The sequence below is a fragment of the Aquarana catesbeiana genome, linkage group LG02 (assembly GCF_042186555.1).
Source record: "Aquarana catesbeiana isolate 2022-GZ linkage group LG02, ASM4218655v1, whole genome shotgun sequence".
NCBI classification, from domain to species: Eukaryota; Metazoa; Chordata; class Amphibia; order Anura; family Ranidae; genus Aquarana; species Aquarana catesbeiana.
Genome location: NC_133325.1, coordinates 758071182 through 758359539, shown reverse-complemented (window position 1 = coordinate 758359539; position 288358 = coordinate 758071182). Strand labels below are relative to the sequence as shown.

The window sequence follows — 288358 nt, the reverse complement described above, 5'->3', positions numbered from 1 at the left end:
CCAGCACAAAGCACACTTCATCTATTCTTCAACCACACTACAGATAGACAGCACACACAGACAATTCCTCTACAGAAATCAAATGCATCCAGCACATGTACAGAAAATATTATTCAGGGGTTAACTGCATTTACTATAAATAAGAACACACCACACCTATTATTTTATTGGGAGATTGGGGTATTTACAGGTGTGTTTATACAGAGGGATTTATCAGTCACTATATACAGGGACTCTGTATTTGAGAGTGAAAATATCTGAATCTCTTGTATAGAAGGTAATATATATATATATATATATATATATATATATATATATATATATATAGATAGATAGATAGATAGATAGATAGATAGATAGATAGATAGATAGATATCTCTATCTATCTATATATATATATCTATATAGATATATATCTATATATATCTATATAGAGATATATATAGATATATATATCTATATATATCTCTATATAGATATATATAGATATATATCTATATAGATCTATATAGAGATATATATATATCTATCTATATAGATATATATATATAGATATATATATATATCTCTATATATATATAGAGATATATATATATCTATATATATATATATATATATATATATATTTCTAATTATTATTATTATTATTATAGATATATATATAATTTTTTCATCACCAGTCAATTATGAGAAAGGGTTATTTTATTTCAACACTTTTTCACACACACGCACATAAATTATACACATATATTTATTTTTATTTTCTTTCTTTTTTTTATAGCGTCTCCTATGTTGCAGGGTTATTTTTTTTTTATTTGTACACATTTATCTATGTTTTCTTTTCTTATGTAGCTTTATCCATCCACACACTTATCAGAATAATTACAGCTCATTGGTAAGGTGTAGTAATTGTTGCTGTGACTAATCTGGCACTGGACTACTACAATGTGAATTATTCTTTACCATCATCATCATCATCATCTCTTCATCTCTTCCCTCCGCAATGCCATCGATGATCTCTGCCTGTATATGATGCATTGCTAAAGGACAGGCCGCTTAAACCTGCAGTAATCCTTTGTCTGCTGATTAATTATTTGCCTTCATAATAATAAACCAGATCCCTTCCATTCCCTCTGTAGAAGGCGGTATTATCGCCGCAGTTGATAATTAAACTGGAAAAGTCAATAGAGATACCTATTGCCTACATATCATACCAACTTGTGTTTAAAAAACTGTCTGATTAATGCTCATTATTATTGTTGATGCCATTTTGATAACCCAGGTGCCAGCATATATACAACAATATCATCAGATTCCCCCCTTTTCTCTGTACATTTATATCAGTAAATCCCCCATGTTCTTTCTATATATATATATATATATATATATATATATATATATATATATATATATATATATTCATATCAGTAGATTCCCCGTGCTCACTCTCTGTATACATAAATTAGATCCCCATGTTCTCTCTGTATATACATGTCTATTATGAGATCCTCCATGTTCTCTGTCCACATATATGCATTTACAGGAATACCCCACTTTTAAGTATACAATGGGGTTTATTTACTGAAGCTGGAAAGTGCAAAATCAGGCTCACTTCTGCACAGAAACCAATGAGCTTCTAACCCCAGCTTGTTCAATTAAGCTTTGGCAATAAAACCTGGAAGCTCATTGGTTTCTATGCAGAAGTGAGCCTGATTTTGCACTTTCCAGCTTTAGTAAATGAACCCCATTGTGTACTTAAAAGTGTGGTATGCCTGTATATAATTCCATCCCCCATGTTCTCTACATACATTTATATAATTAAGTCATATATAAAAGTATATCAGTAAATCTTGATGTTCTCTACCTATATACATTTATATAATTGGATACCCTATGTCTCATGCCTATACATTCATACAATGTACTCTCTGTCTTCTATGTTTATATATTAGATCCCCCACATTCTGTGTCAACATACGTTTATATAATTAGATCCCATATACATTTATATCATTCGCCCCCCCCCCCCCCTTTTTCTTTATCTATAAATTTAAATAACTATCCCCCATGTTCTCTGTGTACATACATTTATAATAATAATAATAATAATAATACAGTATCATTGGATCCCCCATGCCCTGTGCCTATATGCATATATATTATTACATCCTCCCTCATATTCTCCGCCTATATACATTTATATTATTAGATCCCATGTTCTTGGTCTGTACAAATTTATATTATTATACCCCTTGTGTGCTCTGTCTATGTACATTAATATAATTCGATTCCCTATGTTCTCTGCTAAAATTAAACCCTCTATCTTCCAGCCTTCTAATATTTACAGTATGTGATTAAATCCCCATGTTCTCTGTCTATATACATTTAATTGTATCCCCCCATATTCTCTGCCTAAACAAATGTATAAACTAGACGTGCCCATGTTCTCAACTTTCACCTATTTATATAGATCCGCCATGGTCTCTGTCTATATACATTTATATTATTAGATCCTACATTTCTCTGTTTATATACATTTTAATCATTAGATCCTCCTGTTCTCTGCCTATATAATTGGATTTCTGCCCATGTAATTGGATTTCCATGTTCTCTGCCTATGGTGTCCGTTTATGAAACAGTGATAAGCTGTGATCCTGGGGATCGCAGCTCATCTCTGACCATTAGCGGTTTATCAAATACATATCATTAGATTCCCCATCTTCTCTACATTTGTATCATTCGATACCCATGTTCTCTGTTTGTATACATTTATATCATTATATCCCCCCATGTTCTCAGGCTATATACATGTATATTATTAAATCCCCCATGTTCTCAGGCTATATACATGTATATAATTAAATCCCCTATATTCTGAGGCTATATACATGTATATTATTAGATCCCCCTATGTTCTCTGGCTAATCATTAGATCCCCCCCCCCCCACCCCATATTCTCTGGCTATAAGTTCCCCCATGTTCTCTCGTAATATAAAAATATTGAGGAGTTATATTTAGTTCGCTCACCGAGCAGTTACAAAACAGAAACTGAAAGGAGTTGACCTTATTAAACGATCAGAATAATATTATAGGTATCTGTAGAGCTACATAGAGTTCCAACGCAGATTGTATAAAGAAAAGAAAACTTTTCCTTATCTAATTATTAATATGTGTGAACTAAGCCCCTTGTGTAGAAGGCATGTGTTGTGTCTATTTACACTTGTTACATAAAATAATGTTAATAACAATAAGCTAATGTTAGCTTTCCATTAGTGTATAAAGCTTTTTACCGATAAACTGTCATCATTTCATAAGTACCTTTATTAAAATGTATAAACGTGCGAGTGATTACACCATATACTGTACAATCACCTATAAATGTATATAGGTTTAATTGCTCATATATATATATATATATATATATATATATATATATATATATATATATATACAGTAGAGTTTCCACTGACATATTAAATTATATAGGACACATCCATACACACACGTGAATTTAATTACACACATACACATACTTGCAATTACACCTGTTAATATAAATATATTGTATACTGAGGCTGATTACTTGAATATATAATTTATATGAAGATATCCTCGCAATACTATCAGTCTTTAAAAAAAAACACAAAAACCTATATATCTAGATATATCATATAGATATATCTATATATATATCTATATATATATATATATATAGATATATATATAGATATATATATATGTATATATAAATAGATATCTATATAGATATAGATATCTAGATCTATAGATAGATATATATCTATATATATTAAGCGAGAGGTATAGATAATTGAATGATTAAATTATTAAATAAGCCTCATAAACATGAATGCGTGTGTATATAAACTTTGAAATAATAAATATTATTCTGGCTGATTTACTAAGGGAATTACGAATCTTCACTCAATTAATTGAAGTTGTTGGTGTATAGATGAAAGAGCTATACACGAATTTGCATTTCACACCATTGCATAATTAAAGTAACTATATTGAGAAGATTTTCAACTCCTTTTTAATCTTTTATTTATTTTTTTCGGAAATAAATTTTTTAAAAAAAGATTCATGTATACTTGTGACTCTCCTCTAAAATGTCCATTCTGTCCCTATATTTCTAAATGCAATTGAGTGATTATTGCCCACTTCAGTCTGAGGCGTTCTATTATGGCTGATTTACTGAATGAAGTTGCAAGTACTCACTCAATCAGCGGTAGCTATAAAATATATATACAGCAAGAAAAAAAAAAACAATAAAAAAAAGAGATTATAAAAAAAGAAAATAATAGATGTAAATATATAGCGTAAATACATATCTACAGATATATATATATATACATACATACACTGTAGTATATAGTATATTATAGATAGATAGATAGATAGATAGATAGATAGATAGATAGATAGATAGATAGATAGATAGATAGATAGTTATATATATATCTATATATAGATGGATAGCTCTGTCTATCTATCTATCTATCTATCTATCTATCTATCTATCTATCTATCTATCTATCTATCTATCTATCTATCTATCTATCTATCTATCTATCTATCTATCGAGATAGATAGATAGATAGATAGATAGATAGATAGATAGATAGATAGATAGATAGATAGATAGATAGATAGATAGATAGATAGATAGATAGATTTTTTTTAATTCATATATAAATATGTAATTGTTTTTTTTTCCCAGTGCCCCCCCAGGACCATCGTAGCACTCACCGTCCGGAAAGACAGCCCTCATCTTCAGGTAGCTGGTGGTAAGTCGGATGATGGAGGCTTTGTCCAGCTGGGAGGTAATGGCGGATGGTAGGGGTAGTAGTTTGGCCAGCTCATAGAACTCTCCATTCTCCTTCTCCCGGCGGGTTTTGGCCGCATTTTTAGACTTCTCCTTCATGGTGACTACTGTACGGGGACCCCAGCAGCTCTGGCATAATCACCAGCCACCTCCAGCCTGCTCAGCCTGGCACACATTGGACGATCCAGCCCCGACCATCGATCACATCTCTCACCCTTCCAGGGACTCAGTTTGGTGCACAGATGGGACCTCCACCTGCTTGGATGGACAACGTTTAAAAATCAACCCCAGGACAGAAGGATCAGATCGGATCTGGAGATGGAAGGATGTTTGCAACTGCCACTCCCCCCCCCCCCCCAACTGCGACCTAACAAAGTTGTGCGACAAATGTGAAAGAATTCAGAGGCGCCTCCACATATCTTGGTGGATTTCAGGTCTCTTCCTGGGCAGTGAAGCCTGAGCCCCGGTGCTGTGCAGTGCAGGTAGTGCAGTCAGCTCCCCCCGGCTGTACAGAGCTCAGTGTGCAGAGAGGCCGGCGATGTCAGGCAGGACAGACACAGCAGACAGAGAAGGAGGCAGACACCGCAGTGGGTAGGCTGGGGAGAGGAGAGAGAGGATAGAGGGGATAGAGAGGAGAGAGGGGGTAGAGAGGAGAGAGAGGAGAGAGAGGATAGAGAGGAGAGGCCCCCCGCTGAGTGACGTCTCCTAATACACAGCACAGGGGAGGCAGGGTGACCTGACCAGCACAGGACACAGGCACACCACGGGTTAACTCATCTGAACATTGCAAGCCATAGGACCATGCACCCGGTCTACATCCATTATATACTGTATACTGTATATAGATAGATGGACACTAATATCATACAATGATTGGGGGGGGGGGGGGGGTGGAGGGGACTAGACTGACTGCACACGTCACACTACACAGGATATTAACCCATTCATAGAGTGATGGAAGTATCTGTATATACAGGAGGGGACTGGAGCTGTGCAAATATATATGTATGTATGTGTCTGTATGTGTGTGTATATATGTATGTGTGTGTGTATGTATGTATACATGTATGTATATATGTGTAATTGTATCTGTGTATGTATGTATGTGTCTGTGTATGTATGTATGTGTGTACTGTATATGTGTGTATATCTGTGTGTGTATGTATGTATGTATGTATGTATTTGTATGTGTGTGTGTGTATATATATATGTATGTGTGTGTTTAAGTATGTATACATGTATGTATGTATGTGTAATTGTATCTGTGTATGTATGTTTGTGTATGTGTGTGTATGTATGTATATATTTGTATGTGTCTGTGTGTGTATGTATGTGTGTATGTGTGTGTGTGTATGTATGTATGTATGTATGTATGTGTGTGTATGTGTGTATGTATATATGAGTCTGTGTGTATAGCGAAATAAAAGGCTGAATAAAGAGAAACCTAGGGCTGTGCATACATAGGTCCATGTGAGTTAAATGGATGGAGAGATAACTGGGTACATGGATAGAAAGATCTATACATGGGAGATAAATGGAGAGTTAGAATACATATCATCTATCTATCTATCTATCTATCTATCTATCTATCTATCTATCTATCTATCTATCTATCTATCTATCTATCTTGAAAGCAGGATAGATAGATAGATAGATAGATAGATAGATAGATAGATAGATAGATAGATAGATAGATAGATAGATAGATAGATAGATAGATAGATAGATAGATAGATAGATAGATAGATAGATAGATAGATAGATAGATCGATGTGCGATACACGGATAATAAGACAGATATAAAAATAAATTCTTTCTTCTTTCTTTCTTTCTTTCTTTCTTTCTTTCTTTCTTTCTTTCTTTCTTTCTTTCTTTCTTTCTTTCTTTCTTTCTTTCTTTCTTTCTAGATAGCAGAGGAAGAAAGACACACACACACACACACACACATATATATGATTCTTTATAGCTAAATAGATTGATCAATGAGAAATAAATGTAGAATTTGAAAAATATAAATTATAATCCCTTCCTTTCTTCCTTCCTCCCCCTCCCTTTTCTTTCTTTCTTTCTTTCTTTCTTTCTTTCTTTCTTTCTTTCTTTCTTTCTTTCTTTCTTTCTTTCTTTCTTTCTTTCTTTCTTTGGTGAATACATTGTATGCAGTGTGTGTTAGGCGCCCTCTCTAGTCTCTGGCTATTCAAGTAAATTGGATTATAATATAAAATAAAATATAGACATTACATACACGTACACTGGAGATTATAGATTGGAAATATTCAAAATATCGGACAAATATACTTGTGGAAGCCACATGAACCCTTTCTCTCTGCTGAGAAGTGTTCATCCAGGAAGCACTGTAGGGTGACATTGCTGTAATTTCCCCTCTATCACCCCAGGTAGTGGGAATATCACCGAGATTGGAAGCTCTTCACAAATCACAATGTAATGTGCTACAAACCCGACTGTAATATTCCTCCCTGAACTGGAGCTGACCATAGACTCCCATACAGTATGTAACCTCATCTCACCCGAATTTCTGTGCAACGTTCTCCTACTGCGACCGTTTTGTGCATTTGTTGTATTTGGGCTTAAAAATAACGCCTAGGATTGACCACTCCGATGATCAGGGGAATATTTTCATTACCTGACTGTGTGTTGGCTTATAAAATATTCACCTATCTTCCCAAAGGGGTTTAAGATGTCTTTAGGTAGAATTAGGGAGCTAGTGATCCCTGATGTTGTCTACATAATTTATTCTATAGTGTATGACAGTAGACTTCATATATATAAATATATATATATCATTTCTTTCCCCTCCCCCCAGAGATAGTGGAAAACATAATTCTATAATTCTAAGTTCTGCTTGTGGATTTATTTTAGAATTCGTTTTTTTCTTTTTTCTAAAATACACTTTTATTTTCAAAATACCAAAAAAAACACCAAACACAATTTCTAAAGCCCTATGAATGTAACAGCCACCACACATTCACACATGGTTAACCATTCCCTCTACCACCAGAGAGAAACACCTACAGAAAATATTTGGTGAATGTCATATTCACTGCTTTATATATATGTCCCCTGATTTCATTCAGATTCCTTTGTAAATTAATATGTTCACGGTTTAATAAATTCAACTTATTTTCTACCTTTTCCAGGGCTTGTTGATGATGATGGCAATAGTTACTGGCCTATTTGATAGGAATGACTTGAAACTGCAAATCCCAGCAGCACAATTGATAAGCAGGTAAAGACCAAGCAATAATACTGTGTCTCTTGTCCAGTTTAATGATTACATGAGAACTTTTCTGCTACAGAGCTAAGAAAAAAATATTGAGTTATTTATTTGCTGGACTTAACTACTGAATATATTAAAAACAAAGCCAGAGGAACTACAAGAACCAGCATATCAAAAGCAGGTATTTCTGGAGCTCGTAGTTCCAAAACTGGAATGATTTAAGCTTATCCAAGTGGATGAGCATAAGGGCTTAATGCACACAGGACGTTTTTACAGCTGCTGTTAGGGGCCTTTGACGTTTTTTTTTTTAACTGCCTCTAAAAGCCCCTCCATGTTAGCCTATGGGGTTGATTTACTAAAGGCAACTAGACTGTGCACTTTGCAAAGTTCAGTTGCACTCTGCAAGTGCAATTGCTCCAGAGCTTAGTAAATGAGGTAAGGCTTCACTTTGCAAAGAATGCCCAATCACATGCAAGGAAAATTAAAAAAAACAGCCTTTTTGCTTGCACATGATTGGATGATGGAAGTCAGCAGCGCTTTTGCTCATTTACTAAGCTCAGAAGCACCTGCTCTTGTAGAGTGCAACTGCACTTTGCAAAGTGCACAGTCAATTTGCCTTTAGTAAATCAACCCCTATGTGTCCATGCACACATAAACTGTCAGAGGCGTTTGGAGGCATAAGCGTTTAGGGGCAGTAGAAAAAAAAAAACAACATCCTGCGCTTCCAGGAGCAGCAAATACAAGCTGTAAAAACGAGAAACGCCCCAAAATGCAGCGTTTGACGTTTTTAGGCGTTTTTACAATGTAAACAGTGTTTTTAATGAAAAAATGCCCAAAAAACGCTAATGCCAAAAAACGCGCAAAAACACGCAATAATGCTAATGTAAAAACACAGCTAAATGTGAAAAAACAGGTGTTTTTAATGCTGCTGTAGCTGGCGTTTTTAAAACATTTTGTGTGCATGAGCCCTAATGTATGTATACACACACACATAAATATATTCATGGCCGTATTTACAAGTACAGCTCAGCATATTGTGTGTCTGTGTGTGTGTATATATATATATATATATATATATATATATACACACACACACACACACACACAATTCTGAGGTCCTGAGGAAGACAAGCCTGTGTCTCGTCGAAACGTTGAAATAAAATCTTCACTGTGCATTCACCTCTCAAGACCCAAGAGTGCGGATATCCCTTTTGGACTATAACTGTATATATATCTATATCTATCTATACATATATAATCCAAAAAAAAAAGGTGGCACTCACGGGCCTTGAAAGGTGAATGCACAACGCATAATGAAGGTTTTATTTCAAAATAAAGAAATAAAAATGTCATTATGCGTTTTGCGTTCACCTTTGAAGACCCGTGAGTGCCGTTCTCTCTTTTGGATTATATGTACTACAGTCTTTACTGTGCACCTGGGCCAATTTTTTTTATCTCTGATATGTGTGCAGTGGCAACCATTGGGTATTCTATCTATCTATCTATCTATCTATCTATCTATCTATCTATCTATCTATCTATCTATCTATCTATCTATCTATCTATCTATCTATCTATCTATCTATCTATCTATCTATCTATCTATCTATCTATCTATCTATCTATCTATCTATCTATCTATTGCATACTGTGTTTATTATGTAATCTTTGTACATTGATGCAATCTTTTATTGTTAGCAGGAACAAGAGAAGTGATTTCAGTAAAAATGTAATTGTTGGCAAAATTTCGCTTAAGTGAAAATTCTTATTTTCGCTCACTATAGTTGCTTGGGGAAAATTAAGTGAGAGAGAATGTTTTTTTGTGAAGGGGGTGTATTATGGGTTGTTTATTTCATTAAGTGTTATTTGTATTTTTTTTTCTTTTTGTGTGTGTTTGAATTTGTTTGTTACTTTAAATTTTTTTTTTTTTGGCTGTTTTCCTTTTTTCTGTAAAAATATGTAAAAAATATGCAAAAAAAGTTAGGATAATGAGGGTTCAGTTTTTGGCTCAAGGTTGGTTCCAGGAGTCTTAAAAGGAGGTTCCTGTAAACCTCAGGAGCCATTTAAAGTCTGTTTTAAAAAACAAAAAAAGAAAAACTTAATGTCGCCTTCCCCTTTAATTCTAATGCATTTCCCCAAAAGTGGCAAAAATTGGTCAACCCAATTTTTACCAATGTGTCAAAGTTTGTGCATAGAAAATCCAAAAAATCTCCAAGTCAAAACAAACAAAAATACTTTAATTTGTAATCAACTATATTTACAAAGTATATGGTGACCAGTAAATATTTTAACCCCTAAGTGGCACTTTGGATTTTCTGCACTGTGTACGGTGTCCTGGCACTTGTACGATCGGTTAATCTCAGCATTCGCTGGGCATTTTACAATGTTCTATTGAGCTGTGAAAACTTCTTGCACAGAACGCAGCTCTGAAATCCATCACACCAGGAAGATCTATTGACAGGGCTAAAGGATTTAATGGTAGAATTTTGTATTCTTGCTAAGGAAACAGCCAGTACATAATTATCAATAATAATAAACAAAACGTTATGTATGGAATACTGATGGTTGTGCAGCCACGCGTGACCTTGGCATGGCCCTAGATTAAGAAGGGTTACTTATATTAACACATATGTGCATTCACATTAACCCCCTGTGATTCTGTGTTTATACATATATGTAAACCCAGTTAGTAGAATCTTATTGTGTATCTAAACCCAGAAACAAAAAAATGATAGTATTGCAGTTTACCTGTGCTTTAATTAATGGCTGCATTTGTTTTCTTTCTTTTTTTCCAATTTTTTCTCTTATTTTCTTGCTATTAACACACTTTCAGTCCTAGGGAGAAAACTGTACTGAACAGCAACGTCACCCTAGGACTGACAGTGTGTTAGGACTACATAACACTGTGTTAGGACTACATAACACCTCCCTCTTTTCTTGTGATTTGTAGTCCACAAAGATAACAAGTGGGACAATGCTAACTGATAAAAGTCTAGAGGCCAGAAAGTACAGGAAGGCCTCAGCTAACATGATTTCTGGCTGAATGAACAGTTATTATTATTATTATTATTATTATTTTTGCACGTCTCAAACAGATATAATGAAACACTATCAATGGTATAGTCATTTTCCATTTTTTTATTTTTAACCCCTTCACGCCTAAGGGTAAAATAAATCTTAATGCCTGAACACAATTTTGCAACTTTCACGTGTTTGTAAAACCCAACATATCATCACAACTACTTTGTGCATCCAGGTGGATTAAACCTTGTTTTTTTTCAGGACAAATTCGGCTTCCATTTGGTGGTAAATGATAATGGATATCTCTTTATTTTTTTTATTTTTTTTTATTATTACTAAAATTCTCCTGCTCCTGACGATCGCAGCAAAGTTGTTGTTTGTATCCGTAGTACAGCCCAAAACAATAGTGCATATTTTGCTTTTTTTTTTTTATCCTACCTACAACACACTGATGCTAATTTAAAAAAAAAAAAAAAAACATGCCCCCCCAAAAAATACTGACCTTGACCTTTGACCCTGACCTTGACCCAAACACTAACCCTGGCACTGACCTAGATCAAACCTTGATCTAGATATGTTTTATTTTATTATTATTATTATTATTTTTACACATACTTATTTTTTTCCCTGCAAGGAGAGAGAGAAATACAATGTATCTCTCTCCTCTATTCCCAGAGAGAGAAAGCATGGGGGTGGGCTGCACAATGACTGATCACTTTGGTAGCCAATCAGAGGCTATTACAGCGATCAGGTGACCTGGAATCGGGAGTTCTGGGTCCCGTTCCTTAGTACAGGGACTGTGGGGGGCTCTTGGTGAGACCCTGGTGTTTGTGCTGAGAGTGCAAGGAAAGATACGCAAATATGCGGCCCCACAAAAAAAAAAGCACAGACAACTGGGGCCGCATATTTGCATACGCTGGGAGTAAAAAAGTTACTATACACACTTCACTAAAATAATGCCTTGTACGGACACCTCATTTTCCTTGTTCAGGCACTTCCTGTTATAGGGTGACAACACTTTGTCCCCATCTCCCGATTACTCTCCTGTGTTGTCACCCCCTCACACATTCTTCTGGTGGAGTGCCTATTGACACTTGTTATGCTGTTGTCACATCAGGAAGTCAGCTCAGAGCAATAGAATGCAACTGACACTGAATGTAGAGATGGGAATTGCCTTAAAGCGGAGTTCCGCTGTTTTCTTTTTAAGTCAGCAGCTACAAATACTGCAGCTGCTGACTTTTAAAATAAGGACACTTACCTGTTCAGGGCACCCGCAATGTCGGCACCCGAAGCCGATCTATCCCTCAGCTGTCGGGTGCTGCCGCCACCATCCTCGGTAAGGGAATCAGGAAGTGAAGCCCTGCGGCTTCACTTTCTTGTTCCCTACTGTGCATGCGCGACTCGCGCTGCGCTATCCCACTGGTCCCTGCTGTTTTCTGGGACCCGTGTGTCTCCCAGAATACAGCAGGGGGGACGGGAAGTGGTGTAGATACCCACGGATGGCTCGGGTATCTACTGTATGCCCAGAATTGGGAGCAAAATACCTATATTAGACAGGTATCTGCTCCCTCCTCCCCCCTGAAAAGTGCCAAATGTGACACCTGGGGGGAGGAACTAGAAAAGCGGAAGTTCCATTTTTGGGTGGAACTCCGCTTTAAAGAGGCTGGATGGGTATCAACAGAACTGAGATCAGGAGCGGCAGGTCCATAAGGGGCGCAGGGGTGTCGCCCCGCTACTTTGCATGCGGGGATGCATTCGAGGTGCCGGACTCATAGGTTTCTATGAGTTTTTTTTTTTTTCAAGCCACATGATTAGAGCCGGAGGCTCTAATTGGCTTGAAAAAGGTTGGGCTCAGGGCGCAGAGCACTGCGCCACCAACCCACCCACTTGTGGCACTAGCGAATCAATATTCGCTATGGTCTTCCGGCTTCTCCTCCTGGCCAATCAGGACAAGAGGTGGATCGGGTTGGCCGGTAGGAAAAACCGAGGAAGCCGCGGCGCCGCGACTGTGGAGGGGTGAGTCTGGACCTGGGGGGGGGGAGGGGTTTGTTTGCCGCCCACCCCAAAAAGTTTAGCACCAGCCGCCACTGCCTGAGATGTAAAAAATGGGGGGGGGGGGGAATGTGAAAACAATATTTTCTAAAAATAAAAGTAAGGTTCTTCATGATATACTGTGCTTCTACAAACAATATTATTCAGTTACGGTTTATATTTTATTTAAAGAGAAATTCCAGCTCTATAGCAACTGGTTTTTCAATTAACAAAAAAAATGTAAAATTACAGCTTTGTCATATTGTTACTATATATTATTGAAGAGTACCTGTCATTACACCAAACAGTACAAACTGGCACAAGGAGGTAATAGCAGCTAGTAAGCCATTGGTTAATCTCCATCTTGGAGCCGCTGTTTTGGGCACACAATTTTTTGGCACCTACAACTTGTAGGTGAGAACATTTTCATCATCGTGATGTATTTGGCAGAGACGCTTATGCCACGTGTGTTTTTTCAGCACAGAACTATCACACCCGAAAAACTAATTTATCACACCTGGCAACACCAATACCAAATATATTCCTAATCCTTAAAGTAGAATGACAGCCAAAACTATTTTTGAATCTTGGATAGGCTGAAAAAAAGGTAAAATGTATTTATTTATTTTTTTAATTGTTGTCAGTATCCCTGTTGGGAAGATTTGTGTCCACTTCCTATACCAAATAGGATAGGAAAGGGAAAGTTTTTATTTAAAAATGGTAATAACGTGTTAATAGGGATGGGGTCAGGGAATGCAAAATATAAGCAGACTTACCTTCATCTTTAACCTCTTCAGCTCCGGAAGATTTGCCCCCCCCCTTCACGACCAGGCCATTTATTGCGATACAGCTCTGCATTACTTTAACTGACAACTACGCGGTCGTGCGACGCTGTGCCCAAAAATGTGTTTCCCCCCCCCCCAAAAATAGAGCTTTCTTTTGGTGGTATTTGATCACCTCTGTGGTTTCTATTTTTTGTGCTATAAACAAAAAAAGATCGACAATTTTGAAAACAAAAACAATATTTTTTACTTTCTGCTATAAAACACATCCAATTAAAAAAATGTAAAGAATCATATTTCTTCATAAATTTAAGCCAGTATGTATTCTGCTACATATTTTGGTAAAAAAAATCCCAATAAGCGTATATTGATTGGTTTGCACAAAAGTTATAGCGTCTACAAATTGTGGGATAGATTTAGGGGCTTTTTATTCTTTTTTAATATTTTTTACTAGTGATGGCGGCGATTGGCGATTTTTAGCGGGACTGCGACATTGCGGCAGACAAATCTGACACTAGGTGACACTTTTTGGGGACCAGTGACACCAATACAGTGATCAGTGCTAAAAAAAAAATGGGTGATCAGTGCTAAAAAAAATGCGCTGTTACTGTACTAATGACACTAGCAGGGAAGGGGTTAACATCAGGGGCAATCAAAGGGTTAAATGTGTTCCCTCATGTGTGCTTTCTAAATGTGTGTGTGTGTGTGTGTGTGTGTGTGTGGGAATGCTTTGACTAGAGGAAAACAGAGATTTGTGTTTCTGCTTAGCTGGCAGAATGGCGGTTTGCCTTGTTTACATAGGTGTGCAGTACTGCATTTGGCCAGAGCGCCGGGGGCGCCGGTGACACTCGGAAGGAACAGTTCGGAGCCGTTCAGAAATACTTGGAAAAACTCAGAGGGTTTCCGAGTATTTCTGAGTCTCTCCGGCGCCTCCCACCTCTGGCCACATGCGGTATTGCATGCAATAGAAGTCAATGCGGAACTAATTATCTTCGTTTCCATTGACTTCTATGGGGAAGCTCGCTTTGATATACGAGTGCTTTGGATTACAAGCATTCTTCTGGATTATGCTCTTAATCCAAGGTTCCACTGTATGTTTTTCTTTTTTTTTCTACGGAATCATACTTACCTCGTGGATGCTGCACCTGTCCCCTGGCATCTCTGCACCATGAGCAGAGAGCTGCAGACTGTCAGTCACAGCTCTCTGCTCTGCCCCCTCCTCGTTAATTGGAGCATTAAGCTGTGGAGGGAGTGGAGCAGCCGTCTCAGACTCACAGCGGCTCACTGAGAGGCTGAGATGGGTGTCAGTCCAGGCATCTGGCGGATCCAGACTCTCATTGTCGGGATGACGTGGTGCCTGACTGACAACGGGTCACAGGAGTGCAAAACCAACTGCACAAATGTGATCCATAGGAGAAGTACAGCCAAACAAGCACATTTACGTACTATGACGGCCTTCTTCCGGGTTTGGGGCGTGCATGTGCACGCCCTTTGCCATAGCTCCCAATTGTCCCTGATTTCGAGGGACTGTCCCTGATTTGGAGCAATGTCCCTCTGTCCCTCATTCCTCCTCATTTGTCCCTCATTTTGGTCTGATCTATATAGTTGTATTAAAAATGCACTTTCTGTCTATCAAAAAGTGTTTTTCAGCGCTAAACCTTTCATCTGATTTCTAAATTGCTGTATTTTTAAATTCCAAAAGCCAGTACAAAGGAAAAGTAGTGGTTAAAAAAAACACTTGTGGGTTTAACCAATCTTCTTTTTTTTGTACAATTCTACTTTAAGGGGGCGTGGCAAGGGGTGTGTCCTATGCCTGCATACTTTTGCTGATAGGTGTCCCTTATTCCCATCTCAAAAAGTTGGGAGGTATGCCCTCTGCCAACCAAAGCTTTGATTGGACACAGCACGACTTTGGAAGCAGATTTCAGCTGTGTCCAATCACACACAGGGGTTGATTTACTAAAGGCAAATAGACTGTGCACTTTGCAAAGTACAGTTGCACTCTGCTTGTGCAGTTGCTCCAGAGCTTAGTAAATGAGCAGAAGCTCTGCTGACTTAATTACCTCTTATTAGTTTCCACCTGTGATATAGGAGGGGTCCTTTATTTCTCCCATATAGATGAGTGTATTTCTCCCATGCAGGGCCGTCTTTAAGGTAGGGCAAAAAGGGCAGCTGCCCTGGGCCCTGTCATTGTTGTGGGGCCCAAAACAGCTGCCTCATACTTGTCAACTATCCCAGTTTAAATACCCTCATCCGTTGAGATTTTAGTCCCGTGCTGTGTCCTGATATCTCAGTGTGAAGATCTGTTACTAATGCTGCCCAGCTCTGCCATATTGTTGTGTACAGATGACTCACCCGCAGACCCTGTGTTTACATGTACCGGCATTGATATGTAAATAACGGCAGCATTCATATGTAAATAGGGGCAGACCGGCAGCATTCATATGTAAATAGGGGCGGACCGGCAGCATTTAAATGTAAATAGAGGTGGTATTCATATGTATATCATGCCTCCCTGAGGTCATATCTACCATCACCTATTCTGAATGCTGCCCACTGGGGAGATTAGGGCGCTGTAATATGCGAAGGGCCATACGAGGGCTTTTCCCATTCTAAATGTATTTCAGAAACAAACTGTTAAGGGTTGAGAAGAAAGACTGGGGTAATGAAATGGGCACCATTTGTAAATAGAAAAGAATACAGGGCAACACGTTCATCTTTAAGACACTGACTCTGCCCATCCAGGAAAAGGTAGTGCGGTCCCAGTTTTGTAAGTCCACTCTAATAACGGAAAGCAATGGGGCGTCATTACAGGTGGACAACTGGGAGCATTGGGCTGGTAAATGGACACCCAAATACTTTAAAGAGGTCTGGCACCAGGTAAAGGAGAGTTAGGCTTGCAGCTGTGTACGCAATCCCAAAGGCACGTTCAGTGGTAGAATCTCTGATTTGTTTATCTTAAAATTTGAAAGCAGATTAAAGGGATTGTAAACCCTTGTGTTTTTTCGCCTTAATGCATCCTACGCATTAAGGTAAAAAAACTTCTGGCAGTGACCGGCCCCCCCAGCCCCCCGTTTTACTTACCTGAGCCCTGTATTTCCCTTGGCGGAGATACGTTGTGCCCTGGGGACCCGGCACTTGACTGGATAGATTGATAGCAGTGCAGCCATTGGCTCCCGCTGCTGTCAATCAAATCCAATGACGCGGGCGCCAGGGGGGTGGGGCCGAGTTCGGGCATTCGTGTCAATGGACGCCGAATGCTGGACTTAGGAGCGCGCCCGCAAGGTAATCCCCCGGCAGAGCGCTGATGTGGGGAGGAGCTGCGAGAGCCACCGAGGGACCCCAGAAACGAGCTGCACCTTGGAGGTAAGTATGACATGTTTGTTATTTTAAATTTTAAAAAAACGAGCCTTTACAATCACATTAAAGTCTCTTAGTTCAGTGATAATATTGGGAAGGGAAATCAAAGGGTCTGAGACATAAAATAAGACATCATCCACATAGGCTAACAGTTTATGCTCCGTCGGTCCCACCGTAAAGCCCTTAATGGCAGCGTTAAGGCGGATTTTATTAAGCAGGGTCATGGCAACGTGTTTGAAAAATTGCTGCTCAAATATCGTATAACATAAAAAGTTGCAATGGCCACCATTTTATTCCATAGGGTGTCTGTTAAAACAATATATATAATGTTTGGGGGTTCTGCGTAATTTTCTAGCAAAAAAAAAAACAATGATTATTACATATAGGAGAGAAGTGTCAGAATTGGCCTGGGTGGCAAGGGGTTAATTACCATAAGTAATATACAAATAATTATTACATATTGTTTTTAAGGTAATTTAATATATTTTCAAAATCTGTACTCAAGCAGGTGGCTTAACAGACAAATTACTGACGTTTGAAGTTATAACTTCCAACCAGTAATTTCACAGTAAATAGATAAATAATACATTATTATGTTATAACATATAGCATAATAATATATGATTTAGCATGATTATAACAGTACCTTTTCAACAGCAGCAGATTCTCATTCTCCCTTTTAACTGTGTGAGAAAAACATGGGATTGTGGGTAAATCTTATACTCATAAACACATGTTATTTCCTTGTAGTTAAGAGGGTTGGGCTGGAAGGGAACATTTGTCTTTTAGACACATGCCCCCTTCTATGACACTGCAGTGAGAGGCGTGCCTCCACTACAGCATTTTTATTGGACAGCTGGGGCTAATGGTACTTTACCATTGGTCCAAGACTCCAAGCTGTCCATTGAGCTCAGCGCTTCTGACAAGAAGTGAGAGGCACTGTGAGCTCATCCTCTCAGTCTGCTGCAAACAGAGTGTATCAGCTTGTATTTAAACTGGGTGCTCTGTATGTATCTTCTGACAGGCTGCGCAAGGAGCCCCATATCCAAGGAACCATAGGTCATAGGATCCCCAAATTTACCAGTGGTGGGGTAGGACTTAGGCTACATACTCCCTAAATTTGGGGTCTCTGTGACCTCAGGTCGCCGAGCTACGACCCTCGAAGACTGTTTTTTTTTTTTTTTTTTTTTTAATGTTCATGGCAGGTGAGGCTCTGCCTCACCTGCCTCCCTGGTCAGCACTATATAAACTGTATGTAGCATCATCTACATACAGTATGCAGCGCTGTGTTCTGGCAGTGATATGGAGATTTTCGATCCACTGCCAGAACAAAATTGAGTCATGCTAAGTGCTGCTCAGCCATTCATAAGGTTTCCTCTGTTTGGCTGAAGTGAAGAGACAGGCAGGCGACATCATGATCTCTGACTTAACCAATTAGAGGAAGTCTTGTATTTTGTTGTAGTTGGAAAATGTAGAGTGGTGGTGGTGGTGGGGTATGTGTTTATATTGATTAAGGGAAAGGGGCCATCCCAAAGCATGAAATTGTCCAAAATGTCTTGGTATGCTGATGCCTTAAGAGTTCCCTTCACTAGAACTAAGGGGCCTGTGACAGACCTAGCCGGGAAAGAGACTTTTGGAGGGGACTGTATGCTAGCCTCTTGCCGATCGATCGGGGGCCCTTGCATTTGGGGGAACGGTGCTCTTTGTGAGCTGTATGCCTGGGGACCCTGGATTTGCCATATTGGAATAGTGGCTGATTCATAATGCTGGGACAGATACTGTTAGGAGATGCTGATGTAAATTCCAACACCTGTCTGTCTATTGTCTGCTGAAAATGTGTATTGTAAATAAGTCTACTATGGGATCTAAGAGTCATTGGATCCCCATTGTTATTTGTGTTAATTAACTCTGCTATTGTGTAAAGAAAAGTCTATGTTGATTGTGATAATGTTGATTGGATTTTCTGAACTACAAGACGGCCAGTCTGGCCTAACGGTCATGTCTGAGTCATCTAGGCTGTCTAAAGGGATTAGTTAATTAGCTCATGTTAATTAGGTTAATTAGGTTACAGCTGTATTGTTAGAGTAATATGAGCAGGAGGTCTGCACCTACACTTTGAGTGTATAAAAGCCTGTATTTTGTCAATAAAGATAGATTCCTGTTTGAACTTACATACAGCCTGCCTGGTGTTTGTTCTGAGCTATCACAACTGGGTTAGAACGGCACAGAGCTGTAGTTCTAATCCCGGAGCATTGGATGACCGAATCTGATGTTGCAAGCTGATTCAATAGCTGCAGAGGAGTGTCGGGAGACTGGAACCGAGCGAGCAAAGGGGCTCGTTACAGGGCCAAACCCAACCCCTGAAAAACAACCCCACACCATAATCCCCCCTCCACCAAATGATCTTGACCAGTGCACAAAGCAAGGTCCATAAAGACATGGATGAGCGAGTTTGGGGTGGAGGAACTTGACTGGCCTGCACAGAGACCTGACCTCAACCCGATAGAACACCCTTGGGATGAATTAGAGCGGAGACTGCGAGCCAGGCCTTCTTGTCTACATCAGTGCCTGACCTCACTAATGCGCTTCTGGAAGAATGGTCAAACATTCCCATAGACACACTCCTAAACCTTGTGGAGAGCCTTCCCAGAAGAGTTGAAGCTGTTATAGCTGCAAAGGGTGGGCCAACTCAATATTGAACCCTACAGACTAAGACTGGGATGTCATTAACCGCCTCAATACAGGGCACTTACATCCCCTTCCTGCCCAGCTTTCAGCGCTGTCACATTTTGAATGACAATTGCGCGGCCATGCTACACTGTAACCATGTGAAATTTTTAGCATTTTCTTCACACGAATAGAGCTTTCTTTTGGTGGTATTTAATCACTTCAGTTTTGAAAAAAAAAGTTTTTCTTAGTTTCTGTCAGTAAATTTTGTAAATAAGTAATTTTTCTCCTTCACTGATGGGCACTGATGAGGTGACACTTATGGGCACTGATGAGGCGGCACTGATGAGGAGGCACTAATATGCCGCACTTATGGGCACTGATAGGTGCCACTGATATGTGGCACTGATGAGCATTGATAGGCGACACTGATGGGTGCCACTCGTGGGCACTAATGGGCACTGATAGGCGGCACTGGTGGGCACAGATAGGCGGCACTGGTGGGCACAGATAGGTGGAACGGATAGGCGGCATGGATAGGCGGCACTGATGGGCACTGATGGTCAGCACTGATAGGCACTGATGGGCATTGATGGGTGGCATTGATGGGCAGCAGTGATGGGCAATGATGGGCAACAGTGATAGGCATTGATGGGCAGCACTGATAGCCAGCACTGACTGGCATCACTTGTGGGCACTGATTGCTGGCACTTGTGGGCACTGATTGCTGGCACTTGTGGGCACTGATTGCTGGCAGTGGTGGGCACTTAATTGTAATCAGGGCACTGATGATCAGTGCCCTGATTACATCCCTAGATGTCCTCTGTCAGTGTGAGGCGAGGAGCACCGATAACCAGCATCTCCGTGTTTACATGTAACTGGCTGTGATTGGACACAGCTGATCACATGGTTAAAGAGCCACGGCTCTTTACAGAGATTGGGGTCGCGCCATGTCCTAGCAACACAGCGCGGCACCGATCTCCGCGCTGCGCGCCCCCTCGGGCGCGCGAGAGCAGTTGCTCTGGGAAGCTGCCATATGATGTCCACCCAGAATGAGAGCTGCACCGCCCTGCCGTCATTTGACAGTGGGTGGGCGGCAAGTGGTTAAAGTTCATGTGCTTGTAAAGAAAGGGTGTCCCAATACTTTTGAAAATATAGTGTATCTAGTAGTATTGACTCACTTAGCTGGACTTGTTCTGTTAACGGTTGAAGACATTTCGTAGGTGATCCAAGACACTTCTTCAGTTGCAATGAGTGACAGGTACACACCCAAGTTTTTATATCCACACAATTAGCACAAACACCGTAATCCAATAACCACAAAAATGTGTGGATGTTGATTGTCCAAGAACAGAATGGGAGGTGTGAAAGTTGTGGAACCATCCCACTGTAGTTACGTAATCCCATCCTTGGTGTCAGGAAGTCTGTATAGGTGTTAATTCCTTGATTCACGTGGCTTAACATCTGAATTGTTGTAGAATTGCCAAAGTAGAGAAGTTAAAATGGCATTATATGTAGAAGACAGATAGTTTTGAAGGCCCCAACCCCTGTTAGGGGGTGGTTGTTCTTGTTTGACTTAGATGGCCACTTTCAAGTGTTTTAAACTAGTTGAACTTTGTCCAAAAACTAACTCTCCCTATCCTCAAAATATTTACACAATAAAAATGTCAAAGAAACAAGGTACTCAAAAAGTTATTTAAAGCGGAGTTCCACCCAAAAATGGAATTTCTGCTTTAAGGGAAGGTGACCCCCTGACATGCCACATTTGGCATGTAATTTTTGGTGGGGGGGGAGCGGAAGCCCTCTTTTTAGAGGGTCCCAGCACCCACTTCCTCCCGGGCACCGTGGCACCGCAGCGCCGGAAGCAAGTTCACCTCTCCCCCCTCCCTCTCAGCAATCATCTGGGACACGTCACAGGTCCCAGATGATTGCCCGGCCAGTCACAGCTCGCATCGCGGCTCGCGCGTGGGCAGTGCGTGCCTGGCTGTGAAGCCAAACCTGGGCGCCCACAGTGACAATGCCAGCGCCGCAGAGAGGAGGGGGAGACAAGCGGCTTTGTTCCCCCAAATCGCTGGACCCTGGGACAGGTAAGTGTCCGATTAATAAAAGTCAGCAGCTGCAGTATTTGTAGCTGCTGGCTTTTAATTTTTTTTTTTTTTAAGCAGAACTCCGCTTTAAGATCTGAAGTGTTGTAGAATTGCCAAAGTAGAGATGATAAAATTGCATTATATGTAGGAGACAGATGGTTTTAAAGGCCCCAGCCCTTTAGGGGGTGCTTGTTCTAGTTTGACTATCCTCAAAATATTTACACAATAAAAATGTCAAAGAAATAAGGTACTATTAACAATGTAAACACCGCTAGCTACATACACAATTATAGACGGCTTCTCAAGATCTCAATAAGTTCAGAGCTCTCAGTGATGAAAGAGGGATTCCTGCTTCTAATGGATAGATGTCCATCTGTTGTAGCTTTAGGGACCCAATGATTTTGTTGTGGAACATGCTAAGCAGACAGAAGCTTCATAACACTATTTTGTTTACTTAATATTTTTTACCTTGCTTGTTATATTTATTTATTATAGCACCACAGGAGATGATAAATAAAGTGGACCGTTCAGCAACTTCACATGTCTGCTTGAAAAAATTACAAAATAAAATGACAGTATCATTTTTTTATTAATTAAAAATATTTTTTTTGCATTAAAAATCACTACTTAAATTCCATTCAGTGACTTTGCACAACTGAGAGGATATCATCAGTCTGCTGCAGGCAGAAGAAAACATTTTGTCAATATCCTCTCCCTCAGTTGTCAGACTGCAACATTGTGGGGTTGATTTATTAAACGCGAATACACTGTGCAGTTGCGCTCATTTTCCGTTTAGTGAATGTGGTGAGGCTTCACTTTGTAAAGAGTGATCAATCAAATGCAGGGGAAATAAATTAATATATATATATATAAATATTTATATTAAAGTGTTACTAAACCCACAACAGTAAAATCAGTCAGTATACAGTATGCAGTAAAGCATGCTTGTTATACTCACTGTGGAACTTAAGGAGTTAATTCTCTGCATTATGTAAAAAGGCTGTTTGATCTGGTCTTCTCTGATCCTCCCCGTCTTCCACTGACTCCAAAACATGTCCGGATAGTACAGAGCCTTTGGAGTCACTCTGCACATGCTCAGTTTGGTGTGTATTGCTAGAGAGTTTTTTTTCTTGAGAGCATGCATGTGATCAGCACAGGGCCAATCAGCACTGTCCAGACAGAGGGTCAGGGGTCCTGCATCCTGATAGGATAGCCAGTGCAGTATGAAAACTCATCCTACAAGCTTTAACCAGACACTGATAGAAGTCACAAGACTGCTATATACTGCTGATGAGAAAAGGTATTTAGCAGTTTATATTTACTAAAATGATTGCATTTCCATGTTCTGTGTACTGTGGGAGACCAGATACAGTAAAACCTTGGTTTGAGAGTAGCTTGGTTGGAGAGCGTTTTGCAAGACAAGCAAAATTTTTAAATACACTGATATTGATATACAAGTAGCGTCACGTCACAACTGAGTATAAAAGAGAAGAGAGGCGCCTCTAAGTGTAGCAATATGGTTACATTTAATGAACGTACAACATCTAGCAACGTATTGCTACACTTAAAGGCGCCTCTCTTCTCTTTTATACTCTGGAGCTCCTGCTGGATTTTGCTTCTAATCCCCTTGTGGAGGCTTCCATTTGTGAATGGACATTTTATGGTTTCACAACCATTGCTATAATCTTTATAAATGGACTATAGACTGAAGGACTTATGCATAACAAATCATTTGAGTTTCCATTATTTTATTATGGGGAGATTTGTTTTAATACATTTTAATACAAGTGCTTTGTATTACAAGCATGTTTCTGGAACGAATAATGCTCGCAATCCAAGGTCTAACTGTATAGTGAATGCAGGGTTCTAGGTTTAGTAACACTTTAACGATCACTGATCAACACAGGGAAGGCTTGCATCCTGGCGACCTGGATTCCCCCAAACTGTCTCAATGGTTCTCCCAGATCAACGAAATTAACAGAATGGAAGACCTGACTGCAACAGTTGAAGACAGGAAGAAGGCCTTTCGCCGCAAGTAGTTTTACTAAAATACATTTTTTTACTCTGATGACTATATTAAATCACATGCTAACTTGTAAATTATTGGTTTGACAAAGCCCTAGTGCATTTTTGCATTGAATCTCCCAACACCCCTTTTCTTGTACCCTCACTTAACTTTTCCTTTCTTCATCTTTCTGAGCTCCAAGACTCTCTGGAGTTGATTTACTAAAGGGAAAAAAAAACTGTGCACTCTCTGCAAGTGCAGTTGCTCCAGAGTTTAGTAAATGAGCAGAAGCCCTGCTGACTTCCATCATCCAATCATGTGCAAGCAAAAATGCTGTTTTTTAAAATTTTCCTTGCACATGATTGGGTACGCTTTGCAAAGTGAAGCCTCAACTTGCAAAGTGCAGTCTATTTTCCTTTAGTAAATCAACCCCTATCTTCTTTCCTCGTTGCTTTCCTTTATGCCTTTTTTTACTACTTTTCTAAAGCCGCGTACACACGAGCGGAATGTCCGACAGAAAAAGTCAGATGGAAGCTTTTCATCCTCTATTCCGATCGTGTGTGTGCCTCATCGCACTTTTTCTTCGAAAATTCTGACAGACCTAGAAATAGAACATGTTCTAAATATTTCCGACAGAACCAATTAATATCGGGAAAACCGATCGTCTGTATGCTGTTCCGACGGACCAAAAACGACACATGCTCTGAAGCAAGTACGAGACGGAAGCTATTGGCTACTGGCTATTGAACTTCCTTTTTCTAGTCCCGTCATAAGTGCTGTACGTCACCGCGTTCTGGACAGTCGGACTTTGGTTGGACTTTGGGTTGGCTATGTTTAGGCAAGACCGCTTGAATGGAATTCCGTCGGAGTTTATTCCAACGGCAAAACCGGTCGTGTGTACGCGGCATAACTTGTTTAGTACACATTGCTTTTGATAATTTTTTAGAGATGTTCACTCTCCCCAACTTGAGCGACCTTATCTATTTTCTAATCACTCTATGCTGTTCTTATACTCATTGAAAAAAATGCGTTATTTCTAGGATGCTGAAATAACAGCACATTTTTATGCTGTTGCCTGTCTTCTGGTATCAAACAAATTAATTGATTAGTTAATATATCAGCATGGGAGCCAATATGACTATATATATCATGCCACTTTTTTGTGCAGAAGATCGTTTGGACATATTCTGTATTCCTGCAATCTCAAAAGAAATAAAATATTTATAAAAAAAACAAAATTTTGAATTTTTGCTTGCACATGACTGGATGATGGAAATCAGCAGAGCTTCACCACATTCACTTAGCTCTGGGGGAAAATGAGTGCAACTGCCATAGCTCCCAACCGTCCCTGATTTCGAGGGACTGTCCCTGATTTGGAGCAATGTCCCTCTGTCCCTCTTTCCCCCACATTTGGTCTGATCCATATATCTGTATAAAAAATGCACTTTTTATCTTTCAAAAAGTGTTTCCCAGTGCTAAACCTTTCTTCCAAAATCTAAATTGCTGCGTTTGTACGTTTTAAAAGCCAATATAAAGGAATAGTAGTGGTAAAAAAAAAAAGCCCTTGTGGATTTATTTAACCTTTTTTGGGGGGTTAATTCTCCTTTAAGGGGGTGTGGCAGGGGGCGTGCCCCATGCCTACATACGTTTGCTGATAGGTGTCCCTCATTCCCATCTCAAAATGTTGGGAGGTATGCAACTGCAATTGCAAAGTGCACAGTCTATTTGCCTTTAGTAAGTCAAGCCTTGTATTGTTACAAGGTGAGAGGCTGCAGCAGAGGCTGATCTTTGTTAGATACTCATGAACAACAACAAAACCAGAGAGATGGCCTGCTCAATGATACAAGATTTAGCACAGGAAATATGGAAGGCCATGAGTGTATGGGTCATTTTCCATGTAGATACTAATCTGTATGCCCCTAGGCATTGTGCAGATGAAGCTATTTAATGGGGGGGGGGGGGGGGCAATGAAAAAGGAGTCCCCCTTCAAAGCACAAGTCAAATGCTCTTTTGCCCTACCACTGCCTAACTATATGGTACAGGAACTGCAATGTGTATGGGTACCATACAGGATTTTTTTTTCCTCCTCCCCTCTTTCCCCCCAAAGAGGTCAATTAATTTAGATTGATTGAAGTGAACATTCACTTTGATAGAGGTAAGTCATTATTCCTAAGTAAATCAACCCCGTTGTTTCTATTTACCAAAATCCTGTCCAGGATTAAAAGTTGGAGACACAGGCTTTCCTCACTTTACATAGTCTGAATTTATTAATCCCCTTACACATGGGACGGGGGCTCTGTTGGAGTCCCCCTGCTCAGTGGGGAATCTTTTCTCTGATCCCCACTTAGCAGGCGGATGGCTGGTCAGTGTCCATTCCGCTAATGCAGATTAAACACAGACACAGCCCGCTCTCCTCTATGGGTGGTCAGATGCAGTGGCAGCTGGTGGAAATTTTTTTGGGGGGGCAAACCATATGCCCTCCCCATCGGTAGCACTTTCCCCATCACCGGCGGCTTCCCCCTGCTCAGTGGTGGCCTCCCGTTCTCCTGCTCTCCACCACCGGCTGCTTCCCCTGCTCGGCAGCCTCCCGTTCTTCTGCTTTCCACGGTGGTGGCTTCCGTTTCCTCCCTCCTCCTCGGCGGCCAATCAGGAGTCTTCTCTTTTCGGCCAATCCGAAAACAGGTCTCACACCCGCTTCTATTTGGTCAGATTGAGAATCAGGATCATTCGCTGTTGTAACACACCTGGGTGGGCTCTGGTCGCATTCTCTGCGACCCAAGCCCACCCTATTTTGAAGCCTATTAGAATACATATTGGCCTAAACCGATGAAGAAATTTGTCTTTTTACATTTTTTTGGTATATTTATTATAGCAAAAAGTAAAAAAATATATATTTTTTTTTTAAATTGTCGCTCTTTTTTTGTTTATAACGCAAAAACTAAAAACCACAGAGATGAACAAATACCACCAAAAGAAAGCTCTACTTGTAGTAAAAAAAGCACGTCAATTTTGTTTCGGTACAGTGTCGCATGACCGCGCAATTGTCAGTTAAACCGACGCAGTGCGGTATTGCAAAAAATGGCCTGGTCATTAAGGGGGCAAATCCTTCCGGGCTGAAGTGGTTAAAGCAGAATACACAGCATAGTGCTTGTGCTGTGTCATTCGTCCCTCTCTATGTTCTAAAAAACCTGGTTGATCCTGCCTGTTCCCGTGTCCCCCTATGTAAACTGACCACAGTAATCATGGAACTTGATCCATGATACCGTGGTCAGTTTACGTGCCTCCGTCATCCCGCTGCTCTCCTCTCTCCCTTCACTCCCTCCCTGCCTGTCAGCTCCTTTGTCTAAGCCAATAAACAAATCCGACCCCTCCCCTCCAGCCAATATTAGTAGCTGGCAATAAAATCAAAGGATTATTGGCAGCCTTCAATTCTACAAAGCTATACAACACTGTGTACTTGTTTGTTTAGAATTATGCCTCTAAATTTCTTCTTTTAGATCAGTTCTCTTCAGTCACGTGACCTCTGGCCGCTCTCCTCCTCCGTTCCAAGGGCTACAGTGGGAGGGGCTGAGCAGACACCACAGCAGTCACGTGACCTCCTGGCTCATGTGAGAGGGGGATCTCAGCCCCTCCCACTGTAGCCCTTGGAACAGAGGAGGAGAACGGCCAAAGGTCATGTCACCGAAGAGAACGGATCTAAAAGAAGATATTTAGAGGCATAATTTTAAACAAACAACACAGTGTTGTATAGCTTTGTAGAACAGAGAGGCTGACATTAATCACTTTATGACTTTACAAGCACTTTAACCCCGACTAGAATGTTAATCAGATACTTTCCCCTTATAGGATTAGGGAATCTTGCAACCGTACAAACAAAATCAAACAAAAGGGGCAAGGACCTAGTGCATTATTAACAACACTTTATTGAAGGATAAGCAAATAGTGTAACAGTGTTGTTCGTAAACCAAGGAACTGAAGGTTCTATCGCACAATGGAACCCATAAGGTCCAAATGAACATCATAGTACCAGCTAATGCATTTCGGGGGGACGTGCACCCTAATTCAGAACGAAAACACAGGGAGATCCTAACTTCCTGTGCTCTCTGCAGCATTATCTGCAGTGTTATCAGCCTTGCCAAATTCACCTCTGTGAGTTTTTTTTTACTCTGATGAAGGGGTATGTCCCCCGGAATGTGTCAGCTGGTACAATGATGTTCGTTCGCACCCTTTGAGTTCCATAGGTTTACGTACAATGCTGTTACACTATTCACTTTTGTGAGTATGTACTCTTTTTATCCTTTAGTGCTGTTGATAATGCACTAAGCCCTTGCGCCCTTTTATTTGATTTTGTTCATAGGATTTACATATACTTTAAGACCAAATCTGATTAGTCACATTTAACCACTTCAGCCACGGAAGGATTTACCCCCTTAATGACCAGGCCATTTTTTGCGATACAGCACTGCATCGTTTTAACTGACTAATTGCACGGTCGTGCAACCCTGTACCAAAACAAAATTTAGGTTCTTTTTGTCCCACAAATAGATGGTATTCGATCACCTCGGCAGTTTTTATTTTTTTGCGCTATAAACAAAAAAAAGCGCAACAATTTTGAAAAAAAAAAAAAAAATTTTTATTTACTTTTTGCTATAATATATATCCAAAATTTAAAAGAAAAAAAACATTTTTCATCAGTTTAGGCCAATATGTATTCTTCTACATATTTTTGGTAAAAAAAATCGCAATAAGTGTATATTGATTGGTGTGCGCAAAAGTTATAGCATCTACAAAATAGGGGATATATTTATGGCTTTTTTTTAAAGAATTTTTTTTTACTAGTAATTGCGGTGATCAGCGTTTTTTTAGCATGACTGCAACATTGCGGCAGACAGATCGGACACATTTGACACTTTTTTGGGACCAGTGACATTATTAGACCCCTTTCACACTGGGGACGTTAGCCGTAAAGCGCCGCTAGTTTTAGCGGCGCTGTACTGCTGTTATAGTGGTGCATTTCGGCCGCTAGCAGGGTGCTTTTAACCCCTGCTAGCGGCCGAATAAAGGGTTAATAGTGGCCGCGTTGCGGTGCTGCCAAAGTGCTTTGCAGGCAATTTGGCAGCGCTGCCAATTAATTTCAATAAGCAGGGGCGTTTTGGAAGCGCTGTATACACTGCTTCCGCACCGCCCCCCCAAAGGTGCCGCTTGCAGGACTTTTTTCCCATTCCTGCAAGTGCACCACCCCAGTGTGAAAGCACTTGGGCTTTCACACTGGGGTGGCTTAAGATACGCTTTTCAGGCGATTTACAGGTGCTTTTTTTAGCGCCAAAATGCCTCAAAATCGCCCCAGTGTGAAAGGGGTCTTACAGTGATTAGAGCTAAAAATAGCCACTGATCACTGTATAATGACACTGGCAGGGAAGGGGTTAACACTAGTGGGTGATCAAGGAGTTAAGGGTTGCATAGGGAGGTGTTTCTAGTTGTGGGGGGGGGGGAGTGTACTCACTGGGAGTACAGGGAGATCGCTGTTCCTGATCACTAGGAACATCAGATCTCTCTCTACTCCTCTGACAGAACGGGGATCTGTTTGTTTACATTGACAGATCCCTGTTCTGGCTCTCTGTGGAGCGATCGCAGGTGGCCGGCAGACACCGCGGTCGCCAGCTGCGCGTATCGGCTCCGGTGAGGTGCCGAGTCATTAAAGAGACCGCCGTATGGGTACAGCGATTTGCACAGCTGTGCCATTCTGCCACAGTATAACTGCGGTGGCTGGTCGGCAACAGTTAAAGAGAATATGTAATGGTCTTGTATTTTTTTATGCATTTATTACAGTCAGAACTAAATAACTTGTTTCTTCAGTAAACAAGAAATACTGCATATAAAACCCAATTTGTATTTTCAAATACAGCTCGTACTGTGCTCGCTTTCTAGAAAATCCCATAGTGCTCAGGAAATCTAGTGTGATTGCTACACCCTATTTTAAATGTCTATTTGTAAAACGAGATTGTATACTGATACAGAAAAGAAGGAAACATTTTTATAAAAGTTTAAACATTTAAACATAAAAATAGGATTTACTGAAAACCATTGCAGAATTGTTAACAAATATTTTATACTTATACCTTTGCCAAATGGTATATGCAAATCTAGCTGCAAGGAACACAAGAAAAAGCTGTATGAAGTCCTCAAAGAAAATTTTAAATTGACCAAAAAGAAGTGTGAAGATATTCTACGGCACAGTTATGCAGTAATACTTTTATTTAGGACTTAAAACTGACAAAAGTCCAACGGATTTACCTTTTTTCAAGTGATTTTAGGTGACTGAAGACGTATTTTCACATTGGTCTAACAAATCTGGGCTTTTAATACCCAGAGAAACATTCATTTTAAGCTCCCCTGATGTTGATTAGGGGGTTTTAAGCAATCGTTACACTGTGCCAGAATGAAAGTGACTCTTCTAGTATATGACCTCCCCATAGTTTCATCAGAAGCTTACCTAAAAATTTCTGTTACTACTCTTGTGTTAGGTAGCCATATTTCTTCTTTTTCTTTGTATTAATTGTTAAGCCTCGTACACACGATTGGATTGTTGGCCAACAAAACCGTGGAATTTTGTCCGAAGGGCGTTGGCCCAAACTTGTCTTGCATACACACGACCACACAATTGTTGGCCAACAATTACGAACGTAATGACGTACTACGTTGTTTTTCAGCTCTTTAGCGCCACTCTTTGGTCTCCTTCTGCTAATTTCGTGTTAGTAAAAGTTTGGTGAGTGTTGATTCGCACTTTTCATTTCGCACTTTTCATTTGGCGCTTTTCAGTTCATTTCTGAATGGCCGTTCGTCAACTAGACATGTTGCGGAATCGGAGGAGATAACGTGTTATTTATTATTGGCCTTGGAGTTTTTGCTTTGACATTATTTTTTTTGGTTGAATAATGTTTTGATTTGGTATATTTTCTATATTTTTGGATGCATAGAATGCACTTTTTGGTTAAGTTCTATTGGCAGATATCATGTCTAATTTTATTTGTTTTCTGTTTTTAATGCACAATAAAAAAAATGTGTAGAATAATACTTGGCTATGTGTTTTACTTCAAATGACAATTTGGGAGTAGGCAGTTACATTTAAAAAAATACAATGTAAAATTGACAAGGAACACCAACATAGTTGTATATTTGATCTTAAAAACTACGGGATAATGGTGTTGTGGTAACTTGCCCCCCCCAAAAAAAGCATAATAATATTATTCTTGATATCACTAGAAAAAAAAAAGCCTTGGAAAATTTGTTTGCAATAACTCCATCAGTATCACCAGCAAAGCAGCGTCATTATTATCCCATTAAAGAAGAAGAGAATTGTGCGCTGCATTTTGAGATTTCATAATTTTCCACGTTACCAATGTTAATTCTCCATTATGAACGCTAGTTTACAAGACCGACCGCTTCTGGCTCGTCCTTGCTTCCGAGCATGTGTGTTTGTACTTTGGACTTTTGTCCGATGGACTTGTGTACACACGCTCGGAAAATCCGACAACAGACATTTGTTGGCGGAAAATTTGAAAACCTGCCATCCAACATTTGTTGGCGGAAAATCCGACAACAATTGTCCGATGGAGCGTACACACGATCGGATTTTCCGCCAACAGCCTGTCATCACACATTTCCCCTCGGAATATCCGATCGTGTATTAAGGTTTTACTGTTGTGATTTTTAGAATTTTTTCAGGAAGTTTAGATATTGTATTTTAAACATTAATTATATTCAAAAATGTACTTCAAAAGTGAACATAGTAATATATATATATATATATATATATATATATATATATATATATATATATATATATATATATATATATATATATATGTACAATATAATATATACATTATATAATATAAAATATAATATATATAATATATTTTATAATATAATACAATATAATATACAATATAATATATATATAGATAGATATATATCTATAGATAGATATGGATAGATCTATCTATATATATATGTCTATATATATATATATATATAGATAGATATCTATCTATATATATATAGATAGATATCTATATATATAGATATCTATCTATATATATATATATATATAAATCATTTTCTGTAAGTCAGCCTTTTTAACAAATTTAATTAAGGCCACATAATGCAATTTTAAACGTTCACTGCATGACTTACAACCGTTAATAAAAAAACATTTCTCTAACCATTATTGTCAAGTACATAATAAGAAATAACTATTCTAACTACATTATACAGTATAGCCTTTTGTTTTCTAAATATTTTTAAACTCACATTTAACCTTCAATTCTTCTTTATACAAATTAAAATAATTTTGCTTTTGCATCGGTAATGCATTTTATTTGACTGTTTAATTAAGGTTTTGTTTTTGCTTTTTAGCAGCTGTTTATTTATCTAATAAAATTAACACTAGCTGTTTTAAGGCCGCAGCTTCAAGAATGCGGGTAATGGCTTTGCAAGTAAAAAAGGTTTAATCAAAACAAAGACGCTCTTATTCACACTTGCAATCTCACATCATTTCTGACTTATAAAGCAAAAAAAGCATGTACCGAAAGCCTGAGTTCCCTTACATTAAAATAATATTTTCACATTGTAGCATTTTGAGACTGAGTCATTTGTCATCTGAAAAAATAAATGTTTTGTTAGTCAGTGTCAGTTCCCATCAATCTAAAGTGGTTTGGATAGTAATCGCCATAAAAGTTATGCAATTTTAAAGTAAGAATTTACCAAATGATGATGTTTCTATATAAAAATCCATCCACTCGTTTAATAGATAAAGTTTGTTTTTCTTTCAAACACCCGCCAGGTTAAGGAGTCATTTAAAAATGAAAAATCTCCCTTAAACCTGATTAAATGTTTTCTAAATGGGCTTAGCGTAGAAAATGTCAGCCGTGGCACATTACTCTCACAATTACTATTGCCGAATATAACAATATGTATCTCATGAGCTAAACAGCACTTAGTTACGTGTAAATAGTTATCTTTTAGAACAAAATACACTTTGAATCTAAAATTATAGAGGTCTAATGCCATAAAATACTGTACCAGATTTGAAAAAAAAAAAAAAGAATTAATTCTCTCACTTTGCCATAATGCATATTTTAGGCCAGCTAGACAAGGTTCATTTACTAAAGTTGTCTATTTTCACTTAGCTAACTGAAGCAGTATTCTATTCATTTCAATCATCTAATTATATCCAGAGGAAAATCCAAGTTTTTTAAAAAATTCTCTGCACATAAATGGATGTTCAAATGTTCTCTTAGCAGTGTGAAAAAAATGCAATCCTTTTACAGATAAACCCAAGGGAATCCACTTTTAACAAAATACTGTATCAGACATTTTTTGTGTAATTTAGGAACACATATTCACTAACTGATCAAACTTTTAGTATAGTATATGGGGCCTTTTAGTAAATGATCCCTATATATTCTACATCCACTTAAAACCAGTGCTTGCAGTGTATCTAAACTCAAGATAAAAAAAAAGTTATAAATTCTGAAAAATTCAATAAAAAGCTTTAACTTGGGGAAAAAAAAAAGAAATGTATAAATTGCAACATAAAGATCCCTAATTTTGGTGGCTGCTTTTGTTTATCTCAGCTTTTTTTCCCTTTTAGTTTCCCCTGTTTATACTACCAGTAATATTCTTCCTGGTCTCCACTGACAACGCTTGCCCGAAGTATTGTATCTATGGCGGAGCGAAGTTGTCACCGCAGGTCAGAAAGGGGTTGATTTACTAAAACCGGAGAGTAAAAAATCGAGTGCAGCTCTGCATATAAATCAGCTTCTAGGGTTTTATTTGTCAAAGCTTAACCGCTTCAGCCCCAGAAGATTTTACCCCCTTCCTGACCAGAGCACTTTTTGCGATTCGGCACTGCGTCATTTTAACTGACAATTGCGCAAGTCATGCGACGCTGCACCCAAACAAAATTGACATCCTTTTTTCCCACAAATGGAGCTTTCTTTTGGTGGAATTTTAGCACCTCTGCGGTTTTTATTTTTTGCGCTATAAACAAAAAAAGAGCGACAATTTTGAAAAAAAAGCAATATTTTTTACTTTTTGCTATAATAAATATCCCCCAAAATTATATAAAAAAACACGTTTTTTTTCCTCAGTTTAGGCCGATATGTATTCTTCTACATATTTTTGTAAAAAAAAAAATCGCATTAAGTGTATATTGATTGGTTTGCGCAAAAGTTATTGTGTCTACAAAATAGGGGATAGTTTTATGGCATTTTTATTATTATTTTTTTTTATTAGTAATGGCAGCGATCTGTGATCTTTATCATGACTGCGACATTATGGCGGACACATCGGACACTTTTGACACTATTTTGGGACCATTGTCATTTATACAGCGATCAGTGCTATAAAATGCACTGATTACTGTGTAAATAACACTGAAAGGGAAGGGCTTAAACACTAGGGGGCGATCAAGGGGTTAAGTGTGTCCTAGGGAGTGATTCTAACTGTGGGGGGATGGGCTTCCACTGACATGACAGCAATCACTGCTCCCGGTGACAGGGAGCAGTGATCTCTGTCATGTCACTAGGCAGAACGGGGAAATGCCTTGTTTACACTCGTGACACGATCGCCGGGAGAACGGTCACGCTGTATACGGCGGGCGCGTGCCAGTGTCGGCGCACCAATTAAAGGGGACAAACAGGTAAGCCCATTTGCCTACCGCTGCCATTGTGCCAACGTATATCGGCGTGCAGCGGTCAGCAAGTGGCTAATTGAACGCATATGTGAGTAGAGCCCGCATATCAAAACAGTGTTCAAACCACACATGTGAGGTATCGCCGCGATCGTTAGAGCGAGAGCAATAATTGTAGCCATAGAGCTCCTCTGTAAGTCAAAACTTGTAAACAACAAATCTCAGAAAGAGGCTCAGTCCTTAAGTGGTTAAAAAAAAACTTGTATCTATATATAGTATATAATAATATATGTACAGGACATATGGGCAGCCATATTTGTTCATTAAAGATGCACACTCTGCCTCCTTGGTTGCAGAGTGACAACGGCTGTGCTTTAATGCTTATTTTCACAATTTAGGTTTATTAGTCAGCTGACTCATTGAAAACAATGCCATGGCAATCAATGGGGTTGATTTACTAAATCTGGTGCAGCTCTGCAAAGAAACCAATTAGCTCCCAGTTTATTTTATTTTTTTTTGTTAAAGCTTAATTGAACGAGCTGAAGTTAGAAGCTGATTGGCTACCATGCACAGCTGAACCAGATTTTGCACTCTCCAGTTTTAGTAAATCAACCCCAAAGTTTACTAGGAACAGAACACCTTCTTCTTTCCTTATCTCCAAACCATAGGGGGGAGCTGTTCTGTAGTCCACAGAGGTGAATTGGGCAGGGCTTAAACACTGTAGATAATGCTGCAGAGAGAGCAGGAAGTTAGGAAGTCCCTGGGTTTCTGCTAGAATCAATGAGTATTTTTTTTTTTTTTTTTTGCACATATCTATACCCACAAATATGATACAAAAAACTTTTAATAGTGTTAACAGACCAAAAATATACACTTTAAAAGTTCATGTTTTCATTAATTCTAGACAGAAATGATGTTTTAAATGAGTAATCCAGGAGAATGACAGTATTTATTTCACGAAAAATTATAAATGCAGTGCTCGTGGCTAATCAAAACAAAAAGTGAATGTATTGCCGCTGCTATAGGAAAAGTACTAATACTTGGATGATATAAAACAAACGCATACAGCGCTGGCAAAATAAAATAATTACTACAACAATAAATGTGATACTATATAAAAAGTGCACTGTGCGATGATCCTATGATCATGAATACATACATTCTATGAATAATGTGCTGAACATATAGGATTAATATATGAAATTAAGTGCTGGCGAAAGACAATTGCTAATAAGGTGACAGTGATTGGTCCCGGATATATAAAAACAATATATAAATGATGTGCTGAAAAAAAAATTATATTGATAATACAATGACAGTGATTAGTCCCAGATAGGTGCCATATGCTGAACTACTGTACAAGACTCTTGGTAGCGGCCCCACTGGAAAATAGCATCTCTTCAACCTATGTTGACAATCAGTCACCTGGGGTACTGCAGTTAGATGACTCTGATGTAATGCAATATGGATGGCTTAAAATCGTGGTAAGTGGGATAAAGGCTTGGAGCCGTAGACCATCGAATCAAACCCAAAAGACAAGGAAAAACAATATGGCGAAGTATTGTGGAGAAAGAGATCACTTGCGCATCACAGCGCTACTCACAAGATACATGGTTGCAATCAGGCATATCAGAAAAACTTCCGCGATCGCCGCTGTAAGCGTGCGTTCCACGGGAACAGGAAGAAGCGTCACTGGTTGGACATGAGCCGGAAGGGCAACATCCGGCTCAGGTCCAACCAGTGACGCTTCTTCCTGTTCCCGTGGAACGCACGCTTACAGTAGCGATTGCGGAAGTCTTGTACAAGAGTCTTGTACAGTAGTTCAGCATATGGCACCTATCTGGGACTAATCACTGTCATTGTATTATCAATATAATTTTTTTTTCAGCACATAATTTATATATTGTTTTTATATATCCGGGACCAATCACTGTCACCTTATTACCAATTGTCTTTTGCCAGCACTTAATTTCATATATTAATCCTATATGTTCAGCACATTATTCATAGAATGTATAACGTATTCATGATCATAGGATCATCGCACAGTATTTATTTCACCCTTTGATGTTTTTTGAGGAATGAGCTTGAAAACCCTCCTGTGAAATATATAGTTGCTCATGTTAATAGTACAAAGTCAGCAATGATTACATTGGGTGATTCATTTGCAAAGTTTCATACCGATTGATTATTATAAAACTCAATAATAATACAGATTTAAATAATTAAAAATATCAAAGGTTATGATTTATTCATTGGAATGACAATTTTGTGACACCTAAAATGTCTGTAGTAGTGTATATTCTTCAAAAAATAAGTAAATAAAAATGATAATGAAACAAGAAAGAGCTAAACAGGCAGCAAAGTAATACAGAATAAAAAAAAACTTTTTCAAGAAAATGATTTTGAATTATATTGTCAAGGTCATGCTTACAATGGTGGCCACCAGCGCAAGTAGTATAAAGCACAGAAACCTCAAAGTCCTTTCTGTGGAGGTTACATTACAAAGTTTTAAGACAGAGACCTGCTGGATAATATTACTTAAACCTTACGGGTCAACTCATCAAAAGCTTTGTGTAATGTGCCGTAATACCCGAATTCTGCAGTCTGCAGGGGAGCCAAATGTTTGTTTCGTCATAACTCCCGTTGTAAAAACGTAATGGCTTAATGGAATGTTTTTTGTGGTTATCAGTTCTAGCTTTGATGTTTGTGGACCAAATGTAGACTCCTATGAGGAAAAAACAAGTCATCAAAGTTTTTTGTTTTTTTTTTCATATTCCTACATTCTATTATGAGAATATGGTTATGTTACACTTGTCTCCCTTTATGAATTCCAAATAGATCTGATTTTTTTTTTTTACACATCTAGCTTGGAAAAAGTTACTTAGACAACTGAATTTGTGATCATTTATAGTCAGTTTGATGACATGAATGAAAGTTTTCTTTCCAATTTTTTCCTATCTTTTTGTAAATCATACTTTGAGCCATAAATCATGTTGTTCTTTACTGCTCATGTCTTTGCAGGGACCCCATGGCGTAAGAATTAAATGACCACTTTTAGCATTATTAAAAAAGCATACATTTAAAAGTAAAGGCAAATCTTTATCTTTAAATTTTAACTTTAAGTTTTACCATTTTGAAAAAAGGGAGCGTTATAAGCCTCGTCAGGTTTTTTTTTTTTTTTGTCATCTGTGTGCCATTGGGGAGATTTCCCATAGCCAAAACAGGCAAATCTCTCCAACATGAGGGAATAGTTGTCACCAGAACTAGTATCCTCATTGGAATATTTCTCCTCTTTTCCAGTTCTGATGACAACCCAAAATTTGGGATTTTCTTTCATCTTCACTTTTGGTGATAAGAGTAAACAAGGAAAATAGAGAGGGTGAATCTCCCTAAAGGGGGCACAGACAGCAATAAAACCTGACCGGGGCTTAAACTTTCTCCACTCTATTCAAAATGAAAAAAATGTTTTGCCTTTAGTAATACTTTAAGATGATAAAACTAAGGAAAGTAATGGCCATTTATGTGACTATCTTTCGTGACCTTTTCTTAGTAACATGCTGCAGTAATATTTGTTTTCTACATTATTTCTTTTTTAACCTCCCTGGCAGTATGATTATTTCGGATTTTAGGTGCTGAAAGCGGTACCATTATTTTGCATGGAAATTTGGCGTTTTATATTGTAGGTCTGTAAATCTTAACAATAACACACTTAAATCTGTCCAAACCAGAGTCTAGTAGATATCCCGGGTATGATAAAGTTTGAAACACAAAAACATAAATTATAATATAATAAATAAAAATAAATAATTAAAAAAAAAAAAAAAAATAGTAATAAAATAAATTTCCCCACAATTCACTATCGCTCAATTCTGCAAGTGTTCTAATTTATTATCGCTGTTTTCTAGCTGGTCTAAAGCCACTTTTGACGTAAAGGGACACTTTTTGGTTGCTATGGACAATCTCCAGTTTCCAGGCAGAAAGAACAGTGTATATCATGTAAAATTGCATGCAGGGCATGGGACAAAGCACTGGGGACAAAAGGGATGTGAAATCATTTCATACAGTACTGTAATCTGTAAGATTACAGTACTGTATGTGTTATGCTTTTGACATTTTTTTGAATTTGCCGCCAGGCTCCGCCCCTGTGCGTCGCGCCGCTCGCAGGGAACGGAGCCTGGCACGGAGAGGCTTCGGAGGAGGACGGAGCCCTCGGACACTGCGGGGGACATCGCAGGATCCCGGGGACAAGGTAAGTAACGCCGCCCCAGGATCCTGCAATGCGATCCCGAGTGTGGCTCGGGGTTACCGCTAATGGTACTGAATTTTAACCCCGAGCCACACTCGGGAAAACCGCCAGGGAGGCTACAAGATATTTTCATGAAAGTCTTGTTCGATTGGGATCCATCCATAAGGCCTACTTTTGGCCACCTTTTGTTACTAGACAAAGTAGAGTCTGACTAATTCAATGTACTATTTTACTGAGACGGAATGTGCACTCTTGAATATGTTTTTACTTCAAGGTCTCGGTAGATTCCTGTATTTTTTTCTTTAGGCTTTTTCCTCCCCACGTTGAGAGTGGAGCATTTTGCCTTCCCTGGATTCACTTTGCCTGAACAATTTTCAATGGTAAAAACAGAACATATAGATGATATGAGGTGTAAATCATTGAAGACAACAATATGTAATGTAAAAAAATATATACAAATTTTATTGAATGAACAACATCAATAAAAACAGTGCATACAGTAAAGTCATGCCATAGATGTGTGCAAAGCACCCTATTATTGACAATGATTTACTGTGATCACGTTCATGTTTTCTACATGTTTCGCCATATGGATTCTTTAGGAAAGACCGTGAAAATTCATTAAATACCGAGACCTATAATTTGACAGCTTTAGTTATGCAATAGAGACAGAGAAAATACAAATTAATAAAACAAATATGAACAAACTGTATTTTATGTATATTTATGTCTGCACTTAAATGAAGAGCGGAAGACAATCCCCAGACAAAAACAAACGGGCCATACTTCGTTGAATTTGAATGAAAAATTAATTTAAAATGAAAAAAATGGAATTCAATTTTGAATGAAAAATGAATTTAAAATCAAAAAATGGAATCCATCAAGGTGCTGCATCCACAGTCCAAATTCCCCCAAATGTAGGAAAATATATTTATATTTATAGGCGGGATAGCTACACAAACTTGTTGTTAGTATATCACTCTTCACCCCTCCCTACGGGTGACCTGGCATAATTCGGGGGATTTTGGATTGTGGATGCAGCATCTTGATGGATTCCATTTTTTCATTTTAAATTCATTACAGTTTGGACCTTTAGACTCACAACATGAGGTATGGCCCTTTGGTTTTTGTCTGGGGATTGTCTTCCGCTCTTCATTTAAGAGCAGACATAGATATACATAAAATACAGTTTGTTCATATTTGTTTTATTATATTGTATTTTCTCTGTCTCTATTGCACAACTAAAGTTGTCAAATTATAGGTCTCGGTATTTAATGAATTTTCACGTTCTTTCCTGAAGAAGCCATATGGCGAAATATGTAGAAAACATGAACGTGATCACAGTAAATCATTGTCAGTAATAGTATCCATGGCCATGACTTTGCACAGTTTTTATTGATGTTGTCCATTTAATAAAATTTGTATATATTTTTTTACATTACATATTGTTGTCTTCAATGATTTACACCTTTAAAGTCCCATATCTTCTATATGTTATGTTTTTGTCTAAACGGGATGTTGGTGCCATATTTCATTTAAACTTTGACACTGACGTGAGTGATGAAAAATAATACTGAAAGACTCTTTAACCACTTGACAACTGGGCACTTAAACCCCCTTCCTAACCAGACCAATTTTCAGCTTTTGGTGCTCTCACATTTTGAATGACAATTACTCAGTCATGCAACACTGTATCTTTATGAAATTTTTGTCCTTTTTTTCACACAAATAGAGCTTTCTTTTGGTGGTATTTAATCACTGCTGGGTTCTTTATTTTTTGCGCCGTAAAAGAAAAAAGACCGAAAAATCTGTAAAAAAATACATTTTTCTTCATTTCTGTTATAATATTTTGCAAATTAGTAATTTTTCTTCATATATTTTGGCCAAAATTTATACCGCTACATATCTTTGGTAAAAATAACCCAAATCGATGGATATTATTTGGTCTTTTTGAAAGTTATAGAGTCCAAAAGCTATGGTGCGAATATCTGAAAATTGATCACACCTGAAGTACTGACGGCCTATCTAAATTCTTGAGACCCTAACATGCCAGAAAAGTACAAATACCCCCCAAATGACCCCTTTTTGGAAAGAAGACATTCCAAGGTATTTAGAAAGATGCATGGTGAGTTTTTTGAAGTTGTCATTTTTTCCCACAATTCTTTGCAAAATCAAGGTTTTTTTTTTACTTTTTTTTTTTCCACAAAATTGTCATATTAGCAGGGTATTTCTCACAGACCACATATGCATACCACAAATTACACCACAAAACACATTCTGCTATTACTCCTGAGTATGGTGATACCACATGTGTGAGACTTTTACACAGCGTGGCCACATACAGAGGCCCAACATGCAGGGGAGCACCTTCAGGCGTTCTGGAGCACCCAGGCCAATTCTGACATTTCTCTCCTACATGTAAAAATCATCATTTATTAGCTAGAAAATTACTTAGAACCCCAAAACATTATATATGTTTTTTTAGCAAAGACCCTAGAGAATACAATGGCGGTCGTTGCAACTTTTTATCTCGCACGGTATTTGCGCAGCAATTTTTTTAACGCTTTTTTTTGGAAAAAAAACTGTTTTGTGCTTTACAAAAACCAAAACAGTAAAGTTAGCCCAATGTTTTTGCATAATGTGAAAGATGAAGTTACGTCGAGTAAATAGATACCCAACATGTCACCCTTCAAAATTGCACGCGCTTGTGGAATGGCGCCAAACTTTGCTACTCAAAAATCCCCATAGGCGACGCTTTAAAATTTTTTACTGGTTACATGTTTTGAGTTACAGAGGAAGTCTAGGGCCAAAATTATTGCTCTCGCTCTACCGATCGCAGCGATACCTCACATGTGTGGTTTGAACACCGTTTTCATATGTGGGCGGGACTTACGCATGTGTTTGCTTCTGCATGCGAGCACACAGGGACAGGGGCGCTTTAAAATTTTTTTTTTTTTTTTTTATTGTTCATTTTACTTTATTTATTTTAGTTTGATGCTTTTTTCCAAAAAAAAAAAAAATTTGACCACTTTTATTCCTATTACAAGGAATATAAACATCCTTGTAATAGGAATATGGCATGACAGGTCCTCTTTACAGTGAGATATGGGGTCAATAAGACCCCACATCTCACCTCTAGGCTGGGAAGCCTGAAATAAAAAAAAAAAAAAAAAAAAAAGATCCTGGCTTCGATCGTAGCGGTAAGTCGGTAGAAGCACCGCAAGGCGGCGGGAAGGGGGGACATCCCCTCTCGCCTCCCGTAAGAACGATCAAGCAGTGGAACAGCTGCTATGATCATTCTCATGGTGTAGGGAATCGCCGGCTGAAAAAGCTGATATCTGAATGATGCCTGTAGCTGCAACCATCATTCAGATATCTCCGCACAAAGTCAAGGACGTTGTATGACGGCCGGCGGGCGGGAAGTGGTTAAAACGCTTTTTTTTTTTTTAACACAAAGTTGTCCATTTATACAATATTTCTACCACATAACATGTACATGCCAAAAATGACACCCCAAAATAGATTCTCCTGCTCCTCCTGAGTACGGCGATACCCCATGTGTGAGACTTCCACAGCCTGGCCACATACAGAGGGCGAGTACAGCTGAGCATGGCTCAGCATGGCAGGGTATGGCGGGGTATGGCGGAGTATGGCGGTGTATGGCGGGGTATTGCGGAGTATGGCGGGGTATGGCGGAGTATGGCGGGGTATGGCGGAGTATGGCGGGGTATGGCGGAGTATGGCGGGGTATTGCGGAGTATGGCGGGGTATGGCGGGGGCATGGCAGAGTATGGCGGGGGCATTGCAGAGTATTGTGGGGGCATTGCAGAGTATTGCACAGCATTGCAGAGTATTGTGGGGGTATTGCAGAGTATTGTGGGGGCGCATTGCAGAGTATTGTGGGGGCATTGCAGAGTATTGCACAGCATTGCAGAGTATTGTGGGGGCATTGCAGAGTATTGCACAGCATTGCAGAGTATTGTGGGGGTATTGCAGAGTATTGCACAGCATTGCAGAGTATTGCACAGCATTGCAGAGTATTGTGGGGGTATTGCAGAGTATTGCACAGCATTGCAGAGTATTGCACAGCATTGCAGAGTATTGTGGGGGTATTGCAGAGTATTGTGGGGGTATTGCAGAGTATTGTGGGGGTATTGCAGAGTATTGCACAGCATTGCAGAGTATTGTGGGGGTATTGCAGAGTATTGTGGGGGTATTGCAGAGTATTGCACAGCATTGCAGAGTATTGTGGGGGTATTGCAGAGTATTGCACAGCATTGCAGAGTATTGTGGGGGTATTGCAGAGTATTGTGGGGGTATTGCAGAGTATTGCACAGCATTGCAGAGTATTGTGGGGGTATTGCAGAGTATTGCACAGCATTGCAGAGTATTGTGGGGGTATTGCAGAGTATTGTGGGGGTATTGCAGAGTATTGCACAGCATTAGTAGTGAGGGATGGCTGAGCATGGATGGATGGATGTCTCTGTGCAGCGTGTGGGCACTACACATACAGCCCACAGCGCTGCAGACATCCATCCATCCCCCTCCCCGCTCACTGTGTACCGATCGGTACACAGGAGGGGAGGAGAGGAACCGGCGTCATCAGATGACGCCGGTCTGTTTACATGTGATCGCGCCGTCATTTGACGGCGCGATCACATGGTAAACGGCCGCGATCAGCGGCCATTTACCGGGAACCGTGATGCGCCGGGTCCCCTGGACCCGGCGGTCACGGATGTGTTCGGGTGCGCGCCCCAGGGGGCGCGCGAGAGGGGAATTCTGGGAGGACGTCATAGTACGTCCACCCAGAGTTATCCAACCACCCTGCAGCCGTCATTCGGCTATGGGCCAGTTGGTAACTGGTTAAAGACCTTGTAAGTGAAATTAGTTTATTATGTTTTTTTCTTAACAGACATGTAAAAGAGATTACTTTAAAAGAGAAATATGTTTTTTTTTTCTTCCTCCATTATACTTACCTGGGTGGATGCAGCATCGGTCCGATGCTGCATCTTTCCCCCACCGCCTCTACACTGAGAACTGAGCGATCGAACATCACCGATGGTTTGATTCTCACAGCTCCCCAAGCAGAGAGCTGCTGACTGTCAATCGGCAGCTCTCCTGCTCTGCTCCACCATGCTCACTGGAGCGCTGAGCTGTGGAGGGGGTGGAGCGGCCATGTCAGCCCCCTTGAGGCTCGCTGAGAGGCGGAAACGGGTATCAGTCCAGGCACATGGCGGATCCAGACTCCCATTGTCATGATGACGCGTTGCCTGGACTGATATCCATGACATCAGCAGAGAGTGGACTTCGGCTCACAGGCGTGCATAACGAATTGCACTCCTGTAACCCATAGGAGAAACCCAGCCGAATGAGCTCAGGCTGGACCTCTCCCTTTAAAATATTTTATTTTTTAAATATGAGAAATTGGCTTATTAACCACTTACAGACCGCCCGCCGCAGGTTTACGTCACTACTTTGAAGAGGAATATCATTGTTATGGCAGCAGCTAGCTGCCATAACCTCGGTATCCTCTTCTTCAGCGGGTGGTCCGCTTTCAGATAAAAGTGGTCTCTGCGGTAGATTCACTGCGAGATCACTTTTATATGCTGCGGAAGAGGGCCCCTCCCTCCCGCCGCCCTCCGCCGCTTACCAGAGCCATCGGTAGCGGCAGAGGCAATCAGATCGTTCTCCTGGCTTGGTATGGAGACAAGTGAAGGGAAAGTGGGCCCCCACCCGTCTCCATATCATTGCAGGGGTGAAGCGACGTCAAAACGTCACTTCCGCCCATAGCTCTTAAAGGACCTTTTTTTTTTTTTTTTTTCTCAAATGACAAAATTTTTTATTTTATTTTTTTTATTGCATTTTAGTGTAAATATGAGATCTGAGGTCTTTTTGACCCCAGATCTCATATTTAAGAGGACCTGTCATGCTTTTTTTCTATTACAAGGGATGTTTACATTACTTGTAATAGGAATAAAAGTGACACAATTTTTTTTTAAAAGAACAGTGTAAAAACAATTTTTTAAATATGCCCTGTCCCGCCAAGCTTGCGTGTAGAAGCGGACGCATATGTGAGTAGCGCCCACATATGAAAACAGTGTTCAAACCACACATGTGAGGTATCGCCACGATCATTAGAGCGAGAGCAATAATTGTAGCCATAGACCTCCTCTGTAAGCCAAAACTTGTAAACAACAAATCTCAGAAAGAGGCTCAGTCCTTAAGTGATTAAGTGAATAAAAAAACAACTTGTATCTATGTATAGTATATAATAATATATGTACAGGACATACGGGCAGCCATATTTGTTCATTAAAAAAACACACTCTGCCTCCTTGGTTGCAGGGTGACAACGGCTGTGCCTTAATGCTTATTTTCACAATGTAGGATTATTAGTCAGCTGACTCATTGAAAACAATGCCATGGAAATCAATGGGGTTGATTCACTAAATCTGGTGCAGCTCTGCATAGAAACCAATTAGCTTCCAGTTTTTTTTTTTTTTTTTTCATTAAAGCTTAATTGAACGAGCTGAAGTTAGCAGCTGATTGGCTACCATGCACAGCTTCACAGGTTTTGCACTTTCTAGTTTTAGTAAATCAACCCCGTTATGTGGCTGATATCTTCTCCCAGAAGTTGTTAAGATGCACTGAGCCATCAAGAGCTCCCCTTCACTGCTAATCTACATATTTAAAGGAGAAGTACAGCCAAAGCTTGTTTGGCTATACTTCTCCTATGGATCACAGGAGTGCCGTTTGTGTTGCACTGCTGTGACCCGTTTTTAGCAGAGAGGGGCTGAAGTTCGCTCTCTGCTGACGTCACAGAGTCGGTCCAGGCTCGGGCATCATGATAACCACGGAGTTGGGATCCGCCCACATGCTGGACCGGCAACCTGGCTCAGCCTCTCAGCGAGCTGCTGAGAGGCTGAGCCGTCCGCTCCCGCCCCCTCCACAGCTTAGCGCTCCAATGAGCGAGGAGGGAGCAGAGCAGAGCAGAGAGCTGTGACTGTCAGTCAACAGCTCTCTGCTCGGGGAGCTGTGAGAACCGAGCGATCGGTTCTCAGTGTAGAGGCGCTGGGGGACAGACGCAGCATCCACCTAGGTAAGTATGAATCTAAAAAAAAAAACAATCAATACATCTCTTTTAATATATGAGCAAAGTTAAAGCAGTACAAGTATGTAAAATTGTGAAAGTCATATAAAATCTTACTTTGCAGTGAACACTAACATAATATCTCAGAATATGTTCCTACTGAAAGAAAATTCTATCCACTTTATTTTCTTTTTGTGCTCATGTTACAACACCAGAATTGGTATTGCAGCAATATATGTAATTGTAGCTCACTGTCTTAAAAAAAAAAACCTGAGGCCTTTGTAATATGAAAGCCCAGAACTACCTACATGCTTGTTGGCAGCCTCTGTATAATTGATAAACAGTCCCAATTCTTCGATGAGACACAATGGTTGTGTATCACCTCCAAGTCATATGGAACTTTGTCTAAACGTCTGGTATTCGGAAGTTTTTCTTCTGTTAAACTTGAATTCCAACTAAATAAAGAGATAAAACATATTTATAGGAGTCAAAGATTTGGATTTCTTTCCATCCAATTTTGCAGTTTTCACAGCCCTGCAAAACAGTAGAGCTAGACTGGTGACCTTATTTTTCTATACCCTAGTTCAGCAACACAGGCTGATCACTTTGCACATTGATGGATCGATTGCACAATGAAGCAGCAGCAGTACATTGATGAGCTTAGCACACTGCTTAATTTGATGTTTTCTTTGATCAGCACATGTGCACGCAGCAGAGCCTGATTGGCCCATAGTGTTGCCCTTCCCTCCCCTACTATGCAGGGGATTTAAAGGAGCTAATATCAAGTCAAAATGAGGTTCTTACTATTTTAATGTAAAAAAAAGTATTTTAAAATATGTATTTTTTTTAATTTAAAATACTGTATTATTTATTTTAATTGTTTTTTATGTTAGGGTTAATTATATACATTTTTAGATATGTAAGTAATTAAAAATACATTTATTGATTTTAAATATTGTTTAGTATCTTTAAAACCCTGCAAAAAGCTGGGTACTATCTATCTATCTATCTATCTATCTATCTATCTATCTATCTATCTATCTATCTATCTATCTATCTATCTATCTATCTATCTATATATGTATGTAATATTTACTTAGGTAAAATGTAACAGAAAACATTCTATATTTTTGTTTTAATTCCACTCATGATTCATAAACAAAATATCTACGATATACACTATAGACCTCCTGCAACCAATACCACTTGTGATCTTAGAATGGGTCCTTGCAAAAGACTGAGGAGAACTGTGTACACCATTCTGCCCCAATGTTGGCACACTTACACAACTCTGCTGTTGTCTGGTCTGAGATATGGATAAATAGGCTAACTTGAATAATCGTCTGCATATATGCCGTATATATATTTTATTTTAGAGTTTATTTTTTATCATTACTTTTTAATTTATCAAAAAGTGGCAGCTACTTATTTATCATTTTTTTCTAGGTTATTTCTTTTTCCTAAAGAAAACATTTGCTGGGACCGAAGAGTTGGAACGTCAAGAGCTAAGTAATCCAGACCGATATACAACACAAATAGACGTTAAATGGAATTCAGTGCTCCATAACTACATAAATTGATGGTCACGAAAAATGCTACACAACGCACAACGATTCCTCTAGAGCACCTGAAGGAATGATTAAACTTACCTGACTTGTTCAACTTTATGGTTTCCTGAAGGTATTTCCAAGGGTGACTTTGTTAGGAAATACATAAAAAAATGGTTTTGTGGTTTTTTTTTAATTACTAACAGTACAGGGCAGAGCTCTGGTGAAATCAAGGATATGTGAGCACTCATCCCCAGATCATATCAGTGCCTAAAATGAACATTTAGGAACAGTGGTGGTTGGTGCTCAAAATTTTTTTGGGGGGGGGCAAACAAACCTGTCCCATCACTCGGTTGTCAAGGCAGGGGTTTAGAGGACTTACCATGAGGAGGAAGATGACATGGAGGAAGATGATGTGAATGGCTGCTGCTCCTCGCTCCAAGAGGATCCGGGAAGAGCCGGGCTTCTCCTCCCGGCCGAACAGGAAGTCCTGAGACCCGATTGGCCTGGGAGTCCGGGAAACTCCCTGGCCAATCGGGTCTCAGGACCCGCTTCCTGATTGGCTGGGAGGAGAATCAGGATGACAATAATGAATGTTAATCCACAATAGTCACATAACTGGGTGGGCTTGGGGCGCAGAGCCCACCCTTTTTTGAAGCCAATTAGAGCCTCAAGTTCTAATCATGTGCTTAAAAAAAAATCCATTGTAATCCATGCGTCCATGCACCCGGCATCCTGCATGTAGATTAGGGGCCGGGTGCATGGATTGGGGGGGGGGGGGCCTTAAGGATGGGCTGCCACTGTTTAGGAATTAGGCCCTTATGCTATGTACACACGATAGGACTTTCCGACAACAAAACCATGGATTTTTTTCCAACGGATGTTGGCTCAAACTTGTCTTGCATACACACGGTCACACAAATGTTGTCGGAAATTGGCCAACAATTACGAACGTGAGAACGCAGTAACGTACAACACGTACGACGAGCCAAGAAAAATGAAGTTCAATAGCCAGTGCGGCTCTTCTGCTTGATTCCGAGCATGCGTGGACTTTTGTGCGTTGGAATTTCCGACAACAAGACTTGTTGTCGGAAAATTTGAGATCCTGCTCTCAAACATTTGTTGGCGGAAATTCCGTCAACAAATGTTCTATGGAGCCTACACACGGTCGGACTTTCCGACAACAAGCTCACATCAAACATTTGTTGTCGGAAAATCCTATCGTGTGTACGGCCCATTAGAATGATTGCGTTGCGGTAATGTACCAGTTACTTAGTGCTTAATGATTCAACACTTGGTACTGAAATATACATGCATTACTGTGTTGTGGTTCAGTGCATTTTGTCTGGCACTTCATTGCGCTAAGGCAACACACCTGTCCTAAATGTTGCATTTGAAATAGGGATACGGTGCCAGGATAATGTAACGCTAGCACTTATGTGCAGAGGTACATCATTAGTAACTGGTGATGGAGCCTGACATGGAGGGGAAGGCAATCTCTTACACCATGGGCTAGGTACTCCTGGTAAAGTAATATGAGGCACGAGAGTCTAAACTTACAGGAGGCACGAGAGCCTGGAGTGGCGCGAGTGCCTGGCAGTTCAGGTGCTGACGGCGGGCAGCAGAGTAGACAGGTTCAGGCTGGAGTTGGCAATGGTAAACAGACAGAGGGATCAGGCAGAGACGTGGTAGAAGAGCAAGTCAGGGGTCGGTTCAGGCAGAGTACAAGCATGGTCAGATGGATTAGAATGGCAACAGAAGATCAAACACAGGAACAAGTAGCAAAACGCTTTAGACCATAAGGCAAGGTCTTAGTGCAGCAGAATAGCCAACTTGGTGCCACTCTAGTGGCGGGCGGGCAGGCGTGCCCCTGGTGTGTGCGCATGAGCACAGGTTAGGCTTACAGGAATTCTCTGTCTGCGCATAGCTATGCTCCTAGGCACATCTTGTCTTTCCTGACCAGTTTGGCTAACAGGAATTTTCTGTCTGCACATAACTTTGCGTCTGGGCATATTTCGTCTTTTCTGACAGAAGACCTTGGATGTCAAAGAAGCGGCGGAGAGGATGGCAGTGGCGGCGGAGGAGATCTGGTAGCTGACAGCGCTGGAGGAGGGTAGCAAAGAGTTAAGTCTTCCAAATATAATGACTATGATATGATGAATATGTACAGTTGGTTTATGGCAAGAGCTGCCACTGCTCCCCATGCTACAGTTTTACTTGAAGTCGCCCAACATTGCCACACACAGTGGACACTATTAAATATTAATTAAAACTTTGAACTCTAAGCAGTTATAAAGGGCACAAATTTATCCAGCTCTTTATTCATTAATAAATCATTAAATATTTAGGAAACCATACAAGCACCCTTTGCTCCATGCATGAGTCCATGCTGTCTCTGAGAGATCGGGTGCCAATTTTAAAGGGAGCCGTCCATGCTTCAAGTACACCACATGAAAAATGAAACAGCAAAACACCAATGGGATTCGGATAATTAAAATGATTGTTAACCTCTTACATGAAAAATGAACATCACATATCCTTGTATAGTATGTACTTGCCTCAATCCAAAGCACCCAGTGTGATTTCTGTTTGCTGCCTCCTTTCTCTGCTATCTGTATGAGTCACTTCGGACAGGATGTGCTGACTCCAAGGGATGGAGATGGATGGAAGAGGGGAGCCTGTGATTGACAGCCTCAGTTGTGCATGTTTTCCTATGAGATTGTGTAGAGGGGTGTATGTCCATTCCCTCCACTCAGGTCTCAGATTACACTCAGCTCTCCTCTCTGAACTATGCAGTATGTGACTTCAGATTCCTGCCCCCTGCCTCTGAAGAAGGGAGCAGGGGGCGGGGTCGAGGTGCTCTGTCTGTATCTATGGACACAGATAAGCATCAATCAGGATCGAGCCCATAGGTGTGGCTTGATAGGAGGCACACTGAGAAGAGGAGGAGCCTGGAGAGGGATTGGGGCTGCTCTAAGCAAAATAATTGCACAGAGTAGGTAAGTACAGTGCCGGCACAAGTTCACCCAGTGAACAGGGCAAAGATGCCAAATTGAGCCCCCCTTCATTATGTGCAAGCTTATGAGGAGGAGGGGAGAGAGAGCACAGCCTGCACCTTCTCCTGGCTCTTACCTCCTCTCTTTGCCACTTCCAGCGGTGGGCTGACAGCAGTAGTGATGCTGCTGTCACTACTCCTATCAGCTTTATAGTAGAAGGAAACTTGCGCCCCCCTCCATCCCTTCAATACACACTGCGCCCAGGGCAGCCATCCCTTCTGCCCACCCCTTGTCCCAGCCCTGGGTAAATATGACATTTTCGTTATTTTAATAAAAAAAAAAGTTAGCATTTGCAATCACTTTAATTTATGCCTTTTACATCTACCTGGAGTTCAGCTTTAAACAAGTTCTTCCCCTCTCCAAGACACCTATACTATCGGCATTTGATGATATTGGCATGAGCTTTGGACTTCTGTTTAAGTAATTTGCTGTTTCTTAACATTACACTGCTATGTCCCAGGCCTATTTATTTAAACTGATAGAACAGTGCAATTAACGCATTAGGCTGGATTTGCCAAGACAAACTTTTGCGCAGAATGTTCTTCTTTACGTCTCAGCCTGTGCCAAGGAAAGCTGTCCGCAGCAGAGCACAGACGACGGCAGGTAAGTCTCAATCCCCTCTGCTGCACTTTGATCCTCACAAGTCCTTCCGTACACTGATCTTTTTACCATTCCTCCATACTGTATATCAAACCCACCAACAAAAAACAGTCTTGTCACGCACAGCACACCATATTCCAAACGGCTTTCTATAAAGCCCTTGCGGTGAAATAAATCAAACTGCTTTTTTTTTTTTTTCCTGTGGTAATGAAGAATGTAAGAAAATAATTTGCATTCCTAAAAGTGGAATTTTGTGTTGGTGTTATATTTACTGAATGACCATAAACACAAATTACATACTTTTTCCTGCACTGAATTATGTAGAAGAAGTTTTAATTTACTTTTTTTGTTAAAGTCCAACTCAGGGTTCAGCCCCCCCAATCCCATCATCCCTCCTGTAATGTACCCCCTCACCCCCCCCAATGTTATGCTATTTATTTCATATACGTACCTTTTTCTGAAGACTTCAAAGCCCTCAAAATGACACATTAGGTCCTCTTCTTCTGGCGATGGGCGATCCTCTATTGCAGGGATATGCAATTAGCGGACCTCCAGCTGTTGCAGAACTACAACTCCTATGGGGCATAGCAAGACTCTCACAGCTACAAGCATGACACCCAGAGGCATGATGGGACTTGCAGTTTTGCAACAGCTGGAGGTCCGCTAATTGCATATCTATTGCATTCAATTCATACATACCAGAAGACATCTTGAGGTGCAAAAGAAGTACTGCGGGAGACAGCGCCAGACTGAAGGTGGTTATTGCAGCCTAAGCTGCTTGGAAATCATGTAATGCAAAGTTTTGTCTGCAGTTAGACAGTCATTGCTGACCTCTCCTGAAAATGCTAGTCTCTTGCCTGTGATGCTGACATTATAGTTTCAGTACTTTCTCTGACCCAGAATAAATATAAAAGTATAACTAAATGCAAAACTTTTTTTTTTTGGATGGAGTGGAGAGGGAGGGGATTAGAACATTTGTCTGGTCTCTCCTGCTAAGCAAGAGAAAAATGGGTGTTGCCTGGATCAACCAATTAATTAATTATATAAGTGATCATATTAACGGGTAAGTATCCAACAATCATGCAGGCATAAGTCTGCAGGCAGTTCCAGTTGCCCTATGTATCAAATTGCAAAAAACAAAAGAGAAAAAGAGTTCTCTTAAAGAGGGTCAGCAAAGAACACTAATGTTGATACAAAAACCAGCTTTATTGAGTACTTAATAAAAAACCAAATTGAAATACAAAAGCGAAAGTGAGAAATCAGCAATAGAGACTGACGGTTACCACAGACCAATTAAAATTGGACAACGTTGTCACAGGAAGTGATTTAAAAACATGGGGGAGCCGCGGTTTCACATCCACTCATATACAACATACACACCTCTAATATGCTAATATAGTATGATAAGTAATAACCAGTGTAAATAGTCCTGCCCTGTTGGAGTATCAATAGTAAGCCGCAATTTTGAAAAACAGCAATGTCCAGTATGGTAGGGGCGGATCATAAACACATATCTGAGATGTGGGTGGATGGACGATCTGGTTATTGATGCAGGTGGATCGATCTCATGAGGGATAGACTATGCCCAGATATTGCACAAACACTATATGTATAGCAGCTGTTAGGTAGGTTGCAACTTAAACCATATCCCGGTTCCAGCAAGAGGAGATATAAGTTACACAGCTCAAATTGCAAGATAAATGTCCATGGAGACTAAATAAGAAAGGTGCAAGGAAAACTGACATACGTTTTGAAGGCACTGAATGAAATGGAAGGATCTCACCAGCCTCAGTAATTCCGTCGTCAGATTTGCAGTAAGTCCTTGATTCCTGAGTCTCTACATGGATAAATGCCGCTGTAATAGTACAGATGAATTCCAAAGCAGGAACCGTTGCTTGTTAGTGAAGCCACTGTGGGGCGGATGTCTCAGTATGAAGAGATGTTAGTCGGAGAAACAAGCATCAGCTGTTGAGTTGTGCTGGCACAGGCCAGATTGAATTGTAGGTCAAATAGCCAGATCGAATTACGCGCGGCTCCCGGTGACGTGCTGACGTCACACCGCTGACGCGTTTCACCAGCCAATGGACGCTGGTTTCCTCAGAGTCTCTCCTGCTGTCTGTGTCCCCGTTAGAGAGATTCACCCTTTCTATTTGTCCTGTTTATCATTAAAAGTGAAAGTAAAAGAAAAAAAATCCCAAATTTTGGGTTGTCACCAGAACAGTAGTAGAGTATAAATCTTCCCAATAGGTATACAGTAAAACCTTGGTTTGAGAGTAACTTGGTTTGAGAGCGTTTTGCAAGACAAGCAACATTTTTTAATAAAATTTGACTTGATATACAAGCGATGTCTTGATATACAAGTAACGTCATGTCACAACTGAGTATAAAAACGAAGAGAGGCGCCTCTAAATGTAGCAATATGGTTACATTTAATGAAGGTACAACATTTAGCAACATATTGCTACACTTAGAGGCGCCTCTCTTCTCTTTTATACTCTGGAGCTCCTGCTGGATTATGTTTCTAATCCCCTTGTGGAGGCTTCCATTTGTGGATGGACATTTTATGGTTACACAACCTATCACATTGCTATAATCTTTTTATATGGACTATAAACTGAAGCACCTATAAATAAATGGTTGTGGAACGAATCATTTGAGTTTCCATTATTTCTTATAGGGAATATTTTGATATAAAAGTGCTTTGGATTACAAGCATGTTTCTGGAACGATTTATGCTCGCAATCCAAGGTTTTACTGTACTAATTCTAGAAACAACCAGGGATTCCTCCACTTTGTAGGGATCTCCTCTCACTTCCTGCTTTACTAATGGGACAGAAAGTAAAGGAAAGTCTCCCCAATGGCGCACAGATGGCAAAAAATAAAAATAAAAAATGGACTGGTCCCTGTCCCCCTTTGGGTATTTACACTCTTTCTCATGCGTTTCTATTTCACTGTGTATACCAACTAAGATGACCTACCCTGTTTCCCCGAAAATAAGACCTAGCGTGATTGTCGGTGATGGCTGCAATATAAGCCCTACCCCCCAAATAAGGTCTACCCTGTTTCCCCGAAAATAAGCCCTACCCTGAAAATAAGACCTACAAGGACTTTAACTAGGGCTTATTTGGGGGTAGGGCTTATATTTCAGCCATCACCGACAATCACGCTAGGTCTTATTTTCGGGGAAACAGGGTAGGCACTGCTATGTTAGCAGAAAACATGTTGCATAAAGCCAGTGGTTGATTTACTAAAGTGCAAAATCTGGTGTAGCTCTGCATGGTAGCCAATCAGCTTTTAACTTCAGCTTGTTCAATTACGCTTTGACAAAAAATCCTGGAAGCTGATTGGTTTCTATGCCCAGCTGCACCAGATTTTGCACTTTCCAGTTTTAGAAAATCATCCCCACTGTACATTGCAAAGTAGAAACCTTGCATCTGTCTGACTCTGTTCTGTACCTTAGCAACGATATTATAACTTGTGGGGTGTAAAGGTGGATTCTACTTTAAAAAAGTGTGGTTAGAACTAAAGCTGGTCATACACCAATAGAGTTTTGATAGAAAAAAAAAATATTTGAGAGGTTTGTTTGATTTTTAACCACTTCAATACCAGACATTTTCGCCCCTTCCTGCCCGGGCCAATTTTCAGCTTTCAGCGCTGTTGCATTTTGAATGACAATTGCACGGTCATACAACACTGTACCCAAACAAAATTTTTATCAGTTTGTTCCCACAAATAGAGCTTTCTTTTGGTGGTATTTGATCACTGCTGGGGTTCTTATTTTTTGCGCAACAAATAAAAAAAATACAGAAAATTTCAATTTTTTTTTCTTTGTTTCTTTTATAAAATGTTGTAAATAAGTAAGTTTTCTCCTTCACTGATGGGCACTGATGAGGCTGCACTGACGGGCACTGATAAAGCAGCGCTGATGGGCACTCATAGGTGGCACTGACGGGCACTGATAAGGCAGCGCTGATGGGCACTTATAGGTGGCACTGATGGGCACTGATAAGCAACACTGATGGGCACGGAAAGGCTGCACTGATGGGTACTTATGGGTGGCACTGATAGGTGACACTGATGGGCACTGATAGGTGGCACTGATGGACACTGATGGGTGGCACTGATGGACACTGATGGGTGGCACTAATGGGCATCACTGATATGGAGGCACTGGCAGACATTAGTGATGGGCACTGACTGGCACCATTTGTGGGCACTGATTGGCATTGATTTTGGCAAAGATTGGCAGCCCTGGTGGCCATGGGTGACATACCTGGTGGTCATCAGTGGTGGCAATCCCTGGTGGTCCTGGGTGGGAATCCACGCGCGCGCGCGGGGGGGGGGTGTCTGCGGTTAATCAGCGCAGACCCCCCTGCCAGGAGAGCAGCAGATCGGCCCTCCTCTACTCACGTCTGTCAGACCAATCAGAGCTGATCATCACGTGAACCAGGAAGTGCCGGTAAACGGCATTTCTCGGTTCGCGCTGACAGGGAGAGCCCAACAGCAGCTCTCCCTGTCAGAGGGGGGTTCCGTGCTGATAGTCAGCACATTGATTATCAGCACAGGCCCAATCAAATGTACCCATAAGCTGCCAATCGGTGCCCAGTTAGTGCCCTATCATAACCCCCTGTCAGTGCCCAATAAAGTGGTAATCAGTGCCCACCACAGTGCAAATCAGTGCCCACCATAGTGCCAATCAGTGTCCATCACAGTGCCAATCAGTGCCCAGCATTAACACCTGTCAGTACCTGCCCAATCAGTGCTGCCCATCAGTGCCATCTATTAGTGTCCATCAATGCCACCTGTCAGTGCCAATCAGTGCCGCCTATCAGTGCCAGTCAGTGCCGCCGGTCAGTGCCCATCAGTGCCGCCTGTCAGTGCCCATCAGTGCCACCTGTCAGTGCCATCAGTGCTGCATATCAGTGCCGCCTATCAGTGCCCATCGATTCTACATTGCAGTGCCTCCACATCAGTGCCCATTAGTGCCACCTTATAAGTGCCAACTCATCAGTGCCCATTGGTGCCGCCCATCAGTGCCAACTCATCAGTGCCCGTCAGTGAAGGAGAAAACAAATTTTATAACAGAAACAAAGAAAACTTTTTTTTTTTCAAAAATGTCGGTATTTTTTAGTTTGTTTAGCAAAAAATAAAAACCGCAGAGGTGATCAAATACCACCAAAAGAAAGCTCTATTTGTGGGAAGAAAATGATAAAAATGTAGTTTGTGTACAGTGTTGTATGACCGCGCAATTGTCATTCAAAGTCCGACAGTGCTGAAAGCTGAAAATTGTCCTGGGCAGGAAGGGCGAAAGTGCCCGGTATTGAAGTGGTTAAAAACCGAGTGTTCTAAATACCTAATTTCAGCTGCCTTCAGGCTGGTCACATCACTCGCGGCCGCTTTACAGCTCTGATGGATTGCTTCAGTGGGAGGGGCCATGATCTCCCTCTGACGTCAGCTGGGAAGATCACGTGGCCGCTCGTCTCCTCTGCAGAAGCCATGTATCGGAGCTGTAAAGCGGCCGCGAGTCACTGTGCTGTGTAATCTGCTTTAAGGGACCAGGTGAAAAAAAAATTTTTGGAACAAGGTGGTGCCATCAGGGCCACCCACAGTTTGAATTCTACAGGAATCAGCATTCCTAAGTCCAGGGGTGGCCCATCCATTAAGGGCGCACGGGCACCGCCCCCCCTATCAATCGCCCCTCCCATCCATACATGCGTCCGGCCCCTTTCAGGACACCGGCGCATGGATTCCACTGCGGGGGGGCTGTTTTTTGGAAGCACCAGTTAGAGCCAGAGGCTCTAATAGGCTTCAATATAGGGTGGGCTCGGGTCGCAGAGAGTGCGCTCCAATTCCACCCAGGTGTGTTACAACAGCGAATGAATATTCGCTGTTCTAATACTGATCCTCCTCCCAGGCAATCAGGAAGCCGGTTTTGACACCGGTCACCCGATTGGCTGAAAGGACAGGCGATCTTATTGGACGCCTAGGAGGAGGAGGGGAGGAGCTGGAAGCCCCAATGGAGGAGAGGACATGGAGCAGCTGCACCACGCTGCCTGCTGCCCGCCACCCACCACCGCCGATGGGGTAAGTGACGAACCGACCGGCAAACAGCAGAGGGGTGGGTGCCACTCAGGGGGGGGGGTGGGAATGGGTGGCTGTCTGCCCCCCCCAAAAAAAAAACACCAGCGGCCACTGCCTAAAGCCTCATACACATGATCGGATTGACTGTTTGCCTAAAATCCGACCATCAGTACGCTCCTTCAGACAATTGTTGTCCAGCTTTTGGCCAACAAATGTTGGATAGCAGGCTAGTAAATTTTCGGCGGACAATGATCTGTTGTCAGATTTTCGTATCGTGCTTACACAAGTCCGTCACACAAAAGTCCAAGGTACAAACACGCATGCTCGGAATCAATGCTCACCAAACACGACATTAGCAGAAGGTGCCCAAAGGGTGGCGCTCAAGAGCTGAAATTCCACGTAGTACGTCACTACGTTCGTGTTTGTTGGCCGGCAATTGTGTGCCATTAGTATGCAAGACAAAATCCAGGAACACGCCCTTCAGACAAAAGCCTGACGCTCTGTTGGCCAACAATCGGATCGTGTGTACGAGGCTTAAGACTAGCAGTCAGAGGCAGCAGTGCCTGAGGTCTCACATTGCAGAAATCCAGCTATGAGTTTGTAGACACAGGAGTGCCTATGCATCCACACATATCAGGAAGAGCACTGCTATTTTTCAGGAGGAACTCAAGACAAAAGGTAAAAAAAAAAAAAAATGTAGTACTGTCCACGATACATTTTTTTAAGCAGTAACATCCACATTTTCAGGATAAGCTTTCAGATGTACCATCTTCTTCAAAGTCTAGGCAGTACTCGGTGGATCAAGCAGTATTGTTTGGACCTTAAAAAAGGTGGTATACCCCGAAAGCTTGTTCTGAAAATTTGGATGAGGGCAAAAAAGAATTTGTCTGCACACCACTGTCAATCCAACAGTATTTATTGAGACGATACAAGTGACTGCCACCAGGCCATGATGGAACACAGATACAGGTTTGGCGGGGGTATGCATCCAAATTCTTTTGGCCCTCATCACTGCTATGGAAGCGAGCCGGGGCTAGCACCCAGTCTATCCAATCCACCTGGATTACACTCACCTCGAGCAGCGTTTTTCCCTCTGAAAATTTGGATGTTACTGCAAATAGTATCATTTATAGTACGCAGTTGTTTTTGTTGCAGGTGCACTAATACGGCTACAATCATCTCAAGAAGATAAAAGGTCCATTTTTCAGGGTACTGCTTAGGCACAATCATCGTGGGAGGAAAATTTGACAAAAAGAAAACTAATACAGCCACCACATCCAAGGACTAGTAAGCTGCATAATATTACATTTTTGTTTTTGGGTGTAGTTATACCTTTACTGCTCTCCCATTTCAATGAAATTAATAAAACATGTAATTGGTAATATTTAGTCATTCAAAAAGCTCCACATTTTAAAACAGTATCCTGTTTTTATCCCCTTCATATCTGGGGGTACTTTAATGCATTGTGACCCAAGTAATTTTTTTAAGAGGGTTTCTGCAAATGTTTTATTTGACTTATTATACATATTAACACTTGTCCATTGTAGGTGTACTGAAGTAAAATGGTCAAGCTGTCTCCTTCTATTGCTCTATCCCCACCATGGCTATGGTGTCTGATACATAGTGTGATACTACGGTTAATATAGTGAATGGAGAAGTAGGGGAGGTGGTACAAAACAACTGGCCTAAAGCGCAAGAATTATAAACCATCCCTGTCGGTTTAAAATAAATATTTATCTTCAAGATAAAATTTTATATAAATGGAAAACAGTATAAAAAAGATTTTAAAAATGCAAATAATAAATTACAATACAATTAACCTATAACCATGATCATTTTTCTTTAAAAAATACATTTCTTCTTTATTAGTTACTAAGTTGTCTGGTTTAATGTGCATTTTTCTTTTTTCTTTGAGCATAAGGCCCCTTTCACACGGACGGACCGTCTATCCGTTTTTCTTCCATCCGTCGATGGACGACAATGCATTCCTATGGGCAAACGGATGACCATCCGTTACCATCAGTTAACCTCCGCTTCCGTTTTAATCCGTTTTTTTTAACGTACAAAGCTAAACGTCCAGATCCGTCAAAACGGATATTAACTGACGTTAACTGACAATATCCGTCAACGTCCGATCAGTTAAGATCCGTTTTGAAGAAATAATTCAAAGTTCATACTTTGACAAATAAAAAAACAAAGTGAAAAAACTTTATTTTAAAAGGGTTATGCAGAATAATAAAACTGTTTTGAACATATCATGTGCTTTTGTGTCTTTTTATGCTATCAAAACACAATGAAATACCCAAATTAATGAATTAATAAATTTAAATTTGCACTGCATTATATATATATATATATATATATTTGTATGGACTGCCATGAAACTTCTCCTGATGGAGATAGAAAGTAGTCGGCAAATTGTTCACGCATGGCAATGTAGGATGGGTGGAGCAAGGCTTTCTGGGTAATTTCCTTAAATGCAAAGAAACTGCTGTAAATGGATGAAAACGGATACAAAAACGGATGAAAAAAACGGATGTAAACATGTACATTAACGGATGAAAGTGGATATTAACGGAACGGAAGACGGATGAAAACGGAGATTAACGGAACGGATGACGGATGAAGACGGATGAAGCAACGGATAAGAACTGATACGTTTTTAACGTGGCTAAACTGATGGTGCCCATGTGAAAGGGGCCTAAGATGCAAGGGAAAACACATTTAGTCAGTAAGCGCTCATACTTATGGCTTTTTAAAAAAATGCCTCTATAGCTTTGATAAGTGTTCTAAAGTGTTTTTTAGCCTTTTTTTTTTTAGCTTTTGTGATGACAGAGCAAAGCCTGGGCCAGCAAAACCAGGACTGAGGATATCGCAGATAATGTTGAAAAAAAATGCCCAGTGGGTATTTTTGTCAGTAGTGACAAATAGATTTATTCAGAGTTCCCATAGATTTGGTATACCAGTGCCTACACTGCCAGGAGCCCAAAAATGATGGAGTGGACATTTTTATATTGATGCTAAATGCTCTTTTAAGCATTATACCCTGTACACACGATAGGATTTTCCGACAACAAAACCGCAGATTTTTTTCCAACGGATGTTGGCTCAAACTTGTCTTGCATACACACGGCCACACAAATGTTGTCGGAAATTACGAACGTCAAGAATGCGGTGACGTACAACACGTACGATGAGCCGAGAAAAATGAAGTTCAATAGCCAGTGCGGCTCTTCTGCTTGATTCCGAGCATGCGTAGAATTTTGTGCGTCGGAATTGTGTACACACGCTCGGAATTTCCGACAACGGATTTTGTTGTTGGAAAATTTGAGAACCAGATCTCAAATTTTATTTGTCGGAAATTCCGACGGAAAATGTTCCGATGGTGCGAACACAAGGTCGGAATTTCCGACAACAGGCTCCCATCGAACATTTGTTCTCGAAAAATCCTATTGTGTGTACTGGGCATTTGTGTGTACACACAGAAGGGCTCACATTATTGACAAAAGCATTTTTTAGCTAGGCCAATGCCCAATTAATGCTGTGCAGTGATGTCGGTATAAGTTCTAACAGCATATACATGTGTGTGAGCACATTCATATCCACACCTGTGTGCCTGCTCCATGTGGGCTTGTAAGGTTGATGGAAGAGACACTTTATCAGGATGTAGGTCCAATACCAATGAACCGTAAGGGGTTAAATAAGACTCATCTTCCTCATCAAGTCAACACATGAATGCAAACAGAGCCCTTCTCTGACCCTTTGGAGTCCTCAGGAATAGAGGGGTTTCAGGACCAGAGGGTTATTGATGTAAAACACAGAGCTGCCAAAATAAATTTACTACTGAGCCATGGATGTGTTATGTTACAAGAGGGTCTGTGTAATCACAGCTAAGATCAATCTTGATCTGGAGCCAAATACACTTTCTCTGAGGATTTTCATCTGTTTGAGGATCTCTAAAACATCGTCCTCTGTGTGTACAAGCTGGGTCTGATTTACAAAAAAATGGAGCAAAAGAGGAAAAGTGCCCCATATTATTTACTTGTGTTCCATCTAAAATCCAGGATCGGGTTGGTAGTAACGGGTAATGATTTCACCTTGTTCCTAGGTGTTTTTATTTTTTGGTCCAGTCCTTCTATCTGTCTGTCTAATTTATTTGTCTGTCTCCATGTATTTGACTTAAAGCAGAAGTAAACCCATTGATTATACAGTTAAAAAAAAAGTTACATTTCCAGCACCTGCAGGGAATGTAACTGTTACATTGGTTGTGCTCTCAACCAAACTGTCAAACCATCCAATAGCTGGTGTCATACCTAATCACATGTGCAACATCATGGCAAAGTTTAAACAGAGGCCAAGATGACAGCTTCCTTGGCTTAAAGCAATAGGAGAGTTTACTTCCCCTTTAAGGTTGCTATACACCATACAATTTTCTTATTACATTTTCTTCAGATTTACCTTCAACTATGTAGTGCAAGGGCCTGCCTGACTGCATACGAATTGAAAGTGCTTATGTTTGACCCATATATTATATGGTTTTGGTAAATCTAAAGAAAAGTTGTAAAAGAAAATTGTATATTGTATGGGCAGACTAATAATCTAATCTATCTATCTATCTATCTATCTATCTATCTATCTATCTATCTATCTATCTATCTATCTATCTATCTATCTATCTATCTATCTATCTATCTATCTATCTATCTATTATTAAGTGTATCATATATATCATGTCCATCTCTCTTTTCTATTCTAATCTACACTATATTACCAAAAGTATTGTGACGCCTGCCTTTACACGCACATGAACTTTAATGGCATCCCAGTCTTAGTCCGTAGGGTTCAATATTGAGTTGGCCCACCCTTTGCACCTATAACAGCTTCAACTCTTCTGGGAAGGTTGTCCACAAGGTTTAGGAGTGTGTGTCTATGGGAATGTTTGACCATTCTTCCAGAAGCGCATTTGTGAGGTCAGGCACTGATTTGGATGAGAAGGCCTGGCTCACAGTCCCCGCTCTAATTCATTCCAAAGATGTTCTATCGGGTTGAGGTCAGGTGTAGACCAGTCAAGTTCCTCCACCCCAAACTCGCTCATCCATGTCTTTATGGACCTTGCTTCTGGAAGAATGGTCAAACATTCCCATAGACACACTCCTAAACCTTGTGGACAGCCATCCTAGAGGAGTTGAAGCTGTTATAGCTGCAAAAGGTGGGCCAACTCAATATTGAACCCTACGGACTAAGACTGGGATGCCATTAAAGTTCATGTGAGTGTAAAGGAAGGTATCTCAATACTTTTGGTAATATAGTCTATCTATCTATCAGAAGATGTGCTTTAACTGCAGACTTTCAGCTTTAATTTGAGGGTATTTACATCCAAATCAGGTGAACGGTGTAGGAATTACAACAGTTTGTATATGTGCCTCCCACTTTTTAAGGGACCCAAAGTAATGGGACAGATTAACAATCATCCATCAAACTTTCACTTTTCAATACTTGGTTGCAAATCCTTTGCAGTCAATTACAGCCTGAAGTCTGGAACGCATAGACATCACCAGACGCTGGGTTTCATCCCTGGTGATGCTCTGCCAGGCCTCTACTGCAACTGTCTTCAGTTCCTGCTTGTTCTTGGGACATTTTCCCTTCAGTTTTGTCTTCAGCAAGTGAAATGCATGCTCAATCAGATTCAGGTCAGGTGATTGACTTGGCCATTGCATAACATTCCACTTCTTTCCCTTAAAAAACTCTTTGGTTGCTTTTACAGTATGCTTCGGTTCATTGTCCATTTGCACTGTGAAGCGCCGTCCAATGACTTCTGAAGGATTTTGCTGAATATGAGCAGATAATATTGCCCAAAACACTTCAGAATTCATCCTGCTGCTTTTGTCAGCAGTCAAATCATAAATAAATACAAGAGAACCAGTTCTATTGGCAGCCATACATGCCCACGCCATGACACTACCACCACCATGCTTCACTAATGAGGTGGTATGCTTTGGATCATGAGCAGTTCCTTTCCTTCTTTATACTCTTCTCTTCCCATCACTCTGGTACAAGTTGATCTTGGTCTCATCTGTCCATAGGATGTTGTTCCAGAACTGTGAAGGATTTTTTAGATTTTGTTTGGCAAACTCTAATCTGGCCTTCCTGTTTTTGAGGCTCACCAATGGTTTACATCTTGTGGTGAACCCTCTGTATTCACTCTGGTGAAGTCTTCTCTTGATTGTAGACTTTACCACACATACACCTACCTCCTGGAGAGTGTTCTTGATCTGGCCAACTGTTGTGAACGGTGTTTTCTTCACCAGGGAAAGAATTCTTCGGGCATCCACCACAGTTGTTTTCCTTGGTTTTCTGGGTGTTTTGGTGTTGCTGAGCTCACCAGTGCGTTCCAAACAGTTGATTTGGCCACACCTAATGTTTTTGCTATCTCTCTGATGGGTTTGTTTTGTTTTTTTCATCCTAATGATGGCTTGCTTCACTGATAGTGACAGCTCTTTGGATCTCATATCGAGAGTTGACAGCAACAGATTCCAAATGCAAATAGCACACTTGAAATGAACTCTGGACCTTTATCTGCTCCTTGTAAATGGGATAATGAGGGAATAACACACACCTGGCCATGGAACAGCTGAGCAGCCAATTGTCCCATTACTTTTGGTCCCTTAAAAAGTGGGAGGCACATATACAAACTGTTGTAATTCCTACACCGTTCACCTGATTTGGATGTAAATACCCTCAAATTAAAGCTGAAAGTCTGCAGTTAAAGCACATCTTGTTCGTTTCATTTCAAATCCATTGTGGTGGTGTATAGAGCCAAACAGATTAGAATTGTGTCGATGTCCCAATATTTATGGACCTGGCTGTATTGCAGCATGTGCCCCTGCACTTGGATTACTGCCATATGTGGACCTGCTTTGTGCCTGGGAGAGTGTGCATGTCCAGCGTTGGTGTTGGCAGTAAGTGGCCTATTTAAAGCCCTGCCTAAAGAAGTTACTGATTGGGCTTTAGCTATCCCCGCAGCCTGAGCTGAATTGCCTCTTCACTGTTAGCAACCCTGGTTTGCTTATTGCCTGCTGATTTTGTATTTTTTCGCCTACTTGATCTTGATCCCAGCCTATACTACGGACGTTTCTGATGCTGTCTGTACTTACCTCCCCGACCAATGTGGCCTGTCGCAATGTCTGCAACCTGGCTGGTAAAGACCTGATGCAGGGCTGGCCACGCCCGCACTCTAACATCGCTCTTGCAATACATCTGTTCCATTTTGGTCCACTAGACATTAGTGTGCAGGTTTGAGCCTCCTGGCACGTGATTCTTATTAGCTTGACTGCAGACAGTGTGGGAGGCTGCATCCATCAGGGGAGGTGCCTGGAGAGGGCACACCAAAATGTATTGGGGGGTTCCACAGGGGATCGGGGGTATTTTTTATTTTTTTTGCAAAGGTGCACTTGTATTTTAAAGTGTTACAATTGCACGTTATATTTCATTTATCCCTGTAGCTTTGAAATGTATTTCCTGTTCAACGTCTTACTATCCTGACAACCATTCCAATGATTTATTTACAACAATAAAACATATACATAGTATTTTACTCAGCTCTATCACATAAACTTTAACAGACCATTTTTCTCGATTTCACAGGTGTCAATGGAAAAATTAGGCACTCTGTCAGCACGGCTTATTCACAAGAAATACGCTTCATACGGTAAGCAAATGTCGCCTGATAGAATTGCAAATTACATTTTAAATCCTCCCAATGCTGCCTCAACTCAATATGTCATTATATCTACACAATAACACTTTGCACTGTTCAGCAGCTAATCCCAGTTCATGTTCAAATTAAGGTGAAATGCATGCTAGAAAACACTTAATGGGCCATTAACTCCAAACAATCCAACCGGCTTAACTCCACCACATGACCCTTTGGTATTTTGTCTTTTTTTTTTCTTAGCAGTCTCTACACTAAATGCAGTTTTTAGAGTAACAGCTTGGCAATCTGCAGCATTTTCAGGTCCCTTAGTTAAGCAGCAGATTGTAGGTACAGGATCCATCACTTGGCTTTTTAATGACTCGGCGACGGTGGCGGTTTTGATTGAACGGTTCAGCAGAGGTTGATATTATTGTAATGGGAAAAACAGCCCACAGCTGTGTTATGGATATTATAGGTAGATCGATAAAGGGCAACTCTGCATTACCTGATCCAAGTCTGTACATGAAACAATTTGGTCAACAATGATGCTGCATTCTTTGTAGGCCCTGATGATGTGGGGAACAGTTGGTTTAGTAGTGTTGATATAGCAGTTAGGTTTCTTCCAATCCATGATTTCCCTTGACCAACTAATGGACCTTTGGTAAGAACCCAAGGTGAAGAAGAGCAGCAAACCAATGAATTTGTTAGTGGCAAATGATTGTCCTTTATAACGTTAGCAAAGAAGTGAGTATTTTATGGGTTGGCGGCTGCTCCGTCCCTGTATCGTATGTAAAGAACACATGCATTTCCCATGGGACTTTGTTGCAGCTAAACTGGCACAGACCAATTAGATTTTTAAGTATAAAAATAGAAAATATTTATTGTACAACAAGATTAAAATATCTCTAGTCTATGCAGTAAAGCTCCTAGTCTAATATTTAGTATTATCTCATGGTCTCCTCTACAGGGAGTAGAGAGACCATATACTATACATAATCTATTGATTACATAACCACCAAACTGTCCCAATGCATTTCAACTGTAAACAGTCACCCTCAGGTAATATGTGAGGTGGAATATACCTAAATAAATAGAAAAATAACAACAAGTATATAGATCTAAATATGGTACAAAATAATAACAATAGCCATAGACTACAAGGTCACAGATTTTAACCCACATAGGTGGATAGACCAGATGTAAAATATAAACATTTTTGTTGCAGCACGTCTTGTGGGGCCCCCCCAGTGTGGATGGTAAGGTTATATGACCCACAGGGGATCAGGGATGGTCAGGCAGAGGCAAAGAATGTGAACTGGCCACACACTTATTGATGCAGCCAACGATAAGTCGACATGTAAGGGAGATTGTGTGCCAGCAAGAGGAGGATGGACATAAAAGGTGGATTAAACATACTTAGGACTAAGGCAGCCCCACATGGACCTTTAGAGAGACCATCACACAAATGACCCTGACTGCCGAACGGCTGGTTTAGTAGTATTGATATAACAGTTAGGTTTCTCCCAATCCATGATTTCCCTCTACCAACTAATGGACCTTTGCTGAGAATCCAAGGTGAAGAAAAGCAGCAAACCAATGAATTTGTTAGTGGCAAATGATTGTTCTTTATAATCAGTTGAAAGCCAATACATTTTGGAACTAACAAACCCCCCTTCTCAGAACTTTGATAACAGGAGAGTGCCAAGTAATGTGTAGCTGCCATTGCCAGCTTTCAGGACGTGTCTGTATATCTTGATGTAGTAGAGTCTTGAGGCAGCAACCCATTGCACAACATCAATATAGGTACCTTCCTATACATTATCCCTCCACAGTTGTGTAATAGAGGTACTGTTCTCTGATTAATACTTGCTTGTGGTCTCCAGTCAGCTATTAAGTCTATCTGATTGTGGTGATTCAACTTCTGCTGAAGTCATAAGGAGAAGGACAGGAGAACTAAGGGGAGGAAGGAGAAATAGACTTTACAGGAGCTTCCTATAGTTTAGTAATGTTAAACAGAAATGCTTTGTAAATCTGGAATGGCCTGCACCTTCTTATTTTATTTTATTTTTAAAGAAAACTGAAAAACAACGCTTTGAACAAGACTATAGATGGTGTTAGATACACAGGGCTGGGACGAGGGGTGGGGACTGCTGTATAATGTGAGGTGGGGGGGAGCTGGGAGGGGATGGGGGATGAACTTGTGTTGGGAGGGGGAATTTGGGGGGGCAGCAGGAAGGAAGAACTTTTCCAGGTGGGGACATTTGGGGTGTGTGGTAGGAGTGGTTATTTAGGGGGATTTGTGATGGGAGGGAGGACTTTGAAGAGGATTTCTGCTAGGAGGGGTAGATTTGGGGAGTTTGTGCTAGAAGAGGTGATATGGTACAGGGGGAATGGGGAATTGTGCTATGAGGGGAAACATTTTTTTGGGGGGGAGGGGGGATTTGTACTAGTAGGGATGATTGGGGGGGGATATTTGTGCTAGGAGGAGAAATTATTTTTGGGGGGAATGTGTGTTAGGAGGGGGGATTTCTGTAAGGGAGGATTTGGAGTGGGGGGAGAGGATGTGTACTTGGAGGGGAAGTTTGAGGGTAGAGGATTTGTGTTGGGGGGATTTGGTTGATGGGGGGCAAAGATGCTGGGAGGGGAGTCTATAAAGACATGGATGAGCGAGTTTGAGTTGGAGGAACTTGAATGGTCTGCACAGAGTCCTGACCTCAACCCGATAGAACACCTTTGGGATGAATTAGAGCGGAGACTGCGAGCCAGGCCTTCTCCTCCAAGATCAGTGCCTGACCTCACAAATGCGCTTCTGGAAGAATGGGCAAACATGCCCATAAACACGCTCCTAAACCTTGTGGACAGCCTTCCCAGCTGAAGCTATTATAGCTGCAAAGGGTGGGCCAACTCAATATTGAACCCTATGGACTAAGACTGGGATGTCATTAAAGTTCATGTGTCTGTAAAGGCAGGCGCCCCAATACTTTTGACAATATAGTGTATATATATATATATATATATATATATATATTTATTTATTTAACTAAAGTAAAGAGAGCTTGAGTCAAACTAGGGCTGGCAATAAATGGTTCAAATCTCGGCTGGTTCAACAGGAGCCGGGCGAGATTCGAACCATGTATGGACAGGCTGAATTTACCCAAGCTGATCGATTAATCAACTTGGGTACAACCAGCCTGCCAAATTTTACATGGAAGTATCGCTAATGGCTGGTATAGCCACTAGCAATAATCACTGAGTTTTCCCAGTGGGGACAGCTTCCCCTGCTCCCCCCCGGCTGGGAGAATACAATGGCTCGGTGAGAGGGATTCCCCTGTCACCACTGTCTGTGTTGATGGGTTTCAGGAAAGAAATTTGCTCCGTCTATGGCCGGCCTAACACACACTGTGCTCACAATACCTCCTGAGCCCTATATTTAGGATTCCTTTCTCAGTTCACTTTGGTGCCAACTCTAGCTTGTGGCACAATAGCGGACAATCTGGTTGACTTGCTCAAGGAAACTGCTCTGCAGTTGACAATACACTTTGAAAAAGTAATTTTACATGGCCAATAGCTGGATTGTGGGTCCAAAATTTGGTTTTGCACAGGGTTTCCTTAGTGACTTATGCATGTACACATGACCAGACCTTTCGACCGTACTGGTCCGACGGAACGAATCCGTCGGACAATCCGACCGTGTGTGGGCTTCATCGGACCTTCAGCGGACTTTTTCTGTCGAAAATCAGACGGACTTTAGATTCGGAACATGTTGCAAATCTTTCCGATGGACTCGAGTCCGGTCGAAAAATCCATTCGTCTGTATGCTAGTCCGATGGACAAAATAGGACGCAAGGGCAGCTATTGGCTACTGGATATGAACTTCCTTATTCTAGTCCTTTCGTACATCATCATGTTAAAAAAAACAGACTTTCGAAAGGACTTTAGCCTGTTCGTGTGTGGCCAAGTCCGGTCGTTCGAAAGTCCGTCGTAACACCGTCGAAAGTCCGTCGGAAAGACCATCGGTCCTTTGATGCTGAAAAGTCCGGTCGTGTGTACACGGCATTACTCTTCCATAGGTGCCTACTATATACTAAAAACTCTTTAATAGAACATTTATTTAAATAGACCAAACCAAATGTAGAACAACTATGGCGGAAAGAAGGATAGAGGGATGTGGGAGATGAAGGTGTTGACAAAACTTGGTATTATGTAAGTTTACTGGTGACTTTAATCTTGTCATCCTTTAATGTGGTCAACTTACATGTTTTTTATAGTAGCTCCATGTTCTTCTTTACAGTTTAGGAAACGAAGATATAAAATCTCCTTCTTTTCTGCAAAGCAGCCAAACACATAAAAATAGCCGACATGCACAAGACCTAAAACACTTTGATTACAGATCAGCAGAAAATTAATTTCACAGAACATCAAAGGCGGTGCTGCATATAATTTTAGCTTTATGGTGAAATCTTCTTTATCCCTAATAGACATAAATTCTCCAAATGAAAAATACGGCCCCAGAAGTCAGTGATTCTTCTAGACAGCGGCTTTTAACAATCTGGTGACTGGGAAAATGAAACCAAATCTAAAGACGTCGCAATCATAGCATTAAAAATCCTCCATGCAAACGGAATTGTGCATTGTCCTGTGGAAGAGCTTATCTTCTGCCAAAAAGTCCTACAAAGAAATACTGAGTAAAGCTATTGTCATCAAATTAGTGCATCTAAAATATTACTGTTAAAACCAAAATGTTCAGTTTAAATCAATTAAAGCATGTCAGGCGATTTAAAGCAAATGGTTTTCAAAATTTGCAAAAGCTTACAGTTGTGTTTTTTTTTAGAAAGCTGCAACAGCACGAGTAGAAAAGTATTTCACTTCCAGCATGCTGCAGAGTGGGACTCTTGCTCCCTGTGTGGAAGCAGTGGTCCCTCTGCAGAGGTCCAACACGTCTCCTGTTGAGTCTGAGCTAGAGGTTCCCAATCACAAGGAAGCTTAAGGCTGGGTTCACACTTAATAAGGATGCAGCTCACAGCAGGGGGTCCGCTGCGTCCCTGTTCTCTGTTTCAGGGACGAACCAGGCCCGAATTTTCGCCTGAATTTGGACCTGAAACTGAGCCAAAGACGCACAAGACTTCTGTTCAATCGGAACTGCAGCCGCCATGGAGATGTGTAAACTGGCTCCATTGAGAGGCGGGCACAAAATCCGCATCCAATTCGCACTAGTGTGAACCCAGCCTTAAGTGGTTCTAAAGGCTTAAGTTTATTTACCTTAATGCATTCTCTGCATTGAAGCTGTAGTAAACTTCATTAAAAAAATTGTAAAAAATATAGGCTCCAGCAGTTTAGGTAATGATGTGCTACACTGCATCACATACTAGCATATTATGACAGACTTACCTGAAAACGAAGCCCTCCAGCAGCGCACTGTCACCGCTGAAGCCAATTCCATCATCACCCAGTCTTCCTTCTGAGTTTGCAGGTTTCAGTGATATGAATGGCCGAGCCGGCAGTTGAGTCACTGTTTATGGCACGGCTCTGAAGGACGGGTATGCGTTCCATCAGAGCGCATGTGCCGGTGACGTCACCGACTGCGTCTAAAGTAAATATCTCCTAAACAATGCCCGTTTAGGATATATTTACTGTACCTATAAGGTGAGCCTTATTATAGGCTTACCTGTAGGTAAAAATCATACATGGGAGTTTAATCCCACTTTAAGGTAAAAAACCTTCTGGATGCAGTACATTCTTCTAATTTAAGCAGTAAAACTGCCTAAAAAGCCACGAGGCTGAATGTTGTTTATCCTTATTGTGTTGATGGTGAGAACCCCCTGCGTGGAAAGACATCCATGTGAACTTTTGTGTTACTTTTAAATAAAAGTGGGCAGTAAAAACCCTAGAACGTACTTCTGGCATGGAATAAACTCACTGTTTGACGCTACCAATGAGCTACAAATTCCCCAACTTGTCACAGTTCCCCATAGGCATCATTGATAAACTGGCAGATCCACTGCGAAATATTTGACCTGGATGCCGCCTGCCATTCCTGGGCTCTTCTGGCAGCACAAACCAGGATTCCTGACCTGTGCCGACAACTCAAAAAGATCCTAAGAGCCTGAACAACCTCTAGAGTATGTAGCGATCTTTCTCCTGCCGACTGTGGATTAGGAGAAAAATAAAAGGCAAGACACTGTCCTGATTCAAGTGAAAACTAGAAACCACTTTAGGCAAAAAAGTGGATGAGGACGCAACATCACCTTATGATGCAAGACCAAGAACGGTTACTTGCATGAAAGAGCCGCCAACTCTGACACTCCACTCAGTGAAGTGATAGCAACCAAAGAAGCCACCTTCTGAGATAAAAGCACAGAATCCCCCGAGTGGTTCAAAAAGTGGCCTCTGAAAGGACAATCAAGATCGAAGTCCCAAGGACACAAGAATGGTCTGACAGGTGGGACTGTCCATGTTACATGCTGTATGAGGTATGAAACAAGGAGTGAGAAACAACAGCCTCTGGAAAAGAATGGATAGGGACGAACTCTGACCCTTAATGGTAGTTAAGGCCAATCTCCTTTCCCCTACCAATTGGAGAAAGAAAAAGAAAATCTCCCACTCACATATTTCTGCGGGTGCCAATTCCTGGCTTCTACCCAGGCAAAAAAATATTTTCAAATCCTGTAATTGAAGTTCCCTCGAAGCTGGCTTCCAGGGGCTCAACAGTGCTGACATACGAGACTCAAGACCATTAGGTCCCGCTTGACTGGGAGTGTCCAATGAGCAACCTCCGCAAGACTCGCTATGTCAGTGTACCAAGCCCTCTTGGGCTAATTCGGCTAACACTAATATCAGTGTTACCACCTCACGGATTCTTCGCAAAAGATGTGGCAGAAGCCGAAACAGGGGAAAAATGTTAAATATGGGAGAAGCGATCCTTAAGGTGTTACCAGTACATTTACCCCTATTGGCAGTGGGACTCTCGTCCTGGACACACCTGTCCCAACCTGTTGTAGAACTTGGAATCTAGTAGATTGCAGAGTTCCCCTTGCCACTCTTCTATCCCTGAAATATGTATTGGCGATACAGACAGCACTTGTACTGTCCCAGACAGAATGTGGTACACCTCCCAGTTGCATGACCTCTGGTGCCGCCCTGGTGGTTCATATATATGCCTGCAGAGGCATTTCCGGATTGAATCTACAATTGGTTTGTCCTATAATCCAGAGCAAGGTGTACTGGCCAAAAATTCCAAGATATTGATAGACAGTATTCTCTCATGTGGAGACCAAGCCCCCTGAACTGTAGCCAGCCTCAAATCAACTTGGAGAGACTGGTATCAGTGGTTATTATTCCTTAAATTTCTGAAAAGGAAGAATACCAACCACCAATTTTTGCTCTGCAACACCAGGAAACAGAGCCTTCCGGCATTCCAATGCCGGGATCTTCAAGTTCCAGACAGAGAGAATGATCCTCTACCAAAACCTGGAGTAGGACTTTATGTAGGGAACGTGCTTTAACCTAAACACAGCTTCCTCCTGTAGAAATATGTTGAAGCAACCCCTAAATTTCGACTGCTTCCTGAGCAAAAATTATTGAGGTAATGAGTATTGAGGTGTCTTCAGCAAGCCCAGCACTGGGTCTAGACACTTTGTGAACCCTCCAGAGCTGTGGCCAACCCAAAGGGAAGATTCACAAAAGAAAAGGCTTTCCACTGCAAATACAGAAATCCTTGATGAGCCTGGAAACAAACCGCCACATAAAGCCATGCGTTTACTGACGATTATGGACCCCAAAATCTACCTCTTGCTGAGAGGTCATCACTGAACAGATCATATCTGAGAACAGAAGGATGTTCAGCGGCTTGAGATCTTAACATAGACCTCATTTCCCTATTTGATTTTGGAACTGCTACCATTTAATTGTCTCACAATAATGAGCCCATAACTTCTGCTCCAAGAGCAAAAGCAAGGCAAAAGCAAGGCAAAAGACTGATGACTCTGTGGCAGACCCAGACAGTCCCAAGAGGTCCACTTAACCTACCAGGTTTCTGCCGGCTAAAGATGAAACAAACCACCTCAGAGACTGCCCTAAGATCTTCTGGCCTGAGATACTCCCAAAACACAGCCTCCTCAGATGTCTCCCTCACCCAGGCGGTAAAAGCTTACAGCATCTGGTATTCCCGGGGAGTCTCCCATCCATATACTAATCAGGCTTGATCCTGCTTAGGCTTCGATCAACTGAGATTAGACATGATCAAGGTGATGCGGCTGCCGTCTATCTGAGGAAAAATGAATGCGCCAGGACACACTGCAATGCCAAACACCACAGTGGCTCAGATGCACCTGACACCACTGCCCATCGGGAGATGTGGACACCTCTGGCTGCCTCTCTTTTCTGGAACCATTTAACTGGTATAACAGGTAAATAACGCAGCAACTAAATTAGCCAACCTAATATACAGTCCTCCAAGGGTACACTCCTAAAACTTGTTGGTTTACTGCTATGCAACCCCTTATGTATGTAAGTATGCAGGTACCCAGGTATGCCGTTATGTCAGTACCTAGGTATGCAAACATGCAGGCAGGGCTGTGTTTTGGCCTAGGCCGACAAGGCCTAGGGCGGCACTTTGCGGGGGGCGGCAAAAAGGGCCGCCCCCCCGCATGAGAGAAAGCCCCCCCACCCGTCTTGCTGATTCCCGGCTCCCGCTGCCACCTCCCACACACATGCAGCCCACGGCGGCCGGCTTTCTGTAGCGGCGCCACTGTGTATGGGTGTGCTTGGCAGAGGATGGGGGCGTGTATCTCACGCCCCCCTACTCTCTGACAAGCACGCCCATACACCACGGCGCCGCTACAGAAAGCCGGCCGCCGTGGGCTGCATGTGTGCGGGAGGCGGCAGCGGGAGCCGGGAATCAGCAAGACGGGTGGGGGGGCTTTCTCTCATGTGGGGGGGCGGCGTGTGTCACTCGCGCCCCCATTAGCAACAGGTGACAGGTGGAGCCTTAAGCTCCGCCTACCCTCCCCTGCACTGCTTTTCTGCAGTGAATCGTCTCCTCGGCCCTGGGGCTGTGACGTCAGGAGGAGAGAGAGGAGCACGAGGGAAACCCCCAGGACAGCAGGTACAGTGATTTAATAAAGTATATCAGTGTTATGGGCACTGGCAGCATTTGATGGGCACTGGCAGAATTTGATGGGCACAGTGGCAGCGTTTGATGGGCACAGTGGCAGCGTTTGATGGGCACAGTGGCAGCGTTTGATGGGCACAATGGCTACGTTTGATGGCACAATGGGTGCGTTTGATGGGCACGGTGGCTGCATTTGATGGGCACGGTGGCTGCATTTGATGGGCACGGTGGCTGCGTTTGATGGGCACAGTGGCTGCGTTTGATGGCACAGTGGCTGCGTTTGATGGGCACAGTGGCTGCATTTGATGGGCACAGTGGCTGCGTTTGATGGCACAGTGGCTGCGTTTGATGGGGCACAGTGGCTGCGTTTGATGGGGCACAGTGGCTGCGTTTGATGGGGCACAGTGGCTGCGTTTGATGGGGCACAGTGGCTGCGTTTGATGGGCACAGTGGCTGCATTTGATGGGCACAGTGGCTGCATTTGATGGGCACAGTGGCTGCAATTAATGGGCACAGTGGCTGCAATTAATGGGCACAGTGGCTGCGTTTGATAGCACAGTGGCAGCATTTGATGGGCACAGTGGCTGCGTTTGAGGGCACAGTGGCAGCATTTGATGGGCACAGTGGCTGCGTTTGGGGGCACAGTGGCTGCGTTTGATTGGCACAGTGGCTGTGTTTGATGGGCACAGTGGCTGCGTTTGATGGGCACAGTGGCTGCGTTTGATGGGCACAGTGGCTGCGTTTGATGGGCACAGTGGCTGCATTTGATAGCACAGTGGCAGCATTTGATGGGTACAGTGGCTGCGTTTGAGGGCACAGTGGCTGCATTTGATGGGCACAGTGGCTGCATTTGATGGGCACAGTGGCTGAGTTTGATGGGGCACAGTGAGGCTGCAATTGATGGGCACAGTGGAGGAAGGAGGAGGGGGGGCAAACTTCAGAGGGGACAGCGCAGTCTCCCGGAAGTGGGGAAGGGTACCTGTTAGAAACAGGTACCCGTTCCCCCCTGAAAGGTGCCAAATGAGCCTAAAGAGGAAGGGGTGTTGTTTACAGATGATAGGGTGGGTCTTAAACAGGAAGGGGTGTGGCCTCGGCAGGATGGGGTGGGTCGTATTTAAATTAGGGGGGTGCATGCGTTTAGTCAGGCCTAGGGCAGCACAAAACCTAAATACACCACTGCATGCAGGTATACAAGTATTCTTGTCATTCCTGTATTTATGTATGCAGTTCAAGGCCAATAAGCACATACGTATGTACTCCAAGGTAAATAAGCACATACGTATTTCCCCTCAGGCAAACTAGCATACCTGTTTGTAGTCCCAGGCAAATAAGCACATATGCAAGTAGTCCTAGGCACATAAGCACATATGCATGTAGTCCCAGGCAAATATGCACATATGCATGTAGTCCTAGGCAAAAAAGCACATATGTATGTAGTCCTAGGCAAATAAGTACATATTTATGTAGTCCTACTCAAATAAGAACATAATTATGTAATCCTACGCAAATAAGTACATATGTATGTAGTCCCAGGAAAAGAAGTACATATGTATACAGCTTAATGTAAATAAACATATACAGTACAAATGAAAACATGCCAGCATGTGTTTAAGCAACATGCATCTATGGGAGCATGCGTTTATGGAAGCATGTGCTTATGCAACTATGCATTTAGTCAAAACATGAAAGCGTGCATCCCTGTAAACACGCATTTATACAATACGTGCCCATGGAAACACGCATTTACGTAACAAGCAAGCATGCGTTTATGAAACGTGTTCATGCAACATTACGCAACACGCATCTATGCAGACATGTATAAACATGCATCTTTATGCAGACATGTACCTATATGCAGACATGTATCTTTATGCATCCGTGTATCTTTATGCGATCATGTATCTTTATGCGATAATGTATCTTCATGCAAACATGTATAACCATGTGTATTTATGCAAAAATGCAGTATATTTATGCAAACATGCATAAACATGCATTTTTATGCAACCATGTATCTTTATGCAACCATGTATCTTTATGCAAACATGTATAACATGCATCTTTAGCAATTGTGCGTTTCAGCAACCGTGCGTTCCAGCAACCAGGTGTTCCAGCAACCGTGCGTTTCAGCAACCATGCATTTCAGCAATCGTACATTTTAGCTAGTTTGCAAGCATGCACCTGCTTAAATACAGTTGGCCCTATACTAGTCCTGCAGGATTTAGCCAAGCACATATGCATCCAATGCAGCCTCTATGCTGTTTCAGAACAGTGAAAAAAGACCAAGCGCACTCTATACTGGAGACACAATTCCTTAAAGTGCTCCCATGCAAATGTTTTTTCCAAACATGTGTATATTTAAACATGCCTTTAAGCAACAAGTTTGCAAGATTGTATACTATGCTGTACCTGCCTTCCGAGCAGTAAAAAAAAACAAAAAAACTTTAAAGTGAACTGCTATCTGTCCAGGGGTGTGTCGACTTACAGTTGAACAGCCCCCCCCCCGGTTTAAGCAGTAAATATGCAGCATATAATCATGACTTGTCCACACAGTTCTCCCATAGTAAGTACTCACACTTTGTTAGTATCCATGGGCTGCTGCCATGTCTCCAGAGGCCCTGCTGACCTGTTGACCACATGGCAACAGGGCTGCCCTTCCACTTCCTGTTTATATAAAAATAGGCCATACTGAGCAAGCATGCGCCCTCTAGTGGCTGGAGGAGAAACCGCAGCCCACACAACTAAGAAGTACACAGCATGATTAAACAGCACACTGCCCCCAGTGGCCACCAGGAGAACAGACAGTCAGATCTCTCTCTTTTTTTTTTAATAAGAGAAACTGCAAATAAATGCAGACTTACCATTCCTGCTGCAGGACTCTGAACATAACAGTCCAATCTTCACCCATCACGGCGAGCTTGTCATAAAAGAACTTCAGAGACTGGGTCCCCCTTAATGTGGGGTCCACTCCCCTGGACCTGTATAGCACCCTGCAGGAATGCATCTTGGTCAGAGCAAACACTGCACAGGGCTCCATTTCGCAGGGTTCAGCACCATAAGGCTGCATTACAGGCAAACCTTGAGGAATCTTCTCTTCTTCCAATGAGGCTCGGGTACCATCCATTTTGGCTGATAGCTTTTTCAAATGGATCTGAATGAAGTCCATGATTCTTAATAAAACCATCCAGACCACCAAATATGCTCCAAGAGCACATGTATCACATTAATGACCACCACCTTATAGACACTGGTGAAAAAACTGATGTGCTCCCTGTGTAGGAGGGGTTATATAGGGGAGGACTTCCTGTTTGATTGTTCTGATTGATCTACCAGTGTCCATTCACCTATAGGTGGCGTATAACCCAAGTAGTTATTATAATAACCGGCTCTGTGTCCTTTGATGTAAGATAAAGAAATCAGGATTTTCATTGCTCCCAAATCCATACCTCCCAACTTTTTGAAATGGGAATGAGGGACACCTTTTCGCAAAAGTATGCAGGCATAGGACACACTTCCTGCCACGTTCCCCTTAAAGGAGAATTGCATGGAAAAAATGATGGGTAAACCCACAAGTGCTTTTTTACCACTACTATTCCTTTATACTGGCTTTTGAAATTTACAAATGCAGCAATTTAGAAATTGGATGAAAGGTTTAGCATTGAGAAACACTTTTTGAAAGATAAAGAGTATATTTTATATACAACTATATAGATCAGACCAAAATGAGGGACAAATGAGGAGGAAAGAGGGACAGAGGGAATTTGTTCCAAATCAGGGACAGTCCCTCGAAATCTGGGACAATTGGGAGCTATGCCAAATCCTGTAGGGTGGATTACTCCTTTGGCACCGTGTACAAGCACCAAGCAGGGGGTCCTCATTATCCTGAATTTCCAATACATCTAGAAAAAAACAGGCCGGGGTAGACCGTAAAAATCAATGCTTGTAAAACTTTATTATTCCAGGACAAGCAACAGGAAGCCCTGCCTGGAACTCCTTCACTGACACATCACAATCACGTCTGGGCTCCACCATAGAGATCTCAGGAAGTTAGGAGCTCACTGGATTTCTGGTAGATCAGCAGGTATTTATCTCTACCTGCCGCATTTTAGAGAAACAAAAACGTAAGGAAGTATACATATATTGGAGAAATGTACTGAATACATTTTTTGCCCTAGCATATCCTTTAAAGTGGTATTAAGCCCCAAAGCAAACATTTATTACATTGCAGCTTACCAATTCTTAGATGTGATGGGCAGCATTAGTTTTCTTTTTTTAGGCTTTCTGTCTTTAGTTTTTAGCTTGTGATGTGGTAAGTAAATCTGTTGTTTTTCAACAGAACAAGTTCTGCTGCAGGTATATCAGTTGTAGGGTTGAGGCAAACCATTTACTACTGACAGGGGTGCCTAAAATGACAAGCTTTTATTTATTAAGTAACCCAAAAGGAAAAAAAACCTGCTGTAACTGTTTGTAAAGTATTAGCTGGAGTTTGGCTTCAATTTCTTTGTGTATCTAAATCTGTTACTACCTCTAACACTCCGCTCCCCCTAGTCTGACAATGCTGCTATCTGCTGTTCCCTCTGTGCTCCTACATCCAGAGTACATCCATACTAATACATTAGAGTACATCCTGCTAATACAGGAGGTGTGTTACTGGCCAGATCACCAGGTAAAAGCATAGGAAAAAAAAGCCTAAACATCTATGTGGTTGCGGTTGATGCGGTTATCAGGCACAATTTGTGGTGCGTTTTGCATTTTTAAACCCATGTTTTTAATGCGCTTTTACATGCAGTTTTCATGCATTTTGTGTTTTGCATTCTTTTTAAAAAACTGTGAATAGCTGCTTGTTAAGGAGCAGGCTGGGAAGCTGGCTGCGGTGTCCTTAACAACCAATGAGTCATTAGCTGTCTGCTCACAGCTCAATGTAAAAATAGACTTGCCAGCAAAAATAAAAACGGAAAAAAAAAATCGGGAAAAATAAGGGCTTGGGGTCCCCCTCCAATCCATACCAGGCCCTTTGGGTCTGGTATGGATTGGGGATGACCCCACGGCAAAATTTAAAAAAACTTTACCTTTAAAGTCCATACTAGACCAGAAATATTTTTTTTTTATTGCCGGCAATTCTTGCTTTTTTTCATTCAGCTGCCAGTGGGGAAGCCCGCTGACAGCTGATGACTCATCGGTTGTTAGGGACGTGGTAGCCGGCTTCCCGGCCCACTCCTTAACAACCAGCTATACACAGTGTGTTAAAGAGAAAAACAAATAGCAAAACACATGTAAAAACACATCAAAAAGGCAATATTTGCTTTTTGGTGCGGGTCTATTGAAGTCTATGACACACAAAACGCAATCTGCTGCATGAAAAAGGTCCCTGACCCCTTCCAAAAACACAGTGACTGAAGAACGTATAGATGTGAATGTATACCATAGGAAACTATGTTAAAGAGGAGTTCCCATTAAAAAAAAAAATATTAAAAGTCAGCAGCTACAAATACTGCAGCTGCTGACTTTTAATTGGACACTTACCTGTCCCAGGGTCCAGAAGTGCGGGGGATCGAAGCCCCGCTCATCTCCCCCTCCGTTCGGCAGCACCAGCATTGCAACTGTGGGCGCCGGGCTGTGGCTTCACAGCCGGGCACCCACTGCGCATGTGCGAGCGACGCCGCACGCCGTGATGTCACCAGCCAAGGCACTGAAAGAGGCAGACTACGAGGGATCCCCTAGCAACAGGCATTTAGAGGTGAGTAAAAAAAAAAAAAATCTTCAAATGTTTTTTTTTTATTTTTTTTTAGGCACATTCATGTATTTTTTTTTTTTGGGTGGAACACCGCTTTAAATGGACTGTAGTGTGTTTCTGCAAAACGCACAAAAAAAATGCATAGGTGTGAAGCTAGAGTAAAAAAAAAAATGCAGACACCCCCATCTAATGATTGCTAAGCTGTATTGTATTACAATATAAAAAACCCAAAAGAGGGTAAAAACTGCGCTCGGATATCAAAAGGCAAAAAATTCAAGCTGCCAGCACCCCAAAAGTCCAGTATCTGACACCTAAATATATGGTAAACAACAAAGCGCAGCGCTAAAATACAAATATGATATAAGCAAAAGTGAAATCTCACCATGTGACTATAACATAAATCGGTGAACATAAATAATCAAACCAAAAAATAATGAACAAAGAGCATAAATTACAAATGCATGTGAGATAAGAATAGAATAGGATCTAAAAAAGATCTGAAAAAAAGTTCAAACAGATATATTTAATCCACAGGTAGATATAAAACACCCATCCAGGAAAGATGTGAAAAAAGTGCCAGTAGATGATCCACCGTGAAGTGAATAAGTAGAATCTGCTTACCGGACGGCGATGACTGCTAATACAGCAGTCTCGCCCAGCATAGGGATTAAGGTCTCCCAAAACCAGGGGTGTAATGCGGGACCAGCAGCTTTAACAGTCGGTCGTTACCGGAAATGTAAAACAGAATACTTCCATAGCGTAAAACCATATGATAAAAGGGATTTTTATTAAAATGAAGGAATCACACTTACAATTTTGTAGAAAATATGAGGCATAAAGTGTATCAGACAAAGCGGCGGTGTCTCCGTGTACTGCGATCCACTTCCTGTACTAGCAAGCCCATCCAAGAGCGTGATGACGTCACCGTCGTAGGCTCCTCCCTACGCGTTTCGTCACGATAGGACGTCGTCTGGGGATTGGCCGGGCGAGACTGCCGTAATAGCAGTCATCGCCGTCCGGTAAGCAGATTCTACTTATTCACTTCACGGTGGATCATCTACTGGCACTTTTTTCACATCTTTCCTGGATGGGTGTTTTATATCTACCTGTGGATTAAATATATCTGTTTGGACTTTTTTTTCAGATCTTTTTTAGATCCTATTCTATTTTTATCTCACATGCATTTGTAATTTATGCTCTTTGTTCATTATTTTTTGGTTTGATTATTTATGTTCACCGATTTATGTTATAGTCACATGGTGAGATTTCACTTTTGCTTATTTAATATTTGTATTTTAGCGCTGCACTTTGTTGTATTATATTACATTTTTGGTTTTGGGTTTAATACCGCGTTGAAAAAAACTGACCCCAAAAGCATTTTTATTTCCCTTCAATTAACCACTTTCGCTGATTGCCGCCATTACTAGTAAAAAATGAAAAAATAAAAATACAAATATCCCTTAGTTTGTAGACACTATAATTTTTTATTGGGATTTTTTTTTACCAAAAATATATAGCAAAATACATGGTCGAAATTGATGAAGAAATTAGATTTTTTTCTATTTTTTTATTGGATATGTTTTATAGCAGAAAGTAAAAAATATAGTTTTTTTTCAAAATGGTTGGTCTTTTTTTGTTTATTGCGCAAAAAATAAAAAACCGCAGAGGTGATCAAATACCATCAAAAGAAAGGGGAAAAAAGGACATCATTTTATTGTACGGCCGTGCAATTGTCAGTTAAAGTAACGCAGTGCCGTATCGCAAAAAATGGCCTGGTCATGAAGGGGGGGGGGGGGGGGTAAATATTCCGAAGCTGAAGTGGTTAAAATCCATTTAACCAAAGTTTCTGTTTTTTTAGAAAAAAAAGCTCTCATTCAAAATAGCAAACCAGACGGTAAAATGACACAGTATGATTTGTATTGTATTTCTTTAAGCAAACGCTATTTATGAGCGCAAGCAATATACAACGCTGAGCGGCTGATCTGTGTGCACAGTGAACAATGAGCACAGATGGTATTGATTTATGAAATAAATGATTGTAATTTCAGGTTTTACAGTTATTTTGAGCTCATGCAGATAATCTGACAGATGTTTTAATATCGCCCGACTGATTTGCAGTTTTGTCACAGTCCACAAACAGTCACAGCTGCCGCCTCAAAGTTATTGGAGACACCCGACAAAAGGGGAGATTTTCATGCATCATTTTTATGATCACTGATAGGAGATTAAATAGATTTTCTCAGATTACACCTGCAACGCCTCTACAAAATATGTATAAAAAATGAAAAGTTAAAATAAATGTGGAAAAAAAAAAAGTCTCCTCCAACATCTGGAGAATATGGCTATCACAGACGTTAAATAAAACTACCAATTTATTTAGGGTACATTCACACCAGCAGACCACAGTGCATCGCAATGTTCACTTTTTTTAAAACAAGAGCTGTGAAATACAGCTCTTGGTCTACACCAGTGGTCTACAAACTGCTGCCCGGGGGCTGGATGTGGCTCTTTGATTCCCTTTATCTGGCCCTTGGGGCGCTATTCCTCCCACTGATACGAGGCACTGATTCTGCCACTGACACCAAAAATGTGGCAATTCCTACACGGACACGAACAGTGTGGCACCAGTGGCGGTTCGTGTTTTTTTTTTAGGGGGGCGGCAGCGGCATTAGAACAACTGGAAGCTACTCCCCCTCCCTACTGTGGATGCATGAGTGTGAGCAGCGGTCGGAGCTGCTGTGGCCATCTTCCAGGTGTGGGCTCAGGTGTCCTCTCCTGGAGTCCTCTCTGCTTCTCCCGGCGCTAGATGTCCAATAGGATCTCCTAATGTTTTAGCCAATCGGGAAACGGGTTTCATACCTGCTTCCCGAGAGGAGGATCAGTGTTGCAACAGCGAATATTCATTTGCTGTTGCAACATACCTGGGTGGGCTCTGGACGCATCCTCTGCGGCACCTCAACGACCACAACATACAGTGTAATACTGACATAACATCACCCACATAGGTTGGACTTGATGGACTTCAACCTCACCTACTATGTAACTATGTAGAGAAAAGAAAATCACCGCTCTAGTAAAGTCAATCAGAAGTATACCTCTCCTCCAAGCTGGAAGTCCCAGGTGCCGGCATTGCTTGTAACAATAAATGTTGAGAAAAATCCTGGACAGCCACACTCAAAATAATCGCCTTTATTGATAAAATATCAAAAGTACATGCCACAGCAAGAAGTACAAGAAAATCTGACGCGTTTCACACTAAACTTAGTGCTTAATCATAGCCATAATCATGGCTATGATTAAGCATTAACCACTTCCGGACCGCCCACTGTATATATACGTAATTTTTTTGAAGATGGATATCTCGGTAACGGCAGCAGCTGCTGCCACAACCGAGGTATCCATCTTTTCAGCGGGCGGTTCCGTACACGATAATGGTGGTCTCTACGGCGGGTTCGCCGCGAGATCACCGTTATCGGCGGCGGGAGAGGTGCCACCCCCCCTCCCGCCGCTCTCCCGCACCCTCCGCCGCTTATCGGAGCCGTCGTTAGCGGCGGAGGCGATCGGGTCCTTTCCCTGCTGAGGTATGGAGACGAGTGAGGCCAAGATGGCGCCCACCCATCTCCATACCATGTGACGGCCGGAGCGACGTCATTACGACGGCTCCGCCCACTTCTCTTAAAGGCACAATTTTTTTAGTGTCATTTTTTTAAACGACTTTTTTTTTTTTTTTTTTTTTTTTTTTGCATTTTAGTCTAAATATGAGATCTGAGGACTTTTTGACCCCAGATCTCATATTTAAGAGGACCTGTCATGCTTTTTTCTATTACAAGGGATGTTTACATTCCTTGTAATAGGAATAAAAGTGATCCAAATTTTTTTTTTTAAAAAACAGTGAAAAAATAAATAAAATAAAATAAAATAAATAATAAAAAAAAAAAAAAATTTTTTAAAGCGCCCTGTCCCGACGAGCTCGCGCGCAGAAGCGAACGCATGCGTGAGTAGCGCCTGCATATGAAAACGGTGGTCAAACCACACATGTGAGGTATCGCCGTGACCGGTAGAGTGAGAGCAATAATTCTAGCCCTAGACCTCCTCTGTAACGCAAAACATGCAATCTGTAGAATTTTTTAACCGTCGCCTATGGAGATTTTTAAGGGTAAAGGTTTGACGCTATTCCACGAGCGGGCGCAATTTTGAAGCGTGACATGATGGGTATCAATTTACTTGGCGTAACATTATATTTCACAATATAAAAAAAAATTGGGCTAACTTTACTGTTGTCTTTTTTTTTTTTTCAAAAAAGTGAATTTTTTCCAAAAAAAGTGCGCTTAAAAGACCGCTGCGCAAATACGGTGCAAAAAAAAGTATTGCAATGACCGCTATTGTATTCTCTAGGATGTTAGAAAAAAAACAATATATAATGTTTGGGGGTTCTAAGTAATTTTCTAGCAAAAAAACCTGTTTTAAACTTGTAAACACCTAAAAAGTGTGAAACGCGTCAGATTTCCTGCACTCATAATAGCCATAATCATGGCTATGATTAAGCACTAAGTTTAGTGTGAAACGCGTCAGTTCTGTACTTCTTGCTATGGCATGTACTTTTGATATTTTATCAATAAAGGCGATTATTTTGAGTGTGGCTGTCCAGGATTTTTCTCAACATTAATTATGTAACTATGTAACTTTGACCCGAGCCCACACTATTTTGAAGCCTATGGCTCTAATAAGGTGCTTAAAAAAATCCTGGCAGCTGTAATTCATGCACCTGGTGCTCTGAAAGGGGCCGGACACATGAATAGGGGGCGGCCACGGCAGCCATGGATAGATTCATGCTATGCATGAATCTATCCACTGCATATAGGGGGTGGAGAGGAGAGAGGGGGCAGCGGCCAGGCACCCCTAATGGATGGGCCGCCACTATGGGGTACTATTCCTCCCACTGACACCAATAATGGGGCATGGTTTACTCCCACTCACACCAATGATGGGGCACTGTTCCTCCCACTAATATCAATGATGGGGTATGGTTTACTCCCACTGATGTCAGGACATTTTCTACTCCCACTGGGCCCCCCTAAAATCTGAATGACAGTAAACAGGCCCTTTGTTTAGAAAGTTTGGAGATCCCTGGTCTACACTAATGATTGTAATCTGTCAGGACTGGCTCCTAATCACGTAATCACTGTGACAGACAATCATAGTGGTCACATGATCGGCCAGTCTTTCGAACACCCTCCACCCCCCAATCCTGAAGTCCACCTATAGCAGCTTCCTGTGATGGGGTGGCAATGATGCTGCACTACTTCTAAATTCAGAGCAGAGTTGCTGCTTTCATGTAGGCTGTGCCTGCTTGCACTACAGTGGGAAGAGAAAATGTTACAGGGGGTGTGGCATTGTCACAGCTGTTTCAAAGACCTGTATATTGTCAGTCAGCACCTATCTACACCTAGTCTATTCTGGATTGACAGCACTGCCTCTGTTGCTGAAACCCTCCCATTGTGAGTTGCAGTGTCTGGGAGGGGGAGTGTGTGAACCTCAAGTGAAGGTTTTTTTTTTATTTTTTTTATTACTTTATTACCACCTGGCCATTTACTACCATTGCTAGGTGACTGGCTTGCCTTTCTACTCCAATCTGGCGACACGCTGTGCACATACACCAATGCAGACGTCCGTCGTTGCCATGCCACTCCATGACGCCGGCGGCGGTCTGCAATTAGACAGGGAGCTCACAGGTGCTAAGTGAAGAGAAAAAGAAAGAAAAAAAAAAAGTGAAAACTGAGTGTGAAAGTGAGTCATGGCCACTCCACCTCGAAGATATGGAAAGTGAAAAAAAGACGAAAATTTAAATAAAATATGAAAATAAAGGAAAAGAGAAAGAAAAAAGGAGAATAGGAAAAATGAAAAGAAAAATATACAAGTTATAAAAAGGAAACAAAAACCAAAACAAAATTTTTAACAAAAATAAATGAAAATAAAAGTAAAAATAACTATAGAAAAAATAAAATAAAATAGAATAAAATCAAAAATGAGAAATGAAAAATGTAAAAAATGAAAAAATGAAAAAAATAAAAAAAAAATAAAATGAAAATTGAAAAATAAAAAGCGAAAAAAGAAAAAAAGAAAAAGGAAAAAAAGAAAAAAATTCTTTGTGCCAGCTACCATGATAGACAAAGAAGCAGAATAGCTGCGAAGCAGATACGCAGATAAAGTATAGAATAAAAGATTAAAATTGTTGATACATTACAACCATAACACCATAATCAAATTATCAAATTCTTGAAGACAAATTATCTGTCTTCAAGAAAACACAGATAGGATAGAGTGGTATTAAGACCCCCTGGCTGGACTGTGCCCAAGGTATATGTCCAGTATGCCTCACGGCGAAGGAGTAGATGATCATGGTCCCCCCCCCTCACTGGTCGTGATATTTGTTTAATGACCATGCCCCTTAATTTGTGTACTTGATGCTTCTTAGCGATAAAGTGTATTGCTACAGGTTTGTTTAAATCGGGAGCTTTACCTTTCAGGGTCCTCTCCAGCGCTACTCTTATATCACTCCTATTTTTCTGGAATCATAGTTTAAAAGGGCCAACTGTTTTCCCTACATACACTAATGAGCAGGGACATTTTAAAATGTAGACACAAAACTCTGTGTTGCAGTTCATATATCCTTGTATGCGATATTGTCTGACATTATGTGGGTGGGTGAAATGTTCACCACATATCATAGAGTTGCAAACGTTACAATTATAACATTGGTAACTTTTTTGTGAGATTCTAACCTTTGGCTTAACATATTTAGATCTCGGGTCTGCCTGTACCAATATGTCACGCAAGGACCTACTTTGTTTGTGGACTAGTAATGGTGGATTCTTGATACTGGTGGTGAACATACCGTCAGCTCTCAAAATGTTGATGTTGTGTGTGGTCGCCTGCTTAATACGATATGATTCCTGGTTAGAACCATGTATGAACAAAGGCCTATCTACTGTTTTGTTAGTTTTAACCGAATCTGAAGTGGCTCTGCTAAGCGCTTAGTCAAGTGTCATGATAGGATACCCTCGCTCAATAAATTTCCCGTACATGGCCTCTAGTTGTGAATTCCTCTCACTTTCATCAGAGCAGATACGCATTATCCTTTTAAACTGAGAAATGTGTAGGCTATCACAGAGATATTTCGGGTGTGCACTATAGTGTAGCAACGTGTTCCTGTCCAACTATCCTGGGAAATTTCTGGATTGAATATTATTCCCGGCAATATCTTATTCAAATGCCCCACGAACTCATGAAAAATGCAAACTTCACCATCCCAGATTTAAAAAATGTCGTCAATGTATCTTAACCAACACTTGACGTGCTGAGAAAAAAAGCCATATGATAAATGTAATGTTCCTCCATGTATCCAACGAACAAGTTCGCAAATGCCCATGGCTGTACCACGCATGGGCAAACATCGTTCCTTCGATGAGAAAAAATTACTCTCCAGAACAAACTGTAAACCTTCGATAAAAAGTTAATCCGGGGGATTATGGACTGTCAGTTTGGATAAGTAATATCTCACCGCCATCAAGCCGGCTTTGTTTGGTATGCTTGTGTACAAGGACAATGCTTTGGGAGTATTGCATTGGAGGTTTTTGTTTTGGTTTTTGTTTCCTTTTTATAACTTGTATATTTTTATTTTTGTTTTTCCTATTCTCCTTTTTTTTCTTTCTCCTTTCCTTTATTTTCATTTTTTATTTAAATTTTCGTCTTTTTTTCACTTTCCATATCTTCGAGGTGCAGTGGCCATGACTCACTTTCACACTCAGTTTTCACTTTTTTTTTCTTCTTCTCTTCACTTAGCCCCAGTGAGCTCCCTGTCTAATTGCAGACCATCGCCGGCGTCATGAAGTGACATGGCAACGGCGGACATCTGCATTGATGTATTGATCCCCTAGGGCACATATGCACAGCGTGTCGCCGGATTGGAGTAGAAAGGCAAGACCCTAACAGTCACCTATCAACAGCAGTAAATGGCCAGGTAGAAGTACACAATTAAGGAAAGGAGCAGACAGATTAGAAGAGGCTGCAATTGCAGGCTAGTGCTGTGTGCAAATAGGATTCATTTTAGTTTGAACAGAATACTAGTACACTGATCCACACACAGGTTTATGGACAGGATATGATGTCATTGGATGTCAGAGGGCGGGCTGGGGTTATTTCCTCTTTGCACTGATTGGTGAATGGTTCTTTAAATAGTGGACTGTTTGTATCACAATTTGTCACATGCCTGATGAAGGGGTCCTGCATGGCTCCGAAATGTCGTTTTTATTTTTTGACACTATGTGATTAAAGTTTTGGACCCAATTTTGTAGATCCTGGTGTGATGGTGACACTTCCTTCTCATAATCAAGGTACATGACACCCTAACCCCTAATTGTAACCCTAACCCAAACTCCTAATCCTAACCCTAACCTAACCTTAACTCTAACCCCTTACCCTAACGAAAAAAGTTAAAAATAAATGATTAATAATAATAATTAAACAAATAAAAATAAAAGCTAAGGGAAAAGCTAAAAAAGCTGAAATACCTAGCAACAAATGATGCAACAGATGATAGTTTTCGCTATTGGCTAATAAAAGAATGGCAAAGCTCAAAAATGCATGCAAGCCACGCATAAAAACGTGCCAAAATCGCACATAGAATAGCAAGAAAAACAACTGGAAAAGCACTCAAAGATGCTACATTCAGGTGTGAATGCAGCCTTACAGAGGTGCTTCAGGAGGCGGAGTCAGTACAGGAATTACACATTGCAGTCAGCAACGAACCATGTGATATGTAGTCCTTAGAAATTGAAAGTAAACAACAGAGCAGAAGCTGCAGAGCATGCAGGAAATCCAGAAATTTGTGGTAGGCGATGGCCAGCAGACAGGCTGCACTCACACCATGAAAGGAATTTTTTTCAAGTAAGCTTATATTGGATTGTCAAAAATAATTATTGTTTGTATTATTATTACTGTACAATGCTGACATTATACAAATCAAAATGCATGCTGTGACTATTAATCTTATTTAATTAGCAAATTGTATGCCTATCTGAACTTATACACACAGCTTCACTTAAATATGAACAATAAAAATCAGTAAAGCATATGCTGTTTTACATGTTTTGCATCACAGATCATACTGCACAGCACAGGGCACTACTCTGTTTCCCTCATTTATAATTGGATAATACAGCATTAGGGATGAGCTTGGGTTTGGTCCAAACCTATGTTCAACCAAACCGGAAGGAAGCTGTCAGGGTGAGCCAATCAGCTACGGTCTGCACATACACAAAGGGGCCGGGCTGCAGGTGACCTCATTGACCTAATATGACCACATGGTCATATTAGGTCAATGTTAGTGACTGAAATCAAGCTCATCCCTATCCCTGATAGTAGGCAATTGTGCTGCAAGTTTGAAATTGACTTGCTAAGCTATTGTGACTTGCCAGGCTTCACAAGTTTGTTGCACAATTGCAGGAAGTCCACATTACATGACTTCAGATCAACTTTCTTTGCAAACATTCTGCAAGTCTGCTGCACATTTTGGTTCAGTTATGTTGTGCAATAGTCATCCCACCACAGGGGGCACTGTAGCTGAATTTTCAGCTTTGCACTCTGCTGTAGACTTGCAGAGCACTTGCTGTAGACTCACCACTGCAATATTGCTCTTGCTAGAGACTTCCCACACAAATTTGCTACAAATTGGAAAAGTGTCAACTAGAACTTGTACTTCAAGTGTTTTGAAAGTGTACAACTTACCAGTGAAAATGTGCAGCAAGTTAACAGACTTATGCCCCGTACACACGGTCGGACTTTGTTCGGACATTCCGACAACAAAATCCTCGGATTTTTTCCGACGGATGTTGGCTCAAACTTGTTTTGCCTACACACGGTCGCACAAAGTTGTCGGAATTTCCGATCGCCAAGAACGCGGTGACGTCAAGCACGTACGACGAGACTAGAAAAGGCCAGTTCAGAACCAAGCGCGGCACCCTTTGGGCTCCTTTTGCTAATCTCGTGTTAGTAAAAGTTTGGTGAGAGACGATTCGCGCTTTTTCAGACTCGTGGCTTTCAGATCGTTTTCTGCCGTTCAGTTTGTGCTTGTGGGTTTGTATCTGCTCTTCAGTGCGTGCAGTCAGTTCGTATTGGAGTTTTCTGTGCGATCTTGTCCGCTTGTTGCTGTTTTTCAGGTCGCTCTTCACAGGCCTTGCTGTTCTTCAGTGCGTTCTGTTACTTCGTTCTGAGCAGCCGACCGTTTTGTAGCCATGTTTCGTATGCGTACTCCTCGTAGAGTTCGTGCTGTGCGGGGGCTTGGTGTTGGGGTCCTGACCTTGACACAAGTCCAGTCCATGAACAGGGTGGGGAGGAGTTCATGGACCAAGATTTGGCTGCTTCAGCGTGACCAGTTCTGTCATATGCCTTTGCTCCGTGAGATCCGTGAGAATAATCCTGATGATTTCAGGAACTTTCTCCGGATGACGGACCCCGTGTTTCACCGTTTGTTGGCTTCGCTGACCCCCTATATTAGCAGGCAGGATACCTGCATGAGGCAAGCCATCACTCCGGAGCAGAGGTTGGTCGCTACCTTGCGGTATTTGGCCACAGGGAGAAGCCTGCAGGACTTGAAGTTCTCGACAGGCATCTCCCCCCAGGCTCTGGGTATCATTATCCCAGAGACCTGTTCTGCCATCATCCAGGTCCTGCAGAAGGAGTATATGAAGGTAAGATTTTTATCCTTTTATATCACATTTTATTGTATTGAATGTTTGATAATATATTGTATTTCTTCCCTCATTCCCTAATTACCATGATTGTAATATGCTGTGAATGTCCCCTTTGTCCTCATGCATGCTGGATTTTTATGTAATTATTATTTTAGGTCCTTCATACATATTTGCCCTTCAATAACCTCCCCAGCATGGTGTCTCCTGCCCTATATTCACCTCATGTAGTCACTTAACAATGTATTTTATCAGCTCCATAGTAGTGCTTTACCCCAAACACCCCCTAAAATGTTTTGAAATGTTATTTTTGATTTAAATTCAGGCAGAGTGGCAGAGGCTTTTTTTTGTGGTGTCCCCAAATTTTTTGTAACCCTCCCTCCCCCAACTGCTAAGTCAGCTGATCCCAATTCTCTATCCTCAATCATCTATCTGCTGACTTTGCCAAACCCATACACACTATACCCATCTCTTTAGTGCTCAGATTTATGGATTAATTCCCCAAAGCATGTAGTGCAAGGGCCTGCCTGTATACTTTCCAATGGTACTGTTTAAAGTTCTTGTATCCTATTATGATCTTGATAGGTAATAGCAGAATGTCCAAATGTGCTCAAATGTGTACAGTGTGTATTTATATCTTTGTATTATGACACTTCTTACCTGTCCAGTGGGCTGCCAATAGTGTAACTAAGGAGGGGCTGTTCCAAGTAATACCCTGTATTTAGGCATTCATCTCTCAATGAAGTGAAGAGGGTTACCTGTCCAAGAGTTCCCCCCCCCCTATAATGTTAGAAATGGCCCATGAGGGGGGGAGGGGGAATATGATAGGTGTACCTTATACTTTGTTGTTGTTAAATTCCCCTTAATAAATGCTATCTGGAGGTTGACCCATAATGTTTGTGTCTAATCTGCTTGCCAGGTTTCTGTGAAAAAATAGTAATGTTTATTGTTTTTTCCTCAACAGTTTCCTTCCACGCCACAGGAATGGCAGACTGTGGCCTCCCACTTTGCCCAGCGGTGGGACTTTCCTAACTGCGGAGGGGCAATTGATGGGAAACACGTCCACATCGTCCCACCACCCAACTCGGGGTCGTACTATTATAATTACAAGGGGTTTAATAGTATAGTGATGTTGGCGGTGGTGTCGGCTAATTACGACTTCTTGTATGTGGACTTGGGGAAGAATGGCCGGATGTCCGATGGTGGAGTCATCGCCCAGACGGAGTTCTACAGGCGTCTCCAGAATGGCAGCTTGGACTTGCCACCTCCAGAGGACAATGTTGAAGGTTTCCCATTTGTGTTCATTGCTGATGAAGCATTAGCGCTGGGGGACCACCTGATGCGGCCATTCCCGATGAGGACCCTCACCCCGGAACAGAGGGTTTTTAATTACCGGCTGGCCAGAGCCCGAAGAGTGGTGGAGAACACATTTGGAATCCTGGCCAGCCGGTTCCGATTATTTATGACACCCATCCATATGGCGGAGTATAAACTGAACCATATAATACTTGCCTGCTGTGTTCTCCATAATTTTCTACAAAAACATTCAGCCAACTATGCTGGCTCAGTTGGGCCTGAGGCCGGAATCCCAAATACATCAACAATGACGGCACTTGAAAGCGGCCGTCCTGGCTTGCCCTCCCTGAATGCCCGTGATGTCCGGTTACGCTACCTGGAGTTCTTTGCGGGTAGGGGGGCTATCAATATGCCAGACAATCTGTGACACCTTTTTCAAATAAAAAACAACCAAAAGAAATTCTTGGTGGACATTTACTGCTTGTGTTTGTTTTAGCTGACCCTGACAGAAATGTGTTGAGTGCAGAAAATGTCGTGATTGGGTAACCTTATAAAAAACAGTGTTGGCTGGTACTTCCTAAATGCAAAAACACATTTCACTACAAGTGCACTTGCAACTGCACTGAACCTGCACTTGTAGTGCAAAGAGGATTTGCCCTTAGGAAATAACCCCCATTTGTGCATAAAACAACAATTACATCACCCCAAAAGTGTTGTAGTGTTGAGACAATAATCCACACATTCTTGAGTAAGGCACTTTTTTAGACCTGCACAATCACATGCGCATTTACCAAAGGTTTTTAAAACAAACCAACATGTTTGTTGTATAACAATGTTTGCAGTAGCATTATGAAAAATCAAAATATCCATTTCAGATAAAACAGGCCTGTGTAAAACCAACAAGAAAGCCAAAAAACTTGAACTTACAAAGTTCACATTAGTTAAAACCTGAAGGCTATATCAGACATCAGTATTTAGGAACTGGGTTTGATCTAGCGTTCAGATGGGGGGAAATCACCCCTGGAAAAGCCAAATTTGGAAGATGCACACCAATTTACGAATGGCAACATGTGCTATCTGCCATCAGGGGGGATCAAGGGACGTGTTTTGGGGGAGAAAGCCTTTCCTCAATGCAACTTTATAATTGAGGAAGGTGTTGCACCCCCAAAACGCGTCCATTGATCTCCCGTGATGGCAGATAGCACATGTTGGCACACTGTGTGCATCCTCCAAATTTGGCTTTTCTAAACATTTTAAAAATTTTTGGAAGATTGGACCACATTAATAAAACAGGTGATTTTGTGGGGTTTAAATTCGCCCCAAAACATCAATGATGTTATTATTTTTTTTAATAACATCACTGATTTGGTTCTGGATGTTTTGCAATTGGAGATTACACCCCATGATCTCCCCGATAAGTATCTGGGCACTTTCTGAAGTAAAGCGTTCAGGATCCCTCACATCACGATCACCTAAAAAGAGATAAAGAACAAAAAAAAGGTCTCAAAAATCTGCCACCATCCATCTCTTTTACCTGAGCCTGTGGTCGCAGACACTCACCTGTTGTGGTGCCAATCTCCACCACGTCTTCTTCTTCCTCCTGCTCTTCTTCTTCGTTTGGGGGTATTTCACCTTCTTCCATAGGTGGGGGGTCTGTGGTCTCCTCGGATGAGGGCTGTCCTCTGAGTCTTTTCTCCCCTATATAAAACAAAAATGGTATAATTAGCACACAGATATTTGATGGCAGAACTCGAAATAGGAAACATTGCTTGGAAGTGGGGTACAATTGTCTATTTTAGCCGAGTTCCAAGATGTATATTTTTTTTATTGCCCTTTGTCAAGCTGCAATACTTTACATGTTTGGTACAAGCTTCACAGATGTAGCCCCCCCTATAGTATACACTGGAGCACCTGTGTGCCCCCCTAATAAAAATGGTGTTCTGGGGTCCCACACTAGTGCTCCAGTGTCCAGATGTGAAAACAGCTGCTCAGTGTCCTCTCCTTACACACAATCTAGTTGTCATTTCATTCTAGTAACAAACCCATCTACACAAACAAATCTTTGGCATCCAAGTAGGCCCCAAAAAATGTGTGAAAATGCATATGGCCTAAACAATGGTGTTCTAGAGGCCGAAATAAAAATGTTTGATACGAACAAATAATGGGCCCATGAACATTAAAGTTGCCCTTTTAAAGTTACAATTAATAAAAGCATATGGAGCAGAACGAACGTAATAAAGACAGAAAGAATAGGAACACAGCACAACTACTTACTTTTTTGCAGCACTCTCCGGATCTTTCGGTACTGCTCTGGCTCTCTCAACTTCAGGTCCGACCACCGCTTCCTGAGCTGATCTTTAGACCTTCGTACCCCGAAATTCCGCTCTAGACTCCTGACCACTTTACCAATGATTTTTGCCTTTCGGATGTTGGGGTTGGGGTAAGGCCCATATTTTCCGTCATAGTCGGACTTCCTCATGATGTGTACCATCTCCAACATCTCCCCAAACGACATATTTGTGGCCTTAAAACGTCTCCTTCTGGATCGGGACGTGCCTGGATCCGGGCTTTCCTCCTCCTCCTCCTCGTTGCTATAATTAGCATGCACCTGCTGTAACTCTGCCATCATGCTCTTCACCCACTGCGCCGAACTAAAAGGGGCGGGGAATACACTAGAAAGAACGTCAGGGGCGGGCGGAGTTACACGCATGCGCAGTGTGTATAAAGCGTAACACGCGTGCGTATTACGTACGATCTGTGAGCGGAGGAAGGAGCATTGGACGCGCCGATCGTAAGAACGAAGGTAAGAGACAAACTTGTGCCTATACTGCTTCTAGATTGAGGCCTATATTGTAACAAGATTAGGAGAGTTTTGTCTGACATTAGGCTTTGTCTTGTGTTGTGTCTTGCAGTGAACATGGATATCTTAATGAGAGATACTGACTTCATGTCACTATTCATTGATATGCTAAGTGAGCTGCCCTGTCTGTGGGAGATTACCCACCCCCATTTCAAGAACCAAGCAAAGAGGAAGGCAGCACTGGAGCAATTGTGTGAAATTGTGAAGCAGGTGATCCCCACGGCAGACATCACTTATTTAAAGATTTTCATTGGTGGCCTGAGGAGCACATATCTGAGGGAGCGCAATAAAGTCCTGGATTCACAGAGATCCGGAGCAGCAGATGACATCTATGTCCCCAGGATGTTGTACTACGACAGGCTGCACTTTCTGGCAGGCCAGACTGAACCCAGGCCATCCCTCTCCAGTCTTCCTTCCACGCTTCCTTCCCCCCCGGCTGAGGCTTCTGACGCCCAACCTGGGCCTTCCAGGCCGCATGTGGAGGAGCCCAGATTGAGCCAGGTATAGCATTTCTGTAAATATTTCTGCTTGTCCAATCAATGATGTTAACTAGATGTTAGTTTGGAGTACTAATTTAGGATTGTGATTGATGATGCAAAACATTACAACTATGTCCCTTTTTCATACACAGGGAAGTCTCAGCCAGGAGGTGGCCGGGCCGAGCCGGCTGGCTGATATCAAGGTCCCTCCACCCCCCCTGAAAAGAGAAAGTGGCAAATAGGACGAGTGCCCTAGAGGAGGCGGCTATCAGATTCTTTTGGAGGGCTACAGAGGTCCTGGGAGCACCCCACACCAGGCAGGAGAACATTGCTGCCTTCATAGCATATAAAATGCAGAGGATGGAGGAGGGCCAAAAAGCCATGTGTGAGGCCCTCATATCAGAGGCTCTGGAGAAAGGTATGAGGGGCCAAATTACATCTCACACACAGCTTTGGGATGGTCCTCCTCCTCCTCCCTCTCCTCCAGGTCCTCCCAGTCCTCCTCCAGGTCCTCCCAGTCCTCCTCCAGGTCCCCCCAGTCCTCCTTCTCCTCCAGGTCCTACTCCTCCTCCTGCCACATCTCCAACTGCACAGCCACAGCCCGGAAGGAAGTGTGAAAGGAAGACCAGAGAGTGATTGCCCTGGGTCCAGTCTGGTCGGCCAAAAAATGCAGCCTCTTGTGGTACCACAGCCTGGGGACACAGATGTCATCTGCTGCTATCCGAGTCTCTGTGAATCCCGGACCAGACTGCCCTCCCTTACATATGGACTCCTCAGGCCACCAATTTTGATGTTGAAGAATTGATGTCTGCCGTGGGGGTCCCAGGCTTCGCTAATTTCTCCTGTTGATCCAGTGTTGCCTCCCTCTTTGTTTGGTTCTGATCCTTTAATAAAGGATTTTTGTTTTGAATTATACTCTCCTATGTGTTTTACTTCAAAAATGATGGTTTGTTTGTGAGGATTCAGGTACATTTCTAATATACAATGTGAAATGAACAAGGGACACCAACCAATCTCCTTGAGATTAAATAATAAAAGATATCAATGGTGTTGGGGTAACTTGCCACACAAAACACACACAAAAATATTCTGGAGTAAAAATAAAAATAACATTGAACAAAGATCAGCCTTGGAAAAAATCCAAACATTAAAGAAAAAAAAAGGCTTAAAAACAAAATAAAAAAAACATAAAAAATATAAAACTGTCAGATGTGACAACTAATAACAATATATTGAGGGAATCCCACTAAAAAAACACAAATAAAAGTTTGTGAGAAGTGTGTGTGAATATGAGCAGCAAAACTACTTAATTCTTGTCACATTATAAAGAAGAAGAGAGTGCGCTGTATTAAACCATTTTTTACATTGCAGCGTGACGAAAGTGCTGTATCCATTGCGAACGCTAAGTTTACCAGAACGAGCTGTCCCGTGTCGGAATTTCTTCTGAGCATGCGTGGCACTTTTGCATCGGAACAGGCCACACACGGTCGGAATTGACGCGATCGGATTTTGTTGTCGGAAAATTTTATCTCCTGCTGTCCAACTTTGTGTGTCGGAAAATCCGATGGAAAATGTCCGATGGCGCCCACACACGGTCGGAATTTCCGACAACACGCTCCGATCGGACATTGTCCATCGGAAAATCCGACCGTGTGTACGGGGCATAACACTTCAACACTGCCACAAATTTGTGGCAAGTTATCCTTGCTAGTTGGGATACAGCATACATTGTCAATGTATATGATAAGAAACAACTCAGTTGTACTCACGAAGCACCATACTGTCCATAGCAGAGGAACTCTTGAGTCCTGCACTTTGGCGTTTACAGAGAAAAGGGGCCCCTCTGCAGATAACCCTTTCCCATCTGGTCGAAATAAGATGCTGTTACAGGTGTTTGCAGCCTAGATCACACTGAATAGATGCTACTTTAAGTAACATACCACCTGCAGTGGAATACCTGAGCCCTGGGATTCAGTGTGCACAAGGTGGAGAGCAGGTTCTGCATTTAACCCTTTAACTGTGGCTCTATGGAAGGCGTGCACTGCATAGGTCACAGCAACACTGACGGACACCCCCTGTAGCTCAGAAGGTCTATGACAGGCACTGGATCTTGTGGGAGGCTGGGTGTCACACAGACAAGAGGTGTACCTGCTACAACGCCCTTCAGTGAAAATTCAGAGGCACATACTGGGAAGGGGAGAACATTAAAAAGCAGGAAAATCTTCCACCATGCACAATGCAGATGAAACCGTAATAGGTTCAGCTACGTGCACATGTTCGGACCCAGCAGTTAGGGAAAAATTGTCTGATGCATCGGAGTTTAAATTAGGTTTGTGGTACAAAAAGAAGAGTGGAGATTTTGCAGCTTGCATTCTGAAGGCAGAGGATACACCCACCTCAGTTGTCAGGATCTCTCTGAAATCTGCCTGCAGTAGATTAAGTAGTCAGATTAAGGCAAACCAAGTGATCTTTTTAACTTTCTTACCTCCCGACGGGAATTCCTAAAAATGTGTAAGTGCAACCACAAGCAGTTTAGCAAACCGATATCTTTAAAAAGCTCCAAAATTTGCAAATCGGGAGGAGATGCAAGTATCTGCACTTTAAATGAATTTTGGTTCCCCAAAATAAAAGGTCATTCATTTCAACTTCCTTGAAAATGGCTTATAGAATAAAACACCTGCTTCAAGATAATATTTGTGTAGCACCCTCTAGTGTGTGCTAGAAGTAGTGTTAGAATTTAGTAGTAGGTAAAAACATAGTTTAGCTCAGGGCTGAGCCTGAGCTATGGAATCTGGGTCAGGGTTTACTAGAGTTCAGGGTTGGGTGACTCATCCTGGCAGCTCTCTGGTGCCTCCCCCCGGTCTAGAAGGTTGGATAATCCTCTAGAATTAGTGGATAGAGGTTAGGAGGAGCTGCCTTGAATTTTTATGGAGCTTCAGTCAATCCTCAGAGGCTGGCTGGAAGGGGGCTGAGACCACTCTATAAATAGACATGGGCCATGCCAGCAGAGAAAGTCAGGTGGAAGATGGAGATACAGTGATGAGTAGCCTGTCGTTGGCCCTCAGGGGTGCCCCCTAGTCTGGGGGGAGGGAGGGTGTCCTGTCTTGGGCAGGGGCTTGGGTGCTGGAAGGATCCTGCCACAACACAAGCCCTTCCTGGAGGCATGGGAGCAAGAGAAGACAGCAGGAGTAGATCAGCACTGCTGGGGACTAACAAGTGGGGGAGACTGCCACATGTAGCCAGTCTCCCTAAAGAAAGCAGTGTGCTTAAGTCTTCATCCCTCCCTGGGAGATCTCCTGAGAGTCTGCCGGGTGGGCTGGAGAAGAGTCAGTCTGGAGTACTTCTGTGGAGAAGTTAGCCTGGAGGGCTAGAGAAAGGGGCAGCTGCAGCCAAGTGGGTTGGCAGTCCCTGAAGAGGTGGTGCTGGGAGTAGTGGCCACACAGGGGATGTGACAAGCTGTTTCCCTATATTTATGCTACACAACAAGGGGCTTTGAGACTCTGACTGCAAAGGTCTATTGCTTCAATCTGACAGGGAGCCTGTCAGATCATCAATTTTCCTGTAGAGTAAATGGTCTGCCGGGAGATGTAGTCCATAGTCAGTTCTGCAATTCAGCAATGTCTATCCAGAAGACTACAGCTCCCATAATGCTTTTCTCTGTGCTCAGCACGTGATGTCAGTAATTCGAGTCCAGCACTAGGGGGACGTAGGAGCAAGCTGGAATAGTAGGAGGCAAGTCTGCAAAATCCGATAACTGTAGTCCGCTCCTGGCTACAATAACATCAGGTAAACCCGCACAGCCGTAGTCTAACAGCAGCTCCCCATGATCACCTGTGATCCCTGTGTCGACATGCGTAGGGGAGGGGAGAGGATGGTGTAGGCAGCTACAGCCTCACAAGGAGCGAGGAACTGCTTTTAGACTACGGCTGTGTGGCTTTACCTGATGTTATAACTTACTGTTTGCTATGGATTAGTGCGCTGGAAACACCACAAAAGTGTGAGTACCTCTCTTGATGTTTTAATAAAGTGTATTTAAAATGATATAAGCACTATGAAACTTGTTTTAATCTATAGGTACGGAGGAGCACTGACATAAGGATTAGCACAGTAACCTGGAGATTCCAGCCCAGGGCTGGCTCACCAGTGCTAAATAGACATGTACACTGCCGAAAAATTTGTTTGTTTTCATTTCATTTCTTTTTTTGTTTTTTTTGTTTTTATTTTTTGGGTCATTTGTTATGATTGAAATTCATTATTTCTAATAAATTTGTAACTTTGGGAAAATTTATTATGTTCCATTCGTTTAGATGCGGCATTCGTTATTTCAAATAATTTGTAACTTCGGGTTAAATTCGTATTCGTTACATTCACTAACAGTCAAATTTGAAAGGAAATTCCAATACCTATAATTTAATAGTTAGTAATAGTTATTATTATTAGTTGGTTGTTATTTCGGATTTTCAAATTTTCGGATTTTTGTTTTTATTTTCAGATTTTCGTTCTTTTGAATTTTCGGATTTTTATTCTTATTTCGGATTTTCAAATATTCTGATTTTCTAATTTTTGGATTTTCAAATTTCCAAATTTTCGATTTTCCGAATTTACGCCTTTTCGGGTACTTAGAATATTTCTGAATTAGCAAATTTGTCGAATTTCCGCATTCATTTGTAACTAAACGAATTGTACATATCTAGCGCTGACTGACCAAACTTAATTGTGAGGTTGCATACCCTGAGGTGAGGATATTACCACAGGGGGGAGCACAGAAGTGGTGGAACGATTGATTACATATGGAGCACTACTGCACGGATTAATTAATTTTAAGGAATTCATAAAGGATTTACACCTATGGACTTGTGTATTATTAGGCACTGAATCAATGCACCGGTGGACATTAATTTGCATGATTATTTTCACTTTAATAACATTTTTTGATTTGTCACAATTCTTATTTTTCACAGTGATATTTTATATATAGTGAATATATTATTATAGTGATATTTTATACACGTGCGTTTAATTACCACCTTAATCAGCCATAGAACCTGTGTAATTGATATGTGTTCAGTTTTAAAGGGATGAGGTGGCAACCCTACCTGTACCTTTAGCTGAGAAACCGACCCAAAGCATAATGTTTCCACCTCCGTGCTTGACTGTAGGGATGGTGTTCTTAGGGTCATAGTCAGCAATTTTTTTCCTCCAAACACGGCGAGTCGAGGTAATGCCAAAGAGCTCAATTTTGGTTTGTTCTGTCCCCAGCACTTTCTCCCAATCCTTCTCTGAATCATTTAGATGTTTAAAAAATAAAAGTTAGTGTAACAATTACACTTACTGGTTCGCAGGGTGGAGGTGTTTCTTTGAGATGGAAAAGTGTCCTGGGATGTGTTGTTATCTTGTTTCCGGCTCAGATTTCATTCCTTCAGGCGTCTGGGTGTGAAGTCTGTACACAGGCTGAACCGCTGCATCCAGTGCATGGAAAGCTCCACGCTGACCACTCTGGAGTGCAGAAGAGGAAATGACGTCACTGATGCACGGCAAACGTCCAGGCTGGTGTTGGGGATAATGCAGGGACTATCCCTGCATTATCCCCAACACCAGCCTGGACGTTTGCCGTGCATCAGTGACGTCATTTCCTCTTCTGCACTCCAGAGTGGTCAGCGTGGAGCTTTCCATGCACTGGATGCAGCGGTTCAGCCTGTGTACAGACTTCACACCCAGACGCCTGAAGGAATGAAATCTGAGCCGGAAACAAGATAACAACACATCCCAGGACACTTTTCCATCTCAAAGAAACACCTCCACCCTGCGAACCAGTAAGTGTAATTGTTACACTAACTTTTATTTTTGCATAAACAAGCTACCACAGTTGGCGCCTCCACACCCCTCCTTTTTTCAACATTGATTATCAACAGAGGTAATGGACACCCTCTGAGGATGGCTGCCTCCTCATTCTAGAATTTACCTGCCTTATTTTAATGTGCTATTATAGCTACCATTGTACTATTTACCTTAGACATCACATGTTGCGGAGCGCCGGAAAACCCCCCCTTTTGTTTCATTTAGATGTTTATTGGCGAACTTCAGACGGGCCTGTACATGTGCCGCCTTGCGGGCACTGCAGGATTTTAATCCATGGCGGTGAATTGTGTTACCAATGGTTTGTTTGGTAAATGTGCTCCCAACTGCCTTGAGATCATTCACAAGCTCCTCCCGTGTAGTTCTAGTCTGATCCCTAACTTTTCTCATGGTCATCCTTACTCCATGAGGCGAAATCTTGCATGGAGCTCCAGACTGAGGGCAAATTGATGGCTATTTTGTATTTCTTCCATTTGTGAATGTCTCCTTCTCAAGAAGCTTCTTTCTGGTAGTCTTGTAGCCCATTCCAACCTTGTGCAGGTCTACAATCTTGTCTCTGATGTCCCATGATAGCTCTTTGGTCTTGCCCATGATGGTGAGGTTTGAATGGAAGCATAAGATTCTGTGGACAGGTGGCTTTTATACAAATAACGAGTTGTCATTAGGAGCACCTTCTTAAATTGACAGGTCTAATCTGTGTACCACATGAGCACATACTGTAGCCAGACTGTGGAAGCCAGAATTATTGTTGGTTGGTAGGGGATCAAATACTTACAGTGCCTTGAAAAAGTATTCAGACCACTTAAAATTTTCCACATTTTGTCATGTTACAACCAGAAACATAAATGTATTTTATTGGGTTTTTATGTGATAGACCAACACAAAGTGGCACATAATTGGAAGGAAAATGATTGTACAAATAAATATGTGAAAAGTGTGGCGTGCATGTGTATTCAGCCTCCTTTACTCTGATACCCCTGACTAAAATCTAGCGGAACCAATTGCCTTCAGAAGTCACCTAATTAGTAAATAGAGTCCACCTGTGTGTAATTTAATCTCAGTATAAATACAGCTGTTCTGTGAAGCCCTCAGAGGTTTGTTAGAGAACCTTAGTGAACAAACAGCATCATAAAGGCCAAAGAACACACCAGACAGGTCAGGGATAAAGTTGTGGAGAAATTTAAAGCAGGGTTAGGTTATAAAAAAATATTCAAAGCTTTAAACATCTCACGGAGCACTGTTCAATCCATCATCCGAAAATGGAGAGTATGGCACCACTGCAAACCTACCAAGACATGGCCGTCCAACCTAAACTGACAGGCCAAGAAAGGAGAGCATTTATCAGAGAAGCAGCCAAGAGGCCCATGGTAACTCTGGAGAAGCTGCAGAGATCCATAGCTCAGGTGGAAGAATTTGTCCACAGGACAACTATTAGTCATGCACTCCACAAATATGGCCTTTATGGAAGAGTGGCAAGAAGAAAGCCATTGTTGATAGAAAGCCATAAGAAGTCCTGTTTGCAGTGTACGAGAAGCCATGTGGTGGGCACAACAAATATGTTGAAGAAGGTGCTATGGTCAGATGAGACCAAAATTTAACTTTTTGGCCTAAAAGCAAAATGCTATGTGAGGCAGAAAACGAAAACTGCACATCACCCTGAACACACCACCCCCACTGTAAAACATGGTGGTGGCAGCATCATGTTGTGGGGATGCTTTTCTTCAGCAGGGACAGGGAAGCTGGTCAGAGTTGATGGGAAGATGGATGGAGCCAAATACAGGGCAATCTTAGAAGAAAACCTGTTAGAGTCTGCTAAAGACTTGAGACTGGGGCGAAGGTTCACCTTCCAGCAGGACAACGACCCTAAACATACAGCCAGAGCTACAATGGAATGGTTTAGATCAAAGCATATTCATGTGTTAGAAATGCCCAGTCAAAGTCCAGACCTAAATCCAATTGAGAATCTGTGGCAAGACTTGAAAATTGTTGTTCACAGACGCTCTCCAGCTATTTTGCAAAGAAGAATGGGCAAAAATATCACTCTCTAGATGTGCAAAGCTGGTAGAGACATCCCCAAAAAGACTTGCAGCTGTAATTGCAGTGAAAGGAGGTTCTACAAAGTATTGACTCAAGGGGGCTAAATACAAATGCACACCACACTTTTCACATATTTATTTGTAAAAATGTTTGAAAACCATTTATCATTTTCCTTCCACTTCACAATTATGTGCCACTTTGTGTTGGTCTATCACATAAAATCCCAATAAAATACATTTACGTTTTTGGTTGTAATATGACAAAATGTGGAAAATGTCAAGGGGTGTGAATACTTTTTCAAGGCACTGTATTTTACTCACTGAACTTTACCTCAATTTATAACATTTGTATCGTGTTTTTTTCCCTGGATTTTTGGTTGATATTCTGTCTGTATCATTTAAAATACACCTATGATAAAAATGATAGACCCTTTATTTCTTTGTAAGTGGGCAAACGTACAATATCTGCAGGGGATCAAATATTTCTTTTCCCTGCTTGTATATAAAAGTTCAAATATTCTTATTCAATATATCATGTTTATCTGGCTAAAACAACATATTTTAAGACTTTATTTTTTGGTCCTTACCATATCAAATACAAATTCCCTTTCAGCTCCAGTTTCTGCAAATTGACTGTAATGTCGCGTACACATGAGCGGACTTTCCGTCGGAATGAACTCTGACGTTTTTTTTCGACAGAGTTCCGCTGAAACGGACTTGCCTAAACACGATCACACCAAAGTCCGATCGTTTAGAACGCGATGACGTACGACGGGGCTAGAAAAGGGAAGTTCAATAGCCAGTAGCCAATAGCTGCCCTTGCGTCATTTTTGGTCCGTTGGTATAGCATACAGGCGAACGGTTTTCTCGATAGGAACTGAGTCGGTCGGAAAGATTTGAAACATGTTCTATTTCTAGGTCCGTCAGAATTTTCAACAGAAAAAGTCCGATGAAGCCCACACGCGATCAGAATGTCCGACGGAATGATTCCGCCGAACCTTTTCTCCCAGAAAGTCCGGTCGTGTGTACGAGGTATTAGCTTATGTGGGGGAGTACTGTCTCTTCTATCATAGCTTGTGTGGATTTGTTTTTGCCATACAATTATATGAATTAGTCTTATGAAAGGTTTTGTGCCTATGTTTCAGTACTACCAATCTGTTTGTTGTATTCTTTTGTATAGCATCACAGCAGACGATGGCAGTATATATTATATATATATATAAAAAATAATTTAATTTTAATTAAAGTAAAGCCTTGTTTTTGTTTTTCTGACAACTCTAATGGGACGCCACACACCAGGTTGTCCTCGTTCAGTGATTTATATCTTTACCTGAGTAATCTGTATAATAAGATCAGTCCAGTTTATTTAGAATGCAGCTAATTCATTGAAATCGCAATTAAAACAAGGCTACGTAGGCCTACTTTGTACTATTGATTGAACACACATGGCGATGCGGTGCTCCGCCTGACCCCAGAGTGTGCCACACACCTGGAAGTATTGAGGGTCAATTAATGTGTCAGTGTCGCTAATAGCAGTCACTGGAGAGAACCTATCCAGCCCCTTAGAGGAATAGGAGTGTATCCATTCTCACTAATATAAACAGAAATAGCGAAAGGAACTGCTCAGTATCAGCGGGAGCATTGTGCTACACCAATAACAGGACTCTGTTTCATCGGTAACATCGGATTACATTCTGAAAAAGGGGCCTATTGTGTTATGTTATACTGGCTGTTTATAGGATTACCTTATCTGGGATGTCAGCACAGCTGTATTTATGTATATAATTGTTCGGTGGCAGCTTTGGCTGCTGCTACATTTACCGGTGCTTCAAATTTTCTTGGTTTAAAGAGTATGTAAACCCTTACAATGGACGTCTCTTATTTGCTCCCTTTTGGTCTCTTAAATACATCATTGAAAGCATTTTATTTTAACTGTTTGATAAGTGTTAAAAAGAACTGTTGATCCCACCAGAAATCTGGTCAGCTGATAACTTCCTCTGCTACATTCTTAGTTATGTTGTTCTGAGCACTACAGAACCCCACCCATCTACACTATATTGCCAAAAGTATTGGGGCACCTGCCTTTACATGCACATAAACATTAATGGCTTCCCAGGCTAAAGCCTCATATACACGATCGGATTTTCCAACGGGAAATGTGTGATGACAGGCTGTTGGCGGAAAATCCGACCATTTGTACGCTCCATCTGACAATTGTTGTCGGATTTTCTGTGGACAAATGTTAGATGGCAGGTTTTAAAATTTTCCGGGGATAAATGTCTGTTGTCGGATTTTCCGAGCGTGTGTACACAAGTCCGTCGGACAAAGGTCCAAAGTACAAACACGCATGTTTGGAAGCAAGGACGAGCCAGAAGCTGTCGGTCTTGTAAACAAGCGTTCTTAATGGAGAATTAACATTCGTGATGCGGCAAATTATGAAAACTCAAAATGCAGCGCACATTGGGGATTATTTACGAAAGGCAAATCTACTTTGCACTGCAAGTGCACTTGAAAGTGCAGTCGCTCTAAATCTAAGGGGTAGATCTGAAATGAGTGGAAGCTCTGCTGATTTTATCATCCAATCATGTGCAAGCTAAAATGCTGTTTTTTATCTTCCTTGCATGTCCCCCTCGGATCTACAGCGACTTTACTTCCAAGTACACTTTAAGTGCACTTTCAAGTGCACTTGCAGTGCAAAGTGGATTTTCATTTGGTAAATAACCCCCATAGTCTTCTTCTTTAATGGGATAATAATGATGCTGCTTTGCTGGTGATACTGATGGGGTTATTGCAGGCTTTTTTATTTCTTTTCTCTTTTTTTGATATCAAGAATAATATTATTATTATTATTTTTTGGTGCAAGTTACCACAACACCATTATTCCATAGTTTTTAAGATCAAAGATACAACTGTTGGTGTCCCTTGTCAATTTTACATTGTATTTTTTTAAATGTAACTGCCTACTCCCAAACTGTCATTTGAAGTAAAACACATAGCCAAGTATTATTCTCCACAATTTTTTTATTGTGCATTAAAAAAAGAAAACAAATAAAATTAGACATGCTATCTGCCAATAGAACTTAACCAAAAAGTGCATTCTATGCATCCAAAAATATAGAAAATATAACAAATCATATCATTATTATTCAACCAATCATGTATGTGTCCTGCTTCTTAATAATGGGGGTCAATAATGCCAAGAATTGGTGAAAGCAGGGGTCCGTCATCTGGAGATAAATGCGAAAAACTTCTGGATTATTCTCCTGGAGCTCCTGCAGCAAAGGCATATGACATAATTGGTCACGATTAATAAAGCAACCAATTTTTGGTCCAAGAAATCCTCCTCATCCTCCTGTTCCTGGACTGGATTTGGGTCAAAGTAATAACACATTATCTCCTTCGATTCCGCAACATGTCTGGTTGACGAACGGCTGTTGAGAAAAAAACTGAAAAGCGCTAAATGAAAAGCGCAAAATGAAAAGCACAAAATGAAAAGCGCGAGTCAACACTCACCAAACTTCTTCTAACACGAAATTAGCAGAAGGAGCCCAAAGGGTGGTGCTAAAGAGCTGAAAAACCACGTAGTACATCACTATGCTCGTGTTTGTTGGCCGACAATTCCTTGCCGTTTGAATGCAGGATAAAATCCAGACACATGCCTTCGGACAAAAGTCTGAGGTTTTGTCTGCGGAAAATCCAATCCTGTGTACGAGGCTTTAGTCCGTAGGTTTCTATATTGATTTGGCCCACCCATTGCAGCTATAACAGCTTCAACTCTTCTGGGAAGGCTGTCCACAAGATTTAGGAGTGTGTCTATGGGAATGTTTGACCATTCTTCCAGAAGTGCATTTGTGAGGTCAGGCACTGATGTCAGACGAGAAGGCCTGGCTTGCAGTCTCCGCTCTAATTCATCACAAAGGTGTTCTATCGGGTTGAGATCAGGACTCTGTTCCTCTACCCCAAACTCTCTCAAAATAGTGTGGATGAGTGAGTTTGGGGTGAAGGAACTTGACTGGCCTGCACAGAGTCTTGACCGCAACCCGATAGAACACCTTTGGTATGAATTAGAGCGTAGACTGCGAGCCAGGCCTTCTCGTCCACATCAGTGCCTGAACTCACAAACGCTCATTGTATGTTCCATAAGCTTCAATATAAATACTGTTTACTGTATAGCATATATTTGATTATGTACTATCATATGTATTCTTTCTTTTTACAGCAACCATGCTCAACTGCACCCCTTGAGCCCCCGAGGAAGCATACAGATCGAAACACATCGGGACAAGGCATCTCTCCTCTCTTTTCCTGACATACGTGATACTATACTTACTCTATATATTATGTATAAGTGCATGTAGGGGAGGGCAACCTATTTGGGGTTGCAATATTGAATATGTCTTGTGGAATCTTTCATGTTTTTAGGGGATTAATACCCCAGAAAATTATTTTGTTTGCAATAGATTTTTATTCAAAAGTTTAACAAATTTCTAAGGATACAAATAATATATCATACAATTCTTTGCAGCTATTACCTTTTGTACTACCACCCCCTCCCTTTAAAACGTAAGCTCTACGAGCAGGGCCCTCCTGTACCTTTTGTATTGAACTGTACTGTAATTGTGTTGTCCCCCTTATACATTGTAAAGCCCTGCGTAAACTGTTGGCGCTATATAAATCTCGCATAATAATAATAATAATAATAATAATACTGCTCTCTTGGGCCAATACGGAATAATTATAACTTCTCGGTAACGTTTGATCAAACTGTAGTGTCTTTAGCATAACCCGAGATCGGGGCCCTTATCACCCAAGTTGATCAGATACTTAGAGTCACATTATGTAGCTCCCACATTGGCATCAAAAAATTAGAGGCTCCAGGACTCTCCACTTGCATCCATAAGGTAAATATCATGAAACCTAAAAGAGAAAAGAAGAAAAAAAAGAGAAGAAGGGATGGAGTGAAAAGAAGTATAAAGATCAGAAATCAAAAGCAGGAGTAATTTCTCTTGGCCTAGGCCCCCTACTATCCAGTCCAGGGAAATATGGAGCTTGGAGGTACCTAATCCAGGGGGACCACACCTTATCAAATCTGGCTTGTCTGTCTCTAAGGATGTTGGTCAATTTTTCATTGACCATGATCCAAGAAAGTTTATGTTTTACTAGTGCAAGACTGACCACTGGGGTTTTCCATGCTCGCGCTATTCTAATTTTAGCTGCTGAAAAAATAAAGAAGATGAGGGATCGGAGATGTCTAGGGATCTCGTCCAGCAGGTCCGCAAAGAGCGCCTTTTTAGGATTTTTAGGTAGATTTTGTCCTGTCCCTGAATAGACCAGAGTTAATAATCTGATCCAAAAGAGCTGGACTTTGGGACAGGACCACCAGACATGGAACATAGTACCCTCTTGTCTGCACCCTCTGAAGCAAAGGGGCGAAGTGCCAGGGTACAATCTCGTCAGCCCCGTCAGAACCAGGTACCATCTGGACAGCACCTTGTAATTTGCTTCCACCAAGGAAGTATTGAGTATTCCTCTGTGCGCCATGGTCGACCACTGCCCCCAAACTTCCTCCTCTATAGTCTCGCCTAGATCTGATTCCCATGCCATTTGGTAGGAGGGTTTAGTCCGTTGAGTGTTGAAGAGGGCCTAGAGCTCTGAAATCCCCCCACGTGACTCTGGTCCGCGTATGCATTTATTTTCAAACAAGGTCCTAGTGGTTATTTCTATTGGATCGGTACCCAGGGATTTTATAAAATGAATAATTTGATAGAGATGGAAAAATTCCTTTTTGGGGCATCTGTAACGTTTCCTAGAAATAAGACTGTTGCTTGATCCCTTTGTGATCTATGAAGTGTGCTATCCTGTAAAGGCCTTTGTTAACCCACCACGTGAACTTTTGGGGATTCTGTCCTGGAGGAAAGTGCGGGTTATTGAGTATAGGGGCCACAGGGGAATGGGGAGACCTCAGCGGGTATAATTTGCACACCGTGTCCCAGAGATGCAGGGAGTGGGATAAAGAAGCACTCAGAATAGCCCAACGCTCTCTTGTTGGAAGCCACATCAAGAGGTCCACAGGCAGTGAGGGACTAGCCTGCACCTCCAACCGTACCCAGTCAGGTTGGTATGTTGTTGAAAAAATTTGGTATAGTTGTACAAGTTGAGCAGCCCTGTAGTACCTCAAGAAATAAGCAAGTCCGGAGGTCCTCTCAGAAGGTGCCACTCGCGGAGGGGGCGTGGCCGGCCGGAGAGGAAGATGGACGCCTAAGCTTATAGCTCGCCAGCCAGGGGACACAATCCAGCGAAATCGGCCGCATCTACAACGCCATCCACATCCATCCTCGCTCCACACATCCAGGAGACGATGATGCAGGCATCCAGAAAACGATTTACCGACCACAGGCCTCAGAAACTGACAGAATTTGCCTACAAGCCAGCGGGATGGGATATCCAAGATGGCGCCGACCAGGCCGCACCGCGAGAGCCTTACACGGACCTCCCGGACTCCGCCACGGATGAATGCACAGATCCAGGTACTGTAGCTGACCCATCCCAGGCACTGGAGGGTGACCCCCTCCCTAGCAGCCCAGCCAAAGCTAAGATGCGGCTAGACACGCCGCCGCACTGATCACAGCGCCAGAAAATTGAGGCCCAGGCTCCTATTCCCTTCTCCCTAGACCAGGCCCTGCACTCCTCTATGGCCTCCTTCCCTACCTCAGGCCAGCCAGTCATGGACACCACACTGAAGGACATGCTGCTCTCCCTCCAGACTTCCCTCATGACGGACCTCTCATCCATGTTCCACAGAATCACCTCTGATATCCATCTACTGGATGACAGGGTGACTAACACTGAGAGAGGGATACATGCATGCACATCCACAGTTAATGAAGTCATTGACGCTTATGACACAGTTAAAGAAGAACAGGCATGGATGCGGGCCAAGCTGGCCGACTTAGAAGACAGGTCCCGCAGGAACAACATAAAGTTGAGAGGCGTCCCTGAGACCATACTCCCCGCGGACCTGCCGCGATACGTAAAAGAACTGATGCACATAGTGATTCCTGAAGCGTCTCCGCGCGATGTAATCATAGACAGGATTCACAGAATCGCCAAGCCAGCCCACCTTGCAACCTTGGTCCCCAGAGATGTCCTAATGAGGGTCCATTTCTACCACATCAAAGAGAAACTCCTCATGGGACTCAGGGCTAAATCACCCTTACCTGCTCCCTACACTGGCATCCAACTCTTTCCCGACCTGTCCAAGTACACCCTCCAAATGCGACGACAACTTAACCCGATAACCAAAGGCCTGCAAAACCATAAGCTGCAATACAAATGGCGCTACCCCGCAACCATCCTTATTGTACACAATGGCCAAACGCACGCCATTGGGGATCTAGAAAAGGGCCTGAAGCTCCTCCACTCCTGGCGGATAATCCCTGAGTTACCCAAACCACCTCCTTCAGACAGAGGACCCAATACATCCCGCAACTTACAAAATCGCAATCTCAACTGAAAGATGCATACATCATTACTGCACTTGGCCGATAACATTTAATATGGCTCCCCTGAGCTCTGGCAACCTGCTATTCCTGCCTTCTCCTTCCGGTATTACTGACTCTTTGTACCCCCACATAGAGGTCTATAAGGTGTTCAACACCCCCTCTAGATTTCCTTCTACTACTAGAAGAACCACCTCCAACTACACCGAATTTCCCACTACTGGATCACTTCGCCAAGTTCCACCAGCTGTATTATATTCTTCACGTTACTGTTAATGCGTTGACTTTTTTCTTTTTTATTACCTGAAACCTAACACATTGCTCTATTTGCAGCATTCTAGCCCAATCTATTTTCAGACGCTCGGACTGCCACGAAGCTACCACTAATTCCTTGACCCAGGATCCTCCAGCACCAACCTCCAATACCAGCCTCCTACCACTTCAACCTACACTCAAGTCTCGAACTTCCGCTTCCCAACGGCTGAATCTCACCACCAGGTACCTCCGGATCAAATCTCCAACGCCTAACTGTAAGTGTTGTGCACAACACACACCAACCCCACTACCGCAAGATGCCAATCACCATTCTTTCTTTAAACGCCAACGGGCTAAATCATCCCGCCAAACGTCACTCACTGTGGAAAACCGCTGCGGCTCTCCACAGCGACGTGCTATGTATCCAGGAAACCCACCTACTGCATTCCAATACACCCTTATGCAACAACCACCAATATCCATATATCTTCCATGCCACGCACCCCACTAAAACAAGAGGAGTCATGATAGCGATCCGGAACATTTTAGACTTCCAACTCCTTGATGTAATATCAGACCCAGAAGGTCGTTTTCTTATCCTAACCTGCACAATCAACAAAGCGACCTATACCTTAATCAATATCTACGCCCCGAACTCTCACCAACTGAGATTCCTCCACAAAGTCCTTCGCTCTGCCAATACCATCCAAAAAGGCCACAAAATACTATGTGGCGACTTCAACCTGGTCCCAGACGTATTGATAGACTCCACCTCACCGACAAAACGCCGTGAATCTCAAGTAAAAAAATTAATCGCCTCCCAGGACCTATACGATATCTGGAGATGCCACCATGGCTCTGAACGTGACTTCACTTTTTTTTCATCCAGACACCGCTCGTATTCGAGAATAGACCTGTTTCTTTCTGACAAATGTATTTTGCAAAAAATATCTGAGTCAAAGATCCACACCACGACATGGTCGGACCGTGCCCCCATCTCAATTACGATACAGGATACCAATTTACAGCAAAATACGTTTCTCTGGCGTGCTAACAACTATATTATACAAAGCGACACATACACCCCAGAAATATCAAAACACATTACTGAATTCTTCTCCTTGAACAAAGGCTCAGTACCCGACCCTGCCGTGGTGTGGAGCAAGCACAAAGCGTATATGTGAGGAATGTTAATTAAACTTAGCTCTCTTCATAAGAGAAAGAGGACGCAGCAGATAGACAAACTAACAACTCAGATAGCGACCCTAGAGAACAGGCTCAAAAATGACCCCCGAGACCCACAGGCCAACCAATTACTAAACCTCAGACAGGAGCTTAGAACCCTACTCCTCCACTCCTACGAGTTCCTTCACAGGAAATTTAAAGTGTCTACATACTCTACCTCTAACAAAGCTGGCAAGAAACTCTCCCAACGACTAAAAGGTAGACGTATCAAAACCAAAATAACCCAACTCATTCACCCCCATACGAACACCCCCTTAAGCAACCCCCAAGACATAGCCGATGCCTTCAGCGCATATTATGAAGACCTCTACAACCTGAAACAGGACCCCCATACCCCACAACCCACACAAGATGAAATAGACCACTTCCTCCAAAAGTTAAATCTACCCAAATTGACTGAGAAACAACTGACTTCCTTAAATGCCCCGTTCACTGATCAAGAAATCAAAAAAACTATAGACTCCCTCCCTAGCGGTAAAGCACCGGGCCCCGACGGAATAACAGGGGAATACTATAAACAATTTTACCCACAGTTGATCCCACATCTTATTGACCTATTCAATCATGCTGCCTCCTCTTCTGCCTTTTCGCCAGAATATTTAAAAGCGTTGGTTATTACGATACCGAAACCAGGGAAACAGTCAAATGTCCCCCAAAACTTCCGCCCCATTTCCTTACTCAACCTTGACCTCAAATTATACGCCAAAACTTTAGCGACAAGACTACTTAAAATTATGCCCACTATTATACACCAAGACCAAACAGGATTCACAAAAGGCAGACAAGCCTCAGATGCCACCAGAAGGATGATTAACCTTATTCATCATGCTGAATCCACCGGAACGCCTTCTCTGCTCCTATCTCTGGACGCAGAGAAGGCGTTCGATAGAGTTCATTGGTCCTACCTCGAGTCGGTCCTCAGGAAGTTTGGGTTCCCAGGCCAAATTCTCGGAGCCATTATGGCATTATATTCCAACCCCGAAGCTCAGGTTTACACAGAAGGCATGCTATCCCGGCCATTCCCAATCACAAACGGCACCTGCCAAGGATGCCCCCTATCCCCCCTCATATTCAACATGATTATGGAACCCCTAGCAGAACATATCCGCTCTAATGCCAACATCTCTGGCCTACGGATTGGTCCTTATCATCACAAAATTAGCCTGTTTGCGGATGATGTTATCCTCATTCTCACCAACCCGACTGTTTCCCTGGCAGAAGTACAAAAGATGCTGAACTGGTTTAGCTCGGTCTCATACTACAAAATCAACACGACTAAATCCTTCCTACTAGACATTAATGTAGACGCTACCATGAGGAACCTCCTCCAAGTACAATATCCATTTGCTTGGGCAGATTCCGACATATCATATCTAGGCATCCAACTACCGAAGACGACTAAAAAACTCTATTCATGCAACTACCTTCCACTCCTCCAAAACATTCAAGCGACTGCACAAAATATAGCGAAACACGAACTCTCCTGGACAGGTAGGCTAGCGGCCTTTAAAATGATCTGCCTTCCCCAAATACTCTACTACTTTAGAACCCTACCCATTCCCCTGTCCGCCACATTCTTCAGATCCCTCCAGACCTTATTTAATAAATTCCTCTGGAAAGGAAAACGACCCAGATGCGCCCATACAAAACTGATCAAACACAGACTGGTGGGTGGCTCGAGCTCTATAGACTTCGAAGACTACCACCTGGCAGCTATCTTAGCCCAATTACCCTGCTGGTTTCAACCATCCCCGACCACTTTGTGGGGCCACATCAAACAATCTTCACTCACAAGACCCAACCTGAAAACATGGCTACTAAGCATTCCGCTAGGCACTCCAATCACAAGATCCCTCTCTCCCACCGTGAAAGCATCAGCACAAGCTTGGAAAAAAGCGTCATCCCTAATGACATACACTCCAAACACGCCACAATCCCACATTCCCATACAATCCTTACTCCATCTAATGCCGGAAATCTCACTTTCATTATGGACTCTTAAAGGCATACACTACATACAAGACATATTAAAAGACAACCACATCACAACATTCCCTCAACTACAAGCCACATATGCCATACCTGCATCCAAATACTTCACCTATCTCCGTATATGTCACTGCCTGAAAACTATACCACTCCCCATCTACAATATCCACCCCAAGACTTGGGAATACCTCACCAACCCCGACACAAAAATTAAAGGGATTTCATACTTTTATAATAACCTCCACCACAAACGTACCTTTACCAAACTGCCACCTCACCACACCTGGGAAAGAGACCTTGCCACAAATTTTACAGACACACAATGGCAACAAGCCCTCAAGTCTATTTACAAATCCACCAAATGCGCGGCCCTATGGGAACTCGCACAGAAGATTGCACTACGATGGTATTTAACCCCAGCCCGCATAGCATCCTTTAACCCTCAAATCCCTAATACTTGCTGGAGATGTAATTCTTCCACAAGCGACTTACTACACGTCTTTTGGTCATGCTCCAAATTACAAAAATACTGGGAAAACACCTTCCGCTTAATCTCGACCATCACCCAAATCACGACCCCTCCAACACCGGCTCTAGCGATCCTCAACCTCACCATTGAGGACATTCCTCACCCTTTCAGATTCATAACCACCCATATCCTCATGGCAGCCAGACTAAATATAACCAGACATTGGAAGTCTGATACACATCTGACGCTTACCCAAATCACTGACTTGGTATCACTACATTACAGCTACGAGACTATCACAGCCACACTTTCTGGGCAAGCCACAAAACTACACAAAGCATGGCAACCGTGGACCGACTGGACTAGAGACTGCGCACCCCACTTACAAACGAACTGATCTACTGACCCTCCTTCTTGACCGAGCAATACCTATCACTATTTAAGAACTTTATGTTACCTATATAACTGGTAATTTTATGCTTAATGCAACTTTCGTGTCTTTCACAAAAAGGTCCCCTTCGCTCCTGTGCCACTAGAGTTCCCACATGGGGTGACACACCAGTGAAGTGGACCGTTCACAGTTTTTCAGTTTTTCCTTTCTTTTAGTACGGTACAAAAAGATACGATTAATACTTGTATTTATCAGATCCCTGTTTGTGGATAGAAGTTCAGACTTTTGATTGTTATACAGACGTCGTTGCACGACGTACAATGCTTAATTGTACAGTGTATTTCATTTGAAATCTAATAAAAAATATGGAATTAAAAAAAAAAAGAAATAAGCAAGTCCCAGTTCACCTCTCCACTTGGAGATACAGAGGGAAAGTCATGAGTCTTTTTTGGGAAAGATGCAACAAGTTTTTCACACCTGGATTTGGGGATCCTCTGCCATTCCTCCTTGCAGATCCTCTCCAGTTCTGTCAGGTTGGATGGTAAACGTTGGTGGACAGCCATTTTTAGGTCTCTCCAGAGATGCTCAATTGGGTTTAAGTCAGGGCTCTGGCTGGGCCATTCAAGAACAGTCACAGAGTTGTTGTGAAGCCACTCCTTCATTATTTTAGTTGTGTGCATAGGGTCATTGTCTTGTTGGAAGGTAAAGCTTCGGCCCAGTCTGAGGTCCTCAGCACTATGGAGAAGGTTTTCGTCCAGGATAACCCTGTACTTGGCCACATTCATCTTTCCCTCGATTGCAACCAGTCGTCCTGTCCCTGCAGCTGAAAAACACCCCCACAGCATGATGCTGCCACCACCATGCTTCACTGTTGGGACTGTATTGGACAGGTGATGAGCAGTGCCTGGTTTTCTCCACACATACCGTTTAGAATTAAGGCCAAAAAGTTCTATCTTGGTCTCAACAGACCAGAGAATCTTATTTCTCACCATCTTGGAGACCTTCAGGTGTTTTTTTAGCAAACTCCATGCGGGCTTTCATGTGTCTTGCACTGAGGAGAGGCTTCTGTCGGGCCACTCTGCCATAAAGCCCTGACTGGTGGAGGGCTGCAGTGATGGTTGACTTTCTACAACTTTCTCCCATCTCCCGACTGCATCTCTGGAGCTCAGCCACAGTGATCTTTGGGTTCTTCTTTACCTCTCTCACCAAGGCTCTTCTCCCCCGATAGCTCAGTTTGGCCGGACGGCCAGCTCTAGGAAGGGTTCTGATCGTCCCAAACGTCTTCCATTTAAGGATTATGGAGGCCACTGTGCTCTTAGGAACCTTAAGTGCAGCAGAAATTTTTTTGTAACCTTGGCCAGATCTGTGCCTTGCCACAATTCTGTCTCTGAGCTCTTCAGGTAGTTCCTTTGACCTCATGATTCTCATTTGCTCTGACATGCACTGTGAGCTGTAAGGTCTTATATAGACAGGTGTGTGGCTTTCCTAATCAAGTCCAATCAGTATAATCAAACACAGCTGGACTCAAATGAAGGTGTAGAACCATCTCAAGGATGATCAGAAGAAATGGACAGCACCTGAGTTAAATATATGAGTGTCACAGCAAAGGGTCTGAATACTTAGGACCATGTGATATTTCAGTTTTTCTTTTTTAATAAATCTGCAAAAATCTCAACAATTCTGTGTTTTTCTGTCAATATGGGGTGCTGTGTGTACATTAATGAGGAAAAAAATGAACATATAATAGAATAATATAACAAAGAGTGAAAAATTTAAGGGGGTCTGAATACTTTCTGTCCCCACTGTATATAAAGTGTAATGGTCCACCCTAAATCCACCACCACCCCAAATGAATTTGTAAACCAGCGATTTAAGTTTTTCCCAGAAAATTATTTTAATGAATTTGTAATACAGATGTATTTTTTAAGACCAAATGCATTGGTGAATTATTCTGATTCAAGGTTTCAACACCTTAAAAATCCAGTTTTCTGTTGTGTTGCTCTATAAAACTGAACTCACTTTTATTGAAATCTTTACATTTCTTTAGTTACTTCCTGGTTTCTGGCCTAGGCAAATGATGTCATACATCCCAGGAGTCTTCATGAGAAGGGGGGGGGGGGTGTTCTTAGCTAAGCACATACAGATTCCAGGAAGTAAATGTTACATGAATCATCTGCCCTTACCCAAGATGACCACAGCTAGAAATGCTAGGGGGGTGTTTTCAATCTGATTTATCAGCAAAATAAAGCATGGAGACATGAACGGATGGGGGAGTTTGCTTTGAATATTAAAAATGAATGAAATAGCATTTTTGGTTTTTGGTGCTCAGATGTAGTGTAGTTCCTTTTTAAGGTGATTGGCAGCACAGAGTTAATCATTGTTTTTGTGTAACTGGAAAACCTCTATACCCCTTCCTGCCACCTGCTGGTAGTCCTTTATAGACATGTGCAATTTGTTTCGTAACAAATCGAAATTTGGCTGAATCTTGCATCCTTTGGACATTCGGATGCATCTGAAATCCGAATAAAAAAATAACGAATTTCAACTAATACGAAAGAAATTATAGTGAATATAACGAATGAATTCAACATGATTTGGTAATTCATTAAAGATCTAATGAAACAAAAGTTCAACTCAAAGTAAATCTTACAGTCCAATCAGCTGATTAATTTTGTGCTGGAGGTTGGATTGCTGGAAAAGTGCATTCCTGAGAACTGAGTGAGAAGGGTGTTGTATTGTATTTGAGCAGAGGAGAAGAGATATTGTCATTGTGTGTGTGTTAATAGAGTCAATAAACAAACGACTTTCCAAACTACGAATCATTATCACGAATATATATACATACATAAATATCGAATTTTGAAAGAAATTATATCGGATATAATGAATAAATTCGACATGATTCGAGGTTCAGTATAACGAATGTCGACACTCTACGAATAATAACGAATTATCCGAAAACAAATTAACGTAACATAACGAATATAATAGAAAGAAATTATGTATTTTACGAATGACAACGAACCGAAACTAAACGAAATTTCCCATTGTGCACAAGTCTAGTCCTTTAAGTGCGTCTTCAAGCCAGGATACGGTGTCCCAATCACATGATCACTGTAATTGGCTCTTGCAGTGGTCACATGATTAGGAGTTCATCTCACTGACTTCCAATCACAAACAGAGACCGAGAGCTTTTGCAGTGAGGGTGCTCTCAGCACACAACCTCAAACCCCTGAGGATCCATATGTATGGCAGCAGGGCATTAGGACCCACTGGCCCTGCCACGGTGCCACCGAATGTATATGAGTTACAGCAGCAGGAGGACCTTAACCACTTGCCGCCTGCCCAACATCATATGACATTGCGGACTTTGGGCAGTGATATCTGAATAATGCCTGCAGCTACAGGCATCATTCAGATATCTTCTTTTAGAGCCGGTGATTCCCTGCACCATAAGAACAATTATAGCGGCTTTTCAGCCACATGATCATTCTTACAGGCGGCGGGAGAGGACGCCCCCCCTCCAGCCATCCTCCAGTGCTTCCACCGACTCACCCGTGCAATCGGTGAGCCAGAGAAGGGATCCGCTGGCGCCGGATGTTGATCATAGAGATTTCCGGCAGGCCAGATGGTCCCCGGAGTTTCTATGATCATACGGAGGCTGGACGCGATGTTATGACGTCACGCTCGGCCTCTGCATTTGAAAAAATGCCGCCGCCTCAGCTGGGAAGCCAAGATCGTTTTTTTTAATTTTTATTTCAGGCTTCCCAGCATAGAGGTGAGATCTGGGACTTATTGACCCCAGATCTCACTGTAAAGTGGACCTGTCATGCCATATTCCTATTACAAGGGTGTTTACATTCCTTGTAATAGGAATGAAAGTGATCAAAAATATATATATATATTTTTTAAAAGAAAGCATCAAACTAGAAAAATTAAAGTAAAATAACAATAGAAAATGTAAACCCCCCCCCACGTGCAGAAGCGAACGCATACGTAAGTTGTGCCCACATTTAATAAAACCACACATATGAGGTATCACCACGAACGTTAGAGTGAGAGCAATAATTCTAGTACTAGACCACCTCTGTAACTCAAAACATGTAACTTTTTAAAATTTTAAAGCGTCGCCTATGGGGATTTTCAAGTAGCGAAGTTTGGTGCTATTCCACGAGCGTGTGCAATTTTGAAGCGTGACATGTTAGGTATCTATTTACTCGGCAAAATATCATATTTCACATTATACAAAAAAATTGGGCTAACTTTACTGGTTTGTTTTTTTTTTAATGCATGAAACAGTTTTTTTTTCCCAAAAAATATGCGTTTGAAAAATTGCTGCGCAAATGTGCGAGATAAAAAGTTGCAATGATCACCATTTTATTCTCTAGGGTCTCTGCTAAAAAAAACATTCATAATGTTTGGGGGTTCTGTGTAATTTTCTAGCAACAATATTATGATTTTTACATGTAGGATAGAAATGTCACAATTGGCCTGGGTAGCAAGTGGTTAAAGTGTACCTAAGTTCAAACAACGGACCTCTATTATTCGCTTCCTTTTGGTCTATTTAATATACCATTGAAACCGTTTTGTTATATCTGTTCAATGAGTGCAAAAGTAAAAAGGGAGGTTGAAAGAAATTCTGCTAACCTATGTGGACTAAAGAACACCTTCCCCCCATGTTAGGGAGAATAGGAGGTGGGGGTGTGCTGTAATCCTAACACACTTCCTCTTGGAGGGTGATAATGCTGCTCATCCATAGATACATGAATGTTGTCACCCTAAAACAGAAAGTGTGTTATGGGCAGGATGACCAGGTAGAAATAAATATAAAAAGAAGCTGGAAAATAAATAAATAAATAATGCCGCCACTTCATTCAAGTACAGTAAAACCTTGGATTGCGAGCATAATTAGTTCCAGAAACATGTTTGTAATCCAAGCATATTTGTATATCAAAGCAAATTTTCCCATAAGAAATAATGGGAACTCAAATGATTTGTTCCACAACCATTTATTCATGGGTCCTTCAGTTTACAGTCCATATAAAAGAGATTATAGCAATGTGATATACAGGTTACAGGTTATGTAACCATAAAATGTCCATCCACAAATGGAATCCTCCACATTAGAAGAAAAATCCAGCAGGAGCTACAGAGTATAAAAGAGAAGAGAGGCGCCTCTAAGTGTAGCAATATGGTTACATTTGATGAAGGTAAAACATTTAGCAACTCACATGGTTGATGATTGAAAGAGGCACATATAAGTATGCAAGCATCTGGGGTAAAGCTTTCCACATAGACCATCCCCTGCACCGCCGGATCTCACCGATGTCAGTCTGCAATCGTGACCAAGAAGACTACCCTGCAGTAGACCATTCTGAAAGCGAGGCTTGAACCGCTCGTGGAGCATAGCATGGAAGAGATGACATTGATGGCGGTGAGGAGGATGGTCTATGTCAGGGGTCTCAAACTGGTGGCCCTCCAGCTTTTGCAAAACTACAAGTCCCATGAGGCATTGCAAGGCTGACAGTTACAAGCATGACTCCCACAGGCAGAGGTATGATGGGACTTTTAGTTTCGCAACAGCTGGGAGGCCACCAGTTTGAGACCCCTGGTCTATGTGGACAGCTTTACCCCAGATGCCTGCATACTTAGATGTGCCTGTTTTACTAATCAACAATGTGAATTACTAAATGTTGTACCTTCATTAAATGTAACCATATTGCTACACTTAGAGACGCCTCTCTTCTCTTTTATACTCAGTTGTGTCATGACGCTACTTTTATATCAAGACATCGCTTGTATATCAAGTCAAAATTTATTTAAAAATTTTGCTCGTCTTGCAAAACGCTCTCAAACCAAGTTACTCTTAAACCAAGGTTTTACTGTACTGGTAAGCTGCAGTATATTACATTTTGCTTCTTGTATGTGGATGAACTAGAAAAATGTAGATGTATAAAAGCATAGAGGCTGTCAAAGCTGGAACCAGAGGGCCAGCATCATAGCCAGGCAGCTGGAAATTTGAGCAGGAGGTCATTAATAGCCGCCCTCTTACAGTAATTCTCTAATATTACGTCCAGTTTAACGTTACCCTACTGTGCAATTTAAACTCAAATTTAAAGCCCATATTTGGGAAAAAAAAAAAAGTTTTTCCATGCAGTGAGGTTGTGCCCGCTTTGCACACTTCAACTGCTCTTTTTGATTATAGGCTCCACCGGAAAACACCGCGGTTCAGTAGTGGACTGTTCCAGGTCTATGGTGCCTTCTCTGGGCTTGATTATGTCAAGAAGGGCTCATTTACACTTGCTTCGGCTTCAACACACATTAAAGCTCCTACCGTTTCAACATTTTTTGTTATGTGTTTTTGAAGCGTCAGTGGTGCATTCGGTTTTTATTTTTATTTTTTATTTATTATATATTTTATCTTTATTATCAAGGGAAACCTGGCCTAAAATAGTAAAAAAAAAATGTTTTTTAATTTAACTGTATATTTCTTGCTACTACCACAACCTACCACCAAAGAACAACCCAAAAATTGTTTTCCTGCTCCTGACGATCACAGCGATACCACATATGTGTATATTATTTGTTGTTTGTAGCCGTAGTACAGCCCAGAAACAATAGAGTGCATTTTGTTTTCTTTTTAATCCTGCCTAAAACACATTGACACATCACTCTACATTGGAAAAAAAACCCCACCCCTCCCACGCTTTCATTTTGGAAAAAATGGTCAATAATAGCTTGCCACTCTATAAAGACACCTATACTAACAGAGTTTGCTCCCCCCCCGCAAATATGATAAGGTTTGGGCAAATGGCTGGCAGAACCCTCTACAGTTTCGGACATTTCCACGAGTCCCTAAGTGGTATATTAAAATGCCTACTCCAATATTGGTTGCATGGTGCTGGTACCATACACCCTGTTCCAAATTATTATGCAAATTCTATTTCAGTGTCACAAAGATTAAATATTTTGTTTTTCAGTTTAACTCATGGATGGCATGAGGGCTCTTTTGATCACTGAAAACAATCTCGGACACCTGTGATAATTAGATTGCCAGGTGAGCCCAATTAAAGCAAAAACTACTAAAGGAGGGTGTTCCACATTATTAAGCAGAGCACCATTTTCAAGCAATATGGGGAAGAAAAAGGATCTCTCTGCTGCTGAAAAGAGTGAAATAGTTCAATGCCTTGGACGAGGTATGAAAACATTAGATATTTCACGAAAACTTAAGTGTGATCATTGCACTATTAAGAGATTTGTGGCTGATTCAGAGCACAGACGGGTTTCGTGCAGATAAAGGCACATTGAGGAAGATTTCTGCTAGATCCATGCATCAGATAAAGAGTGCAGCTGCTAAAACACCATTACACAGCAGCAAACAGATATTTGAAGCTGCTGGTGCCTCTGGAGTCCCACAGACATCAAGGTATAGAATCCTCTAGAGTCTTGCAACTGTGCATAAACCTTCCACTAACCAATGCTCACAAGCAGAAACGGCTGCTTTGGGCAGAAAAATACATGAAGACTAATTTTCAAATAGTCCTGTTCACTGATGAGTGCCGTGCAACCCTGGATGGTCCAGATGGATGGAGTAGTGGATGGTTGGTGGACGGCCACCCTGTTCCAACAAGGCTGCGACGTCAGCAAGGCGGTGGTGGAGTCATGTTTTGGGCCAGAATCATGGGAAGAGAGCTGGTCGGCCCCTTTAGGGTCCCAGAAGGTGTAAAGATGACCTCTGCAAAGTATGTGGAGTTCCTGACTGACCACTTCCTTCCCTGGTACAGAAGGAAGAACTATGCTTTCCGTAATAAAATCATCTTCATGCATGGTAATGCACCATTTCATGCTGCAAAGAATACCTCTGCATCAATGGCTGCTATGGGGATAAAAGGAGAGAAAGTCATGGTGTAGACTCCATCCTCCCCTGACCTCAATCCTATTGAGAACCTTTGGAGCATCCTCAAGCAAAAGATCTATGAAGGTGGGAGGCAGTTTACATCCAAACAGCAGCTCTAGGAGGCTTTTCTGACATCTTGCAAACAAATTCAAGCAGAAACTGTCCAAAAACTCACAAGTTTAATGGATGCAAGACTCGTCAAATAAGGGGTCCTATGTTAAAATGTAACATGACCTGTTAAAATGTTTAAAAAGTTAAAATGTTGTTCAAAGTTTGATTGAAATAGCTTTTGATTTCAGTAAATATGCTGCAAACACATCAAATGACAATTTTCAGTTCTTTACAACCTATAAAGTGTTTTGAAACTTCCTGTGCGTAATAATTTGGAACAGTACCTTGTAAGTTTTTTATTTAAAAAAAAAAACTGAAAAAACTGCTATCATTAGGAGGTTTGTTCAATAAAATTTGAATTGTACTCTTAATAGTTTATAACATGAGAATTATGCTTGAAATAAACAGGTTGGTGACCACCGCTCCAGGTAACTGGGTTTAAATTTCCCGTCTTTCGCTGGGTGAATGGTTGTGAGTAGGGATGAGCCGAACACCCCCCTGTTCGGTTCGCACCAGAACATGCGAACAGGAAAAAAGTTTGTTCGAACACGCGAACACCGTTAAAGTCTATGGGACACGAACATGAATAATCAAAAGTGCTAATTTTAAAGGCTAATATGCAAGTTATTGTCATAAAAAGTGGGGACCTGGGTCCTGCCCCAGGGGACATGGATCAATGCAAAAAAAAGTTTTAAAAACGGCCGTTTTTTCAGGAGCAGTGATTTTAATAATGCTTAAAGTCAAACAATAAAAGTGTAAAATCCCTTTAAATTTCGTACCTGGGGGGTGTCTATAGTATGCCTGTAAAGGGGCGCATGTTTCCTGTGTTTAGAACAGTCTGACAGCAAAATGACATTTTGAAGGAAAAAAACTACCCGCGGCTATTGCATTGCCGACAATACACATAGAAGTTCATTGATAAAAACGGCATGGGAATTCCCCAAAGGGGAACCCCGAACCAAAATTTAAAAAAAAAATGACGTGGGAGTCCCCCTAAATTCCATACCAGGCCCTTCAGGTCTGGTATGGATATTAAGGGGAACCCCGGCCAAAATTAAAAAAAAAAAATGACGTGGGGTTCCCCCTAAATTCCATACCAGACCCTTCAGGTCTGGTATGGATTTTAAGGGGAACCCCGCGCCAAAAAAAAAAAAAAAAACGGCGTGGGGTCCCCCCAAAAATCCATACCAGACCCTTATCCGAGCACGCAACCTGGCAGGCCGCAGGAAAAGAGGGGGGGACGAGAGTGCGCCCCCCCCCCTCCTGAACCGTACCAGGCCACATGCCCTCAACATTGGGAGGGTGCTTTGGGGTAGCCCCCAAAACATCTTGTCCCCATGTTGATGAGGACAAGGGCCTCATCCCCACAACCCTGGCCGGTGGTTGTGGGGGTCTGCGGGCGGGGGGTTTATCGGAATCTGGAAGCCCCCTTTAACAAGGGGACCCCCAGATCCCAGCCCCCCCCCCTGTGTGAAATGGTAAGGGGGTACAAAAGTACCCCTACCATTTCACTAAAAAACTGTCAAAAATGTTAAAAATGACAAGAGACAGTTTTTGACAATTCCTTTATTTAAATACTTCTTCTTTCTTCTATCTTCCTTCATCTTCTGGTTCTTCTGGTTCTTCTGGCTCTTCTGGTTCTTCCTCCGGCGTTCTCGTCCAGCATCTCCTCCGCGGCGTCTTCTATCTTCTTCTCCTCGGGCCGCTCCGCACCCATGGCATAGGGGGGAGGCTCCCGCTCTTCTCTCCATCTTCTTCATCTTCTTCATCTTCTTCTCTTCTTCTTTTCTTCTCTTCTTCTCTTCTTCTCTTCTTCTCTTCTTCATTTTCTTCTCCGGGCCGCTCCGCACCCATGCTGGCATGGAGGGAGGCTCCCGCTGTGTGATGGCGCTCCTCGTCTGACAGTTCTTAAATAACGGGGGGCGGGGCCACACGGTGACCCCGCCCCCATCTGACGCACGGGACATGACGGGACTTCCCTGTGGCATTCCCCGTGACGTCACAGGGAAGTCTCGTCAAGTCACCGTGCGTCAGAGGGGGGCGGGGTCACCGGGTGGCCCCGCCCCCCGTTATTTAAGAACTGTCAGACGAGGAGCGCCGTCACACAGCGGGAGCCTCCCTCCATGCCAGCATGGGTGCGGAGCGGCCCGGAGAAGAAAATGAAGAAGAGAAGAAAAGAAGAAGAGAAGAAGAGAAGAAGATGAAGAAGAAGAGAAGAGCGGGAGCCTCCCCCCATGCCATGGGTGCGGAGCGGCCCGAGGAGAAGAAGATAGAAGACGCCGCGGAGGAGATGCTGGACGAGAACGCCGGAGGAAGAACCAGAAGAGCCAGAAGAACCAGAAGATGAAGGAAGATAGAAGAAAGAAGAAGTATTTAAATAAAGGAATTGTCAAAAACTGTCTCTTGTCATTTTTAAAATTTTTGACAGTTTTTTAGTGAAATGGTAGGGGTACTTTTGTACCCCCTTACCATTTCACACAGGGGGGGCCGGGATCTGGGGGTCCCCTTGTTAAAGGGGGCTTCCAGATTCCGATAAGCCCCCCGCCCGCAGACCCCCACAACCACCGGCCAGGGTTGTGGGGATGAGGCCCTTGTCCTCATCAACATGGGGACAAGGTGTTTTGGGGGCTACCCCAAAGCACCCTCCCAATGTTGAGGGCATGTGGCCTGGTACGGTTCAGGAGGGGGGGGCGCACTCTCGTCCCCCCCTCTTTTCCTGCGGCCTGCCAGGTTGCGTGCTCGGATAAGGGTCTGGTATGGATTTTTGGGGGGACCCCACGCCGGTTTTTTTTTTTTTTTCGGCGCGGGGTTCCCCTTAAAATCTAGGGGGAACCCCACGTCATTTTTTTTTTTTATTTTGGCCGGGGTTCCCCTTAATATCCATATCAGACCTGAAGGGCCTGGTATGGAATTTAGGGGGACTCCCACGTCATTTTTTTTTTTAAATTTTGGTTCGGGGTTCCCCTTTGGGGAATTCCCATGCCGTTTTTATCAATGAACTTCTATGTGTATTGTCGGCAATGCAATAGCCGCGGGTAGTTTTAAATTAGTTTTTTCCTTCAAAATGTCATTTTGCTGTCAGACTGTTCTAAACACAGGAAACATGCGCCCCTTTACAGGCATACTATAGACACCCCCCAGGTACGAAATTTAAAGGAATATTACACTTTTATTGTTTGACTTTAAGCATTATTAAAATCACTGCTCCTGAAAAAACGGCCGTTTTTAAAACTTTTTTTTGCATTGATCCATGTCCCCTGGGGCAGGACCTGGGTCCCCAAACACTTTTTATGACAATAACTTGCATATTAGCCTTTAAAATTAGCACTTTTGATTTCTCCCATAGACTTTTAAAGGGTGTTCCGTGGCATTCGAATTTGCCGCGAACACCCCAAATTGTTCGCTGTTCGGCGAACTTGCGAACAGCCAATGTTCGAGTCGAACATGAGTTTGACTCGAACTCGAAGCTCATCCCTAGTTGTGAGAGCTCCAGGTGCTGGCGATTGCTATTCCAATGGTATAGGTGCAATGAAAAATCTGGACTGCCGCACTCCGGATTGGAATAATAAAGGTAAAATCTTCTTTATTGAAAAAATGACATGGTATAAAATGCGTACATTGCTCTGTTGAAGTGATACAGCATAACTGTTGACGCGTTTCACGCTCCCATAGAGCGCTTACTCATAGCTGGTTTGTACAACAATGAAAGTCACTTATATACACATTATACGTCTCACACATGGCCCCATACTGATTGTATAACTCTAAACAGCTGATCGTTAGATTGTATGGCCTCTTAACATAGAGTTGATTGGGTGTGTGTTTTATGGTGGAGTGTTTATTGAAGACGTGAATGTGCAGACAAGATGTTTCTATAGACAATACAAAAATATCCATAAATAAAAAGTTTATATTGTTTTTAAAAGTCTTTTGAAGAAGGAAAGTTAGGAAGATATAAAGTTTCCTTTCTTTCCACGGGACTGAGAACTGAGATAGGTGCTAAAACTAGTGCTTAGACGTATAAACATGTAAACCATTCTATAAATGAATGCAGGTATATATGAGCCATATGGCCCAGCAGCCACGGCATAGAGAGAATTATGCTGACTGTTGTTTACATCAATTATTTTGGTAAATTAAAAAAATATCATTGGCATAATAATTTGGAACAGGGTGTAATGTTGTATTAATGTAGTATTTATCTTTTACATTTGCCTAATTCTCTTAGGGCTCATTTACACTTGCTTCGGCTTCAGCACACATTAACCGCTAGTTTACACTTGCTTCAAAACAGTGCTTCGGAAACGCTTTGTTAAAGCTCTCTGAACGCCAGTCAAAGCTCCTGTCACTAAATAAAATAGCATACAGTCCTGTTTACACCTTGCTTTTGCTTTGCTTCAGCTCTGCTTCAAAAATGAGACTCTATGTAGCTTTAGTGGTGCTTCAAGTCCTCCATAGAAGTCTATGGCAAAGCTTGCTTGAAGTCCCACCGAAGCCCTACCAAAGCCCCACCAAAGGCTTATTGAATCTCCATCGAAGCTCCACCAAAGCCTCATCGAAGCCCCACCAAAGCCTCATCGAACCACCAAGCAAAAGCAAGGTGTAAACAGGACTGTAGGGCTCATTTACACTTGCTTCGGCTTCAACACACATTAACGGCTAGTTTACACTTGCTTCAAAACAAGGCTTCAGACAGGCTTTGTTAAAGCTCATTTAGTGCCAGTCAAAGCTCCTGTCACTATATAAAATGCTTACAGTCCTGTTTACACCTTGCTTTTGCTTTGCTTCGGCTTCGCTTCAAAAATTATACCCCGTGTAGCTTTAGTGGTCCTTCAAAGCGTGTTCAAAGCCTCCATAGAAGTCTACATCAAAGTTCGCTTGAAGCCCCACTGAAGTCCCACCGAAGCCTCATCAAAGCCCACTAAGCCTCATCGAAGCCCCGCCAAAGCCCCATCGAAGCCCCATTGAAGATCCACCAAAGCCTCATCAAAGCCCCACCAAAGCCCCATCGAAGCTCCACCAAAGCCTCATCGAAGCCTCATCAAAGCACCAAGCAAAAGCAAGGTGTTAACGGGACTGTAAGCTAACCATTTTATTTATTGACAGGGGCTTTGACTGACGTTCAAAGAGCTTTAACAAAGCCTGTCCGAAGCCATGTTTTGAAGGTTTCAGCAATGTACTCTTATTTTGTTTAGTGTGTACTGTGTTGTTTAAAAAAAATAAAAAGATGAAAGAAAAAAAAAAAGGAACGCAGTGCCGTATCGCAAAACATGGCCTGGTCATGAAAAGGGGGTAAATCTTCCGGAGATCAAGTGGTTAAGATAGAAGGAGGGAGGGTCTAAGGCAGTTTGGCTCATACTGAATAATAAACATAAAGATACAGACCCCACCTTCATGTATACTGGGTGTAATTCTAGGAGTGAGCAGGGTACTATTGCTCAGGACACTGCAGGGCATCTGGTTAAAAACTGTCATTTATTCCTCATGCATTTTCTAATGCTCACATATATACACTATTTTTGTATCCTGATTAATCTCTACAAACTATTTTATAGGTGTAGTTATCCTTTAAGCTAAAGTTTAGCCACCCATGAGTCATTGATCATACCCCTGCAGTGCTACAGCTGCTTTGCTTATTTAGAAAAGGATATTACACGCATGTAAACTAAGGGAAAAAGTAGTTTTAAGAACAGATTCCCCTCTGCAGTCACACCTTTTTTGGACGCTTAACTTTTTCCACAATAAATCGCGCTTTTAAAGTCCAACTCCGCAGCTCCCTGTCCGCAAACAAAGGGATCATTATATGCCGCTCCATGAAGATGTCATTTGAAATTGGCAATTTAATGCAAAGGCCAGAGCCCAGGGGGGTTACCATGGTTCTGGCAATTGTTCATATTTGCTCTTCTTGTCGCTTGTGTCTCAATCTGATAAGCAGATGAGATGGAGATTAGACTAGTCAAACATTCCATTTGTTAATTCATTTGCTTGTCCGACACAGAGCGTGAAATACCAGATGTGTTTATAACTCGGGGGGCTGGTGACATCACAATCAATAGAACTCTGACATGTGTCTTTAACCTTCTAACGGACAGCTCAGAAGGGTCTTCCTAGCTCCTGGCAGCACTGATGGACGGTGATGGGGAGGGTGATGGGGTAAACACTACCTTGAGCTTCAGAAGGTGGAAATACTGGTAATTAATTTGGAAACATGGAGGTCAGCTACCAGGATTAGCAGCCTTGACATTTCAGGTGGACAAGACAAATACCACTGTCTGGACAGCCTCAGAAAAAAAAAAGTTTCCTATACAGTAAAAGAATTGTGTGGTGTTATTGTGCATATCTTCTATCTGTATAAAGTTCAGTAATAAATGCAAATTTTATTTCTACATAATTAGGTAAATATGAAATACTGCATATTATTTTTTATTTACCAGTTAGAGACCGCAGGCTTTGTAAAAGCCCCCCTACCCTTCGAAAATATTTCCATACAGCTAAAAAGAAAAGGAAAAGTGTTGCGCTGTCATTAATCATATCATAAAGTGCATATAGTGAAAAATTCGACCAATGGCCCATAATAAATCAAAAAATTAATTAATATACTAATTCATATCATCGGTACCATCATGCATGGAAAAATGAAGTGCAAAAACAGTCAAAAAACAGCCCCAGTGTATAATCCTTAAGGTGATATTTAAAGTGTGCTCTTCAAACTCCCTAATGCTGCAGGTGACCACCAAATGCTCCCCTCGGAGATGGACATAATCGGCTTCTTACCAGATAACCAGAGCTTATCCAGGCTTGTGATCGCTTTAGTGAGCTCACCTCTCACTCTGGGTATATAGGTCCCGTCAGACCATTAGATGATATTACTTACAGGTAATTATTCACACTCTTCACTATGAATGTTTAGACAGGATGGTATGGAGCATAGCAATAGAAAGAAGAAAATGCTCATTGTTAAAAAAAAGTATTTATTAAAATTTTACTCACAAATCCAATGAAATTTACAGGCATTCAGTATATGCACTCGTCCTGCACCCCGGTGGGCGTGCTGACATCACTGCTATTTCCTCCGCCGATGCATGTTTCATCATAACAGACGTCATCAATGGGGCAATGGGGATTTCCATACAGCTGTTGGGCTAGATCACATGTGTCAAACACAAGGCCCGTGGACCAAATGCAGCCCACCAGGCCACTTCATGTGGCCCTCGCACCTCTCCTGCAGCTGCTGCACCCCACCTTGTCTCTGCCCCGTCTTGTCTCAGCAGTCGGCAGCAGAGAGGAGGACAGAACTCCTCCACCAGATTTTGCACCTCTCTGTGCAGTCACAACACCCCCTCGTCTCCATCTCCCTTGGTCTCAGCATTCAGCAAACAAAGTGCCTCCTGCTACATCCACATGTTTCAAATTTTGACTCATCAGTCAAGAGCACCTGCTGCCATTTTTTTGCACTCCAGTTCCTTTATTTTTTTGCATAGTTGAGTCTAGAGTTGAGTTTAGATTTGTTTCCACGTCAGAGGTATGGCTCTTTGGCCACAATTCTTCAATGAAGATCACTTCTGGCCAGACTTCTCCAGACAGTAGGTATCGATGTGAAGTAAGCATGACGTGTCTTTCATCTGCTGCATTAAGTTTCCTTGGCCAATCACTACGTCTACGGTCCTCAACGTTGCCCATTTCTTTGTGCTTCTTCAAAAGATCTTGAACAAACCACCCCAGGGAGACTATCCCCTGCCAGCACCCTACTCGGCCCCAGCACAGGGCACCTATGAAAACACTGCAATAGACTCTGACACTGAACCAGAGGTGTATACCTCCTGGCGGGACTATGTTCGCTCCATGCCTACAAAACAGGACTTCCGAATGCTTATTCAAGAAGTGCATGACACCTGTAGATCTGAGATCAGCATGCTGCGTACAGACCTCCATCATTTATCTGCTAAAGTCACATCCCTAGAGGAAGATGTCTGCCACACCAAGCACGAACTCTCACAAATATACGCCCGCCTCGCCTCACAAGCTTCTACTCTCAGGGACTTTCAACTCCACCTCGAGGACCTAGACAATAGGGGCAGGCGTAACAACATTAAGGTCCAAGGTCTCCAAGAGGCAATCCAGGATGAAGATTTACCGTCAACCCTACAAGCTATCTTCAACAATATACTGGGCCGTCCAGAACATAAAAGAGTCAAACTGGACCGGGGCCATCGTGCTCTCCACCCCCGCGGACCGATGTCCAGACCCCGAGATGTGATATGTAGGGTACATAACTACACCCTCAAAGAGGAAATTATGAGAAAAGCGCGCAACGTGCATACTATTGACTTTGATGGCGCCCCTATACAGCTCTTCCCGGTTCTATCATGGATCACTCTTCAGCAACTACGCTCTCTACAACCACTCCTCACCTTACTGAGGGATCACGATTTACGCTACCACTGGGGTTTCCCCTTCAGCCTTACTGCAAAGAGAGACGGGAGGTCCACTACTTTACAGTCCCAGAAGATATCCAATCATTTTGCAGAGAATTGGACATCCCTGTGCTCCCGGATGGGATCCATTACCGGCTCCTCTATCACACCCAGACCCCTGGATTCAAGCAACCGGAAGGAAACGCCCAAGGCTACCCCCTCCTGGCCCCTCTCTTCCACCTCACCAGGAATGAATCTTTGTCCTTCCAGAGGTCTTTTCCTAGCTGATAGCTTGATGACTGGCTCTTACAACCCCTTTTTTCCCTTCCACAATGCTCCTAGATGGGGTTAGCTAGTTCCCCCACCCAAGTGCTTGGGTTTTTTTTTTCTAATAAGAGTGCATACTCATGGACACATTTCATATCCTAGTATGACTATGTTTACCCCAGGGAGCCCTATGGGCCACAGATGGTTACCTCCGTCAGGAGAAACCTTCCGGAGAATCCCAACCTGCCACCTTTTTCAGGTGGGTCATACAGTGAGTTGTCAACCGTATTTGATTTTGTACTAAATGTTATGTTCCTTTTTTACCCTCTCCTCTTTGTCTCTTTATGGCCCTTTCCTCCCCTCTCTTGTTTACTTTCTAATCTATTGGACACCCTCCGCCTCCAGGGCTCAGGTTCCAACTGCTGGGTCCTGATTTTCCGATCCGAGACCGCTCCGGGAACCAACCTATGGACACCCTGAACGCATGGACAAGACTTAGCCTGATGGGTAAGCTACTGCTCTTCCTCTTCTTGTATCCACCATGACTGACATACTGTCACTAAATGTGAAGGGCCTCAATTCCAATATCAAACGTAGCCTAGCTCTGCGAGAATTCAAAGGGTCCGCAGCGGACATTATTTTTATCCAGGAGACACATCTCGCTAAATCCGGCAACATGGCATTTGCTCTTAAACATTTCCCTCAGATATACCTTGCCTCTAACCCACACAAACGAGCGGGGGTAGCAATCCTTTTTAGGCAGGGCTCTCCCTTCCATCTACAATCCCAGTATTCAGATCCACTCGGGCATTATCTCATCCTACGAGGCACCTGGAAGGGAACTAACCTTACTCTATGTAACATTTATGCCCCGAACACCAATCAAAACTCCTTTCTATCCAAAGTGTATAAAGGTTTGTTTGCAGTTCCCCACCAATATCTGGTCATTGGAAGAGACTTTAACCTGACCTACTCCCCAGGCCTAGATAAACACTCCATAGGACGTGGGAATCTCCACTATAGGAAATCCACCCTCTTTTACCAATTAACCGGAAGGTATGCTTTATTCGACACCTGGCTCACCACCTACCCAACCGCTAAACAATTCACTTTCTACTCCCATCCCTACAAGTCCTACTCACGTCTAGACTACTTTTTCATCAATGCCCCAACCCTGCGAGCCTGCACAGGCTCAGATGTCCAAGCAATTTCATGGTCCGACCACGCCCCTATTAAATTCTCCCTAGCACTCTCACCGGGATCCTTTAGAACCTGCCACTGGCGTTTAAACAAATTCCTGCTTAAGCACAATCCCTCCAAAATGGTGCTGGAGCAGACCCTGAAGCTGTACTTTGCAGAAAACAGCTCTCCTGATGTCTCTTCCGCTTCCATATGGGAAGCTCATGAAGCAGTCTTCAGTGGCCAGTGCATATCACTCTCCACTGCCCTAAAAAGCAATGCCAATGCAGCTCGCCGACTATTATTAGACAAACTCAGACAATTAGAGTCGCACCTGCTCTCCTCCCCATCCCTAACCAGTCTTAGGGAACTTATAAGCACTAGGGCCAGGCTGAGGGACATCGACCTAGGTAAAACTGAGAAAGCACTACTTAGGCTGCGACAGACCTTCTATGACAAGGATAATAAACCACATATGCTTCTAGCAAGACAACTTCATGAGTGGGCAGCAGCTACCTCGCCCACTTCCTTAAAGATACAAACAGCACCCTCCAATCTCATCCCTCTAAAATTGCTCAACTCTTTCACGACTACTACTCAACTTTATACAACGACCCCAGTGTCCCACATAATCCTCCATCTCCCGACTTATCCCAGGCCATCCATTCCTACCTAGCAGATTGCGATCTCCCTATCTTATCCTCCTCTGCCCTAACTAGCCTTAACTCCCCTATTTCTGACACAATTAAATCTCTACCGAATAACAAGGCCCCCGGGCCCGATGGCCTACCATACCTCTATTACAAAACTTTTCTACCAATCCTTCTTCCCCACAACACACGTCTGTTCAATTTTTTCTTGACCGACACACCTATCCTGAGACATGCAGTCTTCCTTCCTTACATTGATCCCCAAACCATTAAAGGACCATACATTATGTTCCAACTACAGGTAGATTGCACTCCTTAACACTGATCTAAAAATTTTTACAAAACTTCTGGCAAATAGATTAAACAACTTCATGCCGTCACTAATCCTCAAGGATCAAGTAGGATTTATACCCCTCCGCCAGGCAGGGGATAACACCCGGAGAGTCATAGATCTCATAGAGGTTGCAAACAGGAATAGGTTAGAGGCACTGCTTCTCAGTCTAGATGTGGAAAAAGCCTTTGATAGGCTAAGCTGGCCTTTCCTGTTTGCAACACCCCACCGTGTCGGTATTAAAGGTCCATTTCTTCGAGCCATTGCCCACCTATACTCGTCCCCCTCGGCCCTAGTCTGAACCCAGTTCACCTCCTCTCCCACATTTCGGATTACTAAAGGCTGCCCACTCTCCCAAGGCTGACAAGGCTGCCCACTCTCTCCTATACACCCTATGTTTTGAGCCCTTAACAGCCCATATTAGAAAGAACCCAAACATCTATGGCATCCCTGTCCGCATCAGGGACTTTAAGATATCCCTGTTTGCGGACGATGTTTTGCTTACCCTCACGCAACCCCACATCTCCCTCCCGAACCTACACGTAGATCTAGATCGCCCCCTCTCAGGATACAAAATTAACAATTCGAAGACAGAAGCCCTCCCCCTTAATATACCCCACCAGACTCTGTCCGCTCCATCACAGTCCTTCAACTACGCGTGGAAGACTTCTTCCTTAAAATACCTCGGGGTCCACCTCACGCACACATATGACACTCTATATAAGGCCAACTTCCCCCAACTATACACCTCCATTAGGAACTCCCTGGTCAAGTGGAAATCTTTAAAGAGGAGGGCCAGTCAAAAATAAAAAAATTAAAAGTCAGCAGCTACAAATACTGCAGCTGCTGACTTTTAATTGGACACTTACCTGTCCCAGGGTCCAGCGATGCGGGGGATCGAAGCCCCGCTCGTCTCCCCCTTCGTTCAGCTGCGCCGGCATTGCAACTGTGGGCGCCGGGCTGTGGCTTCACAGCCTGGAACCCACTGCGCATGCGCGAGTGGCGCCGCGCGCCGTGATTGGCCGCTCAGTCACCTGGGACCTGTAATGGGTCCCAGATGATTGACAGGAGGGAGGGAGCAGAGCTGAGCCCTTCCTGTACCGAGATGGAAGTGATGTCACCAGCCCAGGCACTGAAAGAGGCAGACTACGAGGGACCCCCTAGCAACAGGCATTTAGAGGTGAGTAAAAAAAAAAAATCCAAATTTTTTTTGTATTTTTTTTTTTTTTAGGATTTTTCATGTAGTTTTTTTTTTTTGGGTGGAACCCCACTTTAAGGTTATCTCTTTTTGGCCGCCTTGCGACCATAAAGATGACGATTTTACCTAGACTTCTTTACCTCTTTGAGACACTACCCATCCCCATCCCAGCCACGCACTTTCAGAATCTTCAGGGTGACCTAATACATTTTTTCTGGAATTATAAAAGGCACCAGATTGCTAGATCAGTCTTGTATGCTTCACGCGATCAAGGTGGCTTTGCAATCCCCAACACAGCCAAGTATTATGTAGCAGCTCAGTTACACCCTGTAGCTTCTTGGTGTACCCTTCATGTATACAATCGATGGACACAAATTGAGAGGCTGTGGTTGGCATCCATCCACCTGAAATCCATGTTATGGAGCTCTGATACCCCGCCTGGTGGGTTACAGCTATTGGGACCAATGCGCTTCTACGAACACTACGGCGGCGCGCTAAATCAACATATCCCCTCACTACCAATGCCTCCCTGGTCACCTCATTCCTATTTACACTTAATGTCCCGGACAGCTTGACCTCGCAGATGTCTCAATGTTGGATGGATAGGGCCGTATTTGGCTATACCCAATTGGTGGATATCAGAACCAGAACCTTGCGATCCTTTCAGGATCTGCAGGATGCCTTTGATTTGCCCAGACAGGCCTTTTTTAGTGACCTACAAATATGCCATTATGCACAGTTTTTCGTAGCAAACCTTCAGTTCTCTCCCTTAAAATTAGAAAAAATTTGAAAAAATTTGTCTAGAAGGCTCGTCCCCTAAAGGTATGATTTCGAGCACCTACCAGCTCCTGACCACGGATATGTCACCAACCGGTCCTTGACATGCCTATATGTGCAAGTGGGAGCAGGCCCTGGGTGAGGATATACCCCTGAAGGCGTGGCAGCTCATATGGTCACAGGCCTCCAAGAGCTCCATCTGTACGCTCTATAAAGAAAATCAATACAAGATTTTACTCTACTGGTACCAAACCCCAGACCTCACCCAGTTTTAAGCTTCCTACACAGCTGTTTCTGTTTCATTTAATGACTATGTTTCAACCTGCATATGAAATTAATGAACAATAGCACCTACTTGGTATAATTGGTTAATCATACACTTGACTGTAATCCTACAAAATCCCTGACTTTGTGCAAGTGTACAAAGTGTGCAAGTGTAAGAATTGATGCTGGTTTGCAGCCAAAGGGTGGTCACACCAAATATTGATTTGATTTCGATTTTTATTCTGTACGCTCACATTTTGTAAATTGATAAAAATAAGCAATCGAAATTTACTGTATATCTTTGAAAGCATTCTTACTTTACAGCATTTCTTCACACCTGCCTATATATATATAGTATATATTGTGTGTGTATATAAAATGGAACTTGTAGTTCCACAAGAGCTGGAGGGCCAAGGTTGAGCACCCATGGTTTAATCCATTACAATGCAGAATGGCCTAGGAGGAGGTGTTTGGAATTAAGACTGAGGAGTAAGGTAATAGATGCACAATGCATATTTTCATTTTTTCCTGGAGTTGGGCTTCAATATTTTGCAGCTTACTGGTCCTTAGTGGCGGCTGCATTGGTTTTCATTTTTCAGGCTAAGGACATTTTCGGCAAGTATCTCAGCAAAAACCTGTTGATCCTGGCAGAAAAGTAGAGTCTCTGTCCCTTCCTGCAAACAAAAAATAAGGCTATCCATCAATCCACTATGTAAAGGAAATGCACAAAGGCAAACATGTTTGAAGTCCAACCTGTGTGACAACTATGGCTGCCTCCATAGATACTATGGATAAAAAAGTGGAGACATGATAGGATGGGAAGTGTGTTATTCACAGGAGGAGTACCAGCTGAAAATAGAGTAAAAAAAAAAACGAATGCAGCCACCACATCTAATGATTAGTAAACTCCAATATACTATACTTTTGTTTTTATGTTTTGAGACGTTTCCTTTTACCAGTGATCAATGATCGGGGCAGTGATGAACACCTCAGAACTGCTGTGACTGGTTCTTGTCATCTACAGCACGCTTCCATTATCAGCCTGACCACACACAGGGGATTCTTACTTGCTGTATGTTCACCTGCACCCAGTGGGCCCCGACATCACCGCCCTAATATTATTAGAATGTTAATATTTTTACAGGATGACTTTTTGAGAATTTGTGCATCCTGATTTCATTATCCAGCCTTTAATCTCCAGTACCGTATATATATGTTTTTTCTAATTTTACCTGTAATTTCCTCTTGTTCTTATCAGATTTTCTAATACTATCACGTCCATATGGTGAGTCCACACAAGAAGAAGCTGAGTAAATAGAAATGACTTCTCTTTATCAGAAGATAGATTACACCGAAAAATTGTTTCCTCACTTCTTATTAAATTAACTGTTACCCATAATGACTGGATTTACACAGAGTCAATAAATTAGTTCATGTATGTTTTTGGACAGATGGGAGATAACAAAGAGATAGACAGATAGATAGATAGATAGATAGGTAGATAGATAGATAGATAGATAGATAGATAGATAGATAGATAGATAGATAGATAGATAGATAGATAGATGTGTTGCTGTCTAGGTGCTCACCATTTGTACTTTTGAGCCACCAGAATAAGAATAAAATCTAACAGTAGGGACACTTGTTTCGAAGACATCTATAAAAGGGAAATCCTCTTACTGTTAGGGCAGGAAGGAATATCTCCCCAATGGGAAAAAAAGAACCTGGGTTTTAAGTCTTATTCTGCGTACACACGACCGGACTTCACGGCTGATTGGTCTGGCGAACCGGAGTCCATCGGACAATTCGATCGTGTGTGGGCTCCAGCTGACTTTTTTTCCCCAAAAGTTTGACGGACCTAGAAATGAAACATGTTTCAAATCTTTTTGACGGACTCGCGTGCGGTCGAAAAGTCCGCTCGTCTGTATGCTAGTCCGACGGACAAAAACAGACGCTAAGGGCAGCTATTGGCTACTGGCTATGAACTTCCTTGTTTAAGTCTGGTCGTACATCATCACGTACGAATCTGTCGGACTTTGGTTGATCGTGTGTAGGCAAGTCCGTTCATTCAGAAAGTCAGTCGAAAGTCCGCGGGACAAAGTCTGCCGTAAAGTCCGCTCGTGTGTACGCAGCATTGCTTACTCTATGCAAAACAACATTTTTTGCCTTTGCATACACTTCTTAGATTGTACCTGTAATGCCGTGTACACACGATCACACATTCCGACAACAACATTTTTTTTTTCCGACGGATGTTGGCTCAAACTTGTCTTGCATACACACGTCACACAAATCTTGTCGGAAATTCCGATCGCCAAGAACGCGGGTGACGTACAACGCGTACGACGAGCCGAGAAAAATGAAGTTCAATAGCCAGGGCGGCTCTTCTGCCTGATTCTGAGCATGCGTGGAACTTTGTGCGTCGGAATTGTGTACACACGATCGGAATTTACGACAACGGATTTTGTTGTTGGAAAATATTTGAGATCCAGATCTCAAATTTTGTTTTCGGAAATTCAGATGGAAAATATCCGACGGAGCCTACACATGGTCGGAAGTTCCGACAACAAGCTCCCATCAAACATTTCCCGTCGGAAAATCAGACCGTGTATACACGGCATTAGTCTCAGCACAGTCACTGGACGTCAATGGCTGTTGCAGATTCCTACTTCTTGTTAATTTGAAGAATTACTTGTCTGTTTTGTCTGTGGCCATTTGCGAAATGAATGGGAATGGAGGTGATTTTATCATTATCAATTAGCAGCTGCACTTGAAGTGTTCTAATGAAGAAAGTGGCAGGATCCGCATCCCTTTAGAAATGATTTCTCTTTGGGGGTATCTCACCAAAAATGACATTCTCTTTACTGAGGATGCAGAAATTTGACTTGTATCTTAGTGCAGACTTATGGGTAAAGTAGTAAGTCAATCACACAAGCAGGAAATTACATTTCTTGGAGGGGGGGGGGGATAGGGCAGGGCCGATCCTAGGGTCACAGACGCCTGGGTGCAGAAATATTTTGGGCGCCCCCACATGGGCATAGTCATCTTACTAACCCTGCCCCTTTACAAATGTTTCTATGGCAACAACTCAAACACAGAGATGCTCCCCTAAGGAGTCTTTGTTACTCTGGGATCCTCCCACGATCTCTTAACAATAAACAAAAGGAAATGGTCAGAGACTGCAGACATAATACAAGAAATGGTCAGACACGGCAAACATACTACATAAGATGGTCAGAGAATGAAAACATGATGCAAGAGATGGTCAGACACTGCAGACATGATGCAAGAGATGGTCAGACACTGCAGACATGATGCAAGAGATGGTCAGAGACTGCAGACATGATACAAGAGATGGTCAGAGACTGCAGACATGATACAAGAGATGGTCAGAGACGGCAGACATGATACAAGAGATGGTCAGAGACTGCAGACATGATACAAGAAATGGTCAGACACGGCAAACATACTACATAAGATGGTCAGAGACTGCAGACATGACACAAGAAATGGTCAGAGACTGCACACATACTACATGAGATCATCAGAGACTGCAGACATGATACAAAAGATGGTCAGAGATTGCAGACATGATAAACACGTTAACCGCTTAATCTCCGGACCATTTGGCTGGCCAAAGACCAGACCACTTTTGGCGATTCGGCACTGCGTCGCTTTAACTGACAATTGCACGGCCGTGCGACATGGCTCCCAAACAAAATTGACGTCCTTTTTTCTCCCACAAATAGAGCTTTCTTTTGGTGGTATTTGATCACCTCTGCGGTTTTTATTTTTTGCGCTATAAACAAAAAAAAGCGACAATTTTGAAAAAAATGCATAATTTTTTACTTTTTGATATAATATCCCCAAAAAGTATATAAAAAAACATATTTTTTCCTCAGTTTAGGCCGATACGTATTCTTGTACATATTTTTGGTAAAAAAAATCGCAATAAGCGTATATTGATTGGTTTGTGAAAAAGTTATAGCGTCTACAAAACAGGGGATAGTTTTATGACATTTTTATTAATAATTTTTTTTTCTACTAGTAGTGGCAGCAATCAGAGATTTTTATCATGACTGCGACATTATGGCGGACACGTCGGACAATTTTGACACATTTTCGGGACCATTGGCATAAATACAGCAATCAGTGCGATTAAAATTGCATTGATTACTGTAAAAATGTCACTGGCAGTGAAGGGGTTAAAACTAGGGGGCAGTGAAAGGGTTAATGTGTGTCCTAGTACGTGTTCTAACTGAAGGGGGGATGGGACTGTGCAGGGAAACTAACAGATCTCCGTTCACTCCTCAGAGAACCGGAAACTGTGAGTTTACACACACATCTCCCGGTTCTCCGTGTGCCCCGGCGGTGATCGAGACTGCCGGGCACTCGCATCGGCTCGGGGAGTGAGCGGGGGGCGGCGCGCAAGCGCCCCCTAGTGGCCGTTTATGTTACCAACGTAACATAATGGCGATTCGCGCAGCCGAGCCATGTTGCCGCAGTACACCTGCGGCGGCTGGTCGGCAAGAGGTTAAGAGAGCATGCCCTGCTAGTGGAGGTTTGTGACATTTCTGAATTCCATCAAGTTTCTATGTGTCAAATCTGTTTTTTTTTTGTGTTTTTTTTGTCAAATTTGGCACATCACATGGATGCTTGGCACAGACTTGAGATTTAAATCTGACCATTTTTTGTTACTGTCTTGAGAATTTCGGGAGAAAATTAGGTTGGCCTTGTGTTCAATATGACTCCCCCATTCTGTCCACACAGTTTGGGGTTTCCAGACCTCATTATCATCACAAATAGAACTTTAGCTTGCTTGGATTAGGAGACTTTAAAGCAGGGATATGCAATTAGCGGACCTCCAGCTGTTGCAGAACTACAACTCCCATGAGGCATAGCAAGACTCTGACAGCCACAAGCATGACTCCCAGAGGCAGAGGCATGATGGGACTTGTAGTTTTCAACAGCTGGAGATCCGCTAATTGCATATCCCTGCTTTAAAGTGTTACTAAATCAAGGACCCTGCATTCACTATATCTGATCTTCCACAGTACACAGAACATGGAAATGCAATTATTTTAGTTAATATAAACTGCTAAATACCTTTTCCCATCAGCAGTATATAATAGTCTTCTGACTTCTATCAGTGCTTGGTTAAAGCTTGTAGGAGGAGTTTTCATACTAAACTGGCTGTCCTATCGGGATGCAGGACCCCTGACCCTCTGTCTGGACAGTGTTGATCACATGCACTCTCCCAAGAAAAAAAAAAACTCTCTAACAATACACACGAGTAACTGAGCATGTGCAGAGTGACTCCATTTACTCTGTCTTATCAGGACATGTTTTGGGGGCAATGCAAGAAGAGAAGGATCTGTGCATACAGGAGAAAAGAGTCTTTTCTGTTTCAATATTTTTAATAAAGTTTTCACAAAAGAGAATACAAAAAGGTTTACAAAGAATATGTACAGTATAAAATAAATACTAAATAGGTAGATATCCAAGCATTTTTTAGGCATGAAAATGCACCAAAAATGTGCGGTTTTCCAAGTATTGATCTTTACTGTCAATATAGATTGTAATATCAGTGTCATTATGAGGTAGCCCCAATGCTTGTTTAGTACTCCGCTTGTGGCAGTAACAAAATGCATCTCAGTCTTCATATACAGTTAATGGTAGAGCTTCTACATATGGCAAATTAAAAGTCAACTCATAACTCTTAGTAGGTTGCAAATGCGCTTAAGATCTACTGTGTACCTTAGTGAAAGGGGTCTACACCTCCACAAAGAGGATACCACTTTCAAAGAGTTTTTTTACACAATGCGGAGGATTAACCCCTTAGGCTCCACAGTGAGTATAACAAACATGCTTTACTGCATATACAGACTGATTTTACTGTTGTGGGTTTAGTAATACTTTAAGGGTTTGGGATTTTAGTTTATGGGAATTTAGGCATAAGGACTTAATTAGTGGTTTTAGGGTAGGGATTATAGGTTAGGGAACTTTATTTCTGGTGAATCTTAATTTAGGTGGCTTTATTTTAGGGCTCCTAAAAAATCATGGGTTTTAGTTTAGAGAGGCGAAAATTATGGGGAATTAGAGTTGGGGATTTAATACGATTTAGACATCATTTACCAATCATATAAAGCTTTATGGTTCTTTGATGCACAAACCTATTGTGATTAAATCAGCCAAATGTTTTTAATCTTATTTTTACTATTGTTGGACTAATGAAATATCATTTTATTTTGCTATATGGTAATTTTTGCATGAATGGTGATGTGCCTCTACAAAAGTCCCATGGGTATTTTTGGATTGCTGTATTTACATATTTAGAGATGTTGGCACATCACCTTATGTGCCAGATCACAAATCAATATTGTTCCAGCCTGTAAATAGCATTCACAGATGTAATATATGGAGAATTGTAATTTGCACAAGTTATACATAGCAAAGATAAAAAGATATTGCAATGAGATCAGTAAAGTAATGCCGCGTATACACGACCGGACTTTCCGTCAGAGTAGATTCTGACGGTCTTTCTGATGGAGTTCCACTGAAACGGACTTGCCTACACACGATCACACCAAAGTCCGTTTGTTTAGAATGAGATGACGTACGATGGGACTAGAAAAAGGAAGTTCAATAGCCAGTAGCTAATAGCTGCCCTTGCGTTGGTTTTGGTCCACCGGACTAGCATACAGACGAACGGTTTTCCCGATAGGGATTGAGTCCAATGTCCAATGGAATGATTCCGTCTGACCTTTTCTGCCGGAAAGTCCGGTCATGTGTATGCGGCATAAGGCTAAAGATGAATTGCAGGTATAGCATTTTTTATCTAGTTACAGTGCCTTGCAAAAGTATTCACCCCCCTTGGCATTTTCCGTGTTTTGTTGCCTCACAACCTGGAATTAACATGGTTGGTTTGAGGATTTGCATCATTTAATTTACAGAACATGTCCACAACTCTGAAGATGTTTTTTTTTTTTTTATTGTGAAGCAAACAACAAATAGGACAAAATAACAGAAAAGGTCAATGTGCATAACTATTCACCCCCCTAAAGTCAATACTCTGTAGAGCCACCTTTTGCGGCTATCACAGCTCCAAGTCGCTATGAACTTGCCACATCTTACCACTGGGATGTTTGCCCATTCCTCCTTGCAAAACTGCTTCATCTCCTTCAAGGTGGATGGTTTGCGCTTGTGAACTCAATCTTTAAGTCTGACCACAGATTTTCTATTGGATTGAGGTCTGAGCCTTGACTAGGCCATTCCAACACATTTACATTTTTCCCCTTAAACCACTCAAGTGTTGCTTTAGCAGTGTGTTTGGGGTCATAGTCTTGCTGGAAGGTGAACCTCCGTCCTAGCCTCAAATCACACACAGAGTGGTACAGGTTTTGCTCAAGAATATCCCTGTATTTAGCACCATCCATCTTTCCCTCAACTCTGACCAGTTTCCCAGTCCCAACTGCTGAAAAACACCCCACAGCATGATGCTGCCACCACCATGTTTCACAGCGGGGGATGGAGTTCTTTGGGTGGTGTGATGTGTTGGGTTTGTGCCAGACATAACGTTTTCTTTGATGGCCAAAAAGTTCAATTTTAGTCTCATCAGACCAGAGCACCTTCCTCCATACATTTTGGGAGTCTCCCACATGCCTTTTCGCAAACTCAAAATGTGCCATTTTGTTTTTTGCTGAAAGTAATGGATTTCTTCTGGCCACTCTGCAATAAAGCCCAACTCTATGGAGCGTACGGCTTATTGTCGTCCTATGTACAGATACTCCAGTCTTTGCTGTGGAACTCTGCAGCTCCTCCAGGGTTACCTTAGGTCTCTGTGCTGCCTCTCTGATTAATGCCCTCCTTGCCTGTTCCGTGAGTTTTGGTGTGCGGCCGTCTCTTGGCAGGTTTGCTGTTGTGCCATGTTCTTTCCATTTGGTTATGATAGATTTGATGGTGCTCCTAGGGATCATCAAAGATTTGGATTTTTTTTATAACCTAACCCTGACTTGTACTTCTGAACAACATTGTCTCTTACTTGTTTGGAGAGTTCCTTGGTCTTCATGGCAGTGCTTGGTTAGTGGTGCCTCTTGCTTAGGTGTTGCAGCCTCTGGGGCCTTTCAAAAAGGTGTGTATATGTAATGACAGATCATGTGACACTTAGATTGCACACAGGTGGACATCATTTCACTAATTATGTGACTTCTGAAGGTAATTGGTTACACCAGAGCTTTTTATGGGCTTCATAACAAAGGGGGTGAATACATACGCACATGCCAATTATCATTTTTTTTATTTCTGAAAAATAGTTTTATGTATATATTTTTCTAATTTTACTTCACCAACTTAGACTATTGTGTTCTGGTCCATCACATACACTAAGGTCCATAAATATTGGGACATTGACACATTTCTAATTCATACTTCAATCCCTACATTATATCTTGTCCCCAGGTGGGGATGGATATTTTCTTTACCATTTTTCTGCTTTTTTGTGGTGGTACCTCCTAGGGTTTATCTTTAACAGGCAAGTAGGGGATTCCACCATACAGTCAGGTCCATAAATATTGGGACATTGATACAATTCTAATCTTTTTGGCTCTATACAACACCACAATGGATTTGAAATGAAAGATGTGCTTTAACTGCAGACTTTCAGCTTTAATTTGAGGGTATTTACATCCAAATCAGATGAACGGTGTAGGAATTACAACAGTTTGTATATGTGCCTCCCACTTTTTAAGGGACCAAAAGTAATGGGACAGATTAACAATCAACCATCAACATCTAAGGACTGGTACGCTGCAATTTATTATGATTATTACTATTATTATACAGGATTTATATGGAGCCAACAGTTTGCGCAATGCTTTATAATATAAAAGGGAGACAATACAGTTACAATGCAATAAAATACAAGAGGGTTAAGAGGGCCCTGCTCATAAGAGCTTGCTATCTAAAAGATATATATTTTTGTTTTTGAATTTAGATACATGCAAAGTGCATGTGTGTTCAAATATGTCTAAAATCTTTCTGTCGGTTGATGTCAAAGAGCCAGTCCAGCATGCTGTGGAAGTCTGAGCCAGCCACTCTGGTGTCCTCCCCCTCCCCAGCCCAGCCTTCCATTGGGCACTTGCAGGGAAGAGCATAGAGCCAGTGTCTGACAGTCACTGTGTGGGACACTCTGTGGGAACTGAGCGATCAGTGGTTTTTGATTACTCAGTTCTCGGTGTAAAGCCGGCCGGAAACATCTGCAGCCATCTAGGTGAGTATGTACTGTATGTTAGTTTGTTGTTTTACATTACCACAATTCTCTTTTAAAGTAGAGTTGAAATTAGGATATCTACATTCAAAAATGTACACGCTCTTAACATGCAGTAGATAAGCGTTAAAATAAGCTGACCTTTGTAGTGGCTTGCACTGTGGAGCAATTCATTTACAAAGTTCACAGAAGATACAGTGAAGTCCTTGAAGTCAGGGCTCAGCACTCTGCTCTCCCTTCTTCCTGTGTGCCCGCTCTCCCGCTCCGTGTCCATACTACAAATTAGAAATCTGACAAGCTGCCAACTTGGTGCTGGGAGGAGGGAGCTGTTCTACAGAGAGAGTGAAAGTAAAACTGAGAAACTTCCCTTTCAAAAGTCAAAGATTATTGCCGACGCAGCTGTCACCGTGGGCTTACATTAAAGTTTATTTACCGCTTATTAAATTTACAGAAATATTTAAAGGTCCATACCCTGGCCACACTTCTACATTAAGTAATACTGTCAGTTGACCATAAAGCAGTGTTAACCCCCCAAAACAAAAATGTAATGTATTGCAGTATTGTATTGTAATGTATTGCAGCTTACCAATCCTTAAATGTGGTGGCTGCATTTGTCTTATTTTTTATTTTTTTTTATTGACCATAGTCCTAAGACTCCCTGGCCAATAGGGGCTTCCTGATTGGCCAGGAAGAGAATGAGGAAGACAATAGCATATATTCATTCGCTATTGTCGCACAAGTGGGTGTGCTCGGGGCGCAGAGCTCTAGACCCTGAGCCCACGCTTTTTTGAACCCTATTAGAGCCTCTGGCTCTAATCACGTGCTTAAAAAAAAAAAAAAGAAACCCATTGGAATCCATGCGCCTGTCACCCTGCATGTAGATTAGGGGGCTGGATGCATGGATGGGGGGGCGGCACTCCTTGCGCCCCTTATGGACGGGCCTTCACTGATGGAATCTATTCATGACATCATAGTTTGCTACTAAGTGTGATCTGTGATTGATCACCTGTGCTTTCGTGGTACCTGGGCTGCAGCACCCTGTACCATGTAATAGCTGTGGATCAATCACAGCATCACAACAGTAAACTCTGATTTATGAATGAAAGCCATTCAGTACAGATCAAATTATTCCTGTTATGATGATCATCACTGTAACAAACAATCACAGTGTAAAAAAAAATCCCCGATCACCACCCAGAGTAGTACAGTGTCACTATGGTGACGCTGAACTACTCTGATGACAGTACGTAACAGTAAAAAAAAGGAAAAAATGTAATAAAATGTTGAATAAAAAATTATTGTTTTGTTTTTTTTTGTACATACTGTCACCAGTCAGTATCCCTGATCACTGCCACACCAGTCATATGATGACGCTGTACTGGTGACAGTATGTAAAAGAAAAAAAAAAATGCGTGAAAAAAAACCTAATTTTATTTAACCACTTGCCTACTGGGCACTTTTATTCCCTTCCTGCCCAGGCCAATTTTCAGTTTTCAGCGTTGGCAATTTAATGAGCAGTCATGCAACACTGTACCCAAGTTAAATTTTTTATCATTTTTTTTTTCACACAAATAGAACTTTCTTTTGGTAATATTTAATCACCACTGTTTTTTTTTATTTTTTGCCAAATATTGGAAAAGAACAAAAAACTTTTTCATTGTTTTTTATAAAACAGGTAATTTTTCTTCTTTACTGATGTGCGCTGATGAGGCTGCACTGATGGGCACTAATGAGGCAGCACCGATGGGCACTGATAAGGTGGCACTGGTGAACACTGATGAGGAGGCACTGGTGAGCACTGATGAGGAGGCACTGGTGAGCACTGATGAGGCTGCATTGATAGGTGGCTCTGATGCGCACTGACAGGTGGCACCGATGGGCACTGATAGGTGATACTAATGAGGCGGCACAGATGGGCATTGATAGGCGGCACTGATGGGCACTGGTAGGTGATACTGATGAGGCTGCACTGATGGGCACTGATTGGCAGCACTGATGGGAACTGATTGGCAGCACTGGTGGGCACTTATTGGCAGCACTGGTGGGCACACATTGGCAGCACTGGTGGACACTGTAGGGACTGCACTGATAATCAGAACACTGATAATCAGTGCTCTGATTATCAGTGTACATGTCCCATTTAGAGAAGTTGGTTATCGGCTCTCTTCTCCTCTCCTCATGCTGCCAGCATGACAAAAAGAGTGCTGATAACCGGCTTTTATTTACATCAGTGATTAGTTGTGATTGGACACAGCTGATCACGTGGTAAAGAGCCCAGTGGCGGCCCGTCCATTAAGGGCGCACGGGCCCACCCCCCTATATGTATCATGGTTAGATTCATGCTTAGCATGTATCTATCCACGGCCACCGCGGCCACCCCGTTATTCAGGCATCCGGCCCCTTTTAGGATGCCAGGTGCCTGTATTACAGCGGCAGGAGGGTGGTTCTTTGAAGCACCTGATTAGAGCCATAGGCTCTAATAGGATTCAAAATAGGGTGGACTCGGAGCGCAGAACATTGCGCTCGGAGCCCACCCAGGTGTGTTAGAATATTCGCTTTTCTAACACTAAACTGCCTCTCTGCCAATCAGGAAGCGCAGGTCTAATACCCCTCACCTGATTGGCTGACAGAGCAGGCACTCCTATTGGATGCCTAGCAGGAAGAAAGAAGAAACGCATGGAGGACACAGCTCGCCGCTGCCTGACCCGCTGCCCGTCCCACAGCTTGGCGCCATCACCCACTGCCTGAACCACCACCAAGATGGGGTAAGTGCCGGTCAGACAGCGAGTGGGCGGGCGGTCACAGTGGCTGCATTTGATGTTATCAATTTTCATATATATATATATATATATATATATACACCTATATATGTACTCTAGATCTAGAACTTTCACACAGACTAAACAATATGCACTGATTTGAGGTATTTTTACCAAAGAAATGTAGCAGACTTCATTTTGGTCTACATTTATAAATAAAGATTTTATAACAGAAATTAAGAAAAACATGTTTTAAAAAAAAAATTGGTTTACATAGCAAAGTACAAAACTCAGTGGTGATTAAATACCACCAAAAGAAAGCTCTATTTGTGTGAAGAAAATATATACTGTAAATTTGATTTGGGTACAGTGTTACATGACAGAGCAATTGCCCGTTAAAGGAATTTCAATGCATTCTATGCACTGTGGTGAAAAACCTTCTTTGCTGCAGCTGCCCTGAGAGCCCACTCCCCCTCCCCTTTTTCTTACTTAAGCCCATCCATTCCATTGCATTCCATAATTACTGCAGCTGCCCCCAGAACCCCCCTATTTCTTACCTGAGCCCCTCGGTTCCAGCGATGTGCACGATTTCAGTGGCTCCAGCTGCTGTCTCTGTCCTCATTGGATAGATTGATAGCATTGGCTCCCGCTGCTGTCAATCAGATCCAGTGACACGGGAGCGGGGGGCAGGGCCGAGTCCCTTTGTCTGTGTCAATAGACACAACAGTGGGACTCAGGAGCGTGCCCGCACAGGTGCCCCCATGAAAAGCGGCTCTCCGAGGGGGCACCCGATGAAGGGTAGGAGCCAGGAGCACCAGTGGGGCACCCTCAGAAAAGGAGGATTGGGGCTGCTTTGTGCAAAACCCTTGCACAGAACAGATAAGTATAACATGTTTGTTATTTTTATAAAAAAACCTTTACAACCCCTAATCACTTCAGCCCCAGAAGATTTGGCTGCTAAATGACCAGGCCATTTTTTGCGATTTGGCACTGCGTCGTTTTAACTGACAATTGCGCGGTCGTGTGGGGCTGCACCTAAACAAAATTGACATCCTATTTTTCCCACAAATAGAGCTTTCTTTTGGTGGTATTTGATCATCTCTGCGGTTTTTATTTTTTGCGCTATAAACAAAAAAAGACCGACAATTTTGAAAAAAACACTATATTTTGTACTTTTTGCTATAATAAATATCCACATTTTTTTAAAAAAAAAAGCAATTTTTTCTCACTTTAGGCCAATATGTATTCTTCTACATATTTTTGGTAATAAAAATTGCAATCAGCATATATTGATTGATTTGCGCAAAAGTTATAGCGTATACAAAATAGGGGATAGATTTATAGCATTTTTATTTTTTTTATTTTTTTTTACTAGTAATGGCGGCGATCTGCAATTTTTATCGGGACTGCGACATTATGGCGAACACATCGGACACTTTTGACACATTTTTGAGACGAGTGACAATTATACAGCGATCAGTGCTATAAAAATGCACTGATTACTGTATAAATGTCACTGGCAGGGAAGGGGTTAACACTAGGGGGCGATCAAGGGGTTAACTGTGTTCCCTGTCTGTGTGTTCTAACTGTAGGGGGAGGGGACTGACTAGAGGGGATGACAGATCGTGATTCCTAGCTATTAGGAACTCACGATCTGTCTGTCCTCCCCAGAACAGAACAGGGATTTGTGTGTTTACACACACACGTCCCTGTTTTGCCTCTCGTGCCCGCGATCGCTCATGGCCGCGCCTGCTATCCCGCTTAAAGGAGCCGATGTATAGCTACGACAGCTCATGGGATCGTGCCGACTTGCAGTATAATGACGGCGGCTGGTCGGCAAGCGGTTAAAGTACAATAGCAAAAAATGCCCTGATCATGAAGGGGGTAAAACCTTCTGGAGGTCAAGGGGTTAAAGGTTTTGTTTTTGGGTGTAAACATCAGAGAGCTCTTGAAATAAAAAATGTGCTTTAGGGGCACCTTTTTTTTTTCCTGGCCGGACGTATGGGGTCCAGTAACAATGATACTCTGATAAACACATTCTTATGATCAATATAATAGGTAGGTTTTCCAGTGAATAAAAATAGAAAATATGTATCTACCTATTCATTTTTTATTCTATTAATTCAAATCTTTAGGCAGAAAACCATTAGGAGATTGAGTGAAGAAGTCAGTTATCAACCATCACATCACGTTGTATTTATTTTGTTGAGTGTCAGTATATTTATCTCACTCAGCGTTACGTAGGGCCAAGAGTGGTGAAGAAGGCTGAACATTGTACTGAAGTGCTCTAGCTGGACTCCATAACAAGGCTCGGTCTATGCTGCTGGGTCAACTTCCAATAGTCTACTACTGTTCTCTCTTATTTGTTACTACCATCAGCAGAAAATGTTATATTCATGCTATTTATTTTTACATGAAAACTTACACACACATAAATTAAAATGCTCAGCTCAGTCATCCCATGAACTCACTCGTTGGCCCTTCCTCCATGTCTCGGAGGGTTCCAGCCCAATTATAATCCTGCCAGAGTTCGATAATATGCAGCCAGGCGGCAAGTGGCCAATTGTTCTGTCTCTGAGTTTGTAAAAGAGTTTTGAGAGTTTTGTGCCAGGGAGAGACCATAAAGTCAGCAAATGGGGAAGGGGAGACTTCAAAAGACACCGTGGTTAGTTGTCTCTGGGGTACCCGGCGGTATTGATGTCTGCAGCCAGAAAGGAAATAAATAGACCGCAGGAACACATGGCCAAAAACTCAATACACAAGGCTCTTTTAAAATAAAACTGGGTATGAAGAGAATTTAAATATAAAACATTGTTCCATCCGTGGTATTGGTGTAACCCAAAGAATGTTCTTTTTTTAAGGTAATTGTTTTATTTGTTCTACAAATAGGTTAATAAACGATTTGTTTTTCCTCTTGGCCTACTGTAACTTCCTGTAGACTATTCCCTGGCTGGTGGTGCCATGACTATAAAAAACAACTAAAACACTGTACTTCTACAGGAAAGCTATGGCTGTGTCAATCTTCTTTAGGATATACAGCATGTGAATGCATTCAGGTCAGTATTAATAATGTTTTTAGTATGTGTCAAAGTTCTAATAAACCTTATGTCTGTTTAAAGATTTTTTAATGATATCTCTATATGGGGGAGGTCATATTAGCTTATTACTTTACTGCAGCCTTTCTCAACCTTTTCAACATGGGGGAACCCTTGAAATAACTTTCTGGTCTCAGGGAACCCCTGCTAAACATTTGCTATATCTACAACTCATGATGCATTAGTGTGATGGCCAGTGGGAGGAATACTCCTTACCAGGGCTTTTTTTCTCAGAAAATAGGTACAGGTCCCCCCCCCTCCGAGTCACCCCCTGTCTCCCCCCCCTACCCACCTTTGAGAGCATTCCTTGGTTCCAGCCCCTATCTACATACCAGTACCCCCCCCCCCCTTTTATAGAATACAAAACCAAGTATCATTTTTTGGTGCTAAATAATTTGTATGGAATGTGTTAATTATAACAAGAAAAGCAGTAAAATAGATGCCTCCAGCATTTAGAAACCCCACCACCAACTATAGATCCCCCAGCAACAATAGAGTCCCCCACCAAAACAATAGATCCAATTCAGCAACAATAGACCCCCCCAGCAAAAATATATCAATAGACCCTTCAGCAGCTAGAAACAATAGACCCCTCCCTCAACAGTAGAGAACCCCCAGCAACAATATACCCCTCCCTAAACCGTATATCCCCCCAGCAACAATAGATCCACCATCAGCAACAACAAGCCCTCCCAACTATAGACCCCTTCCAATGACAATAGACCCCCAGCAGCTAGCATCAATAGATCCTCCAGCATATCCCAGCACCCCTTGCCATTACATACATGCAGTGCTAGAGGTGCCGGAACTGCGTTCCCCCGCGTTCCTGCTGAAAAAAAGCCCTGCTCCTTACACTTGTGGTCATTGTCCCCTTACAGATACCCTATATTACCAAAATTATTGGGACACCTGCCTTTACACGCACATGAACTTTAATGGCATCCCAGTCTTAGTCCGTAGAGTTCAATATTGAGTTGGCCCACCCTTTGAAGCTATAACAGCTTCAACTCTTCTGGGAAGACTGTCCACAAGGTTTAGGAGTGTGTCTATGGGAATGTTTGACCATTCTTCCAGAAGAGCATTTGTGATGTCAAGCCCTGAGGACAAGAATGCCTGGCTCGCAGTCTCCACTCTAATGCCCCGTACACACGGCCGGACTTTGTTCGGACATTCTGACAACAAAATCCTAGGATTTTTTCCGACGGATTTTGGCTCAAACTTGTCTTGCACACAAAGTTGTCGGAAAATCCGATCGTTTCGAACGCGGTGACGTAAAACACGTACGTCGGGACTATAAACGGGGCAGTAGCCAATAGCTTTTATCTCTTTATTTATTCTGAGCATGCGTGGCACTTTGTCCGTCGGATTTGTGTACACACGATCGGAATTTCTGACAACAGATTTTGTTGTTGGAAAATTTTATATCCTGCTCTCAAACTTTGTGTGTCGGAAAATCCGATGGAAAATGTGTGATGGAGCCTACACACGGTCGGAATTTCCGACAACAAGGTCCTATCACACATTTTCCGTCCGAAAATCCGACCGTGTGTACGGGGCATTATTCCTCCCAAAGTGTTCTATTGGGTTCAGGTCAGGTCTTTGTGCAGACCAGTCAAGTTCCTCCACCCCAAACTCACTCATCCATGTCTTTATGGACCTTGCTTTGTGCAATGGTCCAAATCATTTGGTGGAGGGGGGATTATGGGATTGTTTTTTAGGGGTTGGGCTTGGCCCCTTAGTTCCAGTGAAGGGAACTCTTAAGGCAGCAGCATATCAAGCCATTTTGAACAATTGTATGCTTCCAACTTTGTGGGAACAGTTTGGGGATGGCCCCTTTCCAGATAGCAAGGATAACTTGCCACACATTTGTGGCAGTGTTGAATTGTAAGTCAGTTAAAGCGGAGTTCCACCCTAAAGTGGAACTTCCGCTCATCGGATTCCTCCCCCCCTCTGGTGTCACAATTGGCACCTTTCAGGGGGGAGGGGGGTGCAGATACCTGTAATATACAGGTATCTGCACCCACTTACGGGTATAGCTAGCTGCAGCTAGCCGCAGAGTCCCCGCTCACCCCCATTGTGTTGTGGGAAATACACAGTTCCCACAACACAACGGGGACCAGTGTAGACGCGCAGCGTGACTCGCGCATGTGCAGTAGGGAACCGGGCAGTGAAGCCGCAACGCTTCACTTCCCGATTCCCTCAGTGAGAATGGCGGCGGCAGCACCCGAGGATCGAGGGACGGTTCGGCCTCGGGTGCCGACATCGCTGGACCCCGGGACAGGTGAGTGTCCTTATTTTAAAAGTCAGCAGCTGCAGTATTTGCAGCTGCTGACATCTAAAAAAAAAATTTTAGCGAAACTCCGCTTTAACACAGCAAGTTGTGCAGCACTTGAGCACAAGTTCTATTGTATTTTCCCGAAAATAAGACCTGCCCGATAATAAGACCCAGCGCTATTTTCTAGGAGGGCTGCAATATAAACCCTACCCTGTAAATAAGCCCTAGTTCAGTGTGGCGTGGCTTGGTGCTCTTATACAACCAAGTGTAGCGCTAATATGTGATGAAAAAATATAAAGAATGAATGATGCAATGACACATGCAATAAAGAAAAAAAGTTCAAAAATTACTGTTGCATATTAATGAATGTTCATACATAAAAAGTCCATCATAGTATGAACCCTTAAGGTCACCATGTGTATCAACAAATAAATAGTGACAAGACTGTCCCAAAATTGAATAAAGGCGTGCGATAAACAAAATTGTTGCGATAATGATGAACACCAAAATATATGATCGTGGAAACCTTCGAATACAATCCGATATGTATTGATATACACTTGTGCAAAACCACCACCGGAATGACTGGAGGCTTACCAGAAAGTTGGGACCGACAGAGCGTATGCTGTATGGGTCAAACAGGCTTAAGTTGCTCACTGGCAGTGGAGTTAGGACACCAAGGGCAGACAGAAGGTGGAATCCTAGCGGTTCTTTCCCAGGGGCATCTTCTCCATATAGAAGCTTAGGCGTCCTCGGACATAACCCACATGAAATGGAGAGGGAGCCAATAGTGTAATTCTCTGATTCTGACTGAGTCTCCTGTCTGTCTTTGGATGTGCTGTCCTGGCTCCCCTGCTATGCTGTGTACTTCTGTGGGTTTGACAGTCTGACTGGTTTTTGTCTCAGACTCTGACTCTGACTGTGTCTGATGTCTGCCTTTGGAAATGCTGCCTGAAGCTCACCTGCAGAGGCTTGGTGCTCAGCTGATCTCCTCTCAGCGGGGAATCTTGGCCCCCCTCCCAGCATTACTCAGAGCGGGGAAGACAGCTCGGCGGGCTATGGAAGCACCAAACAGGGCTCAGCTGATCTCCTCTTCTCTCAGCGGGGAATCTCGGCCCCCCTCCCTGCACTGCTCAGAGTGAGGAAGACAGCTCGAGGTGGGCCATGGAAGCACCGAGCAGGGCTCAGCTGATCTCCTCTTCTCTTGGGTGTCAGCGGGGGATCTCGGCCCCCCCTCCCTCTGCACTAATCATAGCTTAGTGTAAGACGGCTCAGGTGGGCCATTGAAGCAAGTGTCAGCGGGGGATCTCGCCCCCCTCCCTCTGCAGTGCTTGAAGGGGTGGAAGACAGCTCAGGCAGGCCATGGAAGAAGGTATTTTCACTGTTGCATTGCAGAAACGCACAACTTTTGCATTATGTGATCCTGTAATAGAGGGGATTCTGTCATTTTGCAACTACTGGGAAGATAGCACATTGCATGGCAAGCCCTGCTCCGAAAATAAGCCCTAGTGTGTTTTTGGCTGACAAAATTAATATAAGACCCGGGCTTATTTTGGGGGAAACACGGTAGTTGACACTTTCCAATTTGTAGCAAATTTGCGTGGCAAGTCTCTAGCAAGAGCAAAGTTGTATTGGTGAGTCTACAACAAAAGCTCTGCAAGTCTACATCATGAAAATTCAGCCACAGTGACCCCTGTGGTGGACTGACTATTGCACAACGTAACTGAACCAGAACGTACAGCAGACTTGCAAAATGTTTGCAAAGAAAGTTGATCTGGAGTCATGGAATGCGGACTTGCTGCAATTATGCAACAAACTTGTGAAGCCTGGCAGGTCTAGCAATAGCTTAGCAAGTCATTTGCAAACTTGCTGTACAATTGCTTGCTATCTGGGTTCCTGTTCCAACATGACTGTGCACCAATGCACAAAGCAAGGTCCATAAAGACATGGATGAGTGAGTTTTGGATGGAGGAACTTGACTGGCCTGCACAGAGCCCTGACTTCAACCTGATAGAACACCTTTGGGATGAATTAGAGCAGAGACTGCGAGCAAGGCCTTCTCATCCAACATCAGTGCTTAACCTCACAAATGCGCTTCTGGAAGAATGTTCAAACATTCCCATAGACACACTCTTAATCCTTGTGGACAGCCTTCCCAGAAGAGTTGAGGCTGTTATAGCTGCAAAGGGTGGGCCAACTCAATATTGAACCCTACGGACTAAGACTTGGATGTCATTAACCTTCATGTGCGTGTAAAGGCAGGTGTCCCAAAACTTTTGACAATATAGTGTGTCTCTATATGGGGGAGGTCATGTTATCTTATTACTCTACTGCAGTCTATCTCAACCTTTTCAACACAGAGGAACACTTGAAATAACTTTTTGGTCTCGGGGGACCCTGCTAAAATTTGCTATATCTGGATACATTAGTCTGATGGTCAATGGGAAAAACGCTACTTACACTTGTGGTCATTGGGAAGAATTAAACCCTTACAGATAGCTAAAAAGATCAATGGTGTCAATGGGAACTTATCTGAGAGGTAGAAATTGCTCAAGGAACCCCTAGCAACCACTGGAGGAACCCTAGAGTTCCATGGAACCCTGGTTGAGAAACCCTGCTCTACTGCCTTTCTGTTTAGTTACGCAATGATTGTGATTTACTGCCACTTATTACAATGTCCAAATATGTAGACTAAACATAACTGTTGTTGATATGAAGATGTTAACTTTTTGTTAAAAGTCAGTAGCTAAGCCTTCATCTCCATCTATAACCACTCTTGTTGGATATGACATTTGCAGTGAACAGTGATACCTGACTGCCACAGAAGAGCAGGAGAATTCTTTGACATGCAGGCTATGACTGACAGCAAAAACAAAGGTCATGGCAATACACAGCGGCACTCCGATTACATCATGCAATTGAACAATTTTATTACACAAAGGTAAAAAGGACAGTCCCCTGTGGACCATCCAGTGGTGTCAGCAGAGTGTGGCTGTGTATTTCACATTGTGTTTGGAGCGTGGACAGCTCCTTTTCAGTCCAGCACCTGAACGTTGGGAGGTTGTAGGACCGGAGCTTTGGAGTAGAGGAAGATTGCTTATCGGCCAAAAAAAAAGTGATTGAAAGATGATTGACTTTCTTATGGTAGTTATTCTGAAAGCATACTAATTGTCCTGGCTTACCTGCTCTGTTCAATGGTTTTGCACAGAACAGCCCAATCCTCCTCTTCTGCGTTCCCTGCCAGAGCTGGTTTCTCACCCCTTATGATTGCCCCCATAACAATATTATCAAACTAACGACTGCTATCTTTAAGGAAGAATTTCCACATTCGTAGCAAACAACTCACTTGAACAATATGGGGATGCGCATACCCACGCATAAAGTACAAGGAGAAAGAGGGCCTAACGTTTATTAGGACTTAATGAATGTGACGGACTCCGGTCACCCTGTTGGGTATTTCCGCCAAGAAGCTGCTTCCTAAGTCCTGGAACACGAGACCAATGGATCTGGCTATAGTAACCCCAAAAACCAGACAACACCAGTCTTGGAGTACACCAGAAAAAGAACTGCTTTATTTGAGAAACACACTGAATTTATACAGAAACCCATCAGATAAGGTCTACTCCCATGATCTCAGACAATTGTCACCTTAGACAGAAGAGCTAATCCTATTATCATAACAATGACCACCTTAGACAGTCTGGCTCCCCCATAGGACTAACTTATGCATTAGAAGCCAAAAGCAATTAGTGACCAGCTCTGTCTGGTTACTTAAGAACACATTAAAACACAGAGTTCTCCAGGGAATAGTTTTCCTACAATCCAAAGTCCGTGACAATGAACTTGTAGGGACACTGTATGTGTTTAATACTAATAGGTGAGGACCAAGGACCCAGTAAGTCAATAAGTTATAAAAGAGAACTCTTCTCCTAACTACAGTGACATATCAAATCAGACCAAAAATAAGGATCTGCAAACAGTGTCACAAAAAGCGCCTATATCTCGCACAATAATGCCAATCTAAACGACTCACAAGAATAGGGCCCAATGACACATGAGTATTGAGTCAATCATACTAGATTCCATGCTCTTTGGGTATCTGGCAGTCTCTATAGTGGATCAATTCCAAAGAAGAATGGCACAAGAAACAAAAAATAACTCTACATATTTCGCTCCACAAAAGAGCATGCGCCTCTATTTATAGACAAATAGTAGGATGGCGGTACACGGATGACACATTGAAACTTTCCCTCAGGGAAGAATATAAGGATAAGCCAGCTCAATTATCCCCATCAGTAACATCTAAGGAAATTGAGACACTTAGGGCTCATGCACATTGCAGCAAAAAAAAAAAAGCTGCTTTTACAGGCATTTGAGCTTTTATTTCTCTAAAAGCTTGAAGAAGCTTGTGCTTTTTCGGGCTCTTTCGCATGTTTTTTTGTTTCCGCGTTTTTGACCATAAGCATTTTTTTCACGAACCCTCACTTCAGCTAATTTTCCATTTTTTTGGGCGTTTTTTTGTGGTGCTTATTCATGCGTTTTTGCAAGTTTTTGGGCACTTAGGTGTCTTATCTGCTCTAAAGCTCTAAAATCTGCTCTAAAGCTCCTCTCAAAAACATGATTTGGTGGTTTTTTGTTCTGCCTGTAAAAGCATATGCCTGTAAACTTCTGAAAACGCCAGCTCCAAAAAGCTCAAAAGCCTGTAGCAGCAGCTTCTTTGAGATGCAGTGTGCATAAACCCTTATGCCCCGTACACACGGTCGGACATTGATCGGACATTCCGACAACAAAATCCATCGTTTTTTTCCGACGGATGTTGGCTCAAACTTGTCTTGCATACACACAGTCGCACAAATTTATCGGAAAATCCGATCGTTTCGAACGCGGTGACGTAAAACACGTACGTCGGGACTATAAATGGGGCAATAGCCAATAGCTTTATTCTGAGCATGCGTGGCACTTTGTCAGTCGGATTTGTCTACACACAATCAGAATTTAAAGGATCGGATTTTGTTGTCGGAAAATTTTATAGCATGTTCTCAAACTTTGTGTGTCGGAAATTCCGATGGAAAAAGTCTGATGGAGCCCACACACGGTCGGAATTTCCGACAACAAGCTCCGATCAAAAATATTCCGTCGGAAAGTCTGACCGTGTGTACGGGGCATAAGACTGAGGGAGGCAGTGCTAAAATTGAGGGACCATTTACATCATTGAAATTAACCACTTCAAGCCCAGACACATAACCCCCCCTTTCCAGTCCAGGCCAATTTTCAGCTTTCAGCGCTGTCACACTTTGAATGCCAATTACTCAGGCATGCAACCATGCATACAAATTAAGTTTTTAGCATTTTTTTTGAGACAGATAGCGTTTTCTTTTGGTAGTATTTACCGTATTTATCGGCGTATAACACGCACCCCAAGTTTAGGAGGGAATTTTAAGGAAAAAAATGTTTTAAGGAAAAAAACGTACCTTTAAATGCCCATCAATGCAGCCTTGCGCAGCGTCCATCTGCATGCTTGTCCAGTGTCATTTGCAGCCTTGCAGTCATTTGCAGCCTTGCAGCCTTGGTGTCATTTGCAGCCTTGGTGTCATTTGCAGCCTTATCAGTGTCCATTTGCAGCCTTGCAGCTTTGTCAGTGCCCATCTGGAACTTTGTCTCTGTCCATTTGCAGCCTTGCCCAGGCTGCAGTTAACCTGCAGTGACTTGTCAGTGTCACTGCAGTTTGAAAATGGCGCAGTCGGCGTCGAGATACATAGCCGTGATTTGTGGCGGCTCTCGGCCACTTTCGGCTCCACTCGTAGTCCCGCCCGGGATGGGCGTGATTGTGAGTGGGGCGAGCGCCACCCATATACAGATAGCCGAGTGTACTCGGCTAGGTTCAGTTAGCTCCGCTCACAGTCACACCCAGTCCCTGTGTCCATCATAGGGCGGGACTGGGTGTGACTGTGAGCGGAGCTAGACGAACCTAGCTGAGTACACTCGGATGTCTGTATATGGGCGGCGCTCGCTCCGCTCACAGTCACGCCCATCCTGGGCGAGACTACGAGTGGAGCCGAAAGTGGCAGAGAGCCGCCGCAAGTTACGGCTATGTATCTTGGCGCCAGCGACGCCATTTTCAAACTCCGCTATCTATGTATATCGGCAGCCGGCGATCGCTCCGCTCACAGTCAGTGGAGGATCGCAGGGGATCGGCGTATAACACGCACCCGCGATTTTCCCCTGATTTTAAGGGGAAAAAAGTGCGTGTTATACGCCGATAAATACGTAATCATCACTGGGTTGTTGGGTTTTTTTTGCTATATAAAGGAAAAAAACTAAAATTTTTGAAAAAAGGAAAAGCGTTTTTCTTAGTGTAGCACTTACCCCCGAAGGAGCTGCTGGTTTAAATTGGGCTTACCGTTACCTCACCGTTACACCGTGTCCGTCACAGGGGTCCCATTAAAGAGAAAAGATTCAAAGGTGTCTGCACCAAACACTTAGTTTCTTTATGTTTGCAATTATTTTATTCTTCAATGTCAGATAGAGGGATAGAGGGTTAAGGGGGGATTCAGCTACCTTGTATTGCGGATCAGGGTATTTCTTCTATCCAGAGGACACACGGTTTCCTCAACTGGATATGACATTCACCGGATAGGTCTTTCTCACTGACCTAGCAGCTGGTCACCCGGCCAATTGGCGCCTGTACCTTAAATACCCTCACCAAGAATGCACAGCGAGTGAACCACTCCCACCAGGCTGTTTCTGAGTAAAAAGGGTACCCAATGCATCCAACCTGTTGCATTTCCAACACTTACCGGGGGTCACAGCGACACCCACGATCAAGTGGAAACTGACACAACCCAGCTGGACTGATACAGAAACCAGTAAATTTACCATAATTAGTCTGAGCTAAACTGCAGCTTCAGACAAACTTAAATTTACACAGATAGCACCTGCCCATCAGGAGCAGAGCGCTACATACTCTTCCCACCACAATAGACAATGTCCTCATCGTCTAAAAAAAATTAGACTCTCAATCCTGAGAGTCCATACCTGAATCCCAAAAACTTGGATAGGAAAGGGACGGGATAAGGTAACAACAAAATGTATAATTACATTAACACGCATAGAAGAATGACAGCAACATACCGTAGTTCCCAACATCTAACTCTATCTAAACCACCCACTCTCCAGCAGCTTGACAGAAGATCCAGTTGAACCTGAAACAAAACACATAGGGAAAAAAACCCCACATACACACATTCTTATACGATATAGGAAGCAAAGCCTCATCTCCTAAAAGATGAAACTCTCTTTCTCCTCTTCTTTTTTTTTATGTGAGTGTTCAACCTTTGTTGTGCAAACTTCTACCACCTAGTGGCAGAAGGCATTGTAACAGAAGTCCTTGATGCAAGTGGTTGAGGTAAATAGAAGATCTTGACTCAAAGGTTTCTATTAGCTAACACTATCTAACTATACATCCCACAGTCCTTGCAGCATCGAGATTTTCCAAAATGACCTCAACAGGACAGTCACTGTAACTGATCACCAGTAAAAGCGAGGATCAGGCAAAGTCAGGGCTTTCCCTTGCATATCTATGGGAGTGATAAAGTACACAACATTATCTTTGCCAGGCCGAAAGATGATCACTTTATCAGCATAAATGTGTCTTCTATAGCTCCAATGCAAAAGGCATCCATTGTAACGGTCATCCATGGTGGAAGAATAACCTGTTTTATGGAAAGGTTTTGGTATCTTCCTTAAATAGTCCCAAACAGCATCACTGTACCACTTCTCACGGTTGCATTCAATCTCCTGCATGATCTCTTTGGGAACATAAGGGAATTCTAGTCCATATTCTGTGGCCACCCTTTTTTGAGCAGTCTTTGAGATCGGGCTAGCCTTGGCAAAGCTCTGTTACTTCCCAGTCCAGGGGGTACACATGAGGCTGGCGACGTGCACACCATAGCACTTGTAGACAGCTTTTTAGACCCAAATGAACTGGTACCTCTGGCCAGAACTTTGTTAGTAACAACGGGAGTTTCCACACTGGGTGATGTTTTCCCTGAGTCTATGGCTACCTAATCGGAAAAAGCAAAAGCTGAGGCGACATCATCGCTATTCCCCCATAAGATCTCCCGAGACAAGGTTTCAAATAAGTAATCGTCCCTGGAGACGTCTGACAGGGAATCTAACTCAGAGTCCTGTAACTCCTCTGTGGGTATATATTTACATACATTCCCCCTATGTACATTGTCCCCAGATCTATCACCCGTTCCTGTCGCGGATTCTTCAGGAGCAATTTCTTTCTCTGGATCCAGTTCGGGTGGTCTTTGAGGTAGGCCTCGGCCGCGGCCGCGGGAGGCTTTTACGTATCCCACCTTCTTTTGGGCAGATAAAACGGGCTTTGGAGAAGTGGAGGTAACAGCAGCAACAATCTCCGCTGGTGATCTCGTGATAGCAGCGACAGCGACCATCTCCCTACGGAGTACTCGTTATGGCCGATGCGGTAAGCGTAGGCCTCACCATAGGAGCAAACGTAGTGGTCCCCTCAGTAGCAATGCCCGTGGCCCAGTCCATCCGGTAGGCACGAGGTGGCATGGTGGGTTGTTCTACATTGAACAGGTACTCCCCGCAATGTAGGCACCAGGCAAATGGACGGGGGTTTACGACCAGTCCCTCGCACCTGTTGCATAGCATACCCAAAGCCTCGACATCCCCTGTCGTGTATAGCATGAAATGCCCATGCGGTTTCAGGCGAATACTGGTGACCGTCAGCAAAGTTCCAGGCAGTCTGACATTTGTAGCGGTACCCACAGGGAATGTCCTGGGCCCCATGGCTGACTGCATTCCTGGAATTTGGAACATGGCTGTAGAATCAGATCCTTCTTCCTGTATGTTTGGACACACACATGCGGTGTCTCGCACAGCAAGCAAGTAGAAAGAACTCCTCCCACTGGTTCCTTTAGTCACGTAGCTCCCGGGCTTTCTTGGCTCCGCCCACAGCCCACACGGCCAAGTGGTGATCCGCAATTAACCCCCTTCATTTTTTTTTAGAAAAATGGCACAGTCCATAACCCTCTTTTAACACAAATTCTCGGTGAACAATTTCCTTAAGTTGCGAGAGGCAATGACAAATCCCGGACTCGAGCCCCCACATGTAGCACTTACCTCCGAAGAAGCTGCTGGTTTAAATTGGGCTTACCGTTACCTCACCGTTACACCATGTCCGTCACAGGGGTCCCATTAAAGATAAAAGATTCAAAGATGTCTGCACCAAACACTTAGTTTCTTTATGTTTTCAGTTCTTTTAGGTCTCTCTCACTGCCCTAGCAGCCGGTGTAATGCTCGGACACAGTCTCTGCCACAGACTTGATGAGAAACAATAATCGTTGCGCTCATTACACAATCCTCTGCCACAGGACGGTGCAACCAGACTTTTGCTAAAGTTAAAGCTTAACTGCACAGTACCAGTTTCTTTCAGCCGATCAGGCGATACTGTGAGATAGGTGATCCAGGTTGCATCCTTTGATTGAGTTTCCAGGCTCCTACTGATATACCAGCATACTTTGCTCGGTCACCTCCAGAGAAGTCCTCCCCTGGTCTCCTCCAATTGATTAGCTTCTCCCCGCAGGCAAGACAGCACAGGACCACCCTTTGGATCAGCAGGCCCCAGGGCGCCTGGGCCTACTTCTGTAGTAGCAACGCCTCGGGCCAGCCAGCCCCAAGGCAGCAGAGCTGCCCTGGCCCCCCTTTGATCAGGAGGGCCTTCAGGTCTCGGACAACGATGAAAGAACCCTGGCCATTTGGTGCCTGTACCTTATATACCCTCACCCAGAATGCACCGCGAGTGAACCACTCCCACCGGGCTGTTTCTGAGTAAAAAGGGTACCCAATGCATTCAACCTGTTCCATTTCTAACACTTACCAGGGGCCACAGCGACACCCACGATCAAGTGGAAACTGACACAACCCAGCTGGACTGATACAGAAACCAGTAAATTTATCATAGTTAGTCTGAGCTAAACTGCAGCTTCAGACAAATTTACACAAATAGCACCTGCCCATCAGGGGCAGGGTGCTACAATAGTTTTTGTCATAAAATATTTCAAATAAATAATCTTTCTTCATAAATGTAGGCTAACATGTATTCTGCTGCTTATTTGGTAAAAAAAACAAACAAATCAGTGTATATTATTTAGTCTATATATATTTGAAAATTGATCAATCCTGATGTACTGATGGCCTATCTCATTTCTTGAGGCCCTAATAATTCCAGGACAGTACAAATATCCCCCCAAATTACCCTTTTTTTTTTAGACAGTTCAAGGTATTTATAAAGAGGCATGGTGAGTTTTTTGAAGTTGTAATTTTTTTCGTCACAAGTTTTTGGAAAACTAAAAAATGAAATAAAATTTGTTTTTCTTCCCACAAGTTGTCATTTTAAAGAGGAACTGCAGTCTGCTCACATAATTTGTAATAAAAACAGCTTTGCCATTCTGAAGCTTCCCTCCAACCACTTTGCATATTCATTTATATATACTGTGATTCTGCACTTGCCAAATATGTGGCAGAAATCTCCCTCCACTGAGTCTGGCTGCATCCATCTTAACCGTGAGCAGCTGAAGCTGCTGCCTGTTTACTTCCTGGATTTACGCAGACACACAGAGGCACACCTCCAGCTTTGCAGCCCTGCAGCTCTCATTGGCCTTCTTATGACTCATCCCCCCTCCCTTTCTGGCAAACTCTCACAAGACTCTGAGAGAGAGAGCTGTGCATGATGTCATAAGCCTAGGCTTTTTACCAGATAAGAAACAGGAAGTGGGCTGTATAAGGTATTTACTGGCAGAAAAAAAGGGCAGAACATTTCAGAAATGGAAAGTTGAAAAAATGACTGAAGGTCTGCTTTAACCACTTGCCGACCAACGCACACAGATGTAAGTCGGCAGAATGGCACAGGCAGGCAAATGGGCGTACCTGTAGGTCCCTTTAAATTTTCAGCCTATCGGGGGCGCGCACCCGCCGCACGCCGCAGGAGCGTGCCCGCTGGTCCCAGGAACTCATATTCTGCTACTTTTCCTGATTATGAGGATATGTGTGAGACTTTTTCAGTGTCTGGACTGATTATATACAAGACATTTTATCTTGTGGATCACACAAATCAAGCAATTGTGTCAAAACAAATGTACTGTAATTGTTGCCTTTGTATGAGTGGTCAGGGAATATAGCTCAGCGTAGTGTCACCTATAGCAGCCCCAGTTCCTATAAGCCAAGCAAGTCCAGTGTACTGGAACGTGGAAGTTCCCGGATCATCTCCATGGTCTATGAAACCGGAAGCGACAAGCATTTTGTCAAGTACCGTTTTCGGTTTGTTGTTTTCAAGCCATTACCGGTTGTGAAAGCATCTGATCAAACCGATCTTGGTTTGATCAGCTGCTTTTGAGAGCAGAGGTGAGACCTGGGTCTATTAGACCCAGGTCTCTCCATAAAGAGGACCTGTCATGCTTATTGCTGTCACAAGGGATGTTGTTCATCCCTTGCGATAGCAATAAGGTTGATAAAAAAAAAATAGAGACAGTGTAAAAAAATGATTTTAAATAAAATAAATAATAAAATGAGAAAAAAATTTGAAGTGCTCCATCCCCCTGTGCTCACACACAAATGTGAATGCATACGCTGGTCCCACACACATATATAAACGGCGATCACACCACACATGTGAGGTATCGGTACGAATGTTTGAGCAAGAGCAATAATTCTAGCACCAGACCTCCTGTGTAAATCTAAACTGGTAATCTGTAAATTTGTAAAGTGCTGCCTCCATTCCACTGGCACACAAAATTTTAAAGCGTGACATGTTAGGTATCTATTTACTTGGTGTAACATCATCTTTTATATCTTGACAAACAATAGGGTATTATATTGTGTTTGGGGGCAGTAAAAGTTATTAAAGTGTAATTTATCAAAAAAATTAGCGTTTGAAAAATGGCTTCGCAAATACCGTGTGACATAAAAAAATTGCAACAACCAACATTTTTCCCCCAGGCCTTTGCTTTAGGAAGACATATAATGTTTGGGGGTCTAAGTAATTATCTAGTAAAAAAATGTTTTTTACATGTATATGAGAAGTGTCAGAAAAGGCTTGGGAGGCATGTGGTTAACTGGTGTGGCAGTTATCGGGGACAATATGACTGGTGGGGCGTGATCAGGGACAATATGATTGGTGTGGCGGTAATCAGGGACATTATAACCGGTGTGGCGGTGATCAGGGACAATATGACTGGTGTGGCGGTGATCAGGGACAATATGACTGGTGTGGCGGTGATCAGAGACATTTTGAGTGGTGTGGCGGTGATTAGCGACAATGTGAGTGGGTGGAAGTGGTTAGGGAAAAAATAAATAATAAACAGCAAGCACGCTGCAAAAAAAAAGTCCACACAGTGATGAAGGAATCCAATATATCCCACAGTGCACTGCCGTTCACCAGAATGATGTGCGATTTCCAGAGAAAAAGCCTCCACCTCATAGAATGGCCGCTTACCAACTCCTTATGACCTCCTATTATGGAAGGTCTTTCCCACTTGTGGCTGGATCGAGAAATCAGGATTTTACACTATGGAAGCCTTATGTTTTTTGGGGGTCCCTATATGATTGAGTTCTCCATTGAATGACAGTTGCTCTTCAGCTGGATTCTCCTGGATGAGCAAAGGCCTTGCCTGGGTATAATATCCACAAGCGGGAAAGACCATCCATAATAGGAGGTCATAAGGAGCTGGTAAGCGGCCATTCTATGAGTTGGGGGCTTTTTCTCTTGAAATCACACATTCTGGTGAATGGTGGTGCACCGTTGGATATATTGGATTCCTTCATCACTGTGTGGACTTTTTTGCAGCGTGCTTGCTGTATATTATTTATTTTTTATTAATATAGAGTGCAACTTTAGTTTTGGACTATTTGATTTGTGTGTATCTCACAGAAAAGTTGCTGCTGTAAGGTCACTCAGTTTATTTTGGGTAGTGCATTATTTCTATTTGGAAGTGATTAGGGACAATATGAGTGGTGCAGTGGTGATCAGGGACACTGGGACTGGTGTGGTGATGATCATGGACACCGTAACTGGCGTGGTGGCGGGATATTTAGAAATGTCCACCCACATCAGTTCCCGTCCAGCTGTTTATGTACATGGGAAGCGGTTAGGATCAAATTATACCCCATCATTCCCTCAAGGCAGCCAGATACAACTTTTTATCAAACTGGTTGAACGTGATCTAAATGCTTTGTGGGTGAAAATATCAAGGAATAAGAGAAATAAGCCCTTCAATCTCACATACCCCAAACGGCAGGCTTTACAGGAGTTGAGGAACAACAGAGAATTGATAATTAAACCAGGAGACAAGGGTGGGAATGTGGTCTACCTACTGAAGACAGTCAGGTCAAATCTTTAAAAGTATTAATAGATATTGGCATGTCCTTCATGACAATAAAGATCCGTCTGGTTTATTGTCTCAGATTCCCTTGATCACATACAGAAAAGGGAAGAATTTGAGAGATCTTCTAGTACATAGTCATCTTGATAGAGTTTCCAACACAGCTCGACCCCACCCCCCTCTCCTTCTTCAAAGGATTTGATTGACAGCAACAGGAACCAATGGCTCCCACTGCTGCCTCGATGTGCAGTGAGGAGGAGGGTGTTGCTGCTCTGGGGCATAGGGCTAGATCGAGATCAGGCTCAGGTAAGTATTTAGGGGTAGGTTGGGAGGCGGGCTGAGGGGGGACTGAACACAAAAGGTTTTTTACCTTAATGCAGAGAATGCATTACGGTGAAAAAAAACCTTCTGCTTTTACAACCACTTTAAGTTCATCACACACATTACACTCCGATTGAACAATTTTCTTCGGCTCTTCTAACAAATATGTAATGCAAAGTTAAAAACGTATTTGCGATCTCTACACTTGGTGTAACATACAAATAAGGAAAAGAAAAGGAAAGAAAAGAAAAGAGAGGAAAAGAAAAGGGGCAACATCACACACATCATCTACACATATATATTTTATTTATGTAATGCAGAGGCTTGCCTGATTGGATACAGATTGATTTGAGGTAGGTCCTCACGGTTTTAGTAGATCTAAAGTTGATTGTACAGAGATAATACGGTCAGATTGTAATGTGCATGTTGACCCTTAAAGATAGCCACAAGAGGTTGAAACTCAGAGGTTTATACATCAAATATGATTTTAAAAATGTTACAAATATCTTAAAACAAGCCATACCTGTAAAACAAATCTGGAAATATGTAGCTTTCCTTCTTCCTGCGCCACCAAACTCCACTCCAATCCTGAGAAATCTTCTGCAGAAGGAAGACCAACACTTCTTAAATTGTTGAGCCCCTGGGTCTCCTTCAGCTTTTACAATTTATACTGCTGACCTCCATCTTTCAAAAGATACAGTAGAGATGTGGAGGTCACAGAAGGAACCATTGAGAGCTGTGAGAGAGCCAGGAGATTGATATTCCACTGCAATTAGCAACAATGTTGTCAGCCTTCTGTGGGCATTTCTTTTGTTGGCCCTTAGGTGGACTATCAGGTCTATCAGATAGGTCAGCCCAGCAACCAACTGAAGGTGCTTACAACCCTGCTGCTAATTGCAAGCTGGTGGGTTAGAATACTTAGCTTGCAACAGGCTGTTACTGGCACAATCTCCAGGTAAGAAACTGAGCAATTCACCAGAAAAGGATTTTATTATAAAAACAGTATACAGTGAGGCATGATGCCAAACATACAGAAAAATAAATGTAGGGCTTATATACACTTTATAAAAAAGTTTTGACTCTAGATACACTTTAACACTCAGGATTTGTTTTATAGACTAAACAGTATACTTAGGATCTGTTATATAAATTGTATACTTTATGTACAGTTTCTGTTGTAAAATGGTATTATAATCTAATTTTTATGTTCAAGAGGAAATATATAGTTCAGTGCCATTGGTCATGTTGGCCTTCTCTTGCTTGCTGTACAAAACATCTGCTCATTATGAGTAAAACCAACCTTTGAATGTTGCCAAGAGCCAGAGCTTACAGAACAACCTGTGACAAAGCCTTCATGTGCAGAAAAACAAGATTTATAATGTAAAGTACCTACCACATAATGTCTGAACATCTCATTACGGCACCACAAATACTTCCATGTCTACGGTGTTTATCCCAGCTGAGCTGTCTTAGCAAATTGAAACTGATTGAAAAGTGATTACCCAACACCAGTCTAATTGCCATTCCCCATGTTTTGTTACACTCATTGCTTGTGCCATCCATCTACAAAAAACATTATCCACCCAAGCTCAGAAACCTGAAAAAAATCTATTTATAGGTAACTGGTTCCATTAATCTGTCATCAGGCGTTTAGCGTAACTCTTAATCTGCGATGACAGGCAAGTGTGAATTTCAAAGATATTTGTTCTTATTTCAACCAAGTCCTTGAATATGTTAGCTGTTGTATAAATGGGTAGAGAAAAGCAATCCTTTGCTGTTTTTTTGGAGGAAGACGTTCCGTAATCTTATAATCTATGTGTTTTTTGCTATAAAGACCAAATCCAGGCACTTTCTCCTGCCAATAACCCTCTACCCCCACACCCTAGAGACCACCTTCCCCAGTGGGTATTCTTTGCTTTTTTTTTTAAATGTACAATTTCTGGGTGTCATATAAGGTCCTCTTCACCTCTTCTCCAGCAGTGGGGAGATCCTCAGAGGGGATATTTAATGGCAGAATTGAGGGGAGAGGGGAATGCCTGAGAGAAGGTGTCTACTGCAGCCATACCTTCTGTGACAGAGGCTTTTGAAGGGGACTAGGGGCAAGCCTCCTACCCACTCATTATGGCCCATGGATGAAACCAGGGATTTTGCCTGCTTCTTCTGGTCAGATCATGAAGAGCTCAGTTCAGCCTCTGATCCCATGGAGAGAGCAGATCATTCTCTAATGATGGAGAATAATGTAATGAAATGCTGATAGCGAGGCTTGGATTCTCTGAATAAGGACAATAGAGCTTCCTTCTGGAGTGGATAGAAAGGTGCAATATTAATCTTGTACAGGTTAATGGTCAGAGAAAATATGGTGGCCCGTCAGCAGAATGAGTTGGAGAAGCCCCTCTACTTGGGACAGAAATATTTATTATCAATGAAGATAAATGAATTCCACTTTTTCAGAGTGCTGAAACACTCTGGAGTTTGGAGTTTTGTCTCATAGACTGTTGTAGACTGTTTGCCGGACAGTCTGAGGTGGGGTAGGATCCCCAATGAAAGCATTGTCTGGGTGGGCATGACCTGAGCCTCCTAGGCTTGTCTAGGTGAATAGATTACTGCTTAATTAGATTACGGTTTATGTTTATGTTGGCTGTTCCTTAGCTATGTTAACTAAAGGATCACTAAAGATATATATATATTTTTTTTTTTAAATAACAAACATGTTATACTTACCTCCACTGTGCAGCTCGTTTTGCACAGAGTGGCACCAAACCTGGTCTTCTGGGGTACCTCGGCGGCTGTCTCGGCTCCTCCCCACAAGGACTCAACACCTTCATGCGAGCTCCCTCGCATGGTGTTGAGTGCTTGCGGGCGTGCTCCTGTGATACAGCCAGCGGCCATAGCCGCTCACTGTATCACTCGGCCCCGCCCCCCCGCGCGCCGTGTCATTGGATGTGATTGACAGCAGCGCGAGCCAATGGCTGCACTGCTTTCAATCCATCCACTGTAACCAGTCAACGGCCAGGCTGAGCGGCGAAGAGGTTGTCGGGGCGAGTGCGGGACTTTCGAAGGGTCAGGTAAGTAAAACGGGGGGGCTGGGGGGGCGGCATTGTCAGATGTTTTTTCACCTTAATGCATAGAATGCATTAAGGTGAAAAAACTTTTACCTTTACAACCCCTTTAACTTACTGTAAACAGTTTGCATAATGTGATCAAGCTCCTACCTGATTTTGTGTGGTTTATATTCTGTGTGAATTTTCAATAAAGTCAGTTCCAGTTTGCACCTAAGCTAATGTGATTTAGTACTTGGGTGCAATATTCAGCTATAATACCTGGTTCCAGATTGGAAGAAGCTGTATACTGGCAGAATCACCCAAGAGGGGTGCCAAGCAGTCCGTCACAGCTGCTATTTTTATTTCAGTATGGCTGAGGCATCAATTGAGAAAGTAGAGCTTTAAAATGCCATTTGAACCTTGTACATTGTACTAGTATTAAAGACACAGATGACATGGATATTCAATATTATCAGAACAGAAAGAACCCATCATAGTCCAGGGTAGCAGCTGTAAATAGACAGGTTCGGTTGACTAAAAAAGATCATGAAGAGTCAGATTCTACTGAACAATAATAAAACAATAAAATAATCTGTTCACTTTGTGCCGTCATGGTGACCCTTTCCATATCTGGCTTATTATGACTGGCCATTTAGGCAAGATTCAACAATAGATAACTAGGGCTTTCTGCCTCATAGTAGATTTAAACAAAATTTAGGCAGATGCTAATAAAGAAAATAATGTTTCCAGGAGTACCCAGCAGAAATCCACTGAAATCCAGGAAGAAAATGAAAACTTAAAAAGGATTAGTTTATTATATAGCAATATGGCCTTTCTGTGACTTTACCACTGCTTTAAAAAAAAAAGGACTTAATTTGCACTCCTAGGCTTGTTTAGATGACTAGTTGTTAGTTACTAGATTACTGCTTAATTAGATTACGGTTTATGTTTATGTTGGCTGTTCCTTAGCTATGTTAATTAACTTACTGTAAACAGTTAGCATAATGTGATCAAGCTCCTACCTGATTTTGTGTGGTTTATATTCTGTGTGAATTTACAAAAAAGTCAGTTCCAGTTTGCACCTAAGCTAATGTCATTTAGTACTTGGGTGCAATATTCAGCTATAATACCTGGTTCCTGGTCCCAGATTGGAGGAAGCTGTATACTGGCGGAAGCACCCATGAGGGGTACCAAGCAGTCCGTCACAGCTGCTATTTTTATTTCAGTGACTTTCTGTGACTTTACCACTGCTTTAAAAAAAAAGGACTTAACTTGCACTCCCGGTTATAATAGCATTATCTAATTTCTGTCTCTCTCTTCTTTTTAAAACCTCTCTTCCTCTCCTTTGCTCTTTCCCATTCTGGGGGTCTTTCTGCACCTCTCCCCTTACTAAACACATTATGCTTACTTCCAATGTTTACAGCCCAGACCTCTTTGACACCCATTTTATGCCCATACTACATGGTTAAACATCAGTATGTGAGTTCTAATGATTAGCCTATGTTTTTTGGGATATGCCTACTTCTTAGTGTTTGCCTGTCTGAGTAAATTATACATATTCTTGTTTGTTTATGGAGTTGTGCTCCGGTTTACCTTCATAACTGATATGAACCAATAAAAATGATAATCTGCACATTTATAAATCATGGTGATTTTCTTTCCAAATGTGGCTAATCAATAAAATGAATGGCTTAAAAAAGTAATGTGGAGAGCCCAGTCATCTGACTCCCTGACATACCACTTGATACATACATACATATTAAACATTCAAATGTGCAGCGCTGAAGAACACCAAAATAATGAAACATCGTAAAAGCAAGTGTATCATAAAATTGACGATAATAAAATTCATATTGAACCATGCATGTGCACAGTGAAGTCTGCAAAATAATAGGTAAAGCGCATGAAACTCTTGATTGTAAAGTTCATATTATACCATATTCCATATTAAATCATTAGAAGTGAACCATAGCAAGCATGTGCACATGTAACACTCTGTAAATACTACAGTTCCCAGAATTCTCAGTAAGCGGTGATGTCACGGTTTTTGGTTCTTCCCAACATGGTTCATTAAAAATGACATCATCGGGAGCACAGGGAATGTTACATGCAGCGCTGTTGTGTTTTAACTGTTTTTTAATAAAAGTTCTCCATGGATTTACACTATTGCAAGTGCTTTTGGGCTTTTCTATCTCCCATGCCTGAGAGGGAGATGGAGATGGAATGAATTTATGTGACTTGAAGCTGCGGGATTCAGATCTTCTTGACTTCTTTGCCGCATTTCATCTGGTAAGCCCAAGTGTGATCGGTGGAGGACACATGGTCTGGAACACTTGATAGATATCATGGCCTGCATTTTACAAATGGGAAATACAAGCCACAGTTTGGGTCATTATTGTAGTGAATACCGATATCTACTCTCTAATATAAACCTGCCCCATAGTGTTCCTGATGGGCATTAAAGTGGTTGTAAAGGTTCGATTTTTTTTTTTTTAAATAACAAACATGGTATACTTACCTCCACTGTGCAGTTCGTTTTGCACAGAGTGGCTCCTCCCTGCTAAAGCTAACCCCCTCTGGGAAACGCTCTCCCGGGGGGTTAGCTTGCGGGTGCCCTCCCGAGTCCTGTATCTGGCATCCATAAGCCGCCGACTACAGGACTCGGCCCCGCCCCCCAGCCCTCGCGTCATTGGAGTTGATTGACAGCAGCGCGAGCCAATGGCTGCGCTGCTATCAATCTATCCAATGAAGAGCCAAGAACAGGCGAGAAGATTGGGCCGACATCAAGCGCGTTCTCGACGCAAGACTTTCAAGGGCTCAGGTAAGTAAACGGGGGGCTGGGGGGCCTGCAATCACCGAATGTTTTTTCACCGTAATGCATAGGAGACATTAAGGTGAAAAAACATGAACCTTTACAACCCCTTTAAGTCAACCTCCCTAGTGCTTAAAGCCTAGAATGCTAATAACTATGCTCTATATGATTTTGAGGCAAGCAGATTTCTTAATCTTAATTTCTTAGCAGCGCCACCAATTTGTTGCCATGTGTGGATTTGTTTTCAGGAAATTGCAGGATACAATAACCGTTTAAGATCGTGGTGTATATGGATTTTGCAAAAGCATTTGACATAACGTTCCCCATAAACGTTTACTGTACAAAATAAGGTTCGTTGGCATGGACCATAGGGTGAGTACATGAATTGAAAACTGGCTACAAGGGCAAGTTCAGAGGGTGGTGATAAATGGGGAGTACTCGGAATGGTCAGGGGTGGGTAGTGGGGTCCCCCAGGGTTCTGTCCTGGGATCAATCCTATTTAATTTGTTCATAAATGACCTGGAGGATGGGATAAACAGTTCAATCTCTGTATTTGCGGATGATACTAAGCTAAGTAGGGCAATAACTTCTTCGCAGGGTGTGGAAACCTTGCAAGTAGATCTGAACAAATTAATGGGGTGGGCAACTACATGGCAAATGATGTTCAATGTGGAAAAATGTAAAATAATGCATTTAGGTGGCAAAAATATGAATATGAATGCAATCTACTCACTGGGGAGGAGAACCTCTGGGGGGAATCTAGGATGGAAAAGGGGGTCCTAGTGGATGATAGGCTCAGCAATGGCATGCAATGCCAAGCTGCTGCTAACAAAGCAAACAGAATATTGGCATGCATTAAAAAGGGGATCAACTGAAGAGATAAAATAATTCTCCCGCTCTACAAGACTCTGGTCCGGCCACACCTGGAGTATGCTGTCCAGTTCTGGGCACCAGTCCTCAGGTAGGGTGTGCTGGGTCCAGAGAAGGGCAACAAAGCTAATAAAGGGTCTGGAGGATTTTAGTTATGAGGAAAGGTTGCGAGAACTGAACTTATTCTCTCTGGAGAAGAGAAGCTTGAGAGGGGATATGATTTCAATTGACAAATACCGTACTGATGACCCCACAATAGGGATAAAACTTGTCTGCAGAAGGGAGTTTAATAAGACACGTGGCCACCCATCAAATTTAGAAGAAAAGAGGTTTAACCTTAAACTACGTAGAGGGTTCTTTACTGTAAAAGCAGCAAGGATGTGGAATTCCCTTCCACAGGCGGTGGTTTTAGCGGGGAGCATCGATAGTTTTAAAAAACTATTAGATAACCACCTGAATGACCACAACATACAGGGATATACAATGTAATACTGACATATAATCACACACACAGGTTGGACTTGATGGACTTGTGTCTTTTTTTAACCTCACCTACTATGTAACTTAATGCAACTGTGTAAGATTAAAGTGAGCCTACAATAAAGGGATCCCAATTCAATTTGAGGCATTTGTACAAATTTGAATCTCCACACTTAACTCACTATAGTGATATGTGCTTTTATTCATTTGTATTCTCTCCCTATCAGAAGACAAATCTCAGCTCAGGATAAGGCTCTAGGGTCCACACAGAGGCAGACCTCTTTTCTACCTGGCTCAGGGCTGATAAATGATACTGTGCCTGGGCTGCTTGAGGAAACTAAAACTGACAATTATCAGATCCTTTGGTTCTATTTTAAGGAATGCAGAGAGTAACTTTTTTATTTGACAGTTTATTATGGTTAATTTATCAGTGTGCCTAGGCAGTGTTTTGGTTTAACTTACATCCTAAAACTTCCACTCTGATGGGGAGAGAACAGAGGCAAAGTTGTCCAGTAAAAGTTGAAGGGGTTGGGAGATACATTCTTATGCCCTGTACACACGATCGGACTTTCCAACGAAAAATGTACGATCGGAGCATGTTGTCGGAAATTCCGACCATGTGTGGGCTCCTTTGGACTTTTTCCATTGGAATTTCTGACACACAAAGTTTGAGAGTTGGCTCTAAAATTTTCTGGCAACAGAATCCGTTTGCGTAAATTCCGATCGTGTGTACACAATTCCGACACACAAAATTCCACGCATGCTCGGAATCAAGCAGAAGAGCAGCACTGGCTATTGAACTTCATTTTTCTCGGCTCGTCGTACGTGTTGTACATCACCGCGTTCTTGACGTTCAGAATTTTCGACCAACTTTGTGTGACCGTGTGTATGCAAGACAAGTTTGAGCCAACATCCGTCTGAAAAAATCTGATGGATTTTGTTGTCGGAATGTGCGATCGTGTGTACGCGGCATAACACTGAAATAAGTGCAAACAACGGTACTATTTTCTTCTTGCAACTGAAAGGCTAAGTTTACATTTCCAGAAAATAGTCTGTGCATTCAAGGGGCCTCAATTGGTATTAAAAAACTGCGCAACTTTGTAAAATGTTCACTACTTTTATTGTCAAACCTGTAGTCCTTTTGGGCCCCCTGGAAGTCTAGCCAAAAAATTCCCAGTTAGCAAACCCAAAGTCCTGCTGTGTTGCTAGGACGTGAAAACTGTAGGCTTTTCTTCCCTTAATGCTCGGAGTGAGCTTTCAATTGTTTTCATGTCCTAGAAACAAGATGGGATGTGGGAATTGCTAACTGGAAAAATTTTTGGATAAGCTTTTTTTTTGGGGGGGGGGGGGGGGGGTGGCAAAAGACCTGCAGGTATGACAATATGGAAAAATTTGCTTTTAAATTGCAAGAAGAAAATGTAACTGTTGTTGGTCGAGAAACCACAAAATGCATCCACGTAGAGTGCTGTTATCAAGATTATGCCACTTGATTGTAACTGGATGCACATGGCATTGGTTTCTGTGCAAAGTTGTTTTAACTTATGCATATTAGCTTTTATGTAATACAAAATAAATGATATTTTTTATGCTAGCATCAATATACATGTAAATGTCTTTGGGAGCCGATATTTGGCGCTAGAAGGTTGCTTTGACAATGATCGCAGAAGTTACACATCTCTCTATCTCTATCTCAGAACTTCTTCTCCTACTCCATGGACACCTCCCACCATCTTTGGACAGACCATCTCTCCGAGCACCAAAGCCAAGAGTCTCGGAGTTATCTTTGACTCAGAAATGACAATGGATGCACAAATAGGATCAGTAGTTAGCAGATCTTACCATCTCCTCCAACTGCTACGAAGACTCATCCCCTTCATCCCAGAAAAGGACAAAGCAGCAGTAGTCGGAACAATCATCAATTCCCGACTCGACTACGCAAACTCGCTCTACATAGGATCACCCCAATATCAGCTTGTGCGCCTACAGGCCATCCAAAACAAGGCGGCAAGACTGGTAACAGGAAAAAAACCCTGGTAGTCCATTTCCCCATCCCTGAGGAGCCTACATTGGCTGACCGCAAAGAATCGGATCACATTCAAGACCCTCTGCCTCACCCACAAATGCATACAAGGTAACGCCCCTCAATACCTCCGAGAGAAAATAAAACACTACACACCCAATCACAATCTGCAATCATCTAACCAAAACCTCCTCCTCATTCCCAAATACCGCTACAAAGCAAAGGGAGAACGAAGATTCGCAGTTCAGGGACCTCGGCTATGGAACACTCTTCCAACTCACATCCACATAGAAGAAAACCATCTGGCCCTCAGGAAAAAACTCAAGACCTTCCTTTTCCAAGAAGCTGACAACACAAAACGCATTTAGCGCCTTGAGGCGATTCAGTTCGCATTTGCAGCGCTTTACAAATCGTTCATTCATTCATTCTATCTAATAAAGATGCACTGAGACTCTTTAATGTGAACTATTGGCAGTTACTCGAATAGTACTTTTCACTGTGTGATATTTGCTATAATTCAAGGTCTCTTATATCTGTTCTGTCATGATCTCAAAGTCGTATGTTCTATTTGTACTTTGGATTTTATTTCTATTTGGATATCTATATGATGCTTCTATCTATCCTGCAGAAGCGTTTTTCTGTATGTTATTGACAAATTAATTTTTTTTTAATGAAAACTACCTGATTAAAACAATATACAGTATATTTGTCCTTTAGGGGCACACTTCAATCCCTATGTAAAATAAATCACTCGCGCTATATGTGATTATTAATGTTTGGATTTATTGCTGCTGAACATGAAATAGGCCAAAAAGTGAAAAAAAGAGGTATAAATACCACAGCGCAAATAATCCTAAGTGAATATGTTAAAGTGTAAAAGCTGTGCATAAAATACAAGTGTAAAAATCAATCAAACTGTGAAAATATTATTATACGAGATTTATATATATACAAATATACAAAATGATATCAAGCATGTAGCCAGTAAAAGTTCAGAATGTTGTGCAAATAAACGTATATGAAATTCCAATTGAAAAGTTCCTTTCACAAGTACTGCTGTGCTGAAAAAACATAAGGTGCTGCAAACAGGTGGAAACAGGATCCCCCCCCCCTATAATTGAACTCACTAGATCCAATGGACCCTCAAGCAGTACTACGTTGCGTATCAAACAATATAATGTTTTTTTTTTTGTTTTTTATTTTCATTATATTTCATTTTCGTTTTTATAGTTTGAAGACACTAATCTACTAAAACACATGAACAATAAATGATAAAAACAAAAAATATATATAATAAAAATAAAGTAAAAAAATAATTAAATAGAATAAATCAAAATAAATAAATAACAATGAAAATGAAATATAATGGAAATAAAAAACATAAATAAAAAAACATTATGTTATTTGACCCGCAACGCAGTACTGCTTGAGGGTCCATTGGATCTGGTGAGTTCAACCATAAGGGGTGGGGGGATCTTGTTTCCACCTATTTGCAGCACCTTATTTTTTTTAGCGCAGCAGCACTTGTAAAAGGAACTTGGGAAAGGAACTTTTCAATTGGAATTTCATATACATTTATTTGCACAACATTCTGAACTTTCACTAGCTACATGCTTAAAATCATTTTATATTTTTGCACAGTTTGATAGTTTTATGCACTTGTATTCTATGCACAGCATTTGCACATTACTATATTCACTTAGGCTTGTTTGTGCTGTGGTATTTATACCTCTTTTTTCATACTTCAATCCCTACATTATATCTTGTCCCCAGGTAGGGATGGATATTTTCTTTACCATTTTTTCTGCTTTTTTGTGGTGGTACCTCCTAGGGTTTATCTTTAACAGGCAAGTAGGGGATTCCACCATACAGTCAGGTCCATAAATATTGGGACATCAATATAATTCTAATCTATTTGGCTCTATACACCACCACAATGGATTTGAAACGAAACAAACAAGATGTGCTTTAACTGCAGACTTTCAGCTTTAATTTAAGGGTATTTACATCCAAATCAGGTGAACGGTGTAGGAATTACAACAATTTGTATATGTGCCTCCCACTTTTTAAGGGTCCAAAAATAATGGGACAGATTAACAATCATCCATCAAACTTTCATTTTTTAATACTTGGTTGCAAATCTTTTGTAGTCAATTACAGCCTGAAGTCTGGAACGCATAGACATCACCAGACGCTGGGTTTCATCCCTGGTGATGCTCTGCCAGGCCTCTACTGCAACTGTCTTCAGTTCCTGCTTGTTCTTGGGACATTTTCCCTTTAGTTTTGTCTTCAGCAAGTGAAATGCATGCTCAATCGGATTCAGGTCAGGTGATTGACTTGGCCATTGCATAACATCCCACTTCTTTCCCTTAAAAAACTCTTTGGTTGCTTTCGCAGTATGCTTCGGGTCATTGTCCATCTGCACTGTGAAGCGCCGTCCAATGAGTTCTGAAGCATTTTGCTGAATATGAGCAGATAATATTGCCCGAAACACTTCAGAATTCATCCTGCTGCTTTTGTCAGCAGTCACATCAATAAATACAAGAGAACCAGTTCCCTTGGCAGCCATACATGCCCACGCCATGACACTACCACCACCATGCTTCACTGATGAGGTGGTATGCTTTGGATCATGAGCAGTTCCTTTCCTTCTCCATACTCTTCTCTTCCCATCACTCTGGTACAAGTTGATATTGGTCTCATCTGTCCATAGGATGTTGTTCCAGAACTGTGAAGGCTTTTTTAGATGTTGTTTTGCAAACTCTAATCTGGCCTTCCTGTTTTTGAGGCTCACCAATGGTTTACATCTTGTGGTGAACCCTCTGTATTCCCTCTGGTGAAGTCTTCTCTTGATTGTTGACTTTGACACACATACACCTACCTCCTGGAGAGTGTTCTTGATCTGGCCAACTGTTGTGAAGGGTGTTTTCTTCACCAGGGAAAGAATTCTTCTGTCATCCTCCACACTTGGTTTCCATGGTCTTCCGGGTCTTTTGGTGTTATTGAGCTCACCGGTTCATTCTTTCTTTTTAAGGATGTTCCAAACAGTTGATTTGGCCACACCTAATGTTTTTGCTATCTCTCTGGTGGGTTTGTTTTGTTTTTTCAGCCTAATGATGGCTTGCTTCACTGATAGTGACAGCTCTTTGGATCTCATATTGAGAGTTGACAGCAACAGATTCCAAATGCAAATAGCACACTTGAAATGAACTCTGGACCTTTTATCTGCTCCTTGTAAATGGGATAATGAGGGAATAACACACACCTGGCCATGGAACAGCTAAGCAGCCAATTGTCCCATTACTTTTGGTCCCTTAAAAAGTGGGAGGCACATATACAAACTGTTGTAATCCCTACACTGTTCACCTGATTTGGATGTAAATACCCTCAAATTAAAGCTGAAAGTCTGCAGTTAAAGCACATTTTGTTTGTTTCATTTCAAATCCATTGTGGTGGTGTATAGAGCCAAAAAGATTAGAATTGTGTTGATTTCCCAATATTTATGGACTTGACTGTATAGTGTTCCATATGTGCATATGTTTTTTATACCTACTGGAGCCCCTCGATTAGTGGCCATATTTTGGAAAAAGGTGAACTTAGAATTCAAACTTTTTTCACAAAAGATAAAAAACTGTTGCTGTAACTGCTTAAAAAGTGTTAGCTTGATTTAGGCTTTATTTGCTGTCCATTTAAAGCTACAGGTCCATCTGCCGTGGTAACCATTACATGGTTGACCATGGCAAGGGATGATCACATCTGCCCTCCGATGACATTTATCAGCTATATACTCACCACCCTTGAGATGAAATTTCAGCAGCACAGACTCTGTCTTGTGTGTACATTGCATGTTATTTGATAAGAACAAAGACTAGGGCTTAGCCGGTAACTCTTGAGAGCCGCACACTGAACAAAGACGTGTGTCATCAGCCTCTCAAAGAGAGAGAGATCGCTGCTGCTCTCGGAATCCCATTGTACACTGGATAATGTCTACAAAAAGCATTAATTGTCCTTTAGAATTTATTTCTTGCTGACTAAACATTGCTTGGATTTCTGGAGGCAGGAAGATTCTGGACATTGTCCAAATGATTAAAGGCTGATAATTATTTTGATTGCTTTGTTCACCCACTTATAAAAAAGATACATACATACTGGTTTTCAGTCCCAAGTTAAACATTATAGCAAATAAAGGCTGAATTCCTTCATATGAATTAGTTACATTGAAAAGGGAATACATATGAGATTGTTTCAAAGGGAACTGATCTTGAGTGATAAATTGCTGACTTGTATATAAATACATATACAAGTTCCAATGTTGGAATAGGAGTTCTGACTTCACAGGCTGATTTCAAGTACAAGATCAATGATTCATGAGGCAATGGGTGGCGAGGATAAAAAAAGACAGCCCCAGAGCTTGCACATTGAAAAAGAAGTCAACAATGGCAGCTTCCTCTTTTTCTGTTAGGATCCCTTTAAAGTGGTGTTCCGGCCGAAATGATACTTTTTAAATAAAAATACCCCTATAATACACAAGCTTAATGTATTCTAGTAAAGTTAGTCTGTAAACTAAGGTCTGTTTTGTTAGTTTACAGCAGTAGTTTGTTATTTTATAAACTTACAGCAGGCCGTGGCCATCTTAAGTGTGGGCATCTGAAGCCAGACTGTATTTCTATCTGGATCTCATCCTTGCAGATCTAGCACATGCTCAGTGCAGCACAAGCAGTGTAATAGGTTTCAGGTCAGGTTTCCATAGCAACGGCAGTGTCAGAGGAAGTTGCCGCCCCTTCCCAGAAGGCATTGCAAACAGGAAATGATGCGATGGGCCACGGCCAGGGAGGAGGAAGCGAAAAATGAATACAGCAGATATACAGTAGGTGCTGAGAAAAAAAAATGTAAAAATATCCAATTTGTTTACAGTGCACAGTTTAGTGAGGGATGCTGAAGAGTTGTAAAAGTGGGTGGAACTCCACTTTAACTCAGCAATGGAAGCTCCCTCTGATTGGTAGAATACCTTCAAGTCAACAATGGCAGATCATTCTTTATCTGAAAGGATTACTTTTTGCCTTCTTACAGTATCCCTTCAAGTCAACAGTGGCAGCTCCAACTTTATCTATCAGGATTACTTCAAGTGTGCAATGTCAGCTCTCTTTTTGCATCCTGATGCCTTTAAGTCAGTAATGGCAGCTCTCTTTGCTTGATAGGATCCCTTCAAAAATAATGGCATCTCCCTCTTTATCTGTAAGGACAACTTCAAGTCAGAAATGTCAGGTCTCTTTTGACATCCTGTGACTTTAATGCCTGGTACACGCTACAAGTCTTTTATCGTTCAACCCAGCAGGATGACTGAAAAAAACATCCAAAGTTAGTACAGCAACTGCCCCTGCTGAGCTGTTGTGCTCTGACAGGGGGATGATCTCCCCCACCAGAACACTCCGATCAACGCTCTTTGCCAGAGTCGATTGGCTGCTGGTTTTCCAGAATGCTTGTCCGAGAGACCGACATACACACGGGCCAAATGTCGGCCATTTTGTTTTTAACCGGCCGATGTTTCCTGACATTCAGCCCATGTGTACGGGGCTGAAATGTACTGCCCTTAAAGTGGTTATAAAAGAAGTTTTTTTTTAATCTTAATGCATTCTATGCATTAAGATAAAAAGTTTTCTGTGTGCAGCAGCCCTTCTCAGCCCCCCTAATACTTACCTGAGCCTATCTTGATCCAGCGATGTTGCACGAGAGACTCGGCTGTCTGGCACTCTCCCTCCTCATTGGCTGAGACAGCAGTGAAGTGTGATTGGCTCCCACTGCTGTCAATCAAAGTCAGTGAGCCGATGAGGAGAGAGAGGAGGTGGGGCCGGGCCGCAGCTCCGTGTCTGAATGGACACTCAACAGGAGGGAGGGGCCAGGAGCATCGAAGAGGGACCCGAGAAGAGGAGGATCTGGGCTGCTCTGTGCAAAACCATTACACAGAGCAGGTAAGTATAACACGTTTGTTATTCCATAACAAAAAATAAATAAAAAAACGAGACTTTAGTATCACTTTAGTTAATCCACTGCTATATGTGCTCCAATCTGGAGACTTTCCAAACTATAGAGTTAGGACCGCAGTAAACAGAGGAGTCATGGCGAGGCACTATGGCTTTTACATACTGTATATTTGCAAATGTGTGCAACTAAAACCTTTGTTTCACCATGCACTGATAGACAGGGCTAATTGGGTTTTGGTTGCAGGCTAGCTGGTAAGTATGCTTGGAAATTTTCTGTTGTTTGTAATGTGCAAAGCCTCTTCCATGTACACCTTACTGAAAAGGCTAGTTATAGATTGAGGTGGATGCCATTTATCTGTATAGCTCTTTTGGCATTCTGATAGGATTGCTTCAAATCAATAATGGTAGCTCTCTGCAGTAGTAACAAATAGGATCCAACAAGCCGCACTTCCAATAAATCATCCACTTTATTGTCAGTGTAGAAAACCCATAAAACAGCACAAAAGACACTGTGGGAGCAGGAAAAAAGGTCAACGCATTTCACGCTATCCAGCGCTTACTCATGAGTAAACAAACATGTTATATATAGCAGTCCTGGCAGTAATGGCTGCATTAGGCTGGGTGCACACTATTGCGGGTGCGGGGAGAGCATGTAAATCGCACGCATTCCTGCACTCACAGGCACCTGCAGCCAAAATGCACTGTTATTTTCCAGGCATGCAGCAGCGCCATTAATTATTATTGGTACCCCCATGCATCTGAAATCGTAGTGCGTTTTTGGGTGTGCAAAACCCCCTGGTGCCACAGCACCATGCGGTTCTATGGGGCTGCCCTGCGGGAGGATTTTGGGAAAAGGATAGGGGAACTTTTCCCCGCAGATAGAGCAGCCCATGCAAATGAATGGGCTGCTGTGCCCTTGTAAATGCGGTGCACAGGAAACGTATATATGTGAACCAAGCCTTAGGTTTTATTTTCAGGTTTTTCATCTTTATTTTGACCTTGAAATCCTGCAAATAATGCACTTCCTGTCCCATTGTGGCTACGCATGTAAATGGGGGGGGGTAACTAGTTCACAAATGTAAAACAAGATTGTTTTTGGCATCTTTTTGAAAGGGACACTGCATTTCTATCAGGATCAACAGATACTTCTTTTGCTTGATGAAAATGTTATTAATCGGTAAAAAAGTAAAGTAATGCAGCCATCACAGGACTGGTGAACTACAATATATTATATTTTTGTTTTTGGGTTTGGACACCCTGTAGTAATTTGGAGCCTGTCAGCATACTTTTGGCTGTATAGTGTATAGATGATTAGATGGGTGCTCAACCTTCGGCCCTGCAGCCCATCACGCCTCAGCCTTTGGGAGTCATGCTTGTAACTGGCAGCCTTGCAATGCTTCATGGGACTTGTAGTTCTGCAACAGCTGGAAGGCCACAGGTTGAGCACCAATGGTATAGAGTCATGGCAAGGCTATCCCAAATAATATATGAAACTAGATCTGAGAGGAACGCAAAATGGTCCTTCTAGCTAAGAAAGGCACTACAAGGCATCTCTGGGGCAGGGCTTTCATTTTAGATGCAATACAAGTTCATTTTAAATACCATTACAGTATTACAGTATTGTGAAGCATTGGCTGCTATACTACTGTACTGGGCAGCACAGTGGTGTAGTGGTTAACACTCTCACCTTGCATCCCAACCACGACACTACCTGCCTGAAGTTTGTTCTCCCTGTGGGTGGGTTTCCTCCGGGTACTCCGGTTTCCTCCCACACTCCAAAGACATGCTGGTAGGTTTATTGGCTTCTGTCCAAAAATTGGCCCTGGTGTATGGCTGTAAGTTGGGGACCTTAGATTGCAGACCCCTTGGGGACATGTGTGCAGCGCTGCGTAGATTGATGGTGCTACATGGGTACCCTAAATATATTAAAAAAAAAAATATATATATATATATATATATATATATATATATATATATATAGTGGATGGGCATCTGGATAGGATGCAATGTGCAGGGATGGGGACAATTGTGGGTGCTCACTCAGGTTGAGCTGGATGGACTGGTGTCTTTATTCAATCTTACTAACTATGTAACTATGTAACTATGATAATGAAGTCATGTACAATTACCTCATCCATCTTCCCCACCGTCCACTGTATACAACGGTTTGATTTTCTTGTATTATTATAGAGGCATCCAATCTATTTCTCCTAAAACTACTTAATTCTGAACAACATCTGAAAAGGAAAGAGGCATGTGTGAGGTGCTTGTGAGAAAACCCTAACTTGCCAAATGTTCCAAACAAGCGGTGGGCCTGTGGTAAATTGACACATTCATCGTCCGGACAGACTTGTAGATGGATTACCCGTCTCCACCAACACTGTTTGCCGGACAGATTAGCTATTCTCATACGATGTGAGAGCCTCTGTTCTGAGGACTCAGGACACAGCTGCCCCTTTGCTGGTCTTACCCATTTTTTTTTTTTTTTCAAAAGGAGCGCGGATCACAAGGCCCGGAGGACGCAGCCCTGAAATAGAAAGTCTAAATTAATCTTTATGGAAAAATGGAGAGGCTTGTTGGGGCAGATAAGGAGACCACTTGTAGGTGAAAATCTTCTTAAGACCAAACCGAAAGCCTGTGCAAACTCTATCACAAACATTGTGGAAAAAGGGAAAGAAATTGATGTGTGGTTCCACAGTCTGGTAGAAAATGATGCAAAATGTAACAGCGACATCTACTAAGTCAATCAAAAGACAGCAAAGGAGTTTTGGTGTATTAAAGTTTTTAGTAATAGCAAAGCTAAAACTCTAGCAGATAAAAAAAACATTTAATCCAGCTACAGTATTTCACAAAAGTGAGTACACCCTTCACATTTTTGTAAATATTTTATTTTACCTTTTCATGTGACAACACTGAAGAAATGACACTTTGCTACAATGTAATGTAGTGAGTGTACAGCTTGTATAACAGTGTAAATTTGTTGTCCCCTTAAAAATAACTCAACACACAGCCATTAATGTCTAAACCGCTGGCAACAAAAGTGAGTACACCCCCTAAGTGAAAATGTCCAAATTAGGCCCAATTAGCCATTTTCCCTCCCTTTCCCTCATGTGACTCATTAGTGTTACAAGGTCTCAGGTGTGGTAAATTTGGTGTTATCGCTCTCACTCTCTCATACTGGTCACTGGAAGCTCAACATGGCACCTCATGGCAAAGAACTCTCCGAGGATCTAAAAAAAAGAATTGTTGCTCTACATAAAGATGGCCTAGGCTATAAGAAGATTGCCAAGACCCTGAAACTGAGCTGCAGCACGGTGGCCAAGACCATACAGCAGTTTAACAGGACAGGTTCCACTCAGAACAGGCCTCGCCATGGTCGTTCAAAGAAGTTGAGTGCACGTGCTCAGCGTCATATTCAGAGGTTGTCTTTAGGAAATAGATGTATGAGTGCTGCCAGCATTGCTGCAGAGGTTGAAGGGGTGGGGGGGTCAGTCTGTCAGTGCTCAGACCATACACCGCACACTGCATCAAATTGGTCTGCATGGCTGTCATCCCAGAAGGAAGAAAGATGATGTACAAGAAAGTCCACAAACAGTTTGCTGAAGACAAGCAGACTAAGGACATGGATTACTGGAATCATGTCCTGTGGTCTGATGGTAAACAAGATAAACTTATTTGGTTCAGATGATGTCAAGCGTGTGTGGTGGCAACCAGGTGAGGAGTACAAAGAAAAGTGTGTCTTGCCTACAGTCAAGCATAGTGGTGGGAGTGTCATGGTCCGGGGCTGCATGAGTGCTGCCGGCACTGGGGAGCTACAGTTCATTGAGGGAACCATGAATGTCAACATGTACTGTGACATACTGAAGCAGAGCATGATCCCCTCCCTTCGGAGACTGGGCCGCAGGGCAGTATTCCAACATGATAACAACCCCAAACACACCTCCAAGACAACCACTGCCTTGCTAAAGAAGCTAAGGGTAAAGGTGATGGACTGGCCAAACATGTCTCCAGACCTAAACCCTATTGAGCATCTGTGGGGCATCCTCAAACGGAAGGTGGAGGAGTGCAAGTTCTCTAACATCCACCAGCTCCATGATGTCATCATGGAGGAGTGGAAGAGGACAACCTGTGAAGCTCTGGTTAACTCCATGCCCAAGAGTTGATCGAGAAATGGGAACATTCTGGGAGAATTCCACCATCAGTTTCTAACTTAAAGTGGAGGTCCACCCTAAAAAAAAATTGCACAAAAAAATACCTAAAAAAATGGAGGGAAAAAAAAAAAATTGAACTTACGTGAAATGGCTGTTGCTAGGCAGTCTTCCTAATCTGCCTCTTCCTACACCGCGGTGATCTTCAGTCTTCTGCTCCCCGCATTGTCTTCTGGGGAATGGGGCGCGGTGTGTTAAGAGAACTGTGTGTGTCCCACAACACATCGCGTCCCATTCACAAAGCGCCGCGCCGCTCGCGCGTGCGCAGTAGGAAACTGGCAGTGAAGCCACAAGGCTCCACTGCCTGTTTCCCTTACTTAGGATGGCGGTGCCGGACCCGAGAGCCGAGGGACGGGTTGGCCTCGGGCGGCCAACATCGCGGGCACCCAGGACAGGTAAGTCTACTTATTTAAAGTCAGCAGCTACAGTGTTTGTAGCTGCTGACTTTTAAAAAAAAAATGATCCTGGCCGGAATCCCGCTTTAACTTTTAACCTAATGCCCCGTACACACGACCGGTTTTGCCGTCGGAATAAACTCTGAAGGTTTTTCCGACGGAGTTCCGACGGAATTCCGCTCAAGCTGCCTTGCATACACACGGTCACACCAAATTCTGACCGTCCAGAATGCGGTGACGTACAACACGTACGACGGGACTAGAAAACTCAACTCAATATCCAGTAGCCAATAGCTTCCGTCTCGTACTTGCTTCAGAGCATGCTTCGTTTTTGGTCCGTCGGAACAGCATACAGACGAGCGGTTTTCCCGATCGGAATTCGTTCCGTCAGAAATATTTAGAACATGTTCTCTTTCTAGGTCCGTCAGAATTAAAAAAAAAGTCCGATGAGGCACACACGATCGGAATAGCCGATGAAAAGCTTCCGTCTGACTTTTGTTGTTGGACATTCCGCTCGTGTGTACGCGGCATAAGCCTTAACAAAAAAAACCTGGAAACAGATTTTGCACTCTCCCGTTTTAGTAAATCAACCCCTTTATGTTTTAATTTGCTTGGAACAAAAGAATAACAGTAATCAGATTTTTTTACGTTTTTAAATAGGATACAAGAAATTTTGACATTTTCACTGGAGTTTGACCCCTGAATTTATAATATTATAAACACTTTTTTTTTTGTATGTTCCCAGCTCTGCCCACAAGCAACATTCCCCACATTAAACATTCTAATCCTCTAATTGTTAATTAGGATAATGACACCTTTTCCTCACATCCAGGTCCTGGATAATATTACTAGCTTGATTTGTTAGTCTTTTTATGATAAAAAGCAATTTTCACAAAACAAGAAGCATCTGTGTAGTTGGACACAGCATGAATTACACAAATAAAGCAAATTTTTGAGTGGCTGCAAAGTATTCTCAGCTATGTAAATAGCCTCGAGGAGAAATATTCCCGATTAATTTCAGTACTAACCTCAAATCACAGAACAAACATGAAATCTCTGCATATTCATGATATAGAACAGGATCCTTCTAAAGGCAACACATAGTGGTTTTGTACATATTTTATCTTTTTTTTTGCTATGTTCAGAACTACAAAATAACATTTTTCAGAATTTTTGTGAAGTAATGGAATGAAATACATATAAGGTTGCTGTATAATATGTCAAAAGGATTCATATGTCTACCCATCTAGTTCCGAGATGTACACAGTACAGCCCTGCCCGGCATGGGAGGAGACCTGATTTTTCTGACCCGCCGTGTCCCTTTACCAGCCCACGACTGGACAGTTAAAGGAGAAGCAGCAGACCCATTAGGTCATTTCACTCTGCTCTCTTCTCCTATCAGAATGTTTCTTGTTAGCATCTGTGCATTGCAGCAAAGCTGACTCCTCATTGTGCCTAGTCTGAGTTCTGCTGTGCAGGGACTGCTAGCAGCTAATTCTGAGTGAAATCCTGGTACTCATACTTCTACCATTTAAAATAATAATAAATACTATAAACAATTAATAAATAAATATAAATAAATGTAAAAAAAAAAATTAAATAAATAAAAAAATGTGTAAATAGTTAAAATATTTTCCTTTTAAAAGGTAATGATATAAATATTACCAAAAGTATTGGGACACCTACCTTTACACGCACATGAACTTTAATGGCATCCCAATCTTAGTCCATAGGGTTCAATATTAAGTTGGCCCACCCTTTGCAGTTATAACAGCTTCAATTCTTCTGGGAAGGCTGTCCACAAGGTTTAGGAGTGTATCTATGGTAATACTAAGCACTGATGTTGGATGATTAGACCTGGCTCGCAGTCTACGCTCTAATTTATCCCAAAGGTGTTCTGTCAGGTTGAGGTCAGGACTCTGTGCAGACCAGCTAAGTACCTCCACCCCAAACTCGCTCACCCATGTCTTTATGGACCTTGCTTTGTGCACTGGTCCAAATCATTTGGTGGAGGGGGGATTATGGTGTGGGGTTGTTTTTCAGGGGTTGGGCTTGGCCCCTTAGTTCCAGTGAAGGGAACTTTTAAGGTGTCAGCATACCGAGACATTTTGGACTATTTCATGCTCCCAACTTTGTGGGAACAGTTTGGGGATGTCCCCTTCCTGTTCCAACATGACTGCACACCAGTGCACAAAGCAAGGTCCATAAAGACATGGATGAGCGAATTTGGGGTGGAGGAACTAGCTTAGATGCTAACAAGGAACATGCTGATAGGAGAAGAGAGCAGATTAAAGCTGTTATAACTGAAAAACTCAATATTGAACCCTACGGACTAAGACTGGGATGCCATTAAAGTTCATGTGCGTGTAAAGGCAGGCGTCCCAATACTTGTGGTAATTAAGTGTATTTTGAATACCGAGCTGCATTAATTTGTGTCCTTCATATCTGCCTGGATATCATTTTTAACATTTAAAAAACACGCAGCATTTAAAAGGCAAAAAAGCATGGTTCAATTTAAGTTACATTTTTTAATTGGAGACAGGGCTTTTTTGTGCGTCTTTACCATTTTATGCGGGGTGATTATTGCAAAACTAGCTCAGCAGGGTGGTGTGCTTGGAATTTTTTGTAATAAGTTGGCATCCATTACGGCTGAAAGAAGCTTCTTCAACACCTGTGCCTGCGTGCAGTCTGTGCAATCCAAAAAGACCGAACTCCAATTCATAATCAGGTCATTGACTCACTAAGTGGTGAAGCGGGGATAAGGATGGTCTTGCAGTAGTTTGTAACTTTTAAATAAGTCATCAGTGACAGTCAGTGTTTTGAAAATTATAGGTTTTCTTTATTGGAAAAAAAAAACACAATCTTAAAAGAAGGAATTCAGGAAGCTCTATTACATCTATTCTGAAAATTCAACAAAATCCCATTACAATTCCAGATACTCAAAGACCATCTCTGTGCCCAAACCACTTAAAGAAGATCTTCAGTCCACCCGAACCCCCACCCCTCAAGAAATTAAAAGTCAGCAGCTACAAATGCTGTATCTGCTGACTTTTGTCATTGTGGGACTCCTTTCGGCATCACAGCCATTTTTGAATGGTCCTGCAGCCTTCTGGGACCTGCAATGTATCCCAAAAGGTTACGGGCAAAGGAAGGGATGCCAAACTTCCTCTTGGAACGCCTAGGCAATCCGAGCTAAAGTGGGAGTGGGTACCTATCAAAGCTAGGTACCCCCCCAAAAAAGTTCCCAAAAGTTAAAGGGGGGCAGGAAAGCGGAACTTCCACTTTTGGGTAAAGTCCTGCTTTAAGCTGGCCAAGTATGTGGCAATTCAATTAAGAAATCCAATTTTCAATTACATTTTTTGAAGGCATATAATAGTAGTTTTGACCATGATCAAGGAGAGGTAATCAAAATTGCCCAAATCAAACTGATCAGAAAAATTTGCTTGCTTTTCAGTAGGCCTTTTTTCTGTTTTTGATCTTGCAGTAAACTACTTGAGACTTAATATTACTACTAGATACTACCAAATTTGTCTCTACTTATGTCTCTTGCTAACATCTCTAGAACCAGTCATCAACATGTAAGAGGGCTTATGACTGGCTGTGCTTTCATGCCAGATGGTATAAGTCCGCGCCCCACTACATCTTGGATAGGACAGCTACCCACCTGCTGCTGATAGTACCCTCCACCTTCTTGTGTCACACTTCTGGCCAGAGGCCCGCTCATGGCATCCCTGACCATAGGCCTTAAAGTGTCACTAAACCCACATCATGAAAAACTATCAATAAATGGTGTATTACATGTTGTTCATGCTCATTCAGTCACTATGAGATTAATTTTCTGTATTCTTCCAAAAAAAAAAAAACTGATTGATCCTGCTGTTCTCTATCTCCACCTTTTGTTCATGTTCCCAATTCAGCTCGGGATTTCACAGCAGTTGTGGCAACTCTGCACATGCTCAGTTTTTAGTGAGTTTCTATGCTGAGCATTTCCTCCCTATCACATCTGAGCAACCCATGTGACTATAGAGTCACACATGTGGGCCTATACACAGTGGTAAATGACAGCCCACTCCCTCCCTCCCCCTCCACGCTCACTAACAGTGTTGTCAACCGCCCGTAGTTTTACGGGCAGCCCATAAAAACAGGGCACTTTTCACCTGCCTGTAAATGCCCGTAGCAGGTGATCAGTGCCAGTAAAAAATGGTGGTGAGCGGCGGGTCAGAACTGCGCATGCGGAGTTTGCGGAAATTGTCGAGGAGATCCGATCCTCCACGAGTGCTGCCTCTGTCCGTCGATGATGATGTCAGCTTCACCGCCAGCGCCGCCCGCAGCCCGCCAGACCAGAAAAAGCGTGGATGGACGGAGCAGAGTGACTCGTGGAGTGGACAGAGCAGACGGCAGCGCAGGCTTGAAGCAGAGTGTGGCGGAGTCGGACCCCTGCCGGCAGTGCCAGCTTTTGTGAACCTGTAACCTGCCCAGCCACCAGCCAGTACAGACACAGAGTGCTCTGATTGGTGTTGTGCGGTGAGTGGCTGACTGTGCAGGTTGCACAAAGAGGTCATGGGGACAGTGGTGCTCTGCTGCTCAGTGTGCGAGTGGGGGGGGATAGACAGAGTGACTCAGTCAGTCTCAGAGAGAAAAGGCCAGGGCCTGGCCCGGGGAAGTATATGAGAGTGACTGATTTACTCTCGAGACAGTCAGTCAGGCAGGCCACTGCTAACAATCCCTTCCCAGGGCACCCTGACAGTGGAGGTGGACTGCATGGATGGTGCACTGCAGCAGCACAGTGAAAGGGGCACAGAAGGAAGGACACTGATGTAGAGAAGTATAGTGGTAAATTTATTATGAAGGGGAACAGACGAGGAAACTACCATGTCCGCAGCCTCTGACCATCTCCTGTACCATGTCCGCAGCCTCTGACCATCTCCTGTACAGTGTCCGCAGCCTCTGACCATCTCCTGTACCATTTCCGCATCCTCTGATAATCTTCTGTACCATGTCCGCAGCCTCTGACCATCTCCAGTATCATGTCTGCCAGTCTCTGACCATCTCCTGTACCATGTCCACAGCCTCTGACCATCTCCTGTATCCTGTGTGCCAGCCTCTGACCATCTCCTGTATCATGTCCGCAGCCTCTGACCATCTCATGTATCATGTCCGCCAGCCTCTGACCATCTACTGTACCATGTCTGCAGTCTCTGACCATCTCCTGTATCATATACACCAGCCTCTGACCATCACCTGTATCATGTCCGCCAGCCTCTGACCATCTTCTGTATCATGTCCACCAGCCTCTGACCATCTCCTGTATCGTGTCCGCCAGCCTCTGACCATCTCCTGTATCGTATCTACAGCCTCTGATCATCTCCTGTATCGTGTCCGCCAGCCTCTAATCATCTCCTCGATTGTGTCTACAGCCTGTAACCATCTCCTGTATTGTGTCTACAGCCTCTAACCATCTCCTGTATCGTGTCTACAGCCTCTAACCATCTCCTGTATCGTGTCTACAGCCTCTAACCATCTCCTGTATAGCATTTACAGCCTCTAACCATCTCCTGTATCATGTCTACACCCTCTAACCATCTATTGTATCGTGTCTACAGTCTCTGAGGGGGAGTCTGAAGAGGAGTCAAGAGTGGGAGCACCGCCGGAATGGAGGTTACGGGAGAAGTCAGAGGAGACTATAAGATAAAACCAGAGCAGCCAAGCTGGAGCCATCTGACTTGCACGGTGTACATGAGAGGGGGCCAGTGGCAGCGCCGCCAGGCCAGTCTGAAGGGGGGTCGCTGATGTAAGGGAGGAATAACTACAATAATGTAAGGGGGCACTGGTATAAAGGTCCCCCCCCTATATTAGTGACCCCCTCTTACCTTAGTGTATTTACTCTACGGAAGGTGGTCTCTGGTCACCAGAGTTCCCCCCACCTCAGAGTTCCTGGCGTTCCCCTTTACATCAGAGTCTGCAGGACTCCCCCTTACAGTGCTAGGGGAGACCTGATGTAAGTGGGAACTCTGGTGTAAAGAGAAAGTAGTGGACTCTGATATAAGGTGGTCTTTGGTCACCAGAGCCCCACTTACATCAGAGTTCCCCCTTAGATCAGGATCTGCAGCATTCCCCTTTATATAAGAGTTCCCTTTGACTGTAAGGGGGAATCCTGCAAACTCTGATGTAAGGGGGAACTCTGTGCTGGCTGGGTTATAGTAACCTAACCTTCATGTCAATGAAGAAATGTGTTTTTTTTACTTTTGTTTAAGTTAAACAGTTCTAGACATGTGCACACTGAAATATTTCGTTTCGGAATTTCATTTTCGCCTGAAAAATAAATTTATTTAGTTACTCCCGAAATTCGTTTTTATTTATTTCATTTTTCGTTAAAAATTTTATTCGTCCGAAAATCCAAATTAAGGTCAAATCTGTAATTGAAGGCTTATGGTGTCTGTCGAATGTTCAAAGAAGATTCGACGGAGCAGCTAAACTGTACGACGCCGTATAGTTTACCTGCTCCGTCGAATCTTCTTAGAGCTTTTAACAGACACCATAAGCCAAAGTACGTGTGCACTTAGTTCTAGCTATTTTACTGCTCCTCCTCTTTGGTTACAATCAGCCAATAACATTCATCATCATTATTTTGTTTATCTTTTCTCCCCTACGTCGAATCTTTTCTCTCTATGTCGAATCTTTTCTCTCTATGTAGAATAATCTTGGACTAATAGAGTTAAGGTTAGGCACATTCAACCACAGGTTTGATGGACACAGATTGTTATTGTCATCATCATGTCGAATCTCCTATCTATATCGAACTGTTGTAGCAACGAAAACGAAAATAAAGCATTTGTTTGTGTCGGATCTTTAATTTCTCAGATTTGGCACTTTCGTTATCGTTTGTTAAAATGATAACGAAAATCCATACCAGACCCTTATCCGAGCATGCAACCTGGCAGGCTGCAGGAAAAGGGGGGGACTAGAGAGCACCCCCCCTGAACCGTACCAGGCCACATGCTCTCAACATGGGGAGGGTTCTTTTGAGTAAAGCACCTTGTCCCCATGTGGATGAGGACAAGGGCCTCTTCCCCACAACCCTTGCCCGATGGTTGTGGGGGTCTGCGGGCGGGGGCCTTATCGGAATCTGGAAGCCCCCTTTAACAAGGGGACCCCCAGATCCCGCCCCCCCCGTTTGAAATGGTAACGGGTACATTGTACCCCTACCATTTCACAAAAAAAGTGTCAAAATGTTAAAAAACCACAAGACACATCTCGGGACAAGTCCTTTATTAAAAAATAAAAAAATTAAAATGTTCCACGAAGTCCATTCATCTTCTTCTCTCTCTCTGCCGACAGACTGAAAAAAAAAAAACCCGCACGCCACCACCGATCCGCCTCCATGGGAGGCACCCGCCGTAATGACCGTCCTCTCAGGTGACAGTTCTTTTATAACTGAGGACGGGGCCACACAGTGATGAACCTGGGTGACCCGCCCCCTCTGACACACGGGGACTTCCCAATGGCTTCCCTGTGGCGTCAGAGGGGGGCGGGGCCACCCGTTTACGTACCCGGGTGACCCCTTCCCCCTCTGACGCACGGGGACTTCCCAATGGCTTCCCTATGGCGTCAGAGGGGGCGGGGCCACCTGTTTACGTAAACAGGTGGCCCTGCCCCCTCTGACGCCATGGGGAAGCCATTGGGAAGTCCCAGTGCATCAGAGGGGGCGGGGTCACCCGGGTATGTCACCGTGTGGCCCCGCCTTCAGTTATAAAAGAACTGTCACCTGAGAGGACGGTCATTACGGCGGGTGCCTCCCATGGAGGTGGATCGTGGTGGCGTGCGGGGTTTGGTTTTTTTTCGGTCCAGCGGAGCGAGAGAAGAATGAATGAATGAATGGACTTCATGGGACATTTTTTTTTTTTTTTTTTTTTTAATAAAGGACTTGTCCCAGATGTGTCTTGCGGTTTTTTAACATTGTGACACATTTTTTGTGAAATGGTATGGGTACAATGTACCCGTTACCATTTCAAATGGGAGGGGCCGGGATCTGGGGGTCCCCTTGTTAAAGGGGGCTTCCAGATTCCGATAAGCCCTCCGCTCGCAGACCCCCACAACCACCGGGCAAGGGTTGTGGGGATGAGGCCCTTGTCCCCATCAACATGGGGACAAGGTGCTTTGGGGGGCTACCCCAAAGCACCCTCCCCATGTTGAGGGCATGTGGCCTGGTGCGGTTCAGGAGGTGGGGCGCTCTCTCATCCCCCCTCTTTTCCTGCAACCTGCCAGGTTGCGTGCTCGGATAAGGGTCTGGTATGGATTTATGGGGGGGACCCCTCCATTTTTTTTTACATTTTGGCATGGGGTTCCCCTTAAAATCCATACCAGACCTGAAGGGTCTGGTATGGATTTTGAGGGGGACCCCAGGCCATTTTTAAAAAAAAATTGTTGCAGGGTTCCCCTTAATATCCATACCAGACCTGAAGGGCCTGGTATGGAATTTGGGGGGACCCCCATGCAATTTTTTTTTTAATTTTGGTTCGGGGTTCCCCTTAATATTGATACCAGACCCAAAGGGCCTGGTATGGATTTTTGGGGGGACCCCATGCCGTTTTTTTCAATTACTTTTATCTGTTTTGCCGAAACCCGACAATTCATTATAGCCGCGAGTAGTTTTAAATGACTTTTTTTCCTTTAGAAATGTCATTTTGTGCAGGGACTGTTCTAAACACGGGAAAAATGCGCCACTTTACAGGCATACTATAGACACCCCTCAGGTACAAATTTAAAGTAATATTTCACTTTAAGCATTATTAAAATCACTGCTCTCGGAAAAAAAGGCCGTTTTTAAAACTTTTTTTTGCATTGATACATGTCCCCTGGGACAGGACCCAGGTCCCAAAACACTTTTTATAACAATACCATGCATATAAACCTTTAAAATTAGCACTTTTGATTTCTCCCATAGACTTTCAAAGGGTGTTCCGCGGCATTAGAATTTGCAGCGAACACCCCAAATTGTTCGCTATACGGCGAACACCCGAACACCCAATGTTCGAGTTGAACTTACATTTGACTCGAACATCTGGCTCATCCTCAATAATAACTCATGGTTGTTAAGGACGCGGGCGGCTGGCTTCCCGGCCCACTGCTTAACGACTAGCTCTTTCTTCACACATGATTGGAATTGGTCGATTGTTTTTCGACTGATCCGAATTTTAATCTTTCTGAAAAGTTGGAATTCATTAGAAAACGAATAAACGAAACAAATTTTCACAGATTTGGACGACGTAAGTTATTACGAAACGCGTAGGGTGGAGCGTCGTGCTGACGTCACCTCGTACTCCACTCGTTACCCACCAGGAACGGGCTGTCTGTTTGTGCTCCGGCCGGCGCAATAGACGTTCTGACTTTTTACATCTATTTTCTTGTAAGTGTATTATCTTTCTTTTATTAATAAACAATCGTTGGTTTTACACTATTGGAGCATTTATTTCCTCCTATGTACCACGACTTTTCCCCGCTGATCCGAGCCGCTGTAAGTGACTTCCTACTACCTGGTGTCTGCCCGCTGTTTCATGGAGCCGCTGTATAGCACAAAATATGCCTTCCCTGATCCTCTGTAATGGGGGATCATGGTATTCCGGTAAGGGCGCATTCCTGTTGACTTATGGTGGTGGATTTCACATACTATTTGAAGACAACAACTGTTTCACCAATTTTTCACATCATTTTTCATACTTTGATGGACTTTAATTCACTTCAATTTATAATTCACTGGTGTTTATTATAGCATTTTGTTCACCAATCACTGACCATTTGATATTGGAAGCTTATTGATCACTGGTCATTTGTTATTGCATACGTTAATCATTATTTTCACTATTGTCCATGATTACCTGCATGATTTATTTTTCTGTTTGTTAAATATTGGCTTTGGTTTTTATACACATGCCATACTTATCACGTAGTTTTTTATATATACGTGTGTTATGTTCACTAATATTTTAAGGGTAGCGCGATTTTATCCTTTTTCCAATTTGTGTGTGTATTGATGTTGTACATATTTATTGCTGCTCCCTTAGTGCTGGTTGGGTGTTAACCATCTCGCCACCACTTTTTTGTATTTAGTTTTTGGTTCTTATAGCGTGGTTTTTATTCCATTTTTCTATTAGAATAAATAAGGCTGAACTTTCTTCAGAGCCCTGAAGCATGAAAATCAGAAAGCACATTTTTAAAGTTCAGAACCGTGCTCTATAACTGTGTAAGAGGTTTTTTTTTTTATAAGCAATAATATAGCTGGGACCCTTACTGTTTCTGGATTCTTCTTTGTGATAACAGTCACTGTGATGCAGCATAATGAAAAGGCACTAAAACAGCAGTCTGTTTATTTTTTGCCCTTGGTGTGTTCCCCTGCTCCCCCTCCTGTTTGGTGCTGGCTAGACACTCTCAGCTTAGCTGACCATAGATGGATCGCATCTCAGCCAGTTGAGCAGCATTGCAAGGGACTCATACTAAATCAAATTCAGGCTATTAGGCTAGCTACATTAAAAAATGAAAATTAAAAATGTATTAATGAATACACAGCTACTTTCATTTTTGCATTTTTTTAAGTGACCAGCCCAAACCAAAAACTGCATTTTCACTTTTGAGTGGATAAATCCTTTAATATATTCCCCAGCAAACTACTTATTTTCATTGGAAACAAACAAAAAAATCTAAACAAAAAAGAAATCTTGTATTTTCCATATTTACATATTTTTCATTTTTCACTGAGAAAAAAAAAAAAAAAGCTTTCAAGCTGAATCATGTAATCTTGTGCAAAGTGCACATTTTTCAGCCTGTATTCAACTTGGCTACCAAGACTTTACTGGAATGGCTTTGCAGTGTACATAATTCCCTTCTACCATAACAGCCCGCACAAAGACTTACTTTACCCGCAATCTGCATTTGAATTTTGGTGATTTATTCAAACTGAGTTTTCTGTGTACACTGCTGTAAATTAATCCGAAAAATTGCCTTTTTGGCTTAACTCTTCCAGAAAATCATTTTAACAGTCGCAGAGCTTAAGTGTTTTTGAAAGTATTTGAAAGTTATTTTTTTTTATCCCATATCCCGGTCCTAGGCAATGGCATTTTATGTTGTGAAAGAAAGCTCTTGTTCTCCTTTGCATATCAACTATTGACAAGTACAGTTACTGAAATTCTATGTATGACAAATGGATCCAGGCCCAGAGTTTATAGGTCCCCTGGTACCACTTTGATGGTGCTGCAAGCGGCCTATTAGGAGATGCTAAGTTCCTGTCTCTCCGAACACTTGTTACATTATATCCCTAAAGCCAAGCTCTGGACCCCCAGTGCTCCTGTCCACTAAAGACCCTCAGTGTGTATTTTTTGCTTTTTGTCACATATTTCCAGAAGTATTTGGGCCAGTCATGTGGGCTCCTTTCCTTTTTCAGATCATCAATGACCCCCCAAGGAGATAATGCAGAAAATAGCACTGTTGTAAAGACATCAGCACTCAATTCAACAATCATTACACAGCGGGTGCAGGGTGCTGCAGTGATGGCTCTTCCAAGGGTGGGTCCATGACATCCTGCACTCACAAGGTGTCCTCGGTCTTCTGGGCTGAATTATGCCTCAATTCAGAAGACTGAGGACATCTTGTGGTGAAATGGGACTACTGCTGTGGAAAGGATCAGAGAGGAAGGAGGTCATTATTGCAGACAAAGCTGTTCTTTTAAACTGATAAGACCTTTAAAAATATGAGTGGCGGGGGAGTGATAAGACAGGGAGTACTTTCTGTGGAGGGCATCAAATTTGTGAGCCACATGAACAATGCACAGCTTCACTTTAAGGCCAGACTTCATGGTACAGTATATATACAGTATCTCACAAAAGTGAGTACACCCCTCACATTTTTGTAAATATTTTATTCTATCTTTTCATGTGATAACACTGAAGAAATGACACTTTGCTACAATGTAAAGTAGTGAGTGTACAGCTTGTATAACAGTGTAAATTTGCTGTCCCCTCAAAATAACTCAACACACAGCCATTAATGTCTAAACCGCTGGCAACAAAAGTGAGTACACCCCTAAGTAAAAATGTCCAAATTGGGCCCAATTAGCCATTTTCCCTCCCCGTTGTCATGTGACTCGTTAGTGTTACAAGGTCTCAGGTGTGAATGGGGAGCAGGTGTGTTAAATTTCGTGTTATCGCTCAAGTTGGAAGTTCAAAATGGCACCTCATGGCAAAGAACTCTTTGAGGATCTGAAAAAATAATTGTTGCTCTACATAAAGATGGCCTAGGCTATAAGAAGATTGCCAAGACCCTGAAACTGAGCTGCAGCATGGTGGCCAAAACCATACAGCGGTTTAACAGGACAGGTTCCACTCAGAACAGGCCTCGCCATGGTCAACCAATGATGTTGAGTGCACATGCTCAGCGTCATATCCAGAGGTTGTCTTTGGGAAATAGACGTATGAGTGCTGCCAACATTGCTGCAGAAGTTGAAGGGGTGTGGGGTCAGCCTGTCAGTGCTCAGACCATACGCCGCACACTGCATCAAATTGGTCTACATGGCTTGTTGTCCCAGAAGGAAGCCTCTTCTAAAAATGATGCACAAGAAAGCCCGCAAACAGTTTACTGAAGACAAGCAGGCTAAGGACTTGGATTAATGGAACCATGTCCTGTGGTCTGATGAGACCAAGATAAACTTATTTGGTTCAGATGGTGTCAAGCATGTGTGGCGGCAACCAGGTGAGTACAAGTGTGTCTTTCTGTCTTTCCTACAGTCAAGCATGGTGGTGGGAGTGTCATGGTCTGGGGTTGCATGAGTGCTGCCAGGACTGGGGAGCTACAGTTCATTGAGGGAACCATAAATGCCAACATGTACTGTGATATACTGAAGCAGAGCATGATCCCCTCCCTTCAGAGACTGGACTGCAGGGCAGTATTCCAACATGATAACGACCTCAAACACACCCCCAAGGTGAACACTGGCCAAGCATGACTCCAGACCTACACCCTATTGAGCATCTGTGGGGCATGCTCAAACGGAAGGTGGAGGAGCGCAAGGCCTCTAACATCCACCAGCTTCGAGATGTCGTCATGGAGGAGTGGAAGAGGACTCCAGTGGAAACCTCTGAAGCTCTGGTGAGCTCCATGCCAAAGAAGGTTAAGGCAGTGCTGGAAAATAATGGTGGCCACACAAATCATTGACACTTTAGGCCCAATTTGGACATTTTCACTTAGAGGTGTACTCACTTTTGTTGCCAGCAGTTTAGACATTAATGGCTGTGTGTTGAGTTATCTTGAGGGGACACCAAATTTACACTGTTATACAAGCTGTACACTCACTACTTTACATTGTAGCAAAGTGTCATTTCTTCAGTGATGTCACATGAAAAGATAAAATAAAATATTTACAAAAATGTGAGGGGTGTACTCACTTTTGTGAGATACTATGTGTATATACTGTACCATGAAGTCTGGCCTTAAAGTGAAGCTGTGCATTGTCCATGTGGCTCACATATTTGATGCCCTCCCCAGAAAGTACTCCCTGTCTTATCACTCCCCCGCCACTCTGCGTACACACGAGCGGACTTTTCCACCAGACTGGTCCGACGGACCGAGTCCGGCGGACAATTCGACCGTGTGTGGGCTTCATCGGACCTGCAGCGGAATTTTTGGGGCAAAAATCTGACGGACTTTAGATTTGGAACATGTTTCAAATCTTTACGTGGGAACTCCGCCGGACCCAGTTCCTATGGAAAAGTCCGCTCATCTGTATGCTAGTCCGACGGACGAAAAACGACGCTAGGGCAGCTATTGGCTACTGGCTATCAACTTCCTTATTCTAGTCCGGTCGTACGTCATCACGTACAAATCCGTCGGACTTTGGTGTGATCGTGTGTAGGCAAGTCCATTTGTTCGGAAAGTCCGTCGGAAGTCATAATTTGACTGGTATGGATCCAGGAAACTGACTAGTGACGTTATGGTTTGGCCCCTTTCAGTGAAGGAAACTCTTAAGGTGTCAGCATACCAAGACATTTTGGACAATTTCATGCTCCCAACTTTGTGGGAACAGTTTGGGGATGTCCCCTTTTTGTTCCAACATGACTGCACACCAATGCACAAAGCAAGGTCCATAAAGACATGGATGAGTGAGTTTGGGGTGGAGGAACTGTTTTATCATGCTTCTAGAAGCGCATTTGTGAGGTCAGGCACTGATGTTGGACGGGAAGGCCTGGCTCGCAGTCTCCGCTAAAAAATTCATCCGAAAGGTGTTCTATTGGGTTGAGGTCAGGACTCTGTGCAGGCCAGTCAAGTTCCTCCACCCCAAACTCGCTCGTCCAAGTCTTTATGGACCTTGCTTTGTGCACTGGTGCGTAGTCATGTTGGAACAACAAAGGCCATCCCTAAACTGTTTCCACAAAGTTGGGAGCATGAAACTGACCAAAATGTCTTGTTATGCTGACTCCTTAAGAGTTCCCTTCACTGGAACTAAGGGGCCAAGCCCAACCCCTGAAAAACAATCCCCACACCATAATCTCCTCTTCTCCAAATGATTTGGACCAGTACACACAGCATGGTCCATAAAGACATGGATGAGCGAGTTTGGGGTGGAGGAACTTGACTGGCCTGCACAGAGTCCTGACTTGCACCTGATAGAACACCTTTGGGATGAATTAGAGCTGAGACTGCAAGCCAGGACTTCTCGTCCACATCAGTGCCTGACCACACAAATGCGCGTCTGGAAAAATTGGCAAAAATTCCAATAGACACACTCCTAAACCTTGTGGACAGCCTTCCCAGAAAAGATGAAGCTGTTATAGGTGGGCCAGCTCAATATTGAACCCTACAAACTAAGTATTGGGGCTGGGCTCAGCCCTTCCTTCTCTGAGCTGGCTGCTCAGCTGTCAGCTAATTACCAGCTCCTATCTCTCCACAGTGACTCACCTGTTGGTGATATCCTGCTCGTCAGTTCTGTCTACTTAAGCTGTCCAGCCCAGATGATATCTGCCTTTGCCTTGGTCAACATCACAGATCTCCTGCGTTTCTGTTAAAGACTTGCTTGGCTGCCATTCCTTCTGGTTCCAGATCCTGCTTGCTGTTCCACTATGCTGATCCCTGGCTCCCCGACTTTCTGGCTTATCTGAATATCCGTTCTGGCTACCGAACTTTGGCTACGTTTTGACTAAGTTTGTTCTATTTACTTTTATTATTAAACAATTGTGATTTAACTGTACTTCTGTCTTGGTCTGATTCATGATTTCTGGCACTAAGACTACGGGACATTAAAGTTCATGTGCGTGTAAAGGCAGGCGTTCCAATACTTTTGGTGATATAGTGTATGTGCTGAGAATGCGCTCACTGCCCTCTCCAAGCATACTGACTGAGCTGGCAACAGCAGTTCCAGATCACCATTTACAATTGGGAGCCACTGGGAGGGGCTCCTGATCATGTGACTGCTTTGACAGCCACAGTCCAAATTCCTATTGCACACAATCCTGGAATGAGCTCTTAAGGTACTGGGTGCTGTAGCATCCGCCAGCTGGATACTGGAACCTGTACGATATAATGCTCAGTGTCGTGTCATTTAGAAGTCCTTAACCACTTGCCGACTGCCGCATGTACTTATATGTTGGCAGAATGGCACGGTTGGGCAAATGGGCGTACCTGTACACACTGCCACACTTAACCCCTCTCTAGCCCCGTAGTGGTTAACCCCTTCACTGCCAGTGTCATTTTTACAGTAATCAGTGTAATTTTATAGCACTGATCGCTGTAAAAATGACAATGGTCCCAAAAATGTGTCAAAATTGTCTGATGTGTCCGCCATAATGTCGCAGTCACAATAAAAATTGCAGATCGCCGCCATTACTAGTAAAAAAAAAATATTAATAAAAATGCCATAAAACTAGCCCCTATTTTGTAGACGCTATAACTTTTGCGCAAACTAATCAATAAATGCTTATTGCGTTTTTGTTTTTTTTTACCAAAAATATGTAGAAGAATACGTATCTGCCTAAACTGAGGGAAAAAAAAAATTTTTTTATATATTTTTTGGGGATATTTATTATAGCAAAAAGTAAAAAATAATGCGTTTTTTTCAAAATTGTTGCTCTATTTTTGTTTATAGCGCAAAAAATAAAAACCCCAGAGGTGATCAAATACCACCAAAAGAAAGCTCTATTTGTGGGGAAAAAAGGACATCAATTTTGTTTGGGAGCCACGTCGCACGACCGCGCAATTGTCAGTTAAAGCGATGCAGTGCCGAATCGCAAAAAGTGCTCTGGTCTTTGGGCAGCAAAATGGTCCGGGGCTGAAGTGGTTAAAGGCCAGGAGTCTGATTTTAGGAGGTAATTAGCTCATATTTCCAATGGTTTCTGTAAATATTGGCAATGGAAAGGGCTTCTTTTAAAAAAAAAAAAAAAAATTTGTAAAGTAAATTTTTAATGTCATTTTTAGAATTTTTTTGTAATTTAAAAAAAAATTAAACGTCAGTTAATAAGCTTGTAAATAATATATATTTTTTTTTAATTGACTGAAAACACATATATTTCATTTTAACTAGCAGAATACACCCATATGTATTTAGGAAGATGTTGGACTATTGTGTGCTTTGCCACATTTACCTGGACCTTCATTACATGGCATTAAACCACCAACCAAAATCAATACCAGGATGTCTTTATGAAACCTGTTTACTCTACAGATAGTGCTAAAACCTCCCCAAACACAGCTGCTCTTCTGCAGCCACAAGAGCCTGGTATCTGCAAACAGCCCAGCCCTGAGCTGGCCCGGACAGGGAATAAAAAGAGGATTTGGGGCTTGTGATACGACAACAGAGCTTTAGTTGCAGGGAAGGTGTGTACAGATATGGAAAAGCACCATCCTTCTTAGTCAGATCCATGTGCATTCACACCATTATACGTTAAGCCCTCCTCAGCTTTGCATATTTGCTCTACCATTACATAAGTGTTGTAGATGTGTATTAGCTGTTCACACATTATCTGTATTTTTGTCTGTATTATCCGACTCTTTCTTGCAGGTCACTCCTTTCGGAAACCCAGATACTAGAAATGAAAAGGTGTAACAAATTCCAGAAGTGGGGTTTAAAAAAAAAAAAAAAAAGGAAGCTGTTGAAATCAATATACTATGTATAAGCAAATAACATATTGCTTGCTCCTGCTGAGCTACTTGGGGGAAGTTGAGGGGGACAGGTATGCTAAACTCTGCATTACTTTCTCGCTATTCTATGCCGGGAGATAACGATACACTGGAAGTCAACTGAACCCCCCACACTGAAATCCTGGCAAAAGGTGGTTGATTCAGTACTACCCCTATACAAGCTCACCTACAAGAACAGGCAGTGCCCGGCTAAATTTGACAAGGTGCGGGCTGCATGGGTGCATGCGAGTGGGTGAGGGGCTGGAGAGGTGGGGGACCAAGTCATGGATTCCCCCCCTTTCCGGATGGGGTTACCCAACTCCCCTCCCGCCGGGTGACACCCGACCCAATGCTGTATCCTGGCCTAGGCCGACAAGGCCCAGGCCTAGGGCAGCACTTTGCAGGGGGGCAGCACGAAAAGAGTCCCCGCCGGCTTGCGATACACTTTTAGTGTAGCGCCAGTCTTATGGGGTGGACTGAGCTGAAAGGCAAATTAATCTACCGCTCCCATAAAGCGGCCGCACCTCTTCCGGTATGCGGGCAGGCGGCCGGCATTCTGCAACTGTGGGGGGGGGGGGGTGCTTATAATTTTGACTGTCCCATCATCCTGGACCACAAACCTTCCTCATGGTGCTATGTTTTCTGCTGCACCATTGGCATGGTTATATCTTCTTAGTCCTCTCCATAAAATTATCAGAAATTTGTGCTTAAAGTAGAACTATAGGTAACACTTTTTTTTTTTTCATTTTGGGTAGAGTAAGGGAGGGTTATAGCCCCTGTCAGTTTACTTTTTACCATCCCCGTCCCATTGCAGAGATTTCCCTTCACTTCCTGCCCCATAGCCAAACAGGAAGTGAGAGGAAATATATGCAAATTAAGGGAATCTATTCCTGCCCCCCCCCCCCCCCCCCACCAGGCCCACTCGAAAATTTCAGGGCAGATCTTAAACACCAAGGGGTGTGGCCTTGCCAGGTAGGGGTGGGTCGTATTTAAATTAGAGGGTACAGAAGTTTAGTCAGGCCTAGGGCAGCACAAGACCTAAATACACTACTGACCCGACCACCAACCCCCCTCCCGCCGGGTGACACCCGACCACCAACCCCCCTCCCGCCGGGTGACACCCGACCACCAACCCCCCTCCTGCCGGGTGACACCCGACCACCAACCCCCCTCCCGCCGGGTGACACCCGGCCATACCAAACAAATTTATTTAAATACACGGGTTAGGTAACAGATGACCTCCTCCCCCGCCCCCCTGGGGAAGAGAGATCGAGTGCCCTAATGGTATTGTTGACCGGACCTACACGGGAATTTACTTGGAAATTATCACCGGTTGAGAAATGGTAGAAACTATGTTTTTATGGATTGGTAGGATGCTAAAAATGGATTTTCAAACTGATACTGTTACTAAGCAATATGTGATTTTTGGAAGCTGACTGTATTGTAATACTGATTTGTTCCATAAAACCTTCTCTGTTAAAAAAATAACTAATTGCTAGTAATAGGAATACAATTTAGCAAATCTTTTGTACCTATTTGTCGCTATGGCCATTTTTTTAATTTTTTTGTAACAAATATGGAATAGCGTATTTATCTACCATTTAGAAATTAAAGTGGAGTTCCACCCAAAAATGGAACTTCCACTTTTTGGATTCCTCCCCCCCTCCGGTGTCACATTTGGCACCTTTCAGGGGGGGAGGAGGGAGCAGATACCTGTCTAATACAGGTATTTGCTCCCACTTCCTGGCATAGATCACCGCGGCGCTTGTGGGGACCTACGCCACTTCCGGCGCCTACTCTGTCCTCCCCCCGCTGTATTCTGGGAGACACACAGGTCCCAGAACACAGCAGGGACCAGAGAGGATGAGCAGCGCGACTTGTGCATGCGCAGTAGGGAACCAGGAAGTGAAGCCGCACAGCTTCACTTCCTTATTCCCTTACCGAGGATGGCGGTGGCAGCAGCCGAGAGCCGATGGAAGGATCGGCTTCGGCTGCCGACATCGCGGGCTCCCTGGACAGGTAAGTGTCCATATATTAAAAGTCAGCAGCTGCAGTATTTGTAGCTGCTGGCTTTTAATATTTTTTTTTTGGCGGACCTCCGCTTTAAAGATTAATTGCAATTTTTTAGTGAGTTTTTCAGTAGCTGGGCTTCCTCTATGTTAATTAACTTACCAAACTATATTAAAGGGCTGAATAAACAGAAAGTTATGCTGGCAGAAAGTGGAAAGAGGTAGGAAGTAAACCATGTGTTTGGGAGGAATACAGAATGGCAAGAATATTGAGCAGCCATGCCTGTATTCCTTGGCCAATCAACTCCACCTTTACTGTCTTGAATCATGCATCAAATATCAGGACAGTTTGAAGTCCCTAAGTTAAAGATATGTAACAACTGTTTCTATTATTGTTTTATATATATATATAATTAAACTAGGGTAAATAGATCATTTGTGGTTTAAGCCTTTTTGGTGAAACGCGTTAAGACATCCCAAGATCCTTGGGTAAGGACATCATAGAAGCAGCTATATTATGGATAGTTCAATAAGCACAATTAGAAGGAAAAGACCAGTGTGCAGCCCCTTTTTATCTATATTTTTGAGCACCAGAGGTTTTGGTTGGTGGTTCTACTTATATCGGTGAGTAAAGTCTCCTCCAATAGGTTATTGCAGTGGTTTTGTAGTAGTGGTTTGTAGCACCTACACATCGCTCTCTTTACTTTTTATGATATGACTACACAGCTCCTGTAACTTGCTACAATACATGAATATGCAGCCAGAAATTGATAATCTGTCATGCTTATAGGTAGCTACATTTATAACTTGAGTAGCAAAGAATACCGGCACGTTTGGTCAGGTCTATCCACTACTAAAAGTCATTGTGGCTCACCAATCATGAGGATTAAAGCGGAGTTCCACACAAAAATGGAACTTCCGCTTTTCGGAACCCTCCCCCCCTCCGGTGTCACATTTGGCACCTTTCAGGGGGGAGGGGGGTGCAGATACCTGTCTAAGACCGTCCCGTCCCTCTTCCCGTCCCGACCGCGCTGTCTGCTGGGAACACACAGCTCCCAGGAGAGAGCGGGAACCACTAGGGACGCGCAGCGCGACTCGCGCATGCGCAGTAGGGAATGGGGAAGTGAAGCCGCAACGCTTTACTTCCTGATTCCCTCACCTAGGGTGGCGACGGCAGCTGCCGAGAACCGAGCGGGTTCTCGGCGTCCCCTGCCGACATCGCTGGACCCTGGGACAGGTAGACAGGTAAGTGGCCATGTATTAAAAGTCAGCAGCTGCAGTATTTGTAGCTGCTGGCTTTTAATATTTTTATTTTTTGGCGGTGTGGGTGAACCCCCGCTTTAACATCTTATTTTCAAGTGCAACAGTTTTTTTTTCAAGATGAGGAAAAGGAAACTAGGCTAACATCTCTTAGGTGACTGACATTTATAACATCTACCAATAAACGACACTTCAAGGACTACAGTTTTGCCGGCTCTTCTTACTACTGTTGCATTGGAGTGTGTTGGGACACATAAAGCCTCGGTACCTGTGAGTGGACCTGGTGTAGGGATTGAGTTGTCCCTTCAGAGAGGGCTGTAACCTTTTTTCTTTTCCAAACAGTAAAGTTAGCCCAATTTTTTTATATTGTGAAAGATAATGTTACGCCGAGTAAATTGATACCCAACATGTCACGCTTCAAAATTGCGCCAGCTCGTGGAATGGCGACAAACTTTTACCCTTAAAAATCTCCATAGGCGACATTTAAAAAATTCTACAGGTTGCATGTTTTGAGTTACAGAGAATTATGTCTCTCGCTCTAACGATCGCGGCGATACCTCACATGTGCGGTTTGAACAAAGTTTTCATATGCGGGCGCTACTCACGTATGCGCTCGCTTCTGCACGCAAGGAAGGCCTTGGTATCTTTCTTCCTTGCGCCCTGACCCGTACCTGTGACCTGTATCCTGAACCCTGTAACCTGAGCCTGAGCCTGAGCCTGAACCTGTACCAGATCCCTTCCTGATCCTGTCCCTCCCGTGTTACTGTTCCCTTCGGTCAGTATCCATCTGGTACAAATCTCTGCTGGCCTGGCCATCCAGATTCCGGACATCTCCCTGCTGGATGGCTGTAACATCAGGCTCCATTGAGGATTTGTGAGACGGCACCAGGAATTACCATCATCCCTGTGGGGATACATGTGACTTTGACCACTGCTTGCAGAGTTCCACGGAATCTGGTAAGCGCATTTTTGTTTATCTGGGAGAAGCTGCATATGACCGATTGTAATATTGGAGTCTATCCTTCATTCATTTGTCATAAGGATATTTGACAGCCACTGCACTCCAAATGCACATTAGACTTTTGATTATATAATTTTAGCTTCATTCATTGCGCTGCACTTACCCCTATTATAATATTAAATTCAACCCGTCCACCCATGCCAAGGAACTAGGTGTAATCCTGGACTCTGAACTATCCTTTCGGACCCACATCCAATCACTGTCCAAAGCTTGCCGCCTCAACCTCCGCAACATCTCAAAGATACGCCCCTTTCTAACCAATGTCACCACAAAGCTTCTAATCCACTCGCTGGTCATCTCTTACCTTGACTACTGCAACCAGGCCTGTCGCGACAGGACAGGCAAAACAAGCATTTGCTTGGGGCCCCGAGCTGGCCAGGGGCCCCAGCTGCGCCGCCGCTTCCTATAAGCTGTAGCCTGTAGCGTGGCCGAGATCCTCTTCCTTCCTCCTGCAGTCCGCGCAGTACAGGAGATTCAGTTTCCTGTTCCCGGCTGGACTGAGAGGAAGTGCACACACTGAGTGCTCACTTCCTTTCAGTCCGGCCAGCCGGGAACAGAAAATTGAATCTCCTGCCGCGCTGTACGCGGTAGGGAGGGGGGTTAAAAAGAACACGGGGGGGGGGGGGGGGAGTAGTAAGGGAGGCAGTCATCAAGACCCATTTAGTAATAAAAATATGGTAGCTTGCTGACCATAATAAAAACAATTGCCATAGCTTTCTTTCCATTTTCCTCTTTCTTTACCATCCCATTTCCATCTTATTGCTTCTTTTTTGAATCAATGGTACAGTGGTGTTTTTTTGCAAATGTTCAATTGTTGAAAATGTTAAAATTTTATGCACAATATATGCAACAGCAGTATTTGCACTGTAAACCTTTTTTATTTATATAAAGTGTCCATTTTGCTTGGGGCCCCCAAATTCCTTCAAACGGCCCTGACTGCAACTACCTTCTCATTGGCTTACCTCTAAATAGTCTATCCCCCCCCTTCAGTCCATCATGAATGCTGCTATCAGGCTCATCCACCTTACAAACCGCTCTGCGTCTGCTACACCTCTTTGCCAATCCCTCCATTGACTGCCACTCAACTAATTAAATTCAAGATACTAACAGTAACTTACAAAGCCATCCACAACCTGGCCCCCAGCTACATCTCTAACCTAGTCTCAAAATACCAACCAAATTGTCCTCTTCGCTCCTCCCAAAACCTCCTGCTCTCTAGCTCCCTTGTCACCTCATCCCATGCTCGCCTCCAGGACTTCTTCCGAGCCTCTCCCATCCTCTGGAATGCTCTACCCCAATCAGTCCGACTATCTCCTACTTTGTCTTCTTTCAGATGATCCCTAAAAAGTCATCTCTTCAGAGAAGCCTATCTGGCCCCCCACCTAACAACTGTACATATATTTATCCATCAGCACATCTCCCACAGTTATTACCTCTTGTATCTCTTGACCCTTCTGTAGCAATAACTCACGGTGAAGCTGCTGATTTAAAGCGGGCTGTTACCGTCACCTTTTTACCTGTAGTTTCACCAATACCAGACTTAGAGTCCACGTTGGGCTTATTATCTGACAATGTAGGCACCAGTCACTTTAGTATTTTTCCAGTGCTTTAATGGGAGATAACTGGAAGAAGTAGCAGGAAAGAGGTAGAAGAAGAGTTGCAGGGAAGTTTAAATACCTTTTCTTGGTGTAGCACTAAGGAAATTAAATCTCAGGGATGAATGTATCTTCAGTTCAGGATTAAATCTCTCTCACTAACCGAGCAGCCGGAGCGCAGCACGAACAGAAAATCTCTGCCACAGACTTGGGTAGAACAAAACTGTACGATCCTCTGCCACAAGACGTAGTAGTTTTAGATGAACAGCAACACAGTACCAGAACCTTTAAGCCGACCCGGCAGTACTATGTGGTAGGTTAACTTAAGATGCATCCTCCAATTGAGTCACCAGCCCCTCTCCAGACCAGCACTCCGCATGATCCTTGCAAGACGGGTCCTCCCCTGGATTCTTCTCAATTGTCCGGCTTCTTCCCGCAGGACAGACAGCACAGGACCATCTCCGCAGTAGTTGTAGTAGGCCCCAGACAGACTTCTGGGCCCACCCGCACGCTGCAGCAACACAGTCCTCCGGCCCGGAGGACCACGAGGTAGGACTCCTAGCACATACCTGTCGGCCAGGAGGGCCAGCAGGTGGAAAGAAAGAGACCAAGAAATATGGCATCTGTCCCTTAAATACCTCTTCCCAGAATGCACGGCAGGGGACAACATCTGCCGAGTTACTTCTGAGAAAGAAGAGCACTCAATACACCTCAGTCTGTTGCTTTCCAGCTCCGGTCTGTAGTGACACCGACATCTACAGGTGACATAGTGGAACTGCACACAACACAACCAAGGCTGGAACAGAAGCTAATTTAACAATAGATTAAATCTGAACTATGTACAGAACAGATGACCCACTATATTTACATATAAGCGGTAGATTAAAAATCTACCAGCGCTACACTTCCTCCTAGATTGTAAACTCTAACGAGCAGGGCCCTCTGATTCCTACTGTATTAAAGTGTATTGTATTTGTACTGTCTACCCTCAAGTTGTAAAGTGCTGCGTAAACTATCAGCACTATATAAAGAGAGATTTAAAACAGAGATTTAAACAGATATCATAGTGACTTTCACTGTCTACAATATCATACAATTGTTCTCTCTGGTAGTGTTTCTGATGTCTACCAGGAATTATTTGATCACTATATGCCACTTTATCAGTTCTTTTTGCATTTGTTTTTGTAGATGAAATCGTCATGCAAGTTCATTAAATGTTCAGTCTCAAATTGGGCAAAAAAGTTGCTCCCTCAATTGAAAGACCTCAGTCCTTTCAGTTCTCATTAAAACAAGTAAAGAAACATGAATGACTATGATTGGGAGTCTATTCCTGAAACACATTGATTTGCTGCCTTGGCTTTAATGTAAACTACATACATAAATACATTTGCAGTGAGGTAGGAAGTCACCAGCAATACAAAATATAATATATATAGATATATGTCTATATCTATATATATAGACATCTCTCTCTCTCTCTCTCTATATATATATATCTATATCTATCTATAATAGCATTGCCAATTAAAGTGATTGTAAAGTCTCGCTTTAAAAAATTAAAAAATAACAAACAATATATAATACTTACCTGCCCTGTTGCAGTGGTTTTGCACAGAGCAGCCCTGATCCTCCTCTTCTCGAGTCCCTCTTCTGTGCTCCTGGCCCCTCCCTCCTGACGAGTGCCCCCATAGAACAGCAGCTTGCTATGGGAGCACCCGAACTGAGTCAGAGCTCCGTGTATCCATTCAGACACAGAGCCCTCACCCAGCCCCACCCCCTCTCTCCCCTGATTGGCTGACTTTGATTGACAGTCATGGGAGCCAAGGGCACCACGGCTGTGTTCCAGCCAATCAGGAGGAGAGTCCTGGATGGCCAAGAGAATCGTGGACATCGCTGGACAGAGATGGGGCTCAGGGTACTATTAGGGGTGCTGGGGGGCCTGCTACACACAAAAGGTTTTTTATCTGAATGCATAGATAAAAATCCTTTTGCCTTTACAACTCCTTTAAAGTATGTTCAGCAACAAGATCATCCATAATATTTAATAATATTTTAGGAATAAGGATTGTCACCTTTCCCTCTCTGTTTAGTAATTTATTAAACAAGAACCGGGAAGTGACAATGAAAAGATATCTTTTTTTTTTCTGGCGAATTGGGATGAACCAATTTAGTCTTCAACCCAACTCAGAACAATGGTGTCTATTGGAGTCACGCTATTATGCCTCGTACACACGATCGGACTTTCCAACAACAAAACCGTGGAATTTTGTTTGAAGGGTGTTGGCTCAAACTTGTCTAGCATACACACGGTCACACAAATGTTGGCCAACAATTACGAACGTAGTGACGTACTAGATGTACTACATGTTTTTTTCAGCTCTTTAGCGCCACACTTTGGGCTCCTTCTGCTAATTTCGTGTTAGTAGAAGTTTGGTGAGTGTTGATTTGTGCTTTTCAGTTCGTTTCTGAATGGCCGTTCATCAACCAGCCATGTTGCGGAATCGGAGGAGATAACGTGTTATTTATTATTGGTCTTGGAGTTATTGCTTTGACATTTTTTGGTTGAATAATGATTTGATTTGGTATATTTTCTATATTTTTGGATGCATAGAATGCACTTTTTGGTTAAGTTCTATTGGCAGATAGCATGTCTAATTTTATTTGTTTTATTTTTTTAATGCACAATAAAAGAATTGTGGAAAATAATACTTGGCTATGTGTTTTACTTCAAATGACAGTTTGGGAGTAGGCAGTTACATTTTAAAAAATAGAATGTAAAATTGACAAGGGACACCAACATAATTGTATCTTTGATCTTAAAAACTATGGGATAATGGTGTTGTGGTAACTTGCACAAATAAAAAAAAAAAAACATAATAATATTATTCTTGATATCACTATAAAAAAAAACCTTTGAAAATTTGTTTGCCATAACTCCATCAGTATCACCAGCAAAGCAGCTTCATTATTATCCCATTAACCACTTGCTTACTGGGCACTTAAACCCCCCTCCTGCCCAGACCAATTTTCAGCTTTCAGTGCTCTCACACTTTGAATGACAATTACTCAGTCATGCAACACTGTACCCAAACAATTTTTTTGTCCTTTTTTTCATACAAATAGAGCTTTTATTTGTATTTGATCACCTCTGGGTTTTTAATTTTTGCGCTATAAATGAAAAAAGACCGAAAATTTTGAAAAAAAATGCTTTTTTCTTCGTTTCTGTGATAAAATTTTGCAAATTAGCAATTTTTATTCATAAATGTTGGCCACAATTTATACTGCTACATATCTTTGGTAAAAATAACCCAAATTAGTGGATATTATGTGGTCTGTATGAAATTTATAGAGTCTACAAGCTATGGTACAAATCATAAAAAAATGATCACATCTGATCACACCTGATGTACTGAGGCCCATCTCCTTTCTTGAGACCCTAACAAGCCAGGAAAGTACAAATGCCCCCCAAATGACCCCTTTTTGGAAAGTAGACATTCCAGGGTATTTAGTAAGAGGCATGGTGAGTTATTTGAAGTTGTCATTTTTTCCCACAATTCTTTGCAAATTAAGGTTTTTTTTTTATTTTTTATATTTTTTTCAGAAAATTGTCATTGTAATAGCTTATTTCTCTCACATGGAATGTGCATACCACAAATGACACCACAAAATACATTCGGCTACTCCTCCTGAGTATTACAATACCACATGTGTGGGACTTTTTCACTAACTGGCCACATACAGAGGCCCAACATGCAGGGAGCATCATCAGGTGTTCAAGGAGCATAAATTACCCATCTAACTTGTTGACTACCTATTACACTTTTGAAGGCCCTAGAGCACCAGGACAATGGAAACGCCCACAAAATGACTCCATTTTGGAAAGCTAACACCCCAACCTATAATCTATGAGGCATAATGAGTCTTTTGAACGGTTCATTTTTTTCCAGAAGTTTTTGGAAAATGTGGAAAAAAATGAAAACGCATTTTTTTTTACACAAAGTTGTCCGTTTATAAGATATTTCCAACACATAGCATTTACATAGCAAAAATAACACCCCAAAATACATTCTGCTACTCCTCCTGAGTAAAACGATACCACATGTGTGAGACTTTTACACAGCCTGACCACATACAGAGGCCTAAAATTGAAGTAGCACCTTCAGGTGTTCTAGGAGCATAAATTACACATCTCGATTCTCACCCACCTATTACACTTTTGAAGGTCCTGGAGCACCAGGACAATGGAAACGCCCACAAAATGACCCCATTTTGGAAAGCTAACACCCCAACGTATAATCTATGAGGCATAATGAGTCTTTTGAACTGTTCATTTTTTTCCAGAAGTTTTTGGAACATGTGGAAAAAAAATGAAAACGCATTTTTTTTACACAAAGTTGTCCGTTTATAAGATATTTCCAACACATAGCATTTACATAGCAAAAATAACACCCCAAAATACATTCTGCTACTCCTCCTGAGTATAACGATACCACATGTGTGAGTCTTTTACACAGCCTGACCACATACAGAGGCCTAATATTGAAGTAGCACTTTCAGGCGTTCTACGAGCATAAATTACACATCTCATTTCTCACCCACCTATTACATTTTTGAAGGCCCTGGAGCACCAGGACAATGGAAACGCCCACAAAATGACCCCATTTTGGAAAGCTAACACCCCAACGTATAATCTATGAGGCATAATGAGTCTTTTGAATGGTTCATTTTTTTCCAGAAGTTTTTGGAATATGTGGAAAAAAAATGAAAACGCATTTTTTTTACACAAAGTTGTCAGTTTATAAGATATTTCCAACACATAGCATTTACATAGCAAAAATGACACCCCAAAATACATTCTGCTACTCCTCCTGAGTATAACGATACCACATGTGTGAGTCTTTTACACAGCCTGACCACATACAGAGGCCTAATATTGAAGTAGCACTTTCAGGCGTTCTACGAGCATTAATTACACATCTCATTTCTCACCCACCTATTACAATTTTGAAGGCCCTGGAGCACCAGGACAATGGAAACGCCCACAAAATGACCCCATTTTGGAAAGCTAACACCCCAACGTATAATCTATGAGGCATAATGAGTCTTTTGAATGGTTCATTTTTTTCCAGAAGTTTTTGGAATATGTGGAAAAAAAATGAAAACGCATTTTTTTTACACAAAGTTGTCAGTTTATAAGATATTTCCAACACATAGCATTTACATAGCAAAAATAACACCCCAAAATACATTCTGCTACTCCTCCTGAGTATAACGATACCACATGTGTGAGTCTTTTACACAGCCTGACCACATACAGAGGCCTAATATTGAAGTAGCACTTTCAGGCATTCTACGAGCATAAATTACACATCTCATTTCTCACCCACCTATTACAGTTTTGAAGGCCCTGGAGCACCAGGACAATGGAAACGCCCACAAGGATATAGGATATTTCCAACACATAGCATTTACATAGCAAAAATGACACCCCAAAATACATTGTGCCACTCCTTCTGAGTATGGCAATACCACATGTGTGAGACCTTTACACAGCCTGGCCACATACAGAGATCCAACATGCAAGGAACACCATCAGCTGTTCCAGGGACACATAGCATGCATATACCAAGAATTACACCCCAAAATACATTATGCTGAGCAAAGAGAAACAAAAGATTACCTGTGGTTTTAGTAGTACAGTTGTCCACAGGAGGATAGCACTGGTCCAGGCAGCAGGCAGGGACTTGGTCAGCAACAGCGAACACAATTTTTCAGGCAGCAGGCAGAAATACTGTCCATAGTCAGTACAGGCAGCAGGCAGGGATACTGTCCATAGGTCAGTGCAGTGCAGGGTCAGTGCAGGCAGAGATTGTCAGCAGTGCCAAAATATTGGTCTTGGTAGTAGGCAGGAACAAGGTCCATGTGCTGTGGTCAGTGCGACAAACAGAGGCATGACGGCAGTAACTCCTACAGGCAGCAGGCAGAAGTAGGGCCTCGTTCAGGACAGAATGGGGACAGGGGTAGACGCTTCTCCCACCCAAATCTCTTTGAAGCCTCCGAGTCTCCAGACCCTAATCTAGGAATGAGAAAACAAAGAAAATTGTTTTCTTCATCCAGAAAAACTATTCTGGAGCCCCTCACATATGTGAGACCCCTGTGTTGAATCCCACTAGTCCAGTTGCAGGGTACAAGATCAGTCCAAGAGGCAGGCAAGAGGCATGGCCAAACAGTCCAAGGTCAGTTCCAGATCAGGCAAAGGTATGTACAGAATCGTTAGGCAGAAGCATGGTCGAATAACAGTCCAGGGTCAGTTCCATATCAGGCAGAGGTATGTACAGAATCGTTAGGCAGAAGCATGGTCGAAAAAACAGTCCAGGGTCAGTTCCAGATGAGGCAGCGGTATGTACAAAATCGGCAGGCAGAAGCGTGGTCAAATAACAAGCCAGGGTCAGTTACAGAGCAGGCAATGGCATAAGGGGTGTGAAGGCAGGAACTGAGGATTACGGTTACCATACTTCACTAATAATTTAGTGAAGTATGGTAACGGCGGAAGCATTCACCTATACAGAGGCCTGGTTCGGAAGGACATTCTGCACAATAATAAGATGTGTCTCTTCTGACTGCTCTGGTACACACCTTACATCTTTTTTGACGTCTTTGGCCTGTTGGTCTGGGAGGGAGTTTATCTGGAAAGTGGCGCTCGGAGAGTCGACTAACAACATCTGATCGGATGTTTACTGGTGGGCCGTTTGGGAATATAAGGGCAGTGTAAATTTCCTCCTGGTAGCCAAGGAAGGGTTGGGGGTTTTGGGTGGATTTGCGGTAAATGATATAGGAGTTGTATATGGCCAATTGAAAAAAATAAATCGCTACTTTTTTGTACCAGTGGTATGTCCTTCTTGTGGCAAGATATGGTTCCAAAATTTGATCGTTGAAGTCGACTCCCCCCATAAACAAATTGTATTGATGTATGCATGTGGGTTTCTGGATGGGGCCATTCCTTCTGGGGATTTCCACATAGGTGTTGTTGTGGATGGAAGACAACATATACACATCCCTTCTGTCCCTCCACTTCACTGCCAGAATCTCTTTGTTATGCAGACATGCCGTTTCTCCTTTTCTCAACTTCTTATTAACAAGACTTTGAGGAAAGCCCTTCCGATTTTTTTTCACGGTGCCACATGCTGGCGTCTTCTTCCGATGAAGGTTGTGGAACAGGGGCAGAGAAGTGTAGAAGTTATCTACATACAGGTGGTATCCTTTGTCGAGTAGGGGGTATATGAGGTCCCAAACAACTTTCCCGCTGGTTCCCAAGTAGTCCGGGCAATTAGGAGGCTGCAGCTGGGTGTCCTTCCCTTCGTACACTATGAAGGAATATGTGTACCCTGTGGCTCGGTCACATAGTTTGTACACCTTCACCCCATAGCGGGCCCTTTTGCTGGGGATATATTGCTTAATTTTAAGCCTGCCGCTAAATTTCACAAGGGACTCATCTACACATATTTGTTGGTCCGGGGTGAACAGCTGGGGGAATACTTCGGAAAAATAATTTAATATTGGGCGAATTTTGTAAAGCCTGTCAAAATTTGGATCAGTTCGGGGAGGGCACTGGGTATTGTCGCTGAAATGTAGGAACCTCATTATCATCAGATACCTGGTTCTGGGCATTACCGCGGAGAAGAGCGGCATGTGGTGGAGGGGGTGGGTTGACCAATAGGAACGGAATTCGTTTTTTTTGGTGAGCCCCATATTCAATGTGAGGCCCAAAAAAACCTTGAACTCCTCCACTGTCAGGTCTCTCCACTCATAGGGACGGGCATAATATGATGTGGGATTTTGCAAAATAAATTGCTGTGCATACAGGTTGCACTGGGCCACAATTGACGCCAACATGTCCTCCGTAAAAATTAAATTAAAAAAATTAATTGGGGTGAAATTCCCTGTATCCACCTGGACTCCTGGCTGGGCCGTGAAAGGGGGAACGCTAGCTTCTCCTGAATTCGGAGGAAGCCACAAGGGGTTCTGAAGTGCAAAGGGAAGGCTGGCATGGGACCTAACCCTTTGGGGCTGGGGTGACACCCCACTGGTACTTGGCCTTTCTTGCCGAGGCACTGCGGTGCTAGTGGATGGCACTGCAGTGCTAGTGGATGCCACTGCGGTGCTGGCGGATGCCACTGTGGTGCTGGCGGATGCCACTGCGGTGCTGGCGGGTGCCACTGCGGTGCTGGTGGATGCCACTGCCTCCTCACTAGAACGCCTTGGTTTGGCAGGCCGAGTTTCTTCCTCCTCTGAGTCTGTAAGTGTTTCGCTACTGAGGACTGGCTTGTAATTTACGTCAGAATCCAAATTGGAAAGGGAATCTAAAAAAAAGAGAGCTCCGCGTTGCTCTCGTCGGCCGTAGAAAGAATTTGGTATGCCTCCTCGGCGGAAAAGCTTTTTTTGGACATGGCTGCTGGTGGTTATGAGATTGCACAGCTGTGTGCTAAGCCTGCACTGATGAGGTGGCACTGATTGATGGCACAGATGTGCACTGATGAGGTGGCACAGATGGGCACTGATCACACAGATAGGCACTGATGAGGCGGCACAGATGGGCACTGATCGCACAGATGGGCACTGATGAGGCGGCACAAATGGGCACTGAGGCAGCACAGATGGGCACTGAGGAAGCAGCACAGATGTGCACAGATTTACACTAATGAGGCGGCACAGGTGGGCACAGATATGCACTGATATGGCACAGGTGAGGTGGCACAGATGGGCACTGATGAAGCGGCACAGATGGGCACTGATAAGACAGCACAGATGGGCACTGATAAGACAGCACAGATGGGCACTGATAAGGCAGCACAGATGGGCACTGATGAGTTGGCACAGATGCGCACTGATTGCACAGATGCGCACTGATTGCACAGATGCGCACTGCACAGACGGGCACTGATGGGCACAGACGGGCACTGATGGGCACAGACGGGCACTGATGGGCACTGATGGGCACAGACGGGCACAGATGGGCACTGATGATGCACTGATGGCACAAGTGGGCACTGAAGCGACAGATGGGCACTGATTGGTACAGATGGGCACTGTTGAGGTGGCACAGATGGGCACTGATGAGATGGCACAGATGGGCACTGATGAGGTGGCACAGACGGGCACTGATGAGTTGGCACAGATGCGCAGTGATTGCACAGATGCGCACTGATTGCACAGATGTGCACTGCACAGACGGGCACTGATGGGCACAGACGGGCACTGATGGGCACAGACGGGCACTGATGGGCACAGACGGGCACAGATGGGCACAGATGGGCACTGATGATGCACTGATGGCACAAGTGGGCACTGATGTGCACAGGTGGGCACAGATGGCACTATATTGGTGTCACTGTGGGCACTGTTGGGCACTTTTTGGGCACACTTTGCTGTTTTACTACTCACAGAAGCTCTCTCTCCTCACACGCTGTCTCTGTGTGAGGAGAGAGAGAGCCGGCAATGAGAGATGATCTCAATTGTTTACCTTTTAGATCATCTCTCATTGGAGGCGGCGATCGCGCTGTAAACGGCCGCTGTGATTGGCCGTTTACAGCGATCTGTGATTGGCTGTGTCCAAGGGACACGGCCAACACAGATTTTCCCCGAGGCGCGCTCACGAGAGCTGGGAATGAGGAAAGGGGACGACGTCAATAGACATAGTCCCGGTATTTCAGATCCGCGCTGTTGCCGTCATTTGGCAATGGCCCGGATCTGAGAAGGTTAAAGAAGAAGAGAATTGTGTGCTGCATTTCGAGATTTCATAATTTGCCACGTCACGAATATTAATTCTCCATTACAAATGCTAGTTTACAAGACTGACGGCTTCTGTTTCCGAGCATGCGTGTTTGTACTTTGGACTTTTGTCCGACGGACTTGTGTACACACGATCGGAAAATACAACAACACATATTTGTTGGTGCAAAATTTGAGAGCATGCTAGCCAACATTTGTTGGCGGAAAGTCCGACAACAAATGTCCGATGGAGCGTACACACGGTCGGACTAACTGCCAACAAGCTCACCTCCAACATTTCCCATCGGAAAATCCAATCATGTGTATGCGGCATTAGATTTTTTGCAGATTTTTGTCTTCATATTTACCCAAACCATATAATATGAAGTCAAACCTTAAGAGTTTCAATTTGTAGGCAATCAGGCAGGCCCTTCCACTACATGGTTTTGGTAAATCTGAAGACAAAAACCTGCAGAAAATGGGGTACCGGGTCAAACCTACTTGTTGTTTAACATTTGTCTTCAGCAAATTAACTATGTAGAGAAAAATGAATGATTGGGGGACCAATGTGTGCCTTTGTGTTTGGGACCTTCACTGACCCCACTTCACACTCCCCATGGCCATTGGTGTGACTATACAAGGCACAAAGCTGAATCTATCAGGAACATTTACTACCTTCATTCATGGGAAGTGGATTGAGCAGCCAATGCAATCTTCATTTGCATTGGAGCAGCTTAGACACAAATAAACAGTTTTCTCCCGGACCCCTGTAAGGTAAACATACACATGTATAGGCTCACAGGTTTCACACATGCAAAGTCAAATCAAACCGCCGCTTATTTTTTAATAAAAGTGTCTTTTAAAATAAATAAGGACTTAGCTCGCTCTCTGACCTGCTGAATCTTTGATACTGTTTATTTTGTTAACAGGCAGAAGTAATGAGCATTTTATTGACAGATATGGCTGCCAAGAAAAGAGCCAAAAATATTTTTTAACTGCTTAAGTTCCTTTAAAAACTTTAATGAAATAAACGCTCACGGATGGTGCTCTGAACAAGTTTGCACTTCTCTAAGTTAAAATTGATTCCCCAGGTCTGCATATCCATTCGCTTATCTCTAAATATATAAAATGGCCAATGGATGTCCCCTGGCACCCACTAATCGGCGAGGAGAAAGACAGAACAGAGCCCTGCCTATGTAAACAAGGCAGAGCTCTGTCCTGTCTGCAAGGATGTGCTGGATTTTGTTTCCCTGCAAAGCAGGGAAAAAAATCCAGCACATCCCTTCGTAAAAGCACCACACAGAAAAAACACAAAAACACTGGTGAGGCACACATTTAACCCTTTGATTGCTCTAGATCAGGGGTCTCAAACTGGCAGCCCTCCAGCTGTTGTGAAACTACAAGTCCCCTGAGGCATTTCTGAGAGTCAGGCCCAGACTGGCCATAGGGCAGACTGGGCATTTGCCCGGTGGGCTGGGGGCCCCTGGGCCACATGTCTGGCTGTGACATGCAGGGCCGGCCGCTGATGTTCTGCGCTGCATGCAGGAACATGCAGGGCCGGCCGCTGGTGGTGGTGGGAGGAATGGAGGCATTCTCTGCCTACCAAGCCCATCCATGGCAACACAGGCCGCTGCTGTGACAAGGGTAAGGTGAGCTGCGGGATGTCAGCATATCTCCCCCGCTCACCCCCTTCTCCTGTCAGCAGAGCACAGCTCTCATCTTATTTAGCTGCTTAGCTTGTTGCCAATTTGCTTCTGTCCCATTGGCCACAGTGGAAGGCCAATCAGAAGAGGCTAGCAGTGCATCATGGGACATGTAGTACTGGAGGATTGCAAGCCCCATTGTTTTCCACAGGCAGCAGACTTCAGCCCCCAGCATGCACTCTGCTGGGGAAAGAGTGAGAGCCTGGAATCCAGGAAGAAGCTGAGTGACTACTAAAGGAAAAAGAGAGGACTGTGCTGGGGAAAGCCAGAGAGAGAGTCACGCTGTACCCACACCACCAGAGAGAAAGCGCCACCACTATGCTGTACCCGTACCACCAGAGAGAGAGCCACGCTGTACCCGCACCACCAGAGAGTGAGCCACACTGTACCCGCACCACCAGAAAGAGAGCCACGCTGTACCGGTAACACCAGAGAGAAAGCCACGCTGTACCCACATCACCAGAGAGAGAGCTATGCTGTAACCGCACCACCAGAGAGAGCCACGCTGTACCCGCACCACCAGAAAGAGAGCCACGCTGTCCAGCACCACCAGAGAGAGAGCACCATGCTCTCCAGCTCCACCGGAAAGAGAGCAAGTCAGTGTCACTGGGCAGTGTGGGCACAATAGGAGACAGACAGTACTAGCATTGTATGGCCACAATAGGATTGGGACATCGTAATATAAAGGGGACTGCACTGTAATCATTGCAGTGCCGCTTTACATTGCAGTCCACTTTATATCACAGTGTCCCTGCACATTACAGGTGGAGGACCGACACCAGCCACCCCCGGGAATGACTACCGACACCCCCCCACCTTCCCCCAGTCCCTCTGGAAAAGTTGGCTGCTCAGTCTAAAATGCCCGGGCCAATTTTTTGTCCCAGTCCGGGCCTGCTGACAGTTACAAGCATGACTCCCACAGGCAGAGGCATGATGGGACTTGTAGTTTCACAACAGCTGGAGGGCCACCAGTTTGTAACCCCTGCGCTAGTTGTTTAACCTCTTCCCAGCCAGTGTCATTAGTACAATATATACCTTTAATGGAATTTTTTTTACCAAAATATGTAGCAGAATATATATTGGCCTAAATTTATGAAGAAATTTGATTTTTTAAATTTTTTATGGGATATGATTTATAGCAGAAAGTAAAAAATTATTATAATTTTTTTTCAAAATTGTCAGTCTTTTTTGTTTATAGAGCAAAAAAGAAAAAACCCAGAGGTGATCAAATACAACCAAAAGAATGCTCTGTTCTGTTTAATTTATGCAGACGACAGGGCACGACCGCGCAATTGTCAGTTAACCACTTGCCGACCAGCAGCTGCAGTTGTACTGCAGCAGAATGGCACAGCTGGGCGAAACGACGTTATGTTACGTCGCTCCGCCCTGCGGCTACTAGGGGCGTGTGCATGCGCCCGCTGCTTGCCCCCGGAGCTGATGCGAGTGCCCGGCGGTCACAATCACCACCGGGCTCCCACGATCGCTGCTGACACACCGAGAATCGGGATCTGTGTGTGTTAATTTCCAGTTCTCTGAGGGGAGAAGAGACAGATCGTCTGTTCATACAGAGTAAGAACAGCGATCTCTCATCTCCCCTACACAGTCCCCTCCCCCCTTCAGTTAGAACACACACTAGGGAACACAATTAACCCCTTGATCGCCCCCTAGTGTTAACCCCTTCCCTGCCAGTGACATTTTTATAGTAATCAGTACATTTTTATAGCACGGATCACTGTATAAATGCCAATGGTCCCAAAAATGTGTCAAAAGTGTCCGATGTGTCCGCCATAATGTCGCAGTCCCGATAAAAATCGCAGATTGCCGCCATTACTAGAAAAAAACTAGTCTGTTGTTGCTGGAAGGTCTATTGTTGCTAATGGGAGATCTATTGTTGCTGGGGGTCAATTGTTGCTGAAAGGGATCTACTGTTGCCAGAGGTCAGTTGTTGCTAAAGTGATATTTTGTTGTGGGGGGCCATTGCTGCTAAGGAAAGCTATTGTTGCTGCGGGCTAGCTATTGCTGCTGGTTGAGTGGGGATCTATTTTACTGCTTTTCTTGTTACCATTAACAAATTCCATACAGATTTACATAGCACCACAAAATGATACTCTATATTCTCTAAAAGGGGTGATACTGGGGACTAAGGGACGTTCCTCGGAGGTGGGTAGGGGGCAGAGACAAGAAGTGACTGAGAAGGGGGGAGTTCCTGCACCTATTCTCTGAGAAAAAAAGTACTGTATAAATACAAAACTTAATTTCAGGTCTCTTCCATGCAGTCACATGATGAGCGTCATAGCTCCCAACTGTCCCTGATTTGGAAGGACTGTCCATGATTTGGAGCAATGTCCGTCTGTCCTTCATTCCTCCTCATTTGTCCCTCATTTTGGTCTGATCTATATAGATGCATATAAAATGCACTTTTTATCTATCAAAACGTGTTTTCCAGCACTCAACCTTTCATCTGATTTCTAAATTGCTGTATTTGTAAATTCCAAAATCCAATATAAAGAAATAGTAGTGGTAAAAAAAAGCACTTGTGGGGTTTTTTTTTTACAATTCTCCTTGTACGTGTGGGGGGGGGGGGGGGGCGTGACCGGGGATGTGTCCTATGCCCAGTGGTGTCCCTAGGGGATGGCTTTTGGGGCTATAGCCCCAAATTTGGGGCCCATAGCCCCGAGTCTCTGCAGGGGTCCCCAAGGGGAGGGGAGGCTCTCTGGGGACCCTAATGTAAGTGGGGGCTCTCTGGGGACCCTGATGTAAGTGGGGGGCTCTCTGGGGATATATACACACACACACGTTTATTACTGTATATACATGTGTATGTCCGCCCAAGCGTATGACTTTCTTTACTACGTTGCTATGGGCTCTAGCCCCAAATCTTTTGTAGACCTAGCAACGCCCCTGCTTATGCCTGTATACTTTTGCTGATGGGTGTCCCTCATTCCCATCTCAAAAAGTTGGGAGGTATGTGAGTGCTGTCCTCCTCCTTCTTTTCCAGCTGATGGAGAATTAGGTGTGGGTTGTGACACAGTTCTATGCAGCATTGCACAATGAGCCCAGGATACATGAAGACCAGGAGGGGTGACCATGGTAGGAATGGTTGGATGTTGCTGGATGTCATCTAACTCCAGTACTAGTCATGCAGAAACTGAGCATGTAAAAGGTAAGCAGTGCAATAACTATTATTTTTTCACAGGAGAGGAAACAAAAAAGGTTTTATTGTGTAGGGCTACCCCTGTAGGAGCTGCTGTATACATGGGTTCTCTGTTTTTTGGCTCGACCTTCTCAAGAACTTTAGCCTCTCTGACACACCGGACAGGGCCGATCCTAGGGTGCAGAAATATTTCTGTCGCCCCCACGTGGGCGTGGTCATCTTACCAACTTTTCCCCTTTACAAATGTTACTATGGTAACGACTCAAAGACAGAGATGCTCCTCTAAGAAGTCATGGGATTCTCCCATGATCTTTTAACAATAAAGAAAATACAGTAAGAGAGTACACTAATAAGAGAGACTGTTAGAGACTAGAGAGTCTGTTAGAAAGAGCCCCCTGACATAGTACAGGAGATGGTCAGAGACTGCAGACATAATACAGAAGATGGTCAGAGACTGCAGACATAGTACAGGAGATGGTCAGAGACTTCAGACATATTACAAGAGATGGTCAGAGACTTCAGACATGTTACAAGAGATGGTCAGAGACTGCAGACATGTTATAAGAGATGGTCAGAGACTGCAGACATGTTACAACCGATGTTCAGAGAATGCAGACATATTACAGGAAATGGTCAGAGACTGCAGACATACTACAAGAGATGGCCAGAGACTGCAGACATAATACAAGAGATGGTCGGAGACTGCAGACATGATACAGGAGATGGTCAGAGACTGCAGACATAATACAGCAGATGGCCAGAGACTGCAGACATAATACAGGAGATGGTCAGAGACTGCAGACATGTTACAAGAGATGGCCAGAGACTGCAGACATAATACAAGAGATGGTCGGAGACTGCAGACATGATACAGCAGATGGTCAGAGACTGCAGACATAATACAGGAGATGGTCAGAGACTGCAGACATGTTACAAGAGATGGCAGGACAGGAGGAGGGAGGGGGGATGGGCTTTGGCAAGAAACACAGCGTCAGTGACCGACGGAGAGAGCCGCCTACCGACAAGGAGAGGAGGAGGGAGGGGAGCACTCTGGTGCTTCAGCGTCCCCACCTCTGTGGCACCTGGGTGCACTGCACCCCCTGCATCCCGCCCATAATCGGCCCTGACACCAGGCTGAGTGTACAAACATACAATATCACAGGAATTCCCTAAGAGTAATGCTTAGTGCCCAATAGTAGTGCTATGTCAAGGAAAACAGACACCAAACCAGGTAGTAAAGGCAAACTTAAAGTGGTTGTAAACACAGATAAAAAAAAAACCTGCAAGACAATGGTATAATGAGCTAGTATGCAAAGCATACTAGCTCATTATGAAATACTTACCTTACAATGGTGCTGTTGCAGTGGTCCCGGCACACCGCTGTGACTGGCTACATGTCGTCCCAGAGTTATTTCCGGGTTCTCAACTATAGCCAATCCCAGCAATGACGTCACTCCCGCACGCCTGAACTGTATATGACTTGCACGTATTTTTACGTGTGCACAAACAAGCTGGGAGAGGTGTACACGCAAAAATACAGGCTAGCAACTCAGGTTTGTTTTTTTTGTTTTTTTACTTATCAATAGGCAGCGCATGCGTACACACCTTTGTGTACAGTCACATTGAAAACAATGGGCTGCATTTAGATTAAAAAAAAAAACACTTGTGTGCCTGAAAACTGAGCATTTTCAGGCAGTAGTGTGCAAGAGGCCTAATAGCTATCATCCAGAATAAAAATGAAATATACATATATACATTGTAGCCATATACATGCCTAGAGGTAAGTCTTAATATAGGCTTACCTGTAGGTAAAAATGGTATACAGGGTTTACAATCACTTTAATATATTGTCTCCCAATATAGCTGGTAACTAAGCAAGTATAAAATGGATTAACCATGGTAATAACACAATTTAGCATACAAAATGATTAACAGTAGAGACTAGGTCGAAGATGACATTTGGCATCCAGATCAGCATAAACAGCAGCAAGGCCACCCCAAGTACAGCAGTGAGCTGTGGTAAAGTTGAATCTACCGAGTGTTGGCACTATACTGCCAGAGTGCATTTATGATGGCGATGTTGGTCCTATGTATGCATTGTCCAAAAGAACAGGAGGATTGTAGTGGAGGGGACAGGGGAACAAACAAAGTTTGCAGAATAGTTACTACAGGAGGGGCAGTCCTTTGAGATGTTCTTCTGCTGGCTATCATTGGGGGCCCCTGAAGAGCGTTGGTGCACTTAATAGTAGTCCAAGTTAATCTGCATGCAGTATAGGTACAGTATAGTTATGGTATAGTCTCGGTACAGGTGCAAGGTGGATGTGGTTCAGATGTGGTAAAGGTTTCCTATAATGCAGTATAGGGTTGGTATGGGTGCAGTCTAGGTCTGGAATAAATATAGAGTGCAGTATGGGAGCAGTATAAATTAGGTTCACTTGGTGTCCTGCTCTTAGTGGCTCAGTCCCTGCTAGCAGTATCAGCAATGTGCGAATAGCCCTCTCACAAGTCCCTGGGATGCTGCGGTGACCTCATGCTGTAGAAGGGGGGCCTCGGTCTCTACCTAACAGCTTCTGGTGATCAGTGGTGGGAAGCAGAGGGTGAGTGGATACTCCGGTCTCCATGTGGCAGCGGTGCAGGTGCTGTGATGTAGGTGGTGCTGCGCTGCCCCCGGGTTTCATCACTCCCAATCTCAAGCTCAGCTCTCCTCTGGTATGGTCTCCCAGTGGCAGGTGAATAGCCAGGCAGAGGTGCTCTCTATCTCTCTCTCACTCCCTTGGTGCCAAGAGCAAGAACTTTCCCAGGCATTTTAATAAAAATCATCTCTCCACTCCTCCTACTAACAAGTGCCTATTGGGATTTGCAGTGTAAGGAGTTAATTCCATTATATGGTTGCCTTTCAAACTACAACTCCCAGGATTCTCAGCGATCTGCATTAAAGGCTAAAGGCTTGCTTGACTTTAGCTCTCCCTCTGAAGTCCAGAGGAGAATGGTGCAGCATAACATCAGTATCTCAGTTAAGAGAGAGAATATTGTCGTATTGTCATAGCCCAGCACCTGGCTACAATTGCAAAAAAATAAAAAATAAAGCTGAAGTTGGCTTTAATTGCCATGATGCTGTCTTATAGGGAAACTATAATGGTTTGAGGTTAATGTTCACAAAGTTTATACTTTTTTAACTAACTTAATTTTAATACAGGGTGCATCCATTACACTAGAGTCACAGATTGCTTTGGGTATTCTAAAAAAATAGCACAGTAGAAGATGTATGGAGGTGTATGGTGAGAGAGAGGAGGGAAGAGTCAAGGCTTTGAATCATTCATTTATGTGTGTAAATTTGAACTTACGCTACTGAGCTCAATAAACAACAGATATTTTTCAACAGTCAAAAAACTGGAAATGTTATAAATGGAGCTTAAAGTGATAATAAAGCTTCATAAACCTTCATTTATTGTTGTTGTTTAACATAACAAGCATGCCTATACTTACCTGCTCTGTGCAATGGTTTTGCACAGAGCAGCCTTGATCCTCTTCTTCTGGGGTCCCCCGCCAGTGCTCCAGGCCCCTCCTCTTCTTTGGATGTACCCATGTGCGCACGCTCCCGAGTCTCACTGCTGCACCCATTGACACAGACAGCAGGACTTAGCCTCACCCTCCGCTTCCCTGTCACCAGATTTAAGTGACAGCAACAGGAGCCAATCGCTCCCACTGATATCAATCTGACCAATGAGGAGAGAGACAGCGGTGGGAGCTGCTGCGCTTGTGCACATCTCTTGATCGGATGGGCTCAGGTAAAGAAAAGGGGGGGGGGGTGTCCGGGGGGACCTGCAGCACAGAATGTTTTTAACCTTAATGCATAGAATGCATTAGAAGAAAAACCTTAAGGTTTTAGAACCACTTTAAACTCCTTACTGGTTAAAATCAAGAAAATAAAATATTAATGTGAAATACCTTTTGTAAGGGAATTTTCCGCCAAACTTAGTGAATGTGGTAAAAATTTATTTTGCACTGACAGGTTTTTGGAAAGAGGTCCGCAGAGTAACTCAACAATTTACAGATTATGCAGTTCCGGACGACCCAGCCTTTTTTCCCCTGCATGCCTCCAACATACCCGCCAAAGTATATACAAAATCGATACTCCGTCACCTCCTTAACGCAGGAGGATACTCCGTCACCTCCCACTTACCTGGAAAAGTACGCAACCTCCATCCATCAGACTCTGGAAGTTCAAGATTTAAATCAGATGAAGGACTTGGTCCTTACCTAACAACACAAATGAGAAGTGTACTCCAAAACATGGACCCTGTGGAATATGTTCATCTATTCTGAGGAGGTGGACCCTGCTGAGTGAGAGGATACCTTGCATCCTCCCTTGGATCAAACCAGCAATAACCCCTTCCCCTCCCCCAACCCCCACCCTTTTTTTTTTTTGGTATCCGTCTCTCTTCTTCCTCATCCCCTTCACACCTTCCTGGTCCCCTTTCTCCTCTTATCTTGCATCTTTCTACTCTTCTGTTTCTCCAACTAATTCTTGCCTCTTTGTTTTAATTTTGCAAAAATGATTTGGGCAGTACCCCTCTTCCTGACAAGGGAGTCATTGCAGAATGTTCTATTGATGTCATGCAAAGCTGTTTCTGAGTGTAATGCCCTGTACACACGGCCGGTTCTCCCGTCTGAATAAATTCTGAAGGTTTTTACGACGGAGTTCCAACGGAATTCCGCTCAAGCTGTCTTGCATACACACTGTCACACCAAATTCCGACCGCCCAGACGTACAACACGTACGACGGGACTAGAAAACGGAAGTGCAATAGCCAGTAGCCAATAGCTTCCATCTCATACTTGCTTCAGAGCATGCGTCGTTTTTGGTGTGTGGGAACAGCATACAGACGAGCATTTTTTCTGATAGTAATTTGTTCCATCGGAAAAATATAGAACATGTTCTCTATCTAGGACCGTCTGAATTTTCGACAGAAAAAGTCCGATGAGACATACACACGGTCCGAATATAGATGAAAAGCTCCCATCGGACGCTTTCTTTCAGAAATTCCGCTTGTGTGTACGCGGCATTGGTAATTAACTACTTAGAGGTGTCTCTGGATTTGTTCCTCATTGCTACTTAAGTTAACAAATTTTATTTTAATGTACCACCTGCCATGAGTAGGCCTTTGGCATAATTGTTATTTTATGTTATATTTATCCAGTCAGCGGATTACATATAGTTACATAGTTACATAGTAGGCGAGGTTGAAAAAAGACCATCAAGTCCAACCTGTGTATGATTATGTGTCAGTATTACATTGTATATCCCTGTATGTTGCGTTCATTTAGGTGCTTATCTAATAGTTTCTTGAAACTATCGATGCATACTCTGGACAGCATACTCTAGTCTTGTAGAGTTGGAGAATTATCGTTTTATCTCTGGAGTTGATGCCCTTTTTAATGCATGCCAATATTCTGTTTGGTTTGTTCCCAGCAGCTTGCATGCCATTGCTGAGCCTATCATCTACTAGGACCCCCAGGTCCTTTTCCATCCTAGATTCCCCCAGAGTTTCTCCCCCCAGTGTATAGATTGCATTCATATTTTTGCCACCCATATGCATTATTTTGCATTTTTCTACATTGAACCTCATCTGCCATGTAGTTTCCCACCCCATTCATTGTTCAGATCTTTTTGCAAGGTTTCCACATCCTGCGGAGAAGTTATTGCCCTGCTTAGCTTAGTATGGTCTGCAAATACAGAGATTGAACTGTTTATCCCATCCTCCAGATTGTTTATGAACAAATTAAATAGGATTGGTCCCAGCACAGAACCCTGGGGAACCCCACTACCCACCCCTGACCATTCTGAGTACTCCCCATTTATCACCACACTCTGAACTCGCCCTTGTAGCCAGTTTTCAATCCATGTACTCACCCTATGGTCCATGCCAACGGACCTTATTTTGTACAGTAAACGTTTATGGGGAACTGTGTCAAATGCTTTTGCAAAATCCAGATACACCACGTCTACGGGCCTTCCTTTATCTAGATGGCAACTCACCTCCTCATAGAAGGTTAGTAGATTGGTTTGGCAAGAACGATTCTTCATGAATCCATGCTGATTACTACTAATGATACCGTTCTCATTACTAAAATCTTGTATATAGTCCCTTATCATCCCCTCCAAGAGTTTACATACTATTGATGTTAGGCTAACTGGTCTGTAATTCCCAGGGATGTATTTTGGGCCCTTTTTAAATATTGGTGCTACATTGGCTTTTCTCCAATCAGCTGGTACCATTCCAGTCAGTTGACTGTCTGTAAAAATTAGGAACAACGATCTGGCGATCACTTGACTGAGTTCCCTAAGTACCCTCGGATGCAAGCCATCTGGTCCCGGTGATTTATTAATGTTAAGTTTATCAAATCTAATTTTAATTCTGTCCTCTGTTAACCATGGAAGTGCATCCTGTGTTGTGTCATGAGGATAAACACTGCAGTTTTGGTTACTGAAGCCCCCCGATTCACTCGTGAAGACTGAGGAGAAGAATAAATTCAATACCTTCACCATCTCCCCATCCTTTGTAACCAGATGTCCTTCCTCATTCTTTATGGGGCCAATATGGTCTGTCCTCCCTTTTTTACTGTTTACATACTTAAAGAATTTCTTGGGATTTTTTTTTTGCTCTCCTCCGCTATGTGTCTTTCATGTTCTATCTTAGCCGTCCTAATTGCACCCTTACATTTCTTGTTGCATTCTTTATAAAGTCAGAATGCTGAGGATGATCCCTCAACCTTGTATTTTTTGAAGGCCTTCTCCTTTGCTTTTATATGCATTTTTACATTGGAGTTAAGCCATCCAGGACTTTTGTTCGCCCTTTTAAATTTATTACCCAATGGGATACAATGGCTAATGCCCTTATTTAATATATTCTTAAAGCAAACCCCTTCTCTCCTCCATATTCTTTGTTCCTAATATTTTATCCCAATTTATGCCTTTTAGCAAGACTTGTAGTTTAGGGAAGTTGGCTCTTTTGAAATTCAGTGTCTTTATATTCCCTTTATGTATCCTATTTGTGTGATTTATACTGAAACTAATTGACCTGTGATCGCTGTTACCTAAATTACCCTGTATTTCCACATCCGTGATCAGGTCTGTATTGTTGGTAATCAGTAGATCCAGTAATGTTTTATTTCTAGTTGGTGCGTCTACCATCTGACCCATAAAATTGTCCTGCAAGACATTAAGGAACTGGCGAGCCTTAAATGAATATGTGGTTCCCTCCGCCCAGTCTATGTCTGGATAATTAAAATCCCCCATTATGATAACACTTCCCATCCTTGCTGATAATCCAAATTGTGATAGGAGATCTGTCTCCACTTCCTCCCTCAGGTTAGGGGGCCTATAGCATACTCCCAGTATTATTTTCCCCTTAACCAAAAAGTGCATTCTATGCATCCAAAAATATAGAAAATATAACAAATCAAATCATTATTATCCAACCAAAAAAATAAAATAAAAGCCTCATGCATGTGTCCTGCTTCTTAATATAGAGGGTCAACAATGCCATGAGTTGGTGAAAGCAGGGATCCGTCATCCGGAGATAATTATGAAAATCAACCGGATTATTCTCCTGGAGCTCCTGCAGCAAAGACATATGACAGAATTGGTCACGATTAATAAAGCAATCAATTTTTGGTCCAAGAAATCCTCCTCCTCCTGTTACTGAACTGGACTTGGGTCAAAGCAATAACTCCAAGGTCAATAATAAATAACACATTATCTCCTCCAATTCCGCAACATGGCTGGTTGACAAACGGCCATTCAGAAACAAACTGAGAAGCACGAAATGAAAAGCGCAAAATGAAAAGCGCAAATCAACACTCACCAAACTTTTACGAACACAAAATGAGCAGAAGGAGCCCAAAGGGTGGCGTTAAAGAGCTGAAAAACCACTATGTTCGTGTTTGTTGGCCGACAATTCCTTGCCGTTTGTATGCAAGACAAAATCCAGGCACATGCCTTGGGACAAAAGTCTGAGGTTTTGTCTGCAGAAAATCCGATCGTATGTACAAGGCTTTAGAGCATCACATGATTGGACAGAAAACATTAGAAAAAAGAAGAAAAAAAAAACTGGTAGAGAGCTCAGAGAGGGGACAAGGCCACTGGGGCCATGGAGTCCAAAGTTGAGCTTTAAACAGGCTACAAACAAGCATGAGAGTACTGCTGGATTTTCACATTAGGGTATTGGTAAAATAAAAGATTTTTTTAATAATAAGAAAAAAAAATTCACATAAAGCATCAAGTTATAAAAAAATGTATAAAAAAATTTAAAATAAAATTTTGCAGAAAACCAGAAAACATTATGCTTGCCCCTTAAAGGTCTTGATGTCTTCATTCACTTGCTATAACATGAGTTTTTTATTTCTGTAAACATGGCACAAATTGTAAATGGCCACTAAGCTCAATAAAGTGCACAAGGCTTGCCATGAATTGCTGTATTGTTGAAAAGCGGCGTTACGAAGCCACAGGCTTTAATACGAGAGAGTACCACAGCGGGGAAAGTCCTGTGCAATCAGCTTCAACCTCCAGTCTGCGGCTATCATTCTTATTTGCCACCTTAGAGGCAGTCGAGCGTGATCACTTTTGACACGTTGAATATATTTACATTTGGCAAAAGCTTGCTTATTAGCTGTTATGGGATACAGTTACTAACACGCGGAGGCAGAACACAGAGCCTTAAAAGAAAGTAACATTCCATATGAACTGACATAAGTCAGTAATAAATGTCTGCACAGACTTAAAGGGACATATCGCTTTTCACTTTTATTCAACAGTATGGAGTAAATATATCAATAAAGAAAAAGAATAGTGTATTATAATTATGTTAATATGGGAGCGTTCATGTTTACCCACTTCAGCCCCGGAAGATTTTACCCCCCTTCCTGACCAGAGCAGTTTTTGCGATTCGGAACTGCGTCGTTTTAACTGACAATTGTGCGGACGTGCGACGTTACACCAAAACAAAATTGACGTCCTTTTTTTCCCACAAATAGAGCTTTTTTTTTGGTGGTATTTGATCACCTCTGCGGTTTTTATTTTTTGTGCTATAAACAAAAAAAGAGCGAAAATTTTGAAAAAAAAGCTATATTTTTTACTTTTTGCTATAATAAATATCCCCAAAAAATATATAGAAAAACTATTTTTTTCCTCATTTTAGTCCGATATATATATATATATATATATATTCTTCTACATATTTTTGGTAAAAAAAAATTGCAATAAGCGTATATTGATTGGTTTGCGCAAAAGTTATAGCATCTACAAAATAGGGGATAGATTTATGGCATTTTTATTATTTTTTTTTTTTTTATTAGTAATGGCGGCAATCTGCGATTTTTATCATGACTGCGACATTATGGCAGACACATCGGACACTTGACACTATTTTGGTGCCATTGTAATTTATACAACGATCAGTACTATAAAAATGCACTGATTACTGTGTAAATGACACTGGCAGGGAAGGGGTTAAACACTAGGGGGCGATCAAGGGGTTAAGTGTGTCCTAGGGAGTGATTCTAACTGTGGGGGGGGATGGGCTACCACTGACATGACAGTGATCACTGCTCCCGATGACAGGAAGCAGTAGATCTCTGTCATGTCACCAGGCAGAATAAGGAAATGCCTTGTTTACATCTGCCCGTTCTGCGGCTCCGTAACACTATTGCGGGACACCGGCGGACTTCGAGTCTGCAGGACCCGCAGGCACAGGCACGCTGCACGAGGCGGGTGCGTGCGTCCACTAGCCCTGCTGATTAAAGGGGACATACAGGTACGCCCATTTGCTCACTGCTGCCATTGTGCCGACGTATATCGGTGTGCGGCAGTCGGCAAGTGGTTAAAGTGTACAGTATGTAAAGCTAAAATTTCAGCTTAATAGTTGGCACTTCTGTCTTGCTGCATTGGGGTTCCCGGTCCAAATCCCAGTCAGTACACTATCTAAATGACGGTCCTGTTCACACCAGCTTCTAGTATGTGTGTGCATGTAGGTAATGCATGTGACATAGTTACATAGTTAGGCTGAAAATAGACACAATTCTATCTAGTTCAATAGAAAAATAAATACATAGAAAACCTCCATATACACAACCCTATGACTACAGTTGATCCAGAGGAAGGGGGAAAAAAACCCTATAAAGCAGGGGTCCTCAAACTTTTTAGACAGGGGGCCAGTTCACGGTCCCTCAGACTGTTGGGGGGCCGCACTATAGTTTAAAAAAAATATGAACTAATTCCTATGCACACATCTTATTTGTAGCGCAAAAAAAACAAAACAGGAAAAAAAGAGTACAATATTTAAAATAAAGAACAATTGTAATCAATATAAACTTATCAGTATTTCACAGACTCCCCTCATTACAGAACCACTCCCAATCACATACTTCCCCCATCACAGATCCCCCCCATATCAGTCCCCCACCATAGCACAGAGTCCCCCACCATAGCACAGAGTCCCCCACATCAGTCCCCCACCATAGCACAGAGTCCCCCACCATAGCACAGAGTCCCCCACATCAGTCCCCCACCATAACACAGAGTCCCCCACCATAGCACAGAGTCCCCCACATCAGTCCCCCACCATAGCACAGAGTCCCCCACCATAGCACAGAGTCCCCCACCATAGCACATCAGTCTCCCACCATAGCACAGAGTCCCCCACATCAGTCCCCCACCATAGCACAGAGTCCCCCACATCAGTCCCCCACCATAGCACAGAGTCCCCCACATCAGTCCGCCACCATAGCACAGAATCCCCCACATCAGTCCACCACCATAGCACATCAGTCCCCCACCATAGCACAGAGTCCCCCACCATAGCACAATAGCACAGAGTCCCCCACCATAGCACAGAGTCCCCCACATCAGTCCCCCACCATAGCACAGAGTCCCCCACATCAGTCCCCCACCATAGCACAGGGTCCCCCACCATAGCACAGAGTCCCCCACATCAGTCCCCCACCATAGCACAGAGTCCCCCACATCAGCCCCCCACATCAGTCCCCCACCATAGCACAGAGTCCCCCACATCAGTCCCCCACCATAGCACAGAGTCCCCCACCATAGCACAGAGTCCCCCACATCAGCCCCCCACATCAGTCCCCCACCATAGCACAGAGTCCCCCACATCAGTCCCCCACCATAGCACAGAGTCCCCCACATCAGTCCCCCACCATAGCACAGAGTCCCCCACATCAGTCCCCCACCATAGCACAGAGTCCCCCAAATCACGTATCTCCCCCTATCACAGACTCCCCCCGTGTGTCACAGACTCCCCCCGTATGTCACAGATCCCCCGAAATCAATATTACACTCCCACTCAACACTTACCTGTATCACAGAGGACACAAGGCATGGTAGGTCCGGACGGAGGGAGGGGCAGGTGATTGGTTCCTGGGACCGCCCTGATGCCTAGTAACCAATCACCTGCTTCTCAGCACAGAAGGTCCTTTTTCTGGGCCTGTCATATTTCCCGTCCTGTGTGATGGAGGGAGCAGATGGCAGGGGGAGTGCTGCAGTTAAAGGGGCAGTCCGCGGGCCAGATAAAAAACGCTGGAGGGCCGGATTCGGCCCGCGGGCCGTAGTTTGAGGACCCCTGCTATAAAGCATCAACCAATTTGCTCCAGTGGGGGGAAAATTCCTTCTTGATCCCCCAGGATGTGATATTCCCTGAATCAAGGACCTTAGATTGTAAGCTCCTTGAGGGACAGGGACAGATGCGAATGTATAGAATGAAAAGCCCTGCATAAAATTGCTGATGCTATATAAATGTAGCATGACCCCCTTGGGGACTCATCTGCTCATCTGTGTCACCATGACCCTTTAAACATTCCATCCCACCTGACACTCTGGGTTTAGACATCTTTGCACACCTGAAGTAATAAATCAAACAACTCAGTGCATTTATATTCAAATAACTTTTACTGGAGTACTTCAAAGAAGGTCTTGTTGGACAGGAGAGGTAAGATATATAGATCAACTGAGCTTTGAATAAAATTACTAGCTCAGCAGAAGAATTCCTCTAAAACAATAAATAAAGCAGTTTGATAAGAACAGAATATTATATACATGTTTGTACAATGAAATACCACTTGAACATGATCTGAAAGGATAAGCAAGTGTTAAGCATTAATTCTGCCAGAACTCCTAAAGGGAAACCCAGGCCGGCCTATTTTAACCTTTAATCCTAATGAGAGATCAAGTAAAACAAGAATGGTATGAGGGCCCTTTAAGCAGTAATGACAGCAATGTCCCTGTTGCAGGCCAGTAGTCAGAGCTCATTAACTTTATTTAATAAGGTGCAATAACAAGGTAATGGTATTTCTTGGAATGGCTGAAGCTAAGGATGTCTATGTACAGTGTTACAATAGGAGAGCAGTAATGTATTCCCAAGGTAAAGCTGTCTGTATACAGTGTCCCAATGAAGCACCAAAGAATGGTTTGCAATGGTGGGCAATTGCCCTCTCACCAACGACCAGGCCAATCAGATGCCTTCTGAACAGCGACCTTGCAACTGATCCGCTTGTGGCAACCACCTGATGCGAAGCACGGAGCAGGGGCTGTCGGACAGCTGAGTGATGCTAGATGGATGTCTGAAGGACGGCAAGCAGTTCTAGGCTCTTCTCGGCCGGGCTGGAATGTTGTGCACAGTGTGGTAGGCTGCGACCCCACTCTCCTTGAACAGAGAGGTCTGTCACACACAAGGCCCAGAAAGAGGAGAGCGCGGGGAGGGTCTCTGGCGCCTTTTATGCTCTTCCCAGCAATCTCCCGATGGTAGCAAGGATTCCTGGGATATGTAGTCCAGGTGTATAGTCTTGCGGAGGAATAGCCATTCCGAGGAACTACTAATCCCACAATCCCTTTGGTTTGGCTCACAAATATGATGTCAATTGGTGGCGCTGGGCACTAGAGGGACAATACAATTCATAGAAATGACAGGGAATCGCCATACTTTGCCATTTAAGTCCACATTGCTACATCAAAAACTGTAAAAAAAATAAAAACTCTTGCTTTGAGCTTCGGATGGAGCTGGGGATGGTTAAAGTGTTTCTAAATATATAAATAAAGAGTTCTGCGCTGCTGTGATATTCCGATCTGTGCAATGTAAAATACTATATATACATCCAAAAAGTGAATAGTAAATATAAATTTAGGTACTAATGTTAATAAAATACTCCAATAATATCCAGTGATCCTAAATAAACACAATAAATGTCCAGTGCTGCAAAGACCAAACAACACTATTAGGTAATAGTGTATTAAATATGTTCAATCGGTTAATTATTCCACTCACTGTGTCTCTTTTATGGGTGTGAATTCCACCATTAGGTATAGCCTTCACTTGTGATATTCTACATCCAATATTCTACTGGTGGTTGAAACCCAAATCCCAGGCTGTAAGTGCTTGCTGTATCTTCTCCAGTGCTCCACCAGCTAGTGAAAATATAAGAGTGTTCCCTAGACCTATGTTATACAGTGCCTTTGAAAATGTATTCATATCCCTTGAAATTTTCCATATTTCGTCATGTTACAACCAAAAACCTAAATGTATTTTATTGGGATTTTATGTGATAGACCAACACAAAGTGACACATAATTGTGAAGTGGAAGGAAAATATAAATGGTTTTCCAAATTGTTTACAAATATTTACATTTACGTTTTTGGTTGTAACATGATAAAATGTGGACAATTTCAAGGGGTATGAATACTTTTTCAAGGCACTGTAGGTCTAGAAACGCCTGTCCCCATGCTGTCAGGGGTAATCGGATGTGTAGACTCCTTTAAGGATGGTCGCTGCTCAGACGTATCTCTTCTCTCCTTATCCAGTTAATCTCATAGAACCTAAGGGGTTAGTCCTCTTCATTGTGTAAAAAGGCTGTTTGATCCTGTCTTTTCTGTTCTGCCCCTTCTTCCACAGTCCCCAATCCATCTCCTGATAGAACAGAGGTTAGGGGACAAGCTGCACATGCTCAGGTTCGTGTGTATTGCTAGAGAGTTTTTTTTTTTTTTTTGGGAGAGTGCATGTGATCAGCACAGGGCCAATCAGCACTGTCCAGACATAGGGTCAGGAGTCCTGCAGCCTCATAGGACAATCAGGGGGGAATGAAAACTCCTCCTATAAGCCAGAGGTGTAACTATAACCTTCAGAGCCCCAGTGCAAGAAACCATGAAGGGCCCCTGACCCGTAGTATGATGGGGGGGAGGGGTATTGTGAAAGTATGAGGGGCAGTGTGAGGGGGCAGTATGATGGGGTATTTTGACAGGAGGAGGGCAGTGTGACCAAAGAAGGGTATCTGGAAAGTGTGACCGGAGGGGGAGTGTGATAAGAGGGGGAGCTGTGAAAGAATGGGGGCAGTATGACAGGGGGGGCAGTGTGACAGGCGGCAGTATGACACGGGGATATTGTGACAAGAGGGGGACAGTGTGACAGGAAAAGGATATCTGGGACGTATAACAAGAGGGGGCAGTGTAATGAGGGAGCACTGTGAAAGGAGGGGGGCTGTGTAACAATAGGGGGCAGTGTGACAGGAGGGGGGTAAATATGACAGAAGGGGGCAGTGTGACGAGGGGGCAGAATGATGGAGGGGCAGTGTTACAGGAGGGGGGCAATATGACAGGAGGGTATTGTGCAAAGGGGGCAGTGTGACAGGGGACAGTGAGACAGGTGGGGCAGTATGACAGGTGGGGGGCAGTGTGACGGGGAAATAGTATAACGTGGGCAGTGTGATAAAAGAGGAGCTATGTGGCAGGTGGGGGGGCAGCGTGACAGGTGATAGGTGGGGGGCCAGTGTCACAGGTGACAGGTGGGGGGACAGTGTTACAGGTGGGGGGCCAGTGTCACAGGAGACAGGTGGGGGGCCAGTGTCAAAGGTTAGGGGGCTAGAGTCACAGGTGACAGGTGGGGGGCCAATGTGACAGGTGGGGGGCCATGGTCAAGGGAGACAGGTGGGGGGCCAGTGTCACAGGTGGGGGGCCAGTGTCACAGATGGTTAGACACCTGTTTTTTGTTGGTATGTCCCATTGAGGAGTTTTCTATCACTTCCTGTCCCAGAGACACAACAGGAAATGATAAGAAATCTCTTAAAAGACAGGAAAATGCCCTGTTCTTATTGGAAGATTCCCCTTCCTGTGTATGTTTAAACACCTAGAGGGGAAGACATATTAGTCCCAATTAGAGATATCAGCTAAAAATATTTGTATTTACTAAGTTCAAACAGTATGGCCTAGATGCTGATATCTGTTTGAGCTCTGTAGAGGAAAAGGAAAATATAAAACATATAGGAGTAAATACTTTTTTAAAATGTATACTTCAAGTTGAACTCCACTAGGTTAGAGTGTAAGAAGGTATTGCTTGCTATCACTGTTTCAGATTTATGAAAGCTAGTCAACAGAAAGCCAGAAATCACAGACTGATGATATCAGATCAAATCCAACTTTATTAATCCTGGAAATAGCACAGCCCCACCTAGGATCACCCCTCTCCGGCATTTTATCCAGTACGGGATTCATCAAACCAATCTCTAATGTTTACCCCAATATGGACTTAATTATGCACATATTGGCTGAAATGTTAGACAGGGACAGTCCTAGGCAGTAGTGTGCTATGTCCGGGTTTATTAAACTTGGATGTGATCTGATGTCAGCAGTGTGCAACTTACTGCTTTTTTTGGGGGTCCATAGAGCGTAGTTGGACTCACCTTGGTCAGAACCCAGAGTTCCAGAGACAGGGAATTTTTATACAGAATATTGACATCTCTCTACATGTCTAATATGAAATGTAATGTTTATGTTCATGTAAGGTCAGTATTAAACTTGGAGGACAGATCAGGAACATAAAACACCTCTATTAAAAGTCTTCAAAGGTTGGAAAGGGTAGATAATAGATTGAGAAGATAATAAATACTTAAGTCCTTTTGAGGCTTTCTGAAAACTTGGAAATTATACAATTTCAATATTAAAAAAGAGTTTTCAGGTGTTTGAAGGTGTTTTCACAGCTTACAAGGTCTTCTGACAGCCAAGCCAATGATTACGAATCTTCGCATGGACCTGAGGGTAACACTATGTGCTTATTTCATTTGGGTATTTTTCAGCAGTGAGAAAAAAATAGGTCTTAGTACTTCAGGGAAGAAGCCTTTTTGGAGGTATTCCCATTTTTATCGTCAACTTCCCCTAATTTTGTAGACTGGAGAAGGTGTAGACTCTCTTAAAATAGATGTTTTCTTGATTAATCTGGGTGTGGTATTGGTGATTTAAGGTGTGGCCCACCTCGTCCAATCAGATATGTCTCTAACTAAGAAACAGCTCTAGGTTTGCACAGCAGACCTTGCAAAAGCTTAAGAAAAAGAAAAATCATCACCTTTTTTTAACAGTGTGTTACAATAAGCTCTGTCTAGACAGAAAATGTATTTAGTATGTTTAAGCTAGAATTATGACTCTCATATTTCTGTCCTAGAAGGACAAGATTAGTTAGCTGGTTGAATGACACTTTGTTTCCTCTGTACTTCAAGGAATCCAGCTGAAGGATCTCAGCACCTGTAGTGTGTAGTATAGGCTGTAATGTGCTTTGTCCAGGTTTAACAAACTTGGATGTCACCTGATGTCAGTAGTGTGCAACTTACTGCTTTTCTATTGGAAAAATATCTATATAGAACGTAGTTGGACTCCCCTTGATCAGCACCTGGAGTTCCAGAGACAGGGGATTTTTATACAGATCATTGACATCTCTCTAGATGACTACCATGCCACCTTCATGTGGCCGCAATTTACGAGGGGCAATGGCAGACAAAGGGTCACTATGTAAACTTTATTAATGTTGAGCCTGCCCATTCAACTACTGCCCCAGTACAAATATTTTTTTGATATTAATAGATAGATAGTTCTTGTTACATTGTGTATCTATAACCTAGTTTGCACACAGTTATCCTCATATCAGGAAAACCCTGTAGCAAAGGGAATAAATTGTGCAAAAGTACAGAAGAGCCCCCATGCTGTAGTTTTTTTTTTAATACAATATATCCAGGGCTTTTTCTCAGAGAATAGGTGCAAGAACACCTCCCTTCCAAGTAACCCCTTGACTCAACTGCCTACCCACCTCTGAGCACCGTTCCTTAGTACAACCCCTTTTAGAGAATACAGAACCAAGTATCATTTTGTGGTGTTACTGTATTTTGTGTGGAATTTGGTTATTGATAACAAGAAAGGCAGTAAAATAGATCTAACAACAATGGACATGCCAGCGACAACAGATCCGCCCCAGCAACAATGGATTTCCAACAGCCAGCATCAATAGGCCATCCAGCAGCCAGCAAAATTAGACCCCTCCCTCAACAGTAAATCCCTCCCAGCAATGATTGACCCTCTGCAACAAAAGACCCACCCCCAAGCAACTATGGATCCACCACCAGCAGCAACAGACCCCACTGCAAAAAAAAATCCCCTCCAGCAACAATGGATTCCCAGGTAGCACAGCATCAATAGACCCTCCAGCACACCCCACTCCTTGCCATTCAGTTCTGGAGGTGCTAAAACTGCGTCCCCCACACATTCCTGCAGAAAAAAGAATATATCTAAAGTATAACCAAAGGGAAAACCTTTTTGTAGTGGGGTGCGAGTGGAGAGGGGTTATAACACCTAATAGGTTTTTAAAGGTGTGCCCTCATTAAGGAGATTTAATGTTCCTGTTAGCATTATCATCAAAAGTGAAATTAATAGAAAATTCCAAATTTAGGGTTGAGACCAGAACAGTAAAAGAGAGGAAATCTTCCAAACGGGACACGAGTCCTGGTGGCCCTGGTGACACCCCGGGATTCCCTCAGTTTGTAGAAATTTACAAACATTTCCTGTTTTGGCTATAGATTAGGAAGTGAGGAGAAATCTCCCCTGTGGGACAAAGATGGCAAAAAAAAAGAAAATACTGACAGAGGATACAACTCTCCCTTACTCCCCTTTTTCAGGTGTTTTGCATCAAACGACACATCATTCATCAAAAATTCATCATTTCTTTAGACATTAAAACATTTTTGAGCTACAATAAAAAATGTTTACACGTAGGTTTCATTTCATATGGTTCCTGCTTTACATGACTGTATTCTGATGGCAAAATCCTGACATGTTTTGCCCGCTGGGCTTCTTCAGGGAATATTTTCTCCGCTACCGGTCATAGCATTGTCATAATGTTTCATATACTCCTCGTAGTATATTAGAGGTGAAAATGTTTTTTTTGTGTCATTTTGAAACAAGGAGGAAAGTAGGACACAGCAATATAATTTCGAAAGTCAGCAACAAAGCTATCTCCCAAAGCATGACATATATCATTCACACAATATATTACACAATACAATCCAAGCTGGAGGATGTGGCCGACAAAGCAGAAAAAATGACCAGGAATAGTAGGAACAACATATCCGTATTAAATTCACAAGTATAACATAAACAGAAAAACACATATATCAGTATCGGACATCATATACGTTTCTATTGTCTGAGTCCCAACGGAAGATGACCCAAACATGGCCTGGTATACCAGGTGTACGAAGATGGTTGTATAAAGAAAGGGACAGAGAAAAGAGTGGGGAGAAAGAATAGGGGGGAGATAGGAAAGAAGGGGGGGGCATAGGGTCTTAGGGCTAGCTAGTGGAGAGAGGTATCACATGAGCAATCACAAAATAAGGTAAAAGAATACCTAAGGGAAAGGGATGGTGGGTAGACTGAACCACATGCTTATGATATAATAGACCTGCGTTATGGTAGGGATGATGATGCACCCTCTGGGGTTAAGAGCATTTCCGTGAGAGTAGTAGAGGAAGAGAAGTGGAGCCAAATAAACCATAAGACCTAAACTTGTCAAAGGAGTAATTATCAAGCGCTAACATTTCCTCCATCCGCATAATATCATTCATAGTTGAAACCCATAGAGACAAGGGGGAGTAACACTTGTAGTATATTAAACTATTGGGAATGCCATGACCAGTAGCAGACATTAAATCCCCTGAATCAAAACATGTTGGGATTTTGCCAACAGAATACTAAATGTAAAGCAGGAACCATATGAAATGAAACGTAAGTGTAAATGTTTTTTTATTGGAGCTCAAAAAATGTTTTGATGTCAAAATAAATAATGAATTTTTAATGAATGTAGCGTCGTTTGATGCAAAGAATCTGAAAAATCCCAAATACCCTCTTCCAAGTTTGTCTAAATACATGGGATGTGATGCGGTAATTCATTGGCGAATCACCCAAGCTCAAATCCATGAAAACAACAAAGTTTTGCTTTTAGTTGTACTTTAACTTTTTTAAGGTATCTTCTAGAACCCCGTTCTATGTGAAACCCTGGGTCCTCTTCTTCTCTCGATGCTCCCCAGCAGTGGGTGGTCCTCAATGATGCTGAGAGCATTGCGAATGTGAAGACATCAGTATCTCTCTGGATTATTAAAATGCAAATGATGGGCATTGTGGTGATGCCCCTGATGCCCTGCATTCACAGTATGTTTCTGATCTACCACGGTGACCTGCATTTACAGGATGTCCTCATTTTTGCAGGTTGAATGATGCTGAACACATGGATGGCTAAGATAAAATCTGAATCGAGAACATGCTGTTGGAGTCCCTGAGAAATCGAAATGGCTAGAATGTGATTCTTCCAACCAGTATCTTCCCATAATTGAAATATTGGTGTTGGGAGGACAGCTGACTCAATGGATATAGGGATAGGAAATCTTAAGAATCTCTGTATCCCACAAGGTAAATGCAGTAAATATATTTGTTGGTAATGCCACTCTGCTTTGGAGGTTCTCTATCTAAAAAAGTTGCACTGACTAAAATATCAGCAAAACGAATCCCTCCTCTTTTCTCTGACACCTCATTCTCGTAGGAACGGCTCAAGTAAATAATCTGAAACTGATGTACATAGTAGAATGCCTGAGTGAATGTCTGCTTTCAACAGACCAAGTTGGATTAGCAACCCCATATAAGAGCCTAAAGAATAACTCCAGCCAAATACCTATATATGCAGTTGGAGTACACATATAGGAACTCCTTTCCTGACCACATGTTTCAAAATCTGCTAAGGCACATCTATAGAGGATCAATCACATTTACATTGCACATTCTTTTGCTAAATATTTGCCATTTTTTCATTAGATTGATTTATTATGCTTATTGGATTTTAATATTCAGTCTATGAATTCCCCATTCCCTGATTTTCGGTTCCAGGTGTTTGTAGTATGAAGTGACCACATTTATTTTCAAAAAATACCACAGGGATTTGCTTTAGAATGTCACAAGAGAAACTGAGCAACATTAAAAAATGTTCATATGTTTTAATTGTAATTGCTTCAATCACATTACAAAAAAAATATATACAAACCATTTAATAATATAAATGTCAGCATTACATTTATATTAGTAATAGTAAACAAGAAAGAGGACACTAGTCCTTTTCAATTGGTTATTAACTAAACAATTGCGAGCATTTTTCCTTAAAAATATGTTATTTTTTTAAATTCACGACTATGTGTTGAATTATTATAGCTTTAAATCAAATATAATATCATGATGTACATTTATTTTTCTAAATTTGCTAAATAAGCTTCTTATTGTTTTCATATGATAATTCTAGGTACATACATAGAAAGATAAATAATATCTGTTCTAACTTTCATTTATTCACATTTTTATATCAAATGATTCACAATGTTTAAAATCCAGATTATTCTCTCTAATACATCCCAAAGGTTTTCTATCTGGTTGAGGTCAGGACTCTGTACAGGCCAATCAAGTTCCTCCACCCCAAACTCGCTCATCCATGTCTTTATGGACCTTGCTTTGTGCACTGGTCCAAATCATTTGGTGGAGGGGGGATTATGGTGTGGGGTTGTTTTTCAGGGGTTGGGCTTGGCCCCTTAGTTCCAGTAAAGGGAACTCTTAAGGTGTCAGCATACCAAGACATTTTGGACTATTTCATGCTCCCAACTTTGTGGGGATGGCCCCTTCCTGTTCCAATATGACTGCGCACCAGTACGCAAAGCAAGGTCCATAAAGACATGGATGAGCGAGTTTGGGGTGGAGGAACTTGACTGGCCTCACGAGTCCTGGCCTCAACCTGATAGAACACCTTTGGGATGAATTAGAACGGAGACTGCGAGCCGGGCCTTCTTGTCCAACATCAGTGCCTGACCTCACAAATGCGCTTCTGGAAGAATGGTCAAACATTCCCATAGACACACTCCTAAACCTTGTGGACAGCCTTCCCAGAAGAGTTGAAGCTGTTATAGCTGCAAAGGGTGGGCCAACTCAATATTGAACCCTACGGACTAAGACTGGGATGCCATTAAAGTTCATGTGTGTGTAAAGGCAGCCATCCCAATACTTTTGGTAATATAGTGTATATTTGTTTTATTCTTCTTCCCTATGTATGAATGGCAATGGAAGTATGTCACTGAACCTTTGTGCAATATACGTTTAAGTTTCTGTCATGTGATAACATAAATCATTTTTAAAAAATTTGAATCTTGGGTGAAAGTTGTGTGAACCTTAAGTTAAAACATTGATAAACAATTTTAATTTCAGGCTCTCAGGCAGATGGGGCTGTGACCAGTGTTTTACAATATTGTTATTTGTAATGCTATTTAAGGGGGTTCATTTCTTTATAGACAAAACAACGACATCATTCTTCTCACACGGAAGCACTTTTATAGGGACCCCTGCTTCAGAAATGACTTTTATTTTTCCTCTTCTCTCTGGCACATAAAAGCAAACTGTGTAAAAAAAAAAAAAAAAAAACCTACAGATCGCTGCCAACTCTCAACACTATAATCAACTGCAAATGTTTTTGAGTGGATGATCGATGAGTTTAGTAACTTAGTAGTATCATTTGTACTGATATTTGGCCTTAAATCTTTTTTTTTTGTTCTTGACTCGCCTTAAAACATTATGTGAAGAAAAAGCCTTCTCTGTTTAAACTTCATCGGAAAAATATCATGATAAATGTAACTTGTGTGGGCACAGGTTAGGCGGCTTAATATCTATATGTGACGTCATGTTGTTGGTTTTTGCTCAAAATTAAAAAAAAAAAACAACTTGTATTTCAACGGACTTACAGGACCAACTTTTTATAATGCAATGAAACCAGAAATGGCAAGGTTCCTGCAGGGTTTGTGAATGGGATTGTAGTCTTTTCTTACATGATTGTCTGTTCTGCAACCTTGCTCATTTGTTCCAGTATATGTAGGTGAGACTAGAGCTGCGCGATTCTGGATAAAATGAGAATCACAATTTTTTTTGCTTAGAAAAAAGATCACGATTCTGAAGAACATTTTTTATATTAACCACTTACAGACTGGAAGATTTTCCCCCTTAATGACCAGGCCATTTTTTACGATATGGCACTGCGTCGCTTTAAATGACAATTGCACAATCGTGCGGCACTGTACCCAAACAAAATTGACGTCCTTTTTTTCCCACAAATAGAGCTTTCTTTTGGTGGTATTTGATCATTTCATCACCTCTGAGGTTTTTATTTTTTGTGCTATAAACAAAAAAAAAAGCAACGATTTTGAAAAAAAAAAAGAATATTTTTTACTTTTTGCTATAATAAATATCCCAAAAGATGTATTAAAAAAACAAATTTCTTTATCAGTTTAGGCCAATATTTATTCTTCTACACATTTTTGGTTAAAAAAATCGCAATAAGCGTGTATTGATTGTTTTGCGCAAAAGTTATAGCATCTACAAAATAGGAGATAGATTTATGGCATTTTTATTATTATTATTTTTTTGTTTACTAGTAATGGAGGCGATCTGCGATTTCTAGCGGGACTGCGACATTGCGACAGACAGATCAAACACTTTTGACACTTTTTTAGGACCACTGACATTTATACAGTGATCAGTGCTATAAAAATGCACTGATTACTGTATACAGTGCCTTGCAAAAGTATTCACCCCCTTGGCTTTTTACCTATTTTGTTACATTACAGCTTGTGTGATGGATCAGAACACAATAGTCTAAGTTAGTGAAGTAAAATTAGAAAAATATATACATAAAACTATTTTTCAGAAATAAAAAACTGATAATTGGCATGTACGTATCCATTCACCCCCTTTGTTATGAAGCCCATAAAAAGCTCTGGTGCAACCAATTACCTTCAGAAATCACATAATTAGTGAAATGAGGTCCACCTGTGTGCAATCTAAGTGTCACATGATCTGTCATTTTGAAGGCCCCAGAGGCTGCAACACCTAAGCAAGAGGCACCACAAACCAAACACTGCAATGAAGACCAACAAACTCTCCAAACAAGTAAGGGACAATGTTGTTGAGAAGTACAAGTCAGGGTTAGGTTATAATAAAATATCCAAATCTTTGATGATCCCTAGGAGCACCATCAAATCTATCATAACCAAATGGAAAGAACATGGCACAACAGCAAACCTGCCAAGAGACGGCCGCACACCAAAACTCATGGACCGGGCAAGGAGGGCATTAATCAGAGAGGCAGCACAGAGATCTAAGGTAACCCTGGAGGAGCTGCAGAGTTCCACAGCAGAGACTGGAGTATCTGTACATAGGATGACAATAAGCCGTACACTCCATAGAGTTGGGCTTTATGGCAGAGTGGCCAGAAGAAAGCCATTACTTTCAACAAAAAACAAAATGGCACGTTTTGAGTTTGCGAAAAGGCATGTGGGAGACTCCCAAAATGTATGGAGGAAGGTGCTCTGGTCTGATGAGACTAAATTGAACTTTTTGGATATCAAAGAAAACGCTATGTCTGGCGCAAACCCAACACATCACATCACCCAAAGAACACCATCCCCACTGTGAAACATGGTGGTGGCAGCATCATGCCACCGTTGTCAAAGCCCAGACCTCAATCCAATAGAAAATCTGTGGTCAGACTTAAAGATTGCTGTTCACAAGCGCAAACCATCCAACTTGAAGGAGCTGGAGCAGTTTTGCAAGGAGGAATGGGTAAAAATCCCAGTAGTAAGATGTGGCAAGCTCATCGAGACTTATTCAAAGCGACTTGGAGCTGTGATAGCCGCAAAAGGTGGCTCTACAAAGTATTGACTTTAGGGGGGTGAATAGTTATACACATTGACTTTTCTACGTTGTCCTCAAACAATCCATGTTAATTCCAGGTTGTGAGGCAACAAAACATTAAAAATACAAAGGGGGTGAATACTTTTGCAAGGCACTGTAAATGTCACTGGCAGGGAAGGGGTTAACACTAGGGGCGATCAAGGGGTTAAATGTGTTCCCTGGGAGGTGTTTCTAACTGTGGGGGGAGGGGACTGATTGGAGGAGGAGAGAGATGTTCCTGATCACTAGGAACAGCAGATCTCTCTCTCCTTCCCTGTCAGAACAGGGATCGGTCTGTTTACATTGACAGATCCCCGTTCTGGCTCTTTTTCCCGCCGGCTACATGTGCGCCTGCTATGGCTCTTAAAGGAGCCGACGTACACCTATTGTGATTTGCTGAAACAAGCCCACCTGCCGCTGTATAATGACGGCGGTTGGTTGGCAAGTGGTTAAAGATTTATAACCCCTGAACAGGGCCGCTGAGAGGGCAGTACAGCCAGCCCTCCTGTAGGGGGTCCGAGCTCTGTCACTTCAGAAGAGGGGCAGAGAGCCCACTGTACTGCCTTGTGACACCTGTGGATCACCTTGCAGCTCTGTCAGCTTTCTCCCTCCGGCAGGTGGATCGGTTCTACATACTGGCAATTGGCAAAGTGTCCCGATTTGAATCAGAGGGAGACAGCTGTTCTTTTTGGTCATCAGTGGCTTTGGCCTTGGGACTCTCCCATGGAAGTCATTTTTGCCCAGTCTCTTTCTTATTGTTGAAGCATGAATACTGACCTTAACTGAGGCAAGTGAGGCCTGCAGTTCTTTAGATGTTGTTCTGGGTTATTTTATGACCTCCTGGATAAGTCGTCGTCATGCTCTTGGAGTAATTTTTTGTAGGCCGGCGACTCCAGGGAAGGTTCACCACTATTCCAAGTTATCTCCATTTCCGTGGTTCACTGGAGTTCCAAAGCCTTGGAAATGGCTTTGAAACCCTATCCTAGACATTATTTTGTTTCTAATCTGTTCTTGAATTTTTTATAGATTGTGGCATGATGTGTGGCTTTTTGTGATCTGTTAGCATGCTTCACTTTGTCAGACAGATTCTATTCATCTGATTACTTGATTTAACAGGTCTGGCAGTAATCAGGCCTGAGTGTGGCAAGTGAAATTTGACTCAGCTTTCCAAAAAATCGTGGTTAATCACAGTTAATTCATGATTCAGCATGGGAGGGGGAAATTACTTTTTCACATAGGGCCAGGCAGGTTTGAACAGCTTTTTTTCCCTTCATAATTGAAATAATAATTTAAAAACTGCATCTTGGATTTACTTTGGTTATCTTTGTGTAATATTAAAATGTGTTTGATGATCTGAATCATTTAAGTGTGAGAAATATGCAAAAAAATAATGATGATTTTTTTTTCATTCTTTTTTAATCTAAATGCAGCCCCTTGTTTTCAATGTGACTGTACACACAGGTGTGTAAACATGCGCTGCGTATAAGTGAAAAAAAAAAATTCTATAACAGGACTTAAAGTGTTACTAAACCCACAACAAGTGCCCCCCCCCCCCCCCCCCCAGATTTCCCAAAGTTAGTTTGCCAAATAAGAAGGGTAATCATAGAACGATTTATTTATTGTTTGGTTTACAAACTTTTTATTGAAAAAAAATATTTCTTACAGATATTTGAAGCAACATTGATAGAACATACATATGAAAAGTATTCACTTAGTTTACAATAAAATTGTGTATTCTTGTATACAGATGGTAATCTTATATATCATATAATTAAGCAACGCTTCAAATAACTATTATCATGAAATAATAGAAAGAAAAAGAAAGGAAATAATAGAAAAAAATTAGAACGATTTATTTTTAAGTAAATAATAATATGATTAAAATTTTTTAACATCTTAAAATTAAAAAATGTTAGTCATATTATCATTTATTTAAAAATAAATTGTTCTATGTGTGTGCACTGTGCGGGGCGTCAGGCTAATGGGTGTCTGACAATTGGCTTGTTGTAGGTTGTCCTCGGTTCGCATAGCACTTCGCCCCGAACCCTCCCACTTTTGATTTCAGCAAATCAATTTTCGCTATCACGTCCCTTCCGGTTTCTGGCTTCTCGTCCAGGCCAATCAAGAGGCTGAAGATTTGGAATCTGGAATAAAGAGCAGGTTAACGCGGAGGCCATCGGGTATCAGGGGAGCCGTGACAGCCCAGCCCTCCAGCGTTCTGTTTATAGGTAAGTCTCAAGGTGTCCTCTGGTGAGTGCGGACCTGGAGGGGTTTGTTTACGCCCCCTCCCCCCCAAATTTTTTTTTAGCACCAGCAGCCAATACCCACAACAGTAAAATCAGTCTGTATATGCAGTAAAGCATGCTTGTTATACTCACTGTGGAACCTAAGGGGTTAATCCTGTGCACTGTGTGAAAAGGCTGTTTGATCCTGTCTTCTCGCCTCACACTGACAGAGTGTGTGGCGAGGAGAGCCGATCAGCGGCATCTCCTCGCAGGGGGCAACAAAACATGTAATCAGGGCACTGATCATCAGTGCCCTGATTACATTATAGCGCCAAAAGTGTCACCAATCAGTGCCCACCATTGCCCACCCAGTGCAGACTGGGATGCCATTAAAGTTCATGTGCGGGTAAAGGCAGGCGTCCCAATACTTTTGACAATATAGTGTATAAACAAGATGTTCACAGATATGTAAAAATTCTGCCTGCAGTCTATCCCATATAGCCATGAAGGAACCCATACAAATAGGGAGAAAGAGAAACAGACTGACGATCCACAAAGATAGACGACCACAACCCGATATTGGAGTGGGCTATTCATCCCACTGGGGGGCGGGGGTCCCTAAAAATTCCAAAGAATATTAATGACAATACCCAAATAGTCTAGCCTGGCATATGGAAATTATATACCCTTTATACATACTGGAGATATTTCATTCTGAGATCTGTATGGGGTGGTCTTGAGTCCCCACCTCAAAAATAAATAAACAAAACATTTGCCAAGCTCCCAATGTTTGCCACTTGTTTTATTGATTGATTGATTTATTAATTACAGGTACTTACATAGCGCTGTCAATTTACGCAGTGCTTTACATATATATTGTACCCCCAAGCACACCTTATGTGGTGCAGCACCCAATGTATAGTAGTAGTAATACCAACCCACTGCAGATTCTTTTTTTTTTAGAGAAAAAGCACAATGCTTTCCCAAGGTGGGGGGGTGGGTTATCTTTTTTTTTTAACACCGCCAATTGCTTATAGCAATTTGCTATTCATTATTCATGCTTGTTGCATGGGCCCTGCAGACAGATGTGTAGAGATAATGACTAGGAAAGTAGAGGACACCCTCAATTGAGCCATCCACAAAGCTTATGTGATTCCCATAGACAAACTGATCCTTTGTACTATGCCTCCACCTCACACACTCTTGCAATGGTAACACCCTTGGTCTCCCTGATAAATAACTCACGGGGATAATGTCTGCTGTTTTTTTCAAGGCACGGAGTGTCTAATGACCGTTGTTTCACAGAGAACATGCCTTATTCCTTGAAGCTGCTCTAGGTTCTGCTTTAAATCTTTAGGAAAATAAGAGAGGCACCTGTATTAGTCATTTATTACAGACTTGGACAGGGCTCCTGGCTTACCTCGGATATGTGAGGTTTTTCTTTCTCTATTTTCTCCCCTCCAACCTCTTTTCAGCAGCATATAAATCTTCCTCGGCTTACAGCTCTCTGAAAACACTCCAGCCATGTTAGCTTAGCATGTTATTGATAACTTAGCAGTTGTTCAAAATGATTACCATTAGGGTCATAAATACATCTCTCCACTGATCACCCCAGGCTTCTGTGTACTGGGATATGTTCAAGTATCCATGTTAAAGTGGACCTGTCATTTTCTGAGTTTTAACCCAATGGATCGACTCTCAATCACGTCATGATCATTTCATACAGCGGGCAAAATAAGTATTGAACATGTCACCATTTTTATATGGTGAACCTCTATCCCCAGACACCAGCTGCAGAGACAGTGGATTTGATAGACTTTTCTGCTGAGGAAGAACAACCTGATGAGCCTCCAGCAGAAGAGCTGGTATCAGGGCCGAACTTCACTGTGCTCTGCCCAGCACCAACAGCAGTATCTGTGGAGTTGCAAGGAACTTCCCTAGCTGAAGCGCTGGTCACCGGACAGAGGGTCCAAGACCTCTGCCCCACACCTGTGGCAGTTCTGGAGGCTCAGGGTGAGAAGGTGGCAATCACTTCCCAGCAGCAGATACAGGGGGAGAAGGGAGAGGAGGTGTTTGTCGTCCCTCCCCAACAGTTGGCCAGGGTGGAGGAAGCGGTCTTTCCTCCCCAGCAAAGATCCGTGCACCTGGGAGACAGTACCACAGACATGTCGTCCCAGCAGCCAGATGAGGGAATGGAAAAGGAAGCAGCCAGCTAACCTCCCCAATGGCAGCTACACAGTTTGGGAGTGGAGGAATCCAGCCTCCTGCCCCAACGATTAACCGAAGCGGAGGATGTGGAGTCCACAGCAGAAGTGCCGGGGCAATCGGCCCTTCTCTCCGGTGACAAGTTGATGTAGTGAAGCTGCTACTCCCAGCTGAATCACTGGCAACAGGGCAGAACGCCGCTGGCCTCTACCTAGCACCTACAGTGTCTCTACAGCTTCAGGAAGCTGGGGTAATCGGCCCCTCTTCCCAGCAGCAGACCGAGCCCCGGAATGTTAAAAACCTCCCAGCTGAAGCGCTGGCAGCCGGACAGAGAGTAAATGACCTCTGCCCCACACCTACTGAGGTCAACTATTCCTTGCAGCCAAGATTGGAGATCATGCGGACTGACCAAGTGAGTTCACTTTGCCCGACTAATGCATGTCCAGACCAGGTGGAGGTCTGGGACCTTGTTAGTCAACCTTTGATGGGGGAGAAATGTGACAGACATAGCCAGGACAGGGGCTTTTGTAGGGGACTGAATGCTAGCCTCTTGCCTACCGATCATGGGCCTTGGCATTTGGGGGAACCATGCTCTTTGTGAGCTGTATGCCTGGGGACCCTTGAGGTGGTGTTACTTTGGATTTAGGCCCATATCCCCCCAAGACATACAGACTCTGGGAACCCTGTATATGCCATATTAGAAATAGTGACTGATTCATACTGTTGGGACACATACTGTTCGATGCTAATGTCATCAACTCCAGCCACCTGTCTGTTGTCTTCTATAATGTAAATAAGTCTAGTCTGGCTTGCCACAGCTTCTAAGAGTCTTTCACTTATTGTTGTTTGTGCTAATTAACCCTGCAATTGTATGAAAGAGTTCTGTGTTGAAATGTATGATAATGTGTAGTGTAGTTACGGAGCCACATCGGCTGCTTTAAGGGATTGGTAATTAGCTTATGTTAATTAGGTTTCTGTTTAAAGGTGTATTGTTAGAGTAAACCTCCTCCTCTTTAACTGTATATAAGACTTGTATTCTGGTTCTAATAAAGAGTCCATGTTCAGCAACTAAACAAGTATCGTCTTGTTTTGTGCTTGTGAGCGGTTGGAATATCTGATATCTATATTCAGACTGGGAGGAAGTGGTATATGATGAAAGCACTCAAGCGGAGTGTGGGACGTTTCGTTACAAGTATTGAACATGTCACCATTTTTATAGGGTAGATATATTTCTAAAGGTGTTATTGACATTACATTTTCACCACATGTTGGTAACAACCCATGCAATCCATACATACAAAGAAACCAAAACTTATAATTTCAGAAATGAAATTAATAATGTATGAATAAATAATAAATGTGTAATAAAATGGAATGACACAGGGAAAAGGTATTGAACACGCTAACTGAAACTAATTTAATTCTTTTTTGTTGGTAATGACAGCTTCAAGACGCCTCCTGTATGGAGAAACTAGTTGCATGCATTGCTCAGGTGTGATTTTGACCCATTTTCCACACAAACAATCTTCAAATCTTGAAGGTTCCGTGGGCCTCTTCTATGAACTCTGATCTTTAGTTCTTTCCATAGATTTTCTATTGGATTCAAGTCAGGTGATTGGCTGGGACATTCTAGCAGCTTTATTTTCTTTCTTTGAAACCAACTGAGAGTTTCCTTGGTTTTGCGTTTGGGATACAATTTCTTGCTGAAATGTCCACCCACGCTTCATCACCATCATCCTGGTAGATGGCTGCAGATTTTTACCAAGAACGTCTTGGTACATTTTCCCATTCATCCTTCTTTCAAAGATGAAGTTTGTCAGTACCGTATGCTGAAACACAGCCCCACACCATGATGTTCCCACCTCCAAACTTCACTGTTGGTATGGGGGTGTTTTTGGGGTGATGTGCAGTGCCATTTGATCTCCAAACATCCAAAAAGTTCAATTTTGGTCTCATCTGACCAGACTATATTCTCCCAGTATTTCACAGACTTGTCTAAATGTTGTGCAGAAAACTTTAAACAAGCTTCAGCATGCTTTTTCTTCAGCAATGGAGTCTTGCTTGGTGAGCGTGCATACAGGCCATGGAGGTTGAGTGGATTACTTATTGTTTTCCTTGAAACAATTGTACCTGATAATTCCAGGTCTTTAATATCCACAAGTGGTCCTTGGCTCTTGGACAATTCTTCTGATAATTCTTTTTTACTCCTCTGTGAGAAATCTTGCGAGGAGCACCTGGCTGTGGCTGGTTTATGGTGATATGATGTTCTTTCCACTTCCAGATTATGGCCCCAACAGTAGAGATACAAAAAACACAGTCACTTCCAGCGCTAATAGGTCTTCCATGGTGTGGAGTAACAGATGTCAGATAAAATGGTGGTGTGACAGGTATATATGGTATCTCAAAACTAGGTGGATGCTGCCTTCCTCAGATTAGCTGTACCCCGTGTTCTGTGCATATCCATACACTGTGTTTATGGCCTTTTGTTAGGTGCATTTTGTGAGTACCCACTTAATTTGGACTGTCAAGGGGCAGGACTTCTTTCTAATTACTAATAGATTTCAGCTGGTGTCTTGGCTTTCCATGCCTTTTTGCACCTCCCTTTCTTTATGTGTTCAATACTTTTTCCCTGTGTCATTCCATTTTATTACACATAACTTCATTTCTGAACTTATTTCATTTTGTTTCTTTGTATGGATTGCATGGGTTGTTACCAACGTGGTGAAAATTTAATGTCAATGGCAATACATTTACCTAGAAAAATGGTGACGTGTTCAATACTTATTTTACCCACTGTATTTTGTCTTTCTGTAAAGGCTAATATAGCCTCTGTACAGAACTATGCAGGAACTATGGAATATATGAATTCCCATCAATAAGGGTAGGAGACACCAAAACTGTGGGGTGAAGATAACAATCATACTGAACATTTCATGCAAGAGAGATTAAACTGCATGTTCATGAGCACTGAGACTGAAAAAAACACTAATAAAGTTGTCAGTACTTAATGAAAGCTATGTAGCAGATGTTACATGAATGGCAAAGGCAATTTTCCAAAGAAAAAAAGTTGAATATAACCATGGGGCATCCATTCATTTCCATCCTTATCAATTCATTAAGGTACAGCGCTCAGTGTTCCCTGCATATGCCTTATTTTCATCTTCCCACAAGAAACAGTTTTGTTGATTCAGTGAACCCTCAGATTGGAAAAGCTCTAACATTGTTGTCAATCACACTTAAAGCAGTATTAAACCCAGAGCAAACATTATTATTATATCTCAGCTTACCAATTCTTAGACGCGGTGGATGCATTAATTTTCTTTTTTAGGCTTCCTTTCCTTTATTTTCACCTTGTGATCTGGCCGGTAAGTCTGTTCTTTCTCAACAGAACAAGCACTTCTGAAGATGTAGCAGTTACAACGTTGAGACAAACCATTTACTAGCGACTGATCCATTTTTATTTATGTCAAACCTTTATCCCAAAAAGAAAAAACTGTTACTATAACTGCTTATAAAGTGTGAGCTGGAGTTCAGCCTCTATTTGTTAGTGTATATAAATCTGATAGTCCATCCAACACTCCCCTCCCACCAGACTGACAATGCTGCTGTCCATAGCTGCTCATGTGTTCATTCATCCAGAGTAGGGCACTCTAAAGCCAACTTTCCAGAAAAAAAAAAGCACAATAATATTATTCTTGATATCACTAGAAAAAAAAAGCCTTTGAAAATTTGTTTGCAATAACTCCATCAGTATCACCAGCAAAGTGGCTTCATTATTATCCCATTAAAGAAGAAGAGAATTGTGCGCTGCATTTCTAGATTTCATAATTTGCCACGTCACGAATGTTAATTCTCCACTAAGAACGCTAGTTTACAGGAGCAACCGCTTCTGGCTCGTCCTTGCTTCCGAGCATGCGTGTTTGGACTTTGGACTTCTGTCCGACGGACCTGTGTACACACGCTCGGAAAATCCAACAACAGACATTTGTCCGCAGGAAAATTTTAAAGCCTGCCATCCAACATTTGTCCACGGAAAATCCAACAACAATTGTCAGATGGAGCGTACAATCGGTCGGATTTTCCACCAATAGCCTGTCATCACACATTTCCCGTCAGAAAATCCGATCGTGTGTATGTAGCTTTATACATGAGTAGGGTGGTCCCAATGTTCGAATTGAACATAAGTTCGACTTGTGGTGCTCGTTTGTTCGCAGACGAACCGAACATATGGGGCGTTCGTGGCAAATTCGAGCGTCGCGGGATCGCAGTGCATTGGTGGCTACTGATTGGCCAAAGCCTGCACCTAACCTGCATGCTTTGGCAAATCACAGAGCAATCTGCTGTGAGAACCATGATTGGCCAAAGGCAGGGTGCTAATCATGGCTCAGGGGGCTAAGTCCACGCCCCACACTATATAAGGCTGCTTACACTGTGGCCCTATGTGGTGAGATATATGGAAGCGATTGAGAGAACTTGAACCGAAACTAGCGATTCTCTCCTTCTCCTCTTCCCGGAGTCGGCATTCACAACCGGGTGCGCACTGTGCCTCTTGAATGGTCCAGCAGTCTTCTGGGACCTGAAGAGGAGAGGAGAACTTCCGCTTGGATCATCTAGGCGATCCAAGCAAAAGTGGGAGCGGGTACTTGTCAAAACTAGGTACCCTCTCCCCTCCCTAAAAAAAAAAAAATGAGATGTCAAATGTGGCAGGGAAGGGGGGGGAGTGCTTAAAGCGTAACTTCCCCTTTTGGGTGGAGCTCCGCTTTAAGTTGTAAGACACTGTATGCTGGCATGTGTTGTTTGTATAGGTCTGTAGCTTTGAGAAGCAGCCAACCTGTCCAGTTTCTAATATACAGGTCACATTCTCTTTGCTTATGTGTACCAGTTCCTCCATCTCCGCTACCTGGTCTATTCTCTTGGAACTAGTCTGTATCTCTATCAGGTGGTGAACTCGAGTCCATAAGGGCAGAATCCGTGAACAAGACCACCGGATGTGTAGAAGGGTGTCCTTTTCTTGCAGACATCACCAGCATATATTTGGAATGACCGTGTAGATTTTCATGTAACCACGTTAGTGTGTGGTACCATCTACTGCAGAATTTATTATTCGTTTCCTGTATATTTTATATACCGTATTTACATTGAAGGAGCCTTTTAGAAGGATTGGAGGGGGGGGGGGGCATAATTTGGGGCCCACCTGCTTGAGATTGTGGCCACCTCACCTCATATCTTTAAAATAACATTTAATTGTTGTTTACCATGGTTTAGCAGGAGAAGGTTACTGACCCTTAAATAGGTTAATGGTATTTCCAGGAAGATCCAATAGGAATATGAGGAATTTTCTGGAAGTTGGGATTGTCTATATTAGAGTTGTTTGTGGGGGGCTTATTCCTTTTCCTCTGGAACCTGAGCAGCAGCAGAAGAGCTTACCTTCATCGTTCACATGGAGTCCCTGGTCAGGCAGTTGTGGGAAAAGGCCAGCAGTGACAGGGGAGAAGTATGGCTTCGGCACTGTTTAGCGCTAGCTGAGGAGAATAGAGAAGAACAGCAGGAGCAGAATAATGGAGGAAGCGTGGGTTGCCCGTGGGCGCAACGGAGGAGTTCGAGCCAGCATGAGGAGGAGCCAGCCCTGCATGAGAGGCTGCATCGCTGCATCTCGCGGAGTGTTACAGCTCAGCCACAGGGGAAGCCGAAGAGGAATGCGAGCTGCAGAGTGGAGCGTTTGAAGATGGCGGCAGCAAGGCAGGTCAGGGCAACCGCGCCAGCAAGAAGAGACGGTCCTTTTCCCTGTCGTCGGCAAACAGGGGAGGAAGGCGGGGAAAAGCCAGACAGTCCGCAGCGTGGAAAGAAAGGGGGCAGCTGTCCTCTCCATGAGCCCCCAGAATAAAGGAGGCATTTCAGAAATAAGTAGGGTATGGAGATGCCCAGCGTGGTCCCTGAACCAAGTCTGCTACTGGAAGGGAATGCTCAGCAGGAGGCGGGGCAGCTTCCAGCAGCTGGAGAGTTTGCACAATTTATTGCCTTGTCTAATTGAGTGGCTCTTCAGTATATAAATGTATCTCCTCTGTTTAAACTGTCCATTCTGTTCCTTCAGCTCATGCGTCTTCTGCAGTCCCTGCTATTTTTCAGGGTTTTACCCCTTTTAACTCATTCTCTCAGCACAATTTGGCTCCATTGGTAATAGTGGGATACAGAGCAATTTATCGGTCCTTGAACCTACGAGTGCTGTGGTTGCTAGGAATAGTTTTACTGAAGTGTGAAGATGTTATGTCCTGTGAATTGTACCCCGGTTATCATTTAAACTTGTCAGTGAAAGGAAGGACATAGACAGGAGTAGATAAATACCAAGGTCTTTTCATAATTGGCTTCAGGCCTTTTTCATCTATTCTGGCGGGTGGTATTTTTATGACACTTCATTTAGAAATAAATTGTCCATTCACCCCTTGCTCAGGTGGGGCATGAAAAATGTGGGTTTGTGGCTTAATTTGATTTTGTCCCTGAAACAAGTCGTAACGAGCAGAGTACGGTTAACCCTGTGAATACAGCCTATAGAAGTGGCTGTTGTTTTTTTCTTTCTATGAAAGTCAATGCCATTAGAACACATCCTGTAAATATAGGCAGGAAGGTGCCTTTTGTGCATGACTGCACCCAGTGGTCAAGTGCTTTAAGAAGCATGCGAATGCAGGGTCCAATCAAGTGCAGAGGGATATTTTTTCCTAAAAGCCTGCACTCCAATGCCCCGTACACACGGTCGGATTTTCCGACGGAAAATGTGTGATAAGACCTTGTTGTCGGAAATTCCGACCGTGTGTGGGCTCCATCACACATTTTCCATCGGAATTTCCAACACACAAAGTTTGAGAGCAGGCTATAAAATTTTCCGACAACAAAATCCGTTGTCGGAATTTCCGATCGTGTGTACACAAATCCGACGCACAAAGTGCCACGCATGCTCAGAATAAATAAAGAGATGAAAGCTATTGGCTACTGCCCCGTTTATAGTCCCGACGTACGTGTTTTACGTCACCGCGTTCAGAATGATCGGATTTTCCAACAACTTTGTGTGACCGTTTGTATGCAAGACAAGTTTGAGCCAACATCCGTCGGAAAAAATCCTAGGATTTTGTTGTCGGAATGTCCGATCAATGTCCGACCGTGTGTACGGGGCATAAGAGGCTGGAAAAACTGCGCCCATGTTTGGACAAGTACTCAAACAGGGAGAAGGCGTGTTTTCTCATTAAAGGTTTTTTCACAGGTTCTCCTATTGCCCCCCCCCCCCCTTTTTAGGAGAAGGAGGTATGTTTGTGAGTAATTTGAAGTCGATTGAGTCTTTTCTCTAGGTGGTTGGGACAAGGTGTAGTAAGAGATAGCTGTGGGGTGCATTTAGGGTCCTTTTAGGTACCCGCCTTTTAGGAACTTTTGTGTTTCCCCGTGGGGGGAGGTGCCTAAGTGGGAACCCAATGCCTTATTCATTACCTCTCTTTTCTGAAAGATGCATTGGTGTCAGCATTTTAAAACGGATCCCTGTGGTAGAGGTTTGTGGGGTTACTTTGCGGGCTTACGAAAATAAATCAGTGTGCCCAGTAATGGTGGTTCGACAGTTTCTGGGAGTCAGGCCTACGGTGGTAGGGCATTTACTTTTAAATGTAGCACCTCTGATGAAGTACCAGTTATTTTTATTTAAATATTTTTTTGTAATTGCCTCAGACACATGGGTCTAAGAGATTTTAAGTTCTCCTCCCATTCCTTTGAAATAGGCGCAGCTTCAGAGGCAGCCCGGAGGGGTTTGGAGGAATTGGCCATTAAATAAATGGGGAGGTGGAAGTCAAAATGTTCTAAAGCGGAATTCAACCCAAAAATGAAACTTCTGTATTTCGGAATCCTCCCCCCCTCTGGTGTCACATTTGGCACCTTTTCGGGGGGATACCTGTATAATTCAGGTATTTGCTCCCACTTCCGGTTATAGATAGCCACAGTATCCGCGGATATCTACGCCATGTCCGGCGCCTCCTCCGTCCCCCCCCCCCACACACAGGTCCCAGAAGACAGCAGGGACCAGCGCAACTCGCACATGCGCAGTAGGGAACCAGGCTGTGAAGCTGCAAGGCTTCACTTCCTGATTCCCTTACCGAAGATGGCAGTGCCTCCACACGAGAGTCGAGGGACAGATCGGCTTCGGTGCCGACATCGTGGTCGCCCTGGACAGGTAAGTGTCCATATTTTGAAAGTCAGCAGCTGCAGTATTTGTAGCTGCTGACATATTAAAAAAAAAAATTTGGCGGAACTCCGCTTCAAATTTTATGTGAAACCTAATCTTTTTTGTTTATTTTTTAGACTGGCATCTCACTGTATGGATGCGGGGATAAATATATACTGGGTGCGTAAAAGAGTGGTTCAACTCAACTCATTGAACTTGTCCTTCCATCCGGAATCCCTTACGTTATTTTGGAAAGGTGCGGGAGGCCTCCTGTGGTACCAGCAGGGCTTTTTTTCAGGGGGAACTTGGTGGAACTCTGGCTCAGACCCTTCGGTGCCTGAACACCACAATCACTTGTAAACACAGAAGTCTGGTTTCTGTGTTTACAAGTGACAGCTCTGCACTCTGTATGTAATGCAATCTTGGTATTTAATGCCCCTTTAAGACCCTCCTACTGTTTTTGTGAAATTTGACTGAACACACCCACCATTTGATGTGATTTGGAGGGTGTGTGTAGGGGGAGGGGTTTTGTGGGGCCGTGGTTAAAGTGGAGTTCCACCGACTTTTACAACTCTTCAGCATCCCTCACTAAACTGTGCACTGCAAACGAATTGGATATTTTTACATTTGTTTTCTCAGCACTTACTGTATATCTGCTGTATTCATTTTTCACTTCCTCCTCCCTGGCCGCGGCCCATCGCTTCATTTCCTGTTTGCAATGCCTTCTGGGAAGGGGCGGCAACTTCCTCTGACACTGCCTTTGCTATGGAAACCTGACCTGTAACCTATTACACTGCTTATGCTGCACTGAGCATGTGCGAGATCTGCAAGGATGAGATCCAGGAAGAAATACAGTTTGGCTTCAGATGCCCACACTTAAGATGGCCACGGCCTGCTGTAAGTTTATAAAATAACAAACTACTGCTATAAACTAACAAAACAGACCTTAGTTTACAGACTAACTTTACTAGAATACATTAAGCTTGTGTATTATAGGGGTATTTTTATTTAAAAAGTATAATTTCGGCCGGAACACCACTTTAAGTTCCAGCAGCTATTGTTTGAGAAAAAACGCCCTGGGTACCAGTTATATTTTTCATTTATCCAGGTTATTTCAGGTTTGGCCCCTGCCTTTTATGTTAGTCATTCATCTAGGGGGTAATGATTTAGGTAAAATTAGAATGATATATTTGTTGTTCTTGATTAAACGGGATCTCCACCATTTTACAATGACCAGGTACGACTATTGTGTTCTCGGAAATCATTCTGTGTCTTTCTTCGCTGTCCTCGCCTCAGAGGAGGGTTATTGAAAAGATGAGGAAGTGAACTAATAGGGCTATGGAAAAATACATGCCCATTACTGGTTATCATATAGATGTGTGGATCTGGAGGGTGGAATCCCGGGGCTTTACAGACAAGATGGGGTGCGCCTCTCAGATGTAGGTGTTGACATATTCAATCTTGGCCTGCAGTGCGAGATTGAAATGGCCGCAGTTTTTGGGGTGGGCCGGGTTTGAGGCAAGTCTGGCTTGTGGCGTGATTTGTATATGTTAGAATGTTGGTGACTTGCTGCTCGAGTTCTGATAACTGGGCAGATTAATAATATTGTGTTCATTAAATGATGATGACATTTATTATTATCAATATAAAGGAACATTTTTATTTTTATATTAAACCAATAAATGTGCCGCGGCCAAATTTTGCCAAACTCGATTCTTTGTCTAATTATTTCTTGGGTCGTATTTGGGGAATGGTTTTGTTCAGGGAGAGTGTGGCCTACAATCTCATGTGATAGTTTTGCAACCTTAGTTGTTGTATTTCCTGCCTAAGGACTGCTATAGGTAAGGTCTTAAAGCAATAGCCTGGGTACTAATAAAGTTTTGTTGAAGATTTTGCACAAGGCTAGTGCAATCTCTTTTGGCTTTAGAGTGTTGGTTGACGATTTCACAGTCTGGAGAGAGCTGATAGGCTGAGGATATTATCAATTTACAGTTCCATTGGATCATTCAAAGTGACTCCGACAATGGCTTATAAGTGGGACTGTATCCTGTTGTACCAACTACAACAGGATTTTATTTAGAAAACATATCCCACAGTGCACACAGCAAACCAAATGTCTCTCAGTTAGAGTTAAAGTGGAACTATATACAAAACTTTTTTTTCATTTTCAATAGAGTAAGGGAGGATTATAACCCCTGTCAGATTTTGTTTTGACCATCTACGTCCCATTGCAGAGATTTGCCTTCACTTCCTGTCCTATAGCCAAACAGGAAGTGAAAGGAAATCTCTGCAAATTAAGGGAATCTCTCGGGGACCCCCAGGCCACCAGAACTTCTGTCCCCATTGATTTCTCCTCTATTACTTTTCTGGGAAAATTTGGGATTTTCTTTTACTTTAATTTTCAATGATAATGGTAAACAGGACAAATAGTGAGGGTGGGTTTCCTTAAAGGGGTTGTAAACCCTCAAGGTTTTCCATCTTAATGCATTCTATGCATTAAGGTAAAAAACCTTCTATTATGCAGCAGCCCCCCTGAGCCCCCCTTTACTTACCTGAGCCCCATATTTCCCACTACGGTGAACGAGCACACCAGCTCGGGCTGGTGCCATGTGTCCTGATTGGATAGATTGATAGCAGCACAGCCATTGGCTCCCGTTGCTGTCAATCAAATCCATTGAGTCCTGCTGTCTATGTCAATATACGCAGCAGCAGGACTCGGGAGCGCGCCCACACAGGTGTCCTGAAGGTGAGCTCTTCTCTGACGAGGCACTCGAGAAGAGGAGGAGCCACCAGTGCTGCTGAGGAACTCCAGAAGAGGAGGATCTGTGCAATCTGTGCAAAACCAACTGCACAGAGGAGGTAAGTATGATATGTTTGTTATTTTAAAAAAACAAAACATGAGGTTTTAGTAACCCTTTAACGGGGGCACAGGCAGCTATAAAAACTGACAGGTGTTCTAATCCCTTTTCCCTCTATCCAAGACTAAAAAAAGGTTTTGCCTTAGTTATACTTTAACTTCTACCTTAAAGTAGAAGCAACTAAGAAACTTTTTTTTTTTGGGTTAGAGTAATTATATAACCCCTGTCAGTTTTTTTTTTCTTTTTTTGCTATCTGTGTCCAATTGGGAAGATTTCCCTTTACTTTGTGTCCAATAGCCAAAGCAGGAATAGAGAGGAAATGCTCTAAATCGAGGGAAGTTCCTGGTTTTTGCAGGAACAAGTGTCCCCATTGGAAGATTTCCTCTCTATTTCTATTCTGGTGACAACTCAGAATTTGGGATTTTCTTTTACTCTCAGTGATACTTCTGATCAGGACGAATAGAGAGGGCGAATCTCCCCAATGGGGACACAGACAGCAAAAAAAACCTAATAGGTGTTCTAATCCTTATCCATGATATCAAAAACTAAAAAGTTTTGCCTTGAATCTAGCCATACACTAGTAGAATCTTGTTCGGAATTTTTCATTTTAAGAATATTCATTCAATTTTCTAATCCTTAGCGGGATTGCAACCGATATTCAGTTTTTACCACAGTGACAAGATAATTTGAAGAAGCAGGATGGAAAACTTATTCCAAACAAATTAGCTAATGTGTTTTTTCATTCAAGAAATGACATTTATTTAAAAAAAAAAGTGAATGATAAAAGAAAATTAAATTTTGAAAGCGTTTTAATTTGAACAACATTTATGAAGTCATCATATGATTGTGTTTATGAATATTTGTTGGAAAATCTACTATATCATCAGCTTTAGTTGTACCTTAATGAACAGGCTAATTGACTCTGATAATTATTTTACCAATCTTTACTGTTTGCCACTTAGCAGGCTTATCACAGGAGAACAAAATATGACAAATGAGAAACAGCAACCACAATCTATGAAGGAGCAATTTTAAAAGAATTGCGTACAAAGTAATCTCTTATATATTTGTTATATATATATATATATATATATATATATATATATATATATACAACATCTGTGGCTTTCTGAGACTGCAGACATGTTTTGGACCAACTACTTTCATTGATAGTAAAGTAGCGCCACCTAGAGGCAAGATCTGGTTTTTAGAAACCTGAACACTTGAAAATGTTTAACAGATAGTCTATACAGGAGTGATCTGTATGGGCTCATTTAAAACACTTACAACTTCAAACAAATACAGGGGACCTAAAGGGAAATGACAGTTTATTTCCAAGGAGTATTAGCAAAAGTGTGCTAAATAAGAAAGGATGTGTCATTGCAATGGCAGGAAGCACAGAAGTGTTCACTGGTCCGGTGGTGGCGAGGGCTGAGGCAGGCACTGGTGCAGCAATGAGTAAACTGGTTGCAAATGGGAGAGGTGGTGGGTTGATGGGCAGGTGTGGTGCCGGGACCAGCTGCAGTGGTGGGAGCTCAGGTTGGTTGGTGTGAAGGTGCAGTGGTGGGGTGGTTTGAGGCATGGTGGTGAGAAGGGGAATGCGACTAAAATGGTAACAGGAGGGTTGGGGGAAAGCGTGTAAAGTAGGGGGCTGTGATGAGTGGTGCCTCCATGAGGAGCTTTAGCTGGAATTTTAGATTGCAATCCTCCCTGCCAACTTCAGAGGTTGTGTGGGGAACCTGCCAGGCTGGAAATGACAGTGTCTGTGTAAGCCAGTGGTCATCAACCCTATCCTCAGGACCCACTAACAGGCCAGATTTTAAGTATTACCTTGGGGAGATGCAGATTAGAATACTGCAATCACTAAGCAGCAAATTATATCACCTGTGATGTAGTTCAGTTATCTTGCAAACCTGGCCTGTTAGTGGGTCCTGAGTTGATGCAGGAGTAAATAGCGCTGGTCTACATTTAAATGTCAGTGCTACCACTCATGTGTAGCAGTGGCACAATGTCTTTTTAATATGGAGCACTAACATGCAAAGCACGTGCATTGTGGTGCAGTGCAGTGTGAGCCTATTGGCACCTATGGCACTTTTTCATTGAAGTACAAATATAAATCAATGGCACTGGTGCACTACTCAGTGATGCATAGGTTTGAAGGGGGCCTATCAACTAACTATATTTTCTAACAACTCAATCCTAATGACCCTGGCATGGTGGTTGTGGGTAGGGTTGCCACCTCATCCCTTTAAACCCAAACACATATTAATTACACAGGTTCTGTGGCTGATTAACTACTTCCCGCCCAGCCTATAGCAAAATGACGGCCCGGAAGTGGTTTAGTTATCCTGACTGGGCGTCATATGATATCCAGCAGGATAAGCCACGATCGCGCGCCCGTGGGGGCGCCCAGTGCGGCGATCGTCGGTGTGGTGTGTCAGTCTGACACACCGCATCACTGATCTCGGTAAAGAGCCTCTGACAGAGGCTCTTTACCACGCAATCAGCCAATCACAGCTGATCACAATGTAAACAGGAAGAGCCGTTTATCAGCTTTTCCTCACTTGCGTCTGACAGACGCGAGTAGAGGAGAGCCGATCGGCGGCTCTCCTGACAGGGGCGGGGTCTGTGCTGATTGTTTATCAGTGCAGCCCCCCCCGCGGATGCCCACCCAGGACCACCAGGGATGCCGCCAGGATCACCAGGTTTACCCACAAAGGAACCTCAACAGGTATTCCACCCTAGACCATCAGGGATATGACAATCAGTGCCCAGGCAGCTGCCAATCAGTACAAGAGAGAGAAGGACGGCGCCCTCTAAATGCAGCGTGTTTGACAAAAGATTTATTACAAATGGATAAAAAACATTCACATTTGAGTAGATAAAATCCAGCATATAGAACAGTAAAATGGGTTCATCCGCATGTTCCCGGGAGATGTGGGTTTCACGGGCCGGTGGAGGGGATCCTGTGTCCTGGATCCTGTGTCCTGGGTCTTAGTAGCTCTCCAGTGGTACTGTGGGTACTCAGGGCCTCCAGGCGGCTTGGACGCAGGCGGTGGATGCTCCGTGTTGACAACCCCCCTGCTTTTTCAGTTATATGTACCTAGCTACATCCAGAGTGCGCCGTATTAACCCTTTGATTGTTTAGCTGCCAATCAGTGCCCATTAATAATGCCTGCCAGTACATCAGTGATGTCTATCAGTGCCAGCCATCAGTGCCGCCTATCAGTGCCCATCAGTGCCACCTATCAGTGCCCATCAGTGCTGCCCATAAGTACCCATCAGTGCAGCCTTTCAGTGACACCTATCAGTTCCCACCAGTGCCACCTATGAGTGGCCCTCAGTGCTGCCTATCAATGCCCATCGGTGCTGCATATCAGTGCCACCCATTAGTGCCCATCGTCAGTGCCACCTCATCAGTGCCATCTCATTGGTGCCACCTCATCGGTGCCGCCTTATCAGTGCCCGTCAGTGCAGCTTATCAGTGCCCATCAGTGAAGAAGAAAACTTAGACTTTTTTACAAAATTTTATAACCGAAACAAAGATTTTTTTCTTTTCAAAATGTTTGGCCTTTTTTATTTGTTTAGCAAAAAATAAAACTACAGAGGTGATCAAATACCACCAAAAGAAAGCTCTATTTGTGGGAAAAAAATGATAAAAATGTTGTTTGGGTACAGTGTAGCATTACCGCGCAATTGTCATTTAAACAATGACAGCGCCTGAAAATTGGCTTGGGCAGGAAGGGAGGTAAGTGCCTGGTATTGAAGTGGTTAAGGTGGTAATTAAACTCACTTAGTGCCTTGCCTGCATTCAATTAGCCTCAGAACCTGTGTAAGTAATATGTGTTTGGTTTTAAAGGGATGAGGTGGCAACTCTAGTTGTGGGGGGGGAGGGGTGCAGAGGGTGACGTATCAGAATCTGGAAGCCCCAGATCACCACCCCCCCCCCCCCCCCAAGGGAATGAGTATGGCATACATAGTACCCCTACTCGTGCACCAAAAAAAAGGGTTAGAGTAAATAAAAACCTGGAGGCAGTTTTTGATATGTCCATTACTTAAAAAAGGAAGAAAAGAGTCCCCGAAGTAAATCCAGCATCAATGATGATGAACGTTGCCTGTCAACCGACCTAAAAAAAAAAACAGTCCGCACCCAACACTTGGCTCCCGCCGACTGACAGCTCTGCTTCCCTCTCACCGCTAAATAAACTAAGAGGTGTGGGTCACCCAATGATGTCACTGGGTGACCTGCCCCCTTGTGACGTCATCGACCCAGCATGCCGCGGTCAATGATGTCATAAAAAAATTCTATTCACATATACATTGCCATCATGTCATTTTAATACAATTCTAAGGCTCCTTGTGGTCCTAACCATTTGGAATAATTCTCTTCAGCATTCTGGGACACAGCAATCCTCAGAACTTCGTGGGGCTTTCTAAATTGAGAGATTTAAAAAGACGGCCAATTTGTTGATTTCCTTTTGCTGATTTTCTGGTAATGCCAGCATGAATTTAGTTAGATTCTTATTTCCTCCATCTGCTCTATAGCACTATGATCTTGCTTCATAAAATACATATTTTCCTGAAATGTTTCTAGTAGAATACATCGAAGTGACAAGTTTATTATAGATTTTCCTTTTTTTTTTTTGTTAGACAAGTATCGCATTGACGCAAGCTGTACTGTCATAATTCCTTTGAATGTTCTAGGATCAAATGTTCAAGAATCAAATAGGCAATGACTTACATCAATAAACAAAAGTCCTTATAATGACAAATGTTTTCTATGCTGTGTACCTGTAGACATTCAAGGTCCCTGTAGTAGTCAAGTGATGTTCTGTAGAGACGAGGGATTCGTCAGCCCATCTCCCCCAGCACCACGCTCCAGCTAACTACATAAATAACAAAATCACTAAGAATGCGGGCATTAATCAAACGCCAGAGTGAAATTCTGACTACTCACAGGAATCTGCATAATTAAACATTGACGTATGCCGGGTGGTCCTCATTACCCCAATCACTGCATGACAACCTGAGACATGGCACTTCCAGGCACCTGAGAGCACTTAGGACTCTCTCTATCACAGCGTCTTGCAATGATGGTAGAGCTGGTCATGATGATTCTGATTTTTACAGGTGCGAGTAAACACGAATGTTGTGTCCTTACATCAAGGTATAACCTGAACACATCACCTGTTTGTATTGTCTCAGAATAAAAAATACAATGTATACAAAATCAGAGAAATAACTTAAGTCCTCGTGCACACAGGGCATTAAAAAAAAATGAGCTGCAAAGCAATTACCGACGCCAGGAAAAAGCATCTGTAAAAACGTACTTTTAGAAACGTTTTGCATTGGCGTTAATGAGCGTTTAGCAACGCTATCGTTTAGCAGCGTTTCTCTCCCCTCTTCTATTTCCCATTTCCAAATCCAATTACTACAGCTTAAAAAACGCTTGACACTGCCTAATGCTGTATACAGCGTTAACACGCGTTTAACTACCTCTGGCGTTTTTAACCACTTGCCGACCGCTGCACGCCGATATACGTCGGCACAATGGCAGCGGTGGGCAAATGGGCGTACCTGTATGTCCCCTTTAATTGGCGGGGCTAGCGGGCGCCCGCAATGTGTCCACCATAATGAAGCAGTCACGATAAAAATCGCAGATCGCCACATTTACTAATAAAAAAATTAATAATATAAATACCATACAGAATAGGACCACATTGGAAATGCGATGGTGCTGCCTGTGAGCATAACTATGGTTTCCGTGCTGTTAAAAATGCTGTTCCATGTATCCTACTTTTAAGCAATAGATGGATATAAAGTATGTTTAAGATATTTTGATGTACCTCAAGCTGATAATTCCATGAATGTGGGCAAGAGCTTGATTCCTGTATAATCTTTGTTATATGATGACTTCTACAATAAAGACCAACCTTGTTGTTAAAAAAAAAAAAAAAAAAACAAATAATATAAATACCATAAAACTATCCCCTATTTTGTAGACGCTTTAACTTTTGCGCAAACCAATCAATATACGCTTATGACGATTTTTTTTTTTTTTTACCAAAAATATGTAGAAGAATACATATCGGCCTAAACTGAGGAAAAAATTTGTTTTTTTTATATATTTTTGGGGGATTTTTATTATAGCAAAAAGTAAAAAATATTGCTTTTTTTTCAAAATTGTCGCTCTTTTTTTGTTTATAGCGCAGAGGTGATCAAATACCACCAATAGAAAGCTGTATTTGTGGGAAAAAAAGGACGTCAATTTTGTTTGGGTGTAATTTTGCACGGCCGAGCAATTGTCAGATAAAGCGACGCAGTACTGAATCGCAATAAGTGCTCTGGTCAGGAAGGGAGTAAAATCTGTTAACCGCTTGCCAACCGCCTCACGACGATATACGTTGGCAGAAGGGCAGGTACAGGCAGAATCACGTACCTGTACGTTGCCCTTTAAGAGGCGGCCAGCGGGTGCGCGCGTGCCCGCGGCAAGCTCCATGAGTCGGGTCGCGGGTCCCGCGGACTCGATCGCCGCAGGGATACCGGCGATCGCCTCACGGGGAGGAATAACGGGGAGATGCCGATGTAAACAACTGTTCTACTCAGTGTCACCATGCAACTCTATTTGCTCCCAGAGTTTCCTGTTTGTTTTTACGTGACTATTTGTTACCAATTGTCTAATGTGTCTTTGTCACTAATATTTGTGTGTTTCAAGGCACACCAGTCGGCTCGAATTGTACCCCCCTCTGTTCAGTGATCTCGGTGCCTCAGTGTTGAAAGGGATTTTTCTTTGCCTGTTGGCCAGTTGTGTCTGGTAACAGCAGTTCCTCGAGCTGGATACACATTATGCAATTCTGGAGAAGAGTTGTGCAGGAAGATTGTATGGGGTGTTACCAGCATAGGGGTCCTTCCTGTCCTAGACTCCTTGTGTACCTTAACTAGTTGTCTGTGTCCTGCATGCCAGTGACTGAGAAGTGAGTGACTCTTTCTCAGTGGGACAATTTCCACTTTGCAAAAACAGGCAGGTGGAGGTAGTATTTGAGTTGATTATGAGTCGTATGGATTGGTGGATGACTCAGTTCCGGGGGTTTCAAAATCTAACTTGTACTATTCTCATCCCTAATGGCAGGGACAGAACATTGTGCATATATCACGGTCAATTTGGTACTATCCTATCAGACTCTACTGTGTTACACTCTGGAGTCCTTCTTGTTCTGATGATCTGAGTCTGGACAGCCTTAGATGACTGGTACTGATGGGTGCTGGAGAAAGGAAGGGGTAGTGTCCCAACTGGTCCTAAACAAAGTTAAAAATACTTGAGACCTGAGACCAGGGTACTGGTGCTGGTATCACATGTCTAATGATGCACTGCTTTCAACATCAGCTTAAATTGTACTCAGCAGGGTACACCACCTTGGGGAGTCTATTGTACGTCTCCTCTTACCCTTGGCATGGATATAGATGGAACACGATTACCCCTAAAGAAAGGTTTCATAGCAAACCTGACACCCCCTTAAACCTACTGAAACTTCCATTGGGATTCTGGGAGGAGTTGAAAGTTGGGTAGTTGGGTAGTTTGGGCAACAGGATTTAGGTTGTGCAGGGCGTGAATAGAAGGGCCATGCTCAAGGGGTTTACGATCTAAGGGGAGGAGGGTGGTACAAAAATAATAGCTGCTGGGAACTATCTGATATGGAGCTGGCTGAGGTAACATTTTAGGTGGAGGTAGGGTAGGCTTCCCTGAATAAAAGAGTTTTCAGGGATCACCTAGTGGTGGACAGGGTAGGAGCTGGTTGGACATATTGGGGTGGGGAGATCCAGAGGTTCTGGAGCAGTCCTGATGTTGAGCATGGGAGGAGGTAACAAGGGAGCTGGAAATCAGGATGTCTTAGGAGGAGCGGAGTGGACGATTTGGGTGATATCTCAAGATCGAAAGAGGTTAATCCAAATATCTAAAACTAAGGTTTCTTAATGGGAAAAGTTTATTCAGGTACAGTCTTAGGGCCACAGCTTTAGTAAACTCCACCCTGTTGCTGTCCTGATGTGGGTATCTATTAAGAGACTGATGTAGAGTATTGTGCGCATTTAAAAGAGGACCCTAGAACTATATTTTTATTTTTGTTGTTTTGGGAAAAAGCCTCTAAAAAATTTGAGCAATAAAGTGCAGTCGGGTTTGACTAAATTCTAAAAGTTTTTGCCAAACATTGTTTTATTCTCTCCTATTTATTATTTTTTTGTATCCGACTTGTACATTTTTTGTGACAGTGATCCTGTTCACCTGTTGATCACTAATATGGGAGAGGAGTTATCTATTTTTATTTTTTTTTGTTCCTCTTTTGTATTATTTTTTTTGCTAAGTTGCTGCTGCAACAGCTGCAATGTATTATTTTTCAAGGCACTTTATAATAATTTTTCAGGACAGTTATATATTGTTTGTTTGTTTTTATGAATGCAGATTCAATGCTCTTTGACATAAAGTGAAATGTGTAGGATAAACGGTCTGGGTTGAAGCAGCATTAAACCTGTATGTTTTTTAATTTTTTTTGCTTATTTTATTTTTTTTCACTTCCTTGTCTTTCCTACTTTCTTTGTTTCATATTCTTATCTTTAATTACTTTAAGTGATGGTACCAGTCGATTAGCTAATAATGTTCTTCTATATCTTTAAAGGTAAATGTATTCATCTTCTGGAACTTTTGTTTGAATATCAGAGATGAGCTGTGAATTGTAATGCCTCGTACACACGTTCGGATTGTTGGCCAACAAAACCATGGAATTTTGTCTGAAGGGCATTGGCTCAAACTTGTCTTGCATACACATGGTCACATAAATGTTGGCCAACAATTACGAACGTAGTGACATACTATACGTACTACGTGGTTTTTCAGCTCTTTAGCACCACCCTTTGGGCTCCTTCTGCTAATTTTGTGTTAGTAGAAGTTTGGTGAGTGTTGATTTGCTCTTTTCTTTTGTGTTTTTCATTTAGTGCTTTTCAGTTCGCGCTTTCCATTTCGTGCTTTTCAGTTTGTTTCTGAATGGGCGTTCGTCAACCAGACATGTTGCAGAATCAGAGGAGATAGCGTGTTATTTATTATTGGTCTTATGCCCCGTACACACGGTCGGATTTTCCGATGGAAAATGTCCGATCGGAGCGTGTTGTCGGAAATTCCGACCGTATGTGGGCTCCATCGGACATTTTCCATCGGATTTTCCGACACACAAAGTTGGACAGCAGGAGATAAAATTTTCCGACAACAAAATCCGTTGTCGGAAATTCCGATCGTGTGTACACAAATCCGACGGACAAAGTGCCACGCATGCTCAGAATAAATAAAGAGATGAAAGCTATTGGCCACTGCCCCGTTTATAGTCCCGACGTACATGTTTTACGTCACCGCGTTTAAAACGATCGGATTTTCCGACAACTTTGTGTGACCGTGTGTATGCAAGACAAGTTTGAGCCAACATCCGTCGGAAAAAATCCTAGGATTTTGTTGTCGGAATGTCCGAACAAAGTCCGACCGTGTGTACGCCCTATTAGAGTTATTGCTTTGACATTATTTTTTTTGTTGAATAATGATTTGACTTGGTATATTTTCTATATTTTTGGATGTATAGAATGCACTTTTTGGTTAAGTTCTATTATTAATATACGCGATTTATATAGCGCCAACAGTTTACGCAGCACTTTACAATGTATAGGGGGGACAACACAATTACAGTACAGTTCAATACAAAAGGTACAGGAAGGCCCTGCTCGTAGAACTTACATTCTAAAGGGATGGGGTGGTGGTACAAAAGGTAATAGCTGCAGAGAATGATTTGATGGGGGTGGCTCGGGGACAGTTGTTATGTGGGTGTGGGAAAGGCTTTCCTGAATAAATGAGTTTTCAGGGATCTCCTAAAGGTGGACAGGGTAGGGGCTGATCGGTCATACTGGGGCAGGGAGTTCCAGAGGATGGGAGAGGCTCTGGAGAAGTCCTGAAGGCGAGCATGGGAGGAGGTAACAAGGGAGCTAGAGAGCAGGAGGTCCTGGGAGGAGCAGAGGGGCGATATCTGCAGATATATAAGATATATAAGATAAGTTCTATTGGCAGATAGCATGTCTATTTTGTTCTTTTTAATGCACAATAAACAAACTGTGTAGAATAATCATTGACTATGTGTTTTACTTCAAATGACAGTTTGGGAGTAGACAGTTACATTTTAAAAAAATACAATGTAAAATTGACAAGGGACACCAACATAGTTGTATCTTTGAACTTAAAAACTAGGGGATAATGGTGTTGTGGTAACTTGCACAAAAAACAAAACAAAAAACATAATAATACTATTCTTGATATCACTAGAAAAAAAAGCCTTTGAAAATTAGTTTGCAATAACTCCATCAGTATCACCAGCAAAGCAGCTTCATTATTATCCCATTAAAGAAGAAGAGAATTGTGCGCTGCATTTGGAGATTTCATAATTTTCCATGTCACAAATGTTAAGTCTCCATTACAAATGCCAGTTTACAAGACCAACCGATTCTGCTTCCGAGCATGCATGTTTGTACTTTGGACTTTTGTCCGACGGACTTGTGTACACACGATCGGAAAATCCGACAACACACATTTGTTGGCGGAAAATTAAAAAATATGCTAGCCAACATTTGTTAGCGGAAAGTCCAAAAACAATTGTCCGATGGAGCATACACACGGTCGGATTTTCTGCCAACAGCCTGACATCCGACATATATCCCATCGGAAAGTCCAATTGTGTTTACGGGGCTTAAGGCTATACCGTTTCTGCCTGACTCTGTTTTTAAGAGTCCAGTCGGTCCTATATAATGGTTCCCTGAAACATACAAGTACCATATTTCACAAAGTATCCCTGGACATCCAGGTCTTATATCTCATTGTAATTCTACATCTCCCAGTCTGTTTACTGCTTTAACCTGAGCTCCTTGAGCAGGTGTGGTGTACCAAGGGACCTGGCAATAGCATGCAGTGTTGACTAACCCTACCTTCAAGGGCTCTAGTGGACACTGGCTGTGGCTCAGACTCCATACCCTATGGGGATCCCATTTTACTCATCCACATTACATCCACACCGCTGCTCCTGTCTGGCATTCCTCCAATAACTGTACACTGACATTCTCCTTTCTTTTTTTGTATTCATGCACGACTGTCTTGAGGCCTGCCCTACCACCACTTGAAGAAGCAACAAAAACCAGCACGCCATATCTTGAGACAAAGGGACAAAGACTAGACTGTCCTTAACTTTCCTTCACCATGCTGAACAGTGCAGTCTCGCGGTCCGATCCAATCTTTGCAAACATCACATAGCATTCCCAAGTTATGGGACTAAAAGATGCCAGGATCCCACCCTAGATGTTGGAGTTCCACTCTTCCAAGGCAGAGGGGCGATGAAACATTGCAGTACAGGCATTCATGATTGGGATGTGAAGTCTCAAAGGCACCAGGATTTCTTTACTGTCTCAAGTCTACCTTGATGGGTTTGCTCAAGACAAGAAGAGCAGATGCTTTAAGAGTTTTATCAGCTACGTCAGGGATCCTCAAACTATGGCCCTCCAGCTGTTGCGGAACTACACATCCCATGAGGCATTGTAAAACTCTATCATTCACAGACATGACTAGGCATGATGGGAATTGTAGTTTCTGAACATCTGGAGGGCCATAGTTTGAAGACCCCTGAGCTATGTTATATTTGGTAATATCTGCTTATTCTAACCTTTCTTTTCTATATAAATAAATTAGATTGTTATCCTTTTTGCTAATTATCATTCATTACTGATTTTATTGGTTATAGCTGCAACCACATTGGTCAATTCCTATATACAGTAGACAAGGTTGTACCCAATTATTTGATGTATCATTAAGCGTCAAGTGAGGTAGGAAAAAAAATCGCAATGTCAACTGATCCTCCTCTTGGCCAATCGGGAAGCAGGTATGAAACTTGTTTCCCAATTGGCCAAAACGTCAGTCGATCCTATTGGACGCCTAGCGCCGGGAGGAGCAGAGAGTAGAAGCACCGAGGAAGCTGCTCCAGGAGAGGACACCAGAACAGCTTTTCCTGAGCCTGCCATGCTTAAGGACAGGGGCGACGCTGCTGGAAGATGGCCGCATCAGCTCCGGACTCCATAAAGACCCGACCGCTGCTCTCACTGCCTGCATCCAGGGTAAGGACTGACCGGCAGACAGTGGGTGGGGGGGTGTTAGTGCCACGCCGTGAGGGGGGGTAGAGGCAGTTGTGCTAGTGCTGCTCCACCGGCGGCCCGGGGGGGGTGTTTTTCCGCCCCTTCCCAAAAAAAAACCCAACCAGTTGCCACTGGTGATGTTATTATGAAAAAAATGCAGAAACCTATATCTACCAATCATATTTCAGTGTACTGTATTCAGAATTGGATTTGTCATACTGTACTTTATATATCATCATTGCACACTAGTGGTGGAGGGGAGGTAAAATCCTATGGTTGAGCTGCCTTTTTACCCCCCCTCCAACCACTCCCCTGTTTAGCTGCAGAGGCCAGGGGTGTAGCCACAATGCTTTGCAGGAATTATAGCTGTTGCTTTTGGCAGGTGTAGTGCCTGCTGAGCATGACCCCTTTAAATGAATGGGTCCGCTCTTTATGCGCCCCTCAGCTGTGTGCAATGATAGTGTGGGTTCAAAGGGTTAAAGCAGGCGAAAAAGTGGCGTACTCTCTGAAGAGCGATCCGAATGTATAAAAGTGTTGAGAATAAAAGAGGGTTGGGGGGGGCTGGTACTGAAAGCTTTGTTTGATTTTGTGGAATGTAAATTAAAAGCAGTGCACTGACTCATTGTTTCATATACAGTGAGGCCCTTAGGGGGCGCTTCACCATATTTTCTGTCCAGAGGTGACAACACCTCCCCCCTCTGCCCATCTCCATTACATAAAGGGCACTTGTTTTGTAGTTCACAGAAGATAACTTGAAAGGCAGATAACATTGTTTGAGATATTGGGTTAGTGCACCGGAAGTTTCAAGGACACTGGATTTCTAGCAAGATCAACAGAAATGTGTCTGTACGTGCGCCTAGCCCGAAAAGTAAAACCAGTGCAGCCACCACTCTTAAAGTGGTTCTAAAGGCTGAAGGTTTTTTACCGTCTGTGTGTAGTGCCCCCCCCCCGCCCCCCAATCCTTACCTGAGCTCCTTCCAATCCAGCGATGTTCACAATAGTAGACGTGTGCAATTAGTTTAGATCCAAATTCGATTTTTAACGAATTTTGACAAATTTGTTCATTCGGAAACATCCGAATTAACGAAAACACGCTTAACAAATTTTTCAGAATATTCGTAAATTCGAATATTCGTAAATTTGTAAATTCGAAATTCGAAAATCCAAAAACCTGAAAATTCGAAAATCTGAAATAATTACTAACTATTAAATTATACAGCTGTGCTCATAAGTTTACATACCCTGGCAGAATTTATGATTTCTTGGCCATTTTTCAGAGAATATGAATGATAACACAAAAACATTTCTTTCACTCATGGTTAGTGTTTGGCTGAAGCCATTTATTATCAATCAACTGTGTTTACTCTTTTTAAAACATAATGACAACAGAAACTACCCAAATGACCCTGATCAAAGGTGTACATGCCCCAGGGATTTTGGCCTGATAACATGCACACAAGTTGACACAAAGGAGTTTGAATGTCTATTAAAGGTAACCATCCTCACCTGTGATCTGTTTGTTTGTAATTAGTGTGTGTGTATAAAAGGTCAATGAGTTTCTGGACTCCTGACAGACCCTTGTATCTTTCATCCAGTGCTGCACTGACATTTCTGGATTCTGAGTCATGGGGAAAGCAAAAGAATTGTTAAAGGATCTGTGGTAAAAGGTAGTTGAACTGAATAAAACCGGAAAGGGATATAAAAAGATATCCAAGGAATTGAGAATGCCAATCAGCAGTGTTCAAACTCTTATCAAGAAGTGGAAAAATCAGGGGTTTTGTTGAAACCAAACAACGGTCAGGTAGACCAACTAAAATTTCAGCCACAACTGCTAGGAAAATTGTTCGGGATGAAAGAAAAGCCCACAAATAACTTCAGGTGAAATACGTGACTCTCTGAAAACATGTGGTGTGGCTGTTTTAAGATGCACAATAAGGAGGGACGTGAAGAAAGATGAGCAGCATGGTCACCAGAAGAAAGCCATTACTACGCAAATGCCACAAAGTATCCCGCTTACAATTCGCCAAACAGCAGAGAGACAAGCCTCAAACCTTCTGCCACAAAGTCATTTGGAGTGATGAGACCAAAATGTAGCTTTTTGGTCACAACCATAAACGCTACATTTGGAGAGGAGTCAACAAGGCCTATGATGAAAGGTACACCATTCCTACTGTGAAACACGGAGGTGGATTGCTGATGTTTTAGGGATGCGTGAACTACAAAGACACAGGAAATGTGGTCAAAATTGATGGCAAGATGAATGCAGTATGTTATCAAAAAATACTGGAGGAACATTTGCATTCATCAGCCAAGAAGTTGTGCATGGGACGTACTTGGACATTTCAACATGACAATGATCCAAAACACAAGGTCAAGTCGACCTGTCATTGGCTACAGCAGAATAAAGTGAAGGTTCTGGAGTGGCCATCTCAGTCTTCTGACCTCAATATCATTGAGCCACTCTGGGGAGATCTCAAACATGCAGTTCATGCAAGACAGCCCAAGAATTTACAGGAACTGGAGGCTTTTTGCCAAGAGGAATGGGCAGCTTTACCATCTGAGAAGATAAAGAGCTTTAGCCACAAATACCACAATAGACTTCAAGCTGAGGTATGTAAACTTTTGATCAGGGTCATTTGGGTAGTTTCTGTTGCCATTAGTTTGGAACTTATTACACTATTGGAGGCTTCTTTTTCCTCTTTTCCTCCTTTCATTTCCACCACCACTTGAGCTTAAAAGGTCAGGCATGGTGTCAGGCATCACTGGATGTAGGGACCGGGTGGAAGGCACTATTAAGATGGAGACGCCCCAGTGGAAAGTTGTGGAATTGAATCGTAGGAAGGCCGAAGTTTATCTGCATTATTCAATGCTGTTTATACACAGATTTAAAGTGAGAGTTCTGTGAGCTCATTTTCCAGTTGATGCAATGAATATACACTGAAGAAGCTTATGAATATTTATCTATATATGGACTTGTATCATTTTAGCAATTTATCGTAATTGTTTACTAGTTTTCGGGACTTTCTATTTATTTATTTCAGTAACAGCATTTGCTGTAGGCTGAGACCTGACACATTGCTACGAATGACATGCTACGAATAAAAATGCTATGAATGGCATGCTACGAATGAAAATGCTACGAATGACATGCTACAAATGAAATGCCACAATTGAAATGCCATGACAGAAATGCTACGATCGAAAAGCTGCGACAGGAATGCTACCCCCGAAAGCTACGACAGAAATGCTGCGAACGATGACTGATGCTGACAGATTGAAAAATCCAGCAAGAGCACTGAGCAGATCCTGCGAACAGACCGAAAGTTCGCGCAAACTTTAGAACCCCATTAAGTGAAAAAAAAAAAGTGAAATATTCCTTTTAATAGCGTACCTGGGGGGTGTCTATAGTATGCCTGTAAAGTGGCACGTGTTTCCCGTGCTTGGAACAGTCCCTGCACAAAATGACATTTTTAAAGGAAACTTAAAACTGCTTGCAGCTTTAATGTAAGGTCGGGTCCCAGCAATATGGATGAAAATCAGTGAGACAAACAGCATGGGTACCCCCCCCCCCCCCCAGTCCATTACCAGGCCTTTTGGGTCTTGTATGGATATTAAGGGGAACCCCGCACCCAAATTAAAAAAATTTTAAAAAGGAAAGGCGTGGGCCCCCAGGCCCTATATACTCTGAACAGCAGTATACAGGCGGTGCAAACAAGACAGGGACTGTAGGTTTGTTGTTAAGTAGAATCTGTTTGCAATTTTGAACTTGTACATTTTTAAAGTGTAGCTCCAGCCAAAAAATCTATTTTTAAGCTTTTTGGAAAACAGAGGGAAGGGTTATCACCCCTGTAACATTTGTTTTGCTGTCTGTGCTCCTCTTCAGAAGATTTCACCTCACTTTCTGTCCCAATGACAAATGTTTTTTGAAAATTTGGGGGGTTTAGTGAAACAAGGATTGGTGATAAAGCATCAGTGAAGAGGAGACACGTTTTTCCCATATTAACTCTTAAAGGAGAAAATTTCCCTTCCTAGGGGTAGATTTCATCTCACTTCCTGTTGTCTCCTTCCGTTTGCAAGTAGGAGTTGTTTGTAAGTTGGATGTTTGAAAGTAGGGGCCTGCCCTATATACTCTGCAGAAATTGGGGCCTTAGGTGTTGGTGTTGCCACAACACTGTAAGCCCTCACAGTTACTCTTGGTGGGCGCAGGAACGGCCCTGCTGTGAAATATTAGATCAAGAATTGTGATTACATGCCATTGTTGAACAGTGGTAGAAAAATTGAGCCTTTGGTGTTGGTGGTGGTGCTGGTGCCACAACACTGTAAGTCCTCACAGTTACTCTTGGTGGGCGCTGGAACAGGCCCTGCTGTTAAATATTATATCAAGAATTGTAATTACATGCACCTGTTGAACAGGGGCAGAAAAATTGGGCCTTTGGTGGTGGTGCCAGAACACTGTAAGCCCTCACAGTTACTCTTGGTGGGCTCAGGAATGGGCCCTGCTGTGAAATATTAGATCAAGAATTGTAATTACATGTCCCTGTTGAACAGGGGCAGAAAAATTGGGCCTTGGGCACTGGTGCTGGTGCCACAACACTGCAACCCCTCACAGATACTCTAGTTGGAGCGCAGGAATGAGCCCTGCTGACCGAAGCCTCAGCAACACGTTGTCCAGGAGGACCAGGAAATTGTAACCTCCCAGGCTCTGGAAACGTGTTGCACAAACCTTTCTGCAAGGCCTCCCGAAGATGTTTCATCCTCTGCTCCCTCTGCGACGGCAAGATAAGGTCCGCAACCTTACCCATGTATCATGGATCAAGGAGGGTTGCCAGCCAGTAATGATCACTCCCCTTGATACCACGAATCCTTCCTGTAAGCTAACTGACTTACCTGACTACTCTATCTAACTTTAATCAAATGACACTGTCTCTCTGTCTATCTCTCTCCGCTGCCTCAACACACTACACAAGGCCGCCTTGCAGACGGCCTTATATAGTGTGGGGCGTGTACTAAACCCCCTGAGCCATAATTACGGCTCTCTGTACAGAAGGCACTGTGATTGGCCAATCATCAGCCAGCAATGCACTGCGATGTCGCAGTGAATTATGGGCCGTGACGCGCCACTCGAATTTGACGCGAACAGCCCATAACGTTTGCAATTCGGCAAACAGTCGAACAGGCGATGTTCGAGTCGAACATGGGTTCGACTCGAACTCGAAGCTCCTCCCTAGTCCTGACCCCTGACCTGTGTATGATTGGCTCCGATAAGCAGATGACCATGGCAAACACTGGGTGAAGTGGATGGGAATTGTATTTATAACAGTTAAATAAAACCCAGGAAAGAACATGTACCAAATCAATGACCCTCTTTTTGAACATCATCTTTGACAGGCTGGCAGGACATGATTCAATAAAATCCACTAATAGTATTTTCTGACCTATAGACGCTCCAGCAACTTCCAGAAATTGTTCCCAAAGAGAATGTGAAAGAAGTAAGGCATTCAGAAATGACAGGCTTTACTGAAATAAATGTTACTAGAACCACACAGCCCCCAAGGACACAGAATAGAATATAACGGGATGACAGGCGATATGAAGGTGTTATGTCATCTCCACTGCCTGTTTTAACCCCTGAAGGCCCACACTATTGTGCGTGCATTGCACATGGTGTCAGGGCACTAGAGGCGTGGCCCTGTACAGGTGAATGGGCAGCATACAGCGGGCAGCAGTGTCTGCTAATTGTTGCAACCGCCAACACACCCAGCCGCTGCCTATGCCGCATAAGGGGGAGCGATTGGGGACAGTAAAAAACCATGAAGAAAACATCCAGGACAGACGGACGGCCGCATCCCCCCGAGCCAACATTCCCCTGCGATCAGGCTGAGCCCAGGCCGGCACCTGAGTGGGACGGGTGGCATTCGATGCGGGTCCTCTGTTTATGCCACCCACCCGCACCTACCGGAACCGCGACCACCGGGAGAAATTCTGGCCAGCCTTCTAACTCATTATAATAACAAAGAACTGAAACACAGCCAAGAATGTACTATTCATTAGAAAAATTATTTATGTATTTGCTAGTTAGGCACCATCCTCATTTAGAGTAGGCTGCTAGGAAAATGAAGTGTGCTCCATTGTAATCAGAGAAGCAGAGGTTGATTGCATAGGGCTGCTCAGTGTTTCACGGACTTCTGCTCTGTTACTTCCCTCTGTCTCCTATAGATTTCTAGAACATAGTGGGAGGACAGACAGGGTCTGCAGCCTGAATTATGGAACTCCAGCCAATCCCTGGGGAGGTGTACTCAGATGGTGGTGAGAGAGCCCATAAATAGTCTGAGGCCTGAGCAGCAGTCGCAGTATTTCTGGATCCAGATCTGCATGAGGAGACCCCTGTTCAGGGACTCTGTCCCTGGTTCAGAAGTCTGGGGGGAAGCCAACCTGAAGCCGCAGTTATACTGAGGAAACATGGCTCGGCTGCGCGAATCGCTGTCATGGTACGTTGGCACCATAGACGGCCACTAGGGGGCGCGTGCGATCTGTCATCTCCCCTGCACAGTCCCATCCCCCCTTCAGTTAGAACACACACTAGGATACACTTAACCCCTTCACTGCCCCCTAGTGGTTAACCCCTTCACTGCCAGTGACATTTTTACAGTAATCAATGCAATTTTATAGCACTGATTGCTGTAAAAATGCCAATGGTCCCAAAAATGTGTAAAAATTGTCCGACGTGTCCGCCATAATGTCGCAGTCCAATAAAAATCGCAGATCACCGCCATTACTAATAAAAAAAAAATTATAATAAAAAAGCCATAAAACTATCCCCTATTTTGTAGATGCTACAACTTTTGCACAAACCAATCAATATAAGCTTATTGCAATTTTTTTTACCAAAAATATGTAGAAGAATACATATCGGCCTAAAGTGATGAAAAAATTAGTTTTTTTATATATTTTTGGGGGATATTTATTATAGCAAAAAGTAAAAAATATTGCTTTTTTTTTCAAAATTGTTGCTCTTTTTTTATTTATAGTGCAAAAAATAAAAATTGAAGAGGTGATAAAATACAACCAAAAGAAAGCTCTATTTGTGGGGAAAAAAGGACGTCAATTTTGTTTGGGAGCCATGTCGCACGACCGTGCAATTTTCAGTTAAAGTGAGGCAGTGCCGAATCGCAAAAAGTGCTCTGGTCTTTGGCCAGCCAAATGGTCCGGGGCTGAAGTGGTTAATTTATCACATGGAGGTGATTTATCATTGGTACAGGTTCAAATTATAGAGAAAGTCAGGACACCTTTGAGAGGAGATGTTTTTCACCTCCTCTATAAGAGAGAAGTGTTCTGGATAGTCAAACTTCATACCAGGATTCCAGGCGTCTTAGGGTCGGTTCACACTGGGACGACTTGGGATCCGACTTGTACGCCCTCAAGTCGCCCCAAGTCGCCCCAGAAAGAGATTCACATTTAAGTGAATGGGAGCGTCTTAATAGACACTACTGAAGTCGCTCCGACTTCAGAGCGTACTCCCTGTACTACTTTGATCCGACTTTGATCCGACTTCAGCCTATTGACTATCATTGAAGTCGGATCGCCGTCTCGCATGATCCGACTTCGGCATGCGACTTGTGCTCAGATGATCTTGAGGGGGAACTCCGCGCCAAATTTTAAATAAAAATCCGGCATGGGTTCCCCCTCCAAGAGCATACCAGGCCCTTGGGTCTGGTATGGACCTTGAGGGGAAGCCCCTACGCCGAAAAAGCGGCGTGGGGGGTCCCCCAATCCATACCAGACCCTTATCCGAGCACGCAGCCCGGCCGGACAGGAATGGGGGTGGGGGAGGAACCAGCGCCCCCCCCATCCTGAACCGTACCAGGCCGCATGCCCTCAACATGGGGGGTTGGTGCCTTGGGGAAGGGGGGCGCGCTGCGGCCCCCCCCACCCCAAAGCACCTTGTCCCCATGTTGATGAGGACAAGGGCCTCTTCCCGACAACCCTGGCCGTTGGTTGTCGGGGTCTGTGGGCTTATCGGAATCCGGGAGCCCCCTTTAATAAGAGGGCCCCCAGATCCCGGCCCCCCACCCTATGTGAATGAGTATGGGGTACATCGAACCCCTACCCATTCACCTAGGGAAAGTGTCAATTTAAAAAAAAACACTACACAGATTTTTAAAGTAATTTATTAGACAGCTCCGGGGGTCTTCTTCCGACTTCGGGGTCTCTCCGGTTCTTCTCTGCGCTCTCCGGGTCTTCTGCCGGGCTCCTCCGCTATTTTCTGCTCTTTTGCCGCTCTTTTGCTATAGCGGAGGAGCCCGGTCTGCTGCCTTCTTCTCTTCGGGGGTCTCTCCGGTTCTTCTCCGCGCTCTCCGGATCTTCTGCCGGGCTCCTCCGCTATCTTCTGCTCTTTTGCCGCTCTTTTGCTATAGCGAAGGAGCCCGGTCTTCAATCTTCTGCCTTCTGCCCTCTTCTCCTGATGTTGACACGACGCTCTCTGGGGCTGGAATGCACTCTGAGCGCTCCGCTCTGACTTTATATAGGTGGTGACCACGCCCCCTTATGCCGTCACAGTCCCTGGGCATGCGGGGACTGTGACGTTTTAGTGCATAAGGGGGCGTGGTCATTGGGTGATGACCACGCCCCCTTATGCAGTCATAGTCCCAGCATGCCCAGGGACTGTGACGGCATAAGGGGGCGGGGTCACCGCCTATATAAGTCAGAGCGGAGCGCACAGAGAGCATTCTAGCCGGAGAGAGCGTCGTGTCAACATCAGAAGAAGAGGAGAGGGCAGAAGACGGAAGACCGGGCTCCTCCGCTTTAGCAAAAGAGCGGCAGAAGAGAGCGGAGGAGCCCGGAGGAAGATCCGGAGAGCGTGGAGAAGAACCGGAGAGACCCCCGAAGTCGGAAGAAGACCCCCGGAGCTGTCTAATAAAATACTTTAAAAATCTATGTAGTGTTTTTTTTTAAATTGACACTTTTTCCCTAGGTGAATGGGTAGGGGTACGATGTACCCCATACTCATTCACATAGGGTGGGGGGCTGGGATCTGGGGGCCCCCTTATTAAAGGGGGCTCCCGGATTCTGATAAGCCCTCCGCCCGCAGACCCCAACAACCAACGGCCAGGGTTGTCGGGAAGAGGCCCTTGTCCTCATCAACATGGGGACAAGGTGCTTTGGGGGGGGGAGCCGCAACGCGCCCCCTCCACCAAGGCACCAACCCCCCATGTTGAGGGCATGCGGCCTGGTACGATTCAGGAGGGGGGGGGGCGCTCTGGTCCCCACTCCCATTCCTGTCCGGCCGGGCTGCGTGCTCGGATAAGGGTCTGGTATGGATTGGGGGGGACCCCCCACGCCGTTTTTTCGGCGTAGGGGGTTCCCCTCAAGGTCCATACCAGACCCAAGGGCCTGGTATGCCCCTGGAGGGGGAACCCATGCCGGTTTTTTATTTAAAATTTGGCGCAGAGTTCCCCCTAAAGATTCATACCAAACACAGTGGCGGGGATCCAAGTCGGATCCCCGTTCATTGAAAGTCGGACACATGTCGCAGGGCAAAGTCGGATCCACAAGTCGCGTTGAAGTTGCGTTGAAGTTGCGTTGAAGTCGCGTTGCAAAGTCGCGTTGAAGTCGTGTTGCCCCTGTGTGAATCGAGCCTGAAACTTTGAATGTGATGTTACTCATTATGATGAGTGACCTTGTGTTTACTTGTTTTTGGCCGTCATTTGATTTATATGCCTGGAATCTGGATCTCTATACCTCTCTATACCTCCATTGGATGTTCAATTCCCTTGGGTTCTATGCATTTTAGTTTTTTCTACTTATATTGAGATTTATTTTCCAAACATTTTGGGGTGTGTTAGTCCCTCAACCGCATTGTATAGCCTTTACTGTCGGACTGATTATTGTTATTTATATATATATATATACAGTATCTCACAAAAGTGAGTACACCCCTCACATTTTTTGTAAATATTTTATTCTATCTTTTCATGTGACAACACTGAAGAAATTACACTTTGCTACAATGTAAAGTGAGTGTACAGCTTGTAGAAGGGCCCTTTCAGACGTGCGGATCCCTATCCAGCCATCCGCTTGCTCAGCAGGAATCGATCCATTGATCCCTGCTGACCCGGCAGATGAAAAGTCCATCTCTGCACCAGGGGCGGATCCAGAGTCTAGTCTCGGGAGGGGCACTGCCAGAAAATAAGGTGTACCTGTACGCCATTTTGTGCAATAGCCAGCAAAGGCACGCGTGCTGATTGGCCAGAGGGGGAGCCAATCAGCGAGTCCGGCGGAAGTGATATCCGCCGGCCACCTGCAATCGCTCCCCACGGGGATAGAACAGCGGTCTGCTGATCTAAACAAGGTAGACCGCCATTCTGTCAGAGATGAACAAAGTGATCTTGTGTTCCTGCTAACCAGGAACACGGATCACTCTGTTCATGTAGTGAGTCCATCTCCACACAGTTAGCAAGCACCCCCTAGGGACACAGTTAACCCTTTGATCACCCCTGATGTTAACCCTTCCCAACCAGTGTCATTAGTACAGTGACAGTGCATATTTTTAGCATTGAGCACTGTATTAGTGTCATTGGTCCCCAAAAAGTGTCAAAAGTGTCAGATAGGTGTCCAATCTGTCCGCCACAATGTTGTAGTCCCGCTAAAAAAAAAAAAAAATCACTGATTGCCACCACCATTACTAGGAAAAATAAATAAAAATGCCGTAAATCTTTCCCCTATTTTGTAGATGCGATAACTTTTGTGCAAACCAATCAATATACATTTATTGGGATTTTTTACCTAACATATGTAGCAGAATACATATTGGCCTAAATTGAGGAAGGCATTTTTTTTTTTTATAGGAAAAATGTAAAAATATTGTTTTTTTTTTCAAAATTGTCAGTTTGCTTATATCACAAAAAATAAAATATCACCAAAAGAAAGTGCTATTAGTGGAAAAAAAAGGACATCAATTTTACTTGGGTACAGTGTGGCAGGACCGCGCAATTGTCAGTCAGTTACAGTAACGCAATGCAGTATCGCAAAAAATGGCCTGTTCATGAGTGGGGGGGTAAAACTTTCTGGAGCTGAAGGGGTTTAGATTGAACAAGACTAAAAGGGCAGCATTTGCTTTCCATAAATAATGGCAGTTTTACATATTCATTAATTCTTTTACTCACTTTTTGGTGCTCTGGTGGGGGGGAGGGGCTCCCATGCAGGAGCAATGGAGAGGAGCAGGATCTGTTAGCAGGTGCAGCCGGCAGCATCAGATGACAGTGACACACAGTCACTGCTTCCTCCTGTGCTCACGCCGTGCTGTGGAGAAGATAGAGGGAGGAGGTGGGTGGAGCCAACACTCAGGGGCGGAGAACAAAGAAGGCTCCGCTATGAATGCTTGGGTTCTCCTCCTCAGCAGCGGCTCCAGCCTCCGACGTGACTGACGTCACTGGTTGCTACACGCCAGGCGGCCCAGGCGTTAGCAACCAGTGCAGGATACACTAGCCAGCAGCTCCACCCACCTCCTCTCTCCATCTTCTCCAGGTCCAGCGCAGCGAAATGATCACAGCACGGAGTCTCTCTCAGCGCCGCTGATCGGCTAATTACACTGATGTGAAAGAGAGAGACTCAGTCGGGACTGCAGTGATATTTTCGGGGGGTGCAATTGCCCCGTTGCCCCCCCCCTGGATCCGCTCTCCTCTATGGGGGGGGGGATCGGATGATTACAGACCGCCTGTCCGTTTTCATCCGATCCGCCAGACGGATGGAAAATAGGGTTTCCATCCGTCTGGATTTTGCAGAGCAGATTGGATTGGGGCAGATTGGATGTCAGCGGACATGTCACCTCTGACATCCATCGCTCCATAGAGATGTATGGAGCAACC

The 288358-nt window shown here is 42.8% G+C and overlaps 1 protein-coding gene across 1 annotated transcript in view; it reads right to left on the bottom strand.

The window, feature by feature from the left end:
* Window positions 1-5186, bottom strand: part of SIM2 (SIM bHLH transcription factor 2) — a 192008-nt gene extending 186822 nt beyond the window's left edge. The window contains exon 1 of the mRNA XM_073618063.1: window positions 4768-5186. Coding sequence (XP_073474164.1) covers window positions 4768-4942 — 175 coding nt within the window. The 5' untranslated portion in view covers window positions 4943-5186. The remainder of the gene's footprint in view (window positions 1-4767) is intronic.
* Window positions 5187-288358: the final 283172 nt, after the last annotated feature.